At 40.3% G+C, this 272,497-nt stretch overlaps 1 protein-coding gene, 1 long non-coding RNA gene and 3 pseudogenes across 2 annotated transcripts; 2 read left to right on the top strand and 3 right to left on the bottom strand.

Annotated features, from left to right (window-relative positions):
• The first annotated feature begins 15,594 nt into the window (after positions 1–15,594).
• Cfl1-ps4 (cofilin 1, pseudogene 4) lies at positions 15,595–16,636 on the top strand (annotated as a pseudogene).
• Positions 16,637–17,166: 530 nt separating this feature from the next.
• LOC120094624 (uncharacterized) lies at positions 17,167–191,209 on the bottom strand. The gene is made up of 3 exons (XR_015629323.1): positions 191,084–191,209; positions 138,050–138,154; positions 17,167–17,476 (listed from the first exon to the last, which is right to left on the bottom strand). It is a non-coding gene; the product is annotated as an uncharacterized LOC120094624 (long non-coding RNA).
• On the top strand, positions 118,476–126,116 carry Spetex2l1 (Spetex-2 protein like 1). The gene is made up of 5 exons (NM_001409117.1): positions 118,476–118,613; positions 119,318–119,477; positions 120,820–120,951; positions 121,618–121,801; positions 125,339–126,116. Exons 1-5 carry the CDS (start codon positions 118,487–118,489, stop codon positions 125,342–125,344), a joined length of 609 nt encoding a protein of 202 aa, NP_001396046.1. The 5' UTR covers positions 118,476–118,486; the 3' UTR covers positions 125,345–126,116.
• A 3,739-nt stretch (positions 191,210–194,948) lies between the features above and the next one.
• Positions 194,949–195,470, bottom strand: Gosr1-ps1 (golgi SNAP receptor complex member 1, pseudogene 1; annotated as a pseudogene).
• A 31,425-nt stretch (positions 195,471–226,895) lies between these two features.
• On the bottom strand, positions 226,896–228,096 carry Rbbp4-ps1 (RB binding protein 4, chromatin remodeling factor, pseudogene 1; annotated as a pseudogene).
• Between the last annotated feature and the right edge of the window lie 44,401 nt (positions 228,097–272,497).

A 272,497-nucleotide genomic window follows, 5' to 3' on the forward strand; every position in this document is an offset into this window, starting at 1 on the left:
CCAGTTGCTAACATTAAACTAAATGGAGAGAAACTTCAAGCAATCCCACTAAAATCAGGGACTAGACAAGGCTGCCCACTCTCTCCCTACTTATTCAATATAGTTCTTGAAGTTCTAGCCAGAGCAATCAGACAACAAAAGGAGATCAAAGGGATACAGTTCGGAAAAGAAGAGGTCAAAATATCACTATTTGCAGATGACATGATAGTATATTTAAGTGATCCCAAAAGTTCCACCAGAGAACTACTAAAGCTGATAAACAACTTCAGCAAAGTGGCTGGGTATAAAATTAACTCAAATAAATCAGTTGCCTTCCTCTATACAAAAGAGAAACAAGCCGAGAAAGAAATTAGGGAAACGACACCCTTCATAATAGACCCAAATAATATAAAGTACCTCGGTGTGACTTTAACCAAGCAAGTAAAAGATCTGTACAATAAGAACTTCAAGACACTGAGGAAAGAAATTGAAGAAGACCTCAGAAGATGGAAAGATCTCCCATGCTCATGGATTGGCAGGATTAATATGATAAAAATGGCCATTTTACCAAAAGCAATCTACAGATTCAATGCAATCCCCATCAAAATACCAATCCAATTCTTCAAAGAGTTAGACAGAACAATTTGCAAATTCATCTGGAATAACAAAAAACCCAGGATAGCTAAAGCTATCCTCAACAATAAAAGGACTTCAGGGGGAATCACTATCCCTGAACTCAAGCAGTATTACAGAGCAATAGTGATAAAAACTGCATGGTATTGGTACAGAGACAGACAGATAGACCAATGGAATAGAATTGAAGACCCAGAAATGAACCCACACACCTATGGTCACTTGATTTTTGACAAAGGAGCCAAAACCATCCAATGGAAAAAATATAGTATTTTCAGCAAATGGTGCTGGTTCAACTGGAGGGCAACATGTAGAAGAATGCAGATCGATCCATCCTTATCACCCTGTACAAAGCTTAAGTCCAAGTGGATCAAGGACCTCCACATCAAACCAGACACACTCAAACTAATAGAAGAAAAACTAGGGAAGCATCTGGAACACATGGGCACTGGAAAAAATTTCCTGAACAAAACACCAATGGCTTATGCTCTAAGATCAAGAATCGACAAATGGGATCTCATAAAACTGCAAAGCTTCTGTAAGGCAAAGGACACTGTGGTTAGGACAAAACGGCAACCAACAGATTGGGAAAAGATCTTTACCAATCCTACAACAGATAGAGGCCTTATTTCCAAAATATACAAAGAACTCAAGAAGTTAGACCGCAGGGAAACAAATAACCCTATTAAAAACTGGGGTTCAGAGCTAAACAAAGAATTCACAGCTGAGGAATGCCGAATGGCTGAGAAACACCTAAAGAAATGTTCAACATCTTTAGTCATAAGGGAAATGCAAATCAAAACAACCCTGAGATTTCACCTCACACCAGTGCGATTGGCTAAGATCAAAAACTCAGGTGACAGCAGATGCTGGCGAGGATGTGGAGAAAGAGGAACACTCCTCCATTGTTGGTGGGATTGCAGACTGGTAAAACCATTCTGGAAATCAGTCTGGAGGTTCCTCAGAAAATTGGACATTGAACTGCCTGATGATCCAGCTATACCTCTCTTGGGCATATACCCAAAAGATGTCTCAACATATAAAAGAGACACGTGCTCCACTATGTTCATCGCAGCCTTATTTATAATAGCCAGAAGCTGGAAAGAACCCAGATGCCCTTCAACAGAGGAATGGATACAGAAAATGTGGTACATCTACACAATGGAATATTACTCAGCTATCAAAAACAACGAGTTTATGAAATTCGTAGGCAAATGGTTGGAACTGGAAAATATCATCCTGAGTGAGCTAACCCAATCACAGAAAGACATACATGGTATGCACTCATTGATAAGTGGCTATTAGCCCAAATGCTTGAATTACCCTAGATCCCTAGAACAAACGAAACTCAAGACGGATGATCAAAATGTGAATGCTTCACTCCTTCTTTAAATGAGGAAAAAGAATACCCTTGGCAGGGAAGGGAGAGGCAAAGATTAAAACAGAGACTGAAGGAACACCCATTCAGAGCCTGCCCCACATGTGGCCCACACATATACAGCCACCCAATTAGACAAGATGGATGAAGCAAAGAAGTGCAGACCGACAGGAGCCGGATGTAGATCGCTCCTGAGAGACACAGCCAGAATACAGCAAATATAGAGGCGAATGCCAGCAGCAAACCACTGAACTGAGAATAGGTCCCCTATTGAAGGAATCAGAGAAAGAACTGGAAGAGCTTGAAGGGGCTCGAGACCCCAAAAGTACAACAATGCCAAGCAACCAGAGCTTCCAGGGACTAAGCCACTACCTAAAGACTATACATGGACTGACCCTGGACTCTGACCCCATAGGTAGCAATGAATATCCTAGTAAGAGCACCAGTGGAAGGGGAAGCCATGGGTCCTGCTAAGACTGAACCCACAGTGAACTAGTCTATGGGGGGAGGGCGGCAATGGGGGGAGGGTTGGGAGGGGAACACCCATAAGGAAGGGGAGGGGGGAGGGGGATGTTTGCCCGGAAACCGGGAAAGGGAATAACACTCGAAATGTATATAAGAAATACTCAAGTTAATAAAAAAAAAAAAAAAAAAAGAAGAAGAAGAAGAAGAAAGCCTTAAGCAACAGGATTGTTGGGGGGAGGGCAGTAAGCGGAGGAGGATGGGGAGGGGAACACCCATATACTAGGGGAGGGGAGTGTTTAGGGGGATGTTTGCTTGGAAACTGGGAAAGGGAATAACAATTGAAATGTAAATAAGAAAAAATAAAATAAATAAATAAAGAGAAAAAAAAAAAAGAATAGGAATTCAAGGCCCATACCTAAACATAGTAAAAGCCATATACAGCAAACCAGTTGCTAACATTAAACTAAATGGAGAGAAACTTCAAGCAATCCCACTAAAATCAGGGACTAGACAAGGCTGCCCACTCTCTCCCTACTTATTCAATATAATTCTTGAAGTTCTAGCCAGAGCAATCAGACAACAAAAGGAGGTCAAGGGGATACAGATCGGAAAAGAAGAAGTCAAAATATCACTATTTGCAGATGATATGATAGTTTATTTAAGTGATCCCAAAAGTTCCACCAGAGAACTACTAAAGCTGATAAACAACTTCAACAAAGTGCCTGGGTATAAAATTAACTCAAATCAGTAGCCTTCCTCTACACAAAAGAGAAACAAGCCGAGAAAGAAATTAGAGAAACGACACCCTTCATAATAGACCCAAATAATATAAAGTACCTCGGTGTGACTGTAACCAAGCAAGTAAAAGATCTGTACAATAAGAACTTCAAGACACTGAAGAAAGAAATTGAAGAAGACCTCAGAAGATGAAAAGATCTCCCATGCTCATGGATTGGCAGGATTAATATAGTAAAAATGGCCATTTTACCAAAAGCGATCTACAGATTCAATGCAATCCCCATCAAAATACCAATCCAATTCTTCAAAGAGTTAGACAGAACAATTTGCAAATTCATCTGGAATAACAAAAAACCCAGGATAGCTAAAACTATCCTCAACAGTAAAAGGACGTCAGGGGAATCACTATCCCTGAACTCAAGCAGTATTACAGAGCAATAGTGATAAAAACTGCATGGTATTGGTACAGAGACAGACAGATAGACCAATGGAATAGAATTGAAGACCCAGAAATGAACCCACACACCTATGGTCACTTGATTTTTGACAAAGGAGCCAAAACCATCAAATGGAAAAAAAGGCAGCATTTTCAGCAAATGGTGCTGGTTCAACTGGAGGTCAACATGTAGAAGAATGCAGATCGATCCATGCTTATCACCCTGTACAAAGCTTAAGTCCAAGTGGTTCAAGGACCTCCACATCAAACCTGGTACACTCAAACTAATAGAAGAAAAACTAGGGAAGCATCTGGAACACATGGGCACTGGAAATAATTTCCTGAACAAAACACCAATGGCTTATGCTCTAAGATCAAGAATCGACAAATGGGATCTCATAAAACTGCAAAGCTTCTGTAAGGCAAAGGACACTGTGGTTAGGACAAAACGGCAACCAAAAGATTGGGAAAAGATCTTTACCAATCCTACAACAGATAGAGGCCTTATATCCAAAATATACAAAGAACTCAAGAAGTTAGACCGCAGGGAGACAAATAACCCTATTAAAAAATGGGGTTCAGAGCTAAACAACGAATTCACAACTGAGGAATGCCGAATGGCTGAGAAACACCTAAAGAAATGTTCAACATCTTTAGTCATAAGGGAAATGCAAATCAAAACAACCCTGAGATTTCACCTCACACCAGTGAGAATGGCTAAGATCAAAAACTCAGGTGACAGCAGATGCTGGCGAGGATGCGGAGAAAGAGGAACACTCCTCCATTGTTGGTGGGATTGCAGACTGGTACAACCATTCTGGAAATCAGTCTGGAGGTTCCTCAGAAAATTGGACATTGCACTACCTGAGGATCCAGCTATACCTCTCTTGGGCATATACCCAAAAGATGCCCCAACATATAAAAAAGACACGTGCTCCACTATGTTCTTCGCAGCCTTATTTATAATAGCCAGAAGCTGGAAAGAACCCAGATGCCCTTCAACAGAGGAATGGATACAGAAAATGTGGTACATCTACAGAATGGAATATTACTCAGCTATCAAAAACAACGAGTTTATGAAATTCGTAGGCAAATGGTTGGAACTGGAAAATATCATCCTGAGTGAGCTAACCCAATCACAGAAAGACATACATGGTATGCACTCACTGATAAGTGGCTATTAGCCCAAATGCTTGAATTACCCTATATTCCTAGAACAAATGAAACTCAAGACGGATGATCAAAATGTGAATGCTTCACTCCTTCTCTAAAAGGGGAACAAGAATACCCTTGGCAGGGAAGAGAGAGGCAAAGATTAAAACAGAGACTGAAGGAACACCCATTCAGAGCCTGCCCCACATGTGGCCCATACATATACAGCCACCCAATTAGACAAGATGGATGAAGCAAAGAAGTGCAGCCCTACAGGAGCCGGATGTAGATCACTCCTGAGAGACACAGCCAGAATACAGCAAATACAGAGGCGAATGCCAGCAGCAAACCACTGAACTGAGAATAGGACCCCCGTTGAAGGAATCAGAGAAAGAACTGGAAGAGCTTGAAGGGGCTCGCGACCCCATATGTACAACAATGCCAAGCAACCAGAGCTTCCAGGGACTAAGCCACCACCTAAAGACTATACATGGACTGACCCTGGACTCTGACCTCATAGGTAGCAATGAATATCCTAGTAAGAGCACCAGTGGAAGGGGAAGCCCTGGGTCCTGCTAAGACTGAACCCCCAGTGAACTAGACTGTTGGGGGGAGGGCGGCAATGGGGGGAGGGCTGGGAGGGGAACACCCATAAGGAAGGGGAGGGGGGAGGGGGATGTTTGCCCGGAAACCAAAGAATTATTATTAAGTATTAAATAAATTTTAAAAAAATGATTAAGTAACATTAAAACAAAATAAAACAAAAAAAGCCAATGTTATATATATAATTTAAATTTTTCTAGTAACCATATCAAAAAACAGTAAAAATAAATAAATGGAATTAATTTTAATAATCTAATTTATTTTAATATTTCAAAACTATCATTTTAACAAAGAATAATCTCAGTTTTTAATTTATTATGTAATAACTAGTATTTTTAAATAGTTCTATATTTTATATTTCCTTTTGTACTAAGAAATCAAATATATGTTTTATACTTTGATACAGACTAGTATTCCCTGTGACTAATTGCTACACTATCAGACAGTGTGCTTCTAGATACTAATATGAAGTGAATCTTAAGTTAATATTTATTATCTCCTAACATGAAGTGAGGCTTTAAAAAAAGGAGTGAAATACTCTCTAGTGAATTAATTCTTTTGCATTTTTATCGGATATTTTGTGTACTTACATTTCAAACGTTATCCCCCTTCTCCATTTCCTCTCCAGAAATCCCCCATCCCATACCCTGCCTCATTAAAGGTGCTCCCCCACCCACCCACCAACTCCCTCCTGCTTCTTAGCCCTGTCATTCCTCTACACTGGGCATCACATCTTCACAGACCAAGGGCCTACCTCCCATTGAAGGCCATCAAGGCCCATCCTCTGCTACATATGCTGCTAGAGCCATGGGTCGCTCCATGTGTATTCTTTGTTTGATAGTTGAGTCCCTGGAAGCTCTGAGGTACCTGATTGGTTGATATTGATGTTCTTCCTATGGAACTGCAAACCCCCCGCCCCAGTTTCTTCAGTCCTTCCTCTAACTCCTCCATTGAGGACACTTTTCTTAGTACAAGAGTTGGCTGCGAGCATCTGCCTCTGATATTGTGAAACTCTGACAGAGACTCTGAGGAGACAGCTAAATCAGGCTCCTACCAGTATGCACCTCTTGGCATCCCCAGTAGTGATTGGGTTTGGTGACTGCATGTGGTATGGATCCCCATCTGTGTCAGAAGGACTGTTGCATCCTTATTTTGGTCTGCCTTCTTCTTGAGATTCATATGGTCTGTAAACGGTATCTTGGGTATTGATGACTGATATCCACTTATCAGTGATTGCATACCATGAATATTCTATTGTGACTGGGTTTCCTCACTCAGGATGATATTTTCTAGTTCCATCCATTTGCCTAAGAATTGAATGCAGTAGTTTTTCAGAGCTGAGTACTACTCCATTGTATAAATGTACCACATTTTCTGTATCCATTTCTCTGTTGAAGTATATCCGGGTTCCCTCCAGCTTCTGGCTTTTATAAATAAAGCTGCTATGAACATAGTGGAGCATGTGTCTTTGTTGTATGTTGGAACATCTTTTAGGTATATGCCCAGGAAAGGTATAGCTGGGTCCTCAGGTAGTGTAATGTCGAATTTTATGAGGAACCTCCAGACTGATTTATAAAGTGGTTGCCCCAGCTGAAATCCCACCAACAATGGAGGAGTGTTCTTCTTTCTCCACATCCTCACCAGCATCTCTTATCACCTGAGTATTTGATCTTGGCCATTCTGACAGGTATGAGGTAGAATTTCAGGGTTGTTTTGATTTGCATTTCCTGAATGACTAAGGATGTTGAACATTTCTTTATGTGTTTCTTGGCCATTCAATATTCCTCAATTGAAAATTCCTTGCTTAGCTCTGAATCCCATTTTTAATAGGTTTATTTGGTTCTCTACAGGCTAACTTATTGAGTTCTTAGTATTTATTAGATATTAGCCTTCTATGAGAGGATTTGTTAAGATCTTTTCTCAATCTTTTGGTTGCTGTTTTGTCCTAATGACAGTGTCCTTTGCCTTACAGAAGCTTTGCAAATTTATGAGGTCCCATTTGTCAATTCTTGATCTTAGAGCATAAGCCATTGGTGTTTTGTTCAGGAAATTTTCCCCTGTGCCCACGTGTTTGAGGCTTTTTCACACTTTCTCTTCTATTAGTTTCAGTGTATCTGGTTTTATGTGGAAGTCCTTGATTCACTTGGACTTGAACTTTGTACAAGGAGATAAGAATGGATCAATTCACATTCTTCTCCATGACAGCCACCAGTTGAACCAGCATGATTCATTGAAAATGCTGTCTCTGTCCACTGGATGGTTTTAGCTAATTTGTCAAAGATCAAGTGACCATAGGAGTGTGGGTTCATTTCTGGGTCTTCTATTTTATTCCATTGATGTACCTACCTGTCTCTGTACCAATATCATGCAATTTTTATCATGAGTGCTCTGTAATACAGCTTGAGGTCATGGATGGTGATTCCCCCAGAAGTTATTTTATAGTTGAGAACAGTTTTTTATATGCTGGGTTTTTGTTATTCCAAATGAATTTGCAAATTGCTCTTTCTAACTCTGTGAAGAATTGGGTTGGAAATTTATGGGGGTTGCACTGAATCTGAAGATTGCTACTTTGTCTTTTTTTTTTTCAGAGCTGAGAATTGAACCTATGGCCTTGTACTTGCTAGGCAAGTACATTAAGCTAAATCCCCAACCCCAAATCTTAAGATTGCTTTCGGCCATTTTTACTATATTAATTCTGCCAATCCATGAGCATGAGAGATCTTTCCATCTTCTGAGATCTTCTTCAATTTCTTTTTTCAAAGACTTGAAGTTATTGTAATACATATCTTTCACTTGCTTGGTTAGAGTCACACCGAGGTATTTTGTTATGTTATTGTTATTGTAGGGTGTTATGTTATTGTTATTGTTATTGTTATTGTAGGGTGTTATGTTATTGTTATTGTTATTGTAGGGTGTTATGTTATTGTTATTGTAGGGTGTCATTTCCCTAATTTCTTTCTCAACCTGTTTATCCTTTGAGTAGAGGAAGGCTACTGATTGGTTAGAGTTAATTTTATATGCATTCACTTTGCTGAAGTTGTTTATCAGGTTTAGGAGTTCTCTGGTAGAACTTTTGGGGTCACTTAAGTATACTATCATATCATCTTCAAATAGTAATATTTTGATTTTTCCCTTCCAATTTCTACCCATTTGATCTCTTTTTGCTCTGTCTAGGAGTTCAAGTTTTGTATAGGTAGGGAGATAGTGGGCAGCCTTGTCTCGTCCCTGATTTTAGTGGGATTGCTTCAAGTTTCTCTCCATTTAGTTTGATGTTGTCTACTGGTTTGCTGTATACTGGTTTTACTATGTTTAGGTATGGGCCTTAAATTCCTGATCTTTCCAAGACTTTTATCATCAAGGGGTGTTGAAGTTTTTCAAATGCTTTCTCTGCATCTAATGAGATAATCATGGTTTTTTTCCTTTGAGCTTGTTTATATAGTGGGTTACTTTGATGGATTTCTTTATATTGAAGCATTCCTGCATCCCTGGAATGGAGTGTACTTGATCATGGTGAATGATTGTTTTGATGATCTTGTATTCTGTTTACGAGAATTTTATTGAGTATTTATGCATCAATATTCATGCAGGAAATTGATCTGAAGTTCACTTTCTTTGTAGTTCTTTGTTGGTTTAGGTGTAAGCTTAATTGCGGTTTCAAAGAACAAATTGGGTAAGGTTCCTAGTGTTTCTATTTTGTGGAATAGTTTGAACAGTATTAGTATTAGGTCTTCTGTGAAGGTCTGGTAGAATTTTGCACTTAATCCATATGGTCCTGGGCTTTTTTTGGGTTGGAGACTCTTAATGACTTTTTCTATTTCTTTGGAGGTTACAGAACTGTTTAGATGGATTGTCTGATCCTGATTTAACTTTGGTACCTAGCATCGGTCTAGAAAATTGTCCATTTTTCCCCAGATTTTCCAGTTTGGTTGAGTATAGGCTTTTGTAGTAGAATCTGATGAGTTTTTAAATTTTCTCAGTTGCCGTTGTTATGTCTCCCTTCTTATCTCTGATTTTATTCATTTGTATACTGTCTCTGTGCCCTCTGGATAGTCTGGCTAAGGGCTTATCTGTCTTCTTGATTTTTCTCAAAGAACCAGTTCCTGGTTTTGTTGATTCTTGTTATACGTCTTGTTTCTACTTGGTTCATTTCAGCTCTGAGTTTCCTTATGTCCTGCTGTCTACTCCTCTTGTGTGTAGTTGCTTCTTTTTGTTCTAGAGCTTTCAGGTGTGCTGTCAAGCTCATAGTTATGCTCTCTCCACTTTCTTTTGGAGGGCCTCAAAGCTTTGTGTTTTCCTCTTAGCACTGCTTTCATTGTGTCCCATAAGTTTTGGTATATTGTGCATTCATTTTCATTAAATTCTAAGTTTTTAATTTCTCTATTTCTTCCTTGACCAAGTTATTATTGAGTAGAGTGTTGTTCAACTTCCATGTATCTGTGGACTTTTTGTTGTTTTTGTTGTTATTAATGACCAACCTTAGTCCCGGGTGATCTGATAGGATGCATGGGATTATTTCAATCTTCTTGTATCTGTTGAGGCCTGTTTTGTGACTGATTATATGGTTAATTCTTGAAAAGGTACCATGTGGTGCTGATAAGGTATATTCTTTTGTTTTAGGATAAAATGTTCTATAGTTATCTGTTAAATTCATTTGGTTCATAACTTCGCTTAGTTTCATTGTGTCTCTGTTTAGTTTTTGTTTCCATGATCTGTCCATTGATGACATTGGGGTGTTGAAGTCTACCACTATTATTGTGTGAGGTACAATGTGTGCTTTGACCTTTAGTAAAGTTTCTGTTATGAAAGTTGGTATCCTTGTACTTGGAGCATAGATGTTCAGAATTGAGAGTTCATTTTGGTAGATTTTTCCTTTGATGAGTATGAAGTGTTCTTCCTTATCTTTTTTTGATACCTTTTGGTTAAAAATCGATTTTATTTGATATTATAATGGCTACTCCAGTTTGTTTCTTGGGACCCTTTGCTTGGAAATTTTTTTCCAGCATTTTGCTCTGAGATAGTATCTGTCTTTGTCACTAAGTTGCATTTCTGTATGCAGCAAAATGCTGGGTCCTATTACGTACCCAGTCTGTTAGTCTATGTTTCTTCATTGGTGAATTGAGTTTGTTGATGTAAAGAGGTATTAAGAAATAATGATTGTTGCTTACTATTATTTTTGCTGATAGAGGTGGAGTTATATGTGTGTGGCTATCTTCTTATGGGTTTGTTGAAAGAAGATTAATTTCTTGCTTTTTTCTATGGTACAATTCCCTCCTTGTGTTGGAGTTTTCTACCTATTATCCTGTGTTAAGACTGGATTTGTGGAAAGATGTTGTGGAAATTTGGTTTTGTCATGGAATGTTTTGGTTTCTCCATCTATGGTAATTGAGAGTTTTGCTGGATATAGTAGCCTGGGTGGGTATTTGTGTTCTCTTAGGTCTATATGACAGCTGCCCAGGGTCTTCAAGCTTTCAGTCTCTGTTGAGAATGGTGTGATTGTCTTAAGTTTGCCTTTATATAGTACTTGACCTGTTTCCCTTACTGCTTTTAATATTCTTTCTTGGTTTTGTGCATTGGTGTTCTGACTATTATGTGACAAGAAGAATTTCTTTTCTATTCAGTCTATTTGGAGTTCTGTAGGCTTCTTGCATGTTTATGGGTATCTCTTTAGGGTAGGGAAATTTTCTTCTATAATTTTGTTGAAAACATTTACTGGCCTTTTAAATGGGGAATCTTCACTCTCTTTTATACCTATTATCTCTAGGTTTGGTCTTCTAATTGTGTCCTAGACTTCCTGGATTTTTTCAATTGGGAGCCTTTTGCATTTTGCATTGTCTTTGACTATTTTGTCAATGTTTTCTATGGTGATTCTCTCTTCTATCTCCTGTATTCTGTTGGTGATGCTAACATCTATGACTCCTGATCTCTTTCCCTAGTTGTCTATCTCCAGAGTTGTCTCCCTTTGTGATTTCTTTATTGTTTTTTATTCCATTTTTTGATCCTGGGTGGTCTTATTTAATTCCTTCACCTGTTTGGTGTTGTTTTTCTGTAATTCTTTAAGACTTTTATGTTTCTTTTTTAAGAGCTTCTACTTGTTTACCTGTGTTCTCCTGTATTTTTTAAGAGAGTAATTCATGTCCTTCTTAAATTCCTCTATCATATTCATGAGATGTGATTTTAAATACAATTCTTACCTTTCTCGTGTTTTGGCATATCCAGAACTTGTTGCAGTGGGAGTACTGGGTTCTGATGATGCCAAGCACACTTGGTTTCTGTTGTTTATCTTGTTGTGCTTGCCTCTCCCCAGGCTGTTATCTCTGGTGTTAGTTGGTCTTGCTGTCTCTGACTGTAGCTTGTCCCTCCTGTGGGCCTGTGAGCCTGTGATCTTAGGAGTGAGAGCAGTCCTAGGAGACCTGCTCTTTCTGGGCGGGATTTGGGTCCAGAGGGCTGCGGGACACCCTCTGCTCTTGGTACAAATGGAGACCTGAAGGATCCTGTCCCAGGCTGCTCTGTGGTTCCTCTGCCCTGTGCACTCCTGGCAGGTCCCTCCCTGGACAGTTATTAGAGTGAAAATGGGTTCTCACCCGTGGACATAAGAGTGAGAGCACTCCTGAGAGTCTAGATCTTTCTGGGCAGGATTTGGTTTTGGAAGGCTATAGGACAGCCTTAGCCCTGGGCACAGATGTAGATGAGAAGCATAGTGTCTATTCCTGGTTGTCAACTTGACTATATCTGGAATGAACCACAATCCAGAATTGGAAGTCTCACCTGTGAATCCGATCTTGAGGCCAGGAGATACAAGTTTCTCACTTGAATCTTGGAGCTCTTAAGGCATAGTGACTATGAATCCCAGTAGACTAAGGCATCGAGATCTCTGAGTTCAAGGTCATCTGGATCAAAACAAGTCCCAGACCCAGACGTGGTGGTACACACCTTTAATCTGGGACATATCTTCTGCTAGAGACCTACATAAGAACATTGGAAGATTCTCTCTCTTCTTTGCCTGCCTTCCTTGTGGGACTGAGCAACTGCTAGATCCTTGGACTTCTATTCACAGGTGCTGCTGATAATTTTTGGGGAGTTGGACTACAGACTGTAAGTCATCAACACATTCCCTCATTATATAGAGACTACCGTAAGTTCTGTGAAGGATCCTGTCCTAGGCTGATCTGTGGTTCCTGTGCCCTGTGCACTCGTGGCAGATTCCTCTTTGGACAGTTATTGCAGTGAAAGTAATGGTCTCACCTTTGGGCTTAGGAGTGAGAGCACTCCTGGGAGACCAGTTCTTTCCAGGCAGGATCTGGATACTAAGGGGTATGGGACAGCCTTAGCTCTGGGCGCAAATGGAGACCTGAAGAATCCCGTTCCAAGCTGCTCCTGAGAATTATTTTTTAATCTTAGAGCCTTCTAAGAAATGTTCATGAACTATTATTTCCATCTTTCTCATTTGCAACACTATTGACACGTTGGTTGTTTGGGGAGCAGGTTGGGAAACTCACCCATCGGCAGCTGTATCCTTAGACTCAACTGCCTCGAAGGTGGTCACTACCTATTCACAGCTATAACTGTGAGAGTATCTTCAGTCATTGTCATGTACTCCTGAAAGCCCATACAAAATAACTGACTTTGATTATCTCTTTCTGCTCCAGGAACCAGAAGAATGGTTTCTACAATCTAGCAGAGATGCTGGTCCCAGAAAGACTTACTGCTATGAGAGCGGGTATACCACTGAGAAGATCCTATATCACACTGCTTTGCTGATCAGAGATGTCCACACTTTCGACCTCTGGCCATTACAGAATACCACACCGGAATGAACTGGTTGGTAGTTAATGAATATGCTACAAATGGCCTGCCACATTTCATATAGAAGTCCAAGATTTCTAATTTAAAAACATTTAGGTAGCAAAATACGATTAGGTTTCTTGGAAATGATCTCAGGATGAACATACAATTTGTGGGAAGATTACAACATCAGCTCACTGGTTTATGATGATAGGAGAGACCCCATAGCTTCAACCAGTATGTGGTGCATAATCTGATTACTCTGTAACTTTGGAGGCCACAGTACATAGACACTTTTTCCCATGGTCTTTGACCCCAGTATGGTCCTTGTTAATAATTTCCAAGCATTAATGTGATTCTTATCATCCAATGCAATCTCAAGCTGGATTTCATTTGCATATACATATAGACTGTAAGCAATCAGGGATGTGATAAGGTAAGCTTTCATTCATTCTCAGAGTACCTAAAATACTCAAGGAAAACTAAGGGTTGCAAAAGGCAAGGTAGAAGAGAATAAGAAAGGGAGCCCTCAAATAATAAACACCATGAGTGATGCTCTACTGGCAGGATAAAAAAATGGAGAATATAAAGGAATAAAAAGGCCTCAGAGTCTAAAGGAAAGCATCTGTGTTTACCTGTTGAATCACCAGGGGTTTTTTTCCAATTAAATGAATGTCAAAGCGAGAGTAGTGATTAATGAATTGATGTGTTTGTGCAAGTTTATTGGGGGTGGAATCATGAGGATTGGAAATGCAAGGTCAGTCATCCTCTTGTGCTACCTAAGGTTCTTGATGGGGTGAGAGGAGAGGAGAACTGCTTAGCTCAGGGGGAAACTCTTTCAACTGGTTATAAGAAACCCCTTATAACTTATCTGAAAGTTCTACCTGCATTCAGTTACAATTGAAATGAAATGTTTCATGAATGGCTTATAAACCAATGTCTCTTATATTTATGTAAAAGCAAAGCCATTAATAATAGCCTAGAGCAATAGCTCAGTGGTTAAAGGTAGCTGCTGTTCTTGCTCTCAGTTCAATTCCTAAGCACACTCATACTGAGTGAGTCACAGCTGTGTGTCACTCCAGCTCCAGGGGATCGGTGTCCTCTTCTGGCATCCCAGAGTTGCTGAGTATTCACATATACATTTGCGTACACACATATGCCCATGGTGCATGTATGAACACATGTGTGTAGGGTGTGTGTGAGTGTGTGTATGTGTGTGTGTGTATGTATGTGCATGTGTGCAGGTACAGGTACACATACATGTGTAACTTCATGTTAAAATGACAAGACACAAGGTTGCACTTGAAGCCATAAAACAAAATAAAAAATATTAATAAAGGTGGATACATGGCCAAACATTTTTAATAACTGGAAAACAGCTCTCTTCAAATAAACTTCCTTCCAAGTTCAGTTTCTTTGACTAGCTAAGATTTGTCTTTGTTCCCAAAGAAAAAGGACTCAATGGAACCCTTTTATACTTACCACTACTAGCCATACATGTAAACCACCATGGTAAAACTTGATGTCAGGATGATAGTTGCTTTTTTGGAATAGGAGAAATCTGCTTCTCAAAGATCCAGAGTATCTGAGTTGGTCCTTAGAGGAACTAAAGAAGCCTTTTCACAGACACCCATTTTTCACAGGCCTGTGGAACCCACGCAGAATAATGTAGAACAGAGTTGGTGCATCATGTATGGCAAGAGCTCTGCCTCTTCACAACTGAATACCAGAGAACAACGAACAGAAGCAGAGTCGGTCCTGATGTTCACACTCTCAGCCTAGCTGTCTCCCATGCCAGCTTTTGAGTGATAGTCAGACTACTCTCCATGAGTTCTAGGTTCACCGACTCTTTGACTCTGAAAGAGTGGGTTCCATGGAAATTAAACTGAGCACCTTGGTTCTGAACTGAAGCAGGAAACTCTCAGGTGTGGCCAGCTTTATTCTAAGGTCCGTAGAGTGCGTAAGAAGATATCTGCCACCAGGAACCTGATGCCTCACCCTAATGCCTTTGAAAAACAGTATTTTCATTTTGTTAAAGAAGTTCCTACCATTCATTTCCCAACTTAGATCCACTTGGAAATAGCACAAGCCTGAAAAGACCTGACAAAGAAACACTAGAGAAGTTAACAATCAGTGTTCGCTGTCTAGACCTGGTGACTCCAAGCCTGCTTGGGGGAAAGAGTAAAGGACAAATGGCTAGGACTACAAACAGCAAGGGTAAGAAGTGAGAGGGGAAAATGAAAGGAATGCGCATGAGAGTGGGTAGAGCAGAAGGAGCCTGGTGGTAGTGAAAAGCCCTGAGGCCAGAACAAGGAGGATGAAGACAGACAGGAAGCAAGAGGCTGTCAGAGGCACGCTGACAAAAAAAGACAAAAGCAGAGTGGATTGAGAAAAACTATACAAAGATATGAAGTAAAAAGTCTCTTGCGGTTCAGTCGGATCCCAGCAGCAGCTGCGGCGGCTCTGTTCTTCTGTAGCTCTTTTCTGTCTCCCTTTCGTTTCCGGAAACATGGCCTCTGGTGTGGCTCTCTCTGATGGAGTCATCAAGGTGTTCAATGACATGAAAGTTCGAAAGTCTTCAACGCCAGAAGATGTGAAGAAACGCAAGAAGGCACTGCTCTTTTGCCAGAGTGAGGAGGAGAGCACGGAGATTCTGGTAGGAGATGTGGGGCAGACTGTGGACGACCCCTACACCTCTTTTGTCAAGATGCTGCCAGACAAGGACTGCCGCTATGCTCTCTATGACGCAACCTATAAGACCAAGGAGAGCAAGAAAGAGGACCGAGTGCACCCCTTAAGAGCAAAATTATCTATGCCAGCTCCAAGGATGCCATCAAGAAGAAACTGACAGGAATCAAGCACAAATTACAAGCTAACTGCTACGAGGAGGTCAAGGACCGCTGCACCCTGAGAAACTAGGTGGCAGCGCTGTCATTTCCCTGGAAGGCAAGCCTTAGTGAGCCACCTCCAGTCCCCTGCCTGGAGCATCTAGCAGCCCCAGACCTGCTCTTGGGTGTTGCAGGCTGCCCTTTTCCTGCCAGACCGGAGGGGCTGAGGGGATTCCAGCAGGGGTAGGGTTATCCCTTCACCCCAGTTGCCAAACATCCCTCCCACCCCCTCGACCGTCCTTTTCCCTCCATCCCTGATGGTTCTGGCCTTCCCAAACTGCTTTTGACCTTCTGATTCCTCTTGGGTTGAAGCAGACCAAGTCCTGTCCTAGGCACTCAGTTTGGGGGGAGCCTGTATTTTTTTTAACGACACCTCTACTCCTCATCTGTCCCATCCTATGCTGCCAACTTCTAACCACAATAGTGACTCTGTGCTTGTCTGTTTAGTTCTGTGTGTAAATGAACTGTGAAAATGACCCTCCCGCACCAGCTGATTGCCCTCCCGTTTCCCTTGATCTTGGCCACTCATGGAAGCAGGACCAGTAAGGGACCTTCAATTTAAAAAAAAAAAAACAATAAAAAGGTTAATTAACAAAAAAAAAAGAAAGAAAAGAAAAGTCTCTTGCAATAAATAAAAGATAAATTCAAAAGAATGACTTTATCAAAAATCTACTGACCCGAGAGCATGGTGGTGCATGCCTATAATCCCAGCACTTAGGAGTCCAATGCAGGAAGATTGTGAGCTCCGGGCAAACCTTGGCTACATACTGAAACCCTGACTCAAAATGAGGGTTGGTAGAAAAACTGTTATATCATGAATGTTCTTTCAGAGACCAAAATTTGGTTTCCAGCCTGCACAATCAACTATAACTCCATCTCCAGGAATATTAGGCCTCTGATGTCTGCAGGTATTGTGCTCTCACACCAGCACGTGGTATACTCTATGCATGTAAGCATATCCTTGCTGCTAGCACGATCTTCAAGAAGGAAAGGCCCAGTGGTTTCAGAGACCTCCTGAAACCTTTGAGGTGTTTACTGTGTCTTAAGGAACTTCCCTCCAAAATGAGATATTCTGTATTTGAGGAAATGACTGCACAACAGGGGTCATGGTAGTAAGTCATTTGGTATTTCTAGTTTTTATTTTTTTAGAGGAACATCCATTCTGTTTTTTTCCTTAGGACACAGAGATTTGCTAAGAATCTGCTTTCATGTCCCCAATCTGGTGTGAAAAGTCCATGTTGCTCTCCTCAAATCCATCACTTTGTGTCTGTGATCCAGAAGGGTGGTATGGTGTCAGAGGTCCTTATCTGCCTTCCTCACATCCATTATAATCTCACTACCATCTGGCTCCGGGTTATCAGCCCCTCCAGGTCTTGCTGCACCATCCTTTGTAACTGCACTGCTTCTTCATGCCTGTAAGAACTTGAAAAGAAGACTAACGCTGAAGGAGAAAGAAATAACTGACATTGGCCCCAGGAACCCCACACAGTCATATCAAATCCTGTATCCATTCCAAGGGCCAGATATTTGAGCATGCCAGAGGCTGAAGGGCCAACAAAGACTTCAAAAATTAACCCTGTATCTTACTGTTAATAAAAAGCTTTGGATATTGTGGGGAAAAGAAAGAACTGATACCAAGCAATGCGATCAGGCTAGGAATGTAGTTCAGTGGTAAAATGCATGCATGCATGCATGCATGAGGTCTCCAACATGGCAGAAAGTAAAACATGTTATGGAACCAGAGGGAGGAAAAAGACTAAGAAAATGGTGGGAAGTGGATTCAAGTGACCCAGGATATCTCAATGCCTACATGAAGTTACAGAGAACAGTACTTTCCTTTAATTTGTAGATACATGTTATTTACAGAGGTAAAAAATAAATATTAGTGTCTCCTCTGGATAATTGTGGTTTTAGTTATTTGATTTTCAAAATGTGCCCTTTATCACTGAGAGATTTAATTCAGAAGTAGAATAAGTAAAAGTCGATGACTGTACATATTTGTCAGAGAGATGTAACCACATAAGAGATGAAGTTCCGGTATTATCAAACTTTCACCTCTCTCCTTTAAAGAATGTTAAATAGTAAGCTATTTAAAAGTGGGCTTCTAAGTGCTGGCAAGATAGCTCAGTGTTAAAGTGTTTGCAATTCTGACAGAGAAGCAAGCTCGGTTCCCAGTACCAATGTTCAGCTACACCAAACCACCTGTAACTCCAGCTCTATGGTGATCTGATGCCCTCTTCTGGCCTATGTGAGCACTTCATGCATGCTCACAAACCCATACACAGGCACACATAGGTAGACATAAATCAAAATAAAGTCAATCTTAATCATAACCATGCTTCTACTCAAGCAGTCTTATGAATAATTAACCAGTTAAAAACAAACCATTTTCTGCAGCAACTTGAGACATGAGTCAGTGATTAACTAGAGAAACTGGCACAATTTCAGATGGAGAGGGCTGTTATAATAGTTTTTCATGGTTTGGAATGATTGCTACAATGTTCTGCTTTGTATAATTCCAAGAACCCAACTGTACCAAGTAGGGATAATCATCAAGGGATCAGTCATGTGTATCTTAGAAGATGCCAGACAGTAGAGATAGCCCATACTAAAATACTCTGAAGCTGGGAGATGGAGGAAAAATAAATAGATATCACTGTGACTCTTTTCTTCCCATTTCAATATAATAATCCTAATACAAAGCACTGTGTTTTTAAGTTTTGAATATTTCAGACTGTGTACGGTGGTGCATGCCTTTAACGCAGAACTCCAGAAGCAGAAGTGGGTGGATCCTGTAAATGTAAGGCTAGCCTGTTCTACAATCAAGTTCCAGGCTAGACAAGGCTATATAATGTGACTCTGTCTCAAAAGAGAGGGGAGGAGAGAGATAGACACTCAGAGACACAAAGAAAATTAAAACACAATAAATTCTCAGCTGCTTAGAGTTAAATTAATATAGGGGACACTACATACCGAGAAACTGGATTTCACCAAAAAACAAAAACAAAAACAAAAACAAGAAAACAAAAAACTTCATTCTGTACAAGATATAAGAGAAGCAAGAGCTATGCACTGGGAGAGATATCTATAAACAAAACCTGATAAAGTTATTCTATCGAGAATCTCTAACAGGAAAATTCTCAGAATGCAACAATAAGAAAATAAAGTCTAATTAAAGGTGATCAAGTAACAAACACAGAAATGTTGCAGAAAAGTCTCATCATTTGTATATTACTGGTACAAATGACAAATGTCAAAATACTGTGGAAAATAGCTTGGCAATTCCTTCTAAAACTAAGGAGGCTCTTTCCATAGGACTCAGTGATGGTGTGCCCTTGGAACACTGATCTGAAGTGACAGAACTCCAATGTACAACACACACACACACACACACACACACACACGCACACACACACACACCCCTACACAGACACATACAAAATAATCTACATATAGAATATACTTACCACAAACACAGACACACACACACACACAAACATACAGATACAGTCATGTTGTTGTAACTGTGTATTCATTAAGGCCAATGTTTCTATTATGTGCTATGTACCATAGGTGGAACTGAAAGCACAATGTTTAAAAAATAGTCTCTGTAAGGTTTCCTATTAAGTATGACATAACTTGAAATGTCTGTGTGTTTGCTAGATTCTGCTTCCATCCATCGCTTGCTTGCCTTTTGCATGCATATGTATTCCTGTCGTTCCCTTCGGTCGCACATACAGAGTTGAAAGAGTCACAAATTAGGACCACAAGAGCTTTATCAAAACAGGAAACAGAAGGCTCCCCTGTATTGTAAAAAACAAGAAAGCTAGCTAAGATTATAAAACATACATAGTTTGTTTTAAGAATATACTAGGCATAATAGATTTTAAAGGGTCAGGAATGGACATACGCAAAATGCCAGCTAAGAGCTTCAGCATCTGCACTTCCACAGGAATGACAATGACAGCGATACAGAAGCATTGTCTAGCTCTTTCCTCATTTAGTATTGAATTCCATTCAAATTCCCCTCAGAGAGCGCTTCCTAAAGCCAGATGTTAGGGAACTTCTAATCCTAGCACTTGTTTGGGGCTGAGTGCGAACAAGCAGGAGGTCAAAGTTATCTTCAGCTGTATGAGTTCAAGGCAAGCCTATGTTACCTGAGGCCCTGTCCCACAAAATCTGCACCAAAAAGAATAATTTTCCCAAGCACACATGCTCCTCCAGATTTCCCACAGGTACATTAATAAACGAGGGATGCTCTTGGATCCATTTCTTTCAGGCCTGGTTCTGAGAGAGTAATGTCAACAATGTTATCGAGCCCTCCATTCTCTGGCAAGCCAGATAAATGTGCCACATCACTAATGTCACCTCTGCTGGTATCTTTCCTCAGATGGGCTGAAGCCACTCCATCTTGGGCTAAGCTCTGCTGAAATTGCCAAATCTCCTGTACAGCTCGTGTCTTTTCCTTCTGACTGTCTGATACTCTCAGCAAAGTAGCAAGATTTAAGTTCTCTGCTGCAGTGTATAAAACATATGGTCTCACCTATGTCCCTCTGTTTAATATACCATGTTCAGAATGCCGAAAGACATGTGAAATGAATAGAAATACTAAACGGGTTTGTTTATATGGAAGTTATATTTCTCTGAAATACTGGGCTCAAGTAATTATGTGGGAGAAAGAAGATGGGATGAAAAGGCTGAACTCTAAGCCTTAAAACTCTAAGCTGGGACCTCCAGCATTCACACAGAGGCATCATGGTATCCACAGCCTTGACTCTGGAACCATTCACACAGACAAGTCTGAATGCATCCTCAGTTCTTTGCAGGATAGAGAGCTTGGAGAATGATAGGAAGCTGTTGCAACCTGCACGAAAGCTCTCCCAAGCATACAGAGATCATTAAACTGGAGGCAGTGAGCATCACGATACTCATTTTTAGTGGTTTGACTTGTGTGTTTCCCTACTACAGTGCGCTGGTGTAACCTGGCAGATTCTTACCTCCCCCAGATCCCCTGATCTAAAACATCTGGTGACTCTCTATGAGGATGCAGGTGAGGTTATGGAGCAAGAGCTAATGCGTGCCCTCCATCTGGAATGCTTCCTGTACATTGCTCGCTGAGACATAGTAAAGTAAAATAAGAGGTGCCTTTCAGCACTCAGGAATTTCCGTAGTGTGCATGATCTCCTTAAGAAGACTACACACAACAGGCCATGGGCTTTTCCCCAGGTAAAACTATGGAGATGTAAAGTGTCCAAGAAGTGGGAAATGGAGAGCAAAGCATTCCTTGTATGAATACTTTGTCCACTCAGTGTACAAGGTTCAACAATTATGTTAATTATTTCTCTGCCACTTCAGCATGAGTCACAGGGACTAGAATTACTTCCTCATTTCCCCTTAAGGGGAGAAGGAATAAAACCCGTTAGCCATCAACCCCATTACATGCCAGGACAAAATCATAAGAAAGAAGCACAAATTCTCTCCCTATAGGCTTCTAAATAAATGCCTGTGCCTCTGGTAGAACTACACATCTGGAAGAAACGATGTTCAAATCCTGTGTCGACCCCCCTCTCAAGAACTCAAGGCAACCCCAGTAAACAATTCTGAAGGTGATTTGCACATGGTGCTTATACGTTCTCTGGGCCTGGAGACGAAGACAAGGGGCAGAGCATCTGCTTAGGGTGTGCAGGGCTTTGAATAGTGATCAAGAACTGCAGGAGACAATCCACTTACTTAGTGTTTGGAGGCTGTGCACTCTAACACACATACTTTTGTAGAAAATGCTGTCTTTAAGTGAGCTGTTCATATTGAGCAGATGCCTGGGTTTCCTCCATTCCGTTCTTTTGTCTTGTGTGCTGTAAAGTCAAGGTTCATCATGAATCAGCTCTTGCTGAGTGCTCTAATCGTTTGCATTTGCCCTTTCGTACAGTGTTCTGAACTGCTCTCATTTCCCATAGAATAGGGTATGTACATACATATGAATATAAACATTTACATGAAGATATGCATAGATACAGATCAGTGATGAGTGGATTATTGGTAGATAATGGATAATGTGGACATGTGATAGATGAAACATAGATTTTGATAGACGGTAGATTGGTGACATCTGAAATACTCCTGCCACAAAACAAATGATCACAGAATTTTTGTTTCTCGTTTCACAAAGTTTTCATTAGAAATGTAAAATCGGGCACATGCAGGCCTTGTCCTCTTTAACAAAGAAATATACTCCATGGTTAATGTCATAACTCACACAACTTACCAACAGGAAAATTGCCCTTTTTCTGGGTATAATTATGAATTCTGGAGTGTTGCTTTAGTTTTTGTTACTGCTGTTACTGTTGTTAGGGGTTTTTTTTTTATTATTTTGGGGGGTTTGTTTTTGTTTTTGCTTTTGTTTTGAGACAAGATTTCATGTAATTCACACTAGCCCCATACTTGCTGTGTATCCAAGGCTGGCCTTGGGTCTCTTGTGTCTCCCTAACAAATCCTGGAATTATTGGTATATTCTACTAGATCTGGCCATGGACTGCTACTTACATTGTCAGTTGTTTGTCACCTTGGTGCAGTAATTTGTAAAGGCCTAAGTTTGTGGCCTCTTGATTGCAGGATCTGTATTTGTCTTCAGTGTATCTGAAATAACTGTATTTCTCTATTTCTAAATTATAGGTCTAGATTATCTACCAAAGTATGATCAAAAACATCAAGCCTTCTGATTAACCTCTTTGCAAAGGGATAAAACATCCTAGAATTAAAGTTTTCATTTCCCTAAATTGTTCAGCATAAAGTAAGCAGTGTTCTGACATGTAATGAAGAACTGAGCTCTAAATAAACACGCTATAACAGCAGACTGGGCAAACACTTTGCAAGAAAACAGCACCACGGGGTTTACATGGAAGACTGAGGAAGTTAATGCGCACAGCAGATAGTCTTTGCAGCAAACAGCACCATTTACCCAGGTTCTTTCTATATCTCGTAAGATTCACACTACCTCTGTGACCTGAAGAGCACAGAACATGTAGCTTGATGCAGCCAACAGGCAAATTAGATGGAAATGAAATTGTGCCAGTTCCATTCAGAACTTTAAAGTATCTTGTGGGTTTCTATTCACTTAGTGGGTTCCGCCATCTCTAGAAGTTCACACCTGGGCTTCCCTGCTGCTCCCAAATACTCCCCAATCGAGCTGCTCCCAGCATTCTAAGTAACATTCTACGTAACAGTATCTGAAGCCCTAGGCATATCGACTTAAATTTCTAAGTTTAAGTAAATTTAACAATTTGGAAGTTTCTTTGGAAAAGATAACTTCCTAACTCCTCTCAAAATTAAAGCTGTCAGAGAAAAGCAAAATATAAGACAAACGTGTGGTGGAGCCATAAGTCATATTATATTATGTGGTTTACTGCATTTATTTATTTTTTTATTTACTTTAGGGGGTGTGTTGAGGTTAGGGAACACCTATAGGAAAACTGTTCTCTCCTTCCATCATACGGGTTCCAGAGATTGAACTTGGCTTATCGGACTTATGAGCTTTTCCAGTGCCTTTACTTATCTTGCTAACTTGCCAGCAATTTCCTAAGTATTTTAAAGGCATGCGTAATATGATAGCACCAAGCTTTAGGAGCTAGACAGAGATGAAGAGAACCGTAAATCAAGATACAATTACAATGGTTTCATCATCTGGTGGCATTCAGCAAGCACATTCTTGCACATGACAAATGTACAATCTAGCAGTGCCCTTGTCCCATCACATAAGGCTGAAAGGAAGACTTAGTCCACTTCAACATCTCATAGGATATCAAACTGAATAGAATCCCCTATCACTGAACTTTGTAACCCAATCTAACTTCGTAGAAGGCAGAAGCATCAGAAACCATGGTAGTGATTGGAGAGTTACTTTTAGCAATTGCTGTGGTTTTTTCCATCTGCAATACCCATGGGTATTGATGGTGAGTAGTTATTCTTCTACTGGGGATAATATTTTGGAAAATTGTGGAACCTTAGGAAGTGAGCCCTAGTGGCAGGAAGTAGGTCAATAGAGGCAGACCTTTGAAAGTGATACCTGATCCCTGGTTCCTGATCCCTGGTGTGTCTTTCCTGGCCACCATACACTTCCACTGCCATAATGGGCGCTCTACTGAGTGTTTCACACCATGAAGGACCAGAATCCTCTGAGCTTCAAAGCAAAGATAAATCTTTTCCCTCTCATTTCTGCCAAGTTCTAAAGTTAGCCTAATAGAAAAGGATCTTTCAGACTTTTTCCTTAAACATATTTATTGTGTGAGTAAGCATGTATGTACGTATGTATGTATGTGTGTGTATGTGTGTGTATGTGTGTATGTATGTGTGTGTATGTATGTATGTATGTATGTATGTATGTATGTATGTATGTGTGTGTGTGTGTATGTACGTACCATGGCATGCACATAGTGGTTACCATAAAGCTTGCAGGAGTCAGTTCTCTTCTTCATCATGAGGACCCAGGAAATTAATCTCAGGTCATCAGACATGGTAGCCTTACCTACAGAACCACATCACTAGACATCCCATCTTAATATGGTCACGTTCCAGATAAAGATTGAATGTAAAGAAAGAGTCAACCTGTTTCCCCTTAGACCATTTCCACAAGCCATTCACTAGCATTAATTAACAGGCATGTTCAGTTTCTAAACAACTCCCAAATAGAAAGAATCTCATTAAGGCTAAGTTTTTGTCCTTTTCTTGTCTAACCTGAAATAAAACTATTCCACTGGTGTCACAGAAACAAATAGTATAAAATGTTTATGCAAATTAAGTTAATAATATTTGATCTGATGACAAGGTATCTCCAATTACCAACTGTGTCAAATTAATAAAAAGGTGGTATTTTCTGTTTGTTTTAAATTAATTATTGTATTCTCAGCTCTATGAGAGATATTAACAAATTAAATATTCATGGATATAAATAAACTTAAAAGAATAAAAGATGAGGTATCTAATTTTCACATGCCAAGTAGCTTAGAATTTCATATTTAAATTCACTGAAAATAATACTAAATCATTCTAAATCAGTGAACAATCACTTGATCTTTTCTTAATTTGTCTAAAACATATTTTTATGACAGGTCATAATATAGTGAGTAACAAAGTTCAGAATGTAATCAAGAATTTTTATGACCTAAAAGCCCATAGTCTAATGCACTAATTTTGTTATGTCTGTATATACTCGTCATAATTATGTGAACCCTGCCAGCTTGGTAGAAAACCTAGCAGCATTTGTATGTCCTGTGAGCTCATTCCAAGCCATTCGATTTACATCCTGTTCTTTATGTCCATCTAAAACCACATAGCAACTTCTTAAACTTATGTTTCCAGCAGTTCCCAAGTTTCTAACCAATATCCATAAATAATTTATTCAAGAATTCAGTTTTTCCATATACCTTGTGATTTTCCAGAAGCATAACTTTAATCTCCAAGGCATGATCCATTGAGTACTCCAGATGCATAATTCTTTTAACTCATATCTAAAGAATTTCATCTTCAATCCATTTTTGTAATAAAACTACTGTAAGCAATCCCATCACCAGAAGTTTTTCACAGATGGTATTTTGAACCTTGAGATTTCTCTGATTATGTTTCTTCTCGTTTCCTTGTTGTTTTTAAATAAATATATTCTCTGTTATATTACATCCCACCTGTTATATTACGTTATATTACTCTTCTCCCAGGCCCTCCTGCCCACCTTCTCCAGCCCTGTCCACGCCTCCTTTTCCCTGAAAGGGGCAGGCCTCCCAGGGATATCAACCAAACATGGCATATTGAGTTGCAGTAAGATTAAGCACCTCTCCTCATATTAAGGCTGGACTAGGCAATCTGGTAGGAGGACAGGGATCTTAAGAGCACACAAAAGTGCCAGAAACAGCTGTCATTCCCTCTGTTAGGAGTCCCACAGAAGCACCAAGCTACACAACCATAACATATATGAGAGGACCTGAGTCAGACCTATGTAGGCTCCCTGATTGTCAGCTCAGCATCAGTGAGTGCCTATAAATATCGGTTTGTTGATTCTGTGGACTTTCTTGGTGTCCTTGTCTCTGGCTCCTGTAACCCTTCCTCCCTTTCTTCAGCAGGATTCCCAAGCTCTGCCTAAGGTTTGCCTGTGGGTCTCTGCATCTGTTTCCATCAGTTGATGGATGAAGCCTCTCTGATGAAATTTAAGTTTGGCATCAATCTATGAGTATAGAAGAATATCAATTGGTATCACCTCATTGCCTTTTTTTTACACTCATGTTTGGTTTCATTCTAGGTCTTTGGGTCATCCAGCCTCTAGTTTCTGGTCCCCCAGGCAGTGTCATGGGTGGACACCCTCTCATGGCACAGGTCTCAAACTGAACCAGTTATTGGTTAACTACTCCCATAATTTCTGTGCCATCTCTACCCCCAGCCTATCTTACAAACAGGACAAATTACAGTTTGAAGATTTTGTGACTGGGTTGGTGTCCAAATCCCTCCACTGAAAGTCTTGACTAGTTATAGGAGATGGCCAGTTTAGGCTATGTGTCCTCCACTACTAGGAGTCTTACCTAATAGATTCCTAGGTGTCTACCTTGGCCCCAAATGCCCACCAGTCTAGTTGTCTCTCCCAGTATTCTCTCCCTCCGTCCTCTCCCCACCTGATCCCTCCTATTTCTGTCCAGTCCAGTCAGAATATCTATTCTGTTTCCCCTACCCAAGGAAATCCGTATGTCTCCCCTTGAGCCCTCATAACTGCTTCTGTAGATTGTGGCATGATTATCTTTTTTTATATACTTAATAACCAATTATAAATGAGTACATACCTTATTTGCCTTTCTGTCCTAGATTACCTCACTCAGAATGATGTTTTTCTAGTTCCCTTCATTGCCTGTAAATGTCATGATGTTATTGTTTTTAAGAGCTAAGTAATACTCCATTATGTAAATGTATCACATTTTCTTTATCTCTTCTTTAGTTGAGAGACATTTTTGCTGTTTCCGGTTTCTGGCTATTATGAATATGGACATAGTTGAGCAAGTGTCTTTGTGGTAGAATGGAGCACATTTTCAGTATATGCCCAGAAGTGGTCTTGAGGTAGATCTAGTCCCAATTATCTAACAAACCACCAAATTAATTTCTAAAGTATCTGTACAAGTTTGCACTCTCACCAGCAATGGAGAAGTGGTCCCCTTATACCACATGCTTACCAACATGACCTGTCACTAGGGTTTTTGATCTTAAATATTCTTTTTATTATTTATTTACTTACTTACTTATTTGCTTATTTATTTCTTTACATCCCAAATGCTGTTCCCCTCCCAGTCCTCCTTCTAAGAGTTCCTCCTCCAGCCCTCCTTCCCTTCACCTCTGAGAGGGCAGCACATACACACACCCCTATATACCCTCACCATTGTGCATTAAGTCTCTGCAGGATTAGGCTCTGAGGCCAGACATAACAGCTCTCTGCTACACATGTGCTGGGGAACTTGGACCAGCCCATGTATGCTCTTTGGTGGTGGATTAGTCTCTGTCACCTCACAGGAGTTCAGGTTAGTTGACACTGTTGGTCTTCTTGTGGGGTTTCTACCTCCTCGAAGACCTTCAATCCTTCCACTAAATCTTCCATGGTAGTCCCTGACTACCATCCAATGTTTGTCTGTGGAGGTCTGCATCTGTCTCAGTCAACTGGGTAGAACCTCTAAGAGGGCTGCTATGCTAGGTTCCTGGTTGCAAGCACAGCAGAGCATCATTATTAGTGTGAGGAATAGGTGCTTGCCCATGGGATGGGTCTCAAATGGATCAGGTACTAGTTGGCCATTCCTTCGGTCTCTGCTCCAACTTTGTCCCTGAATTTCTTTTAGACAGGACAAATTTTGGGTCAAAAGTTTCATAGATGGGTTGGTGTCCCCACCTCTCTACTAGGAATCCTGTCTGGCTACTGTAAGTAGTCTCTTAAGATTCCATTGACTCATCGGAACCTGTCTCATCTCTGGTTTCTGGGGCTTCCTAGAGCATCGCCGAACTCCCAGCCCTTCATCCTCCCCACTCATACTCAGCAGCTGCATACTTCTATTCAATCTCCTAGGCCTTGGGGAGTCTCTCCTATGTCTGCCCTTGCTGGATCCTGCCCACCTATTCCTCTTGCCCTCCCCTCTCCCACCCAGAACCTATCCTCCTCTATCTCCCATAACTATTTTGCTCCCCCACCTAACTAGGATCAAGCATTCTCTCTTGGGCGTGTTTATCATCTTTAGGTCTGTGGAGTTTGTCATGGGCATCCTGAACTTTTCGGCTAGTGTTCACTTATCAGTGAGTACATACAATCACTGTCCTTTTGTAGCTGGGTTACCTTACTCAGGGCGATATTTCCTACTTCCATCCATTTGCCTGTAAAATTCATGATGGTCTTGTTTTTTTTTTTTTTTTTTTTTTTTTTTTTTTTTTTTTTTTTGGAGCTGGGGACTGAACCCAGGGCCTTGCGCTTTCTAGGCAAGCGCTCTACCACTGAGCCAAATCCCCAACCCCGATGGTCTTGTTTTTAATAGCTGAATATCAGCCCACTGTATAAAGGTAGCACATTATCTGTATCCATTCTTGGGTTGAGGGATATCTGTGTTGCTTCTGGTTTCTGGCTATTACAAATAAAGCTGCTATAAACTTAGTGGAGCACTTGCCATTGGAGTGTGGTGGACCATCTTTTAAGCATTCATCCAGAAGCAATATAGCTGAATCTTCAAAAAAAAAAAAAAACAGTATGTGCTGTCACTTGAATTTATTATTTTAACCATTCTGATTGGTGTAAGGTGGATTGTTGCACCAGGGTTGTTTTGACTTGCATCTCCCTGATGACTAGGGATATCGCACATTTCTTTAAGTGCCTCTTAGCCATTTGAGATTCCTCTGGGGAAAACTCTGTTTAGTTCTGTACCCAGTTTTTCATTGGGTTATGTGAATTTTTTTACTTCATACATTTTATTGGATATTTTATGAATTTACATTCAAATATTACCCCCCTTCTGGGCCCCTCCATCCCTCCTCCTCTTGCCTCTATGAGGATGTTTTCCCTCCCACCAACACACTCCAAATTCAACACCCTGGCATTGACCTACACTATAGAAAAGAGACTTCACAGAACCAAGGGCTTCTCCCCCTAATAATTACAGACAATGCTATCCTCTGTTACATATGTAGATGGAGCCATAAGTAACCCCATGTGTACTTTTTGGTTGGTAGTTTAGTCCCTGGGAGCTCTGGGGGTGTTGGTTGGTTGATAATGGTTTTCTTCAGCTCCTTCAGTCTTTCTCTACCACCTCCTGATGGCTAGCTGCAAGCATCTTAATCTGTATCAGTAAGGCTCTGGCAAAGCCTCTCAGAAGACATCCATATCAGGCTCCTGTCAGCAAGTACTTCTTGGCATCAGCAATAGAGACTGTGTTTGGTGACTGCATATGGGATGAATCATAAGGTGGGAGAGACTTTGGATGGCCTTTCCCTCAGGCTCCGCTCCACAAAATGTCCCTGTATTTCCTCCCGTGAGTATTTTGTTCCCCCTTCTAAGGACTGATGCATACACATTTTGGTCTTCCTTCTTTTCAACATTCATATGGTCTGCGAATGTTACCTTGGTTATTCTGAGTTTTGGGGCTAATATCTATTTATCAGTGACTGCATACTATGTATGTTCTTTTCTGACTGGATTACCTCACTCAGGATTTTCTTGTTCTATCAATTTGACTAAGAATTTCATGAAGCCATTGTTTTTTATAGCTGAGTAGAACTCTATTGTGTAAATGTACCACATTTTCTGTATCCATTCCTCTGTTGAAGGGCATCTGGGTTCCTGGCTATTATAAATAAAGCTGCTATGAAAATAGTATGTGTCCTTATTATCTGTTGGAGGATATTTTGGGTATATGCCCATGAGTGATATATCTGGGTCCTCGGTAGCAATATGTCCAATTTTCTGAGGAACAGCCAGAAGGATTTTCAGAGTGGTTGCTCTAGCTTGCAACCCCACCAACAATGGAGGAGTGTTTCTCTTTCTCGGTGTCATTGCCACCATCTGCAGTCACCTGAGTTTTTGATCTTAGTCATTCTGACTGGTGTGAGGTGGAATCTCAGAGTTGTTTCGATTTGCATTTCCCTGATGACTAAGGATGTTGAACATTTCTTTAGGTGCTTCTCAGACATTCAGTATTCCTCAGTTGAGAATTCTATTTTAGCTCTGTACCCTATTTTTAATAGGTATATTTGATTCTCTCAAGTCTAATTTCTTGAGTTCTTTATATATAGTAAATATTAGCCCTCTATTGGATGTAGGATTGGTAAAGATCTTTACCCAATCTGTTGGTTGACATTTTGTCTTAATAACAGAGTCCTTTGCTTGACAGAAGAAACTTTGCAATTTTATGAGGTCCCGTTTGTCGAATCTTGATCTTAAAGCATAAACCATTGGTGTCCTGTTCAGGAAAATGTCCCCTGTGCCCAAGTGTTTGAGGCTCTTCCCCAACTTCTCTTCTATTAGTTTCAGTGTATCTGATTTTATATGGAGGTCTTTGGTCCACATGGACTTGAGCTTTGTACAAGGAGATAAGAATGGGTGATTTTACATTCTTATACATGGCAACCACCAGGTGAACCAGCACCATTTGTTGAAAATGCTGTCATATTTCTACTGGATAGTTTTAGCTCCTTTGTCAAAGATCAAGTGACCATAGGTGTGTGGGTTCATTTCTGGGTCTTCAGTTCTCTTCCACTGAGTTACCTGCCTGTCTCTGTTCCAACACTATGCAGTTGTTATCACTATTGCTGTGTAACACAGGTTGAGGTCAGGGATGATGATTTCCCCAGGAGTTCTTTTACTGTTGAAAATAGCTCTCACTAGCCTAGGTTTTTGCTTTTCCATATGAATTTTCAAATTGCTCTCTCTAACACTATGAAGAATTGAGTTGGAATTTTGATGAGGATTGCATTGAATCTGTAGGTTGCTTTTGGCAAGATGGCCATTTTTGCTATATTAATCCTGCCAATCCATGAGCATGAGAGATTTTTCCATCTTCTGAGATCTTCAATTTCTTTCTTCAGTGACTTGAAGTTCTTGTAATAAAGAACTTTCACTTGTTTAGTGATAGTCATACAAAGGTATTTTATATTATTTGTGACTATTGTGAAGGGTGTCCTGTCCCTAATTCTTTTCTCAGCCTGTTTAAACTTTGAGTATAGGAAGACAACTGATTTGTTTGAGTTAATTTTATATCCAGCCACTTTTCTGAAGTTGTTTATCAGGTTTAGGTGTCCTCTGGTGGAATTTTTGGATCACTTACGTATACTATCATATCATCTGCAAATAGTGGTTTGTTGACTTCTTTCTTTCCAATTTGTACCTCATTGACCTCTTTTTGCTCTGACTAGGACTTCAGGTTTTATATTGAATACGTAGGGAGAGAGTGGTCTAGTCCTCGAATTTAGTGGGATTGCTACAAGTTTCTCTCCAATTTAGTTTGATGTTGGCTACTGGTTTGCTGTATGTTGCTTTTACTATGTTTCTGTATGTGCCTTGAATTCCTGATCATTCTAAGACTTTTTATCATGAAGGGGTGTTGAATTTTGTTAAATGCTTTCTCAGCATGTAATAAGGTGATTATGTCATTTTTTGTTCCTGGAGTTTGTTTATATAGTGGAATGCATTGGTAGATTTCTGTATATTGAACCATCTCTGCGTACCTAGATGAAGCCTACTTGATCATGGTGAATTATTGTTTTGATGTGTTCTAGGATTCGGTTTGCAAGAATTTTACTGAGTATTTTTGTGTCATTATTCATGAGGGAAATTGGTCTGAAGTTCTTTGTAGGTTTTTTGTGTGGTTTGGGTATAAGCCTAATTGTAGTTTCAAAGAATGAATTGGGTAGTGTTCCTTCTATTTTGTGGAATAATATGAAGAATATTGATATTAGGTCTTCTGTGGAAGTCTGATAGAATTCTACACTAAACCCATCTGATCCTGGCCTTTTTGTGTTTGGGAGACTTTTAATGACTGTTTCTATTTCTTTATGGGTTATGGGACTGTTTGGATGGTTTATGTGATCCTGAATTGATTTTGGTACAAGGCATCTGTCTAGAACATTGTCCATTTCCTCCAGATTTTCCAGTTTTGTTGAATATAGCTTTTTGTAGTAGGATCTGATATTTTTTTTATTTCCTCAGTTTCTATTGTTATGTCTCCCTCTTCATTTTTAATTTTATTAATTTGGATACTCTTTCTGTGCCTTTTGGTTAGTCTGTCTAAGGGTTTATCTATCTTAATGATTTTTCTCAAAAACCATCTCCTGGTTTTGTTGATTCTTTTTATAATTCTTGTTTCTACTTGGTTGATTTCAGCTCTGAGTTTGATTATTTCCTGCCATCTACTCCTCTTGGGTGTATTTGCTTCTTTTTGTCTAGAGCTTTCAGATGTGCTGTCAAGCTGCTAGTGTATGCTCTCTCCTGTTTCTTTTTGGATACATTCAGAGCTATGAGTTTTCCTCTTAGCACTGCTCTCGTTGAATTCTAAAAAGGTTTTAATTTCTTCCATTATTTCTTCCTTGACCAAGTTATCATTGAGTAGAGTGTTGTTCAGCTTCCATGTATATGTGGGCTTTCTGTTGTTCTTGTCATTATTGAAGACCAGCCTTAGTCCATGGTGATCTGATAGGATACACGGGACTATTTCAATCTTGTATCTGTTGAGGCGCCTTTTGTGAAAATTTATGTGGTCAAGTTTGGAGAAGGTACCATGAGGTGCTGAGAAGAAGGAAGGCTTGTTCTTTTGTTTTAGAGTGAAATGTTCTATAGATATCTGTTAAATCCATTTGGTTCATAACTTCTGTTAGTTTCGTTATATCTCTGTTTAGTTTCTGTTTCCATAATCTGTTCATTGCTGGGAGTGGTATGTTGAACTCTCCCGCTTTTATTGTGTGTGGCACAATGAATTCTTGTAGCTCTAGTAAGGTTTCTTTTATGAATGTGGATGCCCTTACATCGAAGCATAGATGTTCAGAATTGAGAGTTCATCTTGGTACATTTTTCCTTTCATGAGTATGAAGTATCCTTTCTTATCTTCTTTGATAACTTTTGGTTGAAATCAATTTTATTCAATACTTGAAAGGATACTCCAGCTTGTTTCTTAGGAGCATTTCTTGAAAAAATTTTCCCAGCCTTTTACTCTGAAGTAAAGTCTGTCTTTGTCATGGAGGTGTGTTCCTTGTATGCAGCAAAATTCTGGCTCCTATTTACATATCCAGTCTACTAGTCTATGTTTTTTTTTAATCAGGGAATTGAGTCCATTGACGTTAAAAGATATTAATGAAAGGTGATTGTTGCTTCCTGTTACTTTTGTTGTTAGAGGTAAAATTATGTTTGGGTGCTATGTTCTTTTGAGCTTGTTAAAAGATTACTTTCTTGCTTTTTCTAGGGGATAGTTTCCCTCCTTGTATTAGAGTTTTTCATCTTTTATCCTTTATAGGGCTGGGTTTGTGGGAAAATATCATGTAAATTTGTTTTTTCTTTTTCATGGAATATCTTGGTTTCTCCATCTATGGTAATTGAGAGTTTTGCTGGATATTATGACTTTCTAAGTATATATGTCTGCTTTTATCTGTTACTTGACCTTTTTCCCTTACTGTTTTTAATATTCTTTCTTTGTTTAGTGCAATTGGTGTTTTGACTATTATGCGATGGAAGAAATTTCTTTTCTGGCCCAGTCTATTTGGAGTTCTGTAGGCTTCTTGTATGTTCATAGCCTCTCTTTCTTTAGGTTAGGGAATTTTTCTTCTATAATTTTGTTGAAGATATTTACTGGCCCTTTAATTTTGGAATCTCTCTTCTATATCTATTATCCTTAGGTTTGATCTTCCCATGTTGTCCTGTATTTCCTGGATGTTTTGGGTTAGGAGCTTTTGGCCTTTTGTATTTTCTTTGAAAATTGTGTCACTGTTTTCTATGGCATCTTCTGCCCATGAGATTCTCTCTTTTATCTCTTGTATTCTGTTGGTTAAGCTTTCATCTATAACTCCTGATCTCTTTCCTAGGTTTCTATCTTTAGGGTTGTCTCCCTTTGTGATTTCTTTATTGGTTCTTATTCCACTTTTAGATCCTGGATGGTTTTGTTCAATTCCTTCACCTGTTTGGTTGTGTTTTTCTGTAACTCTTTAAAGGACTTTTTTCTAAAATGCTTCTACTTATTTACCTGTGTTCTCCTGTATTTCTTTAAAGCAGTTATTTGTGTCCTTCTTAAAGTCCTCTATCATCATCATAAGATGTGCTTTTAATTCAAATTCTGCTTTTCTCGTTTGTTGGGGTATCCAGTACTTGCTGCGGGGGAAGAACTGGGTTCCGATGATGCCAAGTGGCCTTGGTTTCTTGCTTAGGTTCTTGTACTTGTCTCTCACCATCTGGTTATCACTGATGTTTGTTGGTCTTGCTGCCTCTGACTGAAGCTTGTGCCTCTTTTTGACCTGTGAGCCTGTGATCTTAAGAGTGAGAGCATTCTTAAGTGACCAGCTCTCTCAGGGTAGGCTTTGGATCTGGACAGCTGTGGGACAGCCTTAGCTCTGGGATGAGGTAGAGACTGGAAGGATCCTTTCTCAGTATGCTCTGTGGTTCTTGTGTGCTCCTGGAGGTTCCCTTTTTGGACTGTTCATAGAGTGAAAGTGGGGTCTCATCTCTGGGCTTAGGGGTGAGAGCTCTCCTGGGAGATCAGCTCTCTCTGGGAAGGTTTTGGGTCTAGAGGTCTGTGGGATAGTCTTAGTTCTGGGTGCACATGGAGACCAGAAGTGCATGTTTTTTTTTAAAGTCTAATTTCTTGAGTTCATTATATATTTTGGTGATTAGCCCTATTTTGGATGAAGGTTTGGTGAAGAATGTTTCGCAATCTGTAGGTTGCCAATTTGTCCTGCAGACACGTCCTTTACCTTAAAGAAGCTTTGCAGTTACATGAGGCCCATTTATCAGCTGTTAATCTTAGAGCCTGAGTAATTGGTGTTCTGTTCAGGAAATTTTCCCCTGTGCCAATGAGTTTGAGGCTCTTTTCTACTTTGTCCTCTATTAGATTCAGTGTATCTGGTTTTACATTGAGGTCCTTGATTCATTTGGACTTGAGTTTTGTGCAGGGTGATATATTGGATCTATGTGCATTTTCTACACCCAGACGTCCCTCCCTACACAGTCCAGCACCATTTTTTGAAGATGCTCTCCCTGTTCCATTTTAATGGTTGAGGCTTCTTTGTAAAAAAAAAAAAGTGACATTAGGTATGTGGGCTTATTTCTGGGTGTTTGGTTTGATTCCACTGATCCACCTATCTGTTTCTACATAGTTTTTATTACTATTACTGTAGTACATGCTTAGGTTAGGGATGGTGATACCTCCAGATGTTCTTTTACTGTTCAAGATCCTTTTAGCTATTCTGGGCTGCTAGGAACCTCCTGTCTGGAAAGGGTTGAGAAGGGGCACAGAGTAGGACTCTCATGTGGCTTGACAGACTGAGGGTCTCCAGACATTCTAGTTCTCTAACTGTACTGAAATGCCGATAACTTCTAAAAAGACCTAAAAACTTTCTTGCTTTTTCTGAAGGTAAAAAGCTGCCAGCTTAGGAGATTGACACTTGTAGCCTAACAGCAGGGGATTAAGTAATGTGTCCTCTTTTCTATCTCACAGGGAATGGGGGAGCTCTAACTTTCAGCCTGCTAGTAGAAGTCCAGGAAGAAAAAGGGAAACTTTGAAAAGTGAGTATAGCATTTATTACTAATTGGTAAGTTTCCTATGAAAGCTCTCTAAGAAAAACGGGGAAATGGAATGAATGAAAGGAGGGATAAGGGAAATTTTTTCTTTGTTCCTCTTTGTCTAAGAAGTGTTTTGTTCAAGAAGTTCTTCTCAGCTCAGTTCTGACTCCTCTTTTTCCTCAGCACTTACACATCTTTCAGAATTCATGATCACATGCTAGAAAGTTTATCACAAGTTCACACAAAGAATAAAATCATAAATTGAAATAGAAGTTTACAACAAGAATGTTTACATGCATATCCATTAGGAGTAATAATCTGGCCAAACACCTGTCACGGATGTACAGGTTCACTGATAATTAAAAAAAAAAACCAGGTTATTAGTGGTTTTATATAAATAAACCCATTCAATATTTTATCTTCTGTCCTTGAACCTATAATAAATTCTTAGTTCCATTTTATGACCTTTGGTTCTTGGTTTTACAGCCTCTTAGAATGTGCTCTGAGTGGTAGAATGTCTGGCTACTATCTAGAAGCAATTAACTGCTGACACATGGGAGACTGACAGAGTTCTCACTGCAGTTTTGACTATCAGAAGAGACCTAATAGCAGTTCCACTATAAAAGAGCTTAATAATACTGATATAATTTTAGGAATTCTTATAAATTCATCATTAAGAATTAAGAAACCATTCATTTGTCTATATAGCATCACTACAAGACTTCATAGATCTGCTGAGATCTGCTCAAAAGGTGTGGGCTAATACCTAGAGATTCTTATATGTGTTTAATAACAGGAAAAGCATATTAATAGCAAGAATCTTTCCTAAAATGATTTTCTCCTGGGCCTTACCTTCTGGAGTTCCCTCATAGATGTTAATCTGAGACAGTCATCTCAGAAAGATCACCTGCTTGTCCTATGATGGCTACTGACACTAGGTTCTTTTGGTTTTGGTTTTGTTTTTCCATATGAAATTGAGAGTTGTTCTTTTAAGATCTGTGAAGAATTGTGTTGAAATTTTGATGGTGATTATATTGAATCTGTAAATTCCCTTGGTAATTTGGCCATTTTGACTATGCTGATCCTACAAATCCATGAGCAAAGGAGAGCTTTTCATCTTCCAATATCTTCCTCAATTTCTTTCTTCAGGGACATTACATTTTTGTTACACAAGACTTTTACTTGCTTAGTTAGACTTACACCAATATATTTTATGTTATTTGTGACTATTGTGAAGGGTACTGTTTCACTAACTTCTTTCTCCTTAGCCTGTTTATCACTTGTATAGAGAAGAGCTGCGTACTTCTTAGGGTTTATTTTGTATCCAGCCATGTTGCTGAAGGTGTTAATCAGCTTTAGGAGTTCTCTGGTAGAATTTTTGGGGTCACTTATGTAAACTATCATATCATCTATGAATAGTGATACTTTGACTTCTTTTCCAGTTTGTATCCCCTTAATCTCTTTTAGATGTCTTATTACTCTAGCCAGAAACTCAAGTACTATATTGAAGAGATATAGGAAGAATGGTTACTGGAAATGTATTGTTTGAATTGGTTTTGTAATGGAATATCTTAGTTTCTACGTCTATGGTGACTGAAAGTTTTGCTGGGTATAGTATTTTGGACTGGCATCTGTGGTCTCTTGGGGTCTGCAATACCTTTGTCCAGGAGTCTCAGAAAAGAAATTGGATGTAATTCTGTTACGTCTGCCTTTACTTGGGCTTTCATCTTGTTGCTTTTAAATTTCTTTCTTTGTTCTGTATATTTAGTGTTTTGATTTTTAATGTAACAGGGGGATTTTCTTTTCTGGTTCTATCTGATTGGTGTTCTATGCCTTTATAGGCATCTCTTTCTTTAAGTTAAGGAAATTTTCTCCTATGATTTTGTTGAAGATGTTTTCTGGGCCTTTGAGCTAGGAAAATCCAATTTATTAATTGTTGATCTTATTGTCTACACTAGTGTTCTATTCCAAAAGTTGCCTCATGTGCAAAAAGTATTCAAGGCTATTCCCCACTTTCTCTTCTCTTAGGCTCAGTGTATCTGGTTTTAGGTTAAAGTCTTTGATTTACTTAGATTTGAGTTTTGTGCAGGGTGATAGACATGGATCTCTCTGCATTCTTCTATATGTTCACATCCAGTTAGACCAGCACCATTTTTTGAAGCTGCTTTTCCCCCATTGTACAAATTTGTCTTCTTTATCAAACACTGGATGTCCATAGCTGTGTGGATTTACCGTGGGTCTTTGATTCACTTCCATTGATCAATCCGTATGTTTCTATACCTGCCAATACCATGCAGGTTTTATTATTATAGCGCTGTTGTAGAGCTTGAAATCAGTGATGGTGATACCTCCAGAAGCTTTTTATTGGACAAGATTCTTTGAAGTGTCCTGGGGTTTTGTTTTTCCATTTGAAGTTCAGGATTGTTCTTTCAAGGTCTGTAAAGAGTTGTGTTAGAACATTGATGGGGATTGCATTGAATCTAGAGATTGCTTTTGGTAAAATAGCCATTTATTACTATGTTAATTCTATCAATCCATGAGCGTGGGAAATCCTTTCATCTTCTAATAGATTTTCCAGTTTCTTTCTTCAAATATGTGTAGCTCATGTTTACAGGTCTTTCACTTGCTTAGCTAGAATTATCCAGAGATATTTTATATAATTTCTTACTATTGAAAGGTATTCCTTCCCTGATTTTTTTCTTAGGCAATTTTTCATTTGTATATAAGAGGGTTACTGATTTCTTTTTTTTAATTTAATCTTGCTAAATGTGTTTATCAGCTGTTGGAGTTTCCTGGTAGGAGTTTTGGGGGGTGTCTTATGCATACTATCATATCATCTGCAAATAGCAATACTTTGACTTCTTCCTTTCCTTTTGATTTCCTCATTATAGCATCAGTTATAATTTCACATGCTAAATTGAATAGATATGGAGAGACTAGGTAACCTTGTCTTGCTCCTTAGGTAGGAGAGTTGGTTTGAGGTTCTCTGTTTAATTTGATGGTGGCTATCAATTTGCTGTAAGCCGCCTTTATTATGTTTAGGTATGTTCATTGTATCCCTGATCTCCCCAAGATTTTTAACATAAAGAGGTGTTGGATTTTGTCAAAGATTTTTTCAGCATCTAATGAGATGATTGTGTGGGTTTGGTTTTTTTTTTCAGTTTGTTTATATGGTAAATTATATTGACAGATTTTCATATGTTGAACTGTCCCTGCCTCTCCCATATGAATGGATGACCTTTTGATATGTTCGTTGATTCAGTTTTAGTTTGTGGTAGTCTGACAAGACACAGGAGGTTACTTCAGTTTTCTTGTATCTGTTGAAACTTGTTTTGTGGTTGAGTATGTGGTCAATTTTGGAGAAAAGTCCCATAAGTTGCTGAGAAAAAGGTATATTCTTTTATCTTTGGGTAAGATATTCTGTAGATATGTTGAATCCATTTTAGTCATAATGTCATCTAGCTGCATTCTCTGTTTAATTTTTGTCTGGGTGACCTGTCCTTTGGTGAGAGTTGGGTATTGAAGTCTCCCAGTATTAATGTATGGGGCTTGATATGTGATTTAAGAGTTGGTAATGTTTCTTTTATAAATGTGTATACATTTATGTTTGGAGCATAGATGCTAAGAATTGACACTTCATCTTGATGGATTTATTTTTGTTAGTATGAAGTGTTCTCTCCAAATATCTTTGAATAATTTTTGTGGGAAGTCTATTTTGTTTGATATTAGAATGAATATACCACCCAAATCCCATGGGGAAGAGAGCTGACCACCCAGGAGTGCAGACATTCTGAGACCACAGGACTGATTGTAACATCTGCACACCTCTGCCGACATCCCTGGTACAAGGGGAAACTGCACAGTGCCTCTGGACACAGAGATATAGGAACAGACAGCCACCGGTTCTCATGCTTCTGGTCTTTGTCCAGGACTGAACTGAACTGGCCAAACAGCTCCCTGCACCCAAATCCCATGGGGGAGAGAGCTGGACCCCAAGAAGTGTGGATACTCCTGAGAAGTCAGAGGAGACTACCCTATGCCCACAGTTCAGACCCAAGAGGGAATCAAATAGTGCCAACCATGCCCTCTTAGTGCAAGGACTTACGAGCAATCAGGGACAGGACCCTTTGATTCCTACCCAAGCCTAGAGCTGGAAGACAGTCTTCAGAAGCACCGACACACCTGTAATCAGAGCACCTGTTCTTAGGAAAGGGTAAAAGAAAACAGGAAAACAGATCTACAGGAGTGCTGGCACAGAAGCCTACATCAGGGTCAAGTCACTCTCAGAAACAGCAAAACAAGCAAACACCAGAAACGACCCAATGGCTAGAGGCAAGCACAGGAACCTAAGCAACAGAAACCAAGACTTCTTGGCATCATCAGAGCCTAGTTCTCCCACAAAAGAAAATACTGGATATCCAAATACACCAGAAAGGCAAGATTTAGATATAAAAATCACATTTTTTTGATGATGGAAGATTTTAAGAAAGACAAAAAGAACTCCCTTAAAGAAATGCAGGAAAACACAAGTAAACAAGTAGAAGCCCTTAGAGAGAAAACACAAATACACCTGAAAGAATTACAGGAAAATACAACCAAACAGGTGAATGAATTGAAAATGGAAATAGAAACAATAAAGAAAGCACAAAGGGAGACAACCCTTGATATAGAAAACATAAGGAAGAGACAAAGAGCCATAGATAAAAGAATCACCAACAGAATAAAAGAGGTAGAAGAGAGAACCTCAGTGGCAAAAGATACCATAGAAAACATCAACACAACTGTCAAAGATAATGTAAAAGGCAAAAAGCTCCAAGCCTAAAACATACAGAAAATCAAGGACACAATGAGAATATCAAACCTAAGGATACTAGGTATAAAAGAAAGTAAAGACTCACAAATTAAAGGGTCAGTAAATATATTCAACAAAATATAGAAGAAAACTTCCCTAACCTAAAGAAAGAAATGCCCATAAGCATACAAGAAGCCTACAGAACTCCAAATAGATTGGACCAGAAGAGTAATTACTCCCATCATATGATAGCTAAAACAACAAATGCACAAAAATGAAGAAAGAATATTAAAAGCAGTAAGGGAAAAAGGTCAAGTAACATATAAAGGCAGACCTATTGGAATCACATCAGAATTCTCCCCAGAGACTATGAAAGCCAGAAGAGCCTGGGCAGATGTCATACAGAACGTAAAAGAACACAAATGCCAGCCCAAGTTACAGTATCCAGAAAAATTTCAATTAACATAGTTGGAGAAACCAAGATATTCCATGACAAAACGAAAATTATGCAATATCTTTCTACAAATACAGCCCTACAAAGGATAATGGATGGAAAACTCTAACACAAGGAGAGAAACTACACCATACAGAAAGCAAGAATATAATTTCCTTGCAATGAAACCAAAAGAGAGACAAACAAACATAATTCCACCTCTAAAAATGAAAATAACAGGAAGCAACAATCCCTATTCAGTAATATCTCTCAACATCAACAGACTCAATTTCCCAATAAAAAGACATAGATTAACAGACTGGATACGTAAAGAGGACCCAGTATTTTGCTGCATGCAGGAAACACACCTCAGAGACAAAGACAGACATTACCTCACAGAAAATGGCTGGTAAATAACTTTCCAAGCAAATGGCCTGAATAAACAAGCTGGAGTTACCAGTCTAATAGCAAATAGAATTGACATTCAACCAAAAGTCATTAAAAAAAAGATAAGGAAGAACACTTCATATTCATCAAAGGAAAAATCCAACAAGATGAACTCTTTTACATTTTTTTTCATTTTTTTTATTAACTTGAGTATTTCTTATATACATTTCGAGTGTTATTCCCTTTCCCGGTATCAGGGCAAACATCCCCCTCCCCCTCCCCTTCCTTATGGGTGTTCCCCTCCCAACCCTCCCCCCATTGCCGCCCTCCCCTCAACAAACTAGTTCACTGGGGGTTCAGTCTTAGCAGGACCCAGGGCTTCCCCTTCCACTGGTGCTCTTACTAGGATATTCATTGCTACCTATGAGGTCAGAGTCCAGGGTCAGTCCATGTATAGTCTTTAGGTAGTGGCTTAGTCCCTGGAAGCTCTGGTTGCTTGGCATTGTTGTACATATGGAGTCTCGAGCCCCTTCAAGCTCTTCCAGTTCTTTCTCTGATTCCTTCAACGAGGGTCCTATTCTCAGTTCAGTGGTTTGCTGCTGGCATTCGCCTCTGTATTTGCTGTATTCTGGCTGTGTCTCTCAGGAGCGATCTACATCCGGCTCCTGTCGGTCTGCACTTCTTTGCTTCATCCATCTTGTCTAATTGGGTGGCTGTATATGTATGGGCCACATGTGGGGCAGGCTCTGAATGGGTGTTCCTTCAGTCTCTGTTTTAATCTTTGCCTCTCTCTTCCCTGCCAAGGGTATTCTTGTTCCCCTTTTAAAGAAGGAGTGAAGCATTCACATTTTGATCATCCGTCTTGAGTTTCATTTGTTCTAGGCATCTAGGGTAATTCAAGCATTTGGGCTAATACCCACTTATCAATGAGTGCATACCATGTATGTCTTTCTGTGATTGGGTTAGCTCACTCAGGATGATATTTTCCAGTTCCAACCATTTGCCTATGAATTTCATAAAGTCGTTGTTTTTGATAGCTGAGTAATATGCCATTGTGTAGATGTACCACATTTTCTGTATCCATTCCTCTGTTGAAGGGCGTCTGGGTACTTTCCAGCTTCTGCCTATTATAAATAAGGCTGCAATGAACATAGTGGAGCGCGTGTCTTTTTTATATGTTGGGGCATCTTTTGGGTATATGCCCAAGAGAGGTATAGCTGGATCCTCAGGCAGTTCAATGTCCAGTTTTCTGAGGATCCTCCAGACTGATTTCCAGAATGGTTGTACCAGTCTGCAATCCCACCAACAATGGAGGAGTGTTCCTCTTTCTCCACATCCTCGCCAGCATCTGTTGTCCCCTGAGTTTTTGATCTTAGCCATTCTCACTGGTGTGAGGCGAAATCTCAGGGTTGTTTTGATTTGCATTTCCCTTATGACTAAAGATGTTGAACATTTCTTTAGGTGTTTCTCAGCCAATTGGCATTCCTCAGCTGTGAATTCTTTGTTTAGCTCTGAACCCCATTTTTAATAGGGTTATTTGTTTCCCTGCGGTCTAACTTCTTCAGTTCTTTGTATATTTTGGATATAAGGCCTCTATCTGTTGTAGGATTGGTAAAGATCTTTTCCCAATCTGTTGGTTGCCGTTTTGTCCTAACCACAGTGTCCTTTGCCTTACAGAAGCTTTGCAGTTTTATGAGATCCCATTTGTCGATTCTTGATCTTAGAGCGTAAGCCATTGGTGTTTTCTTTAGGAAATTTTTTCCAGTGCCCATGTGTTCCAGATGCTTCCCTAGTTTTTCTTCCATTAGTTTGAGTGTGTCTGGTTTGATGTGGAGGTCCTTGATCCACTTGGACTTAAGCTTTGTACAGGGTAATAAGCATGGACCGATCTGCATTCTTCTACATGTTGAACTCCAGTGGAAACAGCACCATTTGCTGAAAATGTTATCTTTTTTCCATTTGATGGTTTTGGCTCCTTTGTCAAAAATCAAGTGACCATAGGTGTGTGGGTTCATTTCTGAGTCTTCAATTCTATTCCATTGGTCTATCTGTCTGTCTCTGTACCAATACCCTGCAGTTTTTATCACGATTGCTCTGTAATACTGCTTGAGTTCAGGGATAGTGATTCCCCCTGAAGTCCTTTTATTGTTGAGGATAGCTTTAGCTATCCTGGGTTTTTTGTTATTCCAGATGAATTTGCAAATTGTTCTGTCTAACTCTTTGAAGAATTAGATTGGTATTTTGATGGGGATTGCATTGAATCTGTAGATTGCTTTTGGTAAAATGGCCATTTTTACTATATTGATCCTGCCAATCCATGAGCATGGGAGATCTTTCCATCTTCTGAGGTCTTCTTCAATTTCTTTCCTCAGTGTCTTGAAGTTCTTATTGTACAGATCTTTTACTTGCTTGGTTAAAGTCACACCGAGGTACTTTATATTATTTGGGTCTATTATGAAGGGTGTCGTTTCCCTAATTTCTTTCTCGGCTTGTTTCTCTTTTGTATAGAGGAAGGCAACTGATTTATTTGAGTTAATTTTATACCCAGCCACTTTGCTGAAGTTATTTATCAGCTTTAGTAGTTCTCTGGTGGAACTTTTGGGATCACTTAAATATACTATCATATCATCTGCAAATAGTGATATTTTGACTTCTTCTTTTCCGATCTCTATCCCCTTGACCTCCTTTTGTTGTCTGATTGCTCTGGCTAGAACTTCTAGAACTGTATTGAATAAGTAGGGAGAGAGTGGGCAGCCTTGTCTAGTTCCTGATTTTAGTGGGATTGCTTCAAGTTTCTCTCCATTTAGTTTAATGTTAGCAACTGGTTTGCTGTATATGGCTTTTACTATGTTCAGGTATGGGCCTTGAATTCCTATTCTTTCCAGGACTTTTATCATGAAGGGGTGTTGAATTTTGTCAAATGCTTTCTCAGCGTCTAATGAAATGATCATGTGGTTTTGTTCTTTCAGTTTGTTTATATAATGGATCACGTTGATGGTTTTCCGTATATTAAACCATCCCTGCATGCCTGGGATGAAGCCTACCTGGTCATGGTGGATGATTGTTTTGATGTGCTCTTGGATTCGGTTTGCCAGAATTTTGTTGAGTATTTTTGCGTCGATATTCATAAGGGAAATTGGTCTGAAGTTCTCTTTCTTTGTTGTGTCTTTGTGTGGTTTAGGTATAAGAGTAATTGTGGCTTCGTAGAAGGTATTCGGTAGTGATCCATCTGTTTCAATTTTGTGGAATAGTTTGGATAATATTGGTATGAGGTCTTCTATGAAGGTTTGATAGAATTCTGCACTAAACCCGTCTGGACCTGGGCTCTTTTTGGTTGGGAGACCTTTAATGACTGCTTCTATTTCCTTAGGAGTTATGGGGTTGTTTAACTGGTTTATCTGTTCCTGATTTAACTTCGGTACCTGGTATCTGTCTAGGAAATTGTCCATTTCCTGAAGATTTTCAAGTTTTGTTGAATATAGGTTTTTATAGTAAGATCTGATGATTTTTTGAATTTCCTCTGAATCTGTAGTTATGTCTCCCTTTTCATTTCTGATTTTGTTAATTTGGACGCACTCTCTGTGTCCTCTCGTTAGTCTGGCTAAGGGATTATCTATCTTGTTGATTTTCTCAAAGAACCAACTTTTGGTTCTGTTGATTCTTTCTATGGTCCTTTTTGTTTCTACTTGGTTGATTTCAGCTCTGAGTTTGATTATTTCCTGCCTTCTACTCCTCCTGGGTGTATTTGCTTCTTTTTGTTCTAGAGCTTTTAGGCATGTTGTCAAGCAGGTGACATATGCTCTTTCCTGTTTCTTTCTTCAGGCACTCAGCGCTATGAGTTTTCCTCTTAGCGCAGCTTTCATCGTGTCCCATAAGTTTGGATATGTTGTACCTTCATTTTCATTAAGTTCTAAAAAGTTTTTAATTTCTTTCTTTATTTCTTCCTTGACCAGGTTATCATTGAGTAGAGCATTGTTCAATTTCCAAGTATATGTGGGCATTCTTCCTTGATTGTTATTGAAGACCAGTTTTAGGCCGTGGTGGTCCGATAGCACGCATGGGATTATTTCTATCTTTCTGTACCTGTTGAGGCCCGTTTTTTGACCAAATTATATGGTCAATTTTGGAGAAAGTACCATGAGGAGCTGAGAAGAAGGTATATCCTTTTGCTTTAGGATAGAATGTTCTATAAATATCCGTTAAGTCCATTTGACTCATGACTTCTCTTAGTCTGTCGACATCTCTGATTAATTTCTGTTTCCATGATCTGTCCATTGATGAGAGTGGGGTGTTGAAATCTCCCACTATTATTGTGTGAGGTGCAATGTGTGTTTTGAGCTTTAGTAAGGTTTCTTTTACATATGTAGGTGCCCTTGTATTTGGGGCATAGATATTTAGGATTGAGAGTTCATCTTGGTGGATTTTTCCTTTGATGAATATGAAGTGTCCTTCCTTATCTTTTTTGATGACTTTTAGTTGAAAATTGATTTTATTTGATAATAGAATGGCTACTCCAGCTTGCTTCTTCTGACCATTTGCTTGGAAAATTGTTTTCCAGCCTTTCACTCTGAGGTAATGTCTGTCTTTGTCTCTGAGGTGTGTTTCCTGTAGGCAGCAGAATGCAGGGTCCTCGTTGCGTATCCAGTTTGTTAATCTATGTCTTTTTATTGGGGAGTTGAGGCCATTGATATTGAGAGATATTAAGGAATAGTGATTATTGCTTCCCGTTATATTCATATTTGGATGTGAGGTTATGTTTGTGTGCTTTCATTCTCTTTGTTTTGTTGCCAAGACGATTAGTTTCTTGCTTCTTCTAGGGTATAGCTTGCCTCCTTATGTTGGGCTTTACCCTTTATTATCCTTTGTAGTGCTGGATTTGTAGAAAGATATTGTGTAAATTTGGTTTTGTCATGGAATATCTTGGTTTCTCCATCTATGTTAATTGATAGTTTTGCAGGATACAGTAACCTGGGCTGGCATTTGTGTTCTCTTAGGGTCTGTATGACATCAATCCAGGATCTTCTGGCCTTCATAGTTTCTGGCGAGAAGTCTGGTGTGATTCTGATAGGTCTGCCTTTATATGTTACTTGACCTTTTTCCCTTACTGCTTTTAATATTCTTTCTTTATTTTGTGCGTTTGGTGTTTTGACTATTATGTGACGGGAGGTGTTTCTTTTCTGGTCCAATCTATTTGGAGTTCTGTAGGCTTCTTGTATGTTTATGGGTATCTCTTTTTTTTAGGTTAGGGAAGTTTTCTTCTATGCTTTTGTTGAAGATATTTATTGGTCCTTTGAGCTGGGAGTCTTCACTCTCTTCTATACCTATTATCCTTAGGTTTGATCTTCTCATTGAGTCCTGGATTTCCTGTATGTTTTGGACCAGTAGCTTTTTCCGCTTTACAGTATCTTTGACAGTTGAGTCAATGATTTCTATGGAATCTTCTGCTCCTGAGATTCTCTCTTCCATCTCTTGTATTCTGTTGGTGAAGCTTGTATCTACAGCTCCTTGTCTCTTCTTTTGGTTTTCTATATCCAGGGTTGTTTCCATGTGTTCTTTCTTGATTGCTTCTATTTCCATTTTTAATTCCTTCAACTGTTTGATTGTGTTTTCCTGGAATTCTTTCAGCGATTTTTGTGACTCCTCTCTATGGGCTTCTACTTGTTTATTTATGATTTCCTGATATTCTTTCAGGGATTTTTGTGTCTCCTCTCTATGGCCTTCTACTTTTTTTTTATGTTTTCCTGGAATTCTTTCAGGCATTTTTGTGATTCCTCTCTGTAGGCTTCTACTTGTTTATTAATGTTTTCCTGTGTTTCTCTAAGGGAGTTCTTCACGTCTTTCTTTAAGTCCTCCAGCATCATGATCTAATATGATTTTGAAACTAGATCTTGCTTTTCTGGTGTGTTTGGACATTCCATGTTTGTTTTGGTGGGAGAATTGGGCTCCGATGATGCCATGTAGTCTTGGTTTCTGTTGCTTGGTTCCTGCGCTTGCCTCTCGCCATCAGATTTTCTCTAGTGTTACTTTGTTCTGCTATTTCTGACAGTGGCTAGATTGTCCCTATAAGCCTGTGTGTCAGGAGTGCTGTAGTCCTGTTTTACTGTTTTCTTTCAGCCAGTTATGGGGACAGAGTGTTCTGCTTTCGTGCGTGTAGTTTTTCCTCTGTACAGGTCTTCAGGTGTTCCTGTGGGCCTGTGTCTTGAGTTCACCAGGCAGGTCACTTGCAGCATACAAGTTGGTCTTACCTGTGGTCCCGAGGCTCAAGTTCGCTCGCGGGGTGCTGCCCACGGGCTCTCTGCAGCGGCAGCAACCAGGAAGACCTGTTCCGCCGCTTCTGGGAGCTTCAGTGCACCAGAGTTCCAGATGGCCTTTGGTGTTTTCCTCTGGCGTCTGAGATGTGTGTGCAGAGAGCAGTCTCTTCTGGTTTCTCAGGCTTGTCTGCCTCTCTGAAGGTTTAGCTCTCCCTCCCACAGGATTTGGGTGCAGAGAACTGTTTATCCGGTCTGTTTCCTTCATGTTCCGGCGGTGTCTCAGGCAGGGGTCCTGCTGCTCCTGGGCCCTCCCCCACGGGAGCCCAGAGGCCTTATACAGTTTCCTCTTGGGCCAGGGATGTGGGCAGGGGTGGGCAGTGTTGGTGGTGTCTTCCGCTCTGCAGCCTCAGGAGTGCCCACCTGACCAGGCAGTGAGGTCTCTTTCCCACGGGGTCTGGGAGCAGAGAGCTGCTGCGGGCCCAAGATGAACTCTTAACGCCAAATATCTGTGCTCCAAATGCAAGGGCACCTACATTCATAAAACACAAAGCACACATTGCACCTCACACAATAATGGTAGGAGATTTCAACGCCCTACTCTCATCAATGGACAGACCATGGAAACAGAAATTAAACAGAGGCACAGAGAAACTAACAGAAGTTATGAACCAAACAGACTTAACAGATATTTACAGAACATTCCATCCTAAATCAAAAGGATATACCTTCTTCACAGCACCTAATGGAACCTTCTCCAAAATTGACCATATAATTGGCCACAAAACAGGCCTCAACAGATACAGAAAGAAAGAAATAATCCCAGGCATCATATCAGATCACCATGCACTAAGACTTGTCTTCAATAACAATAAGGGAAGTATGCCCACATGTACATAGAAGTCAAACAATGCTCTACTCAATGACAATTTGGTCAAGGAAGAAATAAAGAAAGATATTAAGGACTTCTTAAAATTTAATGAAAATGAAGACACAACATTCCCAAATTATGGGACACAGTGAAAGCAGTACAAAGAGGAAAACTCATAGCTCTGAGTGCCTGCAAAAAGAAACAGGAGAAAGCATATGTCAGCAGCTTGACAGCACACCTCAAAGCTCTAGAACAAAAAGAAATAAATAAACCCAAGAGGAGTAGAAGGTAGGAAATAATCAAACTCAGAGCTGAAATCAACCAACTAGAAACTAAAAGTACTATAAAAAAAATCAACAAAACCAGGAGCTGGTTCTTTGAGAAAAATCAACAAGATAGATAAACCCTTAGCCAGACTAACCAGAGGTCACAGAGAGTGTATCCAAATGAACAAAATTAGAAATGAAAAGGGATATTTAACAACAGAATCTGAAGAAATATAAAAAATCATTGGCTCCTACTACAAAAGCCTCTATTCAACAAAACTTGAAAATCTGGAAGATCTGGATAATTTTCTAGACAGATACCAGGTACCAAAGTTAAATCAGGAACAAATAAACCATCTAAACAACACCATAACTCCTAAAGACATAGAAGCAGCTATTAAAAGTCTCCCAACCGAAAAGATCCCAGGTCCAGATGCGTTCCGTGCAGAATTCTATGAGACCTTTATAGAAGACCTCATACCAATACTGTCCAAACTATTCCACAAAATTGAAACACACAGAGCACTACCAAATTCCTTCTATGAAGCCACAAATACTCCTATACCAAAACCACACAAGGACCTAAAAATGAAAGAGAACTTCAGACAAATTTCCCTTATGAATAATGATGGAAAATTACTCAATAAATTTCTTGAAAACCGAATCCAAGAACACATCAAAACAATCATACATCATGATCAAGTAGGCATCATCCCAGTGATGCAGGGATGGTTTAATAAACAAAAATCCATCAATGTAATCCACTATATAAACAAACTCAAAGATAAGAACCACATGATCATTTCATTAGATGCTGAGAAAGCATTTGACAAAATTCAAACACCCCTTCATGATGAAAGTCCTGAAAAGAACAGGAATTCAAGGCCCATATCTAAACATAGTAAAAGTCATACACAGCAACCAGCAGCTAATGTCAAACTAAATGGAGAGAAACTTGAAGCAATCACACTAAAATCAGGGACTAGACAAGGCTGCCCACTCTCTCCCTACTTATTCAACATAGTACTAGAAGTCCTAGACAGAGCAATCAGACAGAGAAAGGAGGTCAAATGGATACAAATTGGAAGGGAAGAAATCAAAATATCACTATTTGCTGATGATATGACAGTGTACTTAAGTGACCCCCAAAGTTCCACCAGAGAACTACTTAACCTGATAAACAACTTCAGCAAGGTATCGGGGGTATAAAATTAACTCAAACAAATCAGTACCCTTCTTCTACTCAAAGGATATACAGGTTGAGAAGGAAATTAAGGAAATGACACCCTTCACAATAGTCCCAAATAATATAAAATATCTTGGTGTGACTTTAACGAAGCAAATGAAAGATCTGTCTAACAAGAACTTCAAGTCTCTCAAGAAGGAAATTGAGGAAGATTTCAGAAGATGGAAAGATCTTCCATCCCCATGGATTGGCAGGATTAATATAATAAAGATGGCCATTTTGCCAAAAGCAATCTACACATTCAATGCAATCCCCATCAAAATTCCTACTCAATTCTTTATAGAGATAGAAAAAGCATTTTGCAAATTCATTTGAAAAACAAAAAACCCAGGATATCGAAAACTATACTCAACAATAAAAGAACTTCTGGGGGAATCACCATCCTGACTTCAAGCAGTATTACAAAGGAATAGTCATAAAAACTGCATGGTATTGGTAAGGAGACAGGCAGATAGATCAGTGGAACAGAATTGAAGACCCAGAAATGAACCCACACACCTATGGTCACTTGAACTTTGACAAAGGAGCTAAAACCACCCAATGGAAGAAAGATAGCATTTTGAACAGAAGGTGCTGGTTCAGCTGGAGGTCAGGATGTAGAAGAATGCAAATCAATTCATTCTTATCACCATGTACAACGCTTAAATCCAAGTGGATCAAGGTCCTCCACATCAAACCTGATACACTCAAACTAATAGAAGAAAAGGTGGCCCATACATATACAGCCACCAAACTAGATAAGATGGATGAAGCAAAAAAGTGCAGGCCAACAGGAACCAGATGTAGATCTCTCCTGAGAGACACAGCCAGAATACAGCAAATATATAGGTGAAAGCCATCATTAAACCACTGAACTGAGAACGAGACCCCTGTTGAAGGAATCAGAGAAAGGACTTAAAGAGCTTGAAGGGGTTTGAGACACCATATGAACAACAATGCCAACCAACCAGAACTTCCAGGGACTAAGCCACTACCCAAAGATTATACGTGGACTGACCCTGGACTCCAACTTCATAGGTAGCAATGAATAGCCTAGTAAGATCACCAGTGGAAGGGGAAGCCCTTGGTCCTGCCAAGACTGAACTCCCAGTGAATGTGATTGTTGGGGCGGGGGTAATGGAGGGAGGATGGGGAGGTGAACACCCATAGAGAAGGGGAGGGAGGGATTGGGGGATGTTGGCCCAGAAACAGGGAAAGGGAATAACAATTGAAATATAAATAAGAAATACCCAAGTTAATAAAGATGAAAAAAAAAAGTGGGGAAGAGTCTCAAACACATGGGCACTAGGGAAACTTTCCTGAACAAAACACCAATGGCTCATGCTCTAAGATCAAGAAGATGCACAGAACACATGAAACTCAAGAAGGATGACCAAAATGGGAATGCTTCACTCCTTCTTTAAAAGGGGAACAAGAATACCCTTGGGAGGGAATAGGGAGGCAAAGATTAAAACAGACACAGAAGGAACACCCAATCAGAGCCTGACCCACATGTGGCCCATACATATACAGCCACCCAATTAGACAAGATGGATGAAGCAAAGAAGTACAGGCCGACAGAAACCGGATGTAGATCTCTCTTGAGAGACACAGCCAGAATACAGCAAATACATAGGTGAATGCCAGCAGCAAACCACTGAACTGAGAACGGGACCCCCGTTGAAGGAATCAGAGAAAGGACTGGAAGAGCTTGAAGGGGCTCAAGACCCCATATGAACAACAATGCCAACCAACCAGAGCTTCCAGGGACTAAGCCACTACCCAAAGACTATACATGGACTGATCCAGGTCTCCAACTGCCTATCTAGCAGAGAATAGACTTGTTGGGGCACCCGTGGAAGGGGAAGCCCTTGGTCCTGCCAAAGTTGGATCCCCAGTGCAGGGGAATGTCGGGGGATTGGTGGTAAGGGGGAATGGATGGGGGGAACACCCTTATGGGGGAGGGGAAGGAGATGGGGGTTTATGGACAGGAAACCAGGAAAGGGAATAATATTTAAAATGTAAATAAACAAATATATCAAAAGGAAAAGAATCGACAAATGGGACCTCGTAAAACTGCAAAGCTTCTGTAAGGCAAAAGATACTGTCATTAGGACAAAACGGCAACCAACACATTAGGAAAAGATCTTTACCAATCCTACATCTGACAGGGGGCTAATATCCAAAATATACAAAGAACTCAAGAAGTTAGACACCAGAGAGCTAAACAACCCTATTAAAAATGGTGTGCAGAGCTAAACAAAACATTCTCAGCTGAGGATTATCAAATGGCTAAAATGCACCTAAAGAAATGTTCAACATCCTTGGTCATCAGGGAAACGCAAATCAAAACAACCCTGAGATTCCACCTCACACCAGTCAGAATGGCTAAGATCAAAAACTCAGGAGACAGTAGTTGCTGGTGAGGATGTGGAGAAAGAGGAACACTCCTCCATTGTTGGTGGGATTGCAGACTGGTAAAACCATTCTGGAAATCAGTCTGGAGGTTCCTCAGAAAATTGGACATTCCACTATCTGAGGACCCAGCTATACCTGTCCTGGGCATATACCCAAAAGATGATCCAACATACAACAACACACATGCTGCACTATGTTCATAGCAGCCTTACTTATAATAGCCAGAAGCTGGAAAGAACCCAGATGTCCTTCAACAGAGGAATGGATTCAAAAAATGTGGTTCATCTACATAATGGAATACTACTCAGCTATCAAAAACAATGACTTTATGAAATTCATAGGCAAATGGAATGAAGTAGAAAATATCATCCTGATTCACGTAACTCAATCACAGAAATGATATGCACTCATTGATAAGTGGATATTAGCCAAAAAGCTCGAATTACCCAAGATGAAACCCACAAACCACAGGAAGCTCAAGAAGAAGGATGACCAAAATGCAGATGCTACCACCCCTTCTTAAAAGGGGAAAAAAATATCCAAGGAGGGGATATGGAAGCAAAGTTTAGAGCAATTACTCAAGGAACGGCCATTCAGAGCCTGCCGCACATGTGGCCCATATATATATACAGCCACCAAAACTAGATAAGATTGATGAAGCTAAAAAAAATGCATGCTGAAAGGAACCAGATATAGATCTCTCCTGAGAGACACAACCAGAGCATGTCCAATACAGAGGTCAATGCTGGCAGCAAACCACTGAACTGAGAACAGGACCCCCTTGGGGGGAATTAGAGGAAGTATTGAAAGAGTTGAAGGAGATTGCAACCCCATAAAAACAACAATGCCAACCAACCAGAGCTTCCAGGGATTAAACCACTACTGAAAGACTATTCCAACTGCATATATAGCAGAGAATAGCCTTGTTGGGGTGCCAGTGGAAGGGGAAGCCCTTGGTCCTGCCAAGGTTGGACCCCCAAGTGCAGGGGAATATGGGGGGCAGTAAGGTGAATGTATAGGGGGGAATACCCGTATGGGGGAGGGGAAGGAGAAGGGATGGTGATTTATGGACAGGAAACCAGGAATGGAATAACATTTGAAATGTAAGTAAAGATATATATCTAATAAAAATTTTTTAAAAAAAGAATGAATATACCAGCTTGCTTCTTGGGCCCAATTACTTGGAAAATCTTTTTCCAACCTTTAATTCTTAGGTAATGTCTATTGTAACTTTAATTTTCTCAATCCTTATTTTTAGTGATATTGTTAATAATATTATTCTTAAACACTTTAATCTCCCTTCTAGCCCACCACCCACCAGAGGGAGTAGGAAAGATAGGATACAAGGGAAGTGGACTTGTTTAGAAATGGTACTTTGAAGCAACTCCCATCTGTATTGTCAAGAAATCCACAGTACAGTTCATAGGTCAACAGCAGCAGCTTGATGTGCTCACAAACTTTTCAGATACACCAGCAGTCCAGTTCAGTAGAGTCCAGAGAGCATATGCAAATCAGTGGTGGTGGCACTACCTAGCATAGACAGCTGAACCTCAGTCTTGGCCCTAGTCAGTAGGTGGAACCAGGAGGGACACCAAGAGAACTTCCTGGCTGTGCCTCTCTCAGAGAAGTCAAGATGAGCAAAGACAAAAGACTAAAAGTGTTGCACAGCTAGCTCTGTAAGCAAGACTAGCTCAGCCTCTGTCACTGTCCTATTTATTACTCCTCCAACCATCATGTGTCCTTCATGGTTCTTGCTTCAGGTGACATTACTCTGCCAATCAGCCCAAGTCCTAGAGTGTGGCAAGAAACTGCTGCATATCACCAGAAGTGTTTTCAGTGCATTTTTCTCTATAGAATCCCGACAAGTAGATCTCAACTATTCAATGTAAGGACGTCAATATATGCATTTCATTAGCAAAGAGCCCTTCGTCACTTGTCTTTTTACATGCTTGCTTTAGTACTTTAGTGCTTTTCTCATGTGTCTGCTTCATCAAACATTCTTTTATGAGTCTGCCTTAGTCTTTCACTTGTGTCCACTTCAGTGAAATATTCCTTCATGCATTTGCCTTAGCAAAACACCATCCAACACAACTGACTTTCCAAAGACCCCTCAAGTTTCCCTTTCAGTCTGTCTTTGATATAGAAGTACATTTTTTGTATTCAGACAAAGGATGGATCCTGCTTTCACATCCATTCTATTAGCCTACGTCTTAAAATTTGGAAATTGAATCTGTAGCTGCTTGTATTCTAATGTTAATTGAGTTTACCAAAACTGTTTGCATGAGAGGGTCTGCTAATTGCTTCTGGGAACATGTCCCCAGTTAATTCTAACTGGTAAACACAGATGCCAGCTGTCAATAGCTGGGAAGAAGAGACATGGGGTGGGGTGGGGGTGAAGGTGGGGGTGGGAATGGTTAGGTTTCCCAAGCTTGTGATCACCAGGAAGCAGGAGGAGGGACAAGAATCACCATGGGGTACAGAAAAAACAAGAGTGCCTTGGGTTCTGGGACAAGAAAATGTGGCCCAGAGCCCTGATAATTGGAGTTAAGAGCAATCAGGATTATTAAGTAGCAACTTGGAGTTATCTGTGGAAGGTAGATTCTAACAGCGTGGAGGTTAGGCAGCTGCCTAGCTATTTTGCCATTTAAGATTTATTAAAATATAAAGGCTATGTGTGTGTTGCTTTCAGCAAGGAACATAAATGGTTTAGGGCAGAAAGGAATCTAATGACAGAATTTATTAAAAATATTAGCACATGAATTCATTGATATTGAGAGATATCAATGACCAATTTCTGCTATGTACTGTTGTTGGAGTTGGCAATAATGGCAGTGGTGGTTCTTCCCTCTTTTGGCTTTGCTGGTGAGATATTTATTGCCTATTGTAGCCAGTCTTTGCTACGCTGTGGGTTATTCTTTCTTCTGCCCCTCTCTTCCTCTTTTTGTCTACCTTTTCAACCCAGTAACACTAGGTAGGAAAAACAAGGATAAAAAGGAAAGGAAAGAGATCCTTAAACAAAGTCAGGAGTCAGGAAAGAGGCAATGTTATTGTGATACTACTTCCTGCTGATTAGGGGCTTCAAGTTCCTTGGGAGTCATTTGTCATTAGAGCTTCACAGGAAAATGCAAGTAGCTGACCTCGGAGCTCTGAGCTCTGAATAAGTCAAAAGTTAAAGTTTAAATAATGATAACTTTGCAAATGTTATTATTTTGTCCACGAGCCTGGGAATATGGAAGCTTGAAACTTTGGGGAACAACTGTAAATCTTAATTCTTTGCAGGATGTGGTCATTCTTTTAAATTTGATTTGGCAATAATTATACAATGTCTCTTTTACTACCTGCTTTTGGAGTACCAATAAAAGACTGGGGCAAGAAAAGTGCGAGAGAGTATGGGAAGAGTGAGTGAAGAGAGAACGTGAAATGTGTGTGGAGAAGTGTGTGTGTGAGTGAGAGTGCTGATATGTGTGAGATGTGTGTGAGGTGTGTATGAAGAGTGTGGGAGTGAAAGGAGAACTCACAGAGGTGAGTAGGAGTGTGGGAGTTTGAGAAAAGCAGAGTATGCAAGAGAATACAGAGTGTGTGCAGCCTCAAGCTGTGTGTATGTGTGTGTGTGTGTTTGACAGAGAGACAGAGAGAGAGAGAGAGAGACAGAGAGACAGAGACAGAGAGACAAAGAGACAGAGACAGAGAGACAGAGAGAGAGACAGAGTAACTTTAAGTCTTGAAAGATTGCCAGTCAGTTTGTACTGAAAAGTAGCCTGTGTTTATTTATTATGAGCCTTCCAGATATCCCTGCTTCCAGTTGAGACCTCAGATCCTGTGTTGAGGCCGACACAGAAGCATGCATCCAGTCAGAGGAGCACTTCCCACCAGGCCACACCTCTTAAAGTTCTCACTACATCTCCAAGTTAGAGACTCTGACTTCTACACGAGGGCTTCTGAAAATGTTAACCCTCAGTGCTCTCTAATGAAGATGTTGGCTGTCTGCTTACTGGAGAAAGCAGGCTGTCTCAGATTCACCAGATTTTTCTGTCCATGGGCTGATTGAATCTACCTGTTCATCCAGCTATCAGTTCATATTCAGTATGTCTTGTCACTTAATATGACAGGTTTATTTTTGCATATTTCTCATGAATTTTTGTAACCAGAAACATCATTTTTGAGGCCATCAAGTTCATATTTCAGGGGAAAAATAAAACCAAGAGTGAGAATAAGATATTGATTTATATAGCCTCAGATATTATATTTCCCGGTATTTATGGTTTTGTTTTTATAAGTTCTTGATAAATCACTTTTCTCTGAAAAAATAAAAGCTTCTCTAGGAAAGAATCACTGGCAGTTTTTATCATTGTTTTGAGCCTATATAAAGAGTAAGGTCATCATTATAGCATGTCAATCAAAAGGGAAGATGCAATATTCTTTCAGTGTAATCACAAGTTCATAATATAGAACAGAAGAAAAGTGCTGGCTGCAAACACATTACACCTGGTCTATTTCTCTACTCTTAACTTTCCATAAATAAAGTACATTTACTTGTGAAAAGGTAAGAAAAGATTCTAGGGAAAGAGTCTTAAATGTATAATGAGGTTGTAAGTAAGAAAGCACAGAGAGCTGGTATAATGTATGATTATCTGAGAGAACTGTAGCAAATCGTTAAAGATTAGCAAAATGTAATCTAGGGAGAGACAAGAGAGTAATATACTAGTCTAGTCTTCCTAACTGTATTAAACCCAGCAGTCACTTATTAAGCACAATCTCTGTGTAAGACACTAGGCGAGGTCCAGTAAATGCTATTTAAATGAAGAAAGAAATTGGAAGAATTAATCTAACTTTCAGGTGGATTATTTGATTTAAATCAAACAGAGACTTATTTAAAAGTGCATTTTGGTAAGAAAACTCAAGTGTGGGATATTCGCCTCTGCAGTCTATTACGCCACCTTCATCCCATGTAAAGGAAGGTAAAGATGACCAGATACTAGCTTTCATTCATTCAGATGATTTCCAGATTAGGGCTGACAAAAAGAAGCAAAATGAAGTGCAAGCTTTCATTTAGAGGCTTTAAAAAATCTGTAAGTATTTTAAGAATATGGGGCAAAATTGAAATGAGGTTATTATTCTTTTCCTTCTGAAAATGCTAGGAAATAGTAAGCCAAATTAGTGCTGGTAGTGAAATTTTCTTGTGCCATTAAAGGAAATAGGTTCCTTTTTCTTTACTTCTTATGGTAATAAAGACAAAAAGAAAGGGCAGCAGCAGAATTAGCACACTTCTGACTGTATTTAAAAGGTCAACATCAACTCAACTGCCCGCCCTCTCTAATGCCGGAAGACTGTCATGGTGGGCTTTCCCCCTTTCACCTACTGGAGCTGAGAGCTCTAAAAGGAATGAATGGAACGGTGAATGAACCTAAAATTCATCTTCTCTGGATGGGAATCTATACTGCCTTCACTCTGTTATAAAGGACTGAGGAAAATATGAATTTGTGTGGGTGAGTGTGTGTGTCTGTTTGTGTGTGTATGTGCATGTACATGTTTGTATGCTAGTGTGTGTATGTTTGTATGCATATGTTTGTATAGTATGTGTGTGTATGTGTGTAGTATATAAGTGTATTGCTTGTCTATAGTGTGTATGTGTATGTAGTGCATGTATATATGTGCAGTATGTTTGTGTTGTAGTGTGTATATGTATGTGTATATATGTATATAGTATATGTATATTTGTATTATATGTATAGGTATAGTATCTGTGCATGTATATATGTAGTGCATATAGTATGTGTATATATATATAATATATGTTTGTGGGTAGTATGCATGTGCATGTTTGTGTATGTTTGTGTGTAGTGTGTGTATGTATGTGTATATATGTTTGTGTGTAGTATATTTTGTGTGTATATGTATGTTTGTGGTGTGCATGTACATATACATATATGTATGTGTGCATATATACATACACATATACTCATATATACACAAACATACACTACACACAAACATACTCACACTATATAAAAACATACACATATGTATGTAAGTGTATCTCTCTATCTCTCTATCTTATAATAGCTATGTATCTAGGACTAAAGTGCTCAATATCACCTTTAGAACATCTATACTCACCACTGTGGGGAGGGGTGTAGCTCAGGGACCAATCATTGGTTCAATAACTTGTAGTATCAGGAAACAGTAATGTCCTTGTAAATAAAACTCTATACCTGTGGTTTTCAACCTTCCTTATTCTATGACTCCTCATGTGGTAGTGATCTCCAATAATAAAATTATTTTTTGTTATTTCCTAACTATAATTTTGCTACATTGTGAATCATAATGTAAATATCTGATATGCTGAGTGGTCTTAGGTCACTGATATGTGGAGAAGCACTTCTTTATCTTCTTCCTGACTGAACTTCACTTCTCATTGTCTTCTCCACTAGTTCATTTTGTTCTTATCTTCTTGCCTTCACTGCAGCCATCTACTGTCTTCTAGTAATTATTTTTGCCCCAATCCTAATTCTTTTATATTCACAAGTCAGAATCTAGAGAGACAGTAATAAAGTTTAAATCAGATTACCTTCTTCTACACATAAAAATCCTTGATTTGCAACTATTTCAAATGTTAAGAGAAAATGCCTTCAAAGTGGCTTATAAAGACCAACCTAATCGCCTGTACGTCTTCTGTATAACTATAATCTCTTATAAGTATTAATACTCAAAGCTCCTCTGGCCTTCATTCTGCTTTGGTCAAAGTGCTCTTCTGGATGTGCCTCTCAGCACCTTTTAGTTGTCTTCTCTGTCTATGTGATGTGCTCCTTCATCCCATCCAATCTTCACTCACTATTATGTTCATAGCAACATTTCCCTAGATTAGTCTATTAAAATTCCAATTCATCTCTTTCACCATCAGCTCTTCTGTGATTCTACATAGGTATCCTTCTCTCCAGAATACTTTTCAGATTGATTTACTGTCACTCTTATATTAAAATATAAGGACGCTAGGATGGAGTAAGGGGATTGTTGTTACCTTAGCTACTGGCTTCCATCATGTGACTTTTTAACTCCCTTAAAGAGATGCAGGAAAACACAAGTAAACAGGTAGAAGCCCTTGAAGAGGAATCACAAAAATCCATTAAAGAATTACAGGAAAAAAACAACCAAACACGTGAAGGAATTGAACAAAACCATTCAGGATCTAAAAATGGAAATGGAAATAACAATAAAGAATGAAGAAATTACAAAAGGAAACAACCCTGGAGGTTAAAAAATACCTAGGAAAGATATCAGGAGTCATAGACACAAGCATTACCAACAGAATACAAGAGATTGAAGAAAGAATATCAGAAGCAGAAGACACCATAGAAAACACAATGTACAAATACAAGGGCACCTACATACGTAAAAGAAACCTTACTAAAGCTCAAAACACACATTGCACCTCACACAATAATAGTGGGAGATTTCAACACCCCACTCTCATCAATGGACAGATCATGGAAACAGAAATTAAACAGTGATGTCGACAGACTAAGAGAAGTCATGAGCCAAATGGACTTAACGGATATTTATAGAACACTCTATCCTAAAGCAAAAGGATATACCTTCTTCTCAGCTACTCATGGTACTTTCTCCAAAATTGACCATATAATTGGTCAAAAAACGGGCTTCAACAGGTACAGAAAGATAGAAATAATCCCATGCGTGCTATCAGACCACCACGGCCTAAAACTGGTCTTCAATAACAATAAGGGAAGAATGCCCACATATACGTGGAAATTGAACAATGCTCTACTCAATGATAACCTGGTCAAGGAAGAAATAAAGAAAGAAATTAAAAACTTTTTAGAATTTAATGAAAATGAAGGTACAACATACCCAAACTTATGGGACACAATGAAAGCTGTGCTAAGAGGAAAACTCATAGCGCTGAGTGCCTGCAGAAAGAAACAGGAAAGAGCATATGTCAGCAGCTTGACAGCACACCTAAAAGCTCTAGAACAAAAAGAAGCAAATACACCCAGGAGGAGTAGAAGGCAGGAAATAATCAAACTCAGAGCTGAAATCAACCAAGTAGAAACAAAAAGGACCATAGAAAGAATCAACAGAACCAAAAGTTGGTTCTTTGAGAAAATCAACAAGATAGATAATCCCTTAGCCAGACTAACGAGAGGACACAGAGAGTGCGTCCAAATTAACAAAAGCAGAAATGAAAAGGGAGACATAACAACAGATTCAGAGGAAATTCAAAAAATCATCAGATCCTACTATAAAAACCTATATTCAACAAAACTTGAAAATCTTCAGGAAATGGACAATTTTCTAGACAGATACCAGGTATCGAAGTTAAATCAGGAACAGATAAACCAGTTAAACAACCCCATAACTCCTAAGGAAATAGAAGCAGTCATTAAAGGTCTCCCAACCAAAAAGAGCCCAGGTCCAGACGGGTTTAGTGCAGAATTCTATCAAACCTTCATAGAAGACCTCATACCAATATTATCCAAACTATTCCACAAAATTGAAACAGATGGAGCACTACCGAATTCCTTCTACGAAGCCACAATTACTCTTATACCTAAACCACACAAAGACACAACAAAGAAAGAAAACTTCAGACCAATTTCCCTTATGAATATCGACGCAAAAATACTCAATAAAATTCTGGCAAACCGAATCCAAGAGCACATCAAAACAGTCATCCACCATGATCAAGTAGGCTTCATCCCAGGCATGCAGGGATGGTTTAATATAAGGAAAACCATCAACGTGATCCATTATATAAACAAACTGAAAGAACAGAACCACATGATCATTTCATTAGATGCTGAGAAAGCATTTGACAAAATTCAACACGCCTTCATGATAAAAGTCCTGGAAAGAATAGGAATTCAAGGCCCATACCTGAACATAGTAAAAGCCATATACAGCAAACCAGTTGCTAACATTAAACTAAATGGAGAGAAACTTGAAGCAATCCCACTAAAATCAGGGACTAGACAAGGCTGCCCACTCTCTCCCTACTTATTGAATATAGTTCTTGAAGTTCTAGCCAGAGCAATCAGACAACAAAGGGAGATCAAGGGGATACAGATCGGAAAAGAAGAAGTCAAAATATCACTATTTGCAGATGACATGATAGTATATTTAAGTGATCCCAAAAGTTCCACCAGAGAACTACTAAAGCTGATAAACAACTTCAGCAAAGTGGCTGGGTATAAAATTAACTCAAATAAATCAGTTGCCTTCCTCTATACAAAAGAGAAACAAGCCGAGAAAGAAATTAGAGAAACGACACCCTTCATAATAGACCCAAATAATATAAAGTACCTCGGTGTGACTTTAACCAAGCAAGTAAAAGATCTGTACAATAAGAACTTCAAGACACTGAGGAAAGAAATTGAAGAAGACATCAGAAGATGGAAAGATCTCCCATGCTCATGGATTGGCAGGATTAATATAGTAAAAATGGCCATTTTACCAAAAGCAATCTACAGATTCAATGCAATCCCCATCAAAATACCAATTCAATTCTTCAAAGAGTTAGACAGAACAATTTGCAAATTCATCTGGAATAACAAAAAACCCAGGATAGCTAAAGCTATCCTCAACAATAAAAGGACTTCAGGGGGAATCACTATCCCTGAACTCAAGCAGTATTACAGAGCAATAGTGATAAAAACTGCATGGTATTGGTACAGAGACAGACAGATAGACCAATGGAATAGAATTGAAGACCCAGAAATGAACCCACACAACTATGGTTACTTGATTTTTGACAAAGGAGCCAAAACCATCCAATGGAAAAAAGATAGCATTTTCAGCAAATGGTGCTGGTTCAACTGGAGGGCAACATGTAGAAGAATGCAGATCGATCCATGCTTATCACCCTGTACAAAGCTTAAGTCCAAGTGGATCAAGGACCTCCACATCAAACCAGACACACTCAAACTAATAGACGAAAAACTAGGGAAGCATCTGGAACACATGGGCACTGGAAAAAATTTCCTGAACAAAACACCAATGGCTTATGCTCTAAGATCAAGAATCGACAAATGGGATCTCATAAAACTGCAAAGCTTCTGTAAGGCAAAGGACACTGTGGTTAGGACAAAACGGCAACCAACAGATTGGGAAAAGATCTTTACCAATCCTACAACAGATAGAGGCCTTATATCCAAAATATACAAAGAACTCAAGAAGTTAGACCGCAGGGAAACAAATAACCCTATTAAAAATGGGGTTCAGAGCTAAACAAAGAATTCACAGCTGAGGAATGCCGAATGGCTGAGAAACACCTAAAGAAATGTTCAACATCTTTAGTCATAAGGGAAATGCAAATCAAAACGACCCTGAGATTTCACCTCACACCAGTGAGAATGGCTAAGATCAAAAACTCAGGTGACAGCAGATGCTGGCGAGGATGCGGAGAAAGAGGAACACTCCTCCATTGTTGGTGGGATTGCAGACTGGTAAAACCATTCTGGAAATCAGTCTGGAGGTTCCTCAGAAAATTGGACATTGAACTGCCTGAGGATCCAGCTATACCTCTCTTGGGCATATACCCAAAAGATGCCTCAACATATAAAAGAGACACGTGCTCCACTATGTTCATCGCAGCCTTATTTATAATAGCCAGAAACTGGAAAGAACCCAGATGCCCTTCAACAGAGGAATGGATACAGAAAATGTGGTACATCTACACAATGGAATATTACTCAGCTATCAAAAACAACGAGTTTATGAAATTCATAGGCAAATGGTTGGAACTGGAAAATATCATCCTGAGTGAGCTAACCCAATCACAGAAAGACATACATGGTATGCACTCATTGATAAGTGGCTTTTAGCCCAAATGCTTGAATTAACCTAGATCCCTAGAACAAACGAAACTCAAAACGGATGATCAAAATGTGAATGCTTCACTCCTTCTTTAAATGAGGAAAAAGAATACCCTTGGCAGGGAAGGGAGAGGCAAAGATTAAAACAGAGACTGAAGGAACACCCATTCAGAGCCTGCCCCACATGTGGCCCATACATATACAGCCACCCAATTAGACAAGATGGATGAAGCAAAGAAGTGCAGACCGACAGGAGCCGGATGTAGATCGCTCCTGAGAGACACAGCCAGAATACAGCAAATACAGAGGCGAATGCCAGCAGCAAACCACTGAACTGAGAATAGGTCCCCCGTTGAAGGAATCAGAGAAAGAACTGGAAGAGCTTGAAGGTGCTCGAGACCCCAAATGTACAACAATGTCAAGCAACCAGAGCTTCCAGGGACTAAGCCACTACCTAAATACTATACATGGACTGACCCTGGACTCTGACCCCATAGGTAGCAATGAATATCCTAGTAAGAGCACCAGTGGAAGGGGAAGCCCTGGGTCCTGCTAAGACTGAACCCCCAGTGAACTAGACTATGGGGGGAGGGCGGCAATGGGGGGAGGGTTGGGAGGGGAACACCCATAAGGAAGGGGAGGGGGGAGGGGGATGTTTGCCCGGAAACCGGGAAAGGGAATAACACTTGAAATGTATATAAGAAATACTCAAGTTAATAAAAAAAAAAAACTATAAATACATGTATTTTTAGAAAAAAATCTCACTTAATTTAAAAAAAAAAAAAGAAAGAAAACACAATGTAAAACACAAAAAGCTCCTAACCCAAAACATGTCAGGGACAGAAAACCCATAGAAATCATGAACACAATAGTTAAAGAAAATGTAAAAAGCAAAATGCTCATAACCAAAAACATGCAGGAAATCCAGGACACAAAGAGAAGATCAAACCTAAGGATAATAGGTGTAAAAGAGAGTGAAGACTCCCAACTTAAAGAGCCAGTAAATATATTCAAGAAGTTATAGAAGAAAAGTTCCCTAACCTAAAGAAAGAGATGCCCATGAACATACAAGAAACCTACAGAACTTCAAACAGATTGGACCAGAAAAGAAATTCCTCCCATCACATAATAGTCAAAACATCAAATACACAAAACAAAGAAAGAATATTAGCAGTAAGGGACAAAGGTCAAGTAACATAAAAGGCAGACCTATCAGGATTACACAAGACTTCTCACCATAGACTGTGAAAGCCAGAAGATCCTGGACAGATGCCATACAGATCATAAGAGACTGCAAATGCCGACCCAGCTTAATATATCCAGCAAAACTCTCAATTACCATAGATGGAGAAACCAAGATATTCTATGACAAAACCAAATTTAGACAATATTTTTCCACAAATCCAGCCCTTCAAGGGAAAATAGATGGAAAACTCCAACACAAGAAAGGAATCTACACCTTAAAAAAAGCAAAAAAGGGGTTGGGGATTTAGCTCAGTGGTAGAGTGCTTGCCTAGCAAGCACAAGGCCCTGGGTTCGGTCCCCAGCTCCGGAAAAAAAAAAAAAAAAAAAGCAAAAAAGTAATCTTGTAACAAACCCAAAAGAGATAGCCACACAACACAATTCCACCTCTAACAACAAAAATAACAGGATACAACAATCATTGGTCCCTAAAATCTCTCCACATCAATGGACTCAATTGCCTAAGAAAAAGACATATTCTAGCAGACTGGATATGTAAACAGGACCCAGCATTTTGTTGCATATAGGAAATGCACCTTAGTGACAAAGACAGACACTAAATAAGAGTAAAAGGCTGCAAAAAAATTTTCCAAGCACATGGTCCCAATAAACAAGCTGGAATAGTCATTCTAATATTGAATAAAATTGGCTTTCAACCAAAAGTTATCAAAACAGAGATGGAACAACACTTCATATTCATCAAAGGAAAAATCTACTAGGATGAACTCTCAATTCTGAACATCTATGCTCCATATGCAAGGGCACCCACATTCATAAAACAAACTTTCCTTAAGTTCAAAACATACAATGAACACACAAAATAATAGTGGAAGATTTCAACACCCCAATCTCATTAATGGACAGATCATGGAAACAGAAAATAAACAGACATAGAGAAACTAACAAAACATATGCAAATGGATTTAGCAGGTATTTATAGAACATTTCATCCTAAAACAAAAGAATATACCTTCTTGGAAACCTTTGGTCCTACCAAGACTGAATCCCCAGTGAACGGGATTGTTGGAGGAAGGGAGGTAATGGGGGGAGGATGGAGAGGGGAACACCCATATAGAAGGGGAGGGGGAGGAGTTAAGGGGATGTTGACCTGGAAATTGGAAAAGGGAATAACAATTGAAATGTAAATAAGAAATAGCCAATTTAATAAAGATGGAGAAAAGAAAAGAATATGCCTTCTTCTCAGCACCTCATGGTACCTTCTCCAAAATTGACCATATAATTAGTCACAAAACAGACCTCAACAGACACAGAAAGATAGAAATAATCCCATGCATTCAGTCAGATCACCAAGGGTTAAGGCTGGTCTTCAATAACAACATAAAGCACACAAATAGATGGAAGCTGAACAATGCTCTGTGCAATGACAACCTGGTCAAGGAAGAAATAAAGAAAGAAATAAAAAACTTTTTAGAATTTAATGAAAATGAAGGCATAACATACCCAAACTTATGGGACACAATGAAAGCAGTGCTAAGAGGAAAACTCATAGCTCTGAGTGCCTCCAAAAAGAAACAGGAGAGAGCATACATTAGCAGCTTGACAGCACACCTAAAAGATCTAGAACAAAAATAAGCAAATACACCCAATAGGAGTAGACAACAGGAAATAATCAAACTCAGGGCTGAAATCAACCAAGTAAAAACAAAAAGACTATACAAAGAATCAAAAAGATCAGGAGCTTGCTCTTTGAGAAAATCAAAAAGATAGATAACCTTTATCCAGACCAACAAGAGGACATGGAGAGAGTATCCAAATTAACAAAATCAGAAATGAAAAGGGAGACATAAGAGGAAATTCAAAAAAATCATCAGATTCTATATTCAACAAAAGCCTATATTCAACAAAACTGGAAAATCTGAAGGAAATGGACAATTTTCTAGACAAATACCACATTCCAAAGTTAAATCAATATGAGATAAACCATCTAAACAATCCCATAACTCTTAAAGAAATAAAAGCAGTTATTAAAATTCTCCCAACCAAAAAGAGCCCAGGACCAGATGGGCTTAGTGCAGAATTCTATCAGACCTTCATAAAAGACCTAATACCAATACTCTGCAAACTATTCCACAAACTAGAAACAGAAGTAACACTACCCAATTCCTTCTATGAGGCCACAATTACAATTATACCTAAACCACACAAAGACCTAACAAAGAAAGAGAACTTCAAACCAATTTTCTGTATGAATATCAATGCAAAAATACTCAATAAAATTCTTGCAAACCAAATTCAAGATCTCATAAAAACAATCATCCACCATGACCTAGTAGACTTTATGCCAGGGATATAGAGGTGGCTCAATATATGGAAAACCATCAATGTAATCCACTACTTTAAAAAACTCAAAGAAAAAAAGCACATGATACCTCATTAAATGGTGAGAAAGCATTTGACAAAATTCAACACCCCTTCTCGTTAAAAGTCTTGGAAAGAAAGGCCCATACCTAAACATAAAAAAAGCAATATACAGCAAGCCAGTATTCAAAACCAAACTAAATGGAGAGGAACCTGAAGCAATCCTACTAAAATCAAGGACTAGACAAGGGTGCCCACACTCTCCATTCTTATTCAATATAACATTGGAAAGTCCTAGCCAGAGCAATCAGAAAACAAAAGGAGATTAAATGGTACAAAAGGGAAAGGAAGAAGTCAAAATATCACTATTTGTACATGATATGATATTATACTTAAGTGATCCCTAAAGTTCCACCACAGAACTACTAAGCCTGAAAAACAACTTCAGGAAAGTGGCCAGGTATAAAATTAACTCAAACAAATCAGCAGCCTTCCTCTACTCAAAGGATAAACAGACTGAAAAAGAGATTATGGAAATGACACCCTTCACAACAGTCACAAATAACATAAAATACCTTGGTGTGACTCTAACCAAGCAAGTGAAAGATCCATATGACAAGAACTTCAAGTCTCTGAAGAAAGACATTGAAGATCTCAGAAGAGGGAAAGACCTCCATGCTCATGGATTGGCAGGATTAGTATGGTAAAAATGGCCAATTTTCCAACAGCAATCTACACATTCAATGCAATCCCCATCAAAATTTCAACTCAATTCTTCATAGAGTTAGAAAGACCAGTTTGCAAGTTCATTTGGAATAACAAAAAATCCACAATAGCAAAAACTATCCTCAACCATAAAAAAACTTCTGGGGGAATCACCATTCCTGACCTCAAGCAGTATTACAGAGCAATAGTGATTAAAAAAAAAAGTCTGTGGTATTAATACAGAGACAGGCAGGTAGATCAATGGAGTAGAATTGAAGACCCAGATTTGAACTCACACACATATGGTCACTTGATCTTTGACAAAGAGCTAAATTAAAAACATCCAGTGGAAAAAATATAGCCTTTTTAATAAATGGTTCTGGTTCAACTGGAGGTCAGCATGTAGAAAAATGCAAATCAAATCAGCCTGAACAAAGCATAAGTCCAAGCGGATCTAGGATCTCCACATAAAATCTAACACTCAAACTAATAGAAGCAAAAGTGGGGAAGAGCCTCGAACACATGGGCACTTGGAAAATTTTCCTGAACAAAACACCAATGGTTTGTGTTCTAAGAACAAGAGTAAATAAATGGGACCTCATAAAACTGCAAGGTTTCTGTAAGGCAAAGGGCACTGTCATTAGGACAAAAGGGCAACCCAGGTGGGGAAAACATCTTTACCAATCTATATCTGATAGTGGGCCAATATACAAAATATACAAAGAACTCAAGAAGTTAGACTCCATTAAAAAATGGGGTAGAGAGCTAAACAAAGAATTCTCAGCTGAGGAATATGGAATGGCTGAGAAGTACCTAAAGAAATGTTCACCATCATTAGGCATCAGGGAAATGCAAATCAAAACAACCCTGAGAGTTCACCTCACACCAATCATGTAAGATCAAAACCTCAGGTGACAGCAGATGCTGGTGAGGATGTGGAGAAAGAGGAACACTCCTCCATTGTTGGTGGGATAGCAGACGGGTACAGCCATTCTGAAAATCAGTCTGGAGGTTCCTCAGAAAACTGAACATTGCACTACTTGAGAACCCAGCTATACCTCTCCTGGGCATATACCCAAATGATGCTCTAACATACAACAAGGACACATGCTCCACTCTGTTCATAGCAGTCTTATTTATAATTACCAGAAGCTGGAAAGATGCCCAGATGCCCTTCTACAGATGATTGAATACAGAAAATGTGGTACATCTACGCAATGGAGAACTACTTTGCTATGAAAAACAATGACCTCATGTAATTCATAGGCAAATGGATGGAATTAGCAAATATCATTCTCAGTGAGGTAACCCAATCATAAAAAAACACACATGGTATGCAATCACTGGTAAATCGATATTAGCCCGAAAGTTCAAATTACCCAAGATAAAATCCACAGACCACATGAAACTCAAGAAGAAGGACAACCAAAGTGTGGATGCTTAAGTCCTTATTAAAAAGGGGAACAATAATATTCATAGGAGGGGATATGGAGAGAAAGTTTGGAACAGAGACTGAAGGAAAGGCCATTCAGAGCCTACCCCACCTGTGTATAGAGATCATTTATATAAAGCCACAAAACTAGACAATATTGATGAAGACAAGAAATTGTAGTCCAGCTTGAGCTTCTTTGTGAATATGTGGTCTTGCTGAGATCTATCAGATACATGTTAAAAATTATGTGTGTGGTAATTATGGGCAGCACTATTGAATGGATATGACATTTCTGATCAGCACTGTTAGCCTGCCTAATTCAAAGCATTGGCTCTCAATCAGTATAGTTCAACCCTTTCAGTATTCTGTGCTGTGATTCCAATTGGTCAGTTTCTGAACATATCTCTTCCCTCTAATAATGCTCTCTTACCCGTGCTTTCTTGAAATATACCTTGAATCCCACAATTGTTCTTACTGTTTATTAAGTACATTGAAGTTCTCTACTATTTTTAAGTTAATGTCAAGTATAATTTATGTTAAATGAGTCCCAAACTGACCATGCCATGTATTTAAAAATAAAAAAACCAATCCATCTTTTTGCAGGCAAAGGGATAGAGAGGAGTTTAGCTTTATTTACAGTAACTGTCTTACTCTTAATTTTTTTATTTTTAAATTGTGATTGTTCCTTGTCCGGCAAGTGTTGTGGTTTGCCCTGGAGTTATCCGTATTTTGATGCTAATTCCACTGCCCCAAGAACAGCTGCCTAATCAAGTACTCAGGAATCATGTGACTTCACCAGAACCTTTTCCCCATTGAATTTGTAAAGTACATGTGAGGGGCAGGTACAGGATAGAAGGAGGCCTGTCATTGGAGGAGAAGGAAGGATGGGCGGGAGAGAAGTTTGAAGGAAGAGGAGGAGACAGGAAGAGACAGGTGGAGAGAGGGGAGAAGCCATGGCAGGTGATGTTAAGATTCTGCTCTGTGTATTTACAGGTTGTTATCAATGTTCCTAAGGGATGGATGGTACTGGGCTTTGTATGTTTAAGAGGGCAATTATATCTTATCAATTGGATCTAAGATTATTGTGTTGTGTGTTCTTTTATGTGATGGTTTGAGTGTAGGAAAGTGTGCCGCGGCAGGAGACTATGGGCTGCTGCGGAGTTGGGATGTGATTCCTCCAAGATATCTAGCAGATATCTTGGGGCACCGCAGTGTGGACCTAGCGGGGTAAAAGACACCATTACTTTTTTATTTTTATATTTTTACAACAACAGGCAAGTATATGAAGAAATAAGTGGGAAGTAAATTAAATAATGCAAAGAGTAGTGTATATTGGCATGAAGGAATGACTATTCAAATGTTGAGTGACCACAGAGAATATTCGATGAATGCTTTATAGATATGGGGAGTTTTTATGCCTTTCTGCAACTCGATGCATCACTTGAAATGCTAACATTTTATTGATGCTGGAATTTATTTTCAACTTTCACAATCTATAACCCACAGACTTTGAGACAAAACCACCTCCAGAAACTCATGGAAATTTATTTTAAGCTTCACGACTGTTGTGAGGAACAGGCAGGAAAAAAATCAATGTATGAGTTTTACATAGAGGGAGATGTAGCTGATGCTTTAAAAAGTGGAGAGCCAGAGCTAGAGAGATGATTATGTGGGACGTGACAGGCTGTCCTAACCTGCGCACTGTGCTTTTCCCTGCCCAGAAATTAACTGCTCTATCCCAGTCATTAGAGCGCTCAGACCTGAGTAATAATTTACACAGGACCCCTGTGAGGGCTAAAGACACAATATGGAATAAGGTGTACCTTTAGGGCCATTGACCTTCACTCAGAAATGCCTGGGAGAGCCCAGTGGCCTGCAGAAATAAGAATAGAATAATAGGCTGTGAAGAAGTAACAGCTGCCTTTTGCTTTATAAAACGTGCCTATTGCTATGGGAAGGGGGATGCAATGGTCTTTTTATTACTATATAACAGGAGAGTAAGAAAAAACTGGGGCAAGTCAAGCAGTTCTCCTGTCCAGCTGTGGATTCCACGGACAATTATAATGCACATATTTATGGTGTCCACCTTGAAAACCTCACCTCACTGCTTTCTGAATAACATGCTGTATGGCTCTAAGGCTGCTGCCCTTCTGCTAGCAGTAGAAATAAATCTATTTTAGCTAAATTTGAATGGAGCCTAAGTCTTTGGTTTGTCCCAGTGGGTTCAAACACCACAACATACAAACTCATAGGCTCTAGCTAACTGAGGTTAATTTTGGCAGTGGGTGAGAGAGGGAAGCCATGTTCTTCATGGATGTGGCCCCTGGTAACTTGACCATGCTGCAGTGGATTGCTCATATAAACATCACTAACTTATGCAGTGGGTTATAAAACAATAAAAGAAGGGGATGGAGTAGGGGGAGGAGTCTAAAAGGAATTGGATAGAAGTCAGGTATTGATATTGTCCACTTACATGTATGAAATCCTTAAAGAATAAATGAAATTTAGGAGAGGGAAAACTGTGGCAATCATGGGATCAAATGAGAGAAACAAATCTTATTTTATTTCTTTGTCTAATTGTTACTAGACAAGCATTAGCCTAAAATATCCATTTCCCACAATCAGATCATCAAGGCCTTTGGTACTGAGTACTGTGGAAGCTGTCGGGAAGTAGAGTCTGGCCATGGAGTCACCTTTCATGGTTACAGGAGGAATTCTCTCCTCTGATTTTCAACACTAGCCAAGTCAGCCAACCTTTATCTTCTTTTCAAAATATCCAAGCACCTTCAGTCTGGGCTGTAGCCTGAGTGGGGGCAGTCATTCTGTCTCATTAAGTTGATTTCACCCATTTTGAAACAGCTCAACATGCTCCATTCTACCTGTATTTCAATCCCCTGGGTCTGTATAGTGTTCCTCCAGCTCTAAATCATTTGAGAGGCACCTCACTGCTCTGAGTCCTTCCCCCTCACAGATGAATGACTACATCCAGGGAAGGAAATGTCACTTTGCCCATTACACCGTCTACTTCCTCTCTGGGGTGGAAATTCACCTACACTTGTCTTTTGAAAAACCCCAGGGGCCTCCCTTAGGCACAGAGCAGCAGCCTAAGAATAGTTCCCTACCTCACCCTACCCCACAAAAAACTCAAAGTCCCTGACTAATACCAAGGTATAAATTATAAAGCCTGGTCTCCAGAGTTTAAAAATAAAGTTTTAAGAAATGTCAGTGAAGGGTACTGAGCTTAGGTTTTCCTCCTGCAACAATTACTTCCTCTAGATATCTCAAAATGGCAAAACTTTTTATGAAAATCAGCATATAGCAACCACAGAACATTGCTGGTAGTCTCACATATGTCGGTTCTCATAGCAAGTGAGCAGAGAAGGATTCAAACATGCATCTTGGGGAATGTACAGCTAAGCTACAAAATGGCAAGAATAAATCAATAGATGTACTAGAGTGTAAAGAATGTTTGTGAAAGCAATGTAGAGAGCCTAACCCTCCTCCTATCCTAATCCCTTAAGGAAGATATGCCTTGCTTTCACAGCAGCAGCAGGTGAAGAATAGAATCAGGCAGTGGGTTCCACACTGGCCCTGCTCATCATTTCCTTTCCCTCTTGTATTGAAGCTGCTGGAAACAGAGGTCATAGATTAACTCAGCATCAGCAGAAAGAATGAAGGATCTGTTGTATCTAGTTTTATACTTCATCAACCCACTTAGCAACCCACTTCAATGCAAGGCCTTCTGAAATGGCTTCACTTAGAGACTGAAGAGATTATTACCTTCTAGTTTTTGGTACAGTCATCACACCAGCTTTGCTTTATGTAGCATTATAAAGCAAGAAGAAACAAACAACGAAGGTGTGATGGCTCTTCCTGGTTGTCAACTTGACTGTACCTGTAATAAACTACAGTCCAGACGTGGAGGGCACACCTGTGAAACAGATCTTGAGGCTGCAAGACACAGGCTTCTCTGACCTGGATCTTGACCTGGAGATCTTGAGGCATCGTGGTCATTGAAAAGCTTAGGTCCAGGTAAGGTTGTACATTCCTTTCATCTCAGGAGACTGAGGCAAGCAGATCTCTTGAGTTCAAGGTCATCTTGGGACAAAGCAAGTCCCAGATCCAGGCATGGTGGTACACACCTTTAATCTGAGCCACACCTTGTGCTAGGAGCCTACATAAAGACATTGGAAGAAGGGAGACACACTCTTCCTTCATCTGCTTGCACTTACTTGCCAGCACATCTGTTGGAACTTAGCTCTTCTGGATTCCAGCTTATACAGAAGACCAGGAGAAGCAACTAGCCTTGTGAACTGAGCATCTACTTAATGTTTAGACTTCCCATTCACAGCTGCTCATTGTTGGGTTAGTTGGACTGCAGACACTTGTGGAACCGTGAAAAGTAGCTTGGTCCCTGGTTGAACTAAGGCTAGAAACTCCAGAGACCCTGAAGGGATGGTAAGAGTTTGTCCTGATTACCAGGCACCAGGACCCTGTCACTAGCTGAAGCCCCCCACAGGTTTGTGGCCATCAGTCACATAAGTGCAATGCCCCAAACCCTTCCACATGTATAGAATGTGACCTGTGGTCACATAGGCTCAGGACAGATCTCCATTTTAATGAGGTACCTAAAGGTCTGGAGAGTTTATCCAATAACCTTTCCTTCCCAGACATTCCTCCCTGCAAAAGGTATTTAACCTCAGGTCCGCTCTAAGAAGTAGGGTATGGTTTTACTCATCCACTTTCTGCCATGACAAATGCCTTAAAACCATGGACTGCCTTATTGGGATCTGCCTGGGGGAGCCATGGAGAAGGCCTTCGCCTATAGAGCTGCCATCTAATCTCCTGTAGAAGGCCTTTCTGTGCTCCCAGCCACTGCTGCTAGCGGGCATAACCAAGCCCAAGCCTCAAGCTGTCAAGCCAAGAACCCCCACCCCCACTCCCACACCCCCCCCCCCACGTGGAACCAGTTATTGCTGCCCCCCGGCCCAGGGATAGATCCAGCCCACAGTCCTCCACTTCATTCTCAGCTCTTCTGTCGCATCGAGCAGTGCCTAGATGCCCAAGAGCCTGAGAACCAGATATCCTGTCTTTTTAGTAGGCCTGGGACCCCCAAGCCAGCTCCAGCTGTCTTGTGCCTCAGACCACACTTTCCCACCCCTGGAGCAGTGCCCCAGGACTTCCCTACAGCCGGACACCCTACAGGCGACAGCATGGAATAAGTGTGGTCAACTCCCCCCTCATCTTACCTCCCCAGAGACCATGCCCTGTGACAGAGCAGATGCCACTACACTAACCCTACAGACTATAAGTCATTATTATAAATTCCTTTAATGTATAGAAACATTCCGTAAGTTCTGTGACTCTAGAGAAACCTGACTAACCCCAAAAACCAAAGTCCTGTACATGTTTATCCTCTTTTGAATCTGCTGGCACAGGTCACATTCAGTGCTGCCCTTGGCTCATCCAGTGTGTTTGGTTCCAGACTTGTAAGCACTCGAACAGACACACCTTTCTCTTTGTCTTCTCAAATGATTGCCAGGTTCTTTACTGACTTAACTCATTATTTGGCCGCAAAATACAACGTTTTCCTCCTCTTGTTTAATAAGTTTTTACTTCTGAACAATTCTGCTTCACATAAGGAACTCTAGGGAACAATGAAGGAACATTTGCCCAAGCCCTGGAAGACTCCAGAGTCCTGACTTCAGGGCAAGAATAGAAAGATGACTGAGTGAGGAGGGCTAGTCAGAAAGATGGAGGGGCAGCCAAGCAGGGAGACAGAAATTTATAACAGTATGCTCCAGGAAGACGTGACTCCTTCAGGAAAGCACAGGTTTTGTTAAGAAGGAAAGGAAAGCTACTTGAGAGAAGCAGTGCAGAGAGAGAGGGAAGGCAGTCTTACTGGGACAGCTGTACAGACACATGTTAAGGAGGGAGGGAAAGAGGGAGAGGAAAAGGGATGGAGGGAGGGAAAGAAGGAGGGAGGGAGGAAATTAGAAGATTAGAACAGATTGGGAAAGGCAGTATGAGGACAAGCAGAGCAACTCAAGAGAGGCAGAGAGAGAAGCCGGATTGAATAAGTAACCTTGGAGAAGAGTTTGAGCCACAATAGCTGAGTTGAGCCAGCCAGCCAGAGTTCAGAAAGAACTAGGAAGTGGTGAAATTATTCAGCATCGAGCCTCAAAGGCTGAAAAAATTCTAGTCCTAGATAGATTTTACAGAGGCTAGAAGCTTCAAGGACTAGACAGGCTAAGTTTTCAGACAGAGGAAGACAGAGGCAGTAAGTCTGGGAGATGACACTTACCCCAGGAGAATAAAAGTTACTTTTACACAGTAGCCCAAGTCTTATTTCAAATCCTGTTTCTAGATAACCCTCTTAAGTATTATATAGTTCCATCAACAGTGATAAAGATTAAGAGGGTTGAATGGACATTCTCATGTTGATGTTATTGACAAATGAAACAATGTTGAAAATTCCTGAGCCTAGTATTATAAATCAGGTTTATTTATTTGTGGCTGGAGAAATGGCTCGGCAGTTAAAAGGGCTTTCTGCTCTTGAACAGAACCTGAGTTCAGTTCCCAGCACCCATATCAGGCAGTTTGCAATCACCTGTAACTCCAGCCCCATAGAAATCTGACACCTTCTTCTAGTCTCCCCAGATACCTACACCTCCCTGGACCCTCTATTACACACACACACACACACACACACACACACACACACACACACACACGCACACACACACACATGTACATATAAATACAGGAATTATTTAATTATAATTGATAGCCATGGTTTCAGAAAGTTCTGTCCAAGTTTGTTTGGTCCCACGCCCTTGGGCAAAACATTGTGGCCATTGGGGCATATGGCATCTGACCTCACGTAGACAAGAAACAGAAACAAAATCCAAGGGGCAGGGTGTGATGTAACCCCCAAAACATCTCCAATGCTCATGTCCTTCAACAAGGCTCCTCTTTCCACTTTTTTTATTTTCTTTTTTCCACTTCCTAATAGTATCATCAACTGTTATGTTTTAAATATATATAAAATATTATGTATATTTCTGGTGAACCCACTAAGTGATTAAAACAGTCATCATGTCAGAGCACTTATGATCTAGTTATCTCTTGAAGCACCCTTGCAGATACACCCAGAGTTATGCCTTATTAGTCTCCTGGGCAATAAATTTGACAGTTAGACATAGCCATTACAAGCTGTGTGTTATTAAAAAGCTTCCTGAATGCCAAAGTATGGGCACTACTCTATGGGGGGAAAAGGTAGGAAATCTGGCAAATGCTCAAAATCGGCTAAAAGCAAGACAAGAAAAGGACTGTAGCTTCCACATGAGATTTATGACAATAAAGATAATGTTTCAAGGTAATGGATGATTAAAAGTACCTCTTGATTCAGATAAAAGAGAGGGCTTCTCTATGTGGGCACATGGCTTGCTTCCTGGGGGAAAGTGAAGAGATGGAGCCACTTGTGGGCTTCCTGGATGAACATGGTATTTGATCATCTGCTTGGCTTCCTTCTGCCTACATGCAGCCATCAGCAATCAGAGGTCCTGGGCCACACACGGGGGCCATGTTACCCATCATCTGCTCCTACACTACTGCTGGGAGCACTTTTCTTTCTTTAATTAAATCTCTTGAGTAAAAGGCTCTTTCCAATTTGAAAAACTTCTGGAATGCTCTGCAGAAGTAAGCAGATTAAAGAAGGAGGAACATAGAGCAAGCCAATTATTTGTTAAGGCAGTAGGAAGCAGGAGTTATTCTTTTTAAAAGATCATCAATCAGGATGTAAAACATTCCTAATAGTCATAGGCACTATCCTCTTTACAAAGTCTTTGAAGAGAGAATCAATGAGCTTCATTGTAGCACAAAGACAAGGATTTCTCAAACTGTCACAATGAGAAAAGCCGCATTCATTAGTGTGAGACTGATGAGCATTTTCCTCATATCAAAGTCAGTGTGGAGGCTCTTGTCTTCACAGCCCTTCTCTTAGTTGCCTGTCTACTTTACTATTATTAACTAAATGGAAGTTCAGCAAAAATAAAGATTACGTGTCTATAATTTATTCTCTGCCATTCATCTTTCCTCCTAGAAAATTAAGCATGGGTTGGATTTTTCTTACTAGTCATAATTATCATTAATGAAATTGACCTCCTATGTATACATATACAGTGCTATTTAATCAAGATGCTTTGCCTGTTTGAGGCAAATTAATCACGTGACCATGTCCTATGAGACTTCCAAATCCACACGGTGAATAACCTGTCACTGACTCAGATGCATCTTGCCTCCTGGCCGAATGTCTGTCTACCTTTCAACAGTCCTCCTTTTAACGTAAATTAGTAATTTCTGCTCATGTTAAAGAGGATTTATTTAAAGAAGTCAGCAGCTGCTTCAACTGGAGAATGCCAGTGGAAGTGGTTCTAGCTGTCACCGTGCTTTGGCAAAGGATCCACAGGACAAACTAGAAGAAGGAAGAGAACATGAAGGCTGAGGCTGGAAAGAGAAAATAACCCCTGTAGTAGCAGTGGCAATTGTCTCTCTCAGTCAGGAAGAGGAGTAATTCATACAAATAATAAAAGCTCAGATCCACAGAAAGGCGCTGAGAGATGGACATTTTGCTAATTTCATCTTTGGTTGGTTGGTTTAGGTCTGGGTTTTTTAGGAGTGAAGCCAGGATAGCCTGGAACTCCCTATGTAATGTACATAGACCTCCAAGTGTTGTTCTTCCTGTTTCCCCCACTTTAGTGCTGAGATTGTAGGTGTTACACACACACACACAGGGCTAGCCGTTGGCTAACCCATTTATACGTTACCTTAGTTTTGGATGGGGCACGGTGCTGCACACTTGCAATTCCAGCACTCAAAGCAGGAAGATTACACAATTACAGCCAGTCTGACTGTATAGCAAGATTGTGCCTTCAAAGTGAATTGGAATAATAATAAATATATCATGCATTTTACAAGGCTCTATCAAACAATATTACATTGTGCTAACTATAACAAGCCCAGAACTTCATTCCATCACAGTTCTTGATCGAGTTTTAGCTGTCTGATAAAGGATGTTTTTGCTGTACAAAAGACACTGAAAGAGGAACTCCAGTTCCAAGACATACAATGCCTTTTGATGTATACAGGTACCAGGTTCACATGTGATCCACAAACACATGTGCATTAAAAGCACTCATAGAAAATTACAAATTCAAAATTGAAATAATTTTATGACCGTGCTGGAAGGTAAATAGAGAAGAGTGCTATGTGTTCACAAAGCTAAAGGGATGGGGAAGGCAGACCATTCCTACAAGACCTTCTGCCATACCACCAGCCCATTCACAAGGTTCCCATGACTCTCACAACTGATCATCTTGGCCATGCTGGAGAACTCTTCCAGGAAGTAAATCTGAGAAAGTAATAGCAGCCAGCACTGCTATCCTCATCACAGAGCAGAAAATCGGGCCTAAGGGACTGCGGAGATTGTCCAAGGTTATCTAGAAAACAGACAAATTGTGACAAATACTGGGTAACTCAAAGTTTTCACGGTAAAACCTTTAAAAATACTCATGGTACTCACTGGCAAAATTACCATCCTAAATCATCTCCCCTTCGTTTTTTAAATTAACATGTTTTCTCTGAAACTGAACTCTGATTTTAGAAAATCAACCAGGAATTGCCCATATTGCATAAGTAGTCCAAATGAAATTTTTTTCTACAGCTGATTTCTCTGAAATCGTAAGTTTTCTGTAACACCATTGGTTACCTTTTTCCATGAGAGCCACTAATCTCCAGGAGTACGCCTCAGCCATTACTACCTTTTAGTTGCTGTGAGGAGGGGTGTCATGGATAGTGTCAATCACATGCAAAAGCTACAGCTAATCTACCTCTGGCCTGTTTGGGACAAAAAGATGTGGCCTCTCATGGACAACCTGTTATCAGTTCAAAACAAACAAATAAACAAGCAAACAAACAAAAAATAGCAAATGCTTGCTTGACATCTGGTCTACATTCAGTACTAAGATAAATGTTTTGGGAACACCTAAAATATGTGCAAAGGTCTTTACTTCTGACAATTCCTAACCCAACTAGAAAAATCAGACTCATGCCTATGAAATAATTCTGTCTTTGGACTTGGTTTTTGACACAGAACTCTGCTATGTAGTCCAGGAAGGCTTCATATCCTTGATCCTCCTGCCTCAGCCTCATAAAAACTCAGATGATAGATGTGCAGCATCATAGCTTACACCAAAATAATGAGAGTCTTGTATAAAAAATTCTGTTGTGAGAAAGGTGTTGAAAATAAAAATGGTGAATTATGTATTCCTACAAAAAATCAAATAGTAATTCAACACTTGTCAGATCATGTGATACTTTGTTTGAATTTTCTCTGGATTCTGTCCTCAAGTGTAGATGTTTTTAACACATGAGGGAAACTAAGTACCTAGAAACAAGGCTAAAATAGTAATAGAATAGAGAACAGCATTTCTCAACCCATGGGTCATGATCTCTTTGTCACTTAAGAGGTACTCTCCATATCAGATGCTTATATTATGATTCAGAACAGTAGCAAAATCACAGTTATGAGGTGGCAAAAAATAACTTTATGGTTGGGGCAGGTCAGGACACCATTAAGAACCATTTTAAAGGATCATAGTATCAGGAATGTTGAGAGCCATTGAGGTAGAGTCTGAGGTACCCAACATGGAAAATCCAAAATGTTTTCATGGAAAAGGTTCCAAAGAAAACTATACAAGTGCAAATTTAAAACGTAAGAGGAAATGCATTTCACATTGTAGTTGCTTCTTATGGGTTGCTGAAGTTCATGTGTTTTCTATTTACTCCTCATTTCTGCTTTTTCAAACGCTATACTTTTGGGAAGAAAGAGGATGACTGGTAGAACATACAGATATTCTTCTTGACCTGTTTGCAAATGGGATGAGGTACCATGAAGTGTTTTCCTCATGACTTCCTTTACCACCTGAAGCAGAGTCAAGGATAGCTGTCAGTATCACTGCTAATGATATTTGGGAACTGATTTCTCCCCACAGAAAGAAGTACAATCCTGCTTTCTGCTGTCTAAATGTTCTCAGGGGCCACTTACACTTCCCTTGTTACATTGTTAGCAGTCTGGCAAAACTTTCAGTTGACCCATGCCCAGATACCTTTGAAAAACAAGACAAAGCCTACAAGCATCTGATTTAGAAAGGCAGTCATTCAGCACTGAGGTGGTAATAATGTAATGGTGTGGAGGGAAAATACCCCTGTCTCCTTGAGCTCGTGTGTTTAAACACCTGTGCTCTAGTTAGTGGCACTCTTTGAGAAAGTTGTGGGACCCTTAGGATTAGAGACTTGCTGAAGGGCATGTATAACTGGGATGGTGCCTTGAGGTTTCATAGTTTTGTACCACTTGGTTCTTACTTTCTGTGTCCTGTGACTAGTAGCCTCATGCTACTTCAGCCATGCCTCCTTCATCAGGATGGATTCTTATTGCCAAGCTGAAGCCAAATACAAGCCTTCTATCCCTAAAGTTAATTCTTATCAAATAACTTGTCATAGCAATAAAATAATACGGATGAGAAAATGTAAAGGGGTCTACTACTAAGCTAGCTACCTGTCTGTGAACCACAAAGAGATGCTAAGTTTCTCAGCTAATAACATTTCGAGAGAAGCTTCCCTAAAAGCTGGTTCCTTCAGAAGGAATTTACTTCCTCACTCATCTCTTGTCTCTCCATCCAAAGATCACCCAGAGGCTCCCTGTTCTCAAAGGGAATATTCTATGGTCTGTTTTGGAAGTTGTACAGGAAGCCAGTTCCCAGCCAGGAGCATGAAGTTAGTTCTTTGTACAGCAGAAAAGAGAGGCACTGACTTCATGGATCCTACTGAGTCTGGTCTGGAAACACATCATTCTGACAGAAGAGGCTCTCTGAGTCCAGCTATAAGGTTGCCCATGATCCAAGGGCTACACACACACACACACACACACACACACACACACACACACACTGAATTAAAAGTGTGGTTTATTTAATATTTGCTAACAGCTGAAAATTAGTCTAAAGTTTTTCACTTGGATTTCTGAACTTTATCATAACACTATCCTCATTTTGTGAGCCAGAAATGGAACAGATAGAATGTAAGTAAACAAAATCACCCACAATCTGTATTTTGAGTGCCATTTTGTAGAAATAATATGTTGTGTGTTGTATGGATGCATCCTATGTCAACTAAAAAGCCTATGGCCTATGGCTCAGGCAGGAAATGGGAGGTGGGACATCCAGGAGGCAAAAGTAATTCTGGGAAAAAGCCAGGTGCAGGAGATGCACCCAGGAAAAGGTGAGATGGAAGCATGCTGCCCGAGCACAGGTAGCCAGCAATGTGGCCGAAGGTACGTTACAACAGGGTTACTTTAGTTACAGTCCCATCAGAAAGGAGTCTAACTATATGGCCAAGTATTTGTAAACATATTTTGAGCCTGAGTCTTATTTCTGGGAGTATAGGGTTAGGAGGAAGAACTGGGCCTAACTTCCACACCATTTAATACTCCAAATGAGAAAAGAAGGCTCTGTAGACTTCAGGAAAATGGTCTCAAATTCATTCTACTTGTGTCAGAGGCAGGAATTTAACCATGGCCTTTCAAATATAGGGATCTTGAACTGATCTACAAGGGCTAATGTGGTGAAGGTAGTAATGATCCTTCCACGGCTGTGCTAACCTTTCCACCTAGAGCATGCATTTTGCACCAACATACCACTTCACCTAGCACTTAGTGAGCAATACTTAATAAAACAAGAGGAGAGAGAAACTGGTGATTGTTCGCTACTCTCCTCTGTAACAGACAAAAGTTTCACACACAAATGACGAGAGACCAAGAGGCCTGATAAACATCAGCCAGGCATATGGAACCAGAAGTGGTCACCTCCTGTAGCCAGGCAGGACTCCCAGTGGATGTATAAGGACACCAACTCACCCACAAAACTTTCAGCCCAAAGTTTATGCCCAGACTGAGGGAATAGCCAACCAATAAGCAGCCGAACTTGAAACCCATTCTATGGCAAGCACCAATCCCTGATGCTATTAATGATACTCTGTTGTGCTTGCAGACAGGAACCTAAGCATAACTGAACCAATCAGCTGACAGATACAGATGCAGAGACCCTCAATTGAACATTGGATGGAGCTCGGGGATTCTTATGGGAGAATAAAATGAAGGATTGTATGCCCCAAAAGGAATAGGAATGCCACAGGAAGACCAAGAGTCAACTAACCTGGGCCCTTGAGGGCTTTCAAGACTGAACCACCACCACCAAAGAGCATACATGTGCTGGACCTAGGCCTCCCCACACATATGTAGCAGATTGCAATCTTCATAAGAGTCCGCCAAGAACTGGAGCAGGGATTGTCCCTAACGCTCTTTTCTGACTGTGGATGCTGTTCCCTAACTGGGCTTTGTCTGGCCTCAGTGGGAGAGGATGCACCTAGCCCTACACAGACTCGATGTACCAGAGTAGGGGAATATCCAGGGCGGCCTCCACCCTCTCAGAGGAGGAGAGATGGAGGGGGAAGGGATGGGGGCGTCTGGGAGGAGGGTGCAGCCATCAGGATATAAAATGAATAAATAAACTAATTATCCTTTAAGACAAAAAAGGGAGAGATAAGAAAAGGAAAGGAGGGTTGGGGATTTAGCTCAGTGGTAGAGCGCTTGCCTAGCAAGCGTAAGGCCCTGGGTTTGGTCCCCAGCTCCGGAAAAAAAAAGAAAAAAGAAAAAAGGAAAGGAAAGAAAAGGAAAAGGGAGGGGAGGGGAAGGGAAGGAAGGGAAGGGAAGGGAAGGGAAGGGAAGGGAAGGGAAGGGAAGGTCAAGCATGGCTTTGCTAACAAATGCATCTCAGTCTTACTACTTATGTACGTATGTGAATCACTTACATAGATCTTTCAGAATAGAGAAATGAAATTGTATACTTATGCTAAAATTCAAAGTAAATAATACTTCGGCAAATACTAGAAGATGCTATTAAAAGGAATATCATTATTGAGGAGTCTTTTAATTTGTAAAACTTCATTATGATTTCCTTATATAACTTCCATTCAGTAAACAATAACTTGTTTTTTGTTTTGTTTTGTTTCTGGATGATTTTGAGTCTATTTTTAATCCCTTTTGCCTTTGACTTAAAAAAAAAATAGTTACAAAGATTAAGAGAGAGTTGCTTTCAGTTCCTGTTCTGAATTTATGTTTCCCTGGTTTTTGTTGTTGTCGGTCAGTCGGTTGGTCGGTCAGTCAGTCGGTCAGTTGTTCGGTTGGTTGGTCGGTTGGTTGGTCGGTCGGACGGTTGGTTTCCTCATGTGGAAATCCTAGAAAATTCAGAAGTCCCTCCCAGCAGCTCTGAGCTCAGGAAACACCGTGGTCTTGCCTTCATTCTGCCCGTTCTATTCCAGGTTGTACCTTGGCTCTGGGTCATAGCTCTTGACTGATACAGAAGTGCCGAAGCCAGCCCACTGCTTACAACAATGCTAAAGTCATTTTTAGCCCCAGGCCACCTAAATAGCCACCTCTTTGACCAATTTACTAACCTGTCTTAGGGAGAGATGCCAGTCCCTCACCCTGGCATTATTTATTTTTCTTTTTAAATATTCATTGGCCGAAATTCATTTCGAATTACTTTGACCCTCTCCAAATTGTATTCCTGACTTCAAAAACTCAACAGTAGTACTCACAAACTAAGCCAGCTATGCAAATATAATTTCCAAGCCATCAAGTATGGAGAGTGCACTGTGATAAGCCCTATTCCAAACCAAGTCTTAATTTAAAGAAGGTCCTTTAAGTGATTCCTCATAAAAGTTTGAGACGCAGTGCAGCACCTGGCAGATTCCCTGCTGGATGATTTTAGGTAGTTTCTGTACTTTACACATTATTCTTTAGATCTATGTCCCCCTCCCCCCATGTAACTTTTAAGAGGAATCCAAAACACAAGCACCATCCTTATTTCAACTAGGTATTTCTTTGTATCCAGGTTGGGAAATGTATTATTAATTCAAGGATTCTTTCTGAATTCTGTCTGTCCTTTGGAGAGTTCTTTCAGACTTTTTCTTGTGAATGAAGTCTTTGTTCCTGACAAGGAATATGTCCCATCAATTTTTGCAGGACTACAGACTACCACAACATCTGGTATACATAATCTTTTTTGTTGGGTGAGACTGTTGGCTTTGCATGTATGTGTCACTGTGAAGTACCTCCCTTGAGATGTTGTAAAACCTGGAACCAGATGCCTAACCTCACCCCTCTCCATTTTATCCCCTAACGTTTAGGAGAAAACCTTTGTTGAGATCTGGCTATGCCTCAGTCTTACTTTCTATCACCATGACAAGCACAGTGGCTAAAGGAACTTGGGGAGAAAAGCTTTCACATTCCAAGTGCAATCCATCGCTGAGGGAAGAAAGGCAGAAGCTCAATCAGGACAAGATCCTGAGGCAAGAACTGAAGCAGAGGTCAATGGAAAAACATTGCTTCCTGGATTCTTCTGCCTACTTTTTAATACAGCCCGGGCATTCCTGCCCAGAAGTGGCACTGCCTACAGTATGCTGGGCCCTTCCACACCAATCAGCAATCGAGAAGGTACCCTGCAGATGCCTCTAGTCCCAGGTGATCCTAGTTTGCAATGTTCACAAAAACGAACCATAATTGCTCTACTCTAAGTGAGCCCATGTTGTGTAAAATAGTGCACTTTTCAGTTGTGCCTTGGTTCCAAAGACTCAATTTTACAAGCTTTGGACTCCATTTGAGTGGAGGCTAACTACAGCCCATAGATGGACTCAAGCATTACTGTCTGTCTTCTACTCTCCACACAGCACAGATGAGTTAAGGACATTCCTGGGAATAGAAAGGGTACCTCTCTAATAACTTATGAGATGGTCACAGTACATGAGTATATTCAAATAATTACAATGGAATCGTGCTCAAGAACTCATGGGACATATCAGACTGAAGAAAGGGCTTAACTCCCCCATCTCATGCCATTAAGTAGGGGAGACATGGCACTTTGATAACAATGACCCCACATTGTCCTATCAGCATGTTGCCAGTGGAATCAAAGACCAGGAGAGAAGCCCCAACATTCTCAGGGCCTTCAGCTCCGGTTAGTCCTTTACCATTGGTACAGTCTACAGCCTATTTGACTGCTGTCTTTCTGTCTGCCATCTTTCTATCTGCCTGTTCTGCTATCCAGACCCACACCTGATGTTCCTTCAGACCTGATCCTCCTTTCATCTCAGTTCCTGACCACATCTACACTTTCTTTTTTTTTTTTTTTTTCGGAGCTGGGGACCGAACCCAGGGCCTTGCGCTTGCTAGGCAAGCGCTCTACCACTGAGCTAAATCCCCAACCCCACATCTACACTTTCTTTTTTTTTTTCTTTTTAAAGATTTATTTATTTAATGTATATGAGTACACTGTAGCTGTCTTTAGACACACACAGCAGAAGAGGGGATCGGATCCCATTACAGATGGTTGTGAGCCACCTTGGGGATGCTGGGAATTGAACTCAGGACCTCTGGAAGAGCAGTCAGAGCTCCCAACCACTGAGCCGTCTCTCCAGCCCTAGAGATGGATTTTTTTTTTATTAACTTGAATATTTCTTATATACATTTCGAGTGTTATTCCCTTTCCCGGTTTCCGGGCAAACAACCCCCTCCCCCCTCCCCTTTCTTATGGGTGTTCCCCTCCCAACCCTCCCCCCATTGCCGCCCTCCCCTCATAGACTAGTTCACTGGGGGTTCAGTCTTAGCAGGACCCAGGGCTTCCCCTTCCACTGGTGCTCTTACTAGGATATTCATTGCTACCTATGGGGTCAGAGTCCAGGGTCAGTCCATGTATAGTCTTTAGGTAGTGGCTTAGTCCCTGGAAGCTCTGGTTGCTTGGCATTGTTGTACTTTTGGGGTCTCGAGCCCCTTCAAGCTCTTCCAGTTCTTTCTCTGATTCCTTCAATAGGGGACCTATTCTCAGTTCAGTGGTTTGCTGCTGGCATTCGCCTCTGTATTTGCTGTATTCTGGCTGTGTCTCTCAGGAGCGATCTACATCCGGCTCCTGTCGGTCTGCACTTCTTTGCTTCATCCATCTTGTCTAATTGGGTGGCTGTATATGTATGGGCCACATGTAGGGCAGGCTCTGAATGGGTGTTCCTTCAGTCTCTGTTTTAATCTTTGCCTCTCCCTTCCCTGCCAAGGGTATTCTTTTTCCTCATTTAAAGAAGGAGTAAAGCATTCACATTTTGATCATCCGTCTTGAGTTTCGTTTCTTCTAGGGATCTAGGGTAATTCAAGCATTTGGGCTAATAGCCACTTATCAATGAGTGCATACCATGTATGTCTTTCTGTGATTGGGTTAGCTCACTCAGGATGATATTTTCCAGTTCCAACCATTTGCCTACGAATTTCATAAACTCGTTTTTGATAGCTGAGTAGTATTCCATTGTGTAGATGTACCACATTTTCTGTATCCATTCCTCTGTTGAAGGGCATCTGGGTTCTTTCCATTTTCTGGCTATTATAAATAAGGCTGCGATGAACATAGTGGAGCACGTGTCTCTTTTATATGTTGAGGCATCTTTTGGGTATATGCCCAAGAGAGGTATAGCTGGATCCTCAGGCAGTTCAATGTCCAATTTTCTGAGGAACCTCCAGACTGATTTCCAGAATGGTTTTACCAGTCTGCAATCCCACCAACAATGGAGGAGTGTTCCTCTTTCTCCACATCCTCGCCAGCATCTGCTGTCACCTGAGTTTTTGATCTTAGCCATTCTCACTGGTGTGAGGTGAAATCTCAGGGTTGTTTTGATTTGCATTTCCCTTATGACTAAAGATGTTGAACATTTCTTTAGGTGTTTCTCAGCCATTCGGCATTCCTCAGCTGTGAATTCTTTGTTTAGCTCTGAACCCCATTTTTTAATAGGGTTATTTGTTTCCCTGCGGTCTAACTTCTTGAGTTCTTTGTATATTTTGGATATAAGGCCTCTATCTGTTGTAGGATTGGTAAAGATCTTTTCCCAATCTGTTGGTTGCCGTTTTGTCCTAACCACAGTGTCCTTTGCCTTACAGAAGCTTTGCAGTTTTATGAGATCCCATTTGTCGATTCTTGATCTTAGAGCATAAGCCATTGGTGTTTTGTTCAGGAAATTTTTTCCAGTGCCCATGTGTTCCAGATGCTTCCCTAGTTTTTCTTCTATTAGTTTGAGTGTGTCTGGTTTGATGTGGAGGTCCTTGATCCACTTGGACTTAAGCTTTGTACAGTGTGATAAGCATGGATGGATCTGCATTCTTCTACATGTTGCCCTCCAGTTGAACCAGCACCATTTGCTGAAAATGCTATCTTTTTTCCATTGGATGGTTTTGGCTCCTTTGTCAAAAATCAAGTGACCATAGGTGTGTGGGTTCATTTCTGGGTCTTCAATTCTATTCCATTGGTCTATCTGTCTGTCTCTGTACCAATACCATGCAGTTTTTATCACTATTGCTCTGTAATACTGCTTGAGTTCAGGGATAGTGATTCCCCCTGAAGTCCTTTTATTGTTGAGGATAGCTTTAGCTATCCTGGGTTTTTTGTTATTCCAGATGAATTTGCAAATTGTTCTGTCTAACTCTTTGAAGAATTGGATTGGTATTTTGATGGGGATTGCATTAAATCTGTAGATTGCTTTTGGTAAAATGGCCATTTTTACTATATTAATCCTGCCAATCCATGAGCATGGGAGATCTTTCCATCTTCTGAGGTCTTCTTCAATTTCTTTCCTCAGTGTCTTGAAGTTCTTATTGTACAGATCTTTTACTTGCTTGGTTAAAGTCACACCGAGGTACTTTATATTATTTGGGTCTATTATGAAGGGTGTCGTTTCCCTAATTTCTTTCTCGGCTTGTTTCTCTTTTGTATAGAGGAAGGCAACTGATTTATTTGAGTTAATTTTATACCCAGCCACTTTGCTGAAGTTGTTTATCAGCTTTAGTAGTTCTCTGGTGGAACTTTTGGGATCACTTAAATATACTATCATGTCATCTGCAAATAGTGATATTTTGACCTCTTCTTTTCCGATCTGTATCCCCTTGATCTCCTTTTGTTGTCTGATTGCTCTGGCTAGAACTTCAAGAACTATATTGAATAAGTAGGGAGAGAGTGGGCAGCCTTGTCTAGTCCCTGATTTTAGTGGGATTGCTTCAAGTTTCTCTCCATTTAGTTTAATGTTAGCAACTGGTTTGCTGTATATGGCTTTTACTATGTTCAGGTATGGGCCTTGAATTCCTATTCTTTCCAGGACTTTTATCATGAAGGGGTGTTGAATTTTGTCAAATGCTTTCTCAGCATCTAATGAAATGATCATGTGGTTCTGTTCTTTCAGTTTGTTTATATAATGGATCACGTTGATGGTTTTCCGTATATTAAACCATCCCTGCATGCCTGGGATGAAGCCTACTTGATCATGGTGGATGATTGTTTTGATGTGCTCTTGAATTCGGTTTGCCAGAATTTTATTGAGTATTTTTGCGTCGATATTCATAAGGGAAATTGGTCTGAAGTTCTCTTTCTTTGTTGTGTCTTTGTGTGGTTTAGGTATAAGAGTAATTGTGGCTTCGTAGAAGGAATTCGGTAGGGCTCCATCTGTTTCAATTTTGTGGAATAGTTTGGATAATATTGGTATGAGGTCTTCTATGAAGGTTTGATAGAATTCTGCACTAAACCCGTCTGGACCTGGGCTCTTTTTGGTTGGGAGACCTTTAATGACTGCTTCTATTTCCTTAGGAGTTATGGGGTTGTTTAACTGGTTTATCTGTTCCTGATTTAACTTCGATACCTGGTATCTGTCTAGGAAATTGTCCATTTCCTGAAGATTTTCAAATTTTGTTGAATATAGGTTTTTATAGTAAGATCTGAAGATTTTTTGAATTTCCTCCGAATCTGTAGTTATGTCTCCCTTTTCATTTCTGATTTTGTTAATTTGGACGCACTCTCTGTGTCCTCTCATTAGTCTGGCTAAGGGTTTATCTATCTTGTTGATTTTCTCAAAGAACCAACTTTTGGTTCTGTTGATTCTTTCTATGGTCCTTTTTGTTTCTACTTGGTTGATTTCAGCTCTGAGTTTGATTATTTCCTGCCTTCTACTCCTCCTGGGTGTATTTGCTTCTTTTTGTTCTAGAGCTTTTAGGTGTGCTGTCAAGCTGCTGACATATGCTCTTTCCTGTTTCTTTCTGCAGGCACTCAGCGCTATGAGTTTTCCTCTTAGCACAGCTTTCATTGTGTCCCATAAGTTTGAGTATGTTGTATCTTCATTTTCATTAAATTCTAAAAAGTTTTTAATTTCTTTCTTCATTTCTTCCTTGACCAGGTTATCATTGAGTAGAGCATTGTTCAATTTCCACGTATATGTGCGCATTCTTCCCTTATTGTTATTGAAGACCAGTTTTAGGCCGTGGTGGTCCGATAGCACGCATGGGATTATTTCTATCTTTCTGTACCTGTTGAGGCCCGTTTTTTGACCAATTATATGGTCAATTTTGGAGAAAGTACCATGAGGAGCTGAGAAGAAGGTATATCCTTTTGCTTTAGGATAGAATGTTCTATAAATATCCGTTAAGTCCATTTGGCTCATGACTTCTCTTAGTCTGTCGACATCACTGTTTAATTTCTGTTTCCATGATCTGTCCATTGATAAGAGTGGGGTGTTGAAATCTCCCACTATTATTGTGTGAGGTGCAATGTGTGTTTTGAGCTTTAGTAAGGTTTCTTTTACGTATGTAGGTGCCCTTGTATTTGGGGCATAGATATTTAGGATTGAGAGTTCATCTTGGTTGATTTTTCCTTTGATGAATAGGAAGTGTCCTTCCTTATCTTTTTTGATGACTTTTAGTTGAAAATTGATTTTATTTGATATTAGAATGGCTACTCCAGCATGCTTCTTCCGACCATTTGCTTGGAAAGTTGTTTTCCAGCCTTTCACTCTGAGGTAGTGTCTGTCTTTGTCTCTGAGGTGTGTTTCCTGTAAGCAGCAGAATGCAGGGTCCTCGTTGCGTATCCAGTTTGTTAATCTATGTCTTTTTATTGGGGAGTTGAGGCCATTGATATTGAGAGATACTGGGGACCAATGATCGTTGTTTCCTGTTATTTTTGTTGTTAGAGGTGGAATTATGTTTGTGTGGCTATCTTCATTTAGGTTAGTTGAAATTAGATTTTTTTTTTTTTTTGCCTTTCCTAGGGTGTAGTTTCCCTCCTTATGTTGGAGTTTTCTATCCATTATCCTTTGTAGGACTGGATTTGTGTTAAGAAATTGTGTAAATTTGGTTTTGTTGTGTAATATCTTGGTTTCTCCATCTGTGGTAATTGAGAGTTTTACTGGATATAGTCTCCTGTGCTGACATTTGTGTTCTCTTAGGGTCAGTATGATATCTTCCCAGGATCTTCTGGCTTTCATAGTCTCTGGTGAGAAGTCTGGTGTGATTCTGATAGGTCTGCCTTTATATGTTACTTGACCTTTTTCCCTTACTGCTTTTAATATTCTTTCTTTATTTTGTGCGTTTGGTGTTTTGACAATTATGTGACAGGAGGTGTTTCTTTTCTGGTCCAATCTATTTGGAGTTCTGTAGGCTTCTTGTATGTCTATGGGTATCTCTTTTTTTAGGTTAGGGAAGTTTTCTTCTATGATTTTGTTGAAGATATTTACTGGTCCTTTGAGCTGGGAGTCTTCACTCTCTTCTATACCTATTATCCTTAGGTTTGATCTTCTCATTGAGTCCTGGATTTCCTGTATGTTTTGGACCAGTAGCTTTTTCCGCTTTACATTATCTTTGACAGTTGAGTCAATGATTTCTATGGAATCTTCTGCTCCTGAGATTCTCTCTTCCATCTCTTGTATTCTGTTGGTGAAGCTTGTATCTACAGCTCCTTGTCTCTTCTTTTGGTTTTCTATATCCAGGGTTGTTTCCATGTGTTCTTTCTTGATTGCTTCTATTTCCATTTTTTTTTTGTCTTTCCAGAATCCTTATTTGAATGTTTGGTAAGTAACTCTTTAACCTACATTTATAATCCTCTTCCCTTGAGAAAGAAAAGAAAGCATTTATCTATGCCTAAAACCCTTCTCTGAGCTTCTTCTTGCAGTATATGGGAACTAGCACAGAGACACATAACTGGACAATGTGCGGAGTGAGAGACTTTGGAGCACTCTCAGTCCTAAATGGGAGGTCCTCAACAAAGCCCTCCCTTGGGGTTCAAGGAGATATGTGCAAGAGGAGGTAGAAAGACTGTCAGAGTCAGAGGAGGTAGATGCCCACCTCCCAGAAGCAGTGTTTTCCAGAAACAACAGGACTGATTCACATATGAACTTACAAAGATTGGTAATAAGAACTATACAGGTTCAAGTCAAATGGGATCCCATCACTGAGAATAGGTAGGGGACAAGGGCTCTCACCCCTACCCAAGAAGCAAGATGTCTGCAATAAATACCTTCTGGGAAAGAGAGAATCAGTTTTCTCCTGTAGTGTCGCTGGGTATTCCAATCACTCTCTGGAGCAGGCCCATGCTTTTTGTTTCATTTTGGTTTGTCATTGTTTTGTCTTACTAGCTCTTTGGGCTTTTTTATTTTGTTCTGTTTTGTTTTTTGTTTTTTTTTTTAATTTAGAGAATACTTTATTAGTTTTTGTAATCAAACCCACGTATATAAGACCTTACATATTTAATACAGTGTGTTACCCCTGTACAAATGGAAAAAACTTAAGTTCAACATTTCTAGACCAATATGGCTGTTAATTTCTGTACAGTGCCAACTCAACACAGTAAACGGGGATACTTTTTTCGAAAGTTGACAGCACAGGTAAAGTTTCAAAAAATTCAAATTATATATCTGTATATATATATATTTATATTTATATAAAAAGACCAATAATAGCAGTGTGTTATGCATCAACAGCAGCAACAGCTTTTCCAGGTTCTGCAGTCATCTGAACAAAACTGTAGAGACATCCAGCACACTCCATTAAAAAAAAAAAGTAAAAAAACAAAACCCGAGAAAACAGCACAGTTCTGTTACTTTTGTGGTACCTGGCACCATTTTTTTTTAAAATTAGCTTCTCAATCATCATCTGGAAAGAAAACATTCTGAGCAACATCATTAAAAACAGCTCTGATAAAGCACGGTCACTACTACGTATCATAAAGCAGGTACAAGCTATTTTACATCCACAGAGGTATGATACAGTACTGTCCTACATCTATAATACAAGAGGATACAATTTAAAAGGCATTATTTGAGACTTGATTCTACTTTTCCAGCAGAGGGCCCAAAGGATGGTGTGACACAGCTTTGTAAAGAAACATACTCTAGACAGGATTTCCTTTCACTAGTGGCACACTTCTAAGGATTCATTCTCTCCATGAATGTCAGCTAAAACCGTTATTAAAAAAATGAAATATCCCTAGAACAAAACCGTATAACCACCGGATTCTCATGAAGATGACCTAGTGGAGACAAGCTGGACCTCACCTTACCAACAAGCTATCAAATCTGTTATGTTAAAACAGTGAGACCTCCAAGGAAGGAGATGCCAAGTAGTGCTTCAAAGCTTCGGACCACAATCAAACACAGCATCCTTTTCAACAGAAGCAGAAGCTCATCTGAATATGCTCATGGATGCTGACATCAACATTTAATCATCTCCTCACTCATCCAGGAAGAGGGGGAGATCAGTTACTACTGTACTTTATTGTGTTCAACCAAGTCACCGTGTTACAAAAATAGCAAGCTGCCATAATAAAAAATAAGGCTCCTCTATCCAGCACCAGATAGCATCATTTTACTTTCAAGCCTAGAAATTGCACACTTGTATATAAACCAATCGAAGATGAGGATTGAGAGTTCATCTTGGTGGATTTTTCCTTTGATGAATATGAAGTGTCCTTCCTTATCTTTTTTGATGACTTTTAGTTGAAAATTGATTTTATTTGATATTAGAATGGCTACTCCAGCTTGCTTCTTCTGACCATTTGCTTGGAAAGTTGTTTTCCAGCCTTTCACTCTGAGGTAGTGTCTGTCTTTGTCTCTGAGGTGTGTTTCCTGTAGGCAGCAGAATGCAGGGTCCTCGTTGCGTATCCAGTTTGTTAATCTATGTCTTTTTATTGGGGAGTTGAGGCCATTGATATTGAGAGATATTAAGGAATAGTGATTATCGCTTCCCGTTATATTCATATTTGGATGTGAGGTTATGTTTGTGTGCTTTCATTCTCTTTGTTTTGTTGCCAAGACGATTAGTTTCTTGCTTCTTCTAGGGTATAGCTTGCCTCCTTATGTTGGGCTTTACCATTTATTATCCTTATAGTGCTGGATTTGTAGAAAGATATTGTGTAAATTTGGTTTTGTCATGGAATATCTTGGTTTCTCCATCTATGTTAATTGAGAGTTTTGCTGGATACAGTAACCTGGGCTGGCATTTGTGTTCTCTTAGGGTCTGTATGACATCTGTCCAGGATCTTCTGGCCTTCATAGTTTCTGGCGAGAAGTCTGGTGTGATTCTGATAGGTCTGCCTTTATATGTTACTTGACCTTTTTCCCTTACTGCTTTTAATATTCTTTCTTTATTTTGTGCGTTTGGTGTTTTGACTATTATGTGACGGGAGGTGTTTCTTTTCTGGTCCAATCTATTTGGAGTTCTGTAGGCTTCTTTTATGCCTATGGGTATCTCTTTTTTTAGGTTAGGGAAGTTTTCTTCTATGATTTTGTTGAAGATATTTACTGGTCCTTTGAGCTGGGTGTCTTCACTCTCTTCTATACCTATTATCCTTAGGTTTGATCTTCTCATTGAGTCCTGGATTTCCTGTATGTTTTGGAACAGTAGCTTTTTCCGCTTTACATTATCTTTGACAGTTGAGTCAATGATTTCTATGGAATCTTCTGCTCCTGAGATTCTCTCTTCCATCTCCTGTATTCTGTTGGTGAAGCTTGTATCTACAGCTCCTTGTCTCTTCTTTTGGTTTTCTATATCCAGGGTTGTTTCCATGTGTTCTTTCTTGATTGCTTCTATTTCCATTTTTAATTCCTTCAACTGTTTGATTGTGTTTTCCTGGAATTCTTTCAGGGATTTTTGTGACTCCTCTCTATGGGCTTCTACTTGTTTAATTATGTTTTCCTCGAATTCTTTCAGGCATTTTTGTGATTCCTCTCTGTAGGCTTCTACTTGTTCTCTAAGGGAGTTCTTCACGTCTTTCTTGAAGTCCTCCAGCATCATGATCAAATATGATTTTGAAACTAGATCTTGCTTTTCTGGTGTGTTTGGATATTCCATGTTTGTTTTGGTGGGAGAGTTGGGCTCCGATGGTGCCATGTAGTCTTGGTTTCTGTTGCTTGGGTTCCTGCGCTTGCCTCTCGCTATCAGATTATCTCTAGTGTTACTTTGTTCTGCTATTTCTGACAGTGGCTAGACTGCCCTATAAGCCTGTGTGTCAGGAGTGCTGTAGGCCTGTTTTCCTGTTTTCTTTCAGCCTTTTATGGCGACAGAGTGTTCTGCTTTCGGGCATGTAATTTTCCCTCTCTACAGTTCTTCAGCTGTTCCTGTGGGCCTGTGTCTTGAATTCACCAGACAGGTCACTTGCAGCAGAAAAGTTGGTCTTACCTGTGGTCCCGAGGCTCAAGTTTGCTCGCGGGGTGCTGCCCAAGAGCTCTCCGGGGCAGCAGCAACCAGGAAGATCTATGCCGCCGTTTCCGGGAGCTTCTGTGCACCAGGGTTCCAGATGGCGTTTGGTGTTTTCCTCTGGCGTCCGAGATGTGTATGCAGAGTGCAGTCTCTTCCGGTTTCCCAGGCGTGTCTGCCTCTCTGAGGGTTTAGCTCTCCCTCCCACGGGATTTGGGTGCAGAGAACTGTTTATCCGGTCTGTTTCCTTCAGGTTCTGGCGGTGTCTCAGAGGCAGTGGTCCTGCCGCTCCTGGGCCCTCCCCCACAGGAACCCAGAGGCCTTATATAGTTTCCTCTTGGGCCAGGGATGTGGGCAGGGGTGGGCAGTGTTTGTGGTCTCTTCCGCTCTGCAGCCTCAGGAGTGCCCACCTGACCAGGCGGTCGGGTCTCTCTCCCACGGTGTCTGGGAGCAGAGAGCTGCTCGTTTTCCCGACATTTACTCTGAGGTAGTGTCTGTCATTGTGTCTTAGGTGTGTTTCCTGCATGCAATAAAATGCTGGGTCCTCTTTACATATCCACTTTGTTAGTCTATGTCTTTTTTATTGGGGAATTGAATCTGTTGATGTTGAGGGATATTAAGGAATAGTGATTGTCGCTTCTTGTTATTTTCATTGTTAGAGGTAGAGTTACATTTGTTTGTCTCTCCTTTGGTTTCATTGCAAGGAAATTATATTCTTACTTTCTGTGTGGTGTAGTTACTCTCCTTGAGTTTTTTTATCTATTATCCTTTGTAGGGCTGGATTTGTAGAAAGATATGGCATAAATTTGGTTTTGTCATGGAATATCTTGGTTTCTCCATCTATGTTATTTGAAAGTTTTGCTGGATACAGTTACTTGGGCTGGCATTTGTGTCTCTTAGCATCTGTATGACATCTTTCCAGGATTTTCTGGCTTTCATAATTTCTGATGCGAAGTCTAGTGTAATTCTTATTGGTCTGCCCTTGTGTGTCATTTGACTTTTTTCCCTTACTGCTTTTAATATTCTTTCTTTGTTTTTTTGCATTTGGTGTTTTAACTATTATGTGATGGGAGGACTTCTCTTCTGGTCCAATCTATTTGGAGGTCTGTAGGCTTCTTGTATGTTTATGGGCATCTCTTTCTTTAGGTTAGGGCAGTTTTCTTCTATAATTTTGTTGAATATATTTACTGGCCCTTTAAGTTGGGAGTCTTCACTTTCTTCTATACCTATTATCCATAGGTTTGATCTTCTCATTGTGTCCTGGGTTTCCTGTATGTTTTGCGGTAGGAGCTTTTTGCATGTTACGTTATCTTTGACAGTTGTGTTGGTCTTTTCTATGGTATCTTCTGCCCCTGAGATTCTCTCTTGTATCTCTTGTATTCTGTTGGAGATGCTTGTGTCTATGGCTCTTTGTCTCTTCGTTTGGTTTTCTATATCCAGGGTTGTCTCCCTTTGTACTTTCTTTATTGTTTCTATTTCCATTTACAGTTACTTCACTTGTTTGGTTGTGTTTTCCTGTAATTCTTTCAGTGATTTTTGTGTTTCCTCTTTAATGGCTTCTACTTGTTTAGTTGTGCTTTCCTGCATTTCTCTAAAGGAATTCTTTATGTCTTTCTTAAAGTCCTCCATCGTTATCAAAAAATGTGATTCTTGCTTTTCTGGTGTGTTTGGATATCCAGTATTCTCTTTGGTGGGAGAACTAGGCTCTGATGATGCCAAGTAGTCTTGGTTTCTGTTCCTTAGGTTCCCGCACTTGCCTCTAGACATTGGGTTCTCTCAGGTGTTTGCTTGTCTTGCTGTTTCTGGGAGTGACTTGGCCCTGCTGTAGGCCTCTGTGTCAACACTCCTGTAGAACTGTTTTCCTGTTTTCTTTCAGCCTTTCTTGGGAACAGGTGCTCTGCTCTCAGCTGTGGAGGTGCTTCTGGGGACTGTCTTCCAGCTCTAGGCCCAGGCAGGAATCAAAGGGTTCTGCCCCTGATTGCTCATGTAGGTTCTTGCACTCAGTGGGCACAGTTGGCACTATGCAATTGCCTCATGGGTCTGGACTGTGGGCAGAGGGTTTTCTCCTCTGACTTCTCAGGAGTATCCACACTTCTGTGGTTACAGCTCTCTCCCCCTCTGGATTTTCTCATAGATTCCTTTAATGGCACTATTCATTTCCTCTTTACAGACTTCTAAAGTCTATTTTGAAGCCATTGATTTACTCTTATTTTGCATTTCTCAGAGCCTTCTCTAGTAGGGTTGTTGGGCTCTAGTGGAGCCATAGTGTTCTAGATGCTATTTGTTGTATTTTATGCTGTTGTCTAGGCATCTGTGTTTGGGAAGATTATAGTTCTAGGTGCTGATATCTGTTCTTGTCTTGTTGGGTGGATGAACCATTCCCTGGTTTTTGTTGCTCACTGTGGTTAGGAGAGTGTGGTGGCTGTGAGTTGCCTGGTAGTGAATCCTTCTGAGATTCTGCCAGAAATGGCCACAGAAGAGTCTACATAGAATGTACTTCTTTTCATTGGAAGTTGACACTTAGCAATGGAGATGGGTTGGAAGTAGGAAGATGGGGTGACTGAGGGGGCACATAGGAGAAAGCTAAGTAATTTGTGTCTCCAGGATGTACTTAGTCCCTTATTAATTGGATAGAGATGGGGAAGAGGCCACAGCAGATAGTTTGCTACAGAACTGGCAATGAAACTTGGGGATTCAGTTTGGAGGAGAGAAGGAAAGTGAAGATCTGAAGATATCCTCTTCCATGTTTCCCTGACTAACATGGCATTTGGTTTCCCAGGAAATCTGTAATTATATATTATATTCTCAAAAATAAAAGAATAAATAGCAATACAGAAAAACAGAGTAAGGAGAGAGAGAGAAAGAGAGAGAGAGAGAGAGAGAGAGAGAGAGAGAGAGAGAGAGAGAGAATTAGCAGCTCTCCGAGCTGGAGATATGGTTCAAAGATTAAAAGCACTCGCTGTTTTTGCAGAACACAAGTTACCGATTGTGAGCACCAATGTCAGGTGGCTCACAATTACCTGCAATTCCAGTTCCAGGGGTTCTGATGGTGCCTTCTGGTCTCCTCTGGTCTCCATGGATACCAGGCATATACATAGTGTGCAGACATGCATATAGGAAATCACACACTTATATAACAGTAAGTAGATCTTTTCTAAAAGTATACAGATCATGATTTGCTGTAGTATTTAGGTTAAAGACAGCTTCTTAAAACTATATTTTCTAGACCATGAGTAAAGGCTGATTTAGAGATAAACCTTTCCCTTCCAATCTCCTCATAATCCTTCAAGTGATCAGTGGACAGGTATAAAGATTCCCAGTGAAAAGTATTCTTACAAGAAATGAAGTTCAGAAACATGTGTTTACCAATGGCCATGCTGGGCAATACAGTTGGGTTTACTTTCTCTTATGTCCCTCAAGTGTGATGTGGGTGTAATGTGATGGCCTTTAAATAACAATCAAACTTTCCCAGGGTTGTTGTCTATGGCTGTGAGAAGACTGTATAAGCAGTTAAGTAGAGTGAGCCTGTAAACTCCTGAAGTGTAGGTTATATTTTGTCTTTTACTCAGGATGACTGACCAGTAGTGTAGGAGGAACTAGTAATCAATCCTAAGTAGTCAGATTGGGTCTTATTTATATTTTTATTTGAGGTTGTGTCTATACATTATGCACTTTACTTTAGTTCTATGGTACAATATATCTAGGAGTGGATATTAATAATTTTCTTGGCTCCACTTTCTGTGTATCTAAATGAGGTCTAACATTTAGCTGCTACAGTGATAGCTTCTTATATTTTGTCTCTGGTTTTTAAGGTGATGTTCTGATGACAAGAGAGATTCCACCTGGACATGCCATGTTTTATTGAGCAGCTATTACATGGTAGGTTTGTCTAGGCTTTGTCACAGGTAATCCTGCTTAGCCTTGGGCAGTATTTTCATGAAAACAGACATTGCATCTTGTCATTGTCTAATTGACTAGTTATGTAGTACTTTAGTCTGTGTTCTATTGCTGTGAAGTGACACCATGACCATGACAATTCTTATTTTTTTAAAAAAGGAGCATTTAACTGAGCCTTGCTTATAGTTTCAGAGGTTTATTTCGTTATCATCATAGTTGAAATCATGGTGGCATGCGGTCAGATATGGTGCTTTCTATAGGAAGCAGGGGGAGAGAGAGAGAGAGAGAGAGGGAGAGAGAGAGAGAGAGAGAGAGAGAGAGAGAGAGAGAGAGAATGAGAATGAATCAATCTCTGGGTATAGTTTGAGCTTCTGAAATCCCAAAGCCCCCACCCCTCACCTGTGACAAACTTCCTCCAACAAGGCCACACTTACTGCAACAAGCCCACACCCACTCTAGAAAGGCCATACTTATTCTTACAAGACCACACCTAGTTCAACAAGGCCACACCTCTAACAGCTCTCAAGTAGCATCATCCCTTAAAGACCAATTATTCAAATATATGAGCCTACAGGGACCATTCCTATTTAAACCACCACAGTTGGAAGTAAAAAAACAAAACAAAACCTCAGCTTTTTAAAACAAGGAAGCTGAATGTGGGCAACCAAAGGGGAAGACAGTGGGAAAGGAAGATGGAGGCGAACCTGGCCCAAACTATGTTGAAAGGCGTTCAATTTGTTCTACTTTCAATAAAGAAACTATTAACAGTTTTTCAAACAAAGAAAAAACGTGCTTGGATTGACATTACAAAGGAAAAAAACCTTAGGGGGATGTTGGCCCGGAAACTGGGAAGGGGAATAATAATCGAAATGTAATTAAGAAATACTCAAGTTAATAAAGATAAAAGATTTAAAAAAAACCCAAAGGGAAAAAACCCTGTTTTTGTGGAAAATAAATTAAAGGTACAAGCAGAAAAAAGAGGCAGCTAGGAGACTATTGCCTCCATGCAGGAAATCTACAGTGTGGTCTTGAGCTAGGCTTGATTTGTTAGGATGTTACTTGGTACTCTGATCACACCTGTCTCTCTGCAGTTCCCTGTGCTATTTATTATGGCTTCGTTTTTCTTTCCTTGTTTATTGAAATCATGCAAAGATAGAAAGAAATGCCATTCCTTCTTACAATTGATCTTAATTTCAGTAGTTCTCCACCAAATGGGTGATTATTAAGTAAGTGTGGATAAGTATAAGGAATAAATATATCATGAGGATATAATAAAAAGAAATAAATAAAACTACAACCTCAGTAAATGATTTTGATTTATGCCAGTGAAGAGGAATAAATGAAATTAGTGTTGAGGACTGTGTTGTGTCCTTTGCCTGTAGTCTTGCTATATCCTCTGATCCATCTCTGGACAAATGTGTTGCCATTACTTGAGCTTCATCCTCAATGGAAATGCTTTCATGACTTCACAGTGTTTTGAAGAGAAGCTGGATTTTCCTTGCATTCAAAACAACACGAACAGCAGAGTCAGGAAATAACCCTGAAGTCACCAAATCACTGAAAAATTAATATGCAATCTTTTCTTTCCCTCAGGCAAGACTTTACCCTTTATATTTAGTGATAATAATTTGTTCTCACTGATGCTTCCTGATCCTGCCTACTTGACAATAGGCAGAGGTGTGTTCTCAGGTTAAATTGTTTAATTTCAGCAATGAATAGCTATTTTTCATGTCCAAGTTCATTTACTTCAACTTAGTGGGCATTTTGAAAGCAGTTTCTACATGTAAGGTGTCATGAGCATACTATTTCAGAAACACACAATCATACTGGCGTTTTCCATAATGTCAGAATTTACTGAATAACAATAAATTTACAATGTGCAGAGGTTTCAATGGCAGGAATTTGCCAGAGAATCCCACTACTTCAGTAAGCTGGCCAAGGTAAATGCAAGTTCTTTTTATTCCATTCCTAATTGCTAATGTTAAGATATCATAATAAACTAATATATTATAATACATTCATGTCACATAGAAGAATATCTCTATGCATATATGTGGGCTAAAGTAGAGTTCAAGGCTTCAGAAGTGGGGTGATAGGAACACATCTAGAGTCTGTGCCACATAAGAGTGTTGCTGTAGAGATCAGGCTATGTGGAGTCAGGATGAAAGTGTAGATGTAGACCCGGTGAGAGAGAGACCCAACCGCCTGGTCAGGTGGGCACTCCTGAGGCTGCAGAGCGGAAGAGACCACCAACACTGCTCACCCCAGCCCACATCCCTGGCCCAAGAGGAAACTGTATAAGGCCTCTGGGCTCCCGTGGGGGAGGGCCCAGGAGCGGCAGGACCCCTGCCAGAGACACCGCCGGAACCTGAAGGAAACAGACCGGATAAACAGTTCTCTGCACCCAAATCCCGTGGGAGGGACAGCTAAACATTCAGAGAGGCAGACAAGCCTGGGAAACCAGAAGAGACTGCTCCCTGCACACACATCTCGGACGCCAGAGGAAAAAGCCAAAGACCATCTGGAACCCTGGTGCACTGAAGCTCCCGGAAGGGGCGGCACAGGTCTTCCTGGTTGCTGCCGCTGCAGAGAGCCCCTGGGCAGCACCCCACGAGCAAACCTGAGCCTCGGGACCACAGGTAAGACCAAATATTCTGCTGCATGAAAGCTGCCTGGTGAACTCAAGACACAGGCCCACAGGAACAGCTGAAGACCTGAAGAGAGGAAAAACTACACGCCCGAAAGCAGAACACTCTATCCCCATAACTGACTGAAAGAGAGGAAAACAGGTCTACAGCACTCCCGACACACAGGCTTATAGGGCAGTCTAGCCACTGTCAGAAATAGCAGAACAAAGTAACACTAGAGATAATCTGATGGCGAGAGGCAAGTGCAGGAACCCAAGCAACAGAAACCAAGACTACATGCCATCATCGGAGCCCAATTCTCCCATCAAAACAAACATGGAATATCCAAACACACCAGAAAAGCAAGATCTAGTTTCAAAATCATATTTGATCATGATGCTGGAGGACTTCAAGAAAGACATGAACACACTTAGGGAAACACAGGAAAACATTAATAAACAAGTAGAAGCCTACAGAGAGGAATCGCAAAAATCCCTGAAAGAATTCCAGGAAAACACAATCAAACAGTTGAAGGAATTAAAAATGGAAATAGAAGCAATCAAGAAAGAACACATGGAAACAACCCTGGATATAGAAAACCAAAAGAAGAGACAAGGAGCTGTAGATACAAGCTTCACCAACAGAATACAGGAGATGGAAGAGAGAATCTCAGGAGCAGAAGATTCCATAGAAATCATTGACTCAACTGTCAAAGATAATGTAAAGCAGAAAAAGCTACTGGTCCAAAACATACAGGAAATCCAGGACTCAATGAGAAGATCAAACCTAAGGATAATAGGTATAGAAGAGAGTGAAGACACCCAGCTCAAAGGACCAGTAAATATCTTCAACAAAATCATAGAAGAAAACTTCCCTAACCTAAAAAAAGAGATACCCATAGGCATAAAAGAAGCCTACAGAACTCCAAATAGATTGGACCAGAAAAGAAACACCTCCCGTCACATAATAGTCAAAACACCAAACGCACAAAATAAAGAAAGAATATTAAAAGCAGTAAGGGAAAAAGGTCAAGTAACATATAAAGGCAGACCTATCAGAATCACACCAGACTTCTCGCCAGAAACTATGAAGGCCAGAAGATCCTGGACAGATGTCATACAGACCCTAAGAGAACACAAATGCCAGCCCAGGTTACTGTATCCAGCAAAACTCTCAATTAACATAGATGGAGAAACCAAGATATTCCATGACAAAACCAAATTTACACAATATCTTTCTACAAATCCAGCACTATAAGGATAATAAATGGTAAAGCCCAACATAAGGAGGCAAGCTATACCCTAGAAGAAGCAAGAAACTAATCGTCTTGGCAACAAAACAAAGAGAATGAAAGCACACAAACATAACCTCACATCCAAATATGAATATAACGGGAAGCGATAATCACTATTCCTTAATATCTCTCAATATCAATGGCCTCAACTCCCCAATAAAAAGACATAGATTAACAAACTGGATACGCAACGAGGACCCTGCATTCTGCTGCCTACAGGAAACACACCTCAGAGACAAAGACAGACACTACCTCAGAGTGAAAGGCTGGAAAACAACTTTCCAAGCAAATGGTCAGAAGAAGCAAGCTGGAGTAGCCATTCTAATATCAAATAAAATCAATTTTCAACTAAAAGTCATCAAAAAAGATAAGGAAGGACACTTCATATTCATCAAAGGAAAAATCCACCAAGATGAACTCTCAATCCTCATCTTCGATTGGTTTATATACAAGTGTGCAATTTCTAGGCTTGAAAGTAAAATGATGCTATCTGGTGCTGGATAGAGGAGCCTTATTTTTTATTATGGCAGCTTGCTATTTTTGTAACACGGTGACTTGGTTGAACACAATAAAGTACAGTAGTAACTGATCTCCCCCTCTTCCTGGATGAGTGAGGAGATGATTAAATGTTGATGTCAGCATCCATGAGCATATTCAGATGAGCTTCTGCTTCTGTTGAAAAGGATGCTGTGTTTGATTGTGGTCCGAAGCTTTGAAGCACTACTTGGCATCTCCTTCCTTGGAGGTCTCACTGTTTTAACATAACAGATTTGATAGCTTGTTGGTAAGGTGAGGTCCAGCTTGTCTCCACTAGGTCATCTTCATGAGAATCCGGTGGTTATACGGTTTTGTTCTAGGGATATTTCATTTTTTTAATAACGGTTTTAGCTGACATTCATGGAGAGAATGAATCCTTAGAAGTGTGCCACTAGTGAAAGGAAATCCTGTCTAGAGTATGTTTCTTTACAAAGCTGTGTCACACCATCCTTTGGGCCCTCTGCTGGAAAAGTAGAATCAAGTCTCAAATAATGCCTTTTAAATTGTATCCTCTTGTATTATAGATGTAGGACAGTACTGTATCATACCTCTGTGGATGTAAAATAGCTTGTACCTGCTTTATGATACGTAGTAGTGACCGTGCTTTATCAGAGCTGTTTTTAATGATGTTGCTCAGAATGTTTTCTTTCCAGATGATGATTGAGAAGCTAATTTTAAAAAAAATGGTGCCAGGTACCACAAAAGTAACAGAACTGTGCTGTTTTCTCGGGTTTTGTTTTTTTACTTTTTTTTTTTAATGGAGTGTGCTGGATGTCTCTACAGTTTTGTTCAGATGACTGCAGAACCTGGAAAAGCTGTTGCTGCTGTTGATGCATAACACACTGCTATTATTGGTCTTTTTATATAAATATAAATATATATATATAGATATATAATTTGAATTTTTTGAAACTTTACCTGTGCTGTCAACTTTTGAAAAAAGTATCCCCGTTTACTGTGTTGAGTTGGCACTGTACAGAAATTAACAGCCATATTGGTCTAGAAATGTTGAACTTAAGTTTTTTCCATTTGTACAGGGGTAACACACTGTATTAAATATGTAAGGTCTTATATACGTGGGTTTGATTACAAAAACTAATAAAGTATTCTCTAAATTAAAAACAAAAACAAAAAACAAAACAGAACAAAATAAAAAAGCCCAAAGAGCTAGTAAGACAAAACAATGACAAACCAAAATGAAACAAAAAGCATGGGCCTGCTCCAGAGAGTGATTGGAATACCCAGCGACACTACAGGAGAAAACTGATTCTCTCTTTCCCAGAAGGTATTTATTGCAGACATCTTGCTTCTTGGGTAGGGATGAGAGCCCTTGTCCCCTACCTATTCTCAGTGATGGGATCCCATTTGACTTGAACCTGTACAGTTCTTATTACCAATCTTTGTAAGTTCATATGTGAATCAGTCCTGTTGTTTCTGGAAAACACTGCTTCTGGGAGGTGGGCATCTACCTCCTCTGACTCTGACAGTCTTTCTACCTCCTCTTGCACATATCTCCTTGAACCCCAAGGGAGGGCTTTGTTGAGGACCTCCCATTTAGGACTGAGAGTGCTCCAAAGTCTCTCACTCCGCACATTGTCCAGTTATGTGTCTCTGTGCTAGTTCCCATATACTGCAAGAAGAAGCTCAGAGAAGGGTTTTAGGCATAGATAAATGCTTTCTTTTCTTTCTCAAGGGAAGAGGATTATAAATGTAGGTTAAAGAGTTACTTACCAAACATTCAAATAAGGATTCTGGAAAGACAAAAAAAAAATGGAAATAGAAGCAATCAAGAAAGAACACATGGAAACAACCCTGGATATAGAAAACCAAAAGAAGAGACAAGGAGCTGTAGATACAAGCTTCACCAACAGAATACAAGAGATGGAAGAGAGAATCTCAGGAGCAGAAGATTCCATAGAAATCATTGACTCAACTGTCAAAGATAATGTAAAGCAGAAAAAGCTACTGGTCCAAAACATACAGGAAATCCAGGACTCAATGAGAAGATCAAACCTAAGGATAATAGGTATAGAAGAGAGTGAAGACTCCCAGCTCAAAGGACCAGTAAATATCTTCAACAAAATCATAGAAGAAAACTTCCCTAACCTAAAAAAAGAGATACCCATAGACATACAAGAAGCCTACAGAACTCCAAATAGATTGGACCAGAAAAGAAACACCTCCGGTCACATAATTGTCAAAACACCAAACGCACAAAATAAAGAAAGAATATTAAAAGCAGTAAGGGAAAAAGGTCAAGTAACATATAAAGGCAGACCTATCAGAATCACACCAGACTTCTCGCCAGAAACTATGAAGGCCAGAAGATCCTGGACTGATGTCATACAGACCTTAAGAGAACACAAATGCCAGCCCAGGTTACTGTATCCAGCAAAACTCTCAATTAACATTGATGGAGAAACCAAGATATTCCATGACAAAACCAAATTTACACAATATCTTTCTACAAATCCAGCACTACAAAGGATAATGAATGGTAAAGCCCAACATAAGGAGGCAAGCTATACCCTAGAAGAAGCAAGAAACTAATCGTCTTGGCAACAAAACAAAGAGAATGAAAGCACACAAACATAACCTCACTTCCAAATATGAATATAACGGGAAGCAATAATCACTATTCCTTAATATCTCTCAATATCAATGGCCTCAACTCCCCAATAAAAAGACATAGATTAACAAACTGGATACGCAACGAGGACCCTGCATTCTGCTGCCTACAGGAAACACACCTCAGAGACAAAAACAGACACTACCTCAGAGTGAAAGGCTGGAAAACAACTTTCCAAGCAAATGGTCAGAAGAAGCAAGCTGGAGTAGCCATTCTAATATCAAATAAAATCAATTTTCAACTAAAAGTCATCAAAAAAGATAAGGAAGGACATTTCATATTCATCAAAGGAAAAATCCACCAAGATGAACTCTCAATCCTAAATATCTATGCCCCAAATACAAGGGCACCTACATACGTAAAAGAAACCTTACTAAAGCTCAAAACACACATTGCACCTCACACAATAATAGTGGGAGATTTCAAAACCCCACTCTCATCAATGGACAGATCATGGAAACAGAAATTAAACAGAGATGTAGACAGACTAAGAGAAGTCATGAGCCAAATGGACTTAACGGATATTTATAGAACATTCTATCCTACAGCAAAAGGATATACCTTCTTCTCAGCTCCTCATGGTACTTTCTCCAAAATTGACCATATAATTGGTCAAAAAACGGGCCTCAACAGGTACAGAAAGATAGAAATAATCCCATGCGTGCTATCGGACCACCACGGCCTAAAACTGGTCTTCAATAACAATAAGGGAAGAATGCGCACATATACGTGGAAATTGAACAATGCTCTACTCAATGATAACCTGGTCAAGGAAGAAATAAAGAAAGAAATTAAAAACTTTTTAGAATTTAATGAAAATGAAGATACAACATACCCAAACTTATGGGACACAATGAAAGCTGTGCTAAGAGGAAAACTCATAGCGCTGAGTGCCTGCAGAAAGAAACAGGAAAGAGCATATGTCAGCAGCTTGACAGCACACCTAAAAGCTCTAGAACAAAAAGAAGCAAATACACCCAGGAGGAGTAGAAGGCAGGAAATAATCAAACTCAGAGCTGAAATCAACCAAGTAGAAACAAAAAGGACCATAGAAAGAATCAACAGAACCAAAAGTTGGTTCTTTGAGAAAATCAACAAGATAGATAAACCCTTAGCCAGACTAACGAGAGGACACAGAGAGTGTGTCCAAATTAACAAAATCAGAAATGAAAAGGGAGACATAACTAAGAGGAAATTAAAAAAATCATCAGATCTTACTATAAAAACCTATATTCAACAAAACTTGAAAATCTTCAGGAAATGGACAATTTCCTAGACAGATACCAGGTATTGAAGTTAAATCAGGAACAGATAAACCAGTTAAACAACCCCATAACTCCTAAGGAAATAGAAGCAGTCATTAAAGGTCTCCCAACCAAAAAGAGCCCAGGTCCAGACGGGTTTAGTGCAGAATTCTATCAAACCTTCATAGAAGACCTCATACCAATATTATCCAAACTATTCCACAAAATTGAAACAGATGGAGCCCTACCGAATTCCTTCTACGAAGCCACAATTACTCTTATACCTAAACCACACAAAGACACAACAAAGAAAGAGAACTTCAGACCAATTTCCCTTATGAATATCGACGCAAAAATACTCAATAAAATTCTGGCAAACCGAATTCAAGAGCACATCAAAACAATCATCCACCATGATCAAGAAGGCTTCATCCCAGGCATGCAGGGATGGTTTAATATACGGAAAACCATCAACGTGATCCATCATATAAACAAACTGAAAGAACAGAACCACATGATCATTTCATTAGATGCTGAGAAAACATTTGACAAAATTCAACACCCCTTCATGATAAAAGTCCTGGAAAGAATAGGAATTCAAGGCCCATACCTAAACATAGTAAAAGCAATATACAGCAAACCAGTCACTAACATTAAACTAAATCGACAGAAACTTGAAGCAATCCCACTATAATCAGGGACTAGACAAGGCTGCCCACTCTCTCCCTACTTATTCAATATTGTTCTTGAACTTCTAGCCAGAGCAATCAGACAACAAAAGGAGATCAAGGGGATACAGATTGGAAAAGAAGAGGTCAAAATATCACTATTTGCAGATGACATGATAGTATATTTAAGTGATCCCAAAAGTTCCACCAGAGAACTACTAAAGCTGATAAACAACTTCAGCAAAGTGGCTGGGTATAAAATTAACTCAAATAAATCAGTTGCCTTCCTCTATACAAAAGAGAAACAAGCCGAGAAAGAAATTAGGGAAACGACACCCTTCATAATAGACCCAAATAATATAAAGTACCTCGGTGTGACTTTAACCAAGCAAGTAAAAGATCTCTACAATAAGAACTTCAAGACACTGAGGAAAGAAATTGAAGAAGACCTCAGAAGATGGAAAGATCTCCCATGCTCATGGATTGGCAGGATTAATATAGTAAAAATGGCCATTTTACCAAAAGCAATCTACAGATTCAATGCAATCCCCATCAAAATACCAATCCAATTCTTCAAAGAGTTAGACAGAACAATTTGCAAATTCATCTGGAATAACAAAAAACCCAGGATAGCTAAAGCTATCCTCAACAATAAAAGGACTTCAGGGGGAATCACTATCCCTGAACTCAAGCAGTATTACAGAGCAATAGTGATAAAAACTGCATGGTATTGGTACAGAGACAGACAGATAGACCAATGGAATAGAATTGAAGACCCAGAAATGAACCCACACACCTATGGTCACTTGATTTTTGACAAAGGAGCCAAAACCATCCAATGGAAAAAAGATAGCATTTTCAGCAAATGGTGCTGGTTCAACTGGAGGGCAACATGTAGAAGAATGCAGATCCATCCATGCTTATCACCCTGTACAAAGCTTAAGTCCAAGTGGATCAAGGACCTCCACATCAAACCAGACACACTCAAACTAATAGAAGAAAAACTAGGGAAGCATCTGGAACACATGGGCACTGGAAAAAATTTCCTGAACAAAACACCAATGGCTTATGCTCTAAGATCAAGAATCGACAAATGGGATCTCATAAAACTGCAAAGCTTCTGTAAGGCAAAGGACACTGTGGTTAGGACAAAACGGCAACCAACAGATTGGGAAAAGATCTTTACCAATCCTACAACAGATAGAGGCCTTATATCCAAAATATACAAAGAACTCAAGAAGTTAGACCGCAGGGAAACAAATAACCCTATTAAAAAATGGGGTTCAGAGCTAAACAAAGAATTCACAGCTGAGGAATGCCGAATGGCTGAGAAACACCTAAAGAAATGTTCAACATCTTTAGTCATAAGGGAAATGCAAATCAAAACAACCCTGAGATTTCACCTCACACCAGTGAGAATGGCTAAGATCAAAAATTCAGGGGACAGCAGATGCTGGCGAGGATGTGGAGAAAGAGGAACACTCCTCCATTGTTGGTGGGATTGCAGACTGGTAAAACCATTCTGGAAATCAGTCTGGAGGTTCCTCAGAAAATTGGACATTGAACTGCCTGAGGATCCAGCTATACCTTTCTTGGGCATATACCCAAAAGATGCCTCAACATATAAAAGAGACATGTGCTCCACTATGTTCATCGCAGCCTCATTTATTATAGCCAGAACCTGGAAAGAACCCAGATGCCCTTCAACAGAGGAATGGATACAGAAAATGTGGTACATCTACACAATGGAATATTACTCAGCTATCAAAAACAACGAGTTTATGAAATTCGTACGCAAATGGTTGTAACTGGAAAATATCATTCTGAGTGAGCTAACCCAATCACAGAAAGACATACATGGTATGCACTCATTGATAAGTGGCTATTAGCCCAAATGCTTGAATTACCCTAGATGCCTAGAACAAACGAAACTCAAGACGGATGATCAAAATGTGAATGCTTCACTCCTTCTTTAAATGAGGAAAAAGAATACCCTTGGCAGGGAAGGGAGAGGCAAAGATTAAAACAGAGACTGAAGGAACAACCATTCAGAGCCTGCCCCACATGTGGCCCATACATATACAGCCACCCAATTAGACAAGATGGATGAAGCAAAGAAGTGCAGACCGACAGGAGCCGGATGTAGATCGCTCCTGAGAGACACAGCCAGAATACAGCAAATACAGTGGCGAATGCCAGCAGCAAACCCCTGAACTGAGAATAGGTCCCCCGTTGAAGGAATCAGAGAAAGAACTGGAAGAGCTTGAAAGTGCTCGAGACCCCAAAAGTACAACAATGTCAAGCAACCAGAGCTTCCAGGGACTAAGCCACTACCTAAAGACTATACATGGACTGACCCTGGACTCTGACCCCATAGGTAGCAATGAATATCCTAGTAAGAGCACCAGTGGAAGGGGAAGCCCTGGGTCCTGCTAAGACTGAACCCCCAGTGAACTAGACTATGGGGGGAGGGCAGCAATGGGGGGAGGGTTGGGAGGGGAACACCCATAAGGAAGGGGAGGGGGGAGGGGGATGTTTGTCCGGAAACTGGGAAAGGGAATAACACTTAAAATGTATATAAGAAATACTCAAGTTAATAAAAAAAAAAAGACTGGTATTCAATAACAACAATAATTACAGAAAGCCCACATATACAAGGAAGTTGAAAAATGCTCTACTCAGTGACAACTTGGTCAAGGAAGAAATAAAGAAATAAATTAAAGACTTCTTAGAATTTAATGAAAATGAAGATACAACATTCCCGAATTTAAGGGACACAACAAAAGCTGTGCTAAGAGGAAAACTCATAGCTCTGAGTGCCTGCAAAAAGAAACAGGAGAGAGCATATGTCAGCAGCTTGTCAGCACACCTTAAAGCTCTAGAACAAAAAGAAATAAATAAACCCAAGAGGAGTAGAAGGCAGGAAATAATCAAACTCAGAGCTGAAATCAACCAACTAGAAACAAAAAGGACTATACAAAGAATCAACCAAAGCAAGAGCTGGTTCTTTGAGAAAATCAAGATAGATAAACCCTTAGGCAAACTATCAAGAGGTCACAGAGAGTGTATCCAAATTAAGAAAATCAGAAATGAAATCACAAATAAATCATCTAAACAACTCCATAACTCCTAAAGAAACAGAAGCAGTTATTAAAATTCTCCCAATCAAAAAGAGCCCAGGTCCAGATGGGTTCAGTGCAGAATTCTATGAGACCTTCATAGAAGACCTCATACCAATACTGTCCAAACTATTCCACAAAATTGAAACACACAGAGCACTACCAAATTCCTTCTATGAAGCCACAAATACTCTTATACCAAAACCACACAAAGATCCAACAAAGAAAGAGAACTTCAGACCAATTTCCCTTATGAATAATGACGGAAAATTACTCAATAAATTTCTTGCAAACCGAATCCAAGAACACATCAAAACAATCATCCATCATGATCAAGTAGGCATCATCCCAGTGATGCAGGGATGGTTTAATATATGAAAATCCATCAATGTAATCCATTACATAAACAAACTCAAAGATAAGAACCACATGGTCATTTCATTAGATGCTGAGAAAGTATTTGACAAAATTCAACACCGCTTCATGATAAAAGTGCTGGAAAGATCAGGAATTCAAGGCCCATGTCTAAACCTAGTAAAAGCAATATACAACAAACCAGTAGCTAACATCAAACTAAATGGAGAGAAATTTGAAGCAATCCCACTAAAATCAGGGACTAGACAAGGCTGCCCACTCTCTCCCTACTCTTTTAATATAGTACTCAAAGGCCTAGCGAGAGCAATCAGACAGCAAAAGGAGGTCAAAGGGATACAAACTGGAAGGAAAGAAATCAAAATATCGCTATTTGCTGATGATATGATAATGTACTTTAAGTGACCCCAAAAATTCCTCCAGAGAACCACTTAACCTGATAAACAACTTCAGCAAAGTGTCAGGGTATAAAATTAACTCAAACAAATCAGTACCCTTCCTCTACTCAAAGGATAAACAAGCTGAGAAAGAAATTAAGGAAATGACACCCTTCACAATAGTTTCAAATAATATAGAATATATTGGTGTGACTTTAACCAAGCAAGTGAAAAATCTGTATGACAAGAACATCAAATCTCTGACGAAAGAAATTGAGGGAGATCTCAGAAGATGGAAAGATCTTCCATGCTCATGGATTGGCAGGATTAATATAGTAAAGTTGGCCATTTTGCCAAAAGCAATCTACAGATTCAATGCAATCCCCATCAAAATTCCTATGTAATTCTTTATAGAAATAGAGCAATTTGCAAATTCATTTGGAATAACAAAAAAACCCAGGATAGCGAAAACTGTACTCAACAATAAAAGATCTTCTGGGAGAGTCACCATCCCTGGCTTCAAGCAGTATTACAGAGTATTAGTCATGAAAAACTGTATGGTATTGGTACAGAGACAAGCAGGTAGATCAGTGGAACAGAACTGAAGACCCAGAAATGAACCCACACACCTATAGCCACTTGATCTTTGACAAAGGAGCTAAAACCATCCAATGGAAGAAAGATAGCATTTTCAACAAATGGTGTTGGTTCAACTGAAGGTCAGCATGTAGAAGAATGCAAATTGATCCATTCTTATCACCATGTACAAAGCTTAAATCCAAGTGGAACAAGGACCTCCACATCAAACCAGATACACTCAAACTAATAGAAGAAAAAGTGGGGAAGAGTCTCAAACACATGAGCACAGGGGAAAATTTCCTGAACAAAATACCAGTGACTCATGCTCTAAGATCAAGAATAGACGAATGGGACCTTGTAAAACTGCAAAGTTGGGGATTTGGCTCAGTGGTAGAGCGCTTACCTAGGAAGCGCAAGGTCCTGGGTTCGGTCCCCAGCCCCAGAAAAAACAAAAACAAAAACAAAAACAAAAACAAAAACAAAAACAAAAACAAAAACAAAAAAAACTGCAAAGCTTCTGTAAGGCAAAAGACACTGTCATTAGGACAAAATGGCAACCAACAGATTGGGAAAAGATCTTTACCAATCCTACATCTGATAGAGAGCTAATATCCAAAATATACAAAGAACTCAAGAAGTTAGACTCCAGGCAGCCAAAACACCATATTAAAAATAGGATACAGAGCTAAACAAAACATTCTCAGCTGAAAATTGTAGAATGGCCAAAAAGCACCTAAAGAAATGTTCAACATCCTTAGTCATCAGGGAAATGCAAATCAAAACAACTCTGAGATTCCACCTCACACCAGTTAGAATGGTTAAGATAAAAAAAACTCAGGTGACAGCAGATGCTGGTAAGGATGTGGAGAAAGAGGAACACTCATCCATTGGTACAACCACTCTGGAAATCAGCCTGGAGGTTCCTCACAAAATTGGACATTGAACTACCTGAGGACCCAGCTATCCCTCTCTTGGGCATATACCCAAAAGATGCTCCAACATACAACAAAGACACATGCTCTACTATGTTCATAGCAGCCTTATTTAAAATAGCCAGAAGCTGGAAAGAACCCAGATGCCCTTCAACAGAGGAATGGATACAGAAAATGTGGTACATCTACACAATGGAGTACTACTCAGCTATGACTTCATGAAATCCATAGGCAAATGGAATGAACTAGAAAATATCATCCTGTGTGAGGTTACTCAATCACAGAAGGACACAATTGGTATGCACTCCTTGTTAAGTGTATATTCCCCAAAATGCTCAAATTACCCAAGATGCAATCTATAGACCACAGGAAACTCAAGAAGAAGGATGACCAAAGTGCAGATGCTCCCACTCCTTCTTAAAAGGGGGAACAAAAATATCCATAGGAGGACATGTGGAGGCAAAGTTTAGTGCAGAGACTGAAGGAACAGACATTCAGAGCCTGCCCCACATGTGGCCTATATATATACAGCCACCAAAACTAGGTAAGGTTGAGGAAGCTAAAAGGTGCATGCTGAAAGGGACTGGATTTAGATAGATCTCTCCTGAGAGACACATCCAGAGGTCAACGATAGCAGCAAACCACTGAACTGAGCACAGGACCCCTTTGGGGGAAATTAGAGGACGGATTGAAAGAGTTGAAAGAGCTTGCAATCCCATAAGAACAACAATACCAACCATCCAGCACTTCCAGGGACTAAACCACTACCGAAAGATTATACATGTACTGACCCAGGGCTCTAACTGCATATGTAGCAGAGAATAGCCTTCTTGGGGCACCAGTGGAAGAGGAAGGCCTTGATCTGCCACGGTTGAACCCTCAGTGTAGGGGAATGTTGGGGGTGGGGGGGATACTGTATGGGGGGTGGTTGGGGGAGAACACCCATATCGAGGAAGGAGAGGTGATGGGGTCTTATGGAAAGGAAACCAGGAAAGGGATTAGCAATTAAAATGTAAATAAAGAAATGTATTTAATAAAAAATAAAATTTCAAAAAAGATAAAAAATACTATAAAGCAATCAAAAAAGATAATGTGAACAAGAAAGAAATTTAGGATTTGGAAAAAGTTGAATGCCAGGTATTTGAAAGACTGTATGACCATGATCAACACTTTAATATACTTGAGAAATTTTTTTACATGTTAATGAACTGGGTCTTTTCTTATAGTGAATAGTAATATTGTCCCTTTCTGGCTGTGAGGCTAGGGATCCAGATGTAGTGGAATTCATTATTTGTTGGTCCTGAACCTTTGAGTCTGCTTCTAACACAGCTTATGCCAAAGCAACAGGCCAAGGTGATATCTAAGTCATTGACCAAACTATCTGGACTAACAATTACAGGTGAAATTCCTCCTTGTAAATGGGAGGAGAGGAATAAAAGATACCTTTGAAGATTTAAAAAAAAATGGTATGTAACAAAAAATCCAATAAAAATATTAAAAATAAAAAAAATGCTTAGGAAATACAAGTATTTTGGGTGCCATTCCACAGTCATGATGTGTTTCTTCTGTGGTAGCTTACTTATCTATGACTTACTTAGAGAAGGTTAACTTACTTCTCTATGACTGTTTTCTTACTTGAAAGTACGTAATGAGATCATCTGTGGAGTGGTCCAAAAGAACAAAAGCTTTGCCTAACTTGAACAATAGGTCCCTCCAGAGCATGTGCTTAACTTTATAGGCACAGAGCAATTAGCTAGGGGATCAAAAACAAAACCCAAACATAAAAACAAAACAAAAAAACAGGACCAACAACAATTTAAAAAATTCTGCACACTGGGATTAAAGTCATATGTCAATTTTGATCAGTTTTGTAGTTATTTCTAATGAACAAACAAACAAACAAAAATCCCATTACAGTTCTAGCAGTTGTAGACAACAGAGAGAGAGCAACTGGGAAAGGGAATAGCAATTAAAATGTAAATAAAGAAATATATTTAATAAAAAAATAAAATTTCAAAAAAAGATAAAAACATACTATAAAGCAATCAAAAAAAAAGAGTATGTGAACAAGGAAGAAATTTTAGGATTTGGAAAAAGATGTAGTGTGCGTGTTGCTTCCTTTCCCAGATACCCCTAGGCCTCAAGCCTGAATCCAGTGAGCTGGACCTAAGAGCAGCCTAGTTGAAATTCCTGCTGCCATGGCAGGATTCTGCAGGAACATTTTCCTTTGACAACCAGAAGCCTGTGTGGAGAAGAACTCTTGGTGAGTCCTCAAGGACTCTGCATGTCCTATTGTAAAGGGAGAAGCCCAACCAGGCCTTTGAGCAAGGCCAGCAAGTTGTTTGGGGAAGTTTCTGGTTGTGTGGCAGAGGACCTGGAAAGGCTGAAAGAATGGCTGCCCCCTTCAGAGCAAAGGATAAAACTTCTAGGCTTATGACCATCTAATTTATCTTTTCACCTGATACATTATTATTCAAATTTTCTTACTGGGATACGGCTATGGTCCTGGTGAGCATCTTGTCTCTTGGATGCTCAATCATTTCTTTGTTGCCACAGACTCTTTGAACTTACTCCAGCCCCTGGGACTCATTCATACCTTCAAATTTCTCTAACTTTTTAGATTTCTAATATTTGTGGCAAACTGAGTGACAAAAGCAATGAATGTTGAGTACTTCCCTGGGGTCCAGTGCATATGGAGCTATGGGTGTATGGATATGGTAAGTCCCTAGGAGTTATTCTAAGATAGTAGGACTGTGCTATTAGGACCCCTGCGTGACCTCACTTCACTTTGCCAGCTTTGTGGGCTTCTACTCTGCTGCTCTGAGAAGGATTGGAAACTCCTGGAATAGATGTGAGGTCATTGTTAGGATATTAGTGGGGGTAGGTTTGATTGAAATATATTCTCAAGAATATTAACAAAAGCAGTGCTTCTTTTGTACCATCTGGATGAAGTACCAAGTTCATAGACAGTTCTGCACGAACTTCCCAAAGCCAGCAAATCGGAGCATGAAAAGAGCCAAAGCCAAGGCATCCTTGACCAACATCTTCAGCACCTGCCCGCACGAAAGGTAAATTGGTTTGGTGGAAGTAGGGATGTACTGAGATAGCTGGCTCTCATATACTCAGAGAAGAATGTGCCAGGAGAATTGGGGAAGGATTGTGGGAGAGTAACCAGGTGTCATGGAGAAGTGAGCAGCATGTAAAGTGAATAAGGAAAATATATATAAATAAAAATAAAATAAAGTTCTTTAACAAAATGGGACACAATGTATTGCTGAACTAACTCTACTGTGTTTACACTTACACATGCTTTAACATCTAGAGAGACTAGATGTGATAAAGTAGGATGCCCTTGTCATTTACATATACTGTGTACACAGCAAAGATAAATGAAATGGAAAACTTGCAGATCAAAGATCCATTGTTCCCTCACATCTATGTGGCTCTGCTTCCCTTTATCAGGACTCTGGAGGCCTCTGCTCATCCAGGTCTCAGGGCTCAACCAAACTGCAGTCCCCTATGATCTCTGGCCAAGTGCTCTTGTGTTCCCAAAGAACTCTGCCTCAGGCTGCAGAGGCATTAAAGGGCCAGCCTTCACCTTCAAGGTGCAACCAACCTTTCAGTCTTTCCAGGCTCTCTGTGACTCAACTGGAGGCTTCAGCAGAGGCCTTTCATTTCAATAACAGAAGCTTACCTGAACCAAAACATTGGGAAGCCATCCTACACTCCTGATTGCCTGCTTACCTGAGACCAAACAACATAGCTCTCTTCTTTATGCCTGTTTTCCTGATTTGAAAGTAAATAATGTGACCATCTGTGGTGTTAGTGGTAAGAATAAAATCCTTAACATGAATAACAGGACCATGCAGAGCATGGACTTAACATTAGAGGTACAGAGCAAATGGCTGGAGGGAATTACCAAAGAAAACAATAGGAATTCTCACAGCAATTACAAAAAAACAAAACAAAGCAAAATAAAATAAAAAAGACAAAGCACAAAAACAAAAACGAACAAACAAACAAAAAAACCTTGTGGGTGCTAGAATTAAAGGCATGTATTGACTCTGACCAGCTTTGTAGGTATTTCCAATAAAAAGCAAACAAACAAACAAACAGCCTTATTACAGTTGCAGCAGGTGCAGGAGAGAAAGCTGGGAGATATTCTGTGCTGCTGCCCCCATGATGTGATTCTGCAGCAACAACTTCCTTGGGAGTAGGAACCTGTAAGCAATAGGCCCCTTGGTGGGCCTGTCATCTCAAAAATAAAGCTTCAGTAATCCAAAAGATTGGACTCCAGTATACCTCAGGCCAGGAAAGAAGTCAGCTGTCATTAGTGAAAGAGAAAAGGAAAAATTACATAGGAAAAAATATGTGCCTTAATCAGAAAAGATCTTCAACTTCTAAGGCCTCCACAATCTCCACCCCTCTCTCCTGAGCTTTGCATAGTGATGTTGTATAACTCCAGATAGTAGTAAAAGGCAGAGTTCTTCCCAGAAAAGTCATACATGATTTTCACCCTGATATATGTGAGGTTAGGTGGCATTGTAGTACAGATTCAGCTCACCCAGGATAAGAACACAGAAGCCACAGATGACAATGCCAAATGGACTCCCTCCTGAACTTATGGACCCATTAGAATTGAGATTTAACCTGACCTCAGGCCATTCCACTCCCTGCCCATCCTCCTGTTTGTTATGTTTGCTATAAGAAAAAGATCACAGTGAAGCCCCCAATATCCTCATGATTGGACTTGGAAATTCAGGAAGAATGATATTGGAGAAGGGATGGCTATGTGGTTACAATGTGGTAACACAAGGTCCTGGTGGATGTTTGCTCACTGATGTCCAATTTAATTGTCTTGTTATGTTTGAGAAAGGGAGGATGTCCAACTTAATATATAAAAAGGACAGAAATTCATAATTTTATACATGCCCTATACTTTATACCCTGTTACCAAGAAAAAAACAGTTTTAATGCAAAAAGGATTGTAGACCATTGATTTTTTGCAATACATGGATGTGTATATCGAAACAAGGCCAGCTATCAAGGAATGCACAGTAATGAAATAGTACCAAATTTTATACAATTAAAGATATATGAGAAAGATATTGGCCTCTAGGAAACAGGGAAAACCTTGGGATTTGAAATGTATGTCAAATGCATGTTCTCAGGTGGTAGATGTATTTTTAAGGAAAAAACTCCCTCATCCATGGTCCCTAGAGATTTGGGTGCTAAGAAAAATCTCTTATCCAATTCAGGGTTGTAAGCAACTCTCCCCAGCAAAAGCATTGATGACTTCTAATGAAGCAGAGAGAAACATCTAGCTTTGGAATAGAGGTTGCCAAACAGTATTCCCAGTGACATATGAGAGACTGGAGGAAAGGGTCCCCACAGAAATTGATCCATTTGGGGAGAGCTAGTTAGCAGTTAGGCCATAGAACTTCCCAGTGACATCATCAGTAAGCCCTTCACTGGACAATCTATTGTATCTAAGAGATCCCTAGAATCTTCTGTGATGTCACCAGTGTTGTGGTGACACCAACTGCCTTTGGGATATTTCTTCAGTTCCCTTTGGGTTCACAAGCAGGCATGTCTCGCCGGCTGCTCAGGCTATTTCGGAAGGAAAGTGGAGATCAAGGAGAGACCACACCAAGACAGGAAGATAACCTCCTGTCTAGTAAAAAAGGAAGGAGGAAATCATTCTGGGGAAGGCTTGGTGAGTCCTGGGCAGAGTTGGGGAGCTTCCTTGGGGAGGTAGGTTTGAGGTGTGCTTTCTAAGAGTAGGCCTTACAAGCAGGAGTCTTGGAATTTCTCAAAGGCAAATCAAGAGTCAAGAGTTTCTGATGATTAATTTGACAAAGAGCCAGAAATTGGTAAGCCTTCAGTTTCTTTTCTGGATGCTTTTTAATTTTGAATGACAATGAATGCCAGGAGGAGGCACTGTGCTATTAACAATGTGATCATTCATGGTTGGGAGTTGAAGCACTTCATCCTCTAGATTACTGTAGGTTACATAAGTCTCTGATGACAAGAACAAGGAAGGATGCACCCCTAGTCATGAATTGAAGTCTCAGACACTTTGGGCTGGAACACACATGATTAGAGCTTGATGGAGCATTATGAACTCCAGGATTTATCTGCTATGAGATAACAATGTCCCAGAAGTTTATGTCTGAGTCAGGTTATACCTTTGAGGGCAAGGGGCCCTATAATAGTAAGTGTGGCACATGTATGGCATTAGAGGTTGGAAAGAGGGACATAGCTTAAGAGTTCAGCTTGAAGCTAGCTTTTCTGCTCTTTCGGGGATTCACCCAGTCTCTACCATTTCCCCTTCCTCACCCTCCTTTTGGGATTCAGAATGGTCTTTTCCTCCCATGGGCCATCAAATATGCAAACTCACTTGGGTTTATCTATCTACAGGTTTTGGTAGGAAGGCATCATCCCAAAATGTCATCAGTGAGCAAGAGAAGTGTCTAAAGGAACTGGAGGAACTCAAACTTGAAATCCAGAAGTGTCAATTCGAGAGGGATGAACTTTATCAAATCCTGGACCTTTATATCTATGATGAGTGGGACCACAGGTAGTCATTATGCCCAGTAACCTGTTCACTGTCTTGTGCTTTCTCTCTGCTAACCCAAGATTTTCTCATAGCACGAGTTTCACCTCTCATCCTGGATTTTAAAGAGCCTTGGCAGGCATTTGCTTGTGAGATAAGCTAGGTGCTGTGTGTTTAGGGTCAACCTCTTTGGTACTTGACCCTGAGCTCCTTGGATTAGTGTTGGTTCTGTCAACAGCTGGAAGGACCTGGTCTTCCAGGTGAATGAAATGCCTGCACGCCATCACTCTTTTTCTCTGATTTTGTTCATTATACACTAATTCTATGGCACCTTCATGGATGTAGTTGACATTTTAATTGTGTTTGTATATGGGTTGATATGTATGTATGTGAAAGTATTTGTGGGTGTTTTCCTCAGGATCAGGGTTTCTGGGAAATTTGATGGTATCTGAGGATTTGTGTGATGGACAGTTTGCAGGTCATGATGGCGTGGAAGCCCACATGGATCAACAGAGCACTTTGCATCTTCTATTTACTTAGGTGGTAGATAGGACTCTCCTGAGGGAAGGAGGGGTTACAAATCCTCTTCCCTGTCAAAGTAGTTATGCCCTCTGGGAATTCATGTAACAACAGGAAATGAGGTTTGAGAATCCCTGCTTTCAAAAGAAAAGAAATGTCATCACAACTATCTGTTGGACCCAAGGCTGTGGTACAGACTGGAGGAAACTTCTTACAGAACTAGTCAATGCCTTCATGCTCATGTGGCCAACTCTTGAAAGTCAGCTCCTTCCAATTGGCACCCTGGCTCTGTTGTCCTGTGCCCAGGATAGTAAGTTTAATCAGCACAAGTAGGACCCAGTTCAAAGGAGAAAGTATGTGGTATAAACTGGGTTTAAGTAATCCAGACCACAGTCTGATTTCATATAATCTTTTTTGCCTGATTTGAACTTTATTTATATTTTTACTTTTTACTTTTTTAAACTATCCATGGACTGTTTATTGTGACCTCGAAACAGTGACTGTGGTAATAAATTCTGGACACTTGTTATGCCCAAACAGGCATTTCTCAGGCTCTGCCCACTCCTATTCAGAAAGTCTTTGCAGAACCATATCTTCACGGCCTTTTAAGGAGTCCTTATTTCAAAATAAATATTTGATGATTTGCATAGATATATTTCCCTAGAAGAATTGTGATTGGAGTCTCACTGGTGTGTTTTTGCTCTGGTCTTTGTGTTTGCCACATTCTTCCCTCCCCCCTCATTTCTTAAATTTGAATTTTTATTGGGTTTTTTTATTTACAATTCACCTAATTCTGAAATCATGAGTTCAGATGGTTATTTGTGCCTTGGGCCATGTCCCAACACAGGCTGGATGTCGAATTGCCAATACTTCGATCTGAACATGAGATGAGAATGATGGCTATGCAAATGATGACCAACTCAATAAGTGATGCCATGGAGAGGTACAAGGAGCTCATACAAGTGAACAATTCCTACCGGTGAGTCACTGACAGAGATGAGAACCCAGCACTAGGCAGGGAATGCTTCTGTCCTATTATTTTGAACAAAAGTCAGGGCTCTGGTTCTGTAGTGTCTGACTCTTAACAGGAAGCTTGGCTCCTGGCAAGGGTCTTGAATTTGTAACTCTTGAACTCAGTTGTCCTACATGTGAAGAGTGTAGAAGACTCTCCAATTGTTACTTTCCCCATTAAGGATTCTCTAGATAGAAAAGATTTGCATCATGATGGGAATATCAATCAACTCTGAACCTCTAGGACTCTGACAAGAGATTTAAAGATCTGTGATCCATGAGAAACACATGGAAAGATTGTATAGCTATTGGGTCTTCAACTACCCCTCAGAGGGGATTTCCCCACAACCTGCAGATGGTTTTAGCATACCATGGACATATAAGCACCCACATGGACCACTTCTTCTTCCTGGATTTATAAAAACCGTCTCAGTGTCAGAATTATGAGAAGTATTTGATTCATGTGGAATGTGGATTCTGGATTTGACCTCCTCTAATTGGTGCTAACTTGTATAGTGTGGCTCTATTCTGGGGATTTCTGGGGATGAGGACCCTTGAAGGGATGATTGGACTTGCAGGAGTGACAGGCAAATAGAAGCTGGCTGGGATTTACCATTGTTTGTTTGTGGTTCAGCATCAGGCACTCCCAGCTCCTGCGTGAACAAGCTCAATTGAAGAACAAAATACAGATTTTGCTGAATGAGAAGAGAGAACAGCTGGTGGAGCAGACTGAACTGCCAGCATCCTCTGAGGAGGCAAAGAGACTCTGTGAAGAGGCCGGAATGAACATCTGTGACCCCAGAGCCCAGCAACAGCAGGTAGGGTTAGGCCTCAGGGTCAGGTTGTCCTCATGTCTTACCATAAACATAGACAAACCAATGTAACTGTCTATTGACTGATCCATGTACTGTCTTATGTCTCATCCAAGTGTTCATTTATGTGATGGTTGACAAGGCTTTCTGTGGAGATAGCCCTTTTTCAAGAAACTGCATGTTTGGAAAGCAAGTGCTCCTGCTCTTTGAGAATCTGCAGTTTATTAAGGGAGATAGGTTGATCACCCATCACAGCACTACATGCCATGATGTGTGGAGGGTGCTATGTGGGAGCCCCTCTTTAGACTAGAACAAGGCTTTGAGAGATGAAGCAAAGCCTGGAGCTCATTTTCTTTACAGAGATCGTTTGAGACTCCAGGAAGTAAGTAGTTTTCAAGGAGGAGAGCCTCGTAGAAATGCCAAAGAAATGGTTCCCATTGCCATTTTTGGTGACTTTTGTTCTTCCTACCCCCTTTTCCCTGTATATGAAGATGGTGTCTTCATGCTTCATAGATCTTGGGTAACTGACAGAACCTGAGGAGCAGCATGTCAGTCCTGTCTTATTTGTGTGCTCCTGGAGAGTTCATATCTGGGCCTTACAATCTGGAGCTGGTTAGAAGAGCAAGGATGTGGAAAAGGTTTCTCAAAGGCTGAGGGTTGGCATGAGAGACTTGAGACTTCAAGAACAAAGTTATCCGTATGTACCCCCAATTCTCACCAAGAAAGGTGCATTGCTGTGCTGACCTGCATCTTAGGGAGCATGCGGGGAGGCCACTTAATGACATGGAATTTTGTCCAGTCATTATCCAACTTAGTCCTTTAAGTCTAGGTCTCTCAACAAACCTGAAGCTTCCTGTTTTGTGCTGGCCAGCAGTCTTTGCATCACCAGTCCAGTTCCAGGTGGAGCCCTCTCTCTTATTTTCTCAACACATTCTTAAACCCTCCAGTTATTTTAAAAATAAGGATTTGATTTCTTCACTTTACCTGAACAGAGGAATCCCTTAGGAAGATTCTGGTTTGTCTTATTGGCTTCACCATGATCTTGCATGGAATCCTGTAGTGCATCCCTCTGCTGACATTGCTTTGCTGACTATATCATGGGCATGGCATTCTTTCAGGATAGATTCCCTCTCAATATTGTACACAGTGCTGCATTTCAGAAAAGTCACTGGATGTTATTTATTTAGCCTTTGTCTGACTGACATTGAGGTTGTTTTAATATCACATGAACTCTAATGTGATGAAAAGTTCCTGGGAACTGACCATGAGTCACTGTCTTCTCTGATGCTTCCAAGGTCTTCTATGAAGGAAGCAGGGTAGTTTTAGTGAGGGGCCTATGATAAGTCAGCATAGAGCTTGATGGAGTCTTTTCCTAGAAATCTCTCTCTTGGGAATTTGGTGTTGTGTTGTTTAGGCTATCTGTGCAGAACATGTAACTTACTTGTAGGACCATCAAGTATCTGCATAGAAAGGTTTCCTGAAGTGGAAATGAGTATAGGCCAGGGCAGCACAGCCTGCTTGAGTCTAAGAGACTTGTACACAGCATAGCTCCCACTAATTTGTCATTCAACAGGAAATGTGCTGCATAAAAGTGAAGTTTCCATTGGAGTGTGTGTGTGTGTGTGTGTGTGTGTGTGTGTGTGTGTGTGTGTGTGTGTGTGTGTACCAGCTGTATCTGAGCAAGTTTATGCTCATGCTGTGTGTTTTTCTAATGCTGGGTAATTTTGCAAGTCTTTGTGGAATGGGTTTTTGAATGTATGAGTGTGTGTGTGTGTGTGTGTGTTTGTATGTTTGTGTGTGTGTGTGTTTGTGAAGAAATGCACCTGTGTTTGCCTCTATTTCCAAGTACTGAGAAAAGCACTGCCAGAGTTCACTTTGCATCCATGGACCATCAAATATAGCAACCCAATTATTTGGCATACAATGAAGCCCATCCATGGATTATGAGATAATCCATGCAAGCATTAACTTACTTACTCAAAATATCTGTGACACAATCACATTATGGGGAGAAAAATTGTTCATTTGGATCCTGGGTATGGAGATTTCCTATGATTCTGGGGCCATAGCTTTGGGCAAGAGGTCAGTCAGGCTATGGTAAAGAGAGCTCCGATTAGAAGAAGCTGCACACTTTGGGGCAAGTCTGAAACAGTGAACAAGAACAAGAGTCTAGTCCACCACCAACATATGATCCTTTGCTTGGAAACAAGACTGGTCTACACAGCCTTGGGAACTTGCTAAGCAAGATTGGTAATGGGGAAAGAACCCTGATTCTATGTCGGTTTATGGGAGGACAGCACATCACTGACTGAGCTATCTATAGGCTATGGCCTCTATGTACATATCCCACTCAACATTTGTTTTTATGCCTCCAGCGTATCCTAGGGAATCTGTACATTAAGCATTAACTGGGAAGGTAAACACTTTACTTCAGTGTACTATGGCTATATTGTGTGAACACAAATGTTTTGTGCGTTTGGGAGTGTGTATTGTTGTTTCTGTGTGGCTCTGTGTGTGTGTGTTTGTGTGTGCACACATGCATGCATACCTGATTTAAGAGTACAGTCTTCCAGTGACCAGAATAAGGAAGGATTAGAGGAAAGAATGCAAGACACTCTGAAGTAGAAAGAATTGATCACCCAGGAAAATGACTTGGGAGAAACAATGTAGAAGCATTATGAAATCTTTGATATCAGGTAGGAGCCCAGGCTGGCAGAAGCCATTTGGATATCCTGTCCCTGTATAATTATCCTTTTTGGGTGACTTAACACTGACATGGTTTTCAGCCTCAGGCAGCTAAAGAACTACTCAGAGGTTTATGTGAATTTTGTCCATTAAACAATATATATGATCCTCAGGATTTCTTGGTATTTTGTACTTCTTTCTTCCTGTGAGTTCTCTGGTAAGATCTGAGGACATTTTCTCTTCTGTTTTCTCACAAATTTCCTTACAATAACCATAGACTTACAGGGGTGCTGTTCTGTTTCTACATCAGAATCACCTTTTTTTTACAGTCTGTATGCTGGGAAGATTTGCATGGAGCACATTCTCAGTGATTACAGGATCTATGCAGTGCCCATGGATTTGATGTGAGATGGTTTCTCTGTGTATTTGCAGATACAGTGGTTAAAATGGAACCTAGGCATGTTCCTTCACTACAAACATAATCAGAAACTTTCACCTCAATTCTGAGCAGGTTCTTCAGAAGGCATCCACATGGTATTCTAGGTTGCTCATAACTCTCTTAAACTCAGATTCAGACATAGCTACAATGTTATTATTCAATATAATATACCTGGACCAGTGAAAAATATGCCTATTTTTCTTTTAATTCCAGTACAGTGTGTAGCCCACAGTTCAAATTCTAGCAGTTTTAAAAGCTGAGATATAAATCCAAGCCCAGGTATTCTATGACACTTGGGGATGCAGGGACTGACCTCAGCTGACAGGTCGTGCTGGATTGTCCAACCGAATAGAGCTGATGTAAGAGGGAGAGCTGATTCGACAAACCCTCGCTAAACCTTTTTTCCCTTGCTCTGCTAGGTCTAAAATTCTCCAGCAGAAACTTGAACATGACACAGGCCAGGACAAGTCTCCCTTGAAGAGAAGTGCTACAGGAGGAGAACTAAGTGTGCACAGCAAATACACCACTATTGCATCTCATCTGTAATGTCCATAGCAATTGTGGACTGCATTTTCCTCCTTTAGTTTGATCTCTTTGGATTGAATAGTCCTTACTTTCATCTCGCTTCTCCCCAGCAAGAGTGCACATTTGGAGAGACTCAGAGCTATCAAGACCTGCTGGGCATCCAGGAAGAGTCTCCATAGGTAACTTTGTACTTGTCCTGATGGTCATCCAGAAGTGTTTCCCAGAGATCAGTCCACAACATTGGAAAGACTTTGAGTCACAGACTGTCATATATCTTATACTCAGCAGTGGACAGCCTTTTCCTTCATACCCCCCACTCCAACAAAGAGACCTCCTTACATTCCTCTAGGAAAGATTAATCCCATCAGTAACTGCTTTCCTACTATATTTCCAAAGCCAGCCATAGGCTATAAGTCTGTTCTGCAAAATGAGCAGCAAAAGAATGCTGAGCACAATTCCTCTGTTTAGATTTTGGTTTGAGTTTTGATTATTTTGGTTACTTAGTTTCCTTCTATTCATTTGAAGTTTTGTTATTTATTTGTTGTTGTTTTTTTCTTGCAATTGATTTGCTAGTTTGATAAGGATATAGACTGTATGTATTTACTACCTGCATCTGGTTACTATCGAGTAAATTGGATGTATTCTGGTGAATAAAAGAGTAATCTCAAACTATGCACTCTTAACAACCTTCTTTATTGAGGTGTGGTGTCACCATCTGAAGTCCCACAGCTATCAGGCAGGGATGGATCTCTGCATTCTCATGGGAACTGGGCATCATAATTACTTCCCAGTCAGACTGAAATACAAACGCCATTATACTTTCATGGTAGACTGTGTTTCCAACTCTGTGAATACCAAGTTCATCATAAAAATTTACCCACGGTGTATACTTGTTGTCAAATATTTAGCTACCCCTAAATTATACTTTTCGGTGGATGAGAGTTTTGAACAAATTAATCGGTTATACATCAGGTTTTCTGTAATATCTCCCAGGAAATAAAAGCATGGTATAAGGGAGTTTAAAGCAATCAGGAAGCCTGCATCCCAATCCCATGTGGGAGAGATCTGAACACCAAGAAGTGTGGACAATACTGAGACCACAGGACAGACCGCCACTTCTTCCCACCTCTGCCCACATCCCTGGCCCTGGAAACTGCATATTGCTTCTGGACCCAGGAATATAGGAGCAGTCAGTGGCAGGAACCAGCTGGGTCCAGCCCATGCCCTGAACTGAACTGAACAGGTCACAGAGGTCCCTGCACCGAAATCCCTTTGGGGAGAAAGCTGGACCCTCAGAAGTGGAGGCTCTACCAAGAACTCAGAGGAGTCTACTCTCTCCTCACATGCCTGACCCAAGAGGAAATCGCCTAGTGCCATGTGTGCCCTCGGGGCACAGGGACCTAGGAACAATCAGGGTCAGGGTCATGACCCTTGGGCTTTCTACCATGGAACAGAGTAAAAGCCAGTCGCCAGGAGTGCCTACACACCTGAGAGCAGAGCTCTCTTGTTCCCAAATTTGGCTGAAAGAAAACATGTCTACAGGCCTGGTGACACACAGACCTACAGGAGGGCCAAGCCACTGTCAGAGACATCATGACCTTGCCTCTCGCCATCAGGTTGACTCTGGCATTAGCTTGTCTTGCTGTCCCTGACAGTGGCTTAACCCTCTTACAAGCCTGGGTGTCAGCACTCCTGTAGACATGTTTTCTTTCAGCCGGATCTGGGAACAGAGAGCGGTTCCTGGGTTTGTGTCATCTGAAGCTACCAGGCGAGTTGCTTGGCACATAAGAGTTGGTCAGACCTCTGCTCTTAGGTTTGTAGGCGATCCTGGTGACTGGATTTCAGCTCTCTGTGCAGACAGAAACCTGAAGGACCCTGCCCCTGACTACTGCCAGGTCCGTGTGCTCAGAGGGCACAGATGTCACTAGGCAATTTTCTCTTGGGTCAGGAATGTGGGCAGAAAGTAGTTGTCTCCTGTGAGTTCTCAGGATTGTCTGCACTTCTGAGGGTACAGCTCTGTCCCCCCACAGGATTTGGGTGCAGGGAGCTGTGGGACCAGTTCAGTTTACTTCCAGCAGCAGGCAGAAACCAGGGTCAAAAATTCTTACTTCTGCAACTTTATATCACTTTATAAAACAAAAGGCCACGTAAACATGAAATAATGATTTTCACAAAGAAACTAAACATGGCAATTCAATATTTTACAAGTTGAAGTACTTTTAGATGCTGTAGATTATTCTGCACAATGTCACTCACTCATTATGATTAATTACAATTTGGGAATTGGGTATTTATCTAAATAAAATAGAGGGGAGGGAATGGGGCTTATGGACGAAACTGGGAAGGGGAATAACCTTCGAAATGTAAGTCAAGAAATATATAATAAAAAAAGAAAAAGAAATGTAAATAAATAAAATAATTAATAAAAAAGAAAAAAAAGCTTGATTAAGTAAATTTTATAGTCTCTGTCTTATCTATTTGGGAGCTAACCAAGATAAAAAAAAATCACCTTTAAAAGTTCTCCAACAGTAAATACTCATCAAAGAAAAATAACCCAGCAAGAGGCTATTGTAATTCTTAACAACTATGTACCAAACCCAAGGGCACCCAAGGTCATAACAGGGCTGCAGTTAAAATCACATTAGCCCTCATATACTGAAAGGGAAAGACTTCAATACCCAACTCTTGCCAAAAGACAACTCACCCAGACAAAAACAAAACAGGAACACTGGATCTAATGGCTTTATAAACAAAACAGGAATACTGGATCTAATGACATTATAAACAAAACAGGAATACTGGATCTAATGGCTTTATAAACAAAACAAGAATACTGGATCTAATGACTTTATAAAGCAAATGCACCTAATAGGTATTTACAGAATGTTTTACCCAAACACAAAAGAATATAGCTTCACTCAGCACCTTATGGAACTTTCTGCAAAACTGGCCACATTCTTAAACACAAAGCAAGTCTCAACATATATAAGAAAATTAGAAAAATCCCCTGCATTTCATGGATTAAAATTAAATTTCACGTTTCTGTCTGCACCCAGAACTGAACAGTTGTCAGGAGTGCCTACACAACTGAGAGCAGAGGTAAGACCAATCTTTCTGCTACCTGCCTGGTGGCCTCAGGACACACAAAGGCAGAAGTCATCTGGGATAGGACACTTCTGGTTTCTGGCTGTGCCCGGAGCTGAACCCATCTGACAGCTCCCTGCACCCATATCCCTTGGGGGAGAGAGTTGGACTCACACTCAGAGGCATGGACAATCCTGAAACTTCAGGGGAGACCTCCACTTTTGCTCACATTCCTGGCCAAAGAGGAACCTGCTTCTGAACACAGGAATATAGGAGCAGTCAGCAGTAGGGACCTGCTGGTTTCTGCCTGCCCCTGGAACTGAACTGAAGAGGTTCCACAGCTCTCTACACCCAAATTCCATGGGGGAGAGAGCTGGACCCTCAGAAATGCTGACAATCCTTAGACCTCAGGGAAGGCAATACTTATGCCCACATTCCTGTCCCAAGAAGAACCTACCTAGTGCCCTTTGTGCCCTCTGGGCACAGGGACCTAGAAGCAGTCAGCTGCAGGACCCTTTGGGTTTCTGCCTGCACCAAAAGCTGAAAGTCAGTCTCCAGGAGCACCAACACATCCAAGAGCGGAGGGAAGACCAACTCTTCTGTGCCAAGCAACCCACCTGGAGGCTTCCGGTCACACACACACCCAGGAGCAGCTCTCTGCTCCCAGATCTGGCTGAAAGAAAAGAGGTCTACAGGAGTGTTGACATACGGGCCTACAGGAGGGTCAAGCCACTGTCAGAGACAGCAAAACAAGCTAAGACCAGAGACAACCTGATGAGGAGAGGCAAGTACAGGAACCTAAGCAACAGAAACCAAGACTACTTGGCATCATCAGGATCCAGTTCTCCCACCACAGCAAATACTGGTTATCCAAACACTGTGGAAAAGCAAAAATTGGATTTAAAATCACATCTCATGATGACTATAGAGGACTTTAAGAAGGACATAAATAACTCCCTTAAAGAAATACAGGAGAACACAGGTAAACAAGTAGAAGCCCTTAAAGAGGAAACATAAAAATCCCTTAAAGAATTACAGGAAAACACAACCAAGAAGGTGAAGGAATTGAACAAAACCATTGAGAATTTAAAAATGGAAATAGAAACAATAAAGAAAGCACAAAAGGAGACAACCCTGGAGATAGGAAACCTAGGGAAGAGATTAGGAGTCATAGATGCAAGCATCACCAACAGAATACAAGAGATAGAAGAGAGAACCTCAGGGGCAGAAGATACCATAGAAAACATTGATGCAACCATCAAAGATAATGTAAAATGCAAAAGGCTCCTAAGCCAAAACATACAGGAAATCAAGGACACAGGGAGAAGATCACACCTAAAGATAATAGGTAGAGAAAAGAGTGAAGATTCCCAATTTAAAGAACCAGTAAATATATTCAACAAAATTATAGAAGAAAACTTCCATAACCTAAAGAAAGAGATGCCCATAAAAATACAAGAAACCTACAGAAATCCAAATAGATTGAGCCAGAAAAGAAATTCCTCCCATCACAGAATAGTCAAAACACCAAACGCACAAAACAAAGAAAGAATATTAAAAGCAGTAAGGGGAAAAGGTCAAGTAACATATAAAGGCAGACCTAAAAGAATTATACCAGACTTCTCACCAGAGACTATGAAAGGCAGAAGACCCTTGGCAGATCTCATACAGACCCTAAGAGAACACAAATGCCAGCCCAGGTTAATATATCCAGTGAAACTTTCAGTTAACATAGATGGAGAAACCAAGATATTCCATGACAAAACCAAATTTATACAATATCTTTCTACAAATCCAGCCCTACAAAAGGTAATAGATGGAAAACACCAACACAAGGTTTTGCTGTAAAAATCAGATAAAAAGCTGTTTTTTACCCCACACTAGAACCAGCACCACAATGTCCCAAGATGTCTGGTAGATATCTTCATCTCAGACAGCAAAGTGTCCCACCCTCTTTGCTCTATCCCATATCACATTGCCGATGGCTACTCTCTGAGCCTGGCAACAATCTCTCTACCCATCTAGTTCCCAAGGCAAGTTGCCACCATGCTAGACATACACATCCCAATTCTGCGGTGGCACAGTGTTTCCAGCCACCTCATACTCTTGAATTCTATTAAATCACCACATGAAAGAACACACAATACAATAACCTCTGATCCAATTGATAAGATATAATTGCCCACCTCAACATACAAAGCTCTGCACATATCCATCCCTTAAGAATATTCATAACAGCCTATAAATGTGTAGAGAGGAATCTTAACGTCTGCCTCTATGTTCTCTGGGCTGCTTCTCCCCCGTTGCTCCAGTCTCCTACTCCCACTACAACTTTTCTCCTGTCCATCTTGCCCTCTCATCCAATAATAGGCCTCATACTATCTTGTACTTGCCTTCACCTGCATAATGACATCATCCTACACAATCACGAAGATTACACCCTAGAAAAAGCAAGAAAGTAATCTCCTTGCAACAGAAACAAATGAAGAGACACACACAAACATATTTCTACCTCTAACAACAAAAATAACAGAAAACAACAATCACTATTCCTTAATATATCAACATCAATGGACTCAATTCCCCAATAAAAAGACATAGACTAACATAGTAAAAGCAATATACAGCAAACCAGTATCCAACATTAAACTAAATGGAGTGAAACTTGAAGCAATTCCACTAAAATCAGGGACTAGACAAGGCTGCACACTCTCTCCCTACTTATTCAATATAGTACTTGAAGCCCTAGCCAGAGCAATCAGAAAACAAAAGGAGCTCAAACAGATACAACTTAGAAAGGAAGAAGTCAAAATATCACTATTTGCAGATGATATGATAGTATACTTAAGTGATGCCAAAAATTCCACCACAGAACTCCTACATTTCATAAACCACTTCAGCAAAGTACCTGCACAAAAATTAATTCAAGTCAGTAGCCATCCCTACTCAAAGAATAAGCAGGATAAGAAAGAAGTTATGGAAATGACCTTTCACAATAGCCACAAATATTGTAAAATAACTTAGAGTGCCTCTAACCAAGCAAGTGAAAGATCTGTATGACAAGAACTTCAAGTCTCTGAAGAAAGAATTTGAGGAAGATCTCAGAAGATGGAAAGACTTCCCATGCTCATGGATTGGCATAAGTAATATAGTAAAAATGGTCATTTTTCCAAAAGCAATCCACAGATTCAATGCAATCCCCATCAAAATTCCTATTCAATTCTTCATAGAGTTAGAAAGAGTAACTTGAAAATTCATTTGGAATAACAAAAAACCCAGGATAGGGAAAACTATACTCAGCAATAAAAGAACTTCTTGGGGAATCGACACCCCTGACCTCAAGCAGTACTACAGAGCAATAGTGATAAATATATATATATATATACATATATATGTATATATATATATATATTATTGGTACAGAGACAGGCAGGTAGACCAGTGGAATAGAATTCAAGATCCAGAAATGAACCCACACACCTATGGTCACTTAATCTTTGATAAAGGAGCTAAAACCATCCAGTGGAAAAAATATAGCATTTTCAATAAATGGTGCTGGTTCAACTGGAGGTCAGCATGTAGAAGAATGCAGATCGATCCATGCTTATCACCCTGTAAAAAGCTCAAGTGCAAGTCGATCAAGGACTTCCACATCAAACCAGATACACTCAAACTAATAGAAGAAAAAGTGGGGAAGAGCCTTGAACACATGGGCACTGGAGAAAATTTCCTGACCAAAACACCAATGGATTATGCTCTAAGATCAAGAATCAACAAATGGGACCTCATAAAACTGCAAAGCTTCTGTAAGGCAAAGGACACTGTCATTAGGACAAAACAGAAACCAACAAATTGGGAAAAGATCCTGACCAATCCTACATCTGACAGAGGACTAATATCCAATATATACAAAGAACTCAATAAGTTAGACTCCAATAGAGTCAGTCAAGTAACCCTATTTAAAAATAGGGTACAGAGCAAAACAAAGAATTCTCAGCTGAGGAATATCAAATGGCTGAAAAGTACTTAAGAAATGTTCAACATCCTTAGTCATCAGGGAAATGCAAATCAAAACAACACTGAGATTCTACCTCACATCAGTCAGAATGGCTAAGATAAAAAAACTCAGATGACAACAGATGCTGGTCAGGATGAGGAGAAAGAGGAACACTCCTCCATTGTTGGTGGGATTGCAAACTGGTATAACCACTCTGGAAATCAGTCTGGAGGTTCCTCAGAAAATTGGACATTGTACTACCTGAGGACCAAGCTATACTTCTCCTGCGCATATACTCAAAAGATGCTGTAACATACAACAAGGATACATTCTCCACTGTGTTCATAGCAGCCTTATTAATAATTTCCAGAAGCTGCAAAGAACCCAGATGCCCTTGAACAGAGGAATGGATACTAAAAATGTGGTACATCTACACAATGGAGTACTATTTAGCTATCAAAAACATGACTTCATGAAATTCATAGTCAAATGAATGGAACTAGAAAATATCATCCTGAGTGAGGTAACGCGATCACACACACAAAAAAATACATGGTATGTACTCACTGATAAGTGAATATTAGCCCAAAAGCTCAAATTACCCAAGATAAAATCCACAGACTGCATGAAGCTCAAGAAGGACTAGTAAAGTGCAGATACTTCAGTCCTTTTTAAAAGGGGAAGGAAAAATATTCCTAGGAGGGGATATGGAGACAAAGTTTGGAGCAGAAACTGAAGGTGTGGTCATTCAAAGCCTGACCCACCTGGGTATATAGACCATTTATCTTCAGTCATCAAAACTAGATAATATTGATGAAGCCAAGAAATGCATGCTGATGGGAGCTGATGTAGCTGTCTACTGAAAGGCTCAGCCAGAGCATATCAAATACAGAGGCAAATGCTTGCAGCAAAGCATGGAACTGAGAATGGGGTCCCCGTAAGAGGAATTAGAGAAAGGATTGAAGGAGCTGAAGTGGCTTGCAACCCCATAAAAACAACAATACCAACCAACCAGAGCTCGTAGGGACTAAACGACTACACAAAACCTACACATGGCAGACCCATAGCTCCAGCTGCATGTGTAGCCAAGGATAGCCTTGTTGGGCACCAAAGGGAGGAGAAGCCCTTGTTCCTGCCAAGACTGGACCTCCCCAGTTCAGGAGACTGTCAGGGAGTGGGAAGAGGGGGTGGTTGGGGAGGGGGATCACCCTCATAGGAAATATACAAAGAATGAAAAAAACCTCAACACTAATAAACAAATAATTTAGTTTAAAAAATAGAGTACTGATCTAATTAGAAAATTATCAAAAAGAAGAATCTCAGATGGCCGAGAAAGATTTAAATAAATTTTCAGCATCCTTAGTCATAAGTGAAATAAAAATTAAAACCACTGTATTATTTCATTTCATACAATCAGAATGTCCAAGATCAATAGGCTGGCAAGAATGGAGACTGAAGGGAACACTCCTCTGTTGCTGGTGGAAATACAAACTTGTACAACAACTATAAAAATTACAGTGGAATTCATCAGAAAAATGGGAATCAATCTACCTCAAGATCCCGTTATACCATTCTTAGGGCATATCCCCTAAGTATTCTTCTACACAGACATTGGCTCAGTCATATCCATTGCTGCTCTATTGATAATAGCCAGAAATTGGAAATAATATAGATGTTTATCAATGGATGAATAGATAAAGAAAATGTAGTATATTTATAAAATGGAAAATTACTTAGCTAGTTAAAAACTATATTTAGTAAAAATTTTAGATTAAAAATCATAAAAACAGCAGGTAAATTGATATAATTAGAAAAAATCAATCTTGAGTGAAATAACTCAGAACCAGAAAGATAAGGTGTGTATTTGCTTATGTGTCCATACTAGCTGCTAAATCTTTGCTCTGTAAGCTGCAATCCAAATAACTATAGATGTTAGGTTGAAAGTAAGGGACTAAAGGGAGAAGGTAGATCTCCCTAGAAAGGGAAAATATAATGGATAAAGATACATGGGAGGCAGTGATGGAACTGGAATGGGAAAATTAAACAAGGAGGCATAGGAAAAAGGGGGTCAAGTGAAGGAATATGATGAGTGACATCTAAAACTAAGGGCCATTTGAGGAGTCCTATGGGAACCTAATACAGTAGGAGCTTTCTATAACATATACTTATATGGAAATTGTCTAGACCATATCACCAAATAGAGGACAAAGAGCTCTTAACTGAACAAGTTTCATCACCAAATGAAGCTCTCAGTAATGGAGATAGGTTATATTGAGTAAATCATCAAAGGGGTCCCATAGGAACCCCCAAAAGGGCTAGCCAATCGGCGTCTCTCCACAAATTGATAATAAAGCTCAATTCCTGAAAATAACATTTACACAAGTCACTGAACTTGGAGAGATTGAGCTGGTGCCTACTTAGAGTCTATATCACTACAGGCTAATGCCCATGTTACTGGAAGGTACTCTGCACACTACAAATGAGAAAGGTAAACACAAACACAACTACAAACCCTTTGAACTATAATCATGACCTGTCTGAAAGATATGGTGTTATAATAGTGACACAATGCTTTGCCAACTCATACCTGACTTGTATTAAGACCTATTCTATAAGATGTAATTCATGCATGACACTACTCCAGACAGGAACTAGATAGATCATGAACCTAGGGAAAAAGGAAATGCTACTGAAGTTCTCTGAATCCACTTGGGCCAGGTCTGCACAATTCAAATTACTTTTGGCAACAAAGTCTTCCATATTCCTACTAGAATAGCCCATTAAGCCCCTTTTAAAGCATTCTACTGCTTTCCAAATCTAAAATCCCCAAGTCCACATTGTTCCAAATGAAAGCATGGTCAGGCCTATCACAGCAATACCTCACTCCTAGTACCAACTTCTGTCTTAGGGTTTTACTTCTGTCAACAGATACCATGACCAAAACATCTCTTAAAAAGAACATTTCATTGGGGCTGCCTTACAGGTTCAGAGATTCAGGCCATTATCATGAAGGCAGGAACATGGCAGCATTCAGGGAGGCATAGTCATACAGGATGAGCTGAGAGTTCTACATCTCATCTAGAGGCTGCTAGATGAATACTCGCCTCCAGGTATCCAAGATGAAGGTCTTACATTCCACACCCACAGTGACACTTTCTCCAACAAGGCCACAACTACTCCAATAGGCCACACATTCTAATAGTGCTACTTGCTCCCTGGTCCAAATATATCCAAACCATCACACCCAGGGAGGACTATTTCTCTCATTTCAATCAGTCCCTAGTTTCTGTAGTTCTTTGTGTAGTAGTAAAAAAGACCACACAATCTAATCTGCACTTTTATGCATTGCTCTGTCCCAATCAATTCCACTGAAGAAATGGAAGGAGATTTTAGTTGTTAGTGAAGTCAAGAGAAAGGATGGGCAACTTGATACTGAAGTTGGGGTGGGAGTGGGAGTGGGAGTGGGAGTGGGGGGACAGTGAAGATCATGCATTGAAAGCTCATATTCTGCAAGAGACAAGGTCTATAATGAACGTTAAGTCAGAAGAGAGCTCTGTGGGGAAGCAGGAAAGCTAAAGCCAGCTCGATGTTCTCTCCAAAAAACAGAACTCAACTGGCCTGCCCAGCCCCCAAAAACGTTTCTCACAGAACAGCAGTAGGGCATGATAAGAAAGGACTGCTCCTCATAGACACTAGACCTATAGCATCTGAAAAGTATGCTGTAGATGGCAGGATTTCCCGAGACCTATCAAAATAATACTCACCACCTCCCCCCTTTTCCACTGACCCCCTTTTTCCTCAGAGAATACAGAGACCAATGGTTCCTATTCTCCATTCAATCTCTTGGCACCACCTGGAGCCTGACAGAGCCAGATGGGTGAAAGAACTCCACCTTTCACCATTCACATTCTATCTCAGCTGTGCTAGCAATTCACTTTATTAATGTTCTTTTTACAAATGTTTGCTATGTGATCATGAGTGTGTGGATGCCTTCAGAGATTACAAGAGGGTGTGGAATCCTCTAGAACTGGAGTGACAGTTGCTTATGAGCCAGCTGATATGAGTGCTCCAACCAAATTCAGATTCTCTGCAAGAACGGTATATGCTCTTAATTGCTGCACCATCTTTCCAGTTGGCTTGTTTTATTTTTTAATCAGCTACATTCTTTCAGTTGAAGCATCTGCAATATTTATGGAGGAATTGGATGTGGTGAAGTTTAGTGTATAGTTCCAAAAATAGTCTTTCATTCCAAGAGCTGAAGGTTCCTGGTGTAAACTTTATATTATTCCCTGAGTAGAATATTAAGTTTTAGAGCATCTACCACTGCTGAATATTACCACTATGGAAATGTACTAGCCAGCTAACAAAAGGCCCCTTCCACTTAATTAACTATTGAAGAATAAAGAACCAAAGATAGTACAGAAACAAATAAGAATTTAACAGCATAACTAAGTGAGGCAGTGAAATGACAACATATTTATAAATTCCAACATAATAATATAAGGAATACAAAAAAAGAAAAAACCAGCATCACCAAAAACAAACAAACACTAACATGGAACTCCTCAAAAAGTTACTAATGGCATCCAGTGAGAGTGAATTAAGTGAAACCCCAGACAGTGGAATCAAAAAGAATGGTTTTAACTTCGTTCAAAGACAAACAGCTAAACAAAATGAGGAAGGTAATTGAAAGAGGAACTTAAGGAGAAGATAGAACTAGTGAAGAAATCAAGCTAAAATGATGGAAATAAACATAAGTCAACCCCGTGGAAAGTCTCAGCTATAGAGTGGAATGAGGAAAGAACTGAATATCTGAGCTTATGATACCAGTAAGAGTTTCAAGATATATGTGACTCTCTAAAATTCAGATTTATAGGCTAGATATAGATGGATAGATAGATAGATAGATAGATAGATAGATAGATAGATAATGATCTCATTCTTAAGGCCTAGAATATTTTCAAAAGTATCATAAAATAAAACCCTTCCCAGGGTTAGGGAAAGAGATGCTGATCTAGACATAGGAGCAATAAGAGCTCCCTTTATCATATTGTAATTAAAAACACTAAATATACATTAAAAAGATGTTAAAATAGATAAAGAAAAAGTTATATGTGAAGACAGGCCCATCAGAGTAAAACCAGATTATTCAACTGAAACTTTAAAAACTTGAGGGATAGCTAGTAATGATGGTCTCAAAAAACTGAATGATAACAACTGTAAACCAGATTATTATACCCAGCACAGCTATGTTATAACTGAAGGAAAAAACACAAGTTTTCCATGATAAAAATTAAACCAAAGATATTTATATAACCACTAATTCAGCTTTCCTATGATGCTTAAAGAAATCTTTCAAACTAGAGTGAAAAAAAAAAAGACAAATCTGTCCTCAAGGCCACAGGAAGAAAAATAACCGGACTAGAATGATAAGTGATTTAGAAAAGAAGAGAGAAACCCCAAATACTAGTGAAGACACAACACTCTATTTGCAAGACACAGAGAAAATGAACCTATAACTAACCAGGAAATGTCTTCTCCACTGGCTCTTTCATTGTCCAGGAAATGTCTTCTCCACTGGCTCTTTCATTGTCCAGGAAATGTCTTCTCCACTGGCTCTTTCATTGTCCTGAAAGTTGTCAGGCAAGGTGATGAGTAAGGACTGGGGCATGCATAGCAATATTCTTATTCAGTTCTGGACTTTGCATGCTACAAATTTGACCTACCATGCAAGATGAACTTACTGGTACAATAGTTACATGACTGTTTTGGCATTAACCAATGACTTTTGACTAGATTTTGGGCCTACTCCACAAGAAGGAATGTATTAGGTAGACATTCATACACCATAGAGGAACTCTAATACTATTTTTCTGCTAAATGTTCATGCTGTCAAGTTGCCTTCTAAATATTTATGCTTATACAAATATTAGTGTTCCTTTATACATTGATTTAGAGAGAACCTTTTTTTGCAGTGAGAATAAATAACTGCTGACTATGTGTCCCTAAATGAGATGCCTATATATATTTGGATAGTTTTCAGATAGTATACAAGCTAGCCAAGACATAACACATAAATTTCAAGCCTTTCTTAAGCTAAGAGAGATAACAGAATATACTATTTTATTGAAAAAATGATGGACTGGGTGTTAGGTGTATTTTATTCTTTGTAAATTACAAAATGGTAATAGTTATTCTCAGCTTACATTTGAGAGAAAAGTTCTTTTTTTAATTAGACAGAAAGGGTGAAGTGTAGATTATTTTCTTTTTGCGGGTGAGGGCAGGCACAAGATAAAGCAAGGACTGTGATTGGGCAGTGAAAAAGTAAGGCGGGGACAGTTTTTGTAAGGTGAGAGAGAAGAAAAAAGAAGAGTTAGGAACCAAGGGGAAGGCAGAGAAGGAAAACCCAGATCCATGTGGCATTAAATGGCCACAGGTAATTATGAATGTTTCTTAAGGGATGGATTTTTTATAGGACAATTTGTCTTATCTAGGTGGGAAGTTTATATCATTATCAATTGGCTGTGAGTTTATTATATGGTCATTTTGTGGGTTGAGAATTTAAGATATAAATCTGATTGCTAAATTACAAACTTCCTGAGTTTTGATTTTAACAGGCTACTGGTAGTTGGGACTATATCCACAGCGGGGCAGATGCTGGGAATGTGAGCAGAGTCTGCCACAAGAGAGCCCCGAGATAGGCGGAGTCTGTATGAAATTGGCATGGCAGTGACCTGCCTTGGAAACTAGATGGATGGAGAGGTTGCTGCAGCGTTCAGAGAGTAGCCGTCAGCAGCACGGGATAGAGATTGGGAGTTTGGCAGGTGAGATGCTTTGCTGACTGAGATGAAAATACCCTACAGATGCCACGTGGCCACTGGTGCCAGTAATATTGCAGGATGATAGATTTCTTTTTTAATATTTGCCACTATATTTTGGTTTGTGGATTTCTTTGCATTCCAGTCTTAATTTTCTCCTGATTTTCCTTATCTGGCCTGATTTTGCTTTGTTTTATTTGCCTGTGTGTCATTGTTATCCAGAAGTATTTTTCTAGCCAGATATTAGACTATTGGGAAAAGTTACCACAACTAAGGTAATTTAACCAGTCTGTGAACAAGTTACGGGTGAAGTTAATAGAAAAGACATTTACTTCTGGATAGCCAAGACATAGTTTTAAGAAAAAAAGCAGATGATTACTAAAATAATTTGGAACTAAATATGCTTCTCCACTTCACACAGTGCTTTTATCACTCTGACATCTTCTAAGTTGACTAGAAAACCATGTATTTAGACAAGCTCTGAATGGGCTTAATGTGCACAAGCCATGTAACCTAACCCTCGGTCCCACAATGCAGACTGGAGAAAGACAAGCATAAGGACTGACCCACTTTCCAGCCCTGGCTCAACTTCTATCAACTACCTATAACTCCAGTGCCAGAGGATCAAGTGCCCTGTTCTCCTCTCTGTGAGCACTAGGTATGAGTGTGTGATACATACACACGTGCAAGCAAACACCCATATATATTAGTAGCCTTTTTTAATGTTCACTCTTTGCAAGCAAAGGTAATATAAAAGTCATATAGCTAGAAATGCCTTTATATACCCTATAGCCTATCAGAATTGAGTTTCCTGTGGTCTCAAAAAGCCATTGTTGACAAAAGTAAAAAACAAAAATCCTAAGAACTGGATTAAAGCTACTTCTTAGTCTTTACCAGATGCCAGTGACTTAATCTAACTTTGTACACCAGCCACTCAAAAGAATTCATGAGTCGAGGATGTGTAAACACAGCAGAGTTCCTCGTTCATAAGTAGCTAGGTTTGTATCATTTCGTTAATCCATCACTATGCAATAGGAGTCTGTAGATAGGAAGCTCTCTGTTTCTTGGGCTTAAAAAGACTATATAGTCTGCACTTCTTCCAACAGCTATTGTCATGTACACAGTAGAAATGGCTTATTCTGCTCAGATTAGCTTTTCCAAAAATAGAGAAAAAAGTATCCCCCAGCAAGGTGTCTCCATTACTGAATAGATGGTACCATTATTTATCAGGTAGATTAAGCTTTTTGCCATTAGTGGCAGGAATTGCCCCCTGAGCATTTCCAGACAGGTGGTTTGTCTTGAATATAGCCACCCATTGTGACTGTAACAATACAATTCTTCTGCAGAAAGGCAACTCCCACTCAATAAGGAAAAGAGAAAACAAACAAACCAGAAGAAAGAGTGGCAGGTGAGAAAACCAGTGGGATCCACGGTTGGAAAAGTAGAAGCTAAACGAAATCCAGGTATATTCCTAAGGGAACTCTCCTTTAGAGAAAGCTATTGTACACAACTAAAGGTTTATTCACCCACTAAATTATAGTTCCAATATTTCGTAAGTATTCCCTGAGTCACTGAATAAATAAAATTAAGAAACTCCATACAAAATTGACTATCAGACCATTAGACCTGAGCTTTTATTATACTTTGGAGGAGTTATCGCCCATCTTCCTTGGGCATGCCATGCACCAAGCAAGCCACACACACACACACACACACACACACACACACACACACACACACACACACACATGCGCGCACACATACACACATACACAAAGAGGCAGAAAGACATGCTATAGTGGTAAAGCTGTAGGCTACTTCTTCTCTGTCCCCAGACGCTATTTTCATTAATATTATATTTTTGCCAGTGTGACAAATCACACTTGAACAAATACTTGAACAAATAGAAATGAAGGATTTATTCTGGCTGGTGGTTTCAGCCCATGGCAAAGAGGCTGCTATTGGACAAAGCAGCACACACCATGGTGTCCAGGAAGCAGAGTGTTAAAGATTACCTGAGCCAGTGGACTTTCTTCTTTTCCCATTAATTTATTGGGGCTCATAGTCTAAAAGTTGTGCCAAGGTCATTTAGAATGATCTCTTAACTAGTCCTCTCTGGAAAGACTTTCACAGGCATCCCTAGAAGGATGCAGTCTTAGTCAGGTTTTACATAAAATATCATGACCCAGAAGTAAGTTGCGGAGAAAAAGGTTTATTCAGCTTACACTTGCCACATTGCTCTTCATCACCAAAGGAAGTCAGAACTGGAACTCAAGCAGGTCAGGAAGCAAAAGCTGAAGCAAAGGCCATGGAGGGATGTTACTTATGGGCTTGCTTCCCCTGGCTTGTTCAGCTTGCTTTCTTATAGAACCTAAAACTACCAGCCCAGGGATGGCACCACCCACAATGGTCCCTACCACCCTTGATCACTAGTTGAGAAAATGCCTTACAGTTGGATCTCATGGAGGCATTTCCTCAAGGGAGGCCCCCTTCTCTATGATAACTCCAGCTTGTGTCAAGTTGACACACAAAACCAGCAAGTACAGTTGCTTTACTTATCTCCTAGTCACTTCTTAATCTAATACATTGACAATCAATAATGACCATACCCTTACCCATTATAAGAGGGTACTATCTTGGTGCCAGTAAGGTATTAACAGCTGACCACACACATCAGGGGACACCTGCTATTTGAAGATATAGTCAGTAGAAGGGTCTGGATTATGGTTGATGACAAGAAATATTTAGGTCCCAAATCTGAATATCCAAGACTTGAAATGTTCTGTGCCACAAAGCCACTCAAGCCATTGTTCCTCTGTGACAGCAGTGATGGATGAGCTGCCATTCCAGGAAGCTATGAATGCACCAGAGAAATGTTCAAGCAGCAGGCAGCAAGAGTCATAAACAACCATCAGTGAGCACTGTCACTGTTCATTTCAGTGATACATGTATCAAAATATGCTATGTTGGCAAAAGAAGCTCCCATCCTCTCACAGTGTTTTAAGGAAGGGGCTGCTTAGTCCAGTGGATAAGAGTTCATGTTGAGAATTAGACTCGTCAAACATCAATTCAAATTTTGCTTTTACATAACACAGTCAGCCTCCCCAGGCCCTAGACCAGATGCCTGTATAGTAGCCAGCAATGAGCCTAGTTTCTACTAGCAGTTACCCATATTGTCGGGGTTTAAGTCTACTAGCCTTTTTCCTTTACAAGATACTTAAGTTTTCTCTGTGTTAATTTATATGGTGGATCCTGTGATGTGTTGACTGTACTCCCAGAATAAAAGAATTGATTTGGTCAACATGTGGAGAAAAAGATTGTGGAGTGCTCAGCTCTAAGTGGGATGGGGCAGAAAGGTTAGTAACATCAAAGAAACAGTGTTTTCAGACACAACAGAGATGTTGTACATATGAACTAACAGTGATTCTGACAGCATGCATAAGACTAGTACAACCAGACATTTCAACATAGAAATGGAAAGATGAACAAAAAATCCTACCTCTAGCTGAAGAATTTTTGATATTTGATAGATGTTGAAAAAGATAGAACAATTTCTTTGATGATGTGACCCCCTGTCTGAAGCCTGACCACATGACAAGACAGACCCTATTCCCAAGAGTAGGTGGGACTTCATGATTGTTCAAAACACATTGTATGAGATTTTCAAAGAGAATTTTCAAAAGATTAATGAAAATATTTTTAAATAAAAGAATAAAGATGAGGCTGGAGAAGTGGCTCAGGGTTAAGAGCACTAAGTGCTCTTCCAGAGGTCCTGAGTTCAAGTCCCAGCAACCAATGGTGGCTCACAACCATCTGTAATGGGATCCAAAGCCCTCTTCTGGCATATCTGAAGACAGCTACAGTGTACTCACACACATAAAATAAATAAGATTCACAAGAAGAAGAAGAAGAAGAAGAAGAAGAAGAAGAAGAAGAAGAAGAAGAAGAAGAAGAAGAAGAAGAAGAAGAAGAAGAAGAAGAAGAAGAAGAAGAAGCTTGCTATTGCAGTTTTAGAGAGCTCTCTGCTTCCAGAAGCTTTGAAGATTAATGAAGCTAAACTTGACAGAAGTGATGACTGGGTCTCAGGCTGGAAATACAGAAGAGTCTGCTGTATTTCTAAAGATGGCTTCCTCCCTGGTGTGTCTGTATGCCGGTGCTGCTTCTGGCTGATACCTTGCCTGAGTGTGGTGATTGAACATCCATGTGCAGTCTGCCCATTAGGCTAACTGTGGCTAGGAAAATGGAAAATCATAGAGAACCTGGACTTACTTTGGGGTGACTTAGGCCTTAAATATGAGTGTCTTGTTGGCGTGTTCCTGAACTCAGTGTTACTTTGTTCTTTGTCATTCTATCACTGTGTGCCTCTTCGTTCTTCAAAACAGATACCTGTGTACAAAGGAAGGTATTTGTGGTATTTTCTAAAGAGTGGTAAGGTCACACTTCCTAAGACTGTGAGCAAAGGAGATGCTATTGGCCAGAGGAAAAGAAAGGAGTCACCTCCCTTCACTTGTGCTTATCTCAAGATACCACCTATGGCAGCTGTCATGAGAGGGCGATTGGATTATAAATTGGCCCATTTTGTGAGCTAAGGTCTATAGTGATATTTAACCTAGTATTTAACTCAGAAATTAGATTTCCAAAACAAACAAACAATATTAAGCAGGGCTAAAGAGATGCACCAATGATTTAAAGTACTGGCTGCTATTGGTTCACAATCATCTGTGACTCCAGTTCCAGGAGACCCAATGCCCTCTTCTTTTTTTTTTTTTTTTCCGGAGCTGGGGACTGAACCCAGGGCCTTGCGCTCCCTAGGCAAGTGCTCTTCCGCTGAGCTAAATCCCCAACCCCCCCCAATGCCCTCTTCTAATCTCCACACACATCAGGCACACATATGATGAACAGACATGCACAGAACCAAAACACCATACACATAAAAAGTAATAATATAGCAATAAAAACAAAATCCAGGTGAAGAAATGAAAAAAAAAACCATTTTTGATGGGATGATACCTCTTATTTAGAGGCCAAGCCATACAAAAGCAATATCAACTGTATCAAGAGACTTATCTACAAGAATGTGTTATTTGCCTGTGTTCTGGTTTTGGCTTTAGAGATAAGAGTCGTCCTGTGTTGTTCAACCTGGTTTGTAATTCACTGTTCAGGCCAAACTGACCTGGAACTGATGATACCTCTGCCTCATCCTCCTGAGTGCAAAGATCTCAGGTATGTGCTACTAGGCCTGGCCTTGGAGAACTTCTATAATGCATTTCAACAAATATATTTTTATTTCATCCAGAATATTAAAAAGTTTTAGGGCTGGAAAGATGGTTTGTAGGATAAAGTCTCTGCTGCCAAGCCTGATGACCTGAGCTTGATTCCTGAATCTCACATAGAAGAAGAGAGGACAAACTTGACTTTGTCCTCTGACTGCAAGTTGTCCTCTGACTTCCATATACATACTGGGATATGTGCCACCTCCTGTAGATAGATATATAGATAGATAGATAGATGGATAGATAGATAGATAGATAGATAGATAGATAGATAGATAGATAGATGATAGATAGATGGATGGATGATAGATGGATAGATGGATGGATAGATAGATAGAGATAATAAATAAACAAATGAATAATTAAATGGATAAATAAAGTTTTGCCTTTATCATTTATTTTTTTCTTGAATATACCTCCTGTTGTCATTTAGAAATGAATTCCCATAGAAGTTTTGACTAACTTTCAGGCCTATCGCCTTGTTTTCATGAGCTAAGCTGAATGTGTCCCTGTAATTAAATTGTTTCAAAGTGCAATTGGCTAGGGCTGTAACAACATCCAGAATGCTAACAATGGATGGAGCAGTTTATTTAAATCTGAAAGCAGTGTCTATGGGCTTCTAAAGAGCATTCGAAGTGTTTAAAACAGTGAACAGTGGTAGTTCATGTTCTTTTCTATATCCTGCCCCTATTTCTGAGCTATTGAAGGCTTCACCAGCTATATCTTGCATTTAGTCAACTATTTATTTTCTAAATACACTGGTGATGAGGGCAAGAGTTTTCCTAGTGGGTGATACAGAGGTATATGAGTGTGAAAGAGTTCTATTGTTCATGAAATTAACACTGTGGTAGAGACAGGAATGATGCAGACTGGTAGATAGAGAGATTCAGCTCTGATAAAACTCCATGGGGAATTGGCAAGAATGAGTTTTTTAAGCCTGCATTGCTGCAAGGAGAACAGGGCTTTTATCCATCAGCTTCAGTGTGGGCCACTCCCAGTGTGCACTACTAAAACAGTAACAACAGACATAACCTTGCTATGCCCTCATTAACTACCATACAATGTATTTGGAAGCATAATAAAGCCATTATTTTACATCATTAACTTTGGTGTGGTTTTCAACATAACAGCAATAAGGCCAGATTTCGCCAAATCACTCTGAGACCTCTGGTTACAGGAATCTAGAGGCATAATTGCCATAAAGTGAACTGTATTGGAACAAGTCTCTGTGGAATACTAGTATCCAAATACCAGGCTGCTTGGTTGACAGGACTCATTTTCTCTCAGCCGCTGTGTAATTTAGAAGCAAGGCTTGCTCTCCTGGGTCTATGTCATTCTGGAATCACATTTTTTCCTACCAAAGCCAGAACATTTCTCCTGTTCTGGAGAAAGTTTTGAAGTCCTGATAGAGCACCAAACTGTAAAGCCAGCTTGAGTCAGTACCTTATTTAGTGTCTTACTTAGTGCTTCCTAAAAGTTGGATTTATTGAGCTGCTTTGATTAGTTAGTTTGTTTTCAATGAAACTTAAGATACACACACAAAATGGGAGTTAGGGGGTGTTGAAAACACTTATTGTATTGAATAATATATGACTCCCCAAATACAATTCAGCTGATGAATCTGAACTGAATTCCACCCTGCTCCTCCTAGGACTGAGAAGCAGAACTCTTCAACTTTCTTCTATGCCTGCAGCAAACAGAAAAGTCTTGGCAAGCTCCCTATTATTGCCTCTTTCAAAGGAATGCTTAGAATATCGCCAATCAATTCAGAGCTTTTCTTGAAAATGTTATTTGTTACGTACAAGTGGAGTAATTTTGTAAAGTGACAGCTCCCCATAAAAGATGATGGAGTTGTTATAAGAACAGTCTTTGGTGGTGAAAGTCCAAAGTTGAGTTTGTTAAAGAAGTGCCAAAAGAATCCTTAGGGGGAAATGTCTTTTCTTTTCTTATTTGATGATTTTTCACTCTATAATGAAGCGAGCACCGAGGCTTCAGCCTCACAATTGAGGGAACTACTTTATAGGCAGGAATCCCAGCTGTTTGAATTCCAGGAGGGGAACACTCTTCAAACGCTTCTTATTTGGAAACAAACATTCCTATACAAGACAAAATCCCAGTTTCTTTGTGGAACTGACTAGCATCCCAATCTAACTCCTCCTGGAATAAGTTAATACTAGGTCTTTCAAAGGTCAACTTATTTCTAAACACTAAACCTGGATCATTAGTGGGCATGTTCCAGAAATTGATTACTATAGCTTATTGGTATAGCTATTCTCATTCAAGTGGAAGAAACATAACAAGAGGTGCCAGGTTACCAAGAAACTCACTTCCTAAATAAAGAGTAATGGAAAGCTAATTTCATAACATTTCCAGCAAGCTCAAAACCTGTTTGCTAATACCATCTGAATGTTGAGGTAGAAATTGTACCTTACACCTGAGTCTGTGCTCGATGACCAATGTATTACTTTACTTTCCATTGCTGTGGTAAAGACCATGACCAAAATCAACATGGAGAGAAAGGCTTTATTTGGCTTATATGCCCCAATAATAGTCTGCCATTGAAGGAAATCAGGGCAGGAACCTGGAGGCACAAACTAAAGCAGGGACATGGAGACAGGAACTGAAGCAGAGACTGTAAAGGAGCACTGCTCACTGATTTGATCTTCATAGCTTGCTAAGCCTGATTATTCTATAATTTATTTATTTTTATTTTATGTGCATTGGTGTTTTGCCTACATGTATGTCTGTGTCAGGGTGTCAGATCTTGGAGTTACAGTCACTTGCCAGTTGCCATGTAAGTGCTGGCCTGCCATGTGAGTGCTGGGAATAGAACCCAGGTCCCCTGGAAGAACATCCAGTGCTCTTAATTGCTGAGCCATCTCTACAGTCCCTTGGTTTCTTATATAACCCAGGATCACTTACTCAGCATAACACTGTCCACAGTGTCTGAGCCCTCTCCCAACAATCATTAATCAAGAAAATGCCCACAAAGACTTAACTACAGGCCACTATGAAAGAAGCATTTTATCAACTTATATTTTCTCTTTCCAGAAAACTCTAGCTTATGCCAAGTTGAAAAAAACAAAAACAAGCAACATGCAAAAAAATTTTTAAAAATAAAAATAAAACAATAAGGTCATGAAATAACATTTTAGAATGTCCCTGATGACTTCTTCCTACCTAGTTCCTATTTAGTGCCCCCACCTTCTCTCCAGTGCACTATCTTTGATTCCTCTGTAATCTGGTGGTTTGAATATGCTTGACCCAGGAAATGGCACTATTAGGAGGTGTAGCCTTGTTGGAAAAAGTGTGTCACTTTGGGGATGGGCTTTGAGAGACTTTCCTTCTAGCTATCTGGAAGCCAGTCTTCTGTTTGCCTTTGGAACAATATGTAAAACTCTCAACTTCTTCTCCAGCACCAGACCTGCCTGCACACTGCCATGCTTCCTGCCATGATGATAATAGCCTGAACCTCAGTAAGCCAGTGCCAATTATACGTTGTCCTTTATAAGAGTTGTCTTGGAAATAACCCTATTAAAAATGGGGTTCAGAGCTAAGCAAAGAATTCACAGCTGAGGAATGCTGAATGGCTGAGAAACACCTAAAGAAATGTTCAACATCTTTAGTCATAAGGGAAATGCAAATCAAAACAACCCTGAGATTTCACCTCACACCAGTGAGAATGGCTAAGGTCAAAAACTCAGGTGACAGCAAATGCTGGCGAGGATGTGGAGAAAGAGGAACACTCCTCCATTGTTGGTGGGATTGCAGACTGGTAAAACCATTCTGGAAATCAGTCTGGAGGTTCCTCAGAAAATTGGACATTGCACTACCTGAGGACCCAGCTATACCTCTCTTGGGCATATATCCAAAAGATGCCCCAACATATAACAAAGACACGTGCTCCACTATGTTCATCGCAGCCTTATTTATAATAGCCAGAAGCTGGAAAGAACCCAGATGCCCTTCAACAGAGGAATGGATACAGAAAATGTGGTACATCTACACAATGGAATATTACTCAGCTATCAAAAACAATGACTTTATGAAATTCGTAGGCAAATGGTTGGAACTGGAAAATATCATCCTGAGTGAGGTAACCCAATCACAGAAAAACACACATGGTATGCATTCATTGATAAGTGGCTATTAGCCCAAATGCTTGAATGACCCTAGATGCACAGAACACAAGAAACTCAAGAAGAATGACCAAAATTCGAATGCTTCACTCCTTCTTTAAAAGGGGAACAAGAATACCCTTGGGAGGGAATAGGGAGGCAAAATTTAGAACAGAGACAGAAGGAACACCCATTCAGAGCCTGCCCCACATGTGGCCCATACATATACAGCCACCAAACTAGATAAGATGGATGAAGTGCAGACCGACAGGAGCCAGATGTAGATCTCTCCTGAGAGACACAGCCAGAATACAGCAAATACAGAGGCGAATGCCAGCAGCAAACCACTGAACTGAGAATAGGTCCCCCGTTGAAGGAATCAGAGAAAGGACTGGAAGAGCTTGAAGGGGCTCGAGACCCCATATGTACAACAATGCCAAGCAACCAGAGCTTCCAGGGACTAAGCCACTACCTAAAGACTATACATGGACTCACCCTGGACTCTGACCCCATAGGTAGCAATGAATATCCTAGTAAGAGCACCAGTGGAAGGGGAAGCCCTGGGTCCTGCTAAGACTGAACCCCCAGTGAACTAGACTATGGGGGGAGGGCGGCAATGGGGGGAGGATGGGGAGGGGAAGCCCATATAGAGGGGGAGGGGCTAGGGGGATGTTGGCCCGGACACCGGGAAGAGGAATAACAACCAAAATGTAAATAAGAAATACTCAAGTTAATAAAGATTAAAAAAATAAAAATCACTCTTATGTAATAAGAAAAAAAAGAGTTGTGTTGGTCATAGTGTTATAGTGTCGCTTCACAGCAATGGAAACCCTAAGACACATGATAACCCTCAGGTACTCAGTGAACCTGAGTACATTCTCATCCTGGGTTTATCAGAACCAGTTGCTCTTACTATAAAATCTGGGAAAGGGCCTGGAGAGATGGATCAGCAGTTAAAAGGACTTGATGTCTTGCAGAGATCCTGAGTCCAAGTCCCAGTACTCAATATGGCAGCTCAAAAATACTTAAAGCTCCAATTCAGAGTATCTTATGCTCTCTTTTGATCCCTGAATGATGTGTGGATATAAAGCATTTTAAGGGGATGAGTTTGGGTAAATATGACCAAAATATACTGTATAAAATTCTCAAGGAAGTAATAAAAATTACTCTACGTCTAAAAGAGAGGCAGAGCGATTTGGTCATTCATAGGAGAAGCATCTTTCCATTCTGCTCAGCGAGTGTGGCTCTGTTTGAGCTTTAACACCAGCTGGGTGATCCGAGCAAGGGCCTCAGACTTTGGCTTTGGGTGAAAGAACACGGCCAGAACTAAGCAGAAAGCTAGGAAGTCCAAGGTTGGGAAAGTCCCCACCACCACCCTCGAAACTGGCAAACAGCTGGCCACAAAGGCAGCCAGGGAAAGCACCCCCTCTACGGGTGCAGTTAAGAAATCTCATCGCTACATGCCCAGAACCATGGCTCTAAGAGAAATTCATCCTTACCTGAAATCACCTGAACTGCTCATCCAGAAGGGGCCTTTGCAGAGGATAGTTAGGGAGCTCTCTCAGAATTTCAAAACCGACTTGAGGTTTCAAAGTGAAGCTCTTGGTGTGCTTCAGGGGCCAAGTAAAGCATACCTCGTGAGGTTGTTCGAAGATGCATAGAAAGTCACCACCACACCCAAAGACATCCAGTTGTCTTGCTGGGTGTGTGCGGCGGCGGGGGGCGGGGGGCCTGGGGTGTGTGATAACTCAGGGTGGATTTTATGACATTTTGTAGTAAATTCTGTAAAATACTTGGATTTAATTTCTGACGTTTTAGTAAGAAATTGTTTATAATATGTTGCGTTTGTACTTAAGTCATTCCATCCTCCACTCAGGATGACTGGGAAGCGTGACTGTTCACAGGCCTCAGTGACACAAACACTGTAGCTCAGGAGTGACAAGTTGCTAACATGCACAAGGGATGGGTGATACTTCTTGCTTCTCATGATGCATGTTTCTGCATGTCAATGACTTGTTGGGTAGCTGTTAAGGTACTGGAATTGATAAATAGGTGCAGGATCCTTTTACGATAAAACTGGTTATGATTTGATTCAAGTGTTTTAACCACCATGCGTCACTGTGATAGAATGTGGGTTTTTTCAACGGTTAAAGATACAAGTTTTTACCAGTGTAACACTTTCCTTCAAAAGAAAGAAAACAGAAAGGAAGGAAGGAAGGAAGGAAGGAAGGAAGGAAGGAAGGAAGGAAGGAAACCTAGTAGCTGTATTTGTGCATTTGTAATAGCTATTTTATTGTAGTATTCAAGATTTTTAAATTAAATAGTTTACATTCACAAATGGTAGGGAGTCTTGTCGTTAACGGTGTGTGTAATTTAGCCCAGTTGTTATTTTCTGACTAGACTGCATTGTTTTTAACAAAGTGGGAAATGCCATGTGTTAATATTAAACCTCGCATAAGAACTCATTGCAGCACATGTTCACTAATCGCTGACCCTCTGGTTGGTGACGCATACACTAACAGGACTTTATTTATAAGGGTTCTAGAGTAAAATAACAAGTTATTCACACTGGCATCGTCTGTTCCTAATCCAGTTAGCGCAGATGTGTTGTGTTGTTTGGTCTTAATGCCTAGATGGAGTTCTCTTTTGTTTCCTTTTAATCTCTAAGGGGAAAACCAATGTACAGGGTTTGTTTTCTTTATGGAGTTTAAGCAAGGGGGTAACAATGCACCTTCGGCTTATTGGACCTCTGCCAGTGAAGATGGGTTGGGTTAGACCTGGTTACTCTCCTGCCAAAAATCTAAAGGAGGAAAGGGGGGGTAGAAACAAAGGCACTAAGGGAATGGTGACAGAGAAGCACTTAACAGCTTCTGGTGTATCTGTTTCCTTGGTTACAGATAATAGAGAAAGGGAACATGGGAGGCAAACACCTGCAGCAGCATAAAAGATGCCCTGAGAGACTAGACAAAGGACGCCAAATACAGAGGAGCAACTGTCAATCAAGGGAGGAAACTAGGCAGTTATTCTGGTGATCCAGGGCAAAAGGGACACTCTGGACTAGAAACCAATTGAAAGGAGTTTCTTTGATTATTGATTTCTGTTGAGTTGACCTGAAGATGCCTGCCACCGCCACCCCTCTGGAGAGTGACTGTGATGCTTTGGATGGAAATCTTGCCCTTGCATAATAACAAGTAAATATATAGAGGAAAGAAAGAAAGATAGATAGATAGATAGATAGATAGATAGATAGATAGATAGATAGATAGATAGATAGATAGAGAGATAGATAGACAGACAGACAGACAGACAGACATATAGATAAAATAAAAGCTAGGTAGGAAAACCAGAGAACAGTTTACACACACATGCAGATGAGCATAAAAAAGTTGCTTCTCCCTGATAGCCACTCCATGCTTCCTATATAGCTGGTAATACAGGTTAAAGAAGACAAATTTAAAACAAGGGCCAGAAAGAAGTTGCATTTGTGCACAGCAGCAGCTCGGTCCACACCACCACTTTCTATTTCATTAGTAGGTCCTGGCAGATGTACCCTGACTACCCCTATGCCTTTCACTGTAGGACTAAAAAAAGTCTTATTGGAATGTGGAAAACACATATGCTTGCTCACATTCAAGAAAGGATCTCCAAAGGATCCTATTCATTTTTTTCAGAGAGGAGGAGAAATAAACCCAATAAAAACACATTCCAGAAACACCTCTGTGGCCAGATTCACAGTTCAGAAAATTCAAGGAGGTTCATAGTAACACACGCTACTGGGAAGTCTCTGGAGATGAATTAACTTCTACACAAGGCAGGAAGCTGAGACTGCATGCCCTCCCGCAGGTTAAAAGGCTGTTCACACGGAGCAGGGCTCTCTAAGTGTACATTAGCCACAAAAGGATCCCCACACTGTTTGATTGCTGGAGCAATCGGATTTCCAGAAATAGACTCACCCTAATCCCCCTTTTTGTATTTTCCAGAGCTGAGGCTGAACTTTCAAGGGGCTTGACTTAGCTTTTATTTTTTTTTTTACTGTTCTTTTCACAGATGATTGAATCCCCTGGTGTTGCTTTCAGATCAATGTTATTTTGGGTACAGCTCAAAGAAAGCAGTCCATATACATTGAGGAGCAGTGGGTGGCAGCAAAGTTCAGCTCCTTCCCTGGTGAAGCAGAGAGACCCCCTGGGGCGGAAAGGGTGGCAAGAAACCAGGAAAGGCTCCAAGGTCATTGGAAATTCAAGGACTCGAAACAGGCTGCTGCTGACAGACTAAGAACGCCTGGTAGACCTTAAAGACAGCCTTGCAGGTTTTAAAATACTAGACCCACTGTTCAACTTGCTGACTTCACAAATGACATATTTAATCAGTACACCTCAAAACCCAAGTTTTTAACAATAGGAGTTGTATGAAGTCACAACGAGAAGACAACACTTGTAACAAAGAGTCCTTGTTAAGCTTCTCCTAACAGAAGAAACACTCTCCTGTCCTAGTTTATAACCCACTTTCAAAGCCTTCCAACTCCCCTGCCTTTAGTCCACCTTCCAGAAATCCCTCTGGCCTGTCACAAAGTGTGTTGAACCCCAGACCCTCTGAAAAAATGCTCACCTATTTGCCTCATTATCTTCATGATAACTCACCAGGAAGACATGGAGTTCCCAGACATAGCAACTCACCTGAGAACCGTGGCTCCAAATCAGTCCTGTGTTTTCCGCCTACCCTCCAGAAGAGAAGAGCATCTAATTAACATCTTTGTTAGAAGACTTTGATGCAAGATTCCAGCAAGGGAGTTCTGGGATGTTCAGTGACACCCACATCTTGATAACCATAGTCATTATTTTTTTTTCTTCTACTTCTTCTACAGTGGATTGGAGATACAGTACAATTTTAATTTACCCCAGGAACTGAGTAACAAAACATGCTGACTTGCTGACGTCTTATCTTGCTGAAATAGACCTAAGGGTTTTCTTGTTTTGTTTTTCGGGGGTTTTTTTGTTTGTTTTTTTTTTTCAGATCCTTTCTGTGGTTTCTAATTCTTCACCGAGCACCAGAGACAACACCCATCCCTCTCACAACAGCAGAAAACCTGTTTGCTTGTGCTGAGGGGGTAGGGGGGAGAAGTATATGGGATAACAACTAGAAGAAGAAGAAGAAGAAGAAGAAGAAGAAGAAGAAGAAGAAGAAGAAGAAGAAGAAGAAGAAGAAGAAGAAGAACAACAACAACAACAACAACAACAACAACAACAACAACAACAACAACAACAGCAGCAGCAATCTTCCCAGGAGTCTGTTTCTTTGGGCTAAAATCAAGTGAGGTGAATAAATGATTGCTTAATATAACTGTTTCTTATTTTATGTGTATAAGAACACTCTCACTGTCTTCAGAGTCACCAGAGGGCACCAGATCTCATTACTGATGATTGTGAGCCACCATGTGGTTGCTAGGAGTTGAACTCAGGACCTCTGGAAGAACAGTCAGTGCTCTTAACTCCTGAGACATCTCTCCAGCCCAGAAGACCTATTTCTTTTTTTTTTTTAAGTTTTCATCTTTTTTTTTTATTAACTTGAGTATTTCTTATATACATTTCGAGTGTTATTCCCTTTCCCGGTTTCCGGGCAAACATCCCCCTCCACTTTCTTATCGATGTTCCCCTCCCCATCCTCCCCCCATTGCCGCCCTCCCCCCACCAGTCTAGTTCACTGGGGGTTCAGTCTTAGCAGGACCCAGGGCTTCCCCTTCCACTGGTGCTCTTACTAGGATATTCTTTGCTACCTATGAGGTCAGAGTCCAGGGTCAGTCCATGTATAGTCTTTAGGTAGTGGCTTAGTCCCTGGAAGCTCTGGTTGCTTGGCATTGTTGTACATATGGGGTCTCGAGCCCCTTCAAGATCTTCCAGTTCTTTCTCTGATTCCTTCAACGGGGGTCCTATTCTCAATTCAGTGGTTTGCTGCTGGCATTCGCCTCTGTATTTGCTGTATTCTGGCTGTGTCTCTCAGGAGAGATCTACATCCGGCTCCTGTCAGCCTGCACTTCTTTGCTTCATCCATCTTGTCTAATTGAATGGCTGTATATGTATGGGCCACATGTGGGGCAGGATCTGAATGGGTGTTCCTTCTATGTCTGTTTTAATCTTTGCCTCTCTATTCCCTGCCAAGGGTATTCTTGTTCCCCTTTTAAAGAAGGAGTGAAGCATTCACATTTTGATCATCCCTCTTGAGTTTCATTTGTTCTAGGCATCTAGGGTAATTCAAGCATTTGGGCTAATAGCCACTTATCAATGAGTGCATACCATGTGTGTTTTTCTGTGATTGGGTTACCTCACTCAGGATGATATTTTCCAGTTCCAACCATTTGCCTACGAATTTCATAAAGTCATTGTTTTTGATAGCTGAGTAATATTCCATTGTGTAGATGTACCACATTTTCTGTATTCATTCCTCTGTTGAAGGGCATCTGGGTTCTTTCCAGCTTCTGGCTATTATAAATAAGGCTGCTATGAACATAGTGGAGCACGTGTCTTTGTTATATGTTGGGGCATCTTTTGGGTATATACCCAAGAAAGGTATAGCTGGATCCTCAGGCAGTTCAATGTCCAATTTTCTGAGGAACCTCCAGACTGATTTCCAGAATGGTTTTACCAGTCTGCAATCCTACCAATAATGGAGGAGTGTTCCTCTTTCTCCGCATCCTCGCCAGCATCTGCTGTCACCTGAGTTTTTGATCTTAGCCATTCTCACTGGTGTGAGGTGAAATCTCAGGGTTGTTTTGATTTGCATTTCCCTTATGACTAAAGATGTTGAACATTTCTTTAGGTGTTTCTCAGCCATTCGGCATTCCTCAGCTGTGAATTCTTTGTTTAGCTCTGAACCCCATTTTTTAATAGGGTTATTTGTTTCCCTGCGGTCTAACTTCTTGAGTTTTTGTATATTTTGGATATAAGGCCTCTATCTCTTGTAGGATTGGTAAAGATCTTTTCCCAATCAGTTGGTTGCGGTTTTGTCCTAACCACAGTGTCCTTTGCCTTACAGAAGCTTTGCAGTTTTATGAGATCCCATTTGTCGATTCTTTATCTTAGAGCATAAGCCATTGGTGTTTTGTTCAGGAAATTTTTTCCAGTGCCCATGTGTTCCAGATGCTTCCCTAGTTTTTCTTCTATTAGTTTGAGTGTATCTGGTTTGATGTGGAGGTCCTTGATCCACTTGGACTTAAGCTTTGTACAGGGTGATAAGCATGGATCGATCTGCATTCTTCTACATGTTGACCTCCAGTTGAACCAGCACCATTTACTGAAAATGCTATCTTTTTTCCATTTTTGGCTCCTTTGTCAAAAATCAAGTGCTCATAGGTGTGTGGGTTCATTTCTGGGTCTTCAATTCTGTTCCATTGGTCTATCTGTCTGTCTCTGTACCAATGCCATGCAGTTTTTATCACTATTGCTCTGTAATACTGCTTGAGTTCAGGGATAGTGATTCCCCCTGAAGTCCTTTTATTGTTGAGGATAGTTTTAGCTATCCTGGGTTTTTTGTTATTCCAGATGAATTTGCAAATTGTTCTGTCTAACTCTTTGAAGAATTGGATTGGTATTTTGATGGGGATTGCATTGAATCTGTAGATCGCTTTTGGTAAAATGGCCATTTTTACTATATTAATCCTGCCAATCCATGAGCATGGGAGATCTTTCCATCTTCTGAGGTCTTCTTCAATTTCTTTCTTCAGTGTCTTGACGTTCTTATTGTACAGATCTTTTACTTGCTTGGTTAAAGTCACACCGAGGTACTTTATATTATTTGGGTCTATTATGAAGGGTGTCGTTTCCCTAATTTCTTTCTCGGCTTCTTTCTCTTTTGTGTAGAGGAAGGCTACTGATTTATTTGAGTTAATTTTATACCCAGCCACTTTGCTGAAGTTGTTTATCAGCTTTAGTAGTTCTCTGGTGGAACTTTTGGGATCACTTAAATAAACTATCATATCATCTGCAAATAGTGATATTTTGACTTCTTCTTTTCCGATCTGTATCCCCTTGACCTCCTTTTGTTGTCTGATTGCTCTGGCTAGAACTTCAAAAACTATATTGAATAAGTAGGGAGAGAGTGGGCAGCCTTGTCTAGTCCCTGATTTTAGTGGGATTGAGAAGAGCTATTTCTTAATGAATTTTCCATCTACTTGTTACTCAAAGCAATAAAAGTATGTCCGGTCTTGTGGAAGAAATCCAAAATAAAAAATAACTGAAGTCCCCAAATTGAACTCTTTTCCTGTAATCTCCTGTCTTAGACTGAGAAATGCAGAGGAGAAAAGTCTTTAACTCCATGACATTTTTTTTTTGTAACAGAAGAGTAGATTCAAGATCTAAAGAAGGGAATTCACATTTCATGAGCCATCCTTACAAAAATAGAACATGACAGAAAAATGCTATTATCTGATAAAGAAGACTGTGTTTGTTAATGATGTTTAATTTTTATATGTATTGATATTTTTATTTCTTTAATTTTTGAAAAAGCCATATATGCATGCATGCAATGAATCATATATACATGATTTAATATATTATATCCATCTCCCACTTTCCTCTTTCAGCTCCCTGTGCCCCTGTATATTTGGTCCTCCTCCAATTTTATGCTGTCATCCTTAGAGTTCCTGTTGCATTGAACACCTTTAACAAAAGCAGCTTCAGGGAGGAAAGAGTTTATTTCTTCTTACAACTCTCAGGTCATAATCCATCGCTGAAAGAAGTCAGGTCAGAAACCTGGAGGCAGAAACTGATGCAGAAATCATGGAGGAGTGCTGTTTACTGACTTGTTTTCAAGGTATACTTAACATGCTATCTTATGGCACCCAGGACTAGTGTACCAGGGGTGCCACTTGCCCACACTGAGCTGGGCCATGTCACATTAATCATCAATCCTGAAAGTATTCCACGTGCCAAAGTTGTGGGGCATTTTCTTAACTGAAAATCCCTCTCCCAAAATGAGTACAGCTGGCAGCAGCACTTATGTCCACTTCTTCCTCTTCCTTCACCTCCTCTTTTCCTCTTTTTCTTCCTCCTCCTCTTCTTTTGATAACTTATTATGTCCAATTAGTGTTGTCCAAGATTGTGAGTCAAGCCCTGAAGCATATGAACCCTATCAAGAGCCATACTGTAAAGTAGAATAAAAGGATGCTACATAGCATCCACTGCTGCTTCCATCTCGGCATGCCCAAGGTGCTGCATTTGCTCCTACATCTGCACAATGGCTGGCACATAACTGAGCTATCCTTTTAGAGGAGGATCACACTGTCTTCATTCATTTGGACACTATTGGTGCCCTACCTGAATAAAGATAGACAAGGCTCAGTACAGCATCATTAAAGAGAAATAGAAGACGGTGAGATGTTGGGAGCGATGCCCTTGAAACCCTCCATTATTGATGTTAGTATTATGGTTAGAGTTAAGTATGACTGGGTTCATGGAAAATCCCCAGCCAGCTGCAGAAAATTAATACAAATCTGGTGGTCAAGATGAATAATGATATGATAATGTTATGACCTTGCTGAGAAATATATCTGACATCAAGATGACCAATGTGATGACCTGTAACCTTTCTGAAAAACCAACATCCTGTTGACATCAGCTGACCACACAAATACTGTGTCCTTGGCCTGTGTAAATGTTTCACACTTTCCCCCTCCCTCTGTTACCCCTGTTATGGTATAAATTCAGCCTTGGGAAAAAATAAAATTGTCGCCTTGATCAGACTCTTGTCTTGGCATCCTTCTTCGCGTCTCTTGTCCCCCATTCTCTTCCAGGTACCCTCCGTACCCTCATTGACAGTGAGAGATCCTCCTCATTTTGTATGAGATGTTTGGATATCCTAACTGCTTTAACTCCTATAGGCTTCTATCAAACACCAGTATGAACATCTGCCATGTTCAGCCAGATGGCCTAATAATCATGCAACACTGTAACTTTCTTTGCCTCCCAGAGAATTGCCAGAGGAAATACTATTTTCATCATGGCCTCCCTTTGCTCCAGCTTTGCTAAGGACAGGGATGGGAAGGTCATGAGTTATGTCCTAGCCAATCTAACATAATTTAAGATGTGATATAGATGTTTTCTTTGTGTTTTTAATGTTATGGAGGGTTTTTGTTTGTTTGTTTGAATAATAAGGTAAAGAACTATTAACCTGTATATACATGCTGGTATTGATTAGTCTATATTGTGTTTACCAGGATTCGTTTACTTCCACTTATACCATAACAGGGGTAACAGAGGGAGGGGGAAAGTGTGAATTCGTTAAATTCAGTCTCCTACACTCCAGAAGTGAATACTTCATTAGGTTTTCATAATCTAAGAAGGAATGTTTGCATCCACCATCCATTGGTTATGTGGAACATTTCTTTACAAACATTTTCTTATTTTTTCCTCAAAATAGATGATGTGGGGTGTGTGTGTGTGTGTGTGTGTGTGTGTGTGTGTGTGTGTACACCTGCACACAGGCACACCATCCACCCTTTTATGAGACTTCCCTGAAACTCACCAAGTAAGGTATCTCTGATGGTTGACTTCACCTGCCTTTCTTTTTCTCCATGGATTCTAAGGTACAAGCTATTATCCCCTTGTCTACTAAGCAAGCACTTACTTACTATCTTCCAGTGTAGGAGCCATCTAGAAAAGGCTGAGGCTAGCAGGTGACTTTCCTAGAGGTGGTCCACCTTTTTGCATAGCCTAAGCTGGATGAGCTCTGGGAGGCAAGGAACTGAGAGACTTCATCTCAGGATTGCCTCTTGCTATTGATATTCCTCTCCTATCACTATTGCATAGTCTAACAGTTCCTAGGCATCAGTCTATCCTATTGAGCAGACTTCCTGCAAATCAACACAAAGATAAACTTTTATAAACTAATATTTAGATGAATTAATGATCTTATAGAATTTCTAATTTGATTCAAATAATTTTAGGAAGAAAGTTTTTAAGAGATGGTCTTAGTTGTTTTGCCAAAAAGATATAATAATGTTAAAATCAAGAATAGAATTGCCCAGTCCTCATATAGCAAGTAAAGGCTAAATAATAACAAATACAATGAGCTTTCATAATCACACTGAAAGGAGAAATAGGTTTGAGAAAAATAGGAAAAACATTTATGTTCAAAGATGAAGCCACAGGTATACACTATAACAAGGCAGGGCCATGTAAAAACTGTTGCTTTGAACTTATAATGATCATATAGAATGAAACACTTCTTTGAACTTAATATCAACATCCTTGTGTAACTCCCATTTTGTGTAATGTTTTATCTCTGTGGTAATTTTCTAAAGAACTTTTGTCTAGAAGGTATAAAAAGGCCAGAGAAAAGAAAAAAGGTTGGGGGGTGCCTCATCCAAATGTACATATGTATATGTCTATTTGTTTATATGTACATGTGTAGGTATATATGTATGTATGTAAGCATTCATGAACACAAGTTTATTGAGACAGGTGACTGGGCCATCAACTTCTGGACCCAGAGCAACAAAGAATCAAGGACTGTAAATATTATTAATACTAAGCAACTTTTACTTTCACAAAACCAACTTTTGCCTCTACCCCACCCTGCCAATGATTCCTCACATTGCTTCCTTCCAGAGAGAAAAATGGTACTCAAGCAAGCTCCAAGAATTCCAGCCCATTCCCCTCTACCACCACCACTACCACGTTTTTTGTATCTAGGAAGCTATCTTTAAATTCTGTTTGTCCCTTATTTATTTACTCATTTTACCTTTGCTTATTTTTTCATTGTTAATAAGAGAATTATGGACTCTATTAGCTTCTTTCCTCACTGACTAATTACTTATGGAAGGAAGGTTCTACTCTGGTTCAGGGATTAGAGGTTATTATCCATTGTGGTTAAGTCCCATGATATTGACAAGATAGAGGCAGGACAGGCCCAAGGTCAAGATGCTCAAGGTCTAATGGTCTATATCTCTCACCTAGGCCCTATGTCTATAAAAGCATCAGCAACTCAGTAATTGTGTTTTCAAACAAATGAGCTTGTGGGAGACACTTCACCTACAAACTATGACATGAGAGAGGGGACAAGATGATTTTGCAGGCTAAGGGAACGTTCCTTATGACAAGATAGTGCAAGTTCTTGGCACCTTTAGAAAGATGGTAGACTATATGGCTTCACAAGAATAAAATCCCATGCAGAATCTGCCTACCACTAACAAGCCCCTGCAAATATGGATGGTCAGAGGCTAGGGATGGGGGCACAGGGGCAGAGTACTTGCCTTTTACTCAAGGACTCAGGCTCCCTCCAGCATGGCCCCTGTTGAAAATGAACAGCTAAACACTTGGTGCAGCACCAACTTCACTTTCTAAACAAAGCCACATTGGTGGAAATTTTTCCTTTGCTGCAATAAGTAGCTTAAGCTTGAACTTCAGCAGACCTTTGAGCTTGGAAAGAAGAAGCATGCTCTCTGAAGGTCTGTAACTGGGAGTGTCAATGTCTCACATTCTCCTGATTTCTTCCTGAGCCTTGTTAATTGCAGGCAGGCCTCCCACAGGCCATAAATATCCATTTCTATTGTTTCCTAGTATCAGGGTGAACTTCTCTCCTTTTGTATTGCAGATGGCCAGAGTTTTTAGAATAAAGTCAAACCAGTGTACCTGGTCTTGCCAAACCAGAGTACGGATAAGTCCTTAAGGAATTTATGAAGAAAATTTGAGAATGAAGTGCAATAATAGAAAAGAGTGTGGCAAATAGCAAGGTGCTTTTGTTTGGATTAAAACGCCAAAGGTTGAAATGGGAATGGTGGTACTTGATTGTAGGCCCAGCACTCAGAAGGCTGAGGCAGGAGGATCATGAATTTCCCAGCCTCATCTCTACAGAGAAACCTTTTCTCAGAAGAGTAAAAACTGTATATATTAAATGTTTCTAAATCTGACTGCTGAGAATAACTTCATGAATTTCTGAGGAAAAAATGGTGAACTCAAAGAGAAAGACAGGGCAGCATGTAATCATGGTTATCATCCCTCCTCCGGTGGGACAGGAGCTATTCCACAAATCAGATGGAAGTTTGGTGAGGATTGCTGTGTTCATGGAAATATGAATTCATTATCAGATAAAGAGAGAAGAATGAAGATGTAAGAAAAGAGAAGATGCTTTAAAACTGTCATCTTAGCCTTATATCCAAAATATACAAAGAACTCAAAAAGTTAGACTGCAGGGAGACAAATAACCCTATTAAAAAATGGGGTTCAGAGCTAAACAAAGAATTTACAGCTGAGGAATGCCGAATGGCTGAGAAACACCTAAAGAAATGTTCAGGGTTGGGGATTTAGCTCAGTGGTAGAGCACTTGCCTAGGAAGCGCAAGGCCCTGGGTTCGGTCCCCAGCTCCGAAAAAAACAAAAAAAAAAAAAAAAAAAAAGAACCAAAAACAAAAAAAAAAAAACAAAAAAAAGAAAAAGAAATGTTCAACATCTTTAGTCATAAGGGAAATGCAAATCAAAACAACCCTGAGATTTCACCTCACACCAGTGAGAATGGCTAAGATCAAAAACTCAGGTGACAGCAGATGCTGGCGAAGATGTGGAGAAAGAGGAACACTCCTCCATTGTTGGTGGGATTGCAGACTGGTACAACCATTCTGGAAATCAGTCTGGAGGTTCCTCAGAAAATTGGACATTGAACTGCCTGAGGATCCAGCTATACCTCTCTTGGGCATATACCTAAAAGATGCCCCAACATATAAAAAAGACACGTGCTCCACTATGTTCATCGCAGCCTTATTTATAATAGCCAGAAGCTGGAAAGAACCCAGATGCCCTTCAACAGAGGAATGGATACAGAAAATGTGGTACATCTACACAATGGAATACTACTCACAGGACACAGGAGCCACAGGGCAGCCTAGGACAGGATCCTTCTAGTCTCCATCTACACCAAGAGCTGTGACTGTCCTACAGCTCTTGGGCCCAAAACCTGCCCTGAGAGAGCTGGTCTCCCAAAAGCATTCTCACTCCTATGATCACAGGTTCAAAGGCTCACAGGCCCACAGGAAAGACAAGCTGCATTCAGAGACAGCAAGACCAATTAACATCAGAGGTAACCAGATGGAAAGAGACAAGTTCAAGAACCAAAGCAACAGAAAGCAAGGCTACTTCACATCATCACAACCCAGGTTTCCCACCAGAGCAAACACTCATTATCCCAACACACTAGGAAAGTAAGACTTGGATTTAAAAATCACATCTCATGATGCTAATAGAGGACTTTAAGAAGGACATACATAACTCCCTTAAAGAAATACAGGACAACACAGGTTTAAAAAAAAAAGTAGAAGTCATTAAAGAAGAAACCCAAAAATCCCTTAGAGAATTACAGGAAAACACAACCGAAGAGGTGAAGAAATTGAACAAACTGATGCAGGATCTAAAAATGGAAATAGAAACAATAAAAAATTCACAAAAAAGAGGCAACAGTGGAGATGGAAATCATAGAAAAGACATCAAGAGTCATAGACCCAAGCATCACCAACAGAATACAAGACATTAAAGAGAGAATCTCAAGGGCAGAAGATACCATAGAAACATTGATACGACAGTCAAAGAAAATGCAAAATGCAAAGAGCTCCTAACCCAAAAGATTCAGGAAATCCAGGACACAATGAGAAGACCAAACATAAGAAAAATAGGTATAAAAGACAACAAAGATGCACAACTTAGAGGGCCAGTAAATATCTTCAACAAAATTATAGAAGAAAACTTCCCTCACCTAGAACAAGAGATGCCCATAAACATACAAGAAGACTATAGAACCCAAAAAAAAAATTCAACAAGAAAAGAAATTCCTCCTGTCACATAATATTCGAAACACAAATACCCAAAACAAAGAAAGAATGTTAAAAGCAGTAAGGAAAAAAGATTAAGTAACATATAAAGGCAGAGCTAACAGAATTTTATCAGACTTCTCAACAGAGACTATGAAAGCTAGAAGAACATGGACAGATGTTGTACAGACACTAAGAGAACACAAGTGCCAGCCCAGGCTACTATAGCCAGAAAAACTCTCAATTACCATTGAGAAACCAAGATATTCCATGACAAAACCAAATTTAAACAACATCTTTCGACAAATCCAGCCCTACACAGGATAATAGATGGAAAACTCCAACACAAGGAGGGAAACTGCACCCTAGAAAGAGGAAGAAATTGATATTCTTTCAAAAACTCCAAGAGAAGATAGCCACACAAACATAATTCCACCTCTAACAACAAAAATAACAGAAAAAAAACTAATCACTATTTCTTAATATCTCTCAACATGAATGGACTCAATTCCCTAGTAAAAAGACATAGACTAACAGACTGGATACATAAACAGGACCCAGCATTTTGCTGCATATAGGAAACACACCTCAGTGACAAAGACAAACACTACCTCAGAGTAAAAGACTGGGACAAAATTTTGCAAGCAAGTGATCCCAAGGAACAACATGGAGAAACCATTCTAATATCTAGTAAAATCGAGTTTTAACAAAAAGTTATCAAAAATGCTAAGAAGGACTCTTCATACTCATCAAAGGAAAAGTTTATCAAGATGAACTCTCAATTCTGAGCATCTATGCTCCAAATGCAAGAGTAACTTTACTAAAGCTCAAAGCATACATTGCACCTTACACAATAATAGTAGGAGACTTCAAAACACCACTCTCATCAATGGGCAGATCCTGGAAACATAAACTAAACACAGACACAGAGAAATTAACAGGAGTTATGAACCTAATGGACATAACAGATATCTATATAACATTTCATCCTAAAACAAAAGACAATATCTTCTTCTTGGCACCTCATGGTACCTTCTCAAAAATTGACCATATGCTTGGTCACAAAACAGGCCTCAATAGATACAATGAGATTGAAATAATGCCATGCATCCTATCAGATGACCATGGATTAAGGCTGGTCTTCAATAACAACAAAAACAACAGAAAGCCCACATACACATGGAAACTGAACAATGCTCTATTTAAGGACAACTTGGTCAAGGAAGAAATAAAGAAAGGAATTTTTAAAAATTTTTAGAATTTAATGTAAATGGAGGCACAACATGCCCAAAATAATGGCATGCAATGAAAGAAGTGCTAAGAGGAAAACTCATAGCTCTGAGTGCTTCCAAAGAGAAATTAGAGAGAGCATATACTAACAGCTTGACAGCACACCTGAAATCTCTAAAACAAAAAGAACATAATATACTGAAGAGGAGTAGATGGCTGGAAATATTCAAACTTAAAGCTGAAAACAACCAAGTAGAAACAGAAAAGAACTATACAAAGAATCAACAAAACCAAGAAATGGATCTTTGAGAAAATCAACAAGAGAGATAATCCCGTAGTCAGTCTAACCAGAGGGCAGAGAAGCAATATCCACATGAAGAAAACCAGAAATGAAAAAGGAGACATAACAACAGAAATTGAAGAAATTCAGAAAATTATCAGATCCTACTACAAAAGTCTATACTCAAGCAAACTGTACTATTTGAAGGAAACAGTCAATTTTCTAGACAGATACCACGTACCAAAGTTAAATCAGGATCAGATAAACCATTTAAATGGTCATATAAACCATGAAGAAATAAAAGCAGTCGGTAAAAGTCTCACAACTGCAAAAAGCCCAGGACCAGATGGAAATACTGTAGAATTCTACCAGATCTTCAAAGAAGACCTAATACCAATACTCTTCAAACTACTCCGCAAAATGAAAACAGAAGGAACACTGCCGAATTCATTCTTTGAAACCACAAATATCCTTATTCCTAAACCACACAAAGACCCTACAAAGAAAGAGAACTTCAGACCAATTTCCCTCATGAATATTGATGCAGAAATAATTAATTCTTGCAAACCGAATCCAAGAACACATCATAATGATCATTCACCAGGATCAGGTAGGCTTCATCCCAGGAATGCAAGGATGGCTCAATATTCAGAAATCCATCAATGTAAACCACTATGTAAACAAACTCAAAAAAAAAAAAAAAACACATGATCATTTCATTAGATACTTAGAAAGCATTTGACAAAATTCAACACCCCTTCATGATAAAAGGCTTGAAAAGATGAAGAATTCACGGCCCATAGTAAAAGCAGCATACAGCAAACTGGTAGCTGTAAATAGAAATTTGAAGCAATCTCACTAAATTCAGGGACTAGACAAGGCTGCCCACTCTCTTCCTACGTACTCAATACAGTATTTGAAATGCTAGCCAAAGCAATTAGAAAACAAAAAGAGGTAAAAGGGATACAAATTGGAAAGGAAGAAGTCAAAATATCACTATTTACAGATGATATGATAGTATACATAAGTGATCCCAAAAATTCTACCAGAGAACTCTTACAGCTGATAAACCACTTCAGCAAAGTGCCTGCATATAAAATTTACTCAAATCAGTATACTGCCTTCCCTACTCAAAGGATAAAGAGGATAAGAAAGAAGGCAGGGAAATGACAGCCTTCACAATAGCCACAAATACTGTAAGATAATACCTTGGTGTGCCTCTAGCCAAGCAAGTGAAAGATTTGTATGACAAGAACTTCATGCCTCTGAAGAAAGAAATAGAAGAAGATCCCAAAAAAATGGAAAGGTCTCCCATGCTCATGGATTGACAGGATTAATATAGTAAAGATGGCCATCTTTGCAAAACCAATCTACAAATTCAATGCAATTCACATCAAAATTACAACTAAATTCTTTATAGAATTATAAAGAGCAATTTGGAAATTCATTTAGAAAAGCAAAAACCACAAAATATGGAAAAATATTCTCAAGAATAAAAAAATTTCTGGAGGAATCACCATCCTGGTCATCAAGCTGTACTACAGAACAGTCTTGACAAAAACTGCATGGTATTTGTACAGAGACAGACAGGTAGATCAACGGGATAAAATTGAAGACCCAGAAATGAACCCACACACCTATGGTCACTTGATCTTTGACAAAAGAGCTAAAACTCTCCAATGGAAAAAAGACAGCACCACAAATGGTGCTGTTACAACTGGAGTGTAGAAGAATGTAAATTGACCCATTGTTATCTCCATGTACAAAGCTCAAGTCCAAGCAGATCAAAAACCTCCACATAAAACCAGCTACACTGTAACTAATAGAAGAGAAAGTAGGGAAAGACCTCAAAGACATAGGCACAGGGGAAATTTTCCTGAACAAAACACCAATGGCATATGCTCTAAGATCAAGAATCAGCACATGGGATGTCATAGAATTGCAAAGTTTCTGTAAGGATACTGTCAATAAGACAGAATGCCACCAACAGATTGGAAAATGGTCTACCAATTCTATATCTGATAGAGGGCTGGGCTAACATCTAATATATACAAAGAACTCGAGAAGTAAGACTCCAAAAAGTCAAATAACCCTATTAAAAAATGGGGTACAGAGCTAAAAAACATTCTCAACTGAGAAATATCTAATGGCCAAGAAGCACCTAAAAAAATGTTCAACATCCTTAGTCATGAGGGAAATGCAAATCAAAACAACCCTGAAATACCACCTCACACCAGTCAGAAAGGCTAAGATCAAAAACTCAGATCAAAACAGATGATGGAGAAGATGTGAAGAAAGAGGAACACTCCTCCATTGTTGGTGGGATTGCAAACTGGTACAACCACTCTGGAAATCAGTCTGGCAGTTCCTCAGGAAATTGAACATAGTACTACCTGAGGACCCAGCTATACCACTCCTAGGCATATACCCAAAAGATGTCCAGACCTATATCAAGGACACATGCTCCACTATGTTCATAGCAGCCTTATTTATAATAGCCAGAAGCTGGAAAGAGCCCAGATGCCCTTCAACAGAGGAATGGATTCAGAAAATGTGGTACATCTACACAATGGAATATTACTTAGCTATCAAAAACAATGACTTCATGAAATTCATAGGCAAATGGAATGAACTAGAAAATATCCTGAGTGAGGTAACCCAATCACAGAAAAACACACATGGTATGTACTCATTGATAAGTGGCTATTAGCCCAAAAGCTCAAATTACCCAAATGCAATTCACAGACCACATGAAGCTGAAAGGACTTGCAACCCTATAAGAACAATAATACCAACCAACCAGAGCTCCCAGGAACTAAACCACTACCCAAAGACTACACATGGACAGACCCATGGCTCCAGCTGCATATATGGCATAGGATGGCCTTGTTGGGCACCAATGGAAGAAGCCCTTGCTCCTGTCAAGACTGCCCCCACCCCAGTGTAGGGGAATGTCAGGGTGGGGAGACAGGAAGGAGCAGGGGTGGTTGTGGAAGGAAACACCCTTACAAAAGAAAGGGGACTGGGATGGGATAGTGGGCTTATGGATGGGAAACCATGAAAGGGAATAACATTTGAAATGTAAATAAAAATATCCAAAAAAAATGTTTCAAGATTTGTCCACAGGGAAATCTAATGAAGTCATTTTCTCAGTTGAGTTTTCCTCATCCTGGATGACTGAATTGTATCAGTGAATAAAAGCTAATTAGTCCAGTTACTCTCCATGATCTCCATTCTCTGGGAACCTCAGCTGTCTTATACATCTTCAAAACTGAATTAAATATATTCTAATTATATAGATTTAATGTCTTGTTGAGGTTTTCTGTCATATACAAGTCAAGCCAGTTACATATGATACATAAAATATGATTGGGTATGGACATACACTCCTGTGATCCCAGTAGTCATGAAATAAATAGCCAGACTCAAGCTAGCCTAGTACCTGCATAGCAAGACCCTGCCCTGTTTCTTCTATAATTAAAATACTAATTATAGTGATTTTATGAATGTTATTTCACAAATAAAACAGAGAATTTCATTGGGTACATTGTTCCTTTCCATATTTATAGAACAACAAAAAGAATTTACAGTGATAGCTGTGAAGATGGTAAGATATAGCCCCAATGTCTTTATAGCCCTCTCTTAAAATTAGAGAATTTGTTTCCTCGCCTTATACCTGGTTGATTTGTGATTGTCTTGACTAATAACTTACAGCAGACCACTGGTAAGTGGGAAAAATGTATATTTATATTTCACTTGAAAACAAGCACAGTTGTTTTTTATTGGAGCAAACTCTAAACATTACCCTTGGCAGGAAACAGGCTCTATTTACCCTCTTTAGAGCATGCAATTAATTGGATGGGGAACAATGCATCCAGGGGAGAGTTTCCTCCCCAGCATGGAACTCTAGCTGGGTTATTAAAGTCCTTATTTGCATAGTTTGCTGGAGCTCCTCTGTTCTGAAGGCTGAGCCAGCATGTAAGAGTCTTGCAAGCTTAGCAGTGCAATGCAACAAAGAAATTTCATGCCACAATTCTCCTGCACGATGGCCAAAATTATAGAAACTTCATAAAATAGTTCTAGAGACATTTCTAGAAAATAGAAATGACAGTTTTAATTAATAAGGCATCCATAAAGAGATTGTTTTTAGAATGGAATATTCTAGAAATGGAAGAAAGGTTACTAATTAGTCACAGTTCTCTCAGAAAACAGTACTGATAGAATGAGCCATCTATATTATGAACAGAACTAGTAGAATGATCCAATATGTTCAAAGGGGTTTTATTATGTTGGCTTATAAGCGTTGGTCATGTCCAACGAAGTCTCACACTAGAGACAGAGATTCCAGTAGCTCATCAGTTCATGAGGCTGAATGTCCCAGGAGTCTCAAAATGGCACTGAAGGCTTGGAGGATTCGTGGAGAGATGTTGGTCTTCAATCTACTTTGGAATCCTGAAGAAATAAGTTCTAGTATCAGTGAAGGAATATGGCAACAGGATCTCTCCAGCTCAACTCATCAGCAAGTATGAGGCAAAAAGCAAAGCTTCCTTCTTTCATTTTCCTTTCTCTATACTGTTACAAGAAGAGGCCACCCACATACAGGGTGGGTCTTCCTGCTTCAAATACTATGACAAATAGATCCCTTGTTTCCTCCTTGTGACGACATACCTGCCGAAAGCAGCAAGAAAGAACGTTTCGTTTGGCTTACCACTGCAGAGCCCAGTCCATCCTGAGCTCATCCTGAGCATTTGCAGTCAGGCAGCAGACAAAGAAGAATGTTCTGATGCTTGCATTCTATTCAGTCCAGGACCTTGCCTTAAGGAATGCTGCCAGAGTTAAGGCAGGTCTTCCCAATTCAATTATCTTAGTCTAGATAATCCCTCACAGGCTTGTCCCCTAGCTGCCTGTCATGTTTACGTCACTGTTAAATATCACAGGTGTGACGATGCTATTACAGTAATGCTTTTTCAGATGATTTATGTTTATTTTATGTGTATGAGGGTTTTGTCAGCTTGTGTGTGCCGCATGTGTATGCAATGCCTGAGGAGACCTGAAGTGGGACTCAGTAGATAGTTGTGAGCCACCATATGAGTGCTATGAATCAAATTCAGGTACTCCCCTAGAGCTCTTAATCACTAAGCCTTCTTTCCAGCCCTACAGTAACATATTTTAGTAGTGATATGTTTTATAGATATAATAAAATATTTGCAGATGAATTAATATGTCCAGGGCTGAGTATGTAACTCAGTAGAAGAAAAATTATCCATGATCAAAGCCCCAGATTCTACCACCTGCACTGCAGAAAACTTTCTAAAGATTTTTTTTTTATCTCCATGATTTCTTACTTAATCACCCTGGATTAAGAGGAAGATTGAGAGGTTAGAACAAAAACATCATTCTGAAAACATTGGAAGCCATGTAGGGACCATGTAATTCTTTCCACTTTTCTTTTTTTTTTTTCTTTCCACTTTTCTATATATGTAAAAATTTCCATGATAAAAATCTAGAAATATAAACTATCTTGTTATCAAAGCAAAACAGCATAGTTGAAAAGAAATAGTATCTATTCCAATTGAAGAAATACAACCATCATTAATAATAACATTTTTGATCCTACAAGATGTAGAAAGGTTGTCAAGGAATAAAGGCAGCTTATAAATCACATATACACTTAAACATATATATTTGTTGATATAAACACAACTTAAACTCCACTATATAGTAATAATCTTACATGTGCATGAATTTGTAAAGGAAGAAACCAGAATACAAAAAAACAGACCAAAATGTTCCTGACTATCTCCTGGTACCTAGGCTACAGTTATTTATTTGACTTTCTTTGTAATAAATAAAAAGAGACATCTAAAATTAAAATTATAGAGAGTAAAACATCACAAGAGGAAAAATATGTACTTACTTATTACTTATATCCATTGTGTGTGTATAGGGTTGTGGGGTGGAATGCATGTGTGTGTGTTTGTGGTATAAGGGTATGATGGGGGTACGGGTGTGTGTCCCATCCCAGATCATATATGGATGTAAGAATGACAGCTTATAAAAGTTGGTTCTCTCCTTTCACCATTGAATTCTATGGACCTAGATCAGGTCATCAAGCATGACAGAAAATATTTTCAACTACCAAATAATCTTGCTGTACCTGAAGAAATATTGTGTGTGTGTGTGTGTGTGTGTGTGTGTGTGTGTGTGTGTGTATACTTTTTATAGATTTATAGTTTTTTTCTCTCTTAAAAGCAAAGGGAGAAAGTTTTAGATTGTGTGTTTTAGAATACACACTTATGATGTAAATTCATTACTACTCAAGATACGATGCTTTCAACTCTTTCTAAAATCCTGCCAGGGGGCCATTTCACACCACAGATGTCTGTTACAACCATTCCTGGAGACAAGGTCCTGGCACATTCCGCAGACATTTATCACCTAATAGCATTTATGATTGCATGAAGAGAAGAAAGGGAGCAATTTTATTAAGAAATGGACATAATTGTAAGTTAGAAAATTCAGTTTGATTGATGTAACTTGGGATTTGAAGTTCGCAGATAGAAATGCCATAAAGAGCTCGCTATTTCAGAGATGAACTAAATTGAAGGTTCAATCAGAAAGTTATTGCTTTGGGTGAAAAGAGAGCCAGAGCTCTGAAACAGCCAAGTTTCTCCTTTGGGGCAGTGAAGCATGGGTCAGGGTTTTTCCAAAACTCTCCATCAAACTATCTGACAAAATCTCTTCAGTCTTCCTTGAAAATTGCCAAACAAGTAGGTTCTACCTCTTAAAGTATTCCAAATCATCTGTTAATAGAAATGTATACCTGTGTGGATGAAACTTGTTTTAAGTACTCTGTGAACATCAGGAGATGTATATTATCAGCACTTACTATATGCATATATGGAAAAATTACTGATTCTCCTTAATATATACAATTAAAATATGTTAATTAATTAATCATGTGCTGTCTAAAGACAAAAGATTTCAGTAAAATTGTTATAAAGCAAATCAAATTAATGTAACTTGCTTTTTTAAATTGGAAAAATGTTAATTCTGCAAAATTTTACAAAATAAAGAAAATGACAAACATTTTAGTCTGAAAAGTAAACGTATAATTTCCCTTGAAGCTATTTGATTGTTGTTTACGTATACAGGCATTTTGCTTGCATGGATGTCTGTGAACTACTTGTGTGCTTGGTGACCAAGAAGTCCAGAAGAAGGCAACAGATTCCTTGGGACTAGCATTATAGACACTAAAGACCAACCATGTAAAGTGCAAGGAATTGAACCTGGGTCCTATAGGAGAGCAATTAATGTTTTTAGACACTGAGAAATCTCTCCAGTCCCCAATGTTCTGTTTATATAATCAAAATGTCAACCAATACAACACAGAAAAACAATAAACGTGAAAGGGGAAGGTAGTATGATTCCTCTAAAAGATCATAATTCCCCAGTTATTAAACTCAGAGATACTAAAAGAATAGCAAAATTCCAGATGATTATTTCAAAAGGATCGTGGTAAAAATCATCAGTGACTTCTTGTCTGATAGGAGGGCAGACTGGAAGTTGTCTCCAGGTAATCTGACAAGGAGATAATGAGAATTAAAAAAAAATAAAAAATAAAATAAAAAGGAGGAAAAAAAAACCCAAAGCGGACAAGGTTTAAAAAGCCACAAGGGACTATTCCAGTATTTATGTGTGGCCAGAGCTAAGGCTGTCCCACAGCCCTCCCAACCCAAAACCTGCCCAGAGAGAGCTGGTCTCCCAGCAATGCTCTCACTCCTAAGCCCACAGGTGAGACCATACTTTCACTCCACTAACTGTCTGAAGAGGGACCTTCAGGAGGACACAGGAACTGCAGAGCAGCCTGGGACAAGATCCTTCCAGTCTCCATCTCAGCCCAGAGCTAAGACTGTCCCACAGCCCTCCGGAATCAAAGCCTGCCTGGACAGAGTTAGTCTCCCAGGAGCCCTCTCGCTCCTAAGATCACAGGCTCACAGGCCCACAGGAGGGATAAGCTTCACTCAGAGACAGCAAGATCAACTAACACCAGAGATAACCAGATGTCAAGAGGCAAGTGCAAGAACCTAAGCAACAGAAACCAAGACTACTTGGCAACATCAGGTACCAGCACTCCTACCAGAGCAAGTATTGGATACCCCAACACACCAGAAAAGCAAGATTTGAATTTAAAATCACATTTCATGATGATGATATAGGACTTTAAGAAGTACATAAATAGAGTCGGCGGCAGAAACCTGCTGGGTCCCGCCTGCTCCCAGAACTGAACTGAACAGGTCACACAGGTCCCTGCTCCCAAATCCCGTGGGGGGCAGGGGGAGGGAGCTGAACACACAGAAGTTCGGACAATCCTGAGACCACAGGGCAGACCGCCATTTCTGCCCAGCTCTCCCACATCCCTGACCCAAAAGAAAACTGCATAGTGCCTCTAGATACAGGAATATAGGAGCAGTCAGCAGCAGGAATCACACAGCTCCCTGCACCTGAGAGCTGGAGCCTCAGAAGTGAGGACACTCCTGAGAACCCAGAGGAGACTACCCTCTGCCCACATACCTGACCCAAGAGGAAATCACCTAGTACCATTTGTGCTTGGAAATAAAATGTTTGCCTAATTCATCACTTACCACAAAAAGAAAAATGTTTCAACTGTCCGTTACTGAGAGTGCAGTGTCAGTGTGACACTCCCTGTCTTCAGTGTAGCTCCAGTTGCCCCTCACAAGGAAGAGGAGGCCATATCTCCATGTAACTGCACCTATATCTCTGGGGCAGGCTCTCTCGTTTTTATGTCCTGCATTTTGAGGGTTTCTATTTTGTTACATCGTTAGCCTGAAGGTTTTCAGCTGTTTCCCAGCTCTTCTGATAGCTGTAACCCAGTTTTCCTCAGTTTATTCACTGGAGACTCCAGGCAAGCATGCCTGTTTGCGGTCTGACATATTGGATCAAACATTTCTCTTACTCTAAGACAAGTAAGCTGGGTTATTTATTCACATTTCATTACAGGCCTATTTGGATATACATATTACCTATTCACATTTTATATTCTATGTTTCTCTTAAATATGGAGATATTTTAAGCTTGAAATGAAAAATAGGCTCTTAGCTTTGTTAGCAAGATACAACCAGGAGTCAGCTGATAAATGAGTTTTAATTGTAGGATCTCCGAAATCTGATTGGCCATATTTGGGGGGGGGGGGAATTGTTCCATTGGAGTATGTATTTGGTTTTGTGTATTAGCATATTTCTGTAAAATAATTTAGTCAAATATAATAATACCTCTCACTGTGTTCGTTGTATTCAGAGATTTTTAACTGCTCTGGGTCATTAATGTTTACACATAAAATTAAGGGTTCTTTTTTGACTATATCTGTGAAGAATGGGCTGAGAATTTTGATAGAGTTTGTATTACGTATGCGAATACATAATGGTAGGATGGCCATTTTCCCAACATTACTTCTCTGATCCATGAGTGTTGGAAATCTATTTCCAAATGCCATCCTCATTCTTTTCTTTAGCATTTTAAAGTATTTATATAGAAATCTTTCAGTTATGTGATTATGCTTACTTCAGTTTTGTGTGCACACACACGTTTCAGTTATGTGATTATGCTTACTTCAGTTTTGTGTGCACACACGTGTATGCACATACATGCATGTGTGCATGCTCACACACGTCGGGGGCTACTGTGAATAGAAATCCTTTTCTGATCCCTTCTTGGCATTTTTCATTGCTAACCAAGAAGACTACTGATTTTAGAGCAGCAGCTTTGTATCCTGACACTTTACTGGAAGTGTTTATCAGTTCTAAGAAGTTTGCTGTGGGGAAGGGATCTTTCTGGTCTCTCATGTATAGAACCATATCACACAAACATAAGGGTATTCTGACTTTTCTTGTCCTACATATATCTCCCTTATTCTCTCATCTTATTGCTCTCACTAAGACTCCCAGCAGGAAAGTGAGAAAGGCTGGAGAGGATAGATTCCTGGTCTTGTTCCTGATCTTAGAATTCATTAAGCTTTTCTCCATCAAACATGACGTTAGCTATACGTTTGTCATACACAGATTTTATTATGTTCAGGTATGTTCCTTTCATTCATTCCTACCTAATCTACTGCCTTCATTATGAATGGATGTTGGGTTGGGTTTTGTGAAAAAGCTTCTTTTGAGTCTATTTCGACAGTCATGTGGCATGTCTTTCAGCCATTCATGTGACAAGTTGTCCCGCGCGCGACTTCCCGCCGGCAAGAAACACGCGGGTACATTGAAATCCTTACTGTGACCAACTTTATTATTATCTTAGAAGAGGAAGCGCCCGCCGCGCCAACATGGCGCGCTTATATACACCCTAGTGCGGCGCATCCACACCTGATTGGTTGTTTACCCATGATCTCATAAGGCACGCCCCGGAGTGGGCAAAGACCTGGCACGAAGGCACTCTTGCACATGCGCACAGTTAACTTCCTGAAAGGGAGCCGGCTGGCCTGGCGAAGGCTGGCACCATCTTGTAATTGCAGAGGCTATCCTGGCCTTCCACGTGGGGTGCAGTGGAAGCCAGCGCCATCTAGTGGTGGCGAATGTTATTGCGTCCCTCTACATCTCCTTATAATTTATATAATTTTATAGCAGTCATGATCACCCTATCGCGTGCAATGAGGAAACCTCAGCGATGTGGAAGGGCTGATCAAAGGATCAATGAGTCTCTCTCATCCCAGGGCAATGGATCCACAGATCCATGGGGTGCAGGAGCAGAGAACTCAGATACAGAGAGAGTCCTGAGCAAGATAACCAAATTCCAGGGGAGGCCCCTTGTACAATGGCCACAAGTGCTTGAGTGATAACGGCCTTGTCACGTTTCTGTTGAGATCTGAGTTTGCAAACCAACCATAGTATGAACACTGATCCACAGCATAGGGCTGCACCAGACAGAGCCACTCCCGATAAGTAGTGGGCACCTCATTTGGTCCTCCTCAGCTGTTACCACCAAGGGCCGTAGTCAAGCCGCTCCTATAATAAAATTTAGAATTCCCAATTGTTAGTAACTACTCCAGAAAGTTCACCCACTGTACTTGTCTAACAATAGATTGGGGGAGGATAACTCCAGACACTGCAGACAAAATGTCTGCAGCAGTAATGGCTGCTACAATAGCAGCAAAAGTGTCAAGGTCTTTTCCAGGACAGTTCAGGATCAGTCATTTTTCTCTGGAACAACCAGCAGACAATGGAACCATTTCTGAGATCTGTATAACCAGGACAGAGTTCCCCAGTCCACTGTAGCTTTACGCAGGTAGCATTCCTGTAAAGCTACAGTCTGTAAAATGACCAGTTAAGGCAGCAAGAGTCACCAGGGAAAATGAAGGGGGCAGCAACGGCTGGAGTCCAGTCTTCCCTAGCAAGCAGCAGTGTACAGAGGGTCAGAGAGCAGGCCATAGTGGGACGGGACACACGCAGCGGTAACACTGACTGCAGCAATGGCAAAATCTCTGTGATGACAAAGGATGAAGGGGAATCTTCTATCTTCCTCTCAGGGCAGAGGAATGACTCCAGGGACCCGAACCAGGAGAGCTGAATCTTTATGCAACCAGGATCAGCAAGTCTCAGCAACCACTCAGGCAGCTGGCACACTCTTGTAGCATCCTGTAGAAAAAACACAAACATTCCCTCTTCCCCATATAAAATATCTGGACAGGATCATGTCAATAAGTGGATCTCTCTATTTCATCTAGGCAGAAGTATGCCTAGTTGTAGGGTGCCATAAACTTTGGCATCCAAAATTTTAAAATTGAAATAAAAGGAGCATTATTTAGCATACAGGGATAACTCCCACTTTTTATTTATTAAGATATAGTAAAGATATTATTTATTAAGGTAAGTCCTCGAGGATTAAATTGAGGACACTAAGCACTTGTATTTATAAATTGACTTGTATATCAAATTATTGTCTCCAGCATTATTGTTTTGGATATATAAAGAATGAGATTTTTTGACTAATTGTTCCTATGTAAGCCCTATAATCTGTCTGGTATCTTGTCCTCCCTTGCTAAAGAGCCCAGGCAATCCAGTTTGAGTTCTTAAATGTCCTTTAAAGGAACAGTACTTAGTGCTCTTAACCACTAAGCCATTTCTCTAGCACCTCGCAAACTTTATTTACCTAAACATAAGCATTAATTAGAAATGTCGAATCTTGTAAATATCGTCTAGATTCAGTCTTACTAGCAATCCCTGAGCTGGCAAGGTTAGGATGGGAGTTGAAAGTAAGCAATGGAGTCTTCCTCTTTTTGTGAGGGTGTGCCATCAACTCCATTACCATTTTCAAAGAGCTGGGTCTATGGTTTTGTTTAGTTGTCTGAGCCAGAGCACTGAAAGGACAGTGAGTTGTCAGACAATTTACACTGAAATCACTCACTGATTTTAAGTAGAAAACCTGTCTCTAATAAAGCATTAAGTAATTGAAATCAATTGTAAACCACAAGCCACACATTGGCTATCAGTATGTGAAATGAAAGTTTGATTTAAAAACAGTGGCTAAACTACAGAATTTAATAATCTGTGTTGAAGCAATAGAAACTCAAGAGAATAAACAAGTGATCCAATCATACATGTAGCCTTTTCATTAGATGAACCACCTATAAATACAGTAAGCGCATTTCCTATGGGTTGTATGCACAAATACACAGGAAGTACAAAAGCATGTAAAGAGTAAAATTATCAATTTCGTCTGAAAAATTTGTATATGTAAAATATCAGTATTTTGTAATAACCAATTAACTGTTGTTTGGAATAAGATATGTTTTATCAGGTTTCTTTTAAAAATACTTCCATGACTCTAGTCCACAACTCTGTATTAACACAGCTGAAGCTTTATCTCCAATGTGCATAACAAAGACCTAAGTCCTCTGGTAGGGTGAGGTACTTGGCCAATTAACATATCCTTAGAAGCTTAAAATTAGCTTCAAATATTCTTATCTGGAGTAGTGTAACAGCTACTCCCCAAATATCAAAGCTCATTTTGAGAGCAAAGGTTTGTAGTAAAAATTTCTATATACATTGAAAGATTTAAGTTCTAACTTCTTACACTGAAGAAGCAACAAAATTACCTAATACAAGGCTGTTAGCAATCCTCTAAATCTATCCTAAAATGGCAGTTGGAGTAAGTAAACTGGCTGTAATGTTCTCACAAGTTCCAAAACCTCATCAATCCTTCGTAAATCTTGTAACAATCTCTACCTGTTTGATTTTTCCTTAATTAAAAATAAGTTTGAGTTAGTCAATGTAACATTGGCAATCCTAAATCACAATCCTTAAGTTCTCTTTGTAACACCAGAGTGCAACCACAAGGTCACCTGAGTTCTGAGTACTTGACTAGGCAGCTGTCCTTAGGGCAGTGGAAATTAGCATCAAAATACAGATAGCTTTAGGGCAAACCACAACTTTGGAAAGCAAAACTCGCTAGGCAACTGTTCTTGGGGCAGCGGAATTAGCATTAAAATACAGATACAAAATTTGACTGCCAATTCTTATATATGAACGCACGATGGTGCGGTCTCCAATACCTCAACAAAGAGACAATATCCTAAATTCTTTTAGAAGCCTAGTTTCTAGGATAAGAATTCCATAAAAACATTACCTCAATTTAGACCTGTTTCCCTAGGTTGGCCCATGTCACATGTTATCTAGAATGACTCCATCCAGATTACCAGCTTTATGTCAACTTTCTGTTACCAATATTATACCATTTTAACCATATCCAAATAACTTGAAAGCCAATAGTCCATAACCAAGGCAAGTAGAGCATATTTATACATTTAAAACCAATGAGAAACAAAATTGAAGTGGCTACACATGTCTTTAATATTTAGACCAAACACCATTTTTACCTTTTTAGCTATGATTTTAAGAGAAGCACCTTGTCACCTGTTGAGTCAAATACTAAGTCAAAGATTTTCTAAGAGAAACAGCCATCAGTTTCAGTACCATGGAAGCTGTGAAGCTCCTGGTGCCTTAGGATCGGCTAGTGTAGACGCTTAGCCTCTGGGCAGCTTCTCCAGCTAATCTAGACACCTGGCTCCAGGCACAGGGGTCCAAAGACCTGATTGAAACTGTTGTTTATTCATTTGTTCCCTTTTGAAACGAGTTAAAACCAAGTCAAGGTGTGCACGACCAGCAGATAAAGTTTTTACCATTTTTTCTTTTGAACATGAAACATAAAACATTTAAACAACCAGAAACAAAAACCACAGACATACACTGACAGACATGGGGACATCCTGGTGCACCAGAGACAAACAATAGACAAAGAGGGAAAAAACCAGATGGTGTTCACGGTGACTATCTACTCGAGTGGAGTCGATATGGGCGATGGATTGTCTCAATTCCTGGACTAGTCCACCAATGTGTTGAAACCCAATTCCTGTAAGATACTTAGATATATTATCTGAGCAGAACGACTGACATTCGCCAATGGTATGGAAATGAAACAGCCCTGAATATTTTTACTCACAACCCAATTACATTAACTCCATCAGGCTGTGCACAGGCACTAAGATGTCATTTTCTTTGATTCTCCTGAATAAATTTTCAGGCGGTCTGCTTCTATCAAATCTGATCAGAATGACTCTGTAAAGCTGGGTATAAAATTAACTCAAATAAATCAGTAGCCTTCCTCAAAACAAAAGAGAAGCAAGCCGAGAAAGAAATTAGGGAAATGACACCCTTCATAATAGACCCAAATAATATGAAGTGCCACGGTGTGACTGTAACCAAGCAAGTAAAAGATCTGTACAATAAGAACTTCAAGACTCTGAAGAAAGAAATTGAAGAAGTCCTCAGGAGATAGAAAGATCTCCCATGCTCATGGGTTGGCAGGATTAATATAGTAAAAATGACCATTTTACCAAAAGAGATCTACAGATTCAATGCAATCCCCATCAAAATACCAATCCAATTCTTCAAAGAGTTAGACAGAACAATTTGCAAATTCATCTGGAATAACAAAAAACCCAGGATAGCTAAAACTATCCTCAACAATACAAGGACTTCAGGGGGAATCACTATCCCTGAACTCAAGCAGTATTACAGAGCAATAGTGATAAAAACTGCATGGCATTGGTACAGAGACAGACAGATAGACCAATGGAACAGAATTGAAGACCCAGAAATGAACCCACACACCTATGGGCACTTGATTTTTGACAAAGGAGCCAAAACCATCAAATGGAAAAAAGATAGCATTTTCAGCAAATGGTGCTGGTTCAACTGGAGGTCAACATGTAGAAGAATGCAGATCGATCCATGCTTATCACCCTGTACAAAGCTTAAGTCCAAGTGGATCAAGGACCTCCACATCAAACCAGATACACTCAAACTAATAGAAGAAAAACTAGGGAAGCATCTGGAACACATGGGCACTGGAAAAAATTTCCTGAACAAAACACCAATGGCTTATGCTCTAAGATCAACAATCGACAAATGGGACCTCATAAAACTGCACAGCTTCTGTAAGGCAAAGGACACTGTGGTTAGGACAAAACCGCAACCATCAGATTGGGAAAAGATCTTTACCAGTCCTACAACAGATAGAGGACTTATATCCAAAATATACAAAGAACTCAAGAAGTTAGACCGCAGGGAGACAAATAACCATATTAAAAAATGGGGTTCAGAGCTAAACAAAGAATTCACAGCTGAGGAATGCCAAATGGCTGAGAAACACCTAAAGAAATGTTCAACATCTTTAGTCATAAGGGAAATGCAAATCAAAACAACCCTGAGATTTCACCTCACACCAGTGAGAATGGCTAAGATCAAAAACTCAGGTGACAGCAGATGCTGGCGAGGATGCGGAGAAAGAGGAACACTCCTCCATTGTTGGTGGGATTGCAGACTGGTACAACCATTCTGGAAATCAGTCTGGAGGTTCCTCAGAAAATTGGACATTGAACTGCCTGAGGATCCAGCTATAACACTCTTGGGCATATACCCACAAGATGCCCCAACATATAAAAAAGACACGTGCTCCACTATGTTCATCACAGCCTTATTTATAATAGCCAGAAGCTGGAAAGAACCCAGGAGATCTTCCTGGATGCTGCCGCCGCAGAGAGATCGTAGGCAGCGCCCCACGAGCAAACTAGAGCCTCAGGACCACAGGTAAGACCAACTTTTCTGCTGCAAGAGACCTGCCTGGTGGACTCAGGACACACAGAGGCAAAATTCCTCTAGGACCGGGCACTTCCTGTGTTTACCGGGAGTCCCAAACCCGGGGACCCCGGCCCGCAGCAGCTCTCTGCTCTCAAACCCCGTGGGAGAGAGACCTCACCGCCTGGTCAGGTGGGCACTCCTGAGGCTGCAGAGCGGAAGAGACCACCAACACTGCCCGCCGCTGCCCACATCCCCGGCCCAAGAGGAAACTGTATACGGCCTCTGGGTTCCCGTGGGGGAGGGCCCAGGAGTGGCAGGACCCCTGTGCCTGAGACACCGCTGGAATCTGAGGGGACATACTGGATAAAGAGTTCTCTGCACCTAAATCCCGTGGGAGGGAGAGCTAAACCTTCAGAGAGGCAGGCACGCCTGGGAAACCAGAAGAGACTGCACTCTGCACACATCTCGGTCGCCAGAGGAAAACACCAAACGCCATCTGGAACCCTGGTGCACGGAAGCTCCCGGAATGGGCGGCGCAGATCTTCCTGGTTGCTGCCGCCGCAGAGAGCTCGTAAGCAACACCCCACGAGCAAACTTGAGCCTCTGAACCAGAGGTAAGACCAACTTTTCTGCTGCAAGTGACCTGCCTGGTGAACTCAAGACACAGGCCCACAGGAACAGCTGAAGATCTGTAGAGAGGGAAAACTACACGCCCAAAAGCAGAACACTCTGTCCCCATAACTGGCTGAAAGAAAACAGGAAAACAGGTCTAAAGCACTCCTGACACACAGGCTTATAGGACAGTCTAACCACTGTCAGAAATAGCAGAACAAAGTAACACTAGAGATAATCTGATGGCGAGAGGCAAGCACAGGAACCCAAGCAACAGAAACCAAGACTACATGGCATCATTGGAGCCCAATTCTCCCACCAAAGCAAACACTGAATATCTAAACATACCAGAAAAGCAAGATCTAGTTCAAAATCATATTTGATCATGATGCTGGAGGACTTCAAGAAAGACGTGAAGAACTCCCGTAGAGAACAAGTAGAAGCCTACAGAGAGGAATCGCAAAAGTCCCTGAAAGAATTCCAGGAAATCATAAATAAACATGTAGAAGCCCATAGAGAGGAGTCACAAAACTCCCTGAAAGAATTCCAGGAAATCATAAATAAACAAGTAGAGGCCCATAGAGAGGAGTCACAAAACTCCCTGAAAGAATTCCAGGAAAACACAATCAAACAGTTGAAGGAATTGAAAATGGAAATAGAAGCAATCAAGAAAGAACACATGGAAACAACCCTGGTTATAGAAAACCAAAAGAAGACACAAGGAGCTGTAGATATGAGCTTCACCAACAGAATACAAGAGATGGAAGAGAGAATCTCAGGAGCAGAAGATTCCAGAGAAATCATTGACTCAACTGTCAAAGATAATGTAAAGCGGAAAAAGCTACTGGTCCAAAACATACAGGAAATCCAGGACTCAATGAGAAGATCAAACCTAAGGATAATAGGTATAGAAGAGAGTGAAGACTCCCAGCTCAAAGGACTAGTAAATATCTTCAACAAAATCATAGAAGAAAACTTCCCTAACCTAAAAAAAGAGATACCCATAGGCATACATGAAACCTACAGAACTCCAAATAGATTGGACCAGAAAAGAAACACCTCCCGTCACATAATAGTCAAAACACCAAACGCACAAAATAAAGAAAGAATATTAAAAGCATAAGGGAAAAAGGTCAAGTAACATATAAAGGCAGACCTATCAGAATTACACCAGACTTTTCGTCAGAAACTATGAAAGCCAGAAGATCCTGGACAGATGTCATACAGACCCTAAGAGAACACAAATGCCAGCCCAGGTTACTGTATCCTGCAAAACTCTCAATTAACATAGATGGAGGAACCACGATATTCCATGACAAAACCAAATTTACACAATATCTTTCTACAAATCCAGCACTACAAAGGATAATAAATGGTAAAGCCCAACAGAAGGAGGCAAGCTATACCCTAGAAGAAACAAGAAACTAATCGTCTTGGCAACAAAACAAAGAGAAGAGAAATACACAAACATAACCTCACATCCAAATATGAATATAACAGGAAGCAATAATCATGATTCCTTAATATCTCTCAATATCAATGGCCTCAACTCCCCAATAAAAAGACATGGATTAACAAACTGGATACGCAACGAGGACCATGCATTCTGCTGCCTACAGGAAACACACCTCAGAGACAAAGACAGACACTACCTCAGAGTGAAAGGCTGGAATACAACTTTCCAAGCAAACAGTCAGAAGAAGCAAGCTGGAGTAGCCATTCTAATATCAAATAAAATCAATTTTCAACTAAAATTCATCAAAAAAGATGAGGAAGGACACTTCATATTCATCAAAGGAAAAATACATCAAGATGAACTCTCAATCCTAAATATCTATGCCCCAAATACAAGGACACCTACATACGTAAAAGAAACCTTACTAAAGCTCAAAACACTCATTGCACCTCACACAATAATAGTAGGAGACTTCAACACCCCACTCTCATCAATGAACAGATCATGGAAACAGAAATTAAACAGAGACATAGACAGACTGAGAGAAGTCATGAGCCAAATGGACTTAACAGATATTTATAGAACATTCTACCCTAAAGCAAAAGGATATACCTTCTTCTCAGCTCCTCATGGTACTTTCTCCAAAATTGACCATATAATTGGTCAAAAAACGGGCCTCAACAGGTACAGAAAGATAGAAATAATCCCATGCGTGCTATCAGACCACCACGGCCTAAAACTGGTCTTCAACAACAATAAGGGAAGAATGCCCACATATATGTGGAAATTGAACAATGATCTACTCAATGATAACCTGGTCAAGGAAGAAATAAAGAAAGAAATTAAAGACTTTTTAGAATTTAATGAAAATGAAGGTACAACGTACCCAAACTTATGGGACACAATGAAAGCTGTGCTAAAAGGAAAACTCATAGCGCTGAGTGCCTGCAGAAAGAAACAGGAAAGAGCATATGTCAGCAGCTTGACAGCACACCTAAAAGCTCTAGAACAAAAAGAAGCAAATGCACCTAGGAGGAGTAGAAGGCAGGAAATAATCAAACTCAGAGCTGAAATCAACCAAGTAGAAACAAAAAGGACCATAGAAAGAATCAACAGAACCAAAAGTTGGTTCTTTGAGAAAATCAACAAGATAGATAAACCCTTAGCCAGACTAACGAGAGGACACAGAGAGTGTATCCAAATTAACAAAATCAGAAATGAAAATGGAGTCATAACTACAGATTCAGAGGAAATTCAAAAAATCATCAGATCTTACTATAAAAGCCTATATTCAACAAAACTTGAAAATCTGCAGGAAATGGACAATTTCCTAGACAGATACCAGATACCGAAGTTAAATCAGGAACAGTTAAACTAGTTAAACAACCCCATAACTCCTAAGGAAATAGAAGCAGTGATTAAAGGTCTCCCAACAAAAAAGAGCCCAGGTCCAGACGGGTTTAGTGCAGAATTCTATCAAACCTTCATAGAAGACCTCGTACCAATATTATCCCAACCATTCCACAAAATTGAAACAGATGGAGCACTACCGAATTCCTTCTACGAAGCCACAATTACTCTTATACCTAAACCACACAAAGACCCAACAAAGAAAGAGAACTTCAGACCAATTTCCCTTATGAATATCGGCGCAAAAATACTCAATAAAATTCTGGCAAACCGAATCCAAGAGCACATCAAAACAATCATCCATCATGATCAAGTAGCCTTCACCCCAGGTATGCAGGGATGGTTTAATATACAGAAAATCATCAACATAATCCACTACATAAACAAACTGAAAGATAAAAACCACATGATCATTTCATTAGAAGCTGAGAAAGCATTTGACAAAATTCAACACCCCTTCATGATAAAAGTCCTGGAAAGAATAGGAATTCAAGGCCCATACCTAAACATAGTAAAAGCCATATACAGCAAACCAGTTGCTAACATTAAACTAAATGGAGAGAAACTTGAAGCAATCCCACTAAAATCAGGGACTAGACAAGGCTGCCCACTCTCTCCCTACTTATTCAATATAGTTCTTGAACTTCTAGCCAGAGCAATCAGACAACAAAAGGAGTTCAAGGGGATACAGATTGGAAAAGAAGAAGTCAAAATATCACTATGTGCAGATGATATGAGAGTATATTTAAGTGATCCCAAAAGTTCCACCAGAGAACTACTAAAGCTGATAAACATCTTCAGCGAAGTGGCTGGGTATAAAATTAACTCAAATAAATCAGTAGCCTTCCTCTACACAAAAGAGAAGCAAGCCGAGAAAGAAATTAGGGAAATGACACCCTTCATAATAGACCCAAATAATATGAAGTACCACGGTGTGACTGTAACCAAGCAAGTAAAAGATCTGTACAATAAGAACTTCAAGACTCTGAAGAAAGAAATTGAAGAAGTCCTCAGGAGATAGAAAGATCTCCCATGCTCATGGGTTGGCAGGATTAATATAGTAAAAATGACCATTTTACCAAAAGAGATCTACAGATTCAATGCAATCCCCATCAAAATACCAATCCAATTCTTCAAAGAGTTAGACAGAACAATTTGCAAATTCATCTGGAATAACAAAAAACCCAGGATAGCTAAAACTATCCTCAACAATACAAGGACTTCAGGGGGAATCACTATCCCTGAACTCAAGCAGTATTACAGAGCAATAGTGATAAAAACTGCATGGCATTGGTACAGAGACAGACAGATAGACCAATGGAACAGAATTGAAGACCCAGAAATGAACCCACACACCTATGGGCACTTGATTTTTGACAAAGGAGCCAAAACCATCCAATGGAAAAAAGATAGCATTTTCAGCAAATGGTGCTGGTTCAACTGGAGGTCAACATGTAGAAGGATGCAGATCGATCCATGCTTATCACCCTGTACAAAGCTTAAGTCCAAGTGGATCAAGGACCTCCACATCAAACCAGATACACTCAAACTAATGGAAGAAAAACTAGGGAAGCATCTGGAACACATGGGCACTGGAAAAAATTTCCTGAACAAAACACCAATGGCTTATGCTCTAAGATCAACAATCGACAAATGGGATCTCATAAAACTGCACAGCTTCTGTGAGTCAAAGGACACTGTGGTTAGGACAAAACAGCAACCAACAGATTGGGAAAAGATCTTTACCAATCCTACAACAGATAGAGGACTTATATCCAAAATATACAAAGAACTCAAGAAGTTAGACCGCAGGGAGACAAATAACCCTATTAAAAAATGGGGTTCAGAGCTAAACAAAGAATTCACAGCTGAGGAATGCCAAATGGCTGAGAAACACCTAAAGAAATGTTCAACATCTTTAGTCATAAGGGAAATGCAAATCAAAACAACCCTGAGATTTCACCTCACACCAGTGAGAATGGCTAAGATCAAAAACTCAGGTGACAGCAGATGCTGGTGAGGATGCGGAGAAAGAGGAACACTCCTCCATTGTTGGTGGGATTGCAGACTGGTACAACCATTCTGGAAATCAGTCTGGAGGTTCCTCAGAAAATTGGACATTGAACTGCCTGAGGATCCAGCTATACCTCACTTGGGCATATACCCACAAGATGCCCCAACATATAAAAAAGACACATGCTCCACTATGGTCATTGCAGCCTTATTTATAATAGCCAGAAGCTGGAAAGAACCCAGATGCCCTTCAACAGAGGAATGGATACAGAAAATGTGGTACATCTACACAATGGAATATTACTCAGCTATCAAAAACAATGACTTTATGAAATTCGTAGGCAAATGGTTGGAACTGGAAAATATCATCCTGAGTGAGGTAATCCAATCACAGCTAAACACACATGGTATGCACTCATTGATAAGTGGTTATTAGCCCAAATGCATGAATTACGCTAGATGCCTAGAACAAATGAAACTCAAGAAGGTTGATCAAAATGTGAATGCTTCGCTCCTTCTTTAAAAGGGGAACAAGAATACCCTTGGCAGGGAATAGAGAGGCAAAGATTAAAACAGACACAGAAGGAACACCCATTCAGAGCCTGCCCCACATGTGGCCCATACATATACAGCCACCCAATTAGACAAGATGGATGAAGCAAAAAAGTGCAGGCCGACAGGAGCCGGATGTAGATCGCTCCTTAGAGACACAGCCAGAATACAGCAAATACAGAGGCGAATGCCAGCAGCAAACCACTGAATTGAGAATAGGACCCCCGTTGAAGGAATCAGAGAAAGAACTGGAAGAGCTTGAAGGGGCTCGAGACCCCATATGTACAACAATGCCAAGCAACCAGAGCTTCCAGGGACTAAGCCACTACCTAAAGACTATACATGGACCGACCCTGGACTCTGACCTCATAGGTAGCAATGGATATCCTAGTAAGAGCACCAGTGGAAAGGGAAGCCCTGGGTCCTGCTAAGACTGAACCCCCAGTGAACTAGATTGTTGGGGGGAGGGCGGCAATTGGGGGAGGATGGGGAGGGGAACACCCATAAAGAAGGGGAGGGGAAGGGATTAGGGGGATGTTTGCCCAGAAACCGGGAAATGGAATAACACTCGAAATGTATATAAGAAATACTCAAGTTAATAATAATAAAAAAAAAAAAAAAAGAGCTCCCTGAACCACACCAGATGTACTGTATATTCAAAGTCACTGTTGCCATTCACATTTGGTCCCCCTATTTTCTACATGTTATGAAAGTCTGAAATATAGTTCTGACTATAGACTACACTAGAAAAGTTGGCAACTACCTTTAACAGGTGTACAGTCTGTCAGTCATATGCTCTGGAGGAGATCACTTTCCCACATTAGAATGGGAGTTGTGAAATGACATACAAAGCCATTGTTGTTACATGTTCTTCATGCCTGCCAATAACTTTAATATTTTACAAAGTTTGATTTTGCTCAATCCTTGTCTCATAATGTCAACAACCTGTAATCTTTTTGTCTTCATCATTTTTATGGATCCTTCTTTTCATATAGGCACAATGAATTGCAAGAATGAAATAGCATCACAATAATGAAAAATTAAAAAACAGAGAATTAAAATAAAAAACATAATTATTTACCTCAATGCCTTGGGAATAACAGAAATAAACAATGCCTAAAAGAGTAGAGGGGAAAAAATAATCAAAATCAGAGAAGAAATTAATGAAATAAAAAGAAAAATAGATCTCCCCTATAACTCATCTGACAATTCCTTGGTATGTGGACACAGACATGAATATATGTATAAAGGAATATATGTGTGGGTGTATATATATACATATATACATATATAAACAAAACCTACACCATAAGGGATTATTCTAATTTGAGATATATCTTCTTTTTCTTGTGTTGTAGGTCACAGGTGTTCTAGAAATTCCTAAAATAAGACAAGTTACTGCCATTACTCTTGGTTCCCACTATAACTGATGATAAGACCCCATTGCTGAAAACACCATGTACATCATTCACAGGACATGGAGAAATCAAGCTGGTACTAACCAAGAATATTCTTCCCTGGTACTTTAGTGCAATTCTCAGACTTCATCAGAAAAATGTCTTTGTACAGTGGACAGTAGGTAACACAGACATTTACAACTGGTTAAAGAGCAGAGGAAAAGTGACTGTGGATGGCTCAGCCACAAATGGAGCAGCTATATAAGGTAAACATCCGTTCAAAACCCAGCAACCATTATGATACAGAGGCCAAAAAGACGGTAAGAGACAAAAAGCAAACAAACAACTCCAGACAAAACACGAAGTCACAGTGACTGTAGTTGCTACACAAGACTTGCACAAAATCAAGCCAGTCAATATTCAAACATGGAATGGGAAGGGATTCACAAGCTCCCACCCCTAACAGAAGATCTCCGGAAAGTTGATTGTATCTGGGGAAAGAATGTCAGTTTTCCTTAAGGGTCTGGATCCTGGTAACTCAACCATGCTCCAGTACATGGAGAGCACAAATTTTAGTTAACGAGATATAAAATTAAAAAATTTTAAAGGGAAAATATAAAGCCAATAAAAAAAGGAAAAGGAAATTGACAGGAATTAATAGACCTAGATATTAAAGAGAAAGGAAAAAAGGATACATTACAATATGGTTATGACCTCATGGCAGTTATGGCTACCTCAGTGAGTCTACACAAACCTGGGTCCATCAACAATCAGGTATTAGGCTAGATATTGACAGAGTCTGAGGAAGGGCAGTCATTATCTTTAGTTGTACACCCACGAAGGTAGCCACCAAGTAGTAATGGAGTTCCAAAGCCATGATCACACAGATGATCCTGGTTAAACTCAGCAAATCTTTAAAAAAATGATAAATGATATAAAGTTTGAAAGGGAATTATAGGGAGGTTGGTTTGCAAATAAGAGTGGGAGGGACACTAGAGAGGGTGAGGTTAGAATAATCAGAATGTACTTTATAAATGTATGAAATTGTCAAATAGTTCATTTTTTATTTAGATGTTTAATTTATTAAATTATATAACAAATTTTCTCTATACAGTCAGAAAATGCACATTTAGATGAAAACAAAAATTAAGTAAAAATACAATAATATTGGTTCTAAGATGCTATTTTAAAAGCAAAATTTAGAAAGTGCATTTGGAAAATAATAGATTTTTAAAAATCTGTATTGGCATTTTTCATGAGGAACCGTTTTCCATTGGAATAAAGTATGATCAGAACTGATCCCACCCACCCACCCTGAACCTCATCACTAAGAGCTACTAGGGTGTGGTACAGATATTTTGGTAGTTTGATTTTAAATCAGATTGAAAAAAATTCTTTAAACATGGCTCAACTTTCCCAGCTTCTTACCAAATTATCATGCTTAGTCCTTGTTTCTTTTCCCCGATTCCCTCTGAGAAAGGGGCATGTGGGCACACAAGGGAATGAGGGAATTTGGGACCACAGTGGGAAATGTTACATCTTTTTGAAGATCAGGCCAAATAATGCCCTTTACTGTGAAATGAGAACAGCACACAATCTGTCATTTGAGTAGTTTTGTTTGCCACAAATGAGTTGGCCATAGCCATGTATCCCAACCACTGAATATTACAAGTTCAAAAGCTCAATGAAGTTCCAAAACTCTTATCTAGTTAATGACAGATATGTATTAGAAGTTGGGAAGGCTAGACCCATTCTTAAAAGCCACCCCCTCGGGCTGAGATCATCAGCAAGAAGACAGGACAGTAATGTGGTGAAGGCCAAGGTGCCTCAACTCCACAGGGCCCACAGTGCTTCAGAGCAGCGAGCATGCTTTCTACTCATATATCCACACCCCAGCAAATAGCACTCAGCTATCTGGTTCCAGGTACAAAAGTGTCCTCACGAGCATCTCTTCCTCACCTTGTCCCCACACCTTGTCTGATCTGAGTACCAGGAAGAAGCAAGAAGACATTCTCAATAAAAGTAAATGTTGATATCAAGGAGAAGGGAAAAATAAAAAATGACCAGGGTAGGAGGCAGAGGATCCTTCTGCATTGGCTTGTGGCTCTCAGTAACAAAGTACTCCACATTTTCACTAAGTCACTAGGACACATACAGAAAATGTAGAAATTTACTGTTTAAAGCCAGGGTTGGTGGTATATATACATCAGATAGCAGTCCAAAGGTCTCAGGAATCTAAGGCAGGAGTTCAAGGCCAGCCAGGTCTAAACAGTGAGATGCTCTCAAGCTAGGGCAGACAAACACATTTGGATTTTTCTGCTGTTTCTTTCTATTTTTCATATCTTTTAGTGAAGTGGGGAGTTTTGAACAGTTACTAAAAATATATTTTTATAAAAACTGTAAAAACTATGGCTACAGGAGCAACAGTTCACTGGGATCATAGATAAAACAATCCTCTTACCTCAGGCTCTGATAAGAAATTCTTCACTGCCAACGCCTAAGCCTGATAACTGGGTAAGCCCAAAATAGGAGAAACAAACTAGAAAAGATATTGACTGTCATAAAACTGAAGTTCCAACTGGCAATCACAGGGTCCTGTAGAGGGCGGAACCGGAAAGGGCAGAACCGGAAGGGGAGGAGCAGCCTTTCCTCTAGGGCATCACAGTGGGAGGTCAGACTCCTGACTCCAGCATCTTCAGCTAGCATTCCTTGAAAGAACTGATTTACTCTCAAAAAGAAAACAAGCAGCATACTCATTCATCTGAGGATAGCCTCCTGGGCGGCCCATCTGCTGCCAGCTGCTGTCCTGTGCTGGCAGTGGAGCAGGGCCAGGTCTTAGCTTGTGCTCACTCGTCAACTTTAGTGAACGAAAACGCAATCAAACCAAGAGAAAAGACTGCTTGTATATTTAAATAAATAACTTCATTTATGATACTTCAGATTTTATATATGCCCACTATACAACAACCAAAGTCCCATAATATCTTGCTGAGGCACAACTGCTAATCAAGGCCCTTTGGAAAAAAAAGATCAAAGATAATGAAGTGTCAGGAAGAGAAATTCTGTTCTCTCTAAAAGATAATTTAACAAATGAACTTCCCTGACTCTTTAAGGTCTATAGAGGGAAATTTAATTTCCTTTTAAGGGCATGCCCAGTCATCAAACTGATTAACGCATATTTAGAAAAATAAACCCTATAATTAAGAAAAGTATATCAAATGCCTATCGTACCCTAAATGTACTAACACTTCAACAGCAGAATGTCAAACCTGTCAGTCAGTCCCAGACTGGGTGTCAGTCTATCCATGAGCAGTAAGTGAACCAAAATGGCCCAGAGGCACCACCCCACACCACAGAAAGGTGAAGAGCTACCCTGTAATATACTCTCACTGCCCAGGGACAGTGTGCTAGAGGACATTCCCAGGGAACACAGTTGCTTTCTTGGTGAGCAAAGATGTCGGAGTCTTTAAAATATCTGCGAGTTGAGTAAGACAAGTTATCAATTTATAGATGCTGAGAAATGGCTAACCCTGAAAAGCATTCACAATTCTGTCACTGTCCAAAGTAATAGATATGTGCAGATAGGAGTTACCAGCCCCTTCAGTAGTCATCCTGTGGCCTGGAAGTAGGAAGAAGCCTAACAGAGGAGGAAGGGATAGATCTGCACAGGCCAAGGGTACTGTAGCATCAGGCTGCAGTGCTAACCCTTGCTCTAGACTGCATGACACTGACAGATGGAAAGACCTGGAGAGCCACCCTCACTGTCATCTTACATTGGCTCATAAGCAGACCTCACTGAGAATCAAGTTCCTCCCTCAGCTCCTAGTATTAAACTTCACATGATATGAGACCACTAGGGGCAATGACAGGGGCTGTGTGGAAATGCAATTTTATCATGTACAAGCAAATATTAGCCCAATGGAAGAAATAATGAAGCAATGACCAGTTCCTTCGCAAGGTCTGCAATTCTGACATGCTGGTGGTGCTACAGCTGACCCAGGGCTCACAACTGAAACAGAAAAGAGATACCCTTGCTACAGCATTCTTCATTTCAGACCACCTCAAACATGAGACTGGCCTACCAATATCTTACAGAATCTGTGGGAAATGGAATTTTTCTTGACTGCCAGGAGTTAAGGACGCAGAATAAAATATAGATCACAGAGTATCAGCAAAAAACAGTTGATTTCTCATCAGAGGTGTTAAATAAAAGGACAAGAATTATTTTTATTCACATCCAATCTCAAGGCTGAAAGTGAAGCCATCTTTGAATGTACAGAGCCTGGTGCTGTGAGGAGTCCAGCTATGAGTCCAGCTGGTCATCTGGCTTTAGCAGTCACTAAAGCCCAGGTTCTCACCTTCTCCTTCCTTACTTCCTAGGGAAGCACAAGCAGCTGAAATCTTTTGTTGTTTTTAAAATTAAAAACAGAGTAATGAGTACTAGAAAAGGTAAAGAATACTGCCATTAGGACAAAACGGCAACCAACAGATTGGAAAAGATCTTTACCAGTCCTAGAGGGCTAATATCTAACATATACAACGAATTCAAGAAGTTAGACTCCAGAGAATCAAACAACCCTTTCAAAAAATGGGGTACAGAGCTAAACAAAGAATTCTCAACTGAGGAGTATCTAATATCCATGATGCACCTAAAGAAATGTTCAACATCCTCAGTCATCAGGGAAATGCAAATCAAAACAAACTGAGATTCCACCTCACACCAGTCAGAATGGCTAAGGTCTAAAACTCAGGTGACAACAGATGCTGGTGAGGATGTGGAGAAAGAAGAACACTCCTCCACTGTTGGTGGGATTGCAAACTGGTACAACCACACTGGAAATCAGTCTGGAGGTTCCTCACAAAATTGGACATAGTACTACCTGAGGACCCAGATATACCTCTCCTGGGCATATACCCAAATGATGCTCCAACATATAACAAGGACACATGTTCTGCTATGTTCATGGCAGCCTTATTTATAATGGCCAGAAGCTAGAAAGAACCCAGATGCCCTTCAACAGAGGAATAGATACAGAAAATGTGGTACATTTACACAATGGCGTACTATCAAAAACAACAACTTCATAAAATTCATAGTCAAATGGACAGAACTAGAAAATATCATTCTGAGTGAGGTAACCCAATCACAAAAGAACACTCATGGTATGCACTCACTGATAAGTGAATATTAGCCCAAAAGCTTGAATTACCCAAGATACAATCTACATGAAGCTCAAGAAAAAGGACGGCCAAAGTGCAGATGTTTCAGTTTTTCTTAGAAGAGGGAACAAAAATATTCATAGGGGGGATATGGAGACAAATGTTGCAGCAGAGACTGAAGGAAAGGCCATCCAGAGACTGCCCCACCTGGGGATCCAGCCAATGTACACACAGTCACAAAACCCAGACAATATTGCTGATGCCAAGAAGTGCATGCTGACAGGAGCCTGATATAGCTGTCTCCTGAGAGGCTCTGCCTGAGCATGACAAATACAGAGGCAAATGCTAGCAGCAAACCATTGAACTAAGAACAGGGTCCCCATTGGAGGAGCTGAAGAGGTTTGCAACCCCACAGGAACAACAACAGTCAACCAGAGCTCCCAGGGACTAAACCACCATCCAAAGGGTATACATGGACAGACCCATGGCTTCAATTGTATATGTAGCAGAGGATGGCCTTGTTGGGGGCACCAATGGAAAGAGAAGCCCTTGGTCCTGCCAAGGCTGGAGCCCCCATTATAGGGGAGTGTCAGGGTGGGGATATGGGAAGGGGTGGGTGGATGGGTAGGGGAAAACCCTCATAGAAGTGGGAGGTGAGATGAGATAGGGTTTTATGGATGGGAAACTGGGAAAGGGGATAACATTTGAAATGTAAATTTTTAAAAATCCAATATATAAATAAATAAATAAATAAATAAATAAATAAATAAATAAATAAATAAATAAATAAGAAAATATAGCACAAAAAAAACTAAAGACTATACATGGACTGACCCTGGACTCTGACCTCATAGGTAGCAATGAATATCCTAGTAAGATCACCAGTGTAAGTGAAAGCCCTTGGTCCTGCTAAGACTGAACCCCCAGTGAACGTGATTGTTGGGGGGAGGGCGGCAATGGGGGGAGGGTGGGGAGGGGAACACCCATAAAGAAGGGGAGGGGGAGGGATTAGGGGGATGTTTGCCTGGAAACCGGGAAAGGGAACAACATTCGAAATGTAAATAAGAAATACTCAAGTTAAAAAAAAAAAAAAAAAAAAAAAAACCTGTGGCTTCATCTCAGTCCGAAGAGGTCAGAGCCATGTGTAGTTTAGAATTCACCTGCTTTCAAAGGTGGTCATGTTCTTTCAGAAACAGTTCGTTTCTCGTGTTGTTTACTCCAGACCCACGTTTATATGACTCAGTATCTTTTCATACTGATCCCATGAGATTCTCCTTTTCCTGTATTGCCATAAAGTTTGCTTTGGTTTTATGGAATTCATGCGTATAATCCTGCAGAAGGTCTCTGTGTCACTGCAGCGTGTGTATCAGGGCTGCGTTCAGTAAGGGCACCCCTGCACTCACTGTGGGTATACTCTGCCATTTTATCATTTACTCCCGTAAGCCTTGTCAAAAGCTGTTCAATTTCAACTGCCGTTGTCTCAAGCATTCTTTCTGTCTTGACTTAATCCATTTAATGGGGGGAGGTGGTGTCAGAACTATACCTATTGTGGCCTCCATCGTGGCACTGCTGTGACTGTAGCTTATACATAGTTTACTGAAGGGAACTAGTTTAAAGTCAAGTTCATTTTCCAGCTCTCAAGCTTGCTTCCTAAGATCTTCCCACTAATTGCTGGTTCCTGTAGCCATTTTTGTTGCCCAACATTTGCACAGGCAAATAGTTCAATTTTTTAAAGGAACAATTATTTTTGCCTTTTTTTTGTTTTGCTTAGTATTTTATCTTATTTTGATTTTGTAAATAGGACAATTTTTGTAGCTCAGGATGGCCTCAAATTGGAGTCTTGTTCAGCCTCTCAAGCCTTCAAATTTTACATGTGAGCTACAACCATTGTATAAATATTGCTAATATTTCATTAATCTCTTTTGTTTTCTGAGTGGTAGTCTCACTGTTGCTGTTGTCTGAAAGCAGATTTTACTATGTAACTTGGTTTAGCCTTGAACTTACTATGTGAGGTTTGTCTTCAAATTCCATCTCCCCTTCCTCAGTATTCTGAGTGCTGGGCGTGTAGGCGAGCGCTGCCAAACCGAACTCTCTTCTACAGGACAGTACTTTGACTCATTCAAGACCAATTCGGAAATCAGGACCACTTAGATGCAGTAAACATTACAGACACTGGTAAAAGAAAATTTGTCTCCATGTTGTTTATATCCTACTGAGAAAAAGCAATGATCAAATAAATTAATAAACAATGTGGCATGCTGAATGCTATTTGCAAATAGAGAAAAGTGCAGCAAGACAGAGGCCTGCAGCTAAGCATTCCAGACTACCCTTCTTTTCTCATGCTCACCCTTACAGTGCAATATTGCTTACAGTCAAGTTTCATTACATATATCTGCACAGTTGACTCAAACATTTGCTCCTTATTCAATAATTGCATCTCCTACATTTTCACATTTTAACAAATTTTGCAATTAGCTTTTATTGTTTTGTGTATGGATCTTTCTAACAAGACTGGGATGTGTCTGCCATCGTTGATGTTTTAAGGAGGGGTGATTAGATTAGGGTGATTAGATTCTGGGATTCAAACCCAGGGTTTGAACCACCTAGCAACAACCTAGCATTGCTAGCAAGGACTGTGCTGTTGCTGCTGTTGTCGTTGTTCAATTCACATACAAGATGAAGTCATGTTTCATCTTGATGTCCAATGAGTGACTCCCTGCATAATGCATAGTTCTTAGCATTAGCTCTCTGAATGAGTAAACACATACTCTGGTGGTTAATTAGAATTTAACTGGATTACCATTAGTCCTTAGGGAATACCTAAGTACCATTAAAGCAACCAGCAGACTACAAAGAAATAAGATGTTAGAAGATACCAGATATGGACTTTAGAATAAAGAAGAGTCAGCCAAAGAGTGAAATGCACGTATAGTAACAAGCAGAAGAATGTTCCACAAGGACACACAGCATGGGTCTAGCTGTGAAGAAGCCAATTTAACTTCAAACTGTTCCCCACCATCCTTTTTCATTTTCACAACCCAGGTGCTCTAGCACTGGCTGGCCACCTCAGCCTCACTCAGTAGTCGCTTTCCCAATTAAATTTTAACTGTGCTGTAGAGCATGGAATCCTGATCTCTAACAAAGTCATTTGTTTTCATGGAATTGGACTAGATTGTGTCTCATACTGAGCACTATCTGCACTCATACTAATTCTTTATCGACAATAATCATACTTGGAGTATGTGGAGTACCACCTTATATATAAAAGCACTTCGACAATATTTCCAAAATACAAAGGAGAAAGTGTATATGTTTCCACTCAGCCAATAATTAGCAGAACATCAGAAGATCTCACTAAAGCTCCATTCCTATTTTTGAGTGTTGATAGTTTCTCAGAAACCCGAGATAATTCATAGGTATAGTGTTACTTCTGCAAACTAGGTCTCTTGAGAATTTCTTGATTACAAGAAAAATTAGATCCTTTAAAGAGCTGGATTACTTCAAATAACAGTGAGTTAATTATCACAAAGTTGATATATAGAAGCAACCTGTCCTGACAAACTCAACAAATTCCTGTGAAGAATTTTGTTTTCTGCCACATTCTAACAAATCAGTTTTCCCACAAGAAATCTCCACCCTTGACCTACAAGTAAGTCTTAGTATTATTACAACAAACCTTTCAACCTTGAAGAAAATATCTGAGTATCTGACTTTTAGACAAAGACATCCGTTACTAAGCAATTTCACCAATGGTTTATGCTATAAGATCAAAAATCGACAAATGGGACCTCATAAAATTGCAAGGCTTCTGTAAGGCAAAAGACACTGTCATTAGGACAAAATGACAACCAAGATCTTTACCAATCCTACACCTGATAGAGGGCTTATATCCAAAATATACAAAGAACTCAAGAAGTTAGACTCCAGAGAGCCAAATAACTCTATTAAAAAATGGGGTTCAGAGCTAAACAAAGAATTCACAGCTGAGGACTGCTGAAAGGCTGAGAAACACCTAAAGAAATGTTCAACATCTTTAGTCATAAGGGAAATGCAAATCAAAACAACCCTGAGATTTCACCTCACACCAGTGAGAATGGCTAAGATCAAAAACTCGGGCGAAAACAGATGCTGGCGAGGATGTGGAGAAAGAGGAACATTCCTCCATTGTTGGTGGGATTGCAGACTGGTACAACCTCTCTGGAAATCAGCCTGGAGGTTCCTCAGAAAATTGGACATCACACTACCTGAGGACCCAGCTATACCTCTGCTGGACATATACCCAAAAGTTGCTCCAACATACAACAAAGACACATGCTTCACTGGGTTCATAGCAGCCTTATTTAGAATAGTCAGAAGCTGGAAAGAGCCCAGATGTCCTTCAACAGAGGAATGGATACAGAAAATGTGGTACATCTACACAGTGGAATACTACTCAGCTATCAAAAACAATGACTTCATGAAATTCATAGGCAAATGGATGGAACTGGAAAATATCATCCTGAGTGAGGTAACCCAATCACAGAAAAGCACACATGATATGCACTCACTGATAAGGGAATATTAGCCCAAATGCTCGAATTACCCAAGATGCAATGCATAGACCACATGAAACTCAAGAAGGATGACCAAAATGTGGATGTTTCACTCCTTCTTTAAAAGAGGAACAAAAAATATCCATAGGAGGGGATAGGGAGGCAAAGTTTAGAGCAGAGACTGAAGGAACGGCCACTCAGAGTCTGCCCCACATCCATATATATATAGCCACCAAACTAGATAAGATAGATGAAGCTAAGAAGTGCATGCTAACAGGAACAGGATATAGATCTCTCCTGAGAGACACAACCAGAGCATGTCAAATACAGAGGCGAATGCTAGCAGCAAACCACTGAACCGAGAACAGGACCCCTGTTGGAAGTATTAGAGAAAGAACTGAAAGAACTGAAAGAGCTTTGACCATAAGAACAACAATGCCAACCAACCAGAGCTTCCAGGGACTAAGCCACTACCCAAAGACTATACATGCACTAACTCTGGACTCCAACTGCATAGGTAGCAATGAATAGCCTAGTAAGAGCACCAGTGGAAAGGGGAAGCCCTTGGTCATGCCAAGACTGACCCCCCAGTGAATGTGATTGTTGGGGGGAGGGTGATAATGGGGGGAGGATGGGGAGGGGAATACCCATAGAGAAGGAGAGGGGTAGGGGTTAGGGGGATGTTGGCCCGGAAACCAGGAAGGGGAATAACAATCGAAATGTAAATAAGAAATACTCAAGTTAATAAAGATTAAAAAAATTGCATAAGAAGAACTGGAATATTTGAAAAAAAAAGAAAGAAAGAAAGAAACAAAGAAAGAAAGAAAGAAATCACCTTCAACTAATCTCTAAAATTCTACACCATGAAAACCCATCATGTGCCACTAAGTGGCACTAAATTGACTGCATGCAAAGAAATTGAATGGAGGTGGAGGTCAATCACAGTGGCAGGAAGCATCAGGGTCAATCCCAACACCGAAAACAAAAATAAAATAAAACAAAAAATAATTGCATCAGTGTCACTTACTATTTTTCTAGGCCTACTTTACTTAAATAATAGTAGTTGTTTTTCCTAAAATGTAATTATATAATCAATATTCAAGTAGCTAAAAACATATAAAACAGCAAAGCTATAGGAAAGGTTTAAACAAATCAACAGACCATTTAGAAGTCTGGCACAACCAGGGTGAGCAAATGATGAGCGTCAACCAAGGTAGGATTCATTTATCAAGATGCCAACATCAAAATGATAAGAGCCGCACATCTCACAGCCCTCATAGCTAAAGGGTAGAGTACTTGCCCAACATACTCAAGCTCCTGGGTTTAATTTTGGCACCAAGGAAAAAATTACAGCCCTTCATAAGCCCCTGAGATAAACAGTATTATTATGGATATAATGGACATAGCATCACACTGCCTTCCAAATTTGTCTTTCTGTAAATTAGTACAGCTCTCAAACCCCATCAGAGAAGTTTCTGTGTGCAGTGGACAGCAGTTAACACTGAAACACACAACTTGTCAAAGTACAGAGAGTGCGTGACTGGGATGTGCTCAATCATAGATGGAGCAGCCATATTGCACTCACTCCCCAAGGCTCAGGGACCACTGCTAAAAAAGGGTAGGATGATTGTAAGAGGAGGAATGGAAAGAAACTGTGTCTCCTGGACATAGCAGAACCACTGCACTCACAAACTCACAGTAGCTGTGGGGGACTGAATGACACTTGCACAGTCAAATCAGTCAACACTCAAGCATATAGGGAGAAGGTGTTCACAAACTACGAACTCTGCCTGTGTGAGGCTATCATATTTGATGGCTTCTAGAGGAGGGAGATTGAGTTCTTTTTAAGTGTGTGACCCCTGTTAGGTCAGCCACCTTCTGGTCCCATGCCCAGAAGTATATGGAGTCTTTGAGATAATTTTTTTAAATTACAAAATAAAGACAATAAATGCTGCTATGGTGAATGTTATCCACCTCCTTTATTTTACTCCTTTATTTATTTACTTATTTTTTTTAATAATTTCTTGTTTCAGGAGATACATCTCAAAGGCATTTGAGTAGGAGAACCCAAAGCCAAGCACTATTATCAGGTGATTACCAGCAATCAAGCTATCTCAGCTCCAGTAAGAACCTCCAAGTTTCTCCTCTGAGGCTTTTATCTCAAATTTAAAACATAAATGTATTGAGTTTATTTAATGTGAAAAGCCTCCAGAACATTTGGTGTTTCCACTGTATATCACCAGGTCTTTCTTTTTGTTTATTCTTTATGTTTTTGCATGCTAACAGCCAGTTCACCTCCCTCCTCTTCTCCCAGTCCCTCCTCCTATCTTCACTCCCCCTTCCCATCCACTCCACTGTTTCTCTGCAGAAAAAGGCAGGCCTGCCACAGATATCTACCAGTCTGGCATATCAGGTTGCAGTAAGGCCTTCTTTTCTATTTGGGCTAGATGAGACAACTCAGTAGGAAGAAAGGTCCCCAAGAGTAAGCAGAGTCTGTGGATTCTCTGCTCCTCTGCTTACTGTTAAGATCCCAAAAAAGATCAAGCCACACAACTGTACCATGTGTGCAGAGGGCCTAGTTCAATCTCATGCAGACTTTCTGGCTGGAAATTCGGTCACTGCATGACCCCATGAACCAAGGTTAGCTGTCTTTGGGGGTTTTCTTGTGGTGTCCTTGACCCCATTGGCTTCTACAGTCCTTCCTCCTGCTCTTCAATGGAATTCCCCAAGCTCTGCCTAATGTTTCACTGTGCTCTAACCCTTTATTTAGGACTCTATTTTGTCTATATAAATCCAAGAAGGGTGATGAGCATATCTGTTACTGTGCCTCGCAAATCCCCACCCCTACCCAGTGCATGGGAAGACTCACTAGATATTCACTGTCTAACTGTGAATGAATCCACTGGCTTATCCCTCCAAACCCACAATCAATCCCATATTTAAAGACATTTCATTGTAAAAAAAGACATTTCATTGTAATCGATCATTTCATTTTTAAGCAAAGACATATCCTGGTAAATAATCCCAATTGGCTCTAAGTAACCGGTATAATCTCTCTCAACTTCACACCACTGGCCAAAACTCAGATGAGCCTTCATTGTTTAACATCCAAAGAAATCCTTTTGGCTTTTCGAGATATTACAATAACTAAAAAGCAACCAGCAAGCTCCTTTTTGGGGCCCCTTTTAAACAAACCTGTTTTTGCTTGAAGGCCTATAACAATTCCTAAAGTTGTCCTCAATTCTAAACATGCACACACACACACACACACACACACACACACACACACACACACACAATCTCTTTACATTTTACTAAAATTAAATCATTATACCCACACTGTCTTCTCACCACCAACAAACAACAGAATTTCATGCTATCATTGCTGCCTTCCAAAAGCCAAAGGGTTTACATGGAACCAGATTCAAGAAAATGTTACTGTCTTTAAGTCTATGACTTTGCTAAGCATGGTGGTAAGATACCCGTATTGTATTCTTAGATCCACAGACAACTGAGGCAAGGAAGACCACCTGAACCTAGAAGTCCAAAGCAAACATGAGAATACAAACAGACCTGGCAGTGGGGGGAATAGGCTTTCATGTTGGGGATGATCTTGTGTATTCAGATACTGAGTTCTGTACCCCAAGATCAGATCATTTTGCAGTCTGGACATGGGCATTGTACTGACCAATATGCGGTAAAGAATGTTCCCCAATACTCTGAATGGTAAATAAAAAGCTAGAGCCTAAAACCGGCAAGGGAGATGAGAATGTGGGACTATAGATGGAGGAAGGGAATCTTGGGTGGGGACAATGAGGAGAATCAAAAAGAAGAAGGAAGAAGGAGGTAGCCATGAGGTATCATGGAGCATGAGAACGAACTAGGAGCACATGGTCAAGAGAAGCTCACCCTGAAGACACACATGAAACACAGCATGACTCAGATATGGGGCGTTTATCTGGTTATTAATAACCTAGTCAATTTAGAAGAGCCCAGAACCTGCCTACAGTAATGCCAGCAGCTTGTTAATAAAATCTGAGGTCTCTGTGTTGTTTACATGAGAGCTTACCAGAATAGAGGGGCAGAAACTCCCTATAAAATTACTACTGTGTTTTCATTCTGTAAAACTATTCTAAAAGTTTAATTTCTTTAAATTCTCTGGAAACCCTCACTATTAGTGTACCTGCTGGAACTGAGAATATTTTTCTCATAGCATACTTGATTAAAGGACTCAAGAATTCTACTTCTTGGATATCTGAATTATTCTCACCCCTAAAATTAATTGATATATATGGGCTAATTAAAAAAAATAGATTTTCCTAAACAGCTAAAAGCAAAAAATAAACTCTTTCCTCCTTTTTTAGTAAAAATAAGCAAACTTAAAAATTTTAATAAAATATTAAATTAAAATTAAATAAATACATAATTAAATAAAAATTAAATATTAAATACAAAACTTTCACAAACCCAAACTCCAGCATGAGGAGGAGGGGAGCCGGACTTGAATGGGTAGGGAAGCAGGGTAGCTGTAGGAAGAGTTTTGAGAGCAAGAGGACAATGACTTTGAGATCGAACTAGGCTGTAGAGAGGGTTCAAACCAAGCCTGCGCTGCATAGTGAGAACCTGTCTCGAAACACAAACAGTAAAAATAAAATGCTTCTTGTTCTGTAGACACCAGCTCCACCCATACGGTCCTACCTCTGGGGGCAGTGGTATTACAGGATCTTCTTGTGCTGGACTTTCAGTCTTCGATGGCCTTGAGTTCTCTTTCTAAACTTAGCACTGTGGCACACTCACTCTTTCCTGGAGATTTTAATAAAACAACAAGTTTTTCTTTATTAAAGTGATGATGCAGATCTAATGATAATGAAGGTGACTACTTTAATATGAAAAGAAAAAAGCATGTTTTTCAGAATGAAAAATATTGTGTTCGGGCTGCTGTTCACCAAGGATGCTTCTACGGTGGAAAAACAAGGCATTCTTTTTCTAACTTTTGCATGTTGTCATAGAATTTTTCATCCTTTGCCCTTCCTGGCCACTGCTGACAAGATGCTCCTCCGTAAGGATGATTCTTCATCCACATCTCAGACAGCATCTAACTTCAAAGGACTCATGAACTCCGATGCAGATTTCTTTTTATTTGGATATTTTTTATTTACATTTTAAATGTTATCCCCTTTCCCAGTTTCCCCTCCAGAAACCCCCTATCCTATCCCCCTTTCCCCTGCTTCTATGAGGGTGTTCCCTCAGCCACCACTCCCTCCTACCTCCCCACCCTGACATTCCCCTACACCAGTTCTGCTAAGGGTAGGATCTTATGTTCTCAGTTCAGTGGTTGACTGCAAGCATCTGCCTCTGTTTTTGTCAGGCTTTTATCCTTTCATGTGTCAATGAATTTTCTTTACTGCAGTGTTCTGCTATACTCAGTGGCAACTGAAATCACTCAGGACTGAACTCAGCGACAGAGAGCACTTGCTGTTCTTGCAGAGGACCAGAGTTCAGTTCCTGGACCCCACATCAGGCAGCACACAACTCCCTGTAACCCCAGTGCCTGATTCTGGCTTCCACATGCACCAGCATTCATGTACACATACCCCAGTCCCACTGCACATACAAAATTAAAAGTAAAATGTTTTTCTAAGAACAAAGAAAATTCACATCCCTGATACTCTAGGCTCTTGCTACTCAGGGTGAACCTATGGCTAAGCCTGGAAGCTTGCAAGAAATGCAGAATTTCTAGACTCCACCCGAGCCTGGTTAAAGAACAGGCTGCAGGACTGGAGAGATGCTCAATGGTCAAGAGCACTGGTCTCTTTCTCGAGGAGTCATTTTGTATTCCCAGCACCCACATGGCAGCTCACAACAGTCTGTCATTCCAGTTCCAGGGATTCTTCCTCCCTACTCTGGCTTCTTTGGGCATTGCCTGCATGGAATACACAGAGTCACACGAAGGCAAATATCTATGCACACAGAAATAATAAAAATTTTAAAAACTTATTCAGGAAAACTGCAATCAAATAATAATCTGCAATTAAGAAAGGGATTCCTAGTCAGAGTGAATTTTAAGAGGTATATCTTAAGATTAGCCTATCAGATCCAGCAACATGCAATAACAATTAATAAATCTTTCAGCCACCACCATCGCCAACAGTTTATACCAATGTGTGCCCTGCTCACTCAACAGTTTTAATAAATGATTATGTACTTTCTTGAGACCAAAGTTTTGCCTACTGAAGTACAATGTTTATAATAAATGTATTGTTGAGCAGATATTAATATGGTAAGGACACTCCACAAATTGATTTTTTTACAAGCTAATACTTCTTACACATAATATAGTACTCTAATGTGGACAGGAGAAGGTTAGTATATTAATCTCTCAGAAGTTCATTTTCTCATTAACAAACCAGGATGCACATAGGTAATTTAATGAATTGTCGTGGAGATTAAGTATGATGTACTCTACATCTCAAGACAGATTTTTGTCTTTTATTTTATTATCATGCATTACTCATACATGTACATAATACATTTGGTCACACTCACCCTTACCTTCTTGCACACGATCCCTTTCCTCTAACCAACTGATCCTCTGTTTACTTTTGTCTCTTTTCTTAACAGCCCAATAAATTTCATAAAAGTTATCACAGTACCATGAAGAAAATTTCCTCTCTCTCTCTCTCTCTCTCTCTCTCTCTCTCTCTCTCTCTCTCTCTCTCTCCCTGTGTGTGTGTCTGTCTGCCTGTCTGTCTATCTCTCTGTGTCTCTGTGTGTCTCTGTCTCTGTGTGTCTCTCTCTCTGTGTCTGTCTCTCTGTGTGTCTCTGTCTTTCTCTCTGTCTCTCTGTCTCTCTCTCTGTCTCTCTCTCTCTGTCTCTCTCTCTCTCTCTCATCTTTTTTTGAGACAAGGTCTTCCTATGCATTACCTAGAATGGCCTGAATGTGCTGTGTAGCCCAGATTGACCTTGATTTAGCGATCCTCTAATCTCCCGTGTGCTAGGAACACAAGCATGTACTAGTTCACACCTGACTATCCTTTACCTTTTTTTTTTTTTACATATTTTTTTATTAACTTGAGTATTTCTTATATACATTTTGAGTGTAATTCCCTTTCCCGGTATCCGGGCAAACATCACCCTCCCCCCTCCCCTTCCTTATGGGTGTTCCCCTCCCAACCCTCCCCCCATTGCCGCCCTCCCCCCACCAGTCTAGTTTACTGGGGGTTCAGTCTTAGCAGGACCCAGGGCTTCACCTTCCACTGGTGCTCTTACTAGGATATTCATTGCTACCTATGAGGTCAGAGTCCAGGGTCAGTCCATGTATAGTCTTTAGGTAGTGGCTTACTCCCTGGAAGCTCTGGTTGCTTGGCATTGTTGTACATATGGGGTCTCGAGCCCCTTCAAGCTCTTCCAGTTCTTTCTCTGATTCCTTCAACGGGGGTCCTATTCTCAGTTCAGAGAGACCTCACCGCCTGGTCAGGTGGGCACTCCTGAGGCTGCAGAGCGGAGGAGACCACCAACACTGCCCACCCCTGCCCACATCCCTGGCCCAAGAGGAAACTGTATAAGGCCTCTGGGTTCCCATAGGGGAGGGCCCAGGAACGGCAGGACCCCTGCACCTGAGACACCACCAGAACCTGAAGGAAACAGACAGGATAAACAGTTCTCTGCACCCAAATCCCGTGGGAGGGAGAGCTAAACCTACAGAGAGGCAGTCATGCCTGGGAAACCAGAATAGACTGCACTCTGCATACATCCAGACGCCAGAGGAAAACACCAAACACCATCTGGAACCCTGGTGCACGGAGGCTCCCGGAAAGAGCGGCACAGATCTTCCTGATTGCTGCCGCCGCAGAGAGCTTGTGGGCAGCACCACACGAGCAAACTTGAGCCTCGGAACCACAGGTAAGACCAACTTTTCCACTGCAAGAAATCTGCCTGGTGAACTCAAGACACACACAGGCAAAATTCCTCTAGGACCGGACACTTCCTGTGTTTACCGGAAGTCCCACAACGCGGATCCCGGCCCGCAGCAGCTCTCTGCTCCCAAACCCCGTGGGAGAGAGACCTCACCGCCTGGTCAGGTGGGCACTCCCGAGGCTGCAGAGCGGAGGAGACCACGAACACTGCCCACCCCTGCCCACATCCCTGGCCCAAGAGGAAACTGTATAAGGCCTCTGGGTTCCCGTAGGGGAGGGCCCAGGAACGGCAGGACCCCTGCGCCTGAGACACCGCCAGAACCTGAAGGAAACAGACTGGATAAACAGTTCTCTGCACCCAAATCCCGTGGGAGGGAGAGCTAAACCTTCAGAGAGGCAGACACGCCTGGGAAACCAGAAGAGACTGCACTCTGCACACACATATCAGACGCCAGAGGAAAACACCAAACGCCATCTGGAACCCTAGTGCACAGAAGCTCCCGGAAAGGGCGGCGCATATCTTCCTGATTGCTGCCGCCGCAGAGAGCTTGCGGGCAGCACCCCACGAGCAAACTTGAGCCTCGGGATCACAGGTAAGACCAACTTTTCTGCTGCAAGTGACCTGCCTGGTGAACTCAAGACACAGGCACACAGGAACAGCTGAAGATCTGTAGAGAGGAAAAACTACACGCCCGAAAGCAGAACACTCTGTCCCCATAACTGGCTGAAAGAAAACAGGAAAACAGGTCTACAGCACTCCTGACACACAGGCTTATAGGACAGTCTAGCCACTGTCAGAAATAGCAGAACAAAGTAACACTAGAGATAATCTGATGGCGAGAGGCAAGCGCAGGAACCCAAGCAACAGAAACCAAGACTACATGGCATCATCGGAGCCCAATTCTCCCACCAAAATGAACATGGAATATCCAAACACACCAGAAAAGCAAGATCTAGTTTCAAAATCATATTTGATCATGATGCTGGAGGACTTCAAGAAAGACGGGAAGAACTCCCTTAGAGAACAAGTAGAAGCCTACAGAGAGGAATCGCAAAAATACCTGAAAGACTTCCAGGAAAACATAAATAAACAAGAAGAAACCCATAGAGAGGAGACACAAAAATCCCTGAAAGAATTCCAGGAAAACACAATCAAACAGTTGAAGGAATTAAAAATGGAAATAGAAGCAATCAAGAAAGAACACATGGAAACAACCCTGGATATGGAAAATCAAAAGAAGAGACAAGGAGCTGTAGATACAAGCTTCACCAACAGAATACAAGAGATGGAAGAGAGAATCTCAGGAGCAGAAGATTCCATAGAAATCATTGACTCAACTGTCAAAGATAATGTAAAGCAGAAAATGCTACTGGTCCAAAACATACAGGAAATCCAGGACTCAATGAGAAGATCAAACGTAATGATAATAGGTATAGAAGAGAGTGAAGACTCCCAGCTCAAAGGACCAGTAAATATCTTCAACAAAATCATAGAAGAAAACTTCCCTAACCTAAAAAAAGAGATATCCATAGGCATAAAAGAAGCCTACAGAACTCCAATAGTCCAGAAAAGAAACACCTCCCGTCACATAATTGTCAAAACACCAAACGCATAAAATAAAGAAAGAATATTAAAAGCAGTAAGGGAAAAAGGTCAAGTAACATATAAAGGCAGACCTATCAGAATCACACCAGACTTTTCGCCAGAAACTATGAAGGCCAGAAGATCCGGGACAGATGTCATACAGACCCTAAGAGAACACAAATGCCAGCCCAGGTTACTGTATCCTGCAAAACTCTCAATTAACATAGATGGAGAAACCAAGCTATTCCATGACAAAACCAAATTTACACAATATCTTTCAACAAATCCAGCACTACAAAGGATAATAAAGGGTAAAGCCCAACATAAGGAGGCAAGCTATACCCTAGAAGAAGCAAGAAACTCATCGTCTTGGCAACAAAACAAAAAGAAGAAAATCACAAAAACATAACCTCACATCCAAATATGAATATAACAGGAAGCAATAATCACTATTCCTTAATATCTCTCAACATCAATGGCCTCAACTCCCCAATAAAAAGACATAGATTAACAAACTGGATACGCAACGAGGACCATGCATTCTGCTGCCTACAGGAAACACACCTCAGAGACAAAGACAGACACTACCTCAGAGTGAAAGGCTGGAAAACAACTTTCCAAGCAAATGGTCAGAAGAAGCAAGCTGGAGTAGCCATTCTAATATCAGATAAAATCAATTTTCAACTAAAAGTCATCAAAAAAGATAAGGAAGGACACTTCATATTCATCAAAGGAAAAATCCACCAAGATGAACTCTCAATCCTAAATATCTATGCCCCAAATACAAGGGCACCTACATACGTAAAAGAAACCTTACTAAAGCTCAAAACACACATTGCACCTCACACAATAATAGTAGGAGATTTCAACACCCCACTCTCATCAATGGACAGATCATGGAAACAGAAATTAAACAGAGACATAGACAGACTAAGAGAAGTCATGAGCCAAATGGACTTGACAGATATTTATAAAACAATCTGTCCTAACGCAAAAGGATATACCTTCTTCTCAGCTCCTCATGGTACTTTCTCCAAAATTGACCATATAATTGGTCAAAAAACGGGCCTCAACAGGTACAGAAAGATAGAAATAATCCCATGCATGCTATCAGACCACCACGGCCTAAAACTGGTCTTCAATAACAATAAGGGAAGAATGCCCACATATACGTGGAAATTGAACAATGCTCTACTCAATGATAACCTGGTCAAGGAAGAAATAAAGAAAGAAATTAAAGACTTTTTAGAATTTAATGAAAATGAAGGTACAACATACCCAAACTTATGGGACACAATGAAAGCTGTGCTAAGAGGAAAACTCATAGCGCTGAGTGCCTGCAGAAAGAAACAGGAAAGAGCATATGTCAGCAGCTTGACAGCACACCTAAAAGCTCTAGAACAAAAAGAAGCAAATACACCCAGGAGGAGTAGAAGGCAAGAAATAATCAAACTCAGAGCTGAAATCAACCAAGTAGAAACAAAAAAGACCATAGAAAGAATCAACAGAACCAAAAGTTGGTTCTTTGAGAAAATCAACAAGATAGATAAACCCTTAGCCAGACTAACGAGAGGACACAGAGAGTGTGTCCAAATTAACAAAATCAGAAATGAAAAGGGAGACATAACTACACATTCAGAGGATATTCAAAAAATCATCAGATCTTATTATAAAAGCCTATATTCAACAACACTTGAAAATCTGCAGGAAATGGACAATTTCCTAGACAGATACCAGGTACCGAAGTTAAATCAGGAACAAATAAACCAGTTAAACAACCCCATAACTCCTAAGGAAATAGAAGCAGTCATTAAAGGTCTCCCAACCAAAAAGAGCCCAGGTTCAGACGGGTTTAGTGCAGAATTCTATCAAACCTTCATAGAAGACCTCATACCAATATTATCCAAACTATTCCACAAAATTGAAACAGATAGATCACTCCCGAATTCCTTCTATGAAGCCACAATTACTCTTATACCTAAACCAAACAAAGACCCAACAAAGAAAGAGAACTTCAGACCAATTTCCCTTATGAATATCTACGCAAAAATACTCAATAAAATTCTGGCAAACCGAATCCAAGAGCACATCAAAACAATCATCCACCATGATCAAGTAGGCTTCATCCCAGGCTTGCAGGGATGGTTTAATATACGGAAAACCATCAACGTGATCCATTATATAAACAAACTGAAAGAACAAAACCACATGATCATTTCATTAGATGCTGAGAAAGCATTTCACAAAATTCAACACCCCTTCATGATAAAAGTCCTGGAAAGAATAGGAATTCAAGGCCCATACCTGAACATAGTAAAAGCCATATACAGCAAACCAGTTGCTAACATTAAACTAAATGGAGAGAAACTTGAAGCAATCCCACTACAATCAGGGACTAGACAAGGCTGCCCACTCTCTCCCTACTTATTCAATATAGTTCTTGAAGTTCTAGCCAGAGCAATCAGACAACAAAAGGAGGTCAAGGGGATACAGATGGGAAAAGAAGAAGTCCAAATATCACTATTTGCAGATGATATGATAGTATGTTTAAGTAATCCCAAAAGTTCCACCAGAGAACTACTAAAGCTGATAAACAACTTCAGCAAAGTGGCTGGGTATAAAATTAACTCAAATAAATCAGTAGCCTTCCTCTACACAAAAGAGAAACAAGCCGAGAAAGAAATTAGTGAAACGACACCCTTCATAATAGACCCAAATAATATAAAGTACCTCGGTGTGACTTTAACCAAGCAAGTAAAAGATCTCTACAATAAGAACTTCAAACCTCTGAAGAAAGAAATTGAAGAAGACCTCAGAAGATGGAAAGATCTCCCATGCTCATGGACTGGCAGGATTAATATAGTAAAAATGGCCATTTTACCAAAAGCGATCTACAGACTCAATGCAATCCCCATCAAAATACCAATCCAATTCTTCAAAGAGTTAGACAGAACAATTTGCAAATTCATCTGGAATAACAAAAAACCCAGGATAGCTAAAACTATCCTCAACAATACAAGGACTTCAGGGGGAATCACTATCCCTGAACTCAAGCAGTATTACAGAGCAATAGTGATAAAAACTGCATGGTATTGGTACAGAGACCGACAGATAGACCAATGGAATAGAATTGAAGACCCTGAAATGAACCCACACACCTATGGTCACTTGATTTTTGACAAAGGAGCCAAAACCATCAAATGGAAAAAAGATAGCATTTTCAGCAAATGGTGCTGGTTCAACTGGAGGTCAACAGGTAGAAGAATGCAGATTGATCCATGCTTATCACCCTGTACAAAGCTTAAGTCCAAGTGGATCAAGGACCTCCACATCAAACCAGATACACTCAAACTAATAGAAGAATAACTAGGGAAGCATCTGGAACACATGGGCACTGGAAAAAATTTCCTGAACAAAACACCAGTGGCTTATGCTCTAAGATCAAGAATCGACAAATGGGATCTCATAAAACTGCAAAGCTTCTGTAAGGCAAAGGACACTGTGGTTAGGACAAATCGGCAACCAACAGATTGGGAAAAGATCTTTACCAATCCTACAACAGATAGAAGCCTTATATCCAAAATATACAAAGAACTCAAGAAGTTACACCGCAGGGAGACAAATAACCCTATTAAAAAATGGGGTTCAGAGTTAAACAAAGAATTCACAGCTGAGGAATGCCGAATGGCTGAGAAACACCTAAAGAAATGTTCAACATCTTTAGTCATAAGGGAAATGCAAATCAAAACAACCCTGAGATTTCACCTCACACTAGTGAGAATGGCTAAGATCAAAAACTCAGGTGACAGCAGATGCTGGCGAGGGTGCGGAGAAAGAGGAACACTCCTCCATTGTTGGTGGGATTGCAAACTGGTACAACCATTCTGGAAATCAGTCTGGAGGTTCCTCAGAAAATTGGACATTGAACTGCCTGAGGATCCAGCTATACCTCTCTTGGGCATATACCCAAAAGATGCCCCAACATATAAAAAAGAAACGTGCTCCACTATGTTCATCGCAGCCTTACTTATAATAGCCAGAAGCTGGAAAGAACCCAGATGCCCTTCAACAGAGGAATGGATACAGAAAATGTGGTACATCTACACAATGGAATATTACTCAGCTATCAAAAACAACGGCTTTATGAAATTCGTAGGCAAATGTTTGGAACTGGAAAATATCATCCTGAGTGAGCTAACCCAATCACAGAAAGACATACATGGTATGCACTCACTGATAAGTGGCTATTAGCCCAAATGCTTGAATTACCCTAGATGCCTAGAACAAATGAAACTCAAGACAGATGATCAAAATGTGAATGCTTCACTCCTTCTCTAAAAGGGGAACAAGAATACCCTTGGCAGGGAAGAGAGAGGCAAAGATTAAAACATAGACTGAAGGAACACCCATTCAGAGCCTGCCCCACATGTGGCCCATACATATACAGCCACCCAATTAGACAAGATGGATGAAGCAAAGAAGTGCAGACTGACAGGAGCCGGATGTAGATCTCTCCTGAGAGACACAGCCAGAATACAGCAAATACAGAGGTGAATGCCAGCAGCAAACCACTGAACTGAGAATAGGACCCCCGTTGAAGGAGTCAGAGAAAGAACTGGAAGAGCTTGAAGTGGCTCGAGACCCCATATGTACAACAATGCCAAGCAACCAGAGCTTCCAGGGACTAAGCCACTACCTAAAGACTATACATGGACTGACCCTGGATTCTGACCTCATAGGTAGCAATGAATATCCTAGTAAGAGCACCAGTGGAAGGGGAAGCCCTGGGTCCTGCTAAGACTGAACCCCCAGTAAACTAGACTGGTGGGGGGAGGGCGGCAATGGGGGGAGGGTTGGGAGGGGAACACCCATAAGGAAGGGGAGGGGGGAGGGGGATGTTTGCCCGGAAACCAAAGAATTATTATTAAGTATTAAATAAATTTTTAAAAAAATGTAAATAAGAAATACTCGAGTTAATAAAGATTAAAATAAATAAATAAAAGAACTGCTGTAGGAATCATAAAAAAATAAAGAAAGAAAGAAAGGAAGGAAGGAATGAAGGAAGAAAGGAAGAAAAGAAAAGAAATCACAAATGGAGACAACCCTGGAAATAGAAAACCTAGGAAAGAGATCAGTAGTCATAGATGTAAGCATCAACAACACAATACAAGAGATAGAAGAGAGAATATCAGGGGCAAAAGATACCCTAGAAAACATTGACACAACCATCAAATGTAAAACACAAAAAGCTCTTAGCCCAAAACATACAGGAAATCCAGTGCTCGATGAGAAGATCAAACCTAGGGATAAGAGGTATAGAAGAGAATGAAGACTCCCAACTTAAAGGACCAGTAAATATATCAAAAAAAAATTAGAGAAGAAAACTTTTCTAACCTAAAGAGATGCCCATAAATGTACAAGAAGGCTACAGAACTCCAAATAGATTGGACCAGAAAAGAAATTCCTCCCGTCACATAATAGTCAAAACACAAAACAAAGAAAGAATATTAAAAGCAGTAAGGGAAAATGGTCAAGTAACATATAAAGGCAGACCTATCAGAATCACACCAGACTTCTCACCAGAGACTATGAAAGCCAGAAGATCCTGGGAAGATATCATACTGACCCTAAGAGAACACAAATGTCAGCACAGGAGACTATATCCAGTAAAACTCTCAATTACCACAGATGGAGAAACCAAGATATTACACAACAAAACCAAATTTACACAATTTCTTAACACAAATCCAGTCCTACAAAGGATAATGGATAGAAAACTCCAACATAAGGAGGGAAACTACACCCTAGGAAAGGCAAAAAAAAAAAATCTAATTTCAACTAACCTAAATGAAGATAGCCACACAAACATAATTCCACCTCTAACAACAAAAATAACAGGAAACAACGATCATTGGTCCCCAGTATCTCTCAATATCAATGGATTCAATTCTTCAATAAAAAGAGAGATTAACAGACTGGATACGTAAAGAGGACCCAGCATTTTGCTGCATACAGGAAACATACCTCAGTGACAAAGACAGACACTACCTCAGTGTAAAAGGCTGGAAAACAATATTCCAAGCAAATGGTCCCAAGAAAGAACCTGGAGTAGCCATTCTTTTATCCAATGAAATCAACTTTCAAACAAAAGTTATCAAAAAAGATAAGAAAGAACACTTCATATTCATCAAAGGAAAAATCCACCAAGATGAACCCTCAATCCTGAATATCTATGCTCCAAATGCATTCATAAAAGAAAGCTTACTAAAGCACATATCACACATTGCACCTCACACAATAATAGTAGGAGATTTCAATACACCACTCTCAGCAATAGACAGATCATGGAAACAGAAACTAAACAGAGGCACAGTGAAACTAACAGCAGTTATGAACCAACTGAATTTAACAGATATTTATAGAACATTTCATCCTAAAACAAAACAATATACCTTCTTCTAAGCACCTTATGGTACCTTCTCCAAAACTGACCATATAATTGGTCGTAAAACAGGCCTCAGCAAATACAAGAAGTTTGAAGTAATCCCATGAATCCTATCAGATCACCATGGACTAAGGTTGGTCTTCAATAACAACAAAAATGAAAGAAAGCCCACATATACATGGAAGTTGAACAACTCTCTACTCAATGATAACCTGGTCAAAGAAGAAATAAAGAAATTAAAGACTTTTTAGAATTTAATGAAAATGAAGACACAACACACCCAAACTTATGGGACACAATGAAAGCAGTGCTAAGAGGAAAACTAATAGCTCTGAGTGCCTCCAAAAAGAAACTGGAGAGAGCAAATATTTTTTTTTTAATGTTGTACATAAGTAGTGCAGAAGTAGGAAATTCTAAGAAGTCTCTGTTCTCCCAGTGGTATCAAGACAGACTATCTTTGTTTCTTTGTCCTCATTTTGTCAACCTGGGTGAACAGGAGATTAGTGTTAGCTTTTTCATTATCAATAAGAATAGGAGGGTGAAAAATGGTTGATTATAAAGATTAGATGAGGCAGTCCACAGAGTATGCTGCAGAACGTCTTTGGAATCAAGATTTTATTTTGGAACTGGAGATGTCTCAGTAGTTAAGAGCACTTGCTGTTCTTGCAGAGGACCCAGGTTTGGTTCCTAAGGACCACATGATAGCTCACGACCCTCTGTGTAACTTCAGTTCCAGGGAATCCAGTGCCTGGTCTCCACACATACCAGTTGCACATATAGCGCACACACGTGCACTCAGGCCAACATTCATACATATAAAAGAAAAATAAATACCCTAGCACCACAAGGCCTGGGTGGGTAGATCAAGCCAGAGACAACCCCCAGCCTGTTGTCACTAGGTCCTGGCAGGCAGACTATGCCCAAGATGACCCCTCACCAGTATCACACAGCATGAGCAGAGCATATCACTCCTGAGAAGACCCCAAACACCAGGGGCCCCTGGTGTCACTAAAATGAGCAAGTAAGTAGTGAGACGATGGAAGAGAAGGGCAAGCAGAAGGACGTGTGCACAACACAACAGAGATGAAACTGGAGATTTAAGGGTTCTTGAGGATATAGTGAGGTCCTGGCCCATGCGGCCACTGAGGGCCATGTCTGGCTACATGATCCTGCAGCAGTGAGGGATCTGTTACCACCAAAAACTTGGCAGACATCCCTGGTCTGAGCTGCCACCAGGGACTATATTGATGTCTGAGAGCTCTGCACAGTAGTCCCCAACCCTTGCCTAGGTGTCTTGGGAGACCTGGCCCCAAAGGCATGAGAGCAGAACTGGTACAGTGGGTCACACCACACACAGGAAGCACAGCAAGGCTAGTCCTGCTTTGAAGGGTCATAGTTGAGTCAACTCCCAAGGGTGTGAGAGTGGGAAATCTGGACCTGTCACTTGTCTGCTGTGTGGTGGTATGGGAGGAGAGATGAACCCCTTTTTGTCCCTGCCACCTGGACAGCTGTCTCTGATGTCATGGGAGCAGGAAATCTGGCCTTGTCTCTCACCTGCTTGCTGCAACATTCAAAAGGGAAGGCCCTATCCCTTACCTAGGCAGCACAGGAGAGCTGGTCCTGGTTGTGGAACTTGAGAGTGAGCATCCTTGAAGACATGTGAGCAGAAGATCTGGCTGTGCCCCTTGCCAACTTCAGCATTAGGTGAGTTTGCCAGGGCTGTGCTGGAGAGCTCAACCTAGTGCTATGGGTGGGAGAGAGCTGGCAGCCTGACTGGCTGAGCTACCACCCAGGTCTATCACCCAGAGCTTTGACTTGGCCCACCCAACATCTACCCCACCTATGCACTGCAGGATCATGTAAAGGAACAGGTTCTACAGATCCAAAACTGTAGGATCTCCACGACATGGGGCAATAACAGAATTTCCGAGAGGAATCTCAGTGAGGATCCAGTATTGATGGTACAACAGAAACCAGAGGACTTGAACCACACCAATGATTCATTGCAATGAACATTTGCAAGTAAACAAGTGTGGGCAAAAATGTACAGTGTGGGACACACTGTGACTATGACACACTACTGCTTTTTTTTTTTTTTTTTTTTTTGGTGCAGAGGGAGTTGCAAAGGCAGAGAGCAGGTTGAAAAGTATGTAGAGATAAGTAGGGTTTGGAGTGCATGCTGCAAAATTCACAAAGAATCAATAAATGTTAAATAAAAACTATGTTGGAATTTGATGGAAAACAAGAAATATAAGTGTAGTAATCTAAGTGGAAATGCATGTAATTGGACTCAGAAAATAACTGAGCTGAAGACAGAAGTTTGACTGTCTTCTGAATATTGATGAAATTTTGAGCTTAGCAAATATATGAAAAGCTAAGGGAAAAACAAAACAATTAGCTACCAAGCCTAGAAAATAGATAGAATATGGAACAAATGATTCAAAGCTGTGTGGTTTTGTTCTCTCAAGTAATGAGTCAGGCTAGACACCTTGGTTCACACACTTTGCTAATAAAATTTCTGGCAAAGACATGTCTTCTTGGGGAGGCACCATCTTCAATTGTACACCCACTGGGGAACCTAGCAGGCTTCAGTAGATAGTGCCATAACCACGGCCACACAGAAGGCCCTGGGGAAACCCAGAGAGGCACAAACAAAACAAAAGCCATCACTGTGGGAAGGAGACCAGTAGACCAGACTGGATGAAAACGGGACAGAGGAAGATAAGAGAAGGTGAGGGCAAGGCCAAGCAGAGAGCCTTTATACACAAGCCTGAAGCTGTCAAAGTAAAAGCTTGATTTTTTTTAATGCACACAGCTTTCAAAAATGTAATAAAATTATTATTTTAAAGGAATACCTCTACCATCTTTTATTTAATCCATAGGATAATCAGAAGGAAAGCATACTTCTCCAACAAAGCATCAAAATTATTCAGAACTTGGGTGAACAAGACACTAAATGAAGGACACAATGGGGGAAGAGTTGACGTCTATTAATGCAGGTTTGATAGAGAAGACAGGGTGACTAACAGGGTAAACATCCTGAGCATGCTGACTTTCTCTGTACCAGTCATTCCAGGCCACATAATTAAACACTTTCGAGAAGTCTCTCTACTCTTTTCTAGGAGCTTGTACCAAACTTTTTCCATCCTGTCAGTGTCAAGAAGGATCATGAAATGGCAGACTGAAATTCTAAAGTGGCACAGTAATTACAGTAAAAGAGAATAACGATTACTTCTAATTACATGTTTCTTGGGAGTTCTCTCCTTCTAGTTCTGAAGTCTGACCCTTTCTGAGATAAAGAAATTGTAAACACTGGGGAAGAAAACAGATTTAAAGGTTACCTGTCAGAAGAGGGGAGAATAATCTTCACAGTTATTTTACCTTTATGATATTATATCTTAAAAATGGTGAGTAGCATCTTAAGAACTAAGTACCTAAAGTCTGAATGAATATAAATAATTTATTTAAATGTTATATTTCCGGCAACTTCTAGTGAAGAATAATGTAGCATACAAGTTGCTTCAAGCAGGATGTAGTGGTACACACCTGTGATCCTGGCACACCAGAAGCTGGGAAATAGGATCTGGAGTTCAAGACTGCTTAGGGGTACATAGGAAGACCCTGTCTCAAAGAAGCAAATATCTTTTTTCTGAACATGGTGGCACACATTTTAATCTCAGTAGATATAGTGATCTTTGTATGTTGGAGGCTGGCCTGGTCTATATAGAAAGTTCCAGGCTAGGCAGAACTATATAGTGAGACTTTGTCACACACACACACACACACACACACACACACACACACACATACACACAGTATTTTTTTCAAAATAATTTCATTCTAGATCTGATAAAATAAAGAGATATTCACAGAAAAAATAAGGGGAAGAAAATAAGGTGCCAGAGAGATAATTCATCAGGTAAAGGTGCTTGCTGCCAAGCCTGAGCTCAATCTTGGACTCTACATGGTAGAAAGGAAAAACTGACTCATGCAGGTTGTCACACACACACACACACACACACACACACACACACACACACGGACGTACATACACACATTAACATACACTCAAGGAGCAAGATACTCATTCTATCCAGAGACTTGGAGTCTATCTGCATTCACGTCTCCCTTGATAATGTCATTTCATCACAGCATTCATGTTGATAATGGTACTTTCTGAATTTAGAACACTTCACCAATCCCTAAAGCCATTCTGGACTTCTTTTACTTAGGCAGTCTCAAACTCCATGTTCCAACCTGGTTACAGCCTGTTCCTTGAGACCTGACCTTCCTCTTGTGGGTGTCCTTCTACATATGCCTTCACTGACTTCTTCATCACTTCTGGACCATCTCTTCCTCTTTGCCTCCAATACCTGATGAGTTCCCATGCTGGTTAATCTTGTCCGTTTTGGTTAGACTAAGAAGTGATGAAGAAATATGTGAGATACACAAATGCATCCAGGAAGACATTTCCAGAGGAGAATAATCAAGTGTAGAATGTTCTCTCTGGTTGTAGGCAGCATCATCCCTCAGATAGGGAACACACAGAAAATTAAAAGAGAAAAGGAAAAAGCCCAGAGTTGAAGCACACTCCTGTCTACTTCCTGTCCGCCACAAGGGAAGCAGACTCTGCATCACACTGCCACTGCCTCCCAGAGATCCAGAATTAATTGGAGCCAAATGAACCATGTAATGATGGGTGGTCATGGTAGCCCAGGAAGGCAGAGGTAGGCTGATCTCTTTGAGTTCAAGGTCAGCCTAATCTTGAGAGTGAGTTCCAAGACAGCCAAGGCTACACAGAGAAACCCAGTCTCAGAAAAACAACAACAATTTCCTCCCTTAAGTTTTGTATGTCTGAGATCAGGTGACATCACTGAGAAAATATAACCAGCACACTGCCACCACTGCACTTTGTCCCCAAACTTCATCCCACTTTCCCCTGGCATTCCCACATAAATCTGGGCATGGTTTCTTGACACCCTCAGAAAATAACCCTCAGAGATGTACATTCTAAGAGGCTGTGAACTTGAACATCAGAGCCCAGCATTTGCATGGACATGCATCTAAAGCCTAATTCATAGCATATAACATACATATGTCCAATTTCGTTTCCATCTTAAGCTCTGATCCTGAGGCCAAATTCAAGCTCCTTGGTCACAGCCCCACAATATAGCTTTTCTCAAATTCCCTGAGCAGAAACATTAAGCAGTGAGCCTCCTATAGTTCCTGTTTGCATATTGACTATAGGTCAGGCATATATACACTCTGAGCCTTGATCAAACCTTTTTTGTCTCTACCTACATAGATATTCCTCTGACTTTTGAACACATCAATTTCTCTTACATTTATTTCATCTATTATTTCAAATATAGAGATTAATTTTCAGTTCTTCGTGGTCACAAGCTTATGGTAATATGCAAGAGCTTTCTTTTTCTGTGCTGGAAGAAAATTTCAGAGCTTTCATATGCAGATTCTGTTCTCTGTACTTATGCTCTTTCCCAAGAACTAGCTTCTAAACTATGATGGGGAGAACAAAGTGTGGCCTTCAGAAAAGCTTCATAAATATCCTCTGATTACTCTTAATCAGTATTTCAGTCTGCATTTCCATCACCAATGTAAATTTTAATGATCACAAGGACTCACTGGATAATTTTCCTGTGTCATAACTGACGACCAGTACATTATTCTTGCTTGGGTTCTGAGTATATCGTCTTGATTAAAAATGAGATTGCTAAACACTGTATAAGAAAAATCAGACTTCCTCTCTTATAGGTTTAAGCAACTGAAGCATCCTAAAGGACAGTATTGAATCCCCACTTTTACTGGTCCAGCCTAAAGGACAAAACTAAAAGACTGGCCAGAGGTCGATGTCTAAGAGAGCGTGTAGATGAGACTACAAGATCCAAGCAAGGGAATGGAGAGACGGCTCCACAGTAAAAGGCACATGTTCTTGTGGCAACTCACAACTACATATAACCACAGATCCAGAGAATCTGGTGATCTCTTCTGACCTTCTCAGGAACTAAGCATGTGCGTGGTTTACAGACATGCAAGTGAAATACATAACCTAACTCACTCTTAAAGAAGTTTTAATATCCAATGAAGTACCTACAAGAGCAAAGTCATCAGCACCCACACATAGTGGCTTTCCAGTTCTGAAGAACTACTGTGCTCCCATAACAATGAAGTGCAAGATGGAGGCCACCAGAACTTCACAGGAGCAGCTCTAGCTTTCACGGTTGCGGAGAGAAGATGAGACTATGGGGAACCTGAGCGTCTTTGAAAGTGCCTTGAAAAGAATTTTGGAGTTGTGTCAGAAAACATAAAAAAGAAGACAGAAGACATGGCAGGTAAAATGATAAGAATGTACAAGGTGGTCTTTGGTTTATAAACAAAAATTCCTAGAAAGGAGCTGATACAAAAAGGCTCATTGTCAAATTAGAATGCCAATGCCTTAAAAACATTGGAACGTGCAACCTCCAGATTCAAATTACCTTGGGCCATATTTAGCCCTCTTAATAGCTTCCTCCATATGTGACCTAACATCTTTGTAACTATTAGGTAAATCCTTCAGAATTTTTAAACATTACAGACGTCTTATTACTATTTTCTCAAAAATACAGTATAACAACTTTCAAATTACATTTCCAAGGAAGAATATGTTAGCCCTCTCTGTAACAAGGAAGATAGAGCTAGGAGGTGATGATTGGAAGGACAGGGATCGGCACAAGACACCTAAGATCAAGTTCTAAGCACAAAGGGAGATGTATTTGCCCCAGAAGGACAAAGGGCAGGAAAAGAGACAAAGACAGGGGGTAGACAATGAAGAAGGAACAAGGGAGAGGGGGAAGAGATGTTTGCTCTCTAAGAACAAAGGAATGTCTCTGCATAGATGGGATACAGAAGTAGCCCATAGACAAATGGCAGTTTGTAAAGGGGAAAGGGGAAACCTATATTAGAATGAGTTGGTTTGTTTTGATTAAGCATGTTAATTAGGGGTAGCCAAAAGGGAGCTCTTTTTTTTCTTTATTAACTTGAGTATTTCTTATTTACATTTTGATTGTCATTCCCCTTCCCAGTTTCCGGGCCAACATCCCCCTAACCACTCCCCCTCCCCTTCGATATGGGCTTCCCCTCCCCATCCTCCCCCCATTACTGCCCTCCCCTCAACAATCCCATTCACTGGAGGTTCAGTCTTGGCAGAACCAAGGGCTTCCCCTTCCACTGGTGCTCTTACTAGGCTATTCATTGCTACCTATGAGGTCAGAGTCCAGGGTCAGTCCATGTATAGTCTTTGGGTAGTGGCTTAGTCCCTGGAAGCTCTGGTTGGTGGGCATTGTTGTTCATATGAGGTCTCAAGGCCCTTCAAGCTGTTCCAGTCCTTTCTCTGATTCCTTCAACGGAGGTTCCCATCAGCCTGCACTTCTTTGCTTCATCCATCTTATCTAGTTTGGTGGCTGTATATGTATGGGCCACATGTGGGGCTGGCTCTGAATGGGTGTTCCTTCTGCCTCTGTTCTAAACTTTGCCTCAAAGGGGAGCTTTTAATTGCTGGACTTCCATACTTTGATAGCTGGGCCTGGGTAGTCAGTCACCCTTAGGAGGAGGAATAGAGCTTGGTGGATAGCTCTAAGAATGTAATCTAATGGTTTTTAGCAAGACAGAGACTAGGGGAAGGACAAGGGCTGCCAGAGCTGTGTTTGCTATGCTCTGGCCTATTAGAGCCCTTCAGGGATGCCAAATAGAGAATAGAAGAGTTCATCGCTAAAGTATAGCCTCAAGTCGGTGTGGTGGTAGATGACTGTAACCCCAACGATCGGGAAGAGTTTAGACTTAGAGGCCAGCCTAAGACACATGGCAAGTTTGACCAGCCTGTGCCACACAGCAAAGCCCTTTGTCACTTTCTCAAAATTTAAAGTGCAAAGCAAGCAAACAAAAACAAAAAAGGTTCAACCCCCAATAGACTTTTAAGAAATGCAGGGACCATGACCCTGTGGGCTAGATAGGTCACAGGTCTTGTGGAGAACCTAATTATTCTACTAGATGACATAGGACTAAAACAACTCCTAAGACTTATTCCTATACCCATTTAATCTGTGCATACCTCAAGCCTCACCAGAGAAGCTTCTCCTTGAAGTAGATGAAGATTAACACCGAGATACAGAACTGGTCAACATGCAGAGAATGAGAGACAATGGAGTATTCAGCCGTAAGTGGGACATCTATATCACATTCCTCCCACTGAGGCTCAGGCATGTTCACAGCTTAAAACCCAAAGATTCTAGAAGCAAAGTGAATAACACCAAGGAAACAGTACTTTCCAGATACAGCAGGGCAGCTGCACATATGAACTGTGGCAGCTATATAAAACCTGCACAAATGTCAATCAGACAAAATCCCAGCATACCCTGGGAGGGGTGGGGGGAGTGGGAGAAGAATCAGAGGCAGGGGAAGAATATGAAATCCTACCACTGGCTTGGGAATCATTGGTATTTGATAGCTGTTTGAAGAGGGAGAGTCTGTTTTCTTTAGTTATGTGACTGGTGGATCAACCACATCCTCCAGAATACTTGGGCAACACGAGCCACAAACTATACTCTATGAAGAAAAAAGAAAAAGGAAAAATATCTCAAAGTCAGGTGGAAAGGGATAGGAGGGTAGAGAAAGTGCTTATGGGAGAAATTTGGAAATGAGGAGTGAATATGTCTAAAATACATTGTATAAAATTCTTAAGGAATTAATAAAAATACTACTTTTTTAAAAAAGAGCTGGGTATGGTGGTACACATCTTTAATACCAGCCCTCAGGAGACAGAGGCAGATAGATTTCTATGGGTTCAAGACAAGCCTTGTCTGCATAGCAGATTCTAGGCCAGTCAAGGCTTCATTGTGAGACTATCTAAATAAACATAAATGGATGGATAGATAGATAGATAGATAGATAGATAGATAGATAGATAATAAGATAGATAGATAGATAGATATAGATAGATAGATAGATAGATAGATAGATAGATAGATAGATAGATAGACACACAGAGACACACACACACACACATTAAATTTTAAAAATAAGAAATGTAGGGGTCCAAATGAAAGTATATCTCCAAAGTTCCACAAGGGCACTTTTATGACAGTTCTGACTTTATATATAGGACTTTAATAAGCATTTGGGCCCTTCAAGGCCTGCTTTGAGAAAATTTGGACGTTCCCGGTACCATTAAATTCTACCCAACACTCCTTGGGAGAATAGTTAAGAGAGCTTAATGAATTGTTTGGAGAGAGCAATGGGTTTTCATTATTTGTATCCTTTTGCAATTCTCATGAATATTTGAGGTTCAAAACAATTGACTAAATGATGTTTAAATTGTTCCTAACCAGCAAGGCTAAACATGTTCCAACAAGCCATTCTTGCTTTGTGTCCTTCCTTTTATTCTCTTCTTAGTTTTTTTTTTCTTTACTTTATCCATTTTAGTGCTAGAGTCTTCACATGTTCCAGGGTATGTGTATAAAGATCAAAAAAGAATTTCCAGGAGTCTGTTTCTTCCTTTGCCTCAGGAATTGAACTCGGGTACCTTTACTTGCTGAGACATCTCACTAAACATACTTTGGTTTGTTTTTTCTTCCATACTTTCTACCCTCCTCCATTTTCTCTTCCCTGTCACTATTCAGTTCACAGGCAGGTAGAAGATGCCAAAAAGGAAAGGAGGCAAAAGGTAAAAGTAGTATGGGAGCTCTCAGACCCTGTTTTTCTAGAAAATGGGTGTAAAACTAAGAGGCATGGATGTTTCAAAGAAGTTGTTCATATGTAAACGAAACTCATTCCACTATAAGCACTTACACAGTTAGTCATGGAGAGTAACAGGCCTGATCAGGTGAGACAGGTCAACCAAAATGGAGATGGTATCAAATCAAGCTATAGTGGTCAAAGACTAAGCCCTAAAAATGCAACTTTTATCAAGGACCAATTTAATCTTAAAAACAAATACAAACTAGCAATTCACTCTTTCCCAACTTGACAGTTCACCAGTGGCACAACGGACAGGTAAAAACTTGGTGGTCTCATGTTAGAGAGAGAGAGAGAGAGAGAGAGAGAGAGAGAGAGAGAGAGAGAGAGAGAGAGAGAAGAAAGAAAGAAGGAAGGAAGGAAGGAAGGAAGGAAGGAAGGAAGAAAGAAAGAAAGAAAGAAAGAAAGAAAGAAAGAAAGAAAGAAAGAAAAAAGAGGAAAAGAAAGGAAGAAAGCAAGCAAAAGAAAAAGGAAAGAAGGAAGAAAAAAAGAAAAACTACACACAACAACAACAAAAAAAAAAACAGACTTTGTTCAGCACAATTGGCACCACCAACAAGCCTTTGCTGAGTTTAAACTCCACAGTGAACTTCAGCCTCTGAAGAAAGAAATTGAAGAAGATCTCAGAAGATGGAAAGATCTCCAATGCTCATGGATTGGCAGGATTAATATAGTAAAAATGGTCATTTGCCAAAAGCGATCTACAGATTCAATGCAATCCCCATCAAAATTCCAATCCAATTCTTCAGAGAGTTAGACAGAACAATTTCCAAATTCATCTGGGTTAACAAAAAACCCAGGATAGCTAAAACTATCCTCAACAATAAAAGGACTTCCGGGGGAATCAGTATCCCTGAACTCAAGCAGTACTACAGAGCAATAGTGATAAAAACTGCATGGTATTGGTACAGAGATAGGCAGATAGATCAGTGGAATAGAATTGAAGACCCAGAAATGAACTCACACACCTATGGTCACTTGATTTTTTGACAAAGGAGCCAAAAGCATCCAATGGAAAAAAGATAGCATTTTCAACAAATGGTGCTGGTTCAACTGGAGGTCAGCGTGTAGAAGAATACAGATCGATCCATTCTTATCACCCTGTACAAAGCTCAAGTCCAAGTGGATCAAGGACCTCCACATCAAACCAGATACATTCAAACTAATAGAAGAAAAAGTGGACAAGCATCTCTAACACATGGACACTGGAGAAAATTTCCTGAACAAAACACCAATGGCTTACGCTCTAAGATCAAGAATCGACAAATGGGATCTCATAAAACTACAAAGCTTCTGTAAGGCAAAGGACACTGTTGTTAGGACAAAACGGCAACCAACAGATTGGGAAAAGATTCTACAACTGATAGAGGTCTCATATCCAAAATATACAAAGAACTCATGAAGTTAGACTGCAGGGAGACAAATAACCCTATTAAAAAATGGGGTTCAGAGCTAAACAAAGAATTCACACCTGAGGAATGCCGAAAGGCTGAGAAGCACCTAAAGAAATGTTCAACATCTTTAGTCATCAGGGAAATGCAAATCAGAACAACCCTGAGATTGCACCTCACACCAGTCAGAATGGCTAAGATCAAAAACTCAGGTGACAGCAGATGCTGGTGAGGATGTGGAGAAAGAGGAACACTCCTCCATTGCTGGTGAGATTGCAGACTGGTACAACCATTCTGGAAATCAGTCTGGAGGTTCCTCAGAAAATTGGATATTGAACTACCTGAGGACCCAGCTATACCTCTCTTGGGCATATACCCAAAAGATGCCCCAACATATAACAAAGACACATGCTCCACTATATTCATAGCAGCCTTATTTATAATAGCCAGAAGCTGGAAAGAACCCAGATGCCCTTCAACAGAGGAATGGATACAGAAAATGTGGTGCATCTACACAATGGAATACTACTCAGCTATCAAAAACAATGACTTTATGAAATTCATAGGCAAATGGATGGAATTGGAAAATATCATCCTGAGTGAAGTAACCCAATCACAGAAAAACACACATGGTAAGCACTCATTGATAAGTGGCTATTACCCCAAATGCTTGAATTACCCTAGATGCCTAGAACACATGAAACTCAAGACGGATGATCAAAATGTGAATGCTTTACTCCTTCTTTAAAAGGGGAACAAGAATACCCTTGGCAGGGAATAGAGAGGCAAAGATTAAAACAGACACAGAAGGAACACCCATTCAGAGCCTGCCCCACATGTGGCCCATACATATACAGCCACCAAACTAGATAAGATGGATGAAGCAAAGAAGTGCAGGCCAACAGGAACCGGATGTAGATCTCTCCTGAGAGACACAGCCAGAATACGGCAAATATATAGGCGAATGGCAGCAGCAAACCACTGAACTGAGAACAGGACCCCCATTGAAAAAATCAGAGAATGGACTGAAAGAGCTTGAACGGGCTTGAGACCCCATATGAGCAACAATGCCAACCAGCCAGAGCTTCCAAGGGACTAAGCCACTACCCAAAGACTATACATGGACTGATCCTGGGTTCCAACTGCATAGGTAGCAATGAATAGCCTAGTAAGGGCACCAGTGGAAGGGGAAGCCCTTGGTCCTGCCAAGACTGAACCCCCAGTGAATGGGACTCTTGAGGGGAGGGAATAACAATTGTAATGTAAATAAGAAATACCCAATTTAATAAAGATGGAGAAAAAAAGATGTAGAAAATACCCATGGTTTGGGATAATATCATTGTCTGTGGCACCTATTGTAGTAGGATAGCTGAACAAAGTCTGTGTCTCAAATCAATGTTTAATCCATCTCAGGGTTCAGAGAAAAACAGGGAGAGTCTAAAATCAGTGCAAAAATGTCTAGGATCCTTGTCCTTCAGGATCCACACTTCCTTCAGAGTCTTCATCATTATAAATGTTCTCTGACACACTTGCAGGATATTGTCTTCTGATACAGAACAAATCACCCAAGGTTCATGGGATTCCAGTTATCTTGGCAATGTGACCACCATGAATCAACAACTCTGGTGGGCCATCCTCTGCATCTTCTGGGGACTATTCTTCTCTAATTTTACTTAGATCCCAGACATTCAGCCGATAATCAGTACCACTGGAAGCTAAGATAGATAGTCTCATTGTGAGGTGACAATTGAACTTGGAATATTTCATCCTTATGTGATTCAAAGGAATGCAACTTGAGTTTCAGATTTCTTAGATCTCACAAGGCAAGTTTTGTCAGCTGATCCTGTGGCAAGAATGAACTCACCATAAGGGTTGAAAGGTAAGCAATTCACTTCAGCTGTGTGAGCATCAACCAAGTGGCTTGACTTGGAAGAATTGTTTGAACGAGTATCCCAAGTCATAAGCTTCTGGTCATCACCAACTGACCCAAACACAGACCCGAGGAGCAGATACTACTCCACTACTGCTGTTTGCCCTGTAAAGACGGTCTTTGTATCCACCACTTTTCCTTCTTTTGGAACTGCACTGATGTCCAACAGGCAGATGGTATGGTAAGTACCCGCTGAGATTTGGATTCCAAGAAAGCCCATAACCTTCTTTCTGATGTCCACAGAGGCCCAAATCTGGGTTGCACTCTCCAGAAGGGTTTAGAAGGGTGCTTTGTGAGGTCAAAAACATCACTGGATGGAGTCTTAGTTGCAATGATGCAAGGGTTCTGGTTACTTCTCCTTCATGGTTGATCTTGATTTCTATTTCAATTTTCCCACTGACAGAACGAAAACTTCCAAATTCTCCTTTCTCCCTGTCATAATGGGATGCATCAAACTGAGCATCATCAATAGGGAGCTGGACACTGGCTATCACCAGGTGGTTTTGTTCATCCGATGTGTGTGTTCCCAGAACAAGTCATGAATGCTGAAATCTTTCCCTTCAGGCCTGGTCACATCTGGAAGCCACTGGGCAATTCGGCTAGGCAACTCCAAGGTATGAGTCATCACCAAATCATAAAGAAAGGGGTATTCTTCTTCCATACTTTGTACTCCTCGTTGATCACATGTTCTTGCACTGTTTCATCAAAGGCCGCTCCCTTGTCAGCCATGACGGCAGGTGAGCTGGTCGTGCATTGCAGGGAATGTTTCTATCTCCTTCAACAGTAACATAAAGTTTTACCATGTACTGTGGTCTGTGTTGTGGGTTGCATTTAGGGACATAAAATTCATCGTTCTAAGCCCTCCTGGGTTTCTGTTAAGAAATCTATTGTTGAGCAGCTCTCTACTCCCAGACCCGGTGAGAGAGAGACCCAACCGCCTGGTCAGGTGGGCACTCCTGAGACTGCTGAGCGGAAGAGACCACCAACACTGCTCACCCCTGCCCACATCCCTGGCCCAAGAGGAAACTGTATAAGGCCTCTGGGCTCCCGTGGGGGAGGGCCCAGGAGCAGCAGGACACCTGCCAGAGACACCGCCGGAACCTGAAGGAAACAGACCGGATAAACAGTTCTCTGCACCCAAATCCCGTGGGAGGGAGAGCTAAACCTTCAGAGAGGCAGACAAGCCTGGGAAACCAGAAGAGACTGCTCCCTGCACACACATCTCGGACGCCAGAGGAAAAAGCCAAAGACCATCTGGAACCCTGGTGCACTGAAGCTCCCGGAAGGGGCGGCACAGGTCTTCCTGGTTGCTGCCACTACAGAGAGCCCCTGGGCAGCACCCCACGAGCGAACCTGAGCCTCGGGACCACAGGTAAGACCAAATTTTCTGCTGCAAGAAAGCTGCCTGGTGAACTCAAGACACAGGCCCACAGGAACAGCTGAAGACCTGTAGAGAGGAAAAACTACACGCCCGAAAGCAGAACACTCTGTCCCCATAACTGACTGAAAGAGAGGAAAACAGGTCTACAGCACTCCTGACACACAGGCTTATAGGACAGTCTAGCCACTGTCAGAAATAGCAGAACAAAGTAACACTACAGATAATCTGATGGCGAGAGGCAAGCGCAGGAACCCAAGCAACAGAAACCAAGACTACATGCCATCATCGGAGCCCAATTCTCCCACCAAAACAAACATGGAATATCCAAACACACCAGAAAAGCAAGATCTAGTTTCAAAATCATATTTGATCATGATGGTGGAGGACTTCAAGAAAGACATGAACACACTTAGGGAAGCACAGGAAAACATTAATAAACAAGTAGAAGCCTACAGAGAGGAATCGCAAAAATCCCTGAAAGAATTCCAGGAAAACACAATCAAACAGTTGAAGGAATTAAAAATGGAAATAGAAGCAATCAAGAAAGAACACATGGAAACAACCCTGGATATAGAAAACCAAAAGAAGAGACAAGGAGCTGTAGATACAAGCTTCACCAACAGAATACAAGAGATGGAAGAGAGAATCTCAGGAGCAGAAGATTCCATAGAAATCATTGACTCAACTGTCAAAGATAATGTAAAGCGGAAAAAGCTACTGGTCCAAAACATACAGGAAATCCAGGACTCAATGAGAAGATCAAACCTAAGGATAATAGGTATAAAAGAGAGTAAAGACTACCAGCTCAAAGGACCAGTAAATATCTTCAACAAAATCATAGAAGAAAACTTCCCTAACCTAAAAAAAGAGATACCCATAGACATACAAGAAGCCTACAGAACTCCAAACAGATTGGACCAGAAAAGAAACACCTCCCGTCACATAATTGTCAAAACACCAAACGCACAAAATAAAGAAAGAATATTAAAAGCAGTAAGGGAAAAAGGTCAAGTAACATATAAAGGGAGACCTATCAGAATCACACCAGACTTCTCGCCAGAAACTATGAAGGCCAGAAGATCCTGGACTGATGTTATACAGACCCTAAGAGAACACAAATGCCAGCCCAGGTTACTGTATCCAGCAAAACTCTCAATTAACATTGATGGAGAAACCAAGATATTCCATGACAAAACCAAATTTACACAATATCTTTCTACAAATCCAGCACTACAAAGGATAATAAATGGAAAAGCCCAACATAAGGAGGCAAGCTATACCATAGAAGAAGCAAGAAACTAATCGTCTTGGTAACAAAACAAAGAGAAGAAAAGCACACAAACATAACCTCACATCCAAATATGAATACGACAGGAAGCAATAATCACTATTCCTTAATATCTCTCAACATCAATGGCCTCAATTCCCCAACAAAGAGACATAGATTAACAAACTGGATACGCAACGAGGACCCTGCATTCTGCTGCCTACAGGAAACACACCTCAGAGACAAAGACAGACACTACCTCAGAGTGAAAGGCTGGAAAACAACTTTCCAAGCAAATGGTCAGAAGAAGCAAGCTGGAGTAGCCATTCTAATATCAAATAAAATCAATTTCCAACTAAAAGTCATCAAAAAAGATAAGGAAGGACACTTCATATTCATCAAAGGAAAAATCCACCAAGATGAACTCTCAATCCTAAATATCTATGCCCCAAATACAAGGGCACCTACATACGTAAAAGAAACCTTACTAAAGCTCAAAACACACATTGCACCTCACACAATAATAGTGGGAGATTTCAACACCCCACTCTCATCAATGGACAGATCATGGAAACAGAAATTAAACAGTGATGTCGACAGACTAAGAGAAGTCATGAGCCAAATGGACTTAACGGATATTTATAGAACATTCTATCCTAAAGCAAAAGGATATACCTTCTTTTCAGCTCCTCATGGTACTTTCTCCAAAATTGACCATATAATTGGTCAAAAAACGGGCCTCAACAGGTACAGAAAGATAGAAATAATCCCATGCGTGCTATCGGACCACCACGGCCTAAAACTGGTCTTCAATAACAATAAGGGAAGAATGCCCACATATACGTGGAAATTGAACAATGCTCTACTCAATGATAACCTGGTCAAGGAAGAAATAAAGAAATTAAAAACGTTTTAGAATTTAATGAAAATGAAGGTACAACATACTCAAACTTATGGGACACAATGAAAGCTGTGCTAAGAGGAAAACTCATAGCGCTGAGTGCCTGCAGAAAGAAACAGGAAAGAGCATATGTCAGCAGCTTGACAGCACACCTAAAAGCTCTAGAACAAAAAGAAGCAATTACACCCAGGAGGAGTAGAAGGCAGGAAATAATCAAACTCAGAGCTGAAATCAACCAAGTAGAAACAAAAAGGACCATAGAAAGAATCAACAGAACCAAAAGTTGGTTCTTTGAGAAAATCAACAAGATAGATAAACCCTTAGCCAGACTAACGAGAGGACACAGAGAGTGTGTCCAAATTAACAAAATCAGAAATGAAAAGGGAGACATAACTACAGATTCGGAGGAAATCCAAAAAATCATCAGATCTTACTATAAAAACCTATATTCAAAAAAATTTGAAAATCTTCAGGAAATGGACAATTTCCTAGACAGATACCAGGTATCGAGGTTAAATCAGGAACAGATAAACCAGTTAAACAACCCCATAACTCCTAAGGAAATAGAAGCAGTCATTAAAGGTCTCCCAACCAAAAAGAGCCCAGGTCCAGACGGGTTTAGTGCAGAATTCTATCAAACCTTCATAGAAGACCTCATACCAATATTATCCAAACTATTCCACAAAATTGAAACAGATGGAGCCCTACCGAATTCCTTCTACGAAGCCACAATTACTCTTATACCTAAACCACACAAAGACACAACAAAGAAAGAGAACTTCAGACCAATTTCCCTTATGAATATCTACGCAAAAATACTCAATAAAATTCTGGCAAACCGAATTCAAGAGCACATCAAAACAATCATCCACCATGATCAAGTAGGCTTCATCCCAGGCATGCAGGGATGGTTTAATATACGGAAAACCATCAACGTGATCCATCACATAAACAAACTGAAAGAACAGAACCACATGATCATTTCATTAGATGCTGAGAAAGCATTTGACAAAATTCAACACCCCTTCATGATAAAAGTCCTGGAAAGAATAGGAATTCAAGGCCCATACCTAAACATAGTAAAAGCCATATACAGCAAACCAGTTGCTAACATTAAACTAAATGGAGAGAAACTTGAAGCAATCACACTAAAATCAGGTACTAGACAAGGCTGCCCACTCTCTCCCTACTTATTCAATATAGTTCTTGAAGTTCTAGCCAGAGCAATCAGACAAGAAAAGGAGATCAAAGGGATACAGATCGGAAAAGAAGAGGTCAAAATATCACTATTTGCAGATGACATGATAGTATATTTAAGTGATCCCAAAAGTTCCACCAGAGAACTACTAAAGCTGATAAACAACTTCAGCAAAGTGGCTGGGTATAAAATTAACTCAAATAAATCAGTTGCCTTCCTCTATACAAAAGAGAAACAAGCCGAGAAAGAAATTAGGGAAACGACACCCTTCATAATAGACCCAAATAATATAAAGTACCTCGGTGTGACTTTAACCAAGCAAGTAAAAGATCTGTACAATAAGAACTTCAAGACACTGAGGAAAGAAATTGAAGAAGACCTCAGAAGATGGAAAGATCTCCCATGCTCATGGATTGGCAGGATTAATATAGTAAAAATGGCCATTTTACCAAAAGCAATCTACAGATTCAATGCAATCCCCATCAAAATACCAATCCAATTCTTCAAAGAGTTAGACAGAACAATTTGCAAATTCATCTGGAATAACAAAAAACCCAGGATAGCTAAAGCTATCCTCAACAATAAAAGAACTTCAGGGGGAATCACTATCCCTGAACTCAAGCAGTATTACAGAGCAATAGTGATAAAAACTGCATGGTATTGGTACAGAGACAGACAGATAGACCAATGGAATAGAATTGAAGACCCAGAAATGAACCCACACACCTATGGTCACTTGATTTTTGACAAAGGAGCCAAAACCATCAAATGGAAAAAAGATAGCATTTTCAGCAAATGGTGCTGGTTCAACTGGAGGGCAACATGTAGAAGAATGCAGATCGATCCATGCTTATCACCCTGTACAAAGCTTAAGTCCAAGTGGATCAAGGACCTCCACATCAAACCAGATACACTCAAACTAATAGAAGAAAAACTAGGGAAGCATCTGGAACACATGGGCACTGGAAAAAATTTCCTGAACAAAACACCAATGGCTCATGCTCTAAGATCAAGAATCGACAAATGGGATCTCATAAAACTGCAAAGCTTCTGTAAGGCAAAGGACACTGTGGTTAGGACAAAACGGCAACCAACAGATTGGGAAAAGATCTTTACCAATCCTACAACAGATAGAGGCCTTATATCCAAAATATACAAAGAACTCAAGAAGTTAGACCGCAGGGAAACAAATAACCCTATTAAAAAATGGGGTTCAGAGTTAAACAAAGAATTCACAGCTGAGGAATGCCGAATGGCTGAGAAACACCTAAAGAAATGTTCAACATCTTTAGTCATAAGGGAAATGCAAATCAAAACAACCCTGAGATTTCACCTCACACCAGTGCGATTGGCTAAGATCAAAAACTCAGGTGACAGCAGATGCTGGTGAGGATGTGGAGAAAGAGGAACACTCCTCCATTGTTGGTGGGATTGCAGACTGGTAAAACCATTCTGGAAATCAGTCTGGAGGTTCCTCAGAAAATTGGACATTGAACTGCCTGAGGATCCAGCTATACCTCTCTTGGGCATATACCCAAAAGATGCCTCAACATATAAAAGAGACACGTGCTCCACTATGTTCATCGCAGCCTTATTTATAATAGCCAGAAAATGGAAAGAACCGAGATGCCCTTCAACAGAGGAATGGATACAGAAAATGTGGTACATCTACACAATGGAATATTACTCAGCTATCAAAAACAACGAGTTTATGAAATTCGTAGGCAAATGGTTGGAACTGGAAAATATCATCCTGAGTGAGCTAACCCAATCACAGAAAGACATACATGGTATGCACTCATTGATAAGTGGCTATTAGCCCAAATGCTTGAATTACCCTAGATCCCTAGAACAAAGGAAACTCAAGACGGATGATCAAAATGTGAATGCTTCACTCCTTCTTTAAATGAGGAAAAAGAATACCCTTGGCAGGGAAGGGAGAGGCAAAGATTAAAACAGAGACTGAAGGAACACCCATTCAGAGCCTGCCCCACATGTGGCCCATACATATACAGCCACCCAATTAGACAAGATGGATGAAGCAAAGAAGTGCAGACCGACAGGAGCCGGATGTAGATCGCTCCTGAGAGACACAGCCAGAATACAGCAAATATAGAGGCGAATGCCAGCAGCAAACCACTGAACTGAGAATAGGTCCCCTATTGAAGGAATCAGAGAAAGAACTGGAAGAGCTTGAAGGGGCTCGAGACTCCAAAAGTACAACAATGCCAAGCAACCAGAGCTTCCAAGGACTAAGCCACTACCTAAAGACTATACATGGACTGACCCTGGACTCTGACCTCATAGGTAGCAATGAATATCCTAGTAAGAGCACCAGTGGAAGGGGAAGCCCTGGGTCCTGCTAAGACTGAACCCCCAGTGAACTAGTCTATGGGGGGAGGGCGGCAATGGGGGGAGGGTTGGGAGGGGAACACCCATAAGGAAGGGGAGGGGGGAGGGGGATGTTTGCCCGGAAACCGGGAAAGGGAATAACACTCGAAATGTATATAAGAAATACTCAAGTTAATAATTAAAAAAAAAAAGAAAAGAAAAGGATAAAAAAAAAAGAAATCTATTGTTATCGTGATGGATTTGTATTCATATATAGGCTCTAATTTGCAGCTCTAAGTTTACTTTCTTTGCTCCGGGTAGTCAGTATTTTAACTGTATTGTGGCTAGAGGAGATTCTTTTCTGATCTTGTCTGTTTTGGTTTTTTTTTTTTTCACACTCTAGATTTTATTCCCCTCCAAGTCCACCCCCCCCCAGGGTTCCACATCCCATATCTCCTCCCCAACACACACTCCCTCCCTCCCAACCTCCCATCCCCACCCCTGTCTCCACAGGATGTCCCCACTACACCCACCCCACCAGACCTTTAAACTTCCTGGGGCCTCCAGTCTCTTGAGGGTTAGGTGCATTTTCTCTGACTGAACCCAGACCTTGGGGGTCCTCTACTGTATATGCATTGGAGGCCTCATCTCAGCTGCTGTATGCTGCCTGGTTGGTGATCCAGTGTCTAAGAGATTTCAGGGGTCCAGGTTAATTGAGACTGCTGGTCCTTCTACAAGGTTGCCCTCCTCCTTAGCTTCCTCAGCCTTTCCCTAATTCAACCAGAGGAGTCAGCAGCTCTGTTGATTTGTTGGGTGCACATATTTGCATCTGACTCTCAGCTGCTTGTTGGGTCTTTTGGAGAACAGTCACGATAGGTCTCTTTTTGTGAATGCCCCATAGCCTCACTAGTGATGTCAGGTCTTCAGGCCTCCCCTTGAGCTGAAACCCACTTTGGACCTTCTTTTCCTTGGGCTCTTCTCCATTTCCATCCCTGTATTTCTTTCTGACAAGAAGAATTATGGGTCAGAGCTTTGACTGGAATAGCAACTCCATCCTTCATCTGATGCCCTGTCTTTCTGCTGGAGGTGGCTGTTTGGTATTTTAAATGTTTCTGGTACCTGGAAGAAAACCACTTTCCCTAGATATGAGTAACTTTCCACTATATTATTGAAAATGTTTTCTATGTCCTTAATATGAACTTCTGCAACTTCTATGCTCAGAATTTGTAGCTAAAAGAACCTAACAATTTCTTGGGGTTTTGTTTGTTTGTTTGTTTGTTGTTTGTGTGTTTGTTTGTTGTTTTATTTACCACTATGCTGGCCTGGAGCTCACAATGTAGACCAGGATGTTCTTGAACTTGAAAGAATCCTCCTGAATTAGACTTCCAGGTGTTAGAATTGTGGGTGCACAACACAATGTCCAACTTGGAATTTTAATTAATATCATTGAATATTAAGTTATATATAATAAAGTCTATTCAATTAAAAGTATATGTCACAATGTGTTTTAACAAATCATACACATCTGTAACTACTGTAATAATCAAGATATAGAATATTTTCATCATCCTGCAAAGTTCTCCTGTGCCTATTTCTAGTCAAGCCTTTGGTACTTTTGTTCCCTGATATCTGTTATCTACTTTGCACTACGTTAGATGAGACCTCTTTGCTAGAATTTCAAATAAATAGCTCATATAATAAGTACTCGTTCAACATAAAACTTTCCTTCTGGGCTGGAGAGATGGCTCAGCGGTTAAGAGCACTGACTGCTCCTCCTGAGGTCCTGAGTTCAATTCCCAAAACCACAGGGTAACTCACAACTATCTGTAATGGGGATCTGGCACCTTTTTGTGGTGTGTCTGAAGACAGCAACAGTGCACTCATACATAAAATAAATTCTTTAAAACAAAAAAAAAGCTTGCCTTCTGTGTGATGTTTTTCGAAACTCATCAATTTTACTGCTTTTGGCAGCAGTTAAATATGTTTTTTGTGTATTCCATTATATGAATGTACAAGAGGATCTTACGCAATTTGTATTGGTGGACATTTGGGTTAAAAGATGGCTCAGCTGGAAAGAGCACTTTATGCTTTTGCTGAAGACCCTGGTTTGGTTACCAACTCCCACATGGCAGCTCACCATTGCCTATAATTCTAGGTCCACGGAATCCAACACCCTCTTCTGGCTTTCAAAGGCACCAAGCATTCATACAGTGCACATTCACGTATGTGGGCAAAAACACTCATACATACAAAATACAATAATAAATCATTTAAACTACATACAAAAAGTTTTGTATCTTTGCACTGACTAGTGTTTAACAATGTTTACTCATCTTCTTTGCAAAGGTGTCTATTCAAATATTTTATTCATTTTCACTAATTTATTTCCCTTATTACTGAGTGGTAGAGGTTATTCTATATTCTAGATTTAATCCTTCTTAGAGGTATCTGTAGCATTAAACATTTCTCTCAGCATTTCTAATCTTAACTAGGACGGTTATATGAGGTTAAACTAAAAGGAACGACTGAAATTAACTGGTATTCTACTTGAATCCATGAGGTATCCAAAGTTACAAGGAAATTCAGAACCATTAAAATATCTACTTTTGAGGCAGTAAGCCTCCAATAGTCTTATTAAATTTTTATTAGTAGGTAACTACTTTAATCAGATGTTTGCTTCTCTAGTACAGTGTTTCCCATCCTAAATGAGATGTGTGTGGCATACAGACTCTGACCTACCATGTCTAGAGTAGGACCTGCACACCTGCATCTCTAACATGTTCTCAGATGGTTCCACTTTTCCAAAAATGTTACTCAAGTTTCTCAGGGAGGAAAAACATAAACACACATATATGTTTCATATATACATACACACACACATATATATACATGCATATATTTTTTAACCTACCATTATACCCCATATGTTACAATACCAACCATCCAGGCAAGATGTGCCTTCCTTTGCAATAGCAATTTAAAGCTATGGACAATTGTTGGCTTCTGGGGAAGGGAGCATCATTTTTTTCTTCAGGAATATGCTCCACTATATGGGCAGAACTAATCAGATTCTGGGGATTATCTGAAGGAGAAGAGAAGAAGGAGGAAAAGAAGAGGAGGGGGAGGAGGAAGAGTAGGAGGAGGAGGACAAGGAGGACAAGGAGGAGGAGGAAATGAAGGTGGAAAGGGGTGTGTTCAGAGAGAGCATCAAAAAGTGATGGGTAGTAAATATGATCAAGATATATTGTATACATGCATAAATTCAAAAATAATAAATAAAAATAATGAAAATCATTATAAAACACCAAAAGAAATCAACATATGAATATCAGTTGGATTTTGGCATACCAATGGTAAATGTACTGAGAAAGAAATTAGAAAAACAATACCATTCACAATTGCTTCAAAAAATAAAATACTAAGACCAGTGAGATGGATCAGTGGGTAAAGGTGAGTGCCACCACCAAGTCTGAGTTTAATGCCCAGACTCACACAGTAGATGGAATCAACTCCTACAAGTAGCCCTCTGACCTCCACATGTATGCACTTCCCACATATGCACACACGCACACACACACACACACACACACACACACACACACACTGTAGATGATAGATAGATAGATAGATAGATAGATAGATAGATAGATAGATAGATAGAATTAAAAATTAAATATTAAATATTTAGGGATAAACCTAACTAAAGAAGTAAGATGGGACTTTAAAACACTAAAGAAATTGAAGTAAGCACTACAGGATAGAATGACCTCCTATGCTCATAGATTAGCAGAACTTACATCATGAGTGTAATTGTTACATCTCTGGTGGTAAAGGATTCACCAATGGAAGTGTTACAGCTCTGCTCTGGGTGAGCAGGGGAAGGTTTTCCCAAAGTATTATGGCTCTGAAGGGAAAGGTAACCTGGCAGTCAGGAGCCAAGAAATACCACAGAGTAACACTGTGCAACAAACTTCACACAAAAGATTTATTTGGAAGGAAGAACCCAGAAGGGTGGCTGCCTCTGCTCGGGTGAGAAGCAGCAGAGAACTAAGCAGAAGAAAGGATTTATGTAGGATTTCTGGGGTGGGGAGCTTTCCAGAATACAGATTGCCAGGGTGGGGATTGGTGAGATTTTAAGTTCAGAGCTTGGGGGGAATCCAAAAATTACTGGGATTTCAACTCCTGAGATTGGGCTTTTAAATTTCTAGAGCAGGGGCTGGGTCTGTTACGGTTGTTAGTGTACTGTAGGTGAAATCTGGCTGTTGGAAGTCCTCGTGGGGAGGATCCTGGCCAGTCACATGCCTCAAGGGACTTACAATAAACATATTTCTATTACCAAAATGTGGTCTACAGGTACGATGAAATCACTATCATAGCCCACTGACAATCTTCACAGAAACAGAAAAGACAATAGTCATAGATGTGAAAACACAAAATAGTATATATACATAGCCAAAGAAATCCTAGAGATTGAGGGTTGTGGAAGCATCGTGGTCATCACAGTACATGACATTACATTATACCACAGATCCATAGTGACAAAACAACATGGTACTGACACAGGACAGAACAGGAACAGAAGAAATGATACAGAAACAAAACAAAGACACAGAAATGACAGAAACATGGACTGGAGAAAAGCCATCCTCTCAAAAATTAGTACTGTAAAAGCAAGATACCAGCATAAGAAAGAAACTAGAACCGTATCTCTCACTCTGGATAGAAAAATCCATCCAGAGACTTAAAAATATGAGAAGGTGACATATATAAAATAATTCTGAAGCATAGCCATGGGCAGGGAACATTTGAGAAGAGCTCCAGGAAGTCATCTCAAATACAAACGATTGAGACTGCTACCTTACATCTGCCAGAATACAAACAGGATGCAGGCTGCTGTGCTAAGGCTGGACCCCACATGAACGGGGTTGTTGGGGGGAGGGCAGTAATGGGAGGAGGATGGGGAGGGGAGCAGAAGGGGAGGGGGAGGGGCTAGGGGGATGTTGGCCTGGAAACTGGAAAGGGGAATAACATTTGAAATGTAAAGAAGAAATACCCAATTTAATAAATATGGAGAAAAAAAGAAAAGTCACTTGACAGTGGCTCAGCTGTAGACTCGGTGCCACACATCCGACATGCCAGGCAAGGCGTACCCACTGGAACAAAAGTGTCAATAGTGTGCAAGTGTGAATAAAAAATAAAATGGTGTACATGTGTGAAAATTGTGCGTGAAACCCATTATTCTGTATGATGACTTAAAAAAAAAACCAGAATAGCTACTCATTTAGTAAAGAAATGTGGACCTGATACTCAGAACCATCAAGGCATGAAATTAGATTCATTTATCCAGCTTCAACCTGCTTCCATCCCTTCACTATGTCTACATCTTCACTCATCACACGTGAGTGCTTCTGTTGGAGATGAGACTTTCTGTGTCTGCTGCTTTGAAGACCCATCTGAGAAGATATAGATGCAATCATCTCTGTGCGTTTGATAGCCTCGATTCCCTCAGCCATTCCCCCAATAGCCATTCTTCCCTGGAATTATATATTAGGAGAAATTTTTAAAAAGCCTAGAGAGAAACACAGTTGGAAGGTGGAGGTACTTCAAACAGAGTCAACTAATTCCCTTGTAAGTTCCCTTTTTATTTTTTAATTCACAAAGAAGATAAATTTACTATACGGTGCAAGAGCTCTAGAAGGCAGACAATACTGCACTGCTGTCCTAATCTGATCTCCTCCTATGAACTTTTGAATCTGTCCTATGATACCCTTAATTTAAATATACTTAATACAAATAAACCCTTCAGAATTCTTATTGAAAGCAAAAAGAACATTTCCTCAGCTTTACCCCTGCCTAGCAATTGCCTACAATGAATTTTCCTTGGCTGCACGCCTGGCTTCTTTTTGGCTTGATTATAAATAGCTCTGCCTTCCACACTCAACGGTATGCAGGTTTATACCATAAATTGTGTGCTCAGCCTTCTTTTGAGCACAGTTACCCTCACTCAGAGCTCCAAGCAAACTCAAAGGCAAAGAGATCGACATCGCTGAGTGCTGATTCTACCCCTAGAGAAATGCTGCATAAGAGGTTTCCACCACATCTTAGCTCTGTAAAAGGTAGGTGGTGGGGGAAGTACTGTTCACAGGCTATAAAGTGGGCTAGAGAGAGGATAGAAATACGCGGACACAAAGAGAACGAATAAGGGGAAGAGATTCCCCTCTTTCACACCCCAGATCAAATTCACATTTCCTCCTCCTGTCAAGAATTTACACACCCAGGCATGCACACACACACACACACACACACACAAACACACACACACCATGGCTAAACTGCTTGCATTAAAACAACTCTTGTTTTTCTAAGAAGTATCAAAAACAAAAGTGTCGGAATAATAGATGGACCATGCTTGCTTAAGGCAAAGAAATGCATGTGACCTTTAAGTGTGACCTAGTCAGTACGTCTCTCATCCACAAATATGACCAAGTAAAACATGCACCTTATAAACCACCTTATGGTTTCATTTATGAAATAAAATGCTTTACTACAAATAAGTAAACACACTCATTAGACTTTGTTTAATCTTTTAATTTGGTCATAAAATAACATTGAGCAAAAGAACCTCAGAACACACACACACACACACACACACACACACACACACACACACACACAATGTTGGGAGGTAAGCCTATCAAAGGTCAACACAGACATTCTTTTTTTTTAAATTGGATATTTTCTTTATTTTTTTTCATCTTTATTAACTTGAGTATTTCTTATTTACATTTCGATTGTTATTCCCATTCCCCATTTCAGGGCCTACATCCACCTAACCCCTCCCCCTCCCATTCTCTATGGGTGTTCCCCTCCCAAGCCTTCCACCATTACCGCCCTCCCCCCAACAATCACATTCACTGGAGGTTCAGTCTTGGCAGGACCCAGGGCTTCCCCTTCCACTGGTGCTCTTACTAGGATATTCATTGCTACCTATGAGGTCAGAGTCCAGGGTCAGTCCATGTATAGTCTTTAGGTAGTGGCTTAGTCCTGGAAGCTCTGGTTGGTTGGCATTGTTGTTCATGTGGGGTCTCGAGCCCCTTCAAGCTCTTCCAGTCCTTTCTCTGATTCCTTCAACGGGGGTCCCGTAATCAGTTCAGTGGTTTGCTGCTGGCATTCACCTATGTATTTGCTGTATTCTGGGTGTATCTCTCAGGAGAGATCTATATCCGGTTCCTGTCGGCCTGCACTACTTTGCTTCATCCATCTTGTCTAATTGGATGGCTGTATATGTATGGGCCACATGTGGGGCAGGCTCTGAATGGGTGTTCCTTCTGCCTCTGTTCTAAACTTTGCCTCCCTATTCCCTCCCAAGGGTATTCTTGTTCCCCTTTTAAAGAAGGAGTGAAGCATTCACATTTTGGTCATCCTTCTTGAGTTTCATGTGTTCTGTGCATCTAGAGTAATTCAAGCATTTGGGCTAATATCCACTTATCAATGACAACACAGACATTCTTTTTTTTTTTTTTTTTTTTTCGGAGCTGGGGACCGAACCCAGGGCCTTGCGCTTGCTAGGCAAGCGCTCTACCACTGAGCTAAATCCCCAACCCCAACACAGACATTCTTAAAGCAGAAAAAAAAGTTTTGTTCTGGATAGTAGCTGCAAAGCGACCTTTCCCAAATCATTGAGCCCCAAGCCTTACAACCCTTTATCTTTATGCATAAAAAAAAACATAACCTGGTTATCACACTTCAGTTAGCATGAAGCAGCATTACAGAAGCCAAGAAGCAAGGTTCTTTTCTATCCTGGAATTATGGACGAAGACTTTGATGGATTAAGTATTTGTTCCTGTTTTTGCAGGCTTTGGAACCTACCTGCTGGGTTTTAAGATTAGTGCGGTGACTCTAACATGGCACCAGTTGTGCTAAGGTTTGCAGCCTGTTATATTCCCACTGATTCTATGAGCACGAGTCAAATCACAGACTCATCTTGGGGGAAAGGGCTATATCATCTGCCAGAATTTACTTTCTGTTTTACATAGTTAGGTAGACAGTTGAGCAAGCAAGGTCCTTTATGGAGGGCTAAGAGCAAAAGGATTAATACCAACTGGTACCAGTTGTGAAACAGCTGTCAGAATCTTGGTGTCTCTTTTCTCTTTTGTTAAGATTATTTCTGACCATGGATAGACTTTCTTTAATTACCCACGACTGGTTAGAATAGAAGAACAAGTTTCTCCCCAGTGACATACAGAGATACCCTCCCCCCACACCTTGATTCATGAAGAGGAAGTCCAGTCCTCTACAATTCTGAAGAACAACCTCTGCTAAGAAATATACCTGGGCTTCCAAACAGGAAATAGAATTTTCTAGATGGCCTGTGTCTATATGTACTTGAACACTGAGTTCCTTGAAGTTTTTAATCTCCAAAATTAGGGCTAAAGTTCTAACTATAGTGGACCCAATGATGCCTGCCTCCACCAACTAAGGAGTGAGGATGGAGATGGCTTGCCATGCGCAGGGAAGGACAGAATCTAGATTTAGGTGGGCCCTGCCCCTTCTCCATGATAGATGAACATGGGGATGCAAAAGGGTGCAAACAATTCAGAAAATGATACTCGGATAAGCCGTTAGTACAAGCAAGCCACATACCCGCTGAGTCCTGTAAATACATTCGACCTCTATTTCTGGGAGTTAACCCGCTGTGCATGAATACAGAAATCCAGATAGGGGAGGACGATCTAGGAAGTGTCATGGTGACATTACACAGGCATCTTTTCCTTGAAGGTTCCCCAGGGTGAACCTCGACTGGTCCCATTTACAGTTCTCAAGATTGGAAATGGAGCTTATTGTTTGATTAGTTCAAATCACAAGCAAATGGAAGAGTTTTAGGCCTACCCACAGGGAGAGAAAGAACACAAAATGGGACAATTGTAATCCTGGGGTCCATTACACTCCTAGCGTTAGCAGGTTTGTGGGCCTGGTGATGTTCCTTGTCTTGTCCTCTGTACCCTCCTTTAGTTGGGCGTGGGGGACCCATGACAATGGTGACCTTCACTGCTATAGGAGTGTTGAGGACCACAGGGTATGGCCTTTATCCATTGGCTCCATGCTCCAGTTTAGAATCCTTTTTATCCACACAAGTTCACCAAGCTGGAACTTGTGGATAGACTCAAACAAGGGCAAGAGCCTGCTCTCTCGACCTATCTTATGAAGTCTTCTGGGCTTCTTTCAGAGCCTGTCAGGACTTCAGGATGGAATGGTTCATAATTTCTGACTTCTGAATCTCTTAGCTCAGGTAGGAAAGGCAGAGGCCTCCCAAACATACTTTCAAATGGAGTGAAATGTTCCTGATATATTGTGTCCCTGGTCCTTAGGAAGGCAAGTTGTAGGAAGTTGACCCAAAAGTTTCTTAGTCTCAAGAACATATTTAGTCAAAGTTTCCTTCAAAGACCTCTTTACCCCTTCTACCTGTCCTGATCCCTGTGGCCTATAGGTACACTATGGTTCCTATCAATATTTAGAACCTTTGCTGGATTTAGGGAAACTTTGGTCATGAAGGCCTAGCCATTGTCAGATCCCACAGAGAGGGGTAATCCAACTCTAGGATTCAGCTCTTACAGGAGTTTTTTGAACACCACTTAGGCTGTCTCCATTCACATAGGTTAGGTTTCTGCACATCCACAGAAGGTCCCAGTGTTCTCCACAGATGCTTATTTATACAAGTTTCTTCTTTATTTGAGGTTCAGTTGTGCACAAAGGATAGATTGAGATACAGCGTTTTTGACAAGATTGTCTAATTGAGGGATGTAAAATCTGGGCCCAAGTAACTAAGCAACTTTGAATGCCCCTGGTAATGTTTTATGGCCATCTGTTTCTGATAGCACCAAGGAGTATAGATCTCCCATCCAGCAAGAAACAGCATCTATTTACCTCCTATGTGGCATCTTCCTTGTTTGCCCTCTTGGTTTCTTTCTATGTGTAGTTTGGGTACTGAAACAATTTAGGTTCTGGCAGGGTAACCAAGATCCAGAGATGCTATGCTGGTAGCATCTAGCAGGGCCATAATTTCTTCTGTTTCTGACTTTCTTTCAGTCCAAGGTAAGGAGTAACCTTTCTTGACATGGGCCATGGCAAGTGTGCACAAACTATGCACACAATGATGGCTTTTCCCTTTCCCTAGCAAATTGTGTTATTGACATAAGATCAATCATTTGTGTTGAAGTCTCTCAACTGAGGGACTGAACCCACACTGTCCTGACCAAGATGACAATTGCCACCTCCAGCATACCTTATTCCTTTCTGAATAAAACTGTTCCTATCGATATACAGTACCTCTTCTGATTTTGAGCAGTTAGGTCAGATATGACAGAAGTGACAACCCATCAGTGACTTCCAGGCACTTTATAATCTATAAAGGGAATCTATTTGGTTGTAATATTGCAATAGGCAGGTTGGGTTGATGGCTAAAATTTTATTCAAAGTAAGGAGGGCAGTGGCCTCACAGTAGGATATGGTGGTCTGTGGTTTTTGTAATAAGTCTCTCCCAGTTATTAAATAGAGGCAGTCTGGCACAACTAAGAAGGAGAGGATCACAATACATTGCCCCGGGGTTGGGGATTTGGCTCAGTGGTAGAGTGCTTGCCTAGTTCGATCCCCAGCCCCGGAAAAAAACAAAACAAAACAAAACAATACATTGCCCCAAGTCCAGTTTCTAAGAAGTCTTCTACAGAAAGAGAGTCTGTTCAGTGGACCCTATGAAAGTGGTTCATTGAGACATCACTGGTCCAACCAGCTCCATCAGGACTGTAAAGACTGCTCCATATCAGCAAGAATATAAGAAACTTGCCTTCTACCTTTACTGTAACCCTAAGCTTCTAGGGTCTCAGTGAAATGAGGTCCCACCCCATCAGTCCTGACACAAATGGAGGATGAGGCATCTTTCTTCTACTGTCCTATTTGGGCATCCATTCTTCCAGTGTCTTTTTCTGCAATAATCACATTTCTCTTTTTCTAGCCTCTTCATTCCCAGGTGTCTCTGGCTTCCCTTTCTGGGAACTCTTTTATTGGTACTGCTGAGCACTTCCCACAACTTCTCAGGTTAATCTCTCACTTGGCTTTTTCTTCTACACAGTCATGGTTATTGTTAAATCTTCTGAGCAATTTCCAATAACTGAGACCTATTCACACCCTCTGTGGTAGTTTGAAAGGAATGGCCTCATAGGCACATATTTTTGAGTTCTTAGTCACCAGGGAGTAGAGCTCTTTAAAAGGATTAAAAGGATTAGGAAGTGTGGCTTATTAGAAGAACCATAACCATATCACTAGTGATGGACTTTGGGTTTTCAAAGACCCATGCCAGGCCCAGTCTCTCCCTCTCAGTCTTTGGATCAAGATGATCCAACTACTGCTATAGCACCATGCATGGCACCATACTCCCTGCCATGGTAACAATGGACTAAACCTCTGAAACTGTAAGCAAGTTCCCAATGATTTCTCTTATAACAGTTCCTGTCTTAGTTAGGGTTTCTATTCCTGTAAAGAGACGCAATGAGCACAACTCTCATAACGACGTTTAATTGGGGCTGGCTTACAGTTCAGAGGTTTAATCCATTATCATCATGGCAAGGAGGCATGGTGCATGCAGACACCTGGAGAAGGAGCTCAGAGTTCTACATCTTGATTGGCAGGCAACAAAAGGAGACTAATACACACTGGCCAAACTTGAGTTTATAAAACCTCAAAGCCCAACTTCACAGTGACTCACTTACTCCAACAAAGCCAACTTACCCTAACAAGGCCACCTTCTAATAGTGCCCACCTCCCTGTGAGCCAAGCATTCACACAGGTCATTCCTATTCAAACTACCACCACAGTTTCCTTGGTCATGGTGCCTGTTCATAACAATAGAATAGTGACTAAGACTTTGTGGGATCATAATGGCCCAGAATAAACAGGGGAAGGGTGAAGGAGAGCTTCAATCCTGGATACCTCATCTGAGGACAGCAGGTCTTGGTTTCATCCCCTCTTCCAACCTGGTACCAGAAAGTCAGCTGCCCCACTATCAACCCTGGTAAGAATTTAATGCCTTGACAGTTATGAGGCCTCATTCCTTGTTTGCCCTTATAAGGTTTCCTACCTAGGGCCCTCTATCCCCTAATTATGCAGATCAAGTATCTTTCCACATTCATGTCTTGGCCAATTATAGATAGCCACACAAATCTTGCCCAAGAGATCCTGCCCACCTCCCCAAGGGCATACATAACCCCTCCAAAAAACGACTCTGAATCATTCTTAAAAATTCTTCCCTGCTGTGTAGAGGCCCTGCATTGTACCTACTGCACTGGCTAAGCTTCCTTCCCTCCAGCTCAGTGCAATACACCCTCAAACATTTATAACTTCTGAAGTTTCTTTTTTTTTTCTTTTTTTATTTCATCTTTTTATTTACACTTCAAATGTCATCCCATTTCCTGATTTCTCCTCCAGAAACTTGCTATCCCACTCCTACCCCCTGCTTCTATGAGGGTGCTCCCTCACCCACCTACCAACTCCCTCCCACATCCCTCCCTGACATTCCCCTACACTGGGATATTGAGCCATGATAGAACCAAGGGTCTCTTCTCCCCCTGGTGTCCAACAAGACCATTTTCTGCTACATATGCAGCTGAAGTCATAGGTCTATTCCTGTGTTCTATTGGGATGGTGGTTTCGTCTCTTGGAGCTCTGGGGGGTCCAGTTGGTTGATATTGTGTTTTTGTGGGATTGCATATCCCTTCAGCTCCTTCAGTCCTTTCTCCAACTCCTCCACTGGGGACCCTATTCTCAGTTCAATGGTTGGTGGCGAGCATCCATCTCTATATTTGTAAGGCTCTGGTAGAGCCTCTCAGCAGAGAGTTATATCAGGCTCCTGTCAGCATGCACTTCTTGGCATCCACAATATCATCTGGGTTTGTTGGCTGTATATGGGATGCATCCCAATGTGGGGCAATCTCTGGATGGCCTTTCAATCTCTGCTCAACACTTTGTCTCCATATTTCCTCCTGTGAGTATTTTTGTTCTCCCTTCTAAGGAGGTCTGAAGCATCCACAATTTGGTCTTCTTTCTTCTTGCACTTCATGTGGTCTGTGAATTGAATCTTGGGTATTCCAAGCTTCTGGGCTAAATATCTGCTTATCAGTGAGTGTATACCAAGAGTATTCTTTTGTGATTCAGTTACCTCACCCATGATGATATTTTCTAGTTCCATCCATTTGCCAAGAATTTCATGAAGTCGTTGTTTTTAATAGTTGAGTAGCATTGTATAAATGTACAAATTTCTCTATCTATTCCTCTGCTGAAGGACATCTGGGTTGTTACCAGCTTCCAGCTATTATAAATAAGGCTGTACGAACATAGTGGAGCATGTGTCCTTGTCATATGTTGGAGCATCTTTTGTGTATATGCCAGGAGTGGTATAGCTGGGTCCTCAGGTAGTACTATGTCCAATTTTCTGAGGAACCTCCAGACTGATTTCCAGAGTGGTTGTACCGGCTTGCAATCCCACCAACAATGGAGGAGTGTTCCTCTTTCTCCACATCCTTGTCAGTATCTGCTGTCACCTGAGTTTTTGTAGGAACATCCAGGTAGGCATGGTGCAAGAGGAGCTGAGTTCTACATCTTCACCTGAATTAAGCCAGGAACAGACTCAGCATCATAGGAGGAGCTAGAAGGAGGGTCTCCAAGCCCACCCCACACACTTCCTCCAACAAGGCCACACCTTCTGATAGTGCCACTCCCTGGGCCAACCATATACAAACCATCACATTCCACACCCTGGGCCAAGCATATGCAAACCATCATACTGTCATTTTTCCACTGGATGGTTTTAGCTCCTTTGTCAAAGATCAGGTGACCATAGGTGTATGAGTTCATTTCTGGATCTTCAATTCTATTCCATTGATCTACTTGCCTGTCTCTGTACCAATACCATACAGTTTTTATCACTATTTCTCTGTAATACAGCTAGAAGTTAGGAATGCTAGGTGATTCCCCCCAGATATTCTTTTATTGTTGAGGATAGATTTTGCTATTCTGGGTTTTTTGTTCTTCCAAATGAATTTGCAAATTGCTCTTTCTGACTCTGTGACGAATTGAGTTGGAATTTTGGTGGAGATTGCATTGAATCTATAGATTGTTTTTGGCAAGATGGTCATGTTTACAATATTAATCCTGCCAATCCATGAGCATGGGAGATCTTTCCGTCTTCTGAAATCATCTTCAATTTCTTTTTCCAGAGACTTGAATGACGCTCTTGTCATACAGATCTTTCATTTGCTTGGTTTGAGTCACCCCAAGGCATTTTATATTATTTGTGACTATTGTGACTACTAGGAGACCATCTTTCTCCCAGCGGGATCTGGGTGCAGAAATTGGTGGCATATGGTCATCTCCAGGGGCAGACGGATACTGGAAGTGTCCTGTCCCAGACTGCTCCTCAGTTCCTATGTTCTGAGGATTAAATACTGGTCCTTGGAGCAGACATGGTGGCCTCACCTGTGCTTTCAGGTCTGCCAGCACTCCTAGGAGACCAGCACTCTCCAGGCAGGATCTGGGTACAGAGAGCTATGATACAGGGTCAGGTCCAGGCACAGATGGAAAACAGAAGGATCTTCATTGTATTCATTTTTAACAGACAAGCAATATTCCATTGTGTGAATATACCTGTACTGAACAATTTTATATCATCTTGACAAAAACCTCCACATAAGAGAGGGTCAAAGGGAAGTCTATGGGGCATTTTTAAGTTAGTGGTTGATGGAGAAGGGCTCAGCATTGTGGATGGTGCCTTCCCTGGACTGGTGGTCCTGGGATCTATAAGAAAGCAGGCTGAGCAAGTTATAAGGAGCAAGCCAGTAAGTAGTACCTCTCTATGGCCTCTGAATCAGCTCTTGCCTCCAGGTTTCTGCTGTGTTTGATGCTGGTTCCTGCTTCATATCTTCCATTGCTATGAATCTTAGCTAGGGTCATCCTCATTGATCCCTGGGAGTTTCCATTGCCCTAGATTTCTACCTCATCCTGAGATGCACTCCCCAAGACAGTTGTCTTTTCCAGTACTGTCAGTCTCCCCACAGGAACCTGATTCCTCCTGTTCCCACCCTCATACCTTCCCCCATAATTATGTTTATATGTCTTTATGTCTGTGTCCAGATGGTCTCCAGTTCCTTTCTCAGGCACAAACCCTGACAGAGACGTGATCTCAGGACTGTGGAATATTCACGATGAATATACTTCTGAACAAAACAAGACAAAAATGAGGACGTTCAGAAGAAGAAACTCAGAAAAAGGGCCCAGGAGACAACTCAAGCTCTACTTGTTGAGCTATCCTTAGTAGCTAGCCCAACAGTATACAAACAGTAGTGAGAAAAATAAAAAACTCCTCATTCCTGAACTAGACCCATAGTCCTATGCATGTGTCTACAATTTCACTCCTTTCTAGGAGCCTGTGATGCCTACAGCTGCACTAACCACATGTATATGCATGTGATTGCAATGGTTTGGGGGAACAGAGACATAACTGGATGACAAGGGTGCTAGGATCGAATTTTGATCCTCTTTAAGAGCAGTATGCACTCTTAATAACTGAACCACCTCTCCAGGTATATTTTTAAAGTCTTATAATGTTACAGCCACCAAACTAGATAAAATGGATGAAGCAAAGAAGTGCAGGCCAACAGGAACCGGATGTAGATCTCTCCTGAGAGACACAGCCAGAATACTGCAAATACATAGGCGAATGCCAGCAGCAAACCACTGAACTGAGAATGGGACCCCGTTGAAGGAATCTTAGAAAGGACTGAAAGAGCTTGAAGGGGCTCAAGGCTTCATATGAACAACAATGCCAACCAACCAGAGCTTCCAGGACTAAGCCACTACCTAAAGACTATACATGGACTGATCCTGGGCTCCAACCGCATAGGCAGCAATGAATAGCCTAGTAAGAGCACCAGTGGAAAGGGAAGCCCTTGGTCCTGCCAAGACTGAAACTCTAGTGAATGTGATTGTTGGGGGGAGGGCGGTAATGGGGGGAGGATGGGGAGGGGAACACCAATAGAGAAGAGGAGAGGGAGGGGTTAGGGGGGATGTTGACCTGGAAACCTGGAAAGGGAATAACAATCGAAATATAAATAAGAAATAACCAAGTTAATAAAGATGAAAAAAGAAGAAAGAAAGAAAATCTAATCCCATGCTTTCGCTAGGGGTTTTAAAAGGGGTTTTGTAATTAAAATTACAAAATTTAAATGGAACTAAAGCTCCTATGCTTAGTAAAATGAAAAAAAAAAAAGAAGCAGGGAACAAAACACTCACAGGAGGAAATAGAGGGACAAAGAGTGGAGCAGACCAAGCAATCTGCCTGGTGATCTCAAGACACACAGAGGCAAAATTCCTCTGGGACCGGACAATTTGGTTTTTAGCTGGAGCCCCAACCTTGCTGGTCCCAGCCCTCAACTCACTGCTCCCAAACCCCTTGGGAGAGAGAGCTCACCGACCAGACAGGTGGGCACTCCTGAGACTGCAGAGAGGAGAGACCACCAATACTGCCCACCCCTGCCCACATCCCTGGCCCAAGAAGAAACTGTATAAGGCCTCTGGGAACTGGAAGATAGGGGCACTGAAGCTGCAGTTCCGACACGCTCCAGACACTGCCAGGACCTGAAGGGACCGGATCAACAGTTCTCTGCACTCAAATCCCATGGGAGGGAGAGCTAAACCATCAGAGGGGCAGACATGCCTGGGAAGCCAGAAGAGACTACACTCTGCCCACATTTCTGACCCCAGAGGAAAACACCTAACGCCATCCGGGACCCCGGTGCATAGCAGCTCCCGGAAAAGGGAGTGCAGGCACTCCTGGTTGCTGCCTTCATGGAGAGCTCAAAAGCAACCACCCACAGGCAAACTTGAGCCAGGGGACCTCAGGTAAGACCAACTTTTCTGCTCCAAGCGACCTGCCTGGTCGACTCAAGACACAAAGACCAGTAGACAGGAAAGACTACATGCCCGAAAGCAGAACACTCTGTTCCCATAACTGGCTGAAAGAAAACAGGAAAACAGGTCTACAGCACTCCTGACACACAGGCCTATGGGACGGTCTAGCCACTGTCAGAAATAGCAGAACAAAGTAACACCAGAGACAATCTGATGGCGAGAGGCAAGCACAGGAACCCAGGCAACAGAAACCAAGACTACATGGCATAATCAGAGCCCAATTCTCCCACCAAAGCAAACACTAAATATCCAAACACACCAGAAAAGCAAAATCTAGATTTAAAATCATATTTGATCATGATGCTGGAGAACTTAAGAAAGACATGAAGAACTCCCTTAGAGAAATGCAGGAAATGATAAATAAACAAGTAGAAGCCTATAAAGAGGTATCACAAAAATCCCTGAAAGAATTCCAGGAAAACACAATCAAACAGTTGAAGGAATTAAAAATGGAAATAGAAGCAATGAAGAAAGAACACAGGGAAACAACCCTGGATATAGAAAACCAAAGGAAGAGACAAGGAGTTGTAGATACAAGCATCACCAAAAGAATACAAGAGATAGAAGAGAGAGTCTCAGGAGCAGAAGATTACATAGAAATCATCAACACAATGTCAAAGATACTGTAAAACAGAAAAAGCTACTGGTCCAAAACATACAGGAAATCCAGGACTCAATGAAAAGATCAAACCTAAGGATAATAGGTAGAGAAGAGAGTGAAGACTCCCAGCTCAAAGGACCAGTAAATATCTTCAACAAAATCATAGAAGAAAACTTCCCTAACCTAAATAAAGAGATGCCCATAAACATACAAGAAGCCTACAGAACTCCAAATAGATTGGACCAGAAAAGAAACTCCTCCCGTCACATAATTGTCAAAACACCAAATGCACAAAATAAAGAAAGAATATTAAAAGCAGTAAGGGAAAAAGGTCAAGTAACATATAAAGGCAGACCTATCAAAATCACACCAGACTTCTCACCAGAGACTATGAATGGCAGGAGATCCTGGACAGATATCATACAGACCCTAAGAGAACACAAATGCCAGCCCAGGTTACTGTATCCTGCAAAACTCTCAATTAACATAGATGGAGAAACCAAGATATTCCATGACAAAACCAATTTTACACAATATCTTTCTACAAATCCAGCACTACAAAGGACAATACATGGTAAAGCCCAACATAAGGAGGCAAGCTACACCCTAGAAAAAGCAAGAAACTAATCGTCTTGGCAACAAAACAAAGAAAAGAAAAGCACACGAACATAACCTTACATCCAAATATGAATATAACAGGAAGCAATATCACTATTCCTTAATATCTCTCAACATCAATGGTCTCAACTCCCCAATAAAAAGGCATAGATTAACAAACTGGATACGCAATGAGGACCCTGCATTCTGCTGCCTACAGGAAACACACCTCAGAGACACAGACAGACACTACCTCAGAGTGAAAGGCTGGAAAACAACTTTCCAAGCAGACAGTCAGAAGAAGCCAGCTGGAATAGCCATTCTAATATCAAATAAAATCAATTTCCAACTAAAAGGCATCAAAAAAGATAAGGGAGGACACTTCATATTCATCAAAGGAAAGATCCACCAAAATGAACTCTCAATCCTAAATATCTATGCTCCAAATACAAGGGCACCTACATACATAAAAGAAACCTTACTAAAGCTCAAAACACATTGCACCTCACACAATAATAGTAGGAGATTTCAACACCCCACTCTCATCAATGGACAGGTCATGGAAACAGAAATTAAACAGAGACATAGACAAACTAACAGAAGTCATGAACCAAATGGACTTAACAGATATTTATAGAACATTCTACCCTAAAGCAAAAGTATATGCATTCTTCTCACCACCTCATGGTACGTTCTCCAAATTTGAACATATAATTGGTCATAAAACAGGCCTCAACAGATACAGAAATATAGAAATAATCCCATGCGTGCTATCAGACCACCACGGGCTAAAGCTGGTCTTCAATAACAATAAGGGAAGAATGCCCATATATACATGGAAGTTGAACAATGCTCTACTCAATGATAACCTGGTCAAGGAAGAAATAAAGAAAGAAATTAAAAACTTTTTAGAATTTAATGAAAATGAAGGTACGACATATAGGACAAACTTATGGGACACAATGAAAGCTGTGCTAAGAGGAAAACTCATAGCTCTGAGTGCCTGCAGAAAGAAACAGGAGAGAACATATGTCACCAGCTTGACAGCACACCTAAAAGCTCTAGAACAAAAAGAAGCAAATACACCCAGGAGGAGTAGAAGGCAGGAAATAATCAAACTCAGAGCTGAAATCAACCAACTAGAAACAAAAAGGACCATAGAAAGAATCAACAGAACCAAAAGTTGGTTCTTTGAGAAAATCAGCAAGATAGATAAACCCTTAGCCAGACTAATGAGAGGACACAGAGAGTGTGTCCAAATTTAAAAAATCAGAAATGAAAAGGGAGACATAACTACAGAATCAGAGAAAATTCAAAAAATCATCAGATCCTACTAAAAAAAACCTATATTCAACAAAACTTGAAAATCTGCAGGAAATGGACAATTTCCTAGACAGATACCAGGTACCAAAGTTAAGTCAGGAACAGATAAACCAGTTAAACAACCCCATAACTCCTAAGGAAATAGAAGCAGTCATTAAAGATCTCCCAACCAAAAAGAGCCCAGGTCCAGATGGGTTTAGGGAAGAATTTTATCAGACCTTCATAGAAGACCTCATAAGAAAACTACCCAAACTATTCCACAAAATTGAAACAGATGGAGTGCTACCGAATTGCTTCTATGAAACCACAATTACTCTTATACCTAAACCACACAAAGACCCAACAAAAAAAGAGAACTTCAGACGAATTTCCCTTATGAATATCAACGCAAAAATAGTCAATAAAATTCTGGCAAACCGAATCCAAGAGCACATCAAAACAATCATCCACCATGATCAAGTAGGCTTCATCCCAGGCATGCAGGAATGATTTAATATACGGAAAACCATCAACGTGATCCATTATATAAACAAACTGAAAGAACAAAACCACATGATCATTTCATTAGATGTTGAGAAAGCATTTGACAAAATTCAACACCCCTTCATGATAAAAGTCCTGGAAAGAATAGGAATTCAAGGCCCATACCTAAACATAGTAAAAGCAATATACAGCAAACCAGTCACTAACATTAAACTAAATCGACAGAAACTTGAAGCAATCCCACTATAATCAGGGACTAGACAAGGCTGCCCACTCTCTCCCTACTTATTCAATATTGTTCTTGAACTTCTAGCCAGAGCAATCAGACAACAAAAGGAGATCAAGGGGATACAGATTGGAAAAGAAGAAGTCAAAATATCACTATTTGCAGATGATATGATAGTATGTTTAAGTGATCCCAAAAGTTCCACCAGAGAACTACTAAAGCTGATAAACAACTTCAGCAAAGTGGCTGGGTATAAAATTAACTCAAATAAATCAGTAGCCTTCCTCTACACAAAAGAGAAACAAGCCGAGAAAGAAATTAGGGAAACGATACCCTTCATAATAGACCCAAATAATATAAAGTACCTCGGTGTGACTTTAACCAAGCAAGTAAAAGATCTCTACAATAAGAACTTCAAGACACTGAAGAAAGAAATTGAAGAAGACCTCAGAAGATGGAAAGATCTCCCATGCTCATGGATTGGCAGGATTAATATAGTAAAAATGGCCATTTTACCAAAAGCGATCAACAGACTCAATCCAATCCCCATCAAAATACCAATCCAATTCTTCAAAGAGTTAGACAGAACAATTTGCAAATTCATCTGGAATAACAAAAAACCCAGGATAGCTAAAATTATCCTGAACAATAAAAGGACTTCAGGGGGAACCACTATCCCTGAACTCAAGCAATATTACAGAGCAATAGTGATAAAAAACTGCATGGCACTGGTACAGAGACAGACAGATAGACCAATGGAATAGAATTGAAGACCCTGAAATGAACCAACACACCTATGGTCACTTGATTTTTGACAAAGGAGCCAAAACCATCCAATGGAAAAAAGATGGCATTTTCAGCAAATGGTGCTGGTTCAACTGGAGGTCAACATGTAGAAGAATGCAGATCGATCCATGCTTATCACCCTGTACAAAGCTTAAGTCCAAGTGGATCAAGGACCTCCACATCAAACCAGATACACTCAAACTAATAGAAGAAAATGTGGGGAAGCATCTTGAACACATGGGCACTGGAAAAAATTTCCTGAACAAAACGCCAATGGCTTATGCTCTAAGATCAAGAATCGACAAATAGGATCTCATAAAACTACAAAGCTTCTGTAAGGCAAAGGACACTGTCGTTAGGACAAAATGGCAACCAACAGATTGGGAAAAGATCTTTACCAATCCTACAACAGATAGAGGGCTTCTATCCAAAATATACAAAGAACTCATGAAGCTAGACTGCAGGGAGACAAATAACCCTATTAAAAATGGAGTTCAGAGCTAAACAAAGAATTCACAGTTGAGGAATGCTGAATGACTGAGAAGCACATAAAGAAATGTTCAACATCTTTAGTCATAAGGGAAATGCAAATCAAAACAACCCTGAGATTTCACCTCACACCAGTGATAATGGCTAAGATCAAAAACTTAGGTGACAGCAAATGCTGGCGAAGATGTGGAGAAAGAGGAACACTCCTCCATTGTTAGTGGGATTGCAGACTGATACAACCATTCTGGAAATCAGTCTGGAGGTTCCTCAGATAATTGGACATTGAACTACCTGAGGACCCAGCTATACCTCTCTTAGGCATATACCTAAAAGATGCCCCAACATATAAAAAAGACATGTGCTCCACTATGTTCATCGCAGCCTTATTTATAATAGCCAGAAGCTGGAAAGAACTCAGATGCCCTTCAACAGAGGAATGGATACAGAAAATGTGGTACATCTACACAATGGAATATTACTCAGCTATCAAAAACAATGACTTTATGAAATTCATAGGCAAATGGATGGAACTGGAAAATATCATCCTGAGTGAGGTAACCTAATCACAGAAAAACACACATGGTATGCACTCATTGATAAGTTGATATTGGCCCAAATGCTCGAATTACCCTTGATGCAAAGAACACATGAAACTCAAGAAGGATGACCAAAATGTGAATGCTTCACTCCTTCCTTAAAAGGGGAACAAGAATACCCTTGGGAGGGAATAGGGTGGCAAAGTTTAAAACAGAGGCAGAAGGAACACCCATTCAGAGCCTGCCCCACATGTGGTCCATACATATACAGCCACCCAATTAGACAAGATGGATGAAGCAAAGAAGTGCAGGCAGACAGGAGCCAGATGTAGATCTCTCCTGAGAGACACAGCCAGAATACAGCAAATACAGAGGCGAATGCCAGCAGCAAACCACTGAACTGAGAATAGGACCCCCGTTGAAGGAATCAGTGAAAGAACTGAAAGAGCTTGAAGGGGCTTGAGACCCCTTATGAACAACAATGCCAAGCAACCAGAGCTTCCAGGGACTAAGCCACTACCTAAAGACTATACATGGACTGACCCTGAACTCTGACCTCATAGATAGCAGTGAATATCCTAGTAAGATCACCAGTGGAAGGGGAAGCCCTTGATCCTGCTAAGACTGAACCCCCAGTGAAAGTGATTGTTTCGGGGAGGGCAGCAATGGGAGGAGGATGGGGAGGGGACCACCTATACAGAAGGGGAGGGGGAGGGATTAGGGGGATGTTTGCCTGGAAACTGAGAAAGGGAATAACACTCGAAATGTAAATAAGAAATACTCAAGGTAATAAAGATTAAAAAAATGAATGTCCCACACCCGCAGATCCCGGCCCGCAGCAGCTCTCTGCTCCCAAACCCCGTGGGAGAGAGACCTCACCGCCTGATCAGGTGGGCACTCCTGAGGCTGCAGAGCAGAGGAGACCACCAACACTGCCCACCCCTGCCCACATCCCTGGCCCAAGAGGCAACAGTATAAGGCCTCTGGGTTCCCGTAGGGGAGGGCCCAGGAGAGGCAGGACCCCTGCGCCTGAGACACCGCCGGAACCTGAAGGAAACAGACCGGATAAACAGTTCTCTGCACCCAAATCTCGTGGGAGGGAGAGCTAAACCTTCAGAGAGGCGGACACGCCTGGGAAACCAGAAGAGACTGCACTCTGTGCACATCCAGACGCCAGAGGAAAACACCAAACGCCATCTGGAACCCTGGTGCACGGAGGCTCCCGGAAAGAGCGGCGCAGATCTTCCCGGTTGCTGCCGCCGTGGAGAGGACTTAGGCAGTACCCCACGAGCAAACTTGAGCCTTGGAACCACAGGTAGGACCAACTTTTCCCCTGCAAGAAACCTACCTAGTGAACTCAAGACACAGGCCCACAGGAACAGCTGAAGACCTGTAGAGAGGAAAAACTACACGCCCGAAAGCAGAACACTCTGTCCCCATAACTGGCTGAAAGAAAACAGGAAAACAGGTCTACAGCACTCCTGACACACAGGCTTATAGGACAGTCTAGCCACGGTCAGAAATAGCAGAACAAAGTAACACTAGAGATAATCTGATGGCGAGAGGCAAGCGCAGGAACCCAAGCAACAGAGACCAAGACTACATGGCATCATCGGAGCCCAATTCTCCCACCAAAGCAAACACGGAATATCCAAACACACCAGAAAAGCAAGATCTTGTTTCAAAATCATATTTGATCATGATGCTGGAGGACTTCAAGAAAGACATAAAGAACTCCCTTAGAGAACAAGTAGAAGCCTACAGAGAGGAATCGCAAAAATCCCTGAAAGAATTCCAGGAAAACACAACCAAACAGTTGAAGGAATTAAAAATGGAAATAGAAGCAATCAAGAAAGAACACGTGGAAACAACCCTGGACATAGAAAATCAAAAGAAAAGACAAGGAGCTGTAGATACAAGCTTCACCAACAGAATACAAGAGATGGAAGAGAGAATCTCGGGAGCAGAAGATTCCATAGAAATCATTGACTCAACTGTCAAAGATAATGTAAAGCAGAAAAAGCTACTGGTCCAAAACATACAGGAAATCCAGGACTCAATGAGAAGATCAAACCTAATGATAATAGGTATAGAAGAGAGTGAAGACTCCCAGCTCAAAGGACCAGTAAATATCTTCAACAAAATCATAGAAGAAAACTTCCCTTACCTAAAAAAAGAGATACCCATAGACATACAAGAAGCCTACAGAACTCCAAATAGATTGGACCAGAAAAGAAACACCTCCCGTCACATAATAGTCAAAACACCAAACGCACAAAATAAAGAAAGAATATTAAAAGCAGTAAGGGAAAAAGGTCAAGTAACATATAAAGGCAGACCTATCAGAATCACACCAGACTTTTCGCCAGAAACTATGAAGGCCAGAAGATCCTGGACAGATGTCATACAGACCCTAAGAGAACACAAATGCCAGCCCAGGTTACTGTATCCTGCAAAACTCTCAATTAACATAGATGGAGAAACCAAGATATTCCATGACAAAACCAAATTTACACAATATCTTTCTACAAATCCAGCACTACAAAGGATAATAAAGGGTAAAGCCCAACATAAGGAGGCAAGCTATACCCTAGAAGAAGCAAGAAACTAATCATCTTGGCAACAAAACAAAGAGAAGAAAAGCACACAAACATAACCTCACATCCAAATATGAATATAACAGGAAGCAATAATCACTATTCCTTAATATCTCTCAACATCAATGGCCTCAACTCCCCAATAAAAAGACATAGATTAACAAACTGGATACGCAATGAGGACCCTGCCTTCTGCTGCCTACAGGAAACACACCTCAGAGACAAAGACAGACACTACCTCAGAGTGAAAGGCTGGAAAACAACTTTCCAAGCAAATGGTCAGAAGAAGCAAGCTGGAGTAGCCATTCTAATATCAAATAAAATCAATTTTCAATTAAAAGTCATCAAAAAAGATAAGGAAGGACACTTCATATTCATCAAAGGAAAAATCCACCAAGATGAACTCTCAATCCTCATCTTCGGTTGGTTTATACACACATGTGCAATTTCTAGGCTTGAAAGTAAAATGATGCTATCTGGTGCTGGATAGAGGAGCCTTATTTTTTATTATGGCAGCTTGCTATTTTTGTAACATAGTGATTTGTTTGAACACAATAAATTACAGTAGTAACTGATCTCCCCTTCTTCCTGGATGAGTGAGGAGATGATTAAATGTTGATGTCAGCATCCTTGAGCATATTCAGATGAGCTTCTGCTTCTGTTGAAAAGGATGCTGTGTTTGATTGTGGTCCGAAGCTTTGAAGCACTACTTGGCATCTCCTTCCTTGGAGGTCTCACTGTTTAAACATAACAGATTTGATCGCTTGTTGGTAAGGTGAGGTGCAGCTTGTCTCCACTAGGTCATCTTCATGTGAATCCGGTGGTTATACGGTTTTGTTCTAGGGATATTTCATTTTTTTAATAACGGTTTTAGCTGACATTCATGGAGAGAATGAATCCTTAGAAGTGTGCCACTAGTGAAAGGAAATCCTGTCTAGAGTATGTTTCTTTACAAAGCTGTGTCACACCATCATTTGGGCCCTCTGCTGGAAAAGTAGAATCAAGTCTCAAATAATGCCTTTTAAATTGTATCCTCTAGTATTATAGATGTAGGACAGTACTGTATCATACCTCTGTGGATGTAAAATAGCTTGTACCTGCTTTATGATACGTAGTAGTGACCGTGCTTTATCAGAGCTGTTTTTAATGATGTTGCTCAGAATGTTTTCTTTCCAGATGATGATTGAGAAGCTAATTAAAAAAAAAATGGTGCCAGGTACCACAAGAGTAACAGAACTGTGCTGTTTTCTCGGGTTTTGTTTTTTTACTTTTTTTTTTTTTTAATGGAGTGTGCTGGATGTCTCTACAGTTTTGTTCAGATGACTGCAGAACCTGGAAAAGCGGTTGCTGCTGTTGATGCATAACACACTGCTATTATTGGTCTTTTTATATAAATATAAATATATATATACAGATATATAATTTGAATTTTTTGAAACTTTAGCTGTGCTGTCAACTTTGGAAAAAAGTATCCCCGTTTACTGTGTTGAGTTGGCACTGTACAGAAATTAACAGCCATATTGGTCTAGAAATGTTGAACTTAAGTTTTTTCCATTTGTACAGGGGTAACACACTGTATTAAATATGTAAGGTCTTATCTATGTGGGTTTGATTACAAAAACTAATAAAGTATTCTCTAAATTTAAAAAAAAATGAATGTTATGCCAAATTCAAGTTTGAATCAATAGATACACTGTGTGACTTTGGACAACTTAAATTCCATCTATATTTTGGTGAAATGAGTTGTTATGAGGAAGTAAACAATGTTTAAATGGTAAAAAAAAAGAAAGAAAGAAAGAAAAGAGTGGAGCAGAGACTGAAGGAAAGATCATCCAGAGACTGCCCCAATCTATCTATATGCAGCCACCAAACCGAGCCACAATTGCTGATGCCAAGAAGTATTTGCTGACAGGAACATGGTATGGATGTCTCCTGAGAGGATCTACCAGAGCCTTTCAGATACAGATGAGGATGCTTGCAGCTAACCATATAGTAAAATTTTAAGATAAAGATTGTGTGTATACTCTCTATTGGGAATATCAAAATATTATGTGTAAGAAAAAGTATGTAAGTGGATATGAGAATTTGGAAAATGTTTCACACATTGGGAAATAATATATACATTATAGATTACTTAAAGTTATTCTCTCTCTTTCTCTCTCTTCTCTCTCTCTCTCTCTCTCTCTCTGTGTGTGTGTGTGTGTGTGTGTGTGTGTGTGTGTGTGTGTGGTGTATGTACATAGTTCAAAGACAATGGAGAAAGGAAGTGTTTAATCTTCATTTTGCTTCTACTTATATCTAGTGCAATCTACTTCTTCAGGATTCCAGTTTACACAGAAGACCAGCTGAAACATCTAGACTCGTGGGACTGAGCAAATACTAGATTCTTGGACTTCCCATCCACAGCTGCCTATTGTTGAGTTACTTGGACTACAAACTATAAGTCATTTCAATAATTTCCCTTAATACATAGATACATAGAGGTATTCCTTAAGTTCTGTGATTCTAGAGACTATATATTCCAAAATACATATATGCGGTTAGCTGAGTCTGTATAATGTTATTTGTATGCATGTTTTCAGGGTTGATCATTTTGGTATTGAATAACCAATTGATGAGCTCATCACTAAGAATGACTATTTCTTTTGAAATACAATTATTTCATCTTTGTGATTGTAATATCTTCCTGCTATGACACCCTGTGAATAAATTATAAAACTAAGGTTCATTTACCAGATGTCATTGTCAACTAGCGGCTTACTGCTAAATAAACTTTCTAGCTCCTTCTGAAAAAATAAAATAAAAGTCTTATAATGTAATTGGATTCAAGAACGCACTTATCATAGACCCAGAGAAGATCCCTGAGACTAAGAAGAGGTTAGGCTATATAGAATCCATTCTTTTTTTTCTTTCTTTCTTTCTTGAGACAAGCTCTCACTTTATGACTCTGAATGGTCTACATTTATTCTTTTGTTCTTGTTAGACTTGGATTTATATACTCATGCATTAGAGAAATGTTTTTGTGCAGTGTGCAAAGATTATCCTTGTATACTCAAATGCTGATTTCCATAGCAGGCAGAGTTGAGTACCATACTGATTTTGGTGGTGTTATTTTATGAAGCATCACCTGTTTCAGTGCTTTGTAAATTCTTTTCTCCATTACCCTATGATTGGTCAATAAAAAACTGATCAGCCAATTAGCTGGGCCAGGGAAATAAGAAGGCTGAACTTCTGATTCCAGCCAGGGGTCCCAAGGAGAAGGAGATAGGAGAAGGGCCACAGAGAAAAGAATGTAGAGAGACCATGTGGAAAGACCAAGAGATATCAGTGAGACAGAGGATCCAGGATGAGTTGGGATGAGTAAGTTGGTGAGGAAATCACCATGAAGATACACATGGGACAGATCAAACTAGGGAAGACTCACATTGAAGGTAAGAGCCACGTGGCTAAGAAATAGTGTAGAGGTTTAGACTAGACGAATATCTGTCCAGACTAGGCTTTTAGCTTATTAACAAACTTAGTAGGTCTTTGTATCAATTATTTGAGAGCTACAGAAACAGATACAGATTATATGTTTAAAACACAGACAGGAAAAAGATAGCATTTTCAACAAATGGTGCTGGTTCAATTATAGGCAGAAGCTGGAAAGAACCCAGACACCCCTCAACAGAGGAATGGATACAGAAAATGTAGTACATCTATGCAATGGAATACTACTCAGTTATCAAAAACACTGACATCATGAAATTCATAGGCAAATGGATTCAACTAGAACATATCATCCTGAGTGAGGTAACCCAATCACAAAAAAAAAAAAAATACACATGGGATCCACTCACTGATAAGTGTGATAAGTGGATATTACCCAAGATACGATCCATAGACTACATGAAGCTCTAGAAGAATGACCAAAGTGTGGATGCTTCAGTCCTTCTTAAAAGGGAGAACAGAAATATTCATAAGAGTAGGTATAGAGACAAACTATGAAACAGAGACTGAAGGAATGGCCATTTAGAGCCTGCCCCACCTGGGGATCCAGCTCATATATATTTACAGTCACCAAAACTAGACAGTATCGATGAAGCCAAGAAGTGCATGCTGACAGGAGCCTGATATAGCTGTCTCCTGAGAGGTGCAGCCAGAGCATGACAACTACAGAAGTGAATGCTAGCAGCAAACCATTGAACTGAGAACGGGGTTCCTGTTGGAGGAATTAGAGAAAGGGCTGAAGGAGCTGAAGGGGCTTGCAACCCTGTAAGAACAATAGCAACCAACCAGAGCTCCCAGGGACTAAACCACTACCCAAAGAGTACACATGGACAGACCCATGGCTCCAGTTGCATATGTACCAGAGGATGACCTTATTGGGGACACCAATGGAAGGAGAAGCCCTTGTTCCTGCCAAGGCTAGACACCCCCCACCCAGTGTAGGGGAATGTCAGGACAGGGATGCAGGAAGGGATGGGTGATTGGGAAGGGGGAACACCATCATAGAAGAAGGGAGAGGGGAATTGGATAGGGGGTTCATGGACAGGAAACTGGGAAAGGGAATAACATTTGAAATGTAAATAAAAATATATCCAATAAAATACAGACAAAACTTATACATTTATTTTGAGTGTGCTATGTGCATATGTATTTGTAAACATATACATGTATGTAAAAAACTAGTCAATGCCAGGCCACTTTCTTCTATTTATCTCTACCTTACTTGAAAAAATATTTTTTCACATCTATCTATCTATTCACCTATCTCTCAGTGTGTGTGTGTGTGTCTGTGTGTGTGTGTATGTGTGTCTATGTGTGTGTATGTGTGTGTATGTGTGTCTATGTGTGTCTGTGTGTGGGTGTCTGTGTGTGTGTCTGTGTGTGTCTGTGTGTGTCTGTGTGTGTGTCTGTGTGTGTGTCTGTGTGTGTGTCTGTATGTGTGTGTGTGTCTGTGTCTGTGTGTGTCTGTGTCTGTGTGTGTCTGTGTGTGTCTGTGTGTCTGTGTGTGTGTGTGTGTGTGTCAGTGTACCCTGATGTATCTATGAAGGTCACAAGATACTATTTAGGAATTGCTTCTCTCTTTCTACTACCAGCTGAGTTCCCGGGATAGAAGCCAGGTTGTCAGGCTTGGCAGAAAGTGATTTTACCCACAAAATCACTTCACTAGCCTATTTACCTCATTCTTTTGAAATTGAGTCTGACACTGGAGCTCACCGATTGTCTAGACTATCTAGTCAGAAAGTTCCAGGGAGACTCTTGTCTCCTCTCCCACAGTCCTGGAGTTGGCATTATATGCCTTCCCTGATCTTTTCTAAAACACACCTGGGTGCTTCGAATCTGAAACTAGGTCCTCATATTTATATGTCAAGTGCCTTAGAGACTGAGACATCTCTCTGGCCCCCTTTTCATTGTGTTTGGGATCACACAAATTAAGCAAGTGCTCTACAACTGAGCTACATTCCCAGCCTTGGTCTTAGTATTTTTCTGTCAGTACATGTCCCTTTTATATATTCTAACTATGAAAATTAAAGACTTAGTTTTTATTATGGAAAATCTGGATATACCTAAAAGTAGAACAAAATTATATGATGAACCCTGTGTGCTGGCTTCAGTCAGGTTCATCTGACACTAGCATGGTGTCATCTATTTCAGTTTAATGTGCTCTTCACTCTCCTATTAAAACAGAAGTTCTTTGAAGGGAATCCTGTTTTAGCAAAATAATGATCATCTTAACTTACTAAACCCAGACTTGGGGAGGAGAAGGAAACATGTTAGTTTACAGATAGATAGTTTTCCACTCTGTCAGACCTCTGTCACAAATGTTATGAACTCAGCTCTGAGTTTTATTGCTGTCATTCCACTATTCCAGAAGTTAGGTGTGAATTGTTCTTCCTTTTCTGAAGTTCTTGTAGGTTAAAAAAAAAAATTGCCAGTGGTCTCACACCTAAGGAGTTATGTAACAGGAACTAGCCTGGTTTTTTTTCTTTCTTTATCTCTTAAAGCTTATCCCTTAGCCAGACACTGCACAAAAATTGGCTTATCCAAATCTCACTTTGGATCAATTCAAAATCAATAAAGTGGAGATCATTACATCTGTAATGAAGCCCTTAGTTTTCTATTATTTCCTTGTTGGAGGTAAATCACATATTAACTCAGGGGAAGAATTTTACAAAGGGTGTAGTCCCTGGGAGTGCTTATGTATCCTTTTATCATGTATGTAAAGATGTTCTAGTAATAAGACAAAAGAAAAAATAAAGTTTTGTACATACTTGCCTTCTGAAAACAAAGCTACAAGGCATGTGACATGAATTGAAGAATTCCTTTTGCACAAAACAATTTATTTAACTTCACTCAGTTCCACATTGATTTGGAAAATTCGGGCAGAAACAACCTTTGCCTTGAAGCCACATGGATATGTATTATCTGTTGGTTCCTCTGGGTCTTTGCTATGAATCCTTGTATATTCACAAAGACAGGAAATCTAGTTCTCAATTTTCTCATCTATTATGAACGTTAAGGGCATCCATGAACGTCTAAGAAGAGTCAACTCTGTGAAGAGGGCTGAGCATATGGGATATTCTCCTCCCCCTTCCTCTTGTCCCCATTCCCATGTATTTGGAGGTCTTTCTTTCCCCCGACCCCATTTCCATTTACATGCCATGCTACATGGCGGGAGCTGCAGTTATAGTCACAAATCCTGGCTCTCTTCATTTAGGATTTGTGCTAGCTGAGCTTCCACTTCTTTGTTCTCCTTCAGATTTTGAAGTTATTTTGAAGTGTTACAAGACCTGGTTACTACTGTATATTAGTTTCATAGATTATTCTTACTGCAGTTTGTTATATAAGCTGACTGAAGCTCTTTCAGGGAGTTGGCAGGGAATGAATGATCTGTCCTATTATTGAGTGTCACATTCTTTAGAGAATTATGAAGTAGTATGTGCTTCTCTAGCCACACCATGTTTTTGTTATCATTACGTTGTCAATATCAATTAAGGCTGAGAACATCTGACGAATACATGGAGTAGCCAGAGAAAGGTAGGGTCAGATTGGCTAATGGACATTTTGACAGCCTGGCATTGTCTTCATATCAGTTTATAAGGATGTTTTAATTATCTTGGCAACTCTTCCTTGAAACCCTCTCCAAGTGCCTACTATTAAAAAGTCTTCTCATCCACACAACCAAAATTATCAATAATTAAAATGTCATAAGCCTCCTGCCTCTCTGTTGAACTCATCATATAGATGAATGCTGAGGTTTGTATAGTCTGCGATGGAAGCTGATTTTTCTGGTTGCCATTGGAAACAGTTTAGACCTCTTGAAACACTGAATAAGCTCTTCAGGTCAATACAGCATATTCATATTATGACTACTGAGTGCATCAAATTGGATTAAGTACTCTTTTATACAGAACTAAAAAGAACATCTCATCAGAAATTGGCACATTACTAGTTGGCACAGGTAAGCTTACACAAAGAGATTACATATTCATGTAGACTGTGTTGAGGCCAGCCAGGGAGGCAGGAAGTTAAGGAGACATGGAAATAGAAAGGAACCTTCACTGTTGATTCTGGTTCCTCTTGGCAGCAGGGAATGAGGAATCTCAGCATGATCAACGTTTTCTGTGAAGGTTCATTGACACAGAGGACAATACTCCCTGTATTTGGATGTCTTCAATAAAGACTGTTATACTTCTAGAGGACCTGAGTTCAGTTCCCAGCACCTACATCAGTCAGGTGGTTCATATGACTCCAGCTCTAGGAGATCCGCTGATACTGTCTTTTGACTTCTATACACACACACACACACACACACACACACACACACACACACACATACATATACACATACACACACTCACACACACTCACACACACATACACACACACACTCACTCACAAACACATACATACACATATACACACACAAATACACACACATACACACTCACACACACATACACACTCACACACGCACACACACATACACACTCACACACACATAAACACACACACTCACACACACATACATACACACATACACACACAAATACACACACACATACACACACATACACACTCACACACACACACTCATACACACATACACACTCACACACATAAACACACACTCACACACACATACATACACACATACACACACACATACACACACACTCACAGGCATATGGCCTTATTTCTCTCTCAGATACTTTTGAGAAATCTCACAAACAAGTCTATTAATATTGTTTACTATGAAAGCATTCAGACGTTCTATGTAACCTCTATAATCTAGGGTGTAACCTTATCAGCTATCCAATCAACAGCAGAAAATGCCCTATGATCTCTCTTAAATCTCTTAGTAAGTCTTTAAACATAGAACTTCAGAACCCATCTAAAATATAGGATGGCTATTGGGAAGGTAATTGACTGATTTTCTTGAGAAGCTCATAAACATTGTGTCAGTCTTATTCTTTCCTAAGTACTTCTCTTTCTATTAACCCTGTTAAATCTGTGCTAATTAAACTCCAATTCTGTTCCATACAGATTTGAAATTCCTTGCTGCAGTTAGGTGAAGAATACTGGGTTGCCTGGAGGGGTGATCTTAGCAAAGCATTCTTCAGGATGTTACAAATGATAACTGTGGCCTTGTCTCCAGCTCTTGCCTCACATTTGAGGCCAGGATGACTCAGGTACATTTAAAATTAAGTGTAATTTTAACTGCGGTGAGACTGAGGAAACATAATAGCTGGAGAAATACCTCAGCAGTTAACCACGCATATTGCTCTTGCAGAGGACCTGAGTTTGGTTCCTTGGTTCCCAGCATAGACAGAAGTCAGCTCATATCTGTAACTCCAATTCCACAGGATCCAATACCTTCTTCAGGCCTCTGTGCACACACATAGCATGTATATACACACACATAAATAAATTTAATAAATAGGCCTGTACATGTGTACTAATGTATATTCTCTATCTCTGCCTTACACACACATACACACACACACACACACACACACACACACACACACACACACTTTTATACTAAAATTTGACCAGAATAAATTGTAGTTTTAGAGGGTTAGGGAGAAGTTCAAGGTTATGAATTCTGAAGCTGTTACCTTCTGTAATGTGAAGTGATAGACTTCTGATTCCTCTGGAAAACGTAGAATTTTCATGTCCACTCCTTTTGTTGAGAGGATAGTGTAGGAGGATCAATGATTAGCAGCCTTAAAACTACAAGGTAAAAATAAGCAGAAACAAAAACTTCTAACGTTTCATCGGTGGAAACATGGATATATTAGTTGAGGAAATGATAGCAGGATAAGGAAGTAGTATGCCAGTCTAGTTTGTCCCTGGGCAGTCTCCTACCTTGTATTATTTCCTGGCTCCCTAAAGTCCAGAAAGATGAGAGCTGAGTGTGTTTGGGTGATAGAGATAAACGTGTAGAAATTGTTGAAATAAAAAAACCCATACAAAATCCAGGTCCTTGCACAATACAGGCTGACTATTCACTGTGCCTCTGGGCCAGGCCTCTGCCAGCATTCATCAGAGATGGACTATCTCTGCTCTATGTGCTGTTGGCTGAGTGCCCCTGCGCTGGCTCTTTATCTGAAAGGGGGAGTCAGTTGTAGTACCTAAGAGGGTCTTAATTAGTGCTAGTTTGGTTGGTCTTTATCTTCTGGCTTGTTTCAGTTGTTTTCCTTCTGGACTTTTTCCTAATGGGGTCTCCTATTCCATCAGGATAATTGGGCTTCTTTACATGGTAGCTCATGTATTGAGAACACATTAACAGGTTTCTTGCCATGGTCTTAGATCAGACGTGTGTTTGTCTAGACTTAAAGGTAGGACAACAGATAGGAGATGTGCCGTGGAGCACATAAATTGAGGGTAGCATCTTAGCAAGTCACGCCTCCATCTTTATTGAAATGAGTCACATCTTTGCCTTTTATTACAAGTTTCAGATGTGATTCATTTTCTTTTCATTGAAAATGGTATGGGAGGAAGTACACTGTTTGACTTCAGGCTTGATCTATATTCAGCCATTAGTAAATTGTGTAGCCTTGTGGTCTATCAGTGACAGTGGGAGACACAGTCTGTTGCTCCATGTTGGAGCCTGAAGAATAAGAGGTCCTTAGGAATTTTCAGGTGACCTATTGTTTTCTGAGTGTTTGGTTTTTGCTGCTTGTTTGTTTGCTTGCTTGCTTGGTTGTTGAGTTTAAGTAGCCCAGAGAGTGACCTGGAGCTCACTACATAGCCCAAGCTACACCTAAACTCACAGTGAAACTCCTGAGTAATGAGATTGCACACATGAGCCATTAGACCTCTTTTGAAGCTGTGAGTTTGATTTATGTCAATTTATGAAGAATTTCAGGATGAATTATAAAAATTATTTTTCCCTTTAAAAAGAGGTAAGAAAATGCCTACTATGCACTTAAGACTCAGACATGGAGAAGGTGGTAGTGGTGGTGGTGATGGTGATGGTGATTGGTGGTGGTGGTTGTGGTAATTAAGTTATTGTAACAGGCCCCTAGATCTTAGTGCAACTGATGTCATGTTAGAGGTATCACCATGACCTCAAAACCCAGAATAAGGGCCTTAATATCTGCCAAAACAGAACAAAGACATAATTCATCAAAGACCTAAACCCTAATCCCAGGAAGTCCTTAAATATACTAACCTTGCTTTTTTACCTCTGTACTTCTGTTTCTTACTAACTGAAGTATGATGACCAATATGTGGTATTTGTGCATACAAGACAAAGGTCTGTGAGGCTTGGAAATCCAGGACACAATGAGATGATCAAACCTAAGAGTAATAGGTATAAAAGAGTGTGAAGACTCCCAACTTAAAGGGCCAGTAAATATCTTCAACAAAATTATAGAAGAAAACTTCCCTAACCTAAAGAAAGAGATACCTGTAAGCACACAAGAAGCCTGCAGAACTCCAAATAGATTGCACCAGAAAAGAAATTTCTCCTGGCAAATAATAGTAAAAACATCAAATGCACAAAACAAAGAAAGAATGTTAAAAAGCAATAATTAAAAAAGGTCAAGTAACATAAAAAGGCAGACCTATCAAAATTACACCAGACTTCTCAACAGAGTCTATGAAAGCTATAATATCCTGTACAGATGTCATACAGACCCTAAGAGAACACAAACACCAGCCCAAGCTACTATATACAGCAAAACTCTCAATTACCATGAATGGAGAAACCAAGATATCCATTACAAAACCAAATTTACACAATGTATTTCCACAAATCAAACACTACAAAGGAGAGTAGATGGAAAACTACACACATGAAAGGAAACTACACCCTAGAAAAAGCAATAATATCAACCAATCAGAGCACCCCTAGAGCTCCTAGGAACTAAACCACCATTCCAAGAGTACAGGGATGTACCTATGGCTCCAGCCACATATTTAGCAGAGAATGGCTTTGTTGGGCATCAGTGGGAGGAGAGGACCTTGGTTCTGTCAAGTCTCAATATGCTAGTGTAGAGGAATGTCAGTGTGGGGAGGGAGGAAGGAGGAGGTGGGTGGGTGGGAGAGCAACCTCATAGAAGCAGGGGGAAGGGTAATGGGAAAATGGATTTCTGGAGGGAAACAAGGAAAGGAGATAACATTTAAAATCTAAATAAAAAATATCCAATAAAATATTTTGATAAATAAATATGATGACATCATAAAATATGTAGATAAAGAAATAAAAGTAAAGAAAATCCTCCTGAGTGAGTTAACCTAGATGCAGAAAGGTAATTATGATATGAATTTGCTTATATGTGTATATGAGCTGTTAGTCAATGATAACTCTGCTACAATCCATAGAACCACAGAGGGTAGACAGAGAGGAAGGGATTAGAAGTACAGAGAGATCTCATTGGAGAGGGAAATAGAATAGATAATTTTAAATGAGTGGAGTAGGGGCTGGGATGGGAGGATCAAGTGGTTGAGGGGCGCTTAAGAGGAGAATGAGGGAGAGAATACAGGGAGAGACAACTAAAATTAAGGCCATTTGAGGGGCAGTATCAACACCTAATACAGTTAAAATCTTCCTAAAATATATACATATATGAAGATAACTAGCCATCTTTTGTCACCAAATGAAGCTTCCAGTACCAGGATTGTGTTAGATCTAATTGAGTTGTTGGCCACAGATGTCCCATGGGAATCCCCAAACAACCCAGGCTATTGTCAAGACAATAGGCTGTGCTTCACAAACCAGTAGAGGGGCTTATTGTTGAAGACAGTACCCACACAACTTTCTGAATGTGGAGAAGTCAAGCTGATGCCTATATAAAGTCTTCACCTCTATGTCCTAACACCTTTGCAAAGAAAAGTACTTCACACACTACCAATAGAGAAATGTAAGCACCAAACCAGCCACAAACCCTTTGATCTTCAATGGTATCCTTCCTGCAAAATATGCTAGTGCAACTGCAGCCCAAAGCTTGTGGAAGTAACCAACCAATATCTGATTTGACTTAAGACCCATTCCACAAGATCGATCCCATACTCTACACTGTTTGGGTGAGCAAGAACCAGAACTAGGTCATCCAGGGACTTAGGGTAAAATGAAACACTACTGGGAAAAACCACTTAAATGGCATTCTGCTATGCTCATATACTCATAGATCAGTGCCTTACTCAACTATCAGCCCAGAAGTTTCCTTCTGCAGCAGGTAGAAATAAATATATAGACCCGCAGCCAAACAAGCAGAGCATGAGAGACTTTTGACCACTTAACCCTAAATAAGATGTGTTCATCAAAAAAGCCCTCTCCTCAGAGCTCAGGGAACCCGTCCCCCAAGAAGAGGAGGCAGAAAGAGTATAAGAACAAGAGGGGGGGGGGGGTTGGGGATTTAGCTCAGTGATAGAGCGCTTGCCTAGGAAGCGCAAGGCTCTGGGTTCAGTCCCCAGCTCCGAAAAAAAGAAAAAGAAAAAAAAAAAAAAAAAAAGAACAAGAGGGGGTGGAGGACAGTAAGAAAGCAAGGCCCTCTAAATCAACATGAGCAAAGTTCTTATGGACTTTGAAAGCTTGAAGTAGGTAGCAAGCTTAGAGCCTGCACAGGTCTGTGCTAGATCCTCTGCATAGAGATTATGTCTTCCAGTTTAGTGCTTTTATGGGGTTCCTGGCTGTGTGACCCTGAGTGGGTCTCTGATTCTTGTGCCTTCATTGGGCTCTTTTCCTTCTGTTGCTCGTCTCGTCTAGCTTCAATGTGACGGTTTTGTTTTATTATATTTCATTTTGCCATATGTTGTTGTTATTATACCTTAGAAGCCTGTCCTTTTTGAATGAGAGACAGAAAAGGAGTAGTTCCAGATAAAAGGGGAAGCATGGAGGAATTGGGAAGAGTAAAGGGAGAGGAGCCATAATCAGGATATATTATGTGAGAAAAGAATCTATTT

This window comes from Rattus norvegicus, chromosome 9 (genome assembly GCF_021556685.1).
Source record: "Rattus norvegicus strain SHRSP/BbbUtx chromosome 9, alternate assembly SHRSP_T2T, whole genome shotgun sequence".
NCBI lineage: Eukaryota > Metazoa > Chordata > Mammalia > Rodentia > Muridae > Rattus > Rattus norvegicus.

What these genes read in the sequence shown, in the direction of transcription:
- Spetex2l1 (NM_001409117.1), top strand. Translation starts at nt 118,487, where the DNA reads ATGTCTCGCCGGCTGCTCAGGCTATTTCGGAAGGAAAGTGGAGATCAA. An exon ending in TATGATGAGTGGGACCACAG is followed by an intron (nt 119,478 to 120,819) that starts GTAGTCATTATG and finishes GTCCCAACACAG; the next exon opens with GCTGGATGTCGAATTGCCAA. An exon ending in CAAGTGAACAATTCCTACCG is followed by an intron (nt 120,952 to 121,617) that starts GTGAGTCACTGA and finishes TTTGTGGTTCAG; the next exon opens with CATCAGGCACTCCCAGCTCC.